The 250,534-nt window shown below is 37.3% G+C and overlaps 12 protein-coding genes and 1 long non-coding RNA gene across 25 annotated transcripts; 8 read left to right on the plus strand and 5 right to left on the minus strand.

The window, feature by feature from the left end:
• The first annotated feature begins 13,133 nt into the window (after window positions 1-13,133).
• sp7 (Sp7 transcription factor) lies at window positions 13,134-17,197 on the plus strand. 2 transcript variants are annotated; one of them, XM_028001854.1, is made up of 2 exons: window positions 13,134-13,270; window positions 14,456-17,197. In XM_028001854.1, exons 1-2 carry the CDS (start codon window positions 13,250-13,252, stop codon window positions 15,797-15,799), a joined length of 1,365 nt encoding a protein of 454 aa, XP_027857655.1. In that variant the 5' UTR covers window positions 13,134-13,249; the 3' UTR covers window positions 15,800-17,197. The 2 variants fall into 2 exon arrangements, with proteins under 2 accessions (XP_027857655.1, XP_027857654.1); XM_028001853.1 differs by having other exon boundaries at window positions 13,136-13,285.
• Window positions 17,198-30,230: 13,033 nt separating this feature from the next.
• On the minus strand, window positions 30,231-31,167 carry LOC114134959 (uncharacterized). The gene is made up of 2 exons (XR_003593496.1): window positions 31,086-31,167; window positions 30,231-30,606 (listed from the first exon to the last, which is right to left on the minus strand). It is a non-coding gene; the product is annotated as an uncharacterized LOC114134959 (long non-coding RNA).
• Window positions 31,168-31,184: 17 nt separating this feature from the next.
• tarbp2 (TAR (HIV) RNA binding protein 2) lies at window positions 31,185-39,199 on the plus strand. The gene is made up of 7 exons (XM_028001856.1): window positions 31,185-31,422; window positions 33,234-33,548; window positions 33,672-33,741; window positions 34,750-34,867; window positions 34,996-35,123; window positions 35,306-35,501; window positions 36,799-39,199. The coding sequence occupies exons 1-7, from the start codon at window positions 31,370-31,372 to the stop codon at window positions 36,954-36,956; spliced, it is 1,038 nt and encodes a 345-aa protein (XP_027857657.1). The 5' UTR covers window positions 31,185-31,369; the 3' UTR covers window positions 36,957-39,199.
• On the minus strand, window positions 39,069-50,970 carry tespa1 (thymocyte expressed, positive selection associated 1). The gene is made up of 12 exons (XM_028001852.1): window positions 49,850-50,970; window positions 47,396-47,585; window positions 47,194-47,236; window positions 46,254-46,294; window positions 45,630-45,683; window positions 44,925-44,964; window positions 44,577-44,618; window positions 44,316-44,411; window positions 43,490-43,698; window positions 42,241-43,373; window positions 40,945-41,029; window positions 39,069-39,485 (listed from the first exon to the last, which is right to left on the minus strand). Exons 2-12 carry the CDS (start codon window positions 47,538-47,540, stop codon window positions 39,394-39,396), a joined length of 1,980 nt encoding a protein of 659 aa, XP_027857653.1. The 5' UTR covers window positions 47,541-47,585; window positions 49,850-50,970; the 3' UTR covers window positions 39,069-39,393.
• A 4,276-nt stretch (window positions 50,971-55,246) lies between these two features.
• On the plus strand, window positions 55,247-62,213 carry sp1 (sp1 transcription factor). Of its 2 annotated transcripts, none has more exons than XM_028001850.1 (6): window positions 55,247-55,333; window positions 55,884-55,963; window positions 57,336-58,704; window positions 59,437-59,578; window positions 60,191-60,381; window positions 60,507-62,213. In XM_028001850.1, exons 1-6 carry the CDS (start codon window positions 55,327-55,329, stop codon window positions 60,809-60,811), a joined length of 2,094 nt encoding a protein of 697 aa, XP_027857651.1. In that variant the 5' UTR covers window positions 55,247-55,326; the 3' UTR covers window positions 60,812-62,213. The 2 variants fall into 2 exon arrangements, with proteins under 2 accessions (XP_027857651.1, XP_027857652.1); XM_028001851.1 differs by lacking the exon at window positions 55,247-55,333 and adding an exon at window positions 55,350-55,478.
• LOC114134957 (cell division cycle-associated protein 7-like) lies at window positions 62,214-68,119 on the minus strand. The gene is made up of 9 exons (XM_028001855.1): window positions 67,994-68,119; window positions 67,798-67,902; window positions 67,244-67,606; window positions 66,274-66,369; window positions 65,655-65,807; window positions 65,358-65,501; window positions 64,267-64,416; window positions 62,478-62,614; window positions 62,214-62,390 (listed from the first exon to the last, which is right to left on the minus strand). The coding sequence occupies exons 1-9, from the start codon at window positions 68,003-68,005 to the stop codon at window positions 62,348-62,350; spliced, it is 1,203 nt and encodes a 400-aa protein (XP_027857656.1). The 5' UTR covers window positions 68,006-68,119; the 3' UTR covers window positions 62,214-62,347.
• A 1,663-nt stretch (window positions 68,120-69,782) lies between these two features.
• On the plus strand, window positions 69,783-73,087 carry LOC114136101 (proline-rich protein 13-like). Its single transcript, XM_028003889.1, has 4 exons — window positions 69,783-69,924; window positions 71,392-71,458; window positions 71,563-71,951; window positions 72,564-73,087. The coding sequence occupies exons 2-4, from the start codon at window positions 71,443-71,445 to the stop codon at window positions 72,609-72,611; spliced, it is 453 nt and encodes a 150-aa protein (XP_027859690.1). The 5' UTR covers window positions 69,783-69,924; window positions 71,392-71,442; the 3' UTR covers window positions 72,612-73,087.
• A 1,895-nt stretch (window positions 73,088-74,982) lies between these two features.
• On the plus strand, window positions 74,983-77,986 carry LOC114136233 (proline-rich protein 13-like). Its single transcript, XM_028004096.1, has 4 exons — window positions 74,983-75,204; window positions 76,322-76,388; window positions 76,468-76,994; window positions 77,375-77,986. The coding sequence occupies exons 2-4, from the start codon at window positions 76,373-76,375 to the stop codon at window positions 77,402-77,404; spliced, it is 573 nt and encodes a 190-aa protein (XP_027859897.1). The 5' UTR covers window positions 74,983-75,204; window positions 76,322-76,372; the 3' UTR covers window positions 77,405-77,986.
• A 1,305-nt stretch (window positions 77,987-79,291) lies between these two features.
• LOC114135268 (poly(rC)-binding protein 2) lies at window positions 79,292-92,115 on the plus strand. 10 transcript variants are annotated; one of them, XM_028002379.1, is made up of 13 exons: window positions 79,292-79,476; window positions 80,519-80,644; window positions 82,897-82,920; window positions 82,995-83,027; window positions 83,145-83,261; window positions 83,355-83,486; window positions 83,605-83,733; window positions 84,645-84,719; window positions 85,399-85,440; window positions 86,445-86,544; window positions 87,212-87,258; window positions 88,035-88,204; window positions 88,710-90,241. In XM_028002379.1, the coding sequence occupies exons 2-13, from the start codon at window positions 80,576-80,578 to the stop codon at window positions 89,182-89,184; spliced, it is 1,413 nt and encodes a 470-aa protein (XP_027858180.1). In that variant the 5' UTR covers window positions 79,292-79,476; window positions 80,519-80,575; the 3' UTR covers window positions 89,185-90,241. The 10 variants fall into 10 exon arrangements, with proteins under 10 accessions (XP_027858180.1, XP_027858184.1, XP_027858187.1 ...); XM_028002378.1 differs by having other exon boundaries at window positions 79,293-79,476; window positions 87,206-87,258; XM_028002381.1 differs by having other exon boundaries at window positions 79,293-79,476; window positions 86,472-86,544.
• On the minus strand, window positions 91,178-111,820 carry LOC114135267 (mitogen-activated protein kinase kinase kinase 12-like). Its single transcript, XM_028002377.1, has 14 exons — window positions 111,514-111,820; window positions 108,767-109,282; window positions 105,160-105,343; window positions 104,668-104,859; window positions 104,284-104,442; window positions 101,993-102,151; window positions 101,797-101,905; window positions 99,463-99,572; window positions 99,097-99,213; window positions 98,699-98,836; window positions 97,593-98,307; window positions 97,079-97,146; window positions 95,591-95,891; window positions 91,178-94,321 (listed from the first exon to the last, which is right to left on the minus strand). The coding sequence occupies exons 2-14, from the start codon at window positions 109,257-109,259 to the stop codon at window positions 94,235-94,237; spliced, it is 2,832 nt and encodes a 943-aa protein (XP_027858178.1). The 5' UTR covers window positions 109,260-109,282; window positions 111,514-111,820; the 3' UTR covers window positions 91,178-94,234.
• An 11,459-nt stretch (window positions 111,821-123,279) lies between these two features.
• myg1 (myg1 exonuclease) lies at window positions 123,280-147,457 on the plus strand. The gene is made up of 7 exons (XM_028003995.1): window positions 123,280-123,613; window positions 124,660-124,772; window positions 132,870-133,029; window positions 133,859-134,008; window positions 137,523-137,645; window positions 139,175-139,356; window positions 147,071-147,457. The coding sequence occupies exons 1-7, from the start codon at window positions 123,332-123,334 to the stop codon at window positions 147,258-147,260; spliced, it is 1,200 nt and encodes a 399-aa protein (XP_027859796.1). The 5' UTR covers window positions 123,280-123,331; the 3' UTR covers window positions 147,261-147,457.
• A 7,200-nt stretch (window positions 147,458-154,657) lies between these two features.
• On the plus strand, window positions 154,658-160,972 carry LOC114135535 (leucine-rich repeat-containing protein 3-like). The gene is made up of 2 exons (XM_028002897.1): window positions 154,658-155,020; window positions 156,763-160,972. The coding sequence occupies exon 2, from the start codon at window positions 156,830-156,832 to the stop codon at window positions 157,691-157,693; it is 864 nt and encodes a 287-aa protein (XP_027858698.1). The 5' UTR covers window positions 154,658-155,020; window positions 156,763-156,829; the 3' UTR covers window positions 157,694-160,972.
• Window positions 160,973-163,007: 2,035 nt separating this feature from the next.
• col2a1b (collagen, type II, alpha 1b) lies at window positions 163,008-213,658 on the minus strand. 2 transcript variants are annotated; one of them, XM_028002895.1, is made up of 54 exons: window positions 213,343-213,658; window positions 209,749-209,958; window positions 208,492-208,508; window positions 208,145-208,177; window positions 206,521-206,553; window positions 205,806-205,859; window positions 204,543-204,644; window positions 203,673-203,750; window positions 200,899-200,943; window positions 199,977-200,030; window positions 198,333-198,386; window positions 197,545-197,598; window positions 196,926-196,979; window positions 196,778-196,831; window positions 195,530-195,574; window positions 195,363-195,416; window positions 195,171-195,215; window positions 194,957-195,010; window positions 190,454-190,552; window positions 190,253-190,297; window positions 189,764-189,862; window positions 189,532-189,585; window positions 189,261-189,368; window positions 188,924-188,977; window positions 187,725-187,823; window positions 186,440-186,493; window positions 185,240-185,338; window positions 184,928-184,981; window positions 184,501-184,554; window positions 184,099-184,152; window positions 183,918-183,971; window positions 182,780-182,824; window positions 181,930-182,028; window positions 180,052-180,159; window positions 179,904-179,957; window positions 179,668-179,721; window positions 179,485-179,538; window positions 179,234-179,287; window positions 175,296-175,403; window positions 174,910-174,963; window positions 174,748-174,801; window positions 173,472-173,633; window positions 172,485-172,592; window positions 170,682-170,789; window positions 169,423-169,476; window positions 168,699-168,806; window positions 168,218-168,271; window positions 167,976-168,083; window positions 167,829-167,882; window positions 167,567-167,674; window positions 166,113-166,401; window positions 165,674-165,861; window positions 164,003-164,245; window positions 163,008-163,912 (listed from the first exon to the last, which is right to left on the minus strand). In XM_028002895.1, exons 1-54 carry the CDS (start codon window positions 213,434-213,436, stop codon window positions 163,766-163,768), a joined length of 4,476 nt encoding a protein of 1,491 aa, XP_027858696.1. In that variant the 5' UTR covers window positions 213,437-213,658; the 3' UTR covers window positions 163,008-163,765. The 2 variants fall into 2 exon arrangements, with proteins under 2 accessions (XP_027858696.1, XP_027858697.1); XM_028002896.1 differs by lacking the exon at window positions 209,749-209,958.
• Window positions 213,659-250,534: the final 36,876 nt, after the last annotated feature.

A 250,534-nucleotide genomic window follows, 5' to 3' on the forward strand; every position in this document is an offset into this window, starting at 1 on the left:
TATGCTGATCAGCCAAAAAACACCACCAAAGTTGATGGCATCTTGTGAAATTGATTGATTGACTTATTCAACAGACTCATTGTCCACATAGAAATAAAAAAACAAAGACATGATGCACAAGACTGTTAATCTGACAAAGTAAGCGGTTAATATTCACTAGTGTTATGTTCCTCTGTATGAATATCTTCACTCTGAGTTGTTTAAATTGCCAAAGCAATCTGTGCATCTGTCAAGCTTGTTAACTTTCCACAACTAAGACTTATTTCATTTCCAACAAACTCAACATAATATGACATTATTCTGCGGAACTATTGCCAATAATTTTTCACAGAACAATTGCTTCTAAGCTTTAGTAAAATAATACATCTAGGAGGGGTTTTTTTGTTGTTTTTTTTTTACAATTACACAAGTGGGGAGTGAACACAACTAGGCCTTATCATGTCAACACATTCTCCCACAAGACCCATTAATCTACGTAGCTCCTCTAGAGTTACCATCGGCTTCTAGACTGGTTTTCTAAATAGTCTCCTTACTGAGTCTGTTAAATTAGGAGGATGTCATTTCTTTAGAGCTTGGGATTTTTTATAGTCTAACCCACTTTTTAACTTATCCACAGCTTTAACCCTGACCTATCTGCTGTGTTGTTTGTTGACTAATGTTGTGAAAGTTATAAAAAGTTAATATTTTAAATTATGCATGGGTGAGCTCTATTTTGTAATAAATGAGTTTTGAAGGCAATAGATTGCACTGGATTTTATTCAGTTTGAAGAGGTAAAAGGGATTTAATGCAAATTCATTTGAAAATATGAAAATACATTTTCACAATTTTAATTAAACACCACTTTTGGTTGGTCTGTTACCAACAAAAAATTGGTCGAAGCAAGTGATTGTAATGTGACAAAATATAAAATGGTTTAAGGCAGAGGTGTCAAACTTCAGTCCTCAAGGGCCGGTGTCCTGCAACTTTTAGATGGGCCTCTGCTGCATCACACCTGAATAGAATAATTAGGTCATTAGCAAGGCTCTGGAGAACTTATCTACACATTCCAGTGTTTTGTACCTGTGACACATGTAAAAATTGCAGGACACCGACCCTTGAGGACTGGAGTTTGACACCTGTGATTTAAGGGGAATGAATATGTATGTATGCTCTGTATTTCAGCTTCAGATGAAATAACTGTAGCGATAAAGAACAATGTACATGGAGATTAGTGACTTAACAACAGAAACACAAAAAAGCTTTTTAGAATTAACATTAGCTCATTTGTTTCACCTCTTTTCTAATTTCTTAGACTCGTGTGTTTTCGTCCGAAGATTTTCTTTGATGATTTGTTTCCTCTCTGACCCCAGTAGAGGGCAGGAGTGCAGGGACCTGAAGGAAGCATCCTTCCCTTGGCCCAGCCCAGCCCACTCTAGCCCGGCTCGGCCTGGGTTCAGCGTGGGCCACATCGCGGTGTCTTTGGTCAGGCAGCCTGGAGCCCTTGGGCGCTGGCAAGGGGTGCGGGCGTCCGGGAGGGGCCCCCTCAAAAGCCATCTACGAGGGGCCACACCCACACGGCCATTACGGTGTAGGCTGTTCTGGGCTTCTCCCGAGGCCGCCCGCCTGCCATTTTTAGAGCAGCAACACAGTAGACCACATATTGTGGCTTCAGGCAAGTGGGGGGAAGGAAAGGTTTCTTCTTTATTTTCAGTCAAAGCGCCAAGGGCTTTGGGAGAATTTTTACAATTGCTCTCCAGCAGAAAAAGTTTGTCAAGAGCAACTGTTTATCTCAGTTTCACTTTGAAAAAATTTCAACAGTCAACGGCTTTCAGAGTTAAAACCCGAAGTTTTGTCCAGCAGCATCCGGTGGAAATCAAGCCCTCAGTACCTATAATTGGACTATTTTACTTGTGTGGTTTGGTATTTCTCTTGGTAATAAAAGAATAGATGAGCCGAAAGCATCAAGCTCAACTCCAAGATTTGGAGAAACAAGTTACGGTTGGTTTACACAGTCCTGCACAGTCTCAGTGTTTTTCAGGAGAGTATGTGGGTGAAGCATTGGGTGGTCTGAAGTGGAGAAGACTTGAGCTTCCTCTTGCTCACATATGGTGCGGGTTGGCCTTTTTGTTTTGATTTTAGGGGTTTTAGGTTATAAGAAAGTAAGTCCCCTTTAGGTACAACCTGCTTATTTTACTTACCTATAATGTAATTCTATTTCTGTATACGGTTTCCCCACTCCTTCTGCAGATTCTCCAAGTGCTTTCAGACTTTTCCAATTTGAACTCATGCCACATTTACGTGTGAACATTTTGCATTATATCAAGCAAAATGTTGATTTAAGCATCAAGCTCTTTTCTTTTAATGTTGTTTTTGCTCATTTTCATCACATTCTCTCTTATTGTTGAGCACAGCCCTATAAATCAACATAATCAAGAATGCTTAACCTCTTTTCCACACAATTTCTCAGTTGTCTGGGACATCTGATACTCTCAGTCACCCGACTGAAATGTAGAGACAAATGTACTCTTTTGACCCACTTGAAGATCTTATCCCCCTCCTGCAGTGCAATGTGTCTGTCATAAATAAACGATTGTTCCAACCCCCCAAACCACATCGTTATGGCTCAAAACGATCTAACGTAAAGCTTTGAACAATCGTCTGCAAAGGAGCTGGAAAAGATGGAGGCTTTGTCTTGTGAGTGGCAGACCACAAAACTGGAGTGGATCTCTGAGGGAAAAAAGAAATGCAATACAGACAGAAAAGAATTGAAGAAAAAAAAAAAAATTTTTCATAAGAGGCATTCACCACGTTGTGTTTTGCAAGATGAAAAACTTATGAAAGTGTAGATTTATACGTATGAGCTGACCTGTTGGTGAAGAATAGGTCAAGACAGAGGGAAAAGTCATTCTGTTTTAAAGCTTTGAATGTCTCGATTCTGAGAAATTAGGATAAAAAAGTACAGATGCTAATTCTGGATTTATTGCAATAAGGAGGGAAGTTCATTAAATGAAGAGAGCGGAAATTATTTCCAGGGTGACAAAGAACCAGAGCTGACTGCTGGTGGCACACACACGACACATGGAACAGATCACACCATGCATGGAGCTGGATTTGCACGTACAAAATAAAGAAACCCAAAAGAGAAAACCTCAATTTACTCCCTTTAAAAAAACCCTTCCTTCTTTTCTGGCGAGGCTCCACCAAGAAGTAATGAGCTCCCACCCAAACCTCAGCAACAGCTGCTGTCAGGGTCTGGGGGCACTGACTAAATAAATCTGAATCGGCGGGGGCAGAGGGTAGGATGGTCTCCCGAAACTGGTGGAAATAAGTGAGCATAACTACAGAGATTGTGATGCATAAATAAATGAATACACCTGAAAAAGCAAAAAATAAAATAAATATATTTTTAAAAAATTCTAAAAATCGCAAAAAAACCCCCCCTGAAATTATAAAGTTATTTTGATCCCTACAACACTTAATTTTGTAAAAACTCCTTCACAACCAAGAAAAACAATGCTTAATCTTTCAGATAGCCCATTTAAGTATTTCAAAAGTACAACAAAATGTCCTGATTATTTGTTCAGAACTCACAGGTTTTGTTTTGTGTTGTTGTTGAAGCACCTTGGTTTTTGTGAGTATTGTGAGTGATAGCCTCATAACCCATCATGGTAAGTTTAAGTTCCTGTATTTTTGGACCAAGCAGCAGTGGTTCAGTGAACATCACAAGCAAGTATAGGCATTGTAAAAGTCAACAATGGTGGCTCCAAATTGGTAAGTTGATATAGCTGCAGCAACAGTTGCCAGAAATGTGCAAGTTTTTTTGTTCTCTGGAACAAAGGTAACAATATTGACTTTGCTTACCAGTGATGCATTTCAATGAGCCAAATTTTTGGGGGGGCCAAAAGAGGGAAAATCTTGAATTTGTAAAAGTTATTGAAATTAACTTCCATTGCTAGGCTTTTTGAGTTTTTGGTTGACTTCTTTTGGAATTAAATAGCAAAAAAGTTTAGTAATCATATTTTTTTTAATCATGGACAAGAGCAACAATTTGTTATTTTTTTTATTTGATTTTATCTACACAAGACTTTGCTAAAGGAATATTTTCTCAGTTTTTCAGTAGCTCTTGAAGAAAAGTATCCCCACAGCATGATGCTTCCATGTGGGTGTTGTGTTCAAGGTCATGTACAATGTCAGTCTTCCTATGGTGTTATTTACTTTTATCCCCAAAATGCCAGTTATTTAATGCATTTGCAGTTAATCTGCATCCCTTGAGTACACACACAGCATTTACTCTTGCAAGTAAGATAATCTTGTGCTTAGGTTGTTTGACTAGCCCTGCAACACATTTTCTGAATCTGAAATTTCATATTTTCTGAATCACCAACACATAATTAGACCTGGTGCTAATCATTTATGTAATCCCAGTCTAAATTTGAACCCACCAGTCATTTCCAACACACACTTCACCACTGTCCCTCTGTGACTGCTTAATAAAGCAATCATAGAAAAGAAGGAAAATAAAATAAAAAACTAAAAAAACACCAAGGCAATTAAAGAGTTCATGAGAAAAAGAAACAATTTCTTTCATATAGTTCTAAATATGTTCTAATCTAAATAATAAACCACATGGTTCATCAGATTAAGAAATAACATGTTTTATTTAGAACAAATTAAAAATAAAAAACAATACATACATACGTACTGCATACACATACATAATAATACCACCAGCACTGTCAGAAAGACTTGGATGATTTTCTGGCAAGCATTTTTGATAAACTGTAGGAATAAAATTACTTTCTGAAGTTCAAGTTGAAGTCATGCCACCAGACTTCCAAAAGTTGCCAGTACTTCAAAGCTCTATGTAATTATTCTTAAAAACAACATTTCATATTCTGTCACATACTTTTTTTTATAGAGCGTGTTAAAAGGGTATGTTGAAAAGGCGTGTTAAAAGGGTAAATGTAAGCTACTAAATCTTTTGATCTCACAGTTACAAAACAATTAAAATAACTTTTTTGGGTCTTTTTTGGATTTAAATCTGACATCAAAAGTTAATATAAGTTTAATCGTAACTACGTTAAATGCTAGTTTTGTTTATCTTCATGCTGCTTACTGGACACCCAGCAGAGTCCAGTCAGAGTAGTGTCTCGGGAGTCCCTCTCATTTTGCATAACATGTATAAAGAGACATTGAAAGACACTGTCATTGCTACTATTGCACCATGCTGAGCAATTGCATGCATGACGCCTGTTTGGGTCATTAGACGGCCACAGGTCTCGTCAACAGACAGCGAGATTACAGGCCAGATGTCAGCTTGTATACAGCATGAAGGCGGCTCACTGGGATTTGTTTAGGAGTAAATGGACTTTTGTATTCCTAGAGCTGATACTTGCTTGTAATACTGTGAATAACAAACAGCACATGCACTATGTTGCATAACATACTAGCTTATTTATTGTTTTGAAAACAGTGAGTGTTTTATATAAAAGTAAAAACACTATCTGAAAATATGATGTAAGGTTGTTTCTTGTATCAGAGATATTATTCATCCGGTTCATAATTCACAAGTATTAAGAAGGATGAAGAAAAGAACATTTTATTTTTTTAAATTTGCATTTTCTTTTTATGAAGGTATAACAGTTGACAAGAGAAGGTACAGGTTGTTGATTTACATAAACAAAATGTTATTCAATTCTGTCTGAAAGGAGGATTCGAAAAATGTCAGTTATTCTATTTATCATTAACACTTAAATCAAGAGTCTGAGAAAGACTAACTATGAATTAACTAATGTAATCAAGTATTAGAAACTGCACAAAAAGGCATACAATTGAGACAGTGGTCAGACCTCAGTTCTGACATGTCTGGGCAAGATTTCTTGTAGCTCCTGTTTCTCTCTGTCAGTGCCAGAACACAGCTGCCTGTCAGCAGCTACTGGAGAAGAAGTCAGTTTGCTTGTTTCCCCTGAAAGAACTATAGTCCCAGAACAAGTTATGTTCATGTGCTTCAGAACATCTGTGTTTTGTTGAAAGCCAACGCCCTTTTCCATCTGTGTTGGGAACAAAGCATGCATCATCAGCAGGGGGCTTTACACAACACAGAAGACGAGCACAGCAGTAAGATGATGGACGCCGGTGGAAACGTGTAACACCTGCTCAGCCATCGGAGGCAGGGGAAATGTGGCATGTGTAATGCCACTTTCAGCTGACATGCAATCATTTTATTGAACTTAAAAGACTAAAGGCTTTCAGATTTTTTTAATTAGCAACATAAAATAATTTATATGAGATATATAACTTACATATTCAGATGAGACTATTTTTCTAAGAACTTCAGAGTCATAAAAACAAAAATATTTTGAAAAATAAGATATTATTATGACTTAAATTGGGGGTATGTAGCTTTTATTTAAAAAATAAAAAGGTTTTTTACATATTTGTTAAAACTGTCACTATCCTGACAGGATAATATGAGACAGATAATCTGGGAAAAGATCGAGCTCTTCCACTCCTCCTAGAGTTACTACTGCCATCTGAAGAAATGCTCCCAGCCAAAAGCAACCAATCAGAGCCAGTAGGAAGGCATGTCATCATGTCATGATCTTTGACATGAGGATGTCAATCATCATCATGTACCAGGAAATCCGTCGTCATTTGTGTCCATGCTGACTAGCCCTGCTGACAGGGAGATGCTGTTTTCTGTTAGGTAGCATGTGGGAGAGCATGCGCAGCATTTACATAAGCATGACTGTTGGCACTAAAACCCTCCTCCTGGTTCTGATTGGTTGTCTTTGACTGAGCTGTGTATTTCTGTAGTTGGCAATGGGAGAGCTAGGAGAAGGCAGAGAAAATCAATTTTGTCACAGATAATCTGTCTCATACTCTACTGTCATGACATAGAAACAGTTTTAGCAAATATATAAAACATATATTTTTAAAAACGTCATATACCCCAGGTTAAAAGTGTGAAGAGCCTTAGTGAAAGCAGTTAAATATGTTTGAATGGTTATATCTGAAGTGTTGGTGTAGATGCTCCTTGCTTCAGCTAATTATCATGATGCACAAAACATGTATTCACTGGTTGAAACGCAGTCTGCTGGTGGTGAAATTCTTTGAAACCACCAATATGGCTTAATGGAGGGAGAGAGCAGTGAAGCAAAGAAGGTCATTATTAAAAGCATGTCGTTCCTTTTCATTTATGGCCTTAAGAGAGAACAAAAAACTAACATCTGACGCCAAAATCAGCATCATCATCAACATAAATGAACATGAAATTTGATGCTCTGTTGTATAACCTAAAACCCAGTCTCGCTGTCTATTTGTCTCCCACTCGCCCTCTCCGTTTCTCCCCCATTTCTCTTGCTTCCCCATTTTCCGTTGACAAGCTCTCTGAATCTTTGACCACACAGCCTGGAAAAATAGCACGGAGTCATGCTGCACGGCAAGTCTATCCCTGACCCTGATTCCCCCTCACCACATTTCCATCAGCAGCAAAGTAAAACACATCTAATCATTTCAATTTTCCCCCTCTGTTGCAGTATTATTAACAATGTTAATTTTCTGAGGGCTGCCTCCTGGAGGGGAATGTCAAGGGAAATGCATTATGGCAAGATATTCCATTGATCCACCATTATGCACACTTTCATCGTCCCTGTAATGGCCTAATGTTACCGAGAAAGCAATTTAGCACAAATGTAAAAAACAGCAGGCTATTCAGCCTGAAAAGAAAAATACATTAAAAACTTTTTATGCGGTGTCAAGATGTAGATGTCATCTAAGATTTGAAGATTTCCCTTCCTTTGAGTCATACATGTTTGCTCAGCTTTTCTGAATTAGAAATACTATAGAAATGAGCAATCTTGCTGATGAGACCACGGCTGATGTGTGCACAAAGAATAATTGAAGCCTAACATGACAACATATCAGTACTATAGTAGATGCTAGTGCTTACGATATGCATAGCAGTCACGGGGAAGAAGCAGAGTGCACCCTCATCAATGCATCAAACGTCAGCAGAGAGACAGGACCAGAATGGGCTGTGGGAAGAAGATGGAGGAGCTGGAGAGAATCATGGGGATAACACACAAACTCAACACAGAAAGTCCCAAGGATTTGAAGCCAAGACCTTCTTGTTCTGAGGGAACAGTGCTAACCACTAAGCCTAAATGCTGCCTGATCTGTTCTATTTATGTTATTTTGCATGACTTGAATTAGATCCTTGCTATACCTTCATACTTACTCTTTACTGCACTGGAAATACTTTTAAAGTGGTTGATGGAACTTACATTTATATTTTGCAAACCTAAGCTTTAAAAGATAAAATAAAAATTTTATTTTAAGTTAAACATTTTCTTGACAAAAACCTTAGTGATTTATAGGAACCAGAACTTCGAAAGGCAACTGTGGATTTTAGGTTGCCTTTTTCATAGAAATAAATGTTTAAAAGAAGTTACTACATTTTAAAGCCATGCAAGATTTCAGTCACACAGAGGAGCAGCTACAGAAGCTGCTAGTTGCAGCTCAAATTTAATTTTTCAGAATTAATTGATAAATCTTTATCTTTTCTGGCTTCGAAGTCAGCAATACTGGCAAAAATGTAAGAGAAAAAACATTAAAAGCTATTGCTAGCGCTGTGGATCTGTGACTGTTTCCTTGAACAGTCATATCCAAAAATACAGAATATAATTAAATGAATCCAGTAGAATACTTTGATTATGCATAGTTATAAATACAACTGTATACAGTTCAGTTTGAAAGTTGTTGCAATACAATACGGCTAAATAAAGCTTACAATGACAACTGAGAAAAGTTGTCCAAGCATCCCTAAGAGATTGCCCTGAGTCATTGACTTTTTAGCAAGACCTCAACTTGAGCAAGCATGTGGCAACAGTGGACAGTTGATTGCATAGAGTTGAGTAATCACAAGAAGGCCAAACTCTTCATCAGTTTTTGTTACTTAGCTTTCTTCACACCCCTGGTCTGAGAAAAGAGATGATGACAAAGACCAAATGATCCAGAGGAACTGCTGTGGAATATGGTTCGTCCAGAACAAACAAGAATAAGTGTGAACAAGTGCACTTGTATGTTATAGAACTGTAATTTTTTTATATTAGTGGGGTGTATGTAGCAAACATAATCATAACTGTTATTCAGTTATGCCATTTTCTAAGTCTGGAAAGCTTTTTTATTTTCTTTCTTTCTTCGTGGCCTCGACTCCAATAAAAATTAAACACTTTCAAAACTTTCAACATGCTGATATCACCTTTACCATCAATTCTCCATTAAGCAACCAGCCACAGGCACCAAGAAAGAACTAACTTTTTTTTATTACATTGTTAAAATAAAATTCAAAGCATTGTCTTTTTCATATTTAAAAATACAGGCAAAAGATGTATGGTAGTTGACATTAAATAAATGAGGTTTTCTCCATTTCATCCACCTGGTGTTTATGAGGTATCTTTGCAGCAGAAACCACCTGAGATATCCGATACTACCATATCTACATAAACATGCCCACCCAGTGCTCCAAGAACCCCCAAGCCTGGAGTGCCTTTACCCAAAAATCCCAACCACACCGGGAAGAAAACAGCAAATAGAGCAGAGAAAGCTTTTTGATGAGGCCGTTATAGGAGAGTAACACGTTCTCTAATTATAGATCTTACTTGCTCTCTTTTGAAGACAACAGTAAATGCGAACACACCGAGGTTTTAGATTACGACGAGTCTTATAAAATAGGGAAACGCGTCCCTTTGCGGGACCACTTTGCAGCAACTTCGAAGGCTTTTTGATTTACCTCCCCTGTCATTTCATCTAAATGTAAAACATTAATGAATCCTACACAGAAAAAAAGAGGAAATTTTCATTTAAAGACTGATGCCGGTGTCAGACCATAAGTCAAATGAGAGGGGAGGGAAATGCCTCAAAAAGTGCAAAAAGATTGCCACGTAACACATGTATTTATCAGGATTTGGCAAGATTAAATCAACATGGATGGAAGAATACAAACGGACGATGGAGATAGATAGATAGATAGATAGATAGATAGATAGATAGATAGATAGATAGATAGATAGATAGATAGATAGATAGATAGATAGATAGATAGATAGATAGATAGATAGATAGATAGATAGATAGATAGATAGATAGATAGATAGATAGATAGATAGATAGATAGATGAGACTGTGTTTATGATTGCATGCAGCAGCCTTTGTTCTTTCATTCACACCACTTCTGGAAGAAGAAAGCGAAGCAATGAAGGTCAGTTGCGGAGCAGGCTGCCAAATATAGCCGCTGTGTTCATGTGAGGGCCAGACTCTCCAGAACGACAAGCCCTGCTCTGACCATGCCCTGTAATTGAGGAGAAAATAAGGACAGAAATTATATGTTTATTTTTGACAACAATTTTAATCTTCTGTGCTCTCCTTCAGAAAATGAGACGCCTACAAAAAAAGGCGCTGAGAATCTGTTTTCTGCTCGGAGGCTCAGAGTTCAGTTTTGAACTTTTGGATGTTACAATAAATTAAAATCTCAAGGACAAACCTTATTTGGTGCTTCAAAAATATTATTTCATTTTGAAGCCTTAAAAATAATGGAGATCTGTTTATTTCAGGAAGATTTTACAATGTACTTTGAGGTTGTTTTCAAACATATACTGGCAGTACATTTGAAATGAAAAAAAAAATTAAAACTTTGTTATGCATCTCTTCAAATGAGCAAAAGTTCAGCTTTCTTGTTGGACATAGATCTTAATGTTATCTGTCATTTTTTGTATTTGTTAAATTGTTACTATAAACATATAATTCATTATTTAAAATAACAGTGATAAAAAATTATTTGAAAATCTTGTTTTTATTCAAAGAAATTAATAAACTGTGGGCTATTTAGGTAACTTAAGGCTAAATGTAATTTTTTGTATGTACCAGTTTACTTTTTTTAATAAAATGCATATTTAAAGTTGTGGAAAAAAATAATCTGCCTTTACAGATGTCTTCTGTTTTTGGTTTGTTTCATCAAAAATGTTTCAAATTTTTTTTTAAAAAAGTGTCTACATAAGACAAACATATCCTGAGTAAATGCAACATTTCATATATTAAGTGAAAACATCTTTCCAAATCAGCTGGTTATAAAGATGTAATAACTGGTTGTGCTTCCCTTGGCTGTACCAGCTGCAGCCAACCATTTGCGATAACTGGCAGACAGTCTTTTATATCTCTGTGGCGCAATTTCTCCCACTCTTCTTTGCAGAATAGTTTTACTTCAGCCACATTGGAGAGTATTCCAGTCTGTTTTACATCAAGCCACAGCAACTGAATCAAACGTAAGTCAAAATTTTACAAGGTCGCTTCACAACTTTTATTTTGTTTTTGGCAGTACAATCAGAGGTGGATTTACTGGTGTGCTTTGGGTCCCTGTATTGCTGGATGACTAAAAACACTAGCTAAAGGTCATAAACTGGAAGACGTTTTTGACAAGACTTGTTGCTTAAGAGGAAAGTTCAGTTCAATCAATTACAGCAAATCGCTCAGGTCCCGAAGAAAGCATAGCAAGCCCAGGCCATCATACAACCACCACCATGCTTGACTGAAGGTGAGACCTTTTTCCGAATAGTTGTGTTAATTTTTCTTTTTTTCAGATGTAGTACTAACACTATGCAAAAAGTTCCACCTTTGTCTCATCAGTCCAGACAGTATTTTCAAAAAAGTCTCTGTGATTGTCATGACAGTTTTTGTAAATGTGGAACAGGTTTTTGGGATTGGTCTTCAGATATTTTGACCTTGGAGTTCTCCATAGATTTTTCTTTGTTGTTGAGTCATAAATCCAGAACTTAATCTATAGCATTGGTGGAAGGAAGCCAACAATGCTACAGCTGTTGTCCTGGATTATTTTGTGTTCATCTAGATAAATTGTGGATGCACTAACTGAGTAATTTAGATCTTAAAATTCATGCTCTCCATTCATCAGAAGGTGTAATCTAATTCTAGATAATTTGTCTTATGGCTCACTGGAGTCCCAAAGCCGTAGTGCTTTGTAGTTATAGGCTGAAAGAGATCAAAACACTCTGTATATTATGGATTCCAGAGTTTGTTTAGATCCGTTCCTGATTTTAGAGCTCTTTTAATCTTCTTCATGCTGTCAGGTTTTACTGACACATTTTGAGGTGTTTTTCTTCATATCTGCCCATTTTCAGGCCTTCGTATCCCTTTTGAACTCTAAAATAAATGTTGTTAATTACGTGACTTAACATTTTCACGCTGGCCATGCTGGTTTAGATGGATTTTTATCCTTAAATAACAGAGCTTTTTGAAACTGTTTTCATATTTAGTTTTAAGTTAGTTTGATTATTTGAAGTGCTACAAAAAAAGATCTGTAAATGTGTCTCTCCCTTGCATAGCTAGACAGACACAGACATACATTTTTTTTCTGTTTACTCTAACATTTGTTTCATTTCTAATAAACTTCCGACATATAAAAAGCAATCTTTCCGGTCGTTTCCGCTTCTTGATGCTTGAATTTATTTTTAATTGCTGTGATAATCTCCTTTTTATTTTATTTAACGACTTAATTCTTTTCTTCTCGACTTGCCTCTGTAGTGCAGCCTCTTTAACCATCACACTAATGTCTGAAAATGCAGTTAACTACATTTGGGAATATTGGAAACAGAGAGAGGTTTTGAACCAGAATAATAAAACCTCGGATATGGAAACCGCAGTCTTGCTCAACTTAATTTCCTTTATTTGTGTGGCGCAGTCGTTCCCGACTCACAGAATACGCACAAGTTTCACATTTATTTCTCTGTGAGTTGCGAAAAAGTTTCAATTTGTCTAACAATGCGCATTGTATAAGTGAAAATAATTTTAGGAAGAATACGTTTTCTTCTTTGTTCAGACTCCAAAGCACTAATCTCAGTGGAAAAAATAAAAAAAAATAAAACCGAGAAATTGAATTAAAGTCCATATAATGATTGATGAGTAACTCATTAACTCATACGGAATAGGGAATTGAAAACTGATTTTCTCTTTTGGGGAGGTGGGATGTCCTCGTTTTTTAAGCCACCAATCTCCGTCCGTTTCCCTCCATCTTTTGGGGTTTTTTATTGCCTCTTAGCAAGTCTTCAAAGAGCCCAGAGCCTATAATTAGGGGGCGGGCCGAGAGCGCCTCAAAACGCTTCCCCACATTGGAGCCCGACTCCATCCAAAGTGTCCCGGGACCCAGAGCTGCGCCTCTCCCTTTGCCCTCAGCTTCCTAAAGGATTTAGTTTCTCAGGGATGGCCGCATCTGTTCTGGAGGTAGGGAATGTAATTGTAAGTACATTATCTTCTTCTTCTTCTTCTTGAAACAAATCAAACTTGATAATGAGAATATTGTCACATCTTTATTCTGAGATTGTATTGATGTCGCGTTATTAGGACACGCTGTTTTGGATTAATGTATTTGGGATCATGTTACATCAGGTATTAATGAAGAAAATCTCAAATATTTAAATCAATGCAACAGTTTCATTCGGGAAGAAAGTTTACAACTTACATTTAGGCTAAGCTTTATACGTCTGGGAATATTATTTTCTTCAGTGTAGTCACTCCTAATAGAAAATAGAGATTTAAACGTAAGTTTATCTCCCGTGGCTCCGACAGCATCTACGTTTAAAAGGTTTAGAAAACCATCATTAAAAATATATATAATCTCTATAAGCATGGTAAAATATAATTTTTTAGAACATAATTAGAACAAATTAAATCTATTCTGATCAACCCTATTTTTATTCAAATCTTATATCATAATAATAATGTTAGTTAGTTAGTTAGTTAGTTAGTTAGTTAGTTAGTTAGTTAGTTAGTTAGTTAGTTAGTTAGTTAGTCTAAATAAAAAAAATCCACCTTTATATATTTGTTGTTTTTATTTTTAAAATTGCTATAGTACAATATAATCGCAGAAATTATGCAAATGCATCAATGCAGTGTTGGTTTGTGTCAGTTGCAAAGAAATAAAGAAACACGTTTTTAAAAATAAAATATTTTCATCTGTAAAATGTTTTATTTTAAATGGTTAATTGGGCATCCTCAACATTATAGTAATTAAGCAAAACCTAAATTATTTGAGTATTTTGTATGTGTGGTATTTTATAGAATAATGAGTCCACAAATTTGAGTCTGCGTGTTGGAAACTTTAAACAGTTGTTAAGGAATTTTAAGCACCATTAATTGTAAATTCAAGAGCAGCTTGTTAAAAGAGGCTTAAAATCAACCATGCATGATCCAGTGATTGATCAGAACATTTACAAGTTCGAGCGTCGGCTGCCTTGACCTCTTTGTAAATGTTGAGAGCAGAAAAAAAGCCAAATGTGTCAGTCAGAATTCCGTTTTTTATTAGAGCTGACACTTACAGAGGCTGTGGCAAGCAGCCATATCCTGCAGACAGATCGTTTCACACTCCCTCCCTTGTTTTTTGTTTTTTTTTACTATTTTGGTCTCCAGGAAGACGCACGCTATGGATCCAGTCCTCTGGCTATGTTAACTGCTACCTGTAACAAGTTCGGTAGCACCAGCCCCATCAGGGATTCAGCTACACCCGGAAAAACCGGCAGCTCTCCAGTGAAGAAGCAGTACACCATGACCTCTGACCTTCAGACAGCAAAGAACGGGCGGGTGTCGGACAGCAGTGGTCTGACGGACTCCTACACCGGCTCTTTCACCACAGCTGGAGGAGGTGGTGGGTTGCTGAGTCCCACTGGAAGCCCTCCACCTTCGGCTGGGGGGTACACTTCAGAGTACAACCCTTTCTCCCACTCCTTCCAGACCTCTGTGTCCCAGGACCCGTCTCTTTTAGTGTCCAAGACCCATGCCACCCCGGCCGACTGTCTCACCAGTGTCTACACCTCTCTGGATATGACACACCCATATGGCTCCTGGTATAAGGCTGGAATCCACCCCGGCATCACTGCTGCTCCAGCCAACGCCACATCCTCCTGGTGGGACGTCCACCCCAACTCCAACTGGCTGTCAGCAACACAGCCCCAAGCTGATGGGAGTCTCCAGGCTTCACTTCAGCCTGTGGCCCCACAGGCATCCCTGAGTCCCCAGCTCCCAAGTTACAGCTCCGACTTTACACCACTTAACCCAGCCCCATACCCCTCTGTTGGACTGGGCTCATCCTCACACCTCCTCCAACCTTCCCAGCACATGTTGCCCCAGGACATGTACAAGCCCAAGCCTGTGTCAAGTGCTGGGCTAATTGAGAATTCAATGGGCCTAAAGCCTGCTAGGGGATCAGGAGGCTACAGCGGAGGGGCTACACCCAGCCGGTCTTCATGTGACTGCCCCAACTGCCAAGAGCTGGAGAGGCTGGGAGCGTCTGCCGCCTCCCTGAGGAAAAAACCTGTGCACAGCTGCCACATCCCAGGCTGTGGGAAAGTCTATGGCAAGGCTTCCCACCTGAAAGCCCACCTGCGCTGGCACACCGGCGAAAGGCCTTTTGTGTGCAACTGGCTGTTCTGTGGGAAGCGCTTCACCCGCTCTGATGAGCTGGAGAGGCACGTGCGCACCCACACTAGGGAGAAGAAGTTTACCTGCCTGCTATGCAACAAACGCTTCACCCGCAGTGACCACCTCTCAAAGCATCAGAAGACCCATGCAGACTCCGCAATGCAGGGCAAAACTGTAGCCGTGGAAGGAGATACGGACCCTCGGACCGAAGACACATCTGAGCTCAACTCCAATGCCGTACCAACCAATCCTGTTGCTGATCAAATCGCCAATGGGGATGAGAAGACCACCACACCTAATGGAGTGGAAAACAGCAGTGGTTTGTTGGAAATCTGACTGCCTTAGGTTTTTTCTCTAGCATTCTCTTCTTTTTGAAATAAAAACAAACTTTAAACTGCAAATGAAAAGTAAAAATATTCAAGACAACGTTTGGACTCAACATAATAAATGACTGAGCGCACAGTAACCACATGCAAGTCCAAGAAAAGACATGCAAGCCTGCATCCATACTGCCAAAATTGTATGCAGACACACTGCCAAATACACACAACCAAAACCTTGATGTATATGAGCACAAATATTCCATGCACACGTGCACCATTTGCATGCACAATAATAACTATGAGCAAATGCACAAGCATATATAATGCATTCATGTATGCATGGGCACCCACAAAAGTGTTCCTGCTCAGACCCACATACGAGTAAACATTCTCATGTGGACATTTAGCAGTCTGCACACATTTTCTGCCTTTTAAATGAGACAAACCACTGGGGAAATGTAATCTGCAAAAGCAGAAGGAAAAAAGCTCCAAGGCTACAAAAGGAAAGAACAAGACTTATGCTTGGGATGACGGAGTTGATGAAGCATCGTATGCCTGGAGTGAAAAAAATCTGATATACAACTGCACTCTGATACCTATTCAATATTCCTGAAATGGACAATCTCACTTAGAGCTACTTGTTGTCAGAGATGCCGTGATGAAGGTGTTGCTTTGTATTTGCTGTTCACTTCCTACTTTGTCTAATTTAATTTCATATTTACATGAACAGTCTAATTTATGTTTTAAATTATACAACAAGGGGGATTATCTTACATGTTGGGGAACGTATTATACCTAAAGGGAAATGAATGGTTGAAGCTGGCCAAGAAGAAAAAATATGGTGCATTAAATTAAGATTTTTTTTTCTTATTTATTAGTTATGAGTTGGAATTTAGGAAGTATGTTATTAAAGTTTTATTTATAGATCTTGAATCGTTTGTGTGCGTTACCTAATTCTATAGCATTTTTCATTGTGAATTCTTCCACACCATGCAAAGCAATGAATAAAAAGGGCTTACTGGATTGTTTAAACATACTATATATAATAATAACAATATATAGATTTTGTTAGGTGATATTTTTCTACTTTTTTATGCATTTTCTATTTTTCCTCATGAAAAGATGTTTATTTCACTGCAGCTGGCAAAATGATTTATCATTTGGTCCACATAGGAGTTGCCAGTGTTCGCTGTCTTGTTGTGAAATGTGTTTAGAAGAGGCTGTAAATAGTGTTAAAGCAGAAAACCTCAGAAATGTACACATGTGCGTTGTAAGATTCCTGGAGCAGAATCATGGATTTATGGTGCTTTCAAGAGTAAACAATCTGAAAACAAGTATTTTATTTGATGGTTTTATTTTCTATTCAAAAGCATTCTGACTTGATTGATAAATAAACGAATAATTAAAAATATGTCATTTCTTTTGCATTAACTCCTCTGTGCTTCATCCTAAATCCCTCCAATCGATGAACTTCCTTCCACATCCTACATCTTTAGAGCCAAGCAAATACTTTCATTATCTTTTGCAGTAAAAAAAACCCAAAGCCATTCACTGAACTGAAGTCTTGACTCGACACAATGATCCCCTTTCAGCGAGCCACCGTAGTTACACTCAGGACAATTATTCCACTCTGCAGCCTGAAAGGGGTAATTACGGCAAGCGATGCTCCAGCAGAGTCCAGAGAGAGAAGAAGAGGGGATTAGGACAGGAGAGCTGCGGTTATACTGTTTACGGAGGGAGGCGGTCAAACAAAGAACCCCAATTAGGGCAGGAGGCATAAAGAAAGATGAGATCTGGAGAAACAATGCAGAGAAGAAGTTAAGCTGACCAGCAAGTGTGCTTTGCAAATTGAGATGCCTCTTGTGTGTGGTTCTTCACTGGGTTTCTGCAAGAGTTAACCGTCACAACAAGTGGAAGTTCATATTTTCCTGTCCATGGTACTTTCTGGCTTTTCCAGACTAATTAAAATACCTCAGGAGGGAACCAAACCAAACTAGACCTTTAAACATAAACTCTGTGCAGGCGCAATTTAGCAACAATATAATTAAGTCAAATTTTATCTCACTTGTTAAGAGCTATATTGGTGCAGGTGATTTTACATTATAATCATGAAGATTAGCAAAATTCACAAGAGTGTTCCTGCTCTGTGAACTTTTTAAAATTTTGAGCTTATATGTGGTGCAAAAGGTGGTGCATAATTTGAAGAGGGAGAAAAAAGCTTTTTTTATACACATGTTCCACTTAACTGACAAATTGGGCAACAAGATGAAGGAGCTGCAAAGATCCTTAGCTCAGGTGGAAGAATCTATTTACAGAAAAAATAATTGCAGAGTGTTACGGTCACTGACCTCTAGGGGCTCTCTTTATGAGAGAGCTTCTTCTTTGTGTTTCAGTTCCACCACAGGTGTAATGTGTTGGAGCTCGTCAGCCACCCCATAAAGAGCTCCAAACCTGAGATGTCAGGGCCCTTTTTCCCTGGGCCTTGATCTGGTGTGATCATGTCGGTGAACTGACTTTGTTTGAGACTTTGGATAATTTTGCTGTGAGCTTTTGTGTGAAGCTTCAAGTGGTTATAATTTTGTTTTTCTTCACCGTGGAAGCTGGTAGGGGTTCTCTGCCATTTTGTTTAACTGTTTTTCTCCTGTTTCTTGGTTAGCCAGGGAGTTCAGGTTTTGTACTTTATTTTCAGTTTCTCTTCTAGAAAGTGTTTTTATTTTATAATTAAAAGGGGGATGTTTTGTTTGTTGTTTTGGCCTTGGAGACCCTGAAGCTTAAAGCTTCCCTGTGCATGTTTATTGTGACTTAGTTTTTATGTTGAACTATCAATTAACTATCTTTTTTTCGACTGAATCCAACTGCTCCAGATATTTTATTTTGTGTTACATCCAGTGCCAGTATTTACCCTTGGTGGTCTTGGGGGGGGGGGTTGTAACACAGAGCAACCAATGCACTTCACAAGGTTGAAGAAGAAAGTCATTGTTAAATGAATCTATATGTACGCTTATAGATGGCTAAAAAAAACTGATGCTGCAAAATATTCTGAACTCATGCTGTGGGGATGCTTTTCTTTACCTGGTACTGGGAAGCTCATCAGAGCTGACACTAAGATAACTGGAGTTAAATACAAAAAAAATTGATATACAACATCATTTTTTCCATTTCAAAATAATGCACAATTTTCTATCTATCAAATAAAATCCTGACAAAATGAGAGGATGTTTGTGGTTGCAACTTGATAAGATGAAAAAACTAAGTGGATTAAATACTTTTTGAAGGATCTGCATTTTTCTACCAGATTTATAAACCTTTCAATTGAACTAAAACAGAAGCAATGATAAGAAAGAAAGTCAAGAAAGCACTGATTGTATTGCATAAGAAGAGACCGGTACAGCTGACGCTCTCTGAAAGCTTCTGACTCTTCTGCTGCAACATTTACACTTCCCAGGCTGCATGGTTCCAATTTAGGGCTTCTAATAGGCTGTAGTTGAGGTCAATTTATATAAAACGTCCCCGGGCCGACTTTGTCATCAGGGACCAATATGTTTATGGTGGTCTGAAGTGGGCGCATGGTCCAGTCCACAGGATAAAAGGCAAACATGGGGAACGGGGAATGGGTTGGGTGTGTCAGACCAGCAAATGAGGGTGGGGTTAGGGGGAGGGGGTTAAGAAGATGGTCAGTGGCTTTTGAAAACCATCCTCTGCTACTGGTAGTTTCTGTCTGTCTAAAATACACTCCTGGTGGTGGCATAATGTAGCCTTGGCTTTATTTTTACTTCTTTTATTTAGAAAGCCAGGAAACATTACGTGTTGCTTCAAACAAGGTCATAAAAAGAAAAATATACACGCAGTGACACACAGAGGCCAAAGCAGAAACTGGACAATCTGTTCCATATGTTCTTTACCCACAGATCCCCATTTACTCCATTTAGAAAATCAAATCACTGCAGACTTAATAAGACTGAAAATAGTTATTCCATAGGCTCCCACAAGAAACACCTGTTAAAGCCATCACACATCTCATTTCCAGTCTAACAAGAAGAGGAAACTTTAAAACATTTTCTCATGCTGTGTTTGGTTTAACTCTCAGACTTGATGAGTTATGCAAACTTACTCTAAATGAGTCACTCCTACTTGGAGGGGGATTGCAGACTTTAATCATTTTTTTACAATGCCTTTGAAACAAATATATATATATATATATATATATATATAATAAAAAAAATTTCACATCCTTGCTACAAATGTATTCTATAGACATTATTTGATTATTTGAGGCAGGCAAACAAACAGTGGTGCACAACTGAAAGAAAAGGTTAAATGTTTTACTTAAAAATCTCAGAAAAGTGTGGAGAGCACATATTTTTAGCTCCCTTAAGTCAATGGTTTTATAGAACCACATTTATTGGTGATTACAGCTGAAAAGGTTTTTAGCGTTAGTCTAAGATCATTCTCAATCAGTTTGCATGGAGGTTGTCTGGGCATTGTTATTCAACCTTTACCACAAATTTTCATTTGGATTTAGGTGTAGAGTTTGACTGGGATATGCTAGCCCATAAATATCCCCATGCATCTTCCTATCAACTCAGACCTGCTTCCCAATTATGAGTTCATAAAGGGCGTTAATTATGAGGTTGAGCAAAAAGCTGTCATCTCGTACAATTCTATGTTTTTAGCTTGTTGTTTCATTTTATAACAGCCCTCTAACAGGTTTGTCATTAAATATTTACCTCCATCCATTCTTCCATCAACTTTGACTAGGTTATCTCTGTCCCTACTGAATCATGCCTTCAGAGTGATGCTTGGACCAAAGATTTTTCTAATTAAATTGTGTTTTGAGAATGATGCACAAGTTTCTGATCATAAAACATTCATCCTCAGGTTTGGTGTATTTCCTGTATGAGATGTGGCCACCTGCCAGCAGAGCTTCTTATTGCTTTCTTTCAACAACGACTTTCTTCGTACAGAAAAGGCCAGACTTATTAAGTGCATGAACACTTTTTTTCCAAATGAGCTGTGGATTTCTGCAGCTCCTGAAGATTAACCCTAGTTTTGTTAATGCTTGTTGGGTTAATGCTTTCATTAGTTGCCAGGATTTATATTTTTGGTGGATGGTCATGTCTTGGAAGGTCTGAAGTTGTACCATATCATTCTGTTTTTTAATTAAGATTCAGAGTTTGGAACGACTTATTTTACAGCTTAAATCTGCTATAAAACTAATACATAGCTTTATTTCTAACCTGTTTGTTTCTTGATTTTCATGATGCTGATTCACTGACTAATGTTCTCTAAACAAAACTCTGAGGCCTTTAGAGAACAGCCTGGTTAGGGGTACTAGAATAAAGGGGTTAAATACAAATGCATGCCATACTTTTATTATTCTTTACTTATTTTTATTAGTAAGAACTGTTGAAAACTATGCATCATTTTACTGCTACTGGTCTATCTGAAATACAACAAGCTGAAAAAGTAAACTAATGGTGATTAAAGCATCTTTTCCTCCTATTATCAGATCCACACTGCCTTGTCAAGTAAAACAACTGACTGTGATTTGACATAGCCACAGGCACAGGCACTTGTGCATTCATGGTAGGAGGGGGAACACGAGGAGCACGGGACAGGACAAAAGCACAGGTGTCTGCAGGTGTGACTGAGCCTCTGTGACAGGGAATTTGAAGGGAAACAGATAAAGACTGTCATCATGCCCCAGGGCTCAACAGCATGGCTATAAAAAAACAAGGTAATGCTTTGTTTTGTGCCAGAGAGGTAAAGGTAAAGTGACCAGAGTGAACCATAACATGACCCAGAGACCAGATGGGTTCAGGTCAAAGGAGACAAAGGTTGAAGAGGAAAACAAAAGAGATTAAAAAGGCCAAAAGGTGAGGAGGCAATGTTATCTTCCAGGTGTACATTAATGTTTTTCTTATCATTTTAGCCATTGTTTACATTTCTGGATAGGAAGTAGAAGCACATTAAATAGTCTGTTTTTCCGTATCCTGCTATATACTTGCTAAAGTTTTTCAGTCTCATGTTTCCACATTGGTCAGATCTCTTCAGTTCTTATCATGAGCACAAACTTTAATGCAGTATATTATGTTATATACCTGCATAGCTGTGACGTGGAATGAAATGGTTTCCAGATTTTTTATGAATAACAAATTCAGGCACTTCTAGTCAGAGAAACCATAAAACAATTGCCTTTCAAAGTCTCCTATTTGGTTAACAGAATCCACTTGTGCAATGAGACCATTACCAGAGAAAGCAGCCCAGAGCCCAATTGCAAGTCTAGGCCAAACACACAGATGCATTTGTGTGTATACGTTCGACATGCACACAAATGCATGCATGCCAATCTTTTCAAATTTTATTACAAGGTAAAACATTTAATAATCTCCTTTCTTCCACAATAATGTACTACGCTGTGTTGGTCTACCACATGAAATCCTACAATACTGGTTTACACTACTGCCAGGTACCATACTCCTTCTCCCCCAACAAATTAAATTACAAATAAATACAGTATTTGTCAAATTTCATTCATCTTCACTTTTTAATCAAAGACACAAGTTCATGTCTTGCATCATCATGCTTGGAGTGCTTTTCATACTTGCTGCTCTAATTGTATCCTTTTATGACATTTAATAGCCCCTAAGAACTGCCCTTGAAGTTTAAAGGGGATCCTCCTTTGCTGCCCAAAGCACCAAACCCTACACCAAAATGAGACCATTTTGTTTATAGGTACTGTGTGAGGGTTGTGGGTGACTCTATGCCCCTTTATAAGATAATGTGCTTCCCATTTAATGGCATCCGGATGACAAATTGTTTCCAGGGCAAAATTAGGTTAAGAAAATAGCCTGTGTGACACGTAAAGGCATATTTCGTCTCCTGAAGAGGTCTGACATCCATAATTTCCTTTATGCGCAGCAGTAGGTTCTTTTAAGATTCTTTGAAAAACTACATTTCCTCCAAAGACTTCTACATTGATAATTGTGTGCTTTGTTTTTTTTGGGGGGGGGGGGTTCTCTATTGATGCAGATAACTTTTAGCCGCAATGGAAATTTCTGTCCTTTAAGAGACTGGTGGTCTAATATCTCTTGAAATTGGATTTGGAAGCCAACTCAGAAAACTATTAAAGTACTGACATACTTAAATAGCGTTCCTTCCCTTTTTCAAAAAACTACATCACAGTCCTTTTCTTGCTTGTCCTTTTTTATTACTTGAGTTGAAACTACTAACGGGACAAGATTTAAGAGCCAATGTACAGGGGGAGAGTGATGGAGGTGCAAAAACACAATGTCCTCAGGAAAAAAGGTACTAATAAAAAAACACTAGGGAGTCCAGCAACCCAATGATTCAGTGGCGAGTAAGAAAAAAAAGAGCTCAGTCAGGCAGCAAATGATTTTGAATACAGATCAAGTGATGAGGAAACAGAAGAAGTTAACCGGGCAGGAAGGAGTGAGACAAAATGGAGAAAAAGAAGTGAGTGATTTGGGTTGGAAGCCGGAGCAGGGAGCCGGGGTTGGCAGGGTTTTGGTGGAGGAGTGTGGTGGTTCAGAAGTCCTCCAGCACGAGGCGCCAGTGTGTCCGGTGGGGGCCCTGACCATGAGCTGCCTCACCCCCCAGAGCCACGGCCACAACGCCCCCCTCCCACTCTTCACCCGTCCAACCCAAATCCCACTGGCAGTCAGAGCTTCACTGAAGCTGCTGCATGTTTATTTAATATTTTCAAGAAATTGAAATATCTTTGTGGGTTTTCTCACACACACACACAGACGCACTTACACACAATTACACATCCCTCACACACATTACCACCACAATATATAAATAAATAAAAGGAGAGCAATAATGTTCTCTTGATCTGTGGCCAAGGAAAGAGTTGGAGAAAATCTTTTTCGAATGGTGTTTTCAGAAACGTGGAGGGAGGAGCGTGAATGTTTTACACTTTGTGTTGCCGGAGCAGGCATCGTGTCTCAGTCTGACTCTCCCACAAAGGAAACAGGGCTTTAACAAAATGCCTGACAAACAAAAAATAGTTTCCATGTGACAAAAGCACAGAAATACATTCAAATCTAAGAGCCAGGATGATGTAGATTTTATATTAAAAAAGGAAGAAGTATGTGTGGTCTGCTGAATGAGAACATGAGGTGTTAAATGAATACATTTGCATGCCAGTTCTTCACTGTGTGTGTGAGTGAGCGCATGACGGCATGCACACACACAAACATCAGAGGCCAATTCCTTCAGACAGAAATCCCTTAACAGCCACGATTTTGGTCTCCATTCTGTACCCCTTTCTGTCTCCTCTCCCCTCAACAGCCACCAACCAGCGCTGCTGCCAAAAATAACACAGGAGCGCCACTCGAACCCGCGCCTCACCACAGAGCAGCCTGGCCGCAAGAGGGGGATCAAAAAACACACAAAAAAGGAAACACATCATATTGTGGAAGGAGGATGGAGGGGGTGAGGGGTATTCACCCAGCCCTGTGCTTGAAGATCTACTGATGATCTGGGCAACCAAAGAACCACACGTGCTGTGCCTTGCAGTATGCATATCTCCTGCATTGTTTTTTTTTTTTTTTTTTCACATTTTGTCCCATTACAACCAGAAATATCAGTATGGTGTAGTGGGATTTTATGTGACAGACCAAGACAAAGTAAAGCATAAAGTCATGAAGAGGAAGAAAGATAAGTAGTTTTTAAAACTTTTTTTATGAAAATCTGATGAGTGTGATGTGCATTTGAATTCAGCCCCCTCTATTTTGATACTCCCAAATCAAATGAAACCACTTTCCTTCAGAAGTCACTTAATTTGTAAACTGAGTCCAGATGTGTGTAATTTAAATGTAGTATAAATATAGTTATTTTCTGAAGTCCTCCCTCATAGGTTTGTCAGAGAAGATAAGGGAGCAAACAGCATCAAGAAGACCAAGTACAGCAGACAACTCTCAAAAAGCACTGATCAATCCATCAACCAAAGCATACAAAAATACAGTACACCCGCAAAGCAAAAGGCCTGTGGAAACACTGCAGAGATCCACAGCCCAGGTTATACATACCAACAGGATACCCATCTATCCCACTCTCCACAAATCTGACTTTTATGAAAGAATTAAGACAGACATTTTTTTTAACAAATGCCACAAAGCATTTAGGGGACAGAGCCAACACATCGAAGAAAGACTACATGACAACAAAATGAATTTCTTTGGATGAATGTCATCAGATGTACATGATTACTACTGTTCAGCATCGTGGGGGCAGCTGGAGGAGCTTAAACCAGAAGAAACACTGTTTGAAGCTACAATTAAATTGTTTAGATCAAAGAATGTTCATGAGTTACAAAGGTGTCATTGAAGTCCAGACATAAATTCAAATAAGAATCTGTTGCAAAACCTCAAGTTTTATGTCCATAGATGTGCCTTCCAATCTGACTGTGCTTCAGCTGTTTTATGATAAATAAAAATGGGCATCACTGTTTTTGTCTTTAGTATTTCCCAAACTTACAGAAAATACATGAACAAAAGGGGAGGTGGTGCACACATATCACATGTAAATAATTCAAATTAAAAAACAAATGGAATTGCACAAATTCAGGACATTTTACCACAATAATTTTTTTTTTCACTTTAGCTAAGGCTAGAGCATTTACGTTTAACTATTTCCTTGTAATACCTTTTCGGACCACCAAACATAAAATATTAAAAATGGGCAAAGGTGGGAGGGACGTACTCCAAAACCTGAGATAATAGTTAACTTGATACATATTCCACTTCACAATTATCTTTGTGTTGCTCTATCACATAAAATTCTAATAGCATGCATTGACATTTGTCGCTGTAACTTGAGAAAACGTGAAAAAGTTCAAGGAATATTAACACTTTTGAAAAACTCTAATGCCAAGATGAGCCTAAGAAACGTGTGTCCGGATGTGAGTGCAATTTCTATGAAAATCATCATAACTGCTAAGGTGGCATTTAAACGTCTGATCTCATTCAGACAACGATTTAATCACCAGATCCATAAAGCACTTACACTATCATGTTATAGGTCAATAAATTAGAGCATTCAGCTGACAAGTGAAGTCACATCAGTACTGAAGCTCAGAGTAATGAGTAGGAGGGATAAACTCTGGTCACAGCTGCTCGTTGTTGGTTTGGGGGTTCAAATGGGAGACAGCTTCATAACTGCCATGGCCAGTTCTCCTCATGTTGGCAAAATGTGCTTATCCACACTGACATATTGATGCCAGTGGATAAAGCCATCAAAATCCCTGCTCTGCTTCAGAGGTGGCCAGCAGGGTTTTACAAGCGAGTCATCATGGGATTAATCGTCAAGCCGCAGGAATAAAAGTAACTCGTAGGAAGATGGAAAATGGAACTGCAATATTTTATGGAAGTGCTGCTACATTCATCGGAAAGGTTGTGGGCCCAAAAGGATTTAACTGGTTGGTATGATTCCTTTTACTGACGCAAAAAGATCCAAACTAAACAGAAACTTGGCATAAATTGGTAGCACTGTCAGCCTTTAAAGCTATCTAAATTCATTAGGAATAAATATTGCCATCATGAGAGCAAAGAATCTTCCCATTCACGTCACATTGCAAACGTATGTGCTCAGTTCAGCTGTCTTTTTAAATGAATATCATGTGAAACAGCTTTATTATTTCATTTATTTTCTTCTGCTATTTTATTGCTACACTGAACAACTTTATTGTTTAGATTTAACATTTGGTTTTCTTCTGGATTAAACAGGTAAACAACTTTATCAGAGAAAGCTGGTGACAAGTGAAGACTTCACAATTCATACAATAAAATCTATTAGGAAAGTATTTGTGAGCATAGTACCAGTAGGATTACAGTTGGATTTTGTTTACGGTATTTAGTTTCATACACTGGCAGCACATTGGTAATAAATTACCAGAAATAAAGTAATGTTGTTAATAAGTAATAGAGAATTCCATATGTATTTTTCACTTTTCACAGGTAGTCATAAAGTCCTAACTAAGAAAGAAAAAAAACAAATCTAAAGTACAAGATGTCACAGGAAGCAGTTGCCAAAACCCCAAACATCCAAAATGAATTATGTTCAAATTAAAGCATAAATAAAAAGCCACGTTTTCAATCATCTATTCCTTTATTTTTTCATTGAATGAATGGAATCTTAGCTGAAAAGCAAGAAAGATGATGACTAACAGAGTTTTGGTACTGCTGCCTGATAGCATTGAGAAGTATTTGCCTTGTTACGGATATATTTTATTTCCTTTTTTCTCAAACCTAAAAATATGAGATCACCAAACTAACGGGATAAAGTCAAATCAATCTGTCCCTATGTATAAATGTAATTACCCCCTGAACCTCAAAACAGCTGATGCTATCAGCTATTTGTGATAACGAGCAATGAGTCTTTTCTGTCAGTGTGAATACATTTTGGTCCCTTTTTGTTTCAGAATAGTAATTCAGTTACACTGGATGGTTTTTGAGAATAAAAAGCCTGTTTAAGGTCACGCCACAGGTTACCAACCGAGTCTGATGCTGAACATTGGGGTACCGAACATGATAGTTACATGGAATCAGACATGATCTGATCTGCAACAAAGCTAAATATTCCAGACAATCAACCAACTTATTAAGTGTATTAATTACTGTGGTGGACTGTAAAAGAGACAAATAAAAGGTCAAACAAATCTACGATTGTGTACTCTTCAGAGTTCATTGATATTGTGAAATCAAATGTTACTTTGAATTAAACTTCTTCCTAATTCTTCTATTGTTATTGGTTTTTTGTTTCAAACAAATACCAAGATGAGACCTTTTTCAGGAGACAAGTGAAGCAATTGCACAACAACAAAAAACAAAAAGAGATCATAATTTTTGAAGCAACAATTCGCTAGAGTTTAAAACTAATTATCTAACTTCCTGCAATAACTAGCTGTACTGCAGAGCTGCCAATTATGTGCATGTAATCAAGAACACTAAAAAGCTATTTAGTGTAAGCTGTGCTGACATGTATGTATTCTATAACTAACAATTTTATTTTCATTTTAAAAAATTCATCCACATTTTTAACACTATTGTGCCCTTTTCATTTATATATACCTATCATATTTCCTGACAATATATATTCTGATGAGAAAAAATACCATACTTCCAGTACAAGAAATCTGACCACTGAAGTTTTTCTAATGTTTCTGCACAGATAGTTTAGAATTCTATTTTATCATGTATTTCATTGTATTTTGCTTTTTCAAGCAAAAAAAAAAAAAAAAAACAAACAAAAGGAGCCAAATAACCTTAAAAATTTGGTTTTCAGCAGAGATTGGACATATTGCCTTGGAGACGGCAGGTGTTAGACAAATTAAAGATATTTACGTTCACAAAGACTAATGAAAAAAGTTGAAAGATAGGCGGCTGAATGTCTCCCTCTGCTGGTTAAAATCTAGCACATCAATTACAGTAAGAACATTTTTAAGCAAATAAATTTTAAACTTGGAGGCATTTTTACAAACTGAACAATATAGGAAAAACTTTTTAAATAAAATAAAGTAAAACAGTAACATATTCCTTTGCTTCTCAAGTCAAGGTTTCACCCTAATAAACAACCATCAAGCTCTTTTATGGCTTTTGAAAAACAGATATCTTGCCAAATTCTGCATAGTGGAGTTTAAATATTTAAACAGACTATTTAATAAATTAGCTTCGCTGTAGGTCTATTCATAATGCTCTCCACAATTACTGGAAGAGATGAGTGTGGTAAACACATCAAAATGACTTTGGAATAATGAGTCAGGCTAACAGGCTACAGTTTCTGGAAAAATCGTGATTTTTGCCACAGCAAGTCTTAATTACAAAATTAAGTGACAGTGTTTGTTGTAGAGTCAGTCCATTTAGAGAATGTATGATTCAAATAAATTACAAAAATAAAAATAAATAGTACCATCACGGTTGCATGCAAACATCTAACCTCAAATCCACATGGGCATTTCTCTGCTTTTTCTCTCTGGTTTCTTTTAATCGTTCTACCTGATTATGAGAGCATGTTGAGGAAATTGTGTTAAGAAATGACAAAAAAAAGAGTGAGGGTTTAAGATACATAGGAAACAGTGATTTTAGGAATAACAAAAACAAGAAATGTCCTGAATCAGGGCTTGAGAGAAGCATAATCCATATCCATTCATCTGTTTATCCATCTATTGTCTGTATCTGACCGAATTAGAACAGAAAATAGTAGAATAGAATACACAGAAATAAAAAATAACAAACAAAATAGAAAAATAAATTCCAATTACTGTAATTAAGTCAAAAGATATGCATAAATTGTGCCTATGTTTTGTTTTAAGTTAGCTTAATTTGTACAAAGCAAGTCTTTTTAGACAAGAAATAGGCCAAATATGTTACATTTTAAAAGAATGAAGATATAGAGAAGCTTTACTGTATAAATATCTGGTAAATGTGGTGACAAATATTCCTCACAAATGTATGTAATACTGCTTTAATTTTTTGATGGGAACACTGGTTATAAAATACTTACTAGATATGGGAATAGACAAAAAATTTACTCAAGTAGCATTACTTCAACATATATTACTCAATTAAAATGTTCTGAAGTACTAAGTATCTTTTTGATCAAAACATAAATTTAAAGCCTTACAATGCAAATAAATAATGTGTTTATAAAAATATCAAATTCAGGCAGAAGAAATACTTTTCTACATTATTTTTAACTATACATTGAGGAACCAACATGTTAGAGCAGCATATAAACTCTCAGTGACAATATCTGCTGAGCAGACAGACAATAACATTAAAACAATAAGGCTTGTTTAAAAACAGCAAGCCTAACTTTAACATAAACTGCAGGAGTGTGTTTGTGTCTGGTGCATTTTTGGTTAAAACAAATGTATTATTCATTCAGTTAAGTTAGTCGTGGTTGGTAGGGTAAACCATAGACTTGAATACGCAGACGCCTCATGGAACGGGTCGGCCCATTGCTGCGATACAGCTCCCACCATATTGAATGTGGGTTATTTGCCAGTAAGCTAATACAAGTAAATGGGCCGAACTTCATAAAGTGCCGTTCTACAAAGTATTTTAAGTTAATACCTGTCATTGACACATTCTCTCACACACACTAATACATTTGGTAATCAAAGAAAGCACTAAAGACAGCTTTTCTAACTTTTGATGTGATTATTTAATTGTTTTGGGGGATTTCTGATTAAAGAGCACAATGTTTTTATTTGAAAGAAATTATTCTGATAAATATTTTTTATATTAACATCGATGAACAGACACACACTTTTACAAGGACATATTTACATAATTCCGTAATATAATGTACATTTAACGTTTCAAAATATGAAGAAAAAAAAATTTCCTTTTATTTTTTGACATTTTATTGTAAAGACAATAAACTTTGATTGTGTCATTGTAAAACATTAGCTACACATTTTATTTTTTTACTTTTTTGCAGAAAAACATTTTACACAACAAGTAAACTCTGCTATGGACAGCATAGACAAAGGGTGAAAATATTCTAACAGAGTAAATTATTTTTATTTCATTACATAAGCTCTCTTAATAAACTAACACTTCAGATTGAGATATTTCTCTTTAGAGTACACAAAAAGTGAAAGAATAAAAGTGTGCAATAAAACACATTTATTTATTTTTATTATACTACAATTTCCCTGAGGGTAAATCCCAAGGGAATGAATATAGTTTCTATCTATCTATACTGGGAACACTGGCCACAGGCAGGGCTTCAGTCTGCTGGTCAAACTGGGAGAAGTCAAGTGAGTTCTGAGACGTCCTGGTACTCAGGCTAAAGCCAAGGATAAAAGAGAAATTATCCAAAAGTGTAATAGAAAATACATATCTGAATCCTTCACATTCAAAAAGAGCATATTTTCAGCATGTTGGGGCTCGTAGCATCTTTATAGTTAAATACCAACATTGTGAAGCTGAGCTGTGAAACACAAGAACAGCAGCTCCAGCTCTGATCCTGACTTACAAAATCCCCTGATCTTTAATGCACTTTCCCTCTAACAGAGGTTTCTCATCAGCTCTCTCATTAGAAAACAGTATGAAAACGTTAGCTACGCTTTTCTTTAAAAAGAAAGAAAACTTTCTTTTTACTCAGTTACATCAAAATGTAACTGAGTAAATGTAACTAGTTACTACTCACCTCAGATGGTTTCTGTTATATAGGCTGCACTTTAAATTCATACATAATATGTTTCACATTTGTTAAACTGTTTTTGTTTTTGTTGTTTGTTCAAAGTATGTAGATATGTTACCTACCATCTGGTGGGAAGGTTGGAATAAAAGCTCAACTTCGAACGCTTTTGGGTCAATCGGGAGTCGATTTTCACAAGGCGTCACGAACTACGTCATCTTTGCTGGCCGAAGCTTGTCGCAGCAGCAGATGGGGTTCTCTCTTTCTCCTTTCCCTCCTTCCATCATGTTGTAGCCTCATCATCTGCTTGGGGGCAATAAAAAATACAGTCTAATGAAAGCTCGTGTATGTTCTGGTGGGGGGGATTTGCCATCCGAAACCGATCGGTTCCGTCTGCACGGTATAGGTAATGAACGACGAGACAGAACCGGAGAGCTGGAAGAGAAACTCCGGGAGCTCCAGGTGAGGCTGATCAGAACCGCAGGGAGAGTTGAGTATCCAGGCTCACAGATAAACGACATCACGGTATTATAGGATCTTCAGAATATTTTGATTTCATGTCTTTTTTTTTTTTCTAAACTGTTCAGTTTATTTCATCACGAGTTAACTTACTTAACAGGCGGTATCTTGGATAAGTAAACATCCATGTTTTATGTGATAGACACAAAGTAGCACTTTATTATGAAGTAGAAAGAAAAAAAATCATAAAGATGTGTCATGCATTTCTATTTCGCCCCCTTTAATTTCATTCTTTTGAAAAGGAGTGTACAGCCTGCATCTCTGGAAACTTCTACTAGCTCTTTGAACTTTCCGCTACGCCTCCTCAATAAATTGGCTAAAAATTATAAAAGAGCCAACTGTTATTTTTAAATATATATGACAATATAGGCTAGTTTTAGCTTTTTCATAGAATAAATGCATTGACATTAAAAGTAGCAGTAATATTTATCTAAACCTATTTTTCTTGTCATCAAGTTGGAAACATGATTTCTTTTTTATAATTTTCCACAAGTCAACATCTTGTAGAATAAATATAAAACTCTGCAGAAGTTCTTTTTTCTCCATTTTAAAATCATAAATAAATAAAATGGTTAATAATTGAAAATGGCCACATTTCCTTTACTAGATATTATATTACTCAGCCATTTAATTTGTAAAGCTGCTAAGGTGTATAAAATGGTGACCCCAAGATTTTTGCTGGACTTCTCAAACTGTAACCTGTCTTACTGATTCTTCTCACTGTTGACAAGATGAATATAAGTCCTCATTTAGTGGCAAGTATCTTATTGATAGTAGGGTGATTGATAGCAATTAGAAGTTCCTGGAAATCCTGGTCAACTTAGATCACTAAGATATTAATTGAAAAAAAAAAATCTCCCCTCCTTGTACAAAAAAAAAAATATGCTTCTGCTCAAATACACACCTATGTGTGCATTCATACTTACTCACATAAGCAGGTGAGCACAAAAAGGAAACATTAGCAAAGTGATTAGTATTTCTTTAACAGTAATATGAAACTTGTATGTTTAAAGACACACGTGTGCCTTGTTCTTTTGTAGTACTGTGCAGTGATCAATTTCAGCTATTTTTACAGATTTGTTCTTATTGTGATGAGCTTATTTCTCTTACTTTTCAAACATGTCCTTCTATTGTTATTACCATTCTGGGAATGTTTTTCTTTCTCTAAATCACCATAAACCTTTTAAACTGCCCACAGCTCAATGTCTTCAGCACCATAGTTTCTTTGATAAGCATCCATTTTGAAAGCTCAGTAAAACAATACTTCATTTCCTTCCTAATTATGTTCCAAAACTGTGTCAAGAAGCAACAGCATGACCTTTTTTTGTTATTCTACAGTATTATGTCTTAAATGATTGTTTCATGATACTGCATCTGCCTGTTGATCTCAGTGTGAAGAGTGAATATTTGTGCAGGGAATGCTGGTTTAATTTACAATTAACTTAGATTTACTTTTAATTCCATGTAAACAGACAAATGCTTGTAAAAGGCAGCATATAATGAAATTAAACTTTGGTTTCTTGATCATTTTACTGTGCTATTATTTTTAATGTGTGCACAACATGTTGACTTCTTTTAGAAACATTCAAAAACCAGCTTTTTTTCATCTTGACTGTTGCTGGAATCAATTTGCAACTTTACGAGATGGTAATTTAGACTTTTATGTACAAAAAAATCAAACCAAAAATGCTTCCATTACTCTCCACATCATGCTGGGTAAATGTGTTTTTTTTCTTTGTTTTTGTTGTATGTAGTATTGAGCAAATGCTGGCTGTGAATCCCGGAAAGACGCCCATCAGTCTGCTGCAGGAGTATGGAACGCGGATAGGCAAAACCCCAGTGTACGACCTGCTGAAGGCCGAGGGACAGGCCCATCAGCCCAACTTCACATTCCGCGTTTCTGTTGGTGAGATCAGCTGCACCGGCCAAGGGCCCAGCAAGAAAGCAGCTAAGCACAAAGCAGCCGAGGCTGCTCTGAAGATGCTCAAGGGAGGCCTCGGAGGCCCAGTTGGAGTCGCTCTTGGAGAAGACGGTTTTATTGAAGTTGATGTGTCTGTGGATGGAGATAGGTCAGACTTCTGAGTAATTTATGCGGACAAATGTTAATTTAGCGTAAATATTTTCCCAAGTGACAGCTTAGCGTTTAGCAAATTCAAGATAGTGGTTTGAGTGTTTCCTTCTGTTTTGTGTAGTTCTCAGTCAGAGATGAAGACTTCAAACAGTTCCCAGCAGTCTGAATGTAACCCTGTAGGAGCCCTGCAGGTAAAAAATCTTTGTCTACTGCATTTTATTTACTTATCTAGATTTGTTAATATACAGTTGTATCGCAATAAATAACAATATGACTATAAAGTTGATCTACATCAGTAACTTATATAGATTTTATACACATAATGATTAAATTTGATTATTATGGTTTGCACCTAATAAAACCCAAAATTAACATATTACATCATATCTATGCATTAAAAAAGTGTCATGTTTTGATCCACACAATACTTGAAACACATATGAATTGACAGTTGGCAGGCAAAATGTCACAATAGGTCAAAGAAGTTGCTCAACCAGAGTGTGATATCTAAACAAAATTATGGAAAGTTGAGCGAATGGAGATAAAAACAATTTAAATTGCACTGCATAACTGGGCTTCACAATATATATAAATGTATTGTTACTGACTTATCACTGCACACAAAATGCATTTGGAAAAGAACTGCTTGAACTACAGTAAATGTTAGTTAAGTATTTAAATGCCAGGCATTCAGGATCTTTATACGAGTAATATTTTGGTGAAACTTGTTTAATACAGTATTAAAATGTTTTAGAATGTGAAGAAATGGTAAAGAGCAGACAATGGACAGAAACAACATTTGCAATAAAACCTTGTTGTAAAATCCAGGTTTTTCTATCACACTAATTTTCCTCTGCTTAACTTTCTAGTCATATACTTTCATATAGTACTCTTTGAACAGCAAGGATCTTGTGAAGGGACTCTATTATTGTTTGCTGGGCAACAGTCAGCAGTGCTCCCTGTGATTGGTTAAGTTACAACATGACCACAAGATTTTAGTATTAAGTATCCTGGTTGTTTTGGTTTGATGTAATGATCTGTCTATTTAAAAAAAAGACAGTGTGTGTAATGAATCTATATAATACACCAGTTTAACTTTTGAAATTTATAACTAAACTAGATTTACTTTTTACTTTATTGCAATGCATTTTTTTGTTTATATTTTGTGTACTTTTTTCTTTGGTGTTAATTTCTGTCAGGAGTTGGTGGTGCAGAAAGGATGGCGTTTGCCAGAGTACACAGTCACTCAGGAGTCCGGTCCAGCTCATCGCAAGGAGTTCACTATGACTTGCAGAGTCGAGAGATTTGTAGAAATCGGTACATTTAAAAATGTTTGACTTATAGAATACATACTTCATGTGTTTGCTTCTGTCTCAGAAATGTGTTTTCTTTTTGATTTTATGTCCCACTGGATGACAACGGCTAATATGTTTTTTCCTGCTCAGGAAGCGGCACATCTAAGAAACTCGCCAAGAGAAATGCTGCCGCCAAGATGCTTTCTCGGATACACAACGTGCCGGTGGATCTGAGGAGTAGCAATGAAGCAGAAACAGAGGAGGACACATTTAATATTGTAAGAATCAAACAGGAGTTACGAAAATGAATAAAGATCAGAAAAAGTGATAAAACATCAGTGTAGGAAAAGATGGCTGTTGAGGTAGAAAATGCTAAACTATAATAAGCATAATTAGTATTTTGGTCAGGAAATTTAATGTCTGCTAACTGATGTTGAATCTATTTCTCCTGTAATTAAAGCACATGGGGAGCAGGGCAGAGTCGGGTAAAAGTAAAGGCTACAGCTGCACGTGGGACTCCCTGCGCAACTCTGCTGGAGAGAAGATTCTGCAGCTCCGCAGCCACCCTCTGGGCATGCCTTCTGACTCCAACTTCTGCTCCCTGCTGAGCGACCTTTCTACAGAGCAGCGCTTCGACGTCAGCTACCTTGATCTAGGTGAGCTCATGAACTCTCAGTCAGAGCTCCAGTACCACTTCAGTTTGCTGCAGTCTGGACGCAATCATATATATGCTTCAGCTGAGCTTCTAATGAACCTGAGTTATGACTAATTTGTTGCAAAAATTTGTCACATCTCAAATTTTGGGGGAGCATTTTGTCACATTACAACCACCTGAATGTGTTTTATTTAACGTTTAAGTGGGAAACATACAACAAGTAGCTGTGATATGGAAGGAAAGTTGTATCTTTAATTTCATCTAAGGATAAATAGAGCTGTTCTGTGAAGTCCTTAGGAGCTTATTTGAGAACAAACAGCAACATGAAGATGGCTAAAACAGATTAGGGATTAAGTTCTAGATAGGTTTAATGCAGACTCGGGATATAAAACAACATCCTGTTCAATTCATCATCTAAAAATGGAAAGAGTCTTGCACAACTGCAAACTTACAAAGACTTTCTGTCCACCTATAATGATAGGTAGGGGAAAATGTGTGTTAGGAAAGCTAAAACACAGCTTCCATTGTGAAATTCCATATTAGTTGCAACATCATAGTGTGGAGGAAGCTGCTCGGAGTTGTTAGGAAGTTTAATATTAACAGATGTCCTGGAAGAAAACCATTCAAAGGGTGCAAAATACTTAAGACTGGCAGGGTGGTTTACCTCCCATTGTGATAACGACCCGAAATGTAGATTTAGATTGGCCTGGTCAAAGGTCAAACCAAAATCCAGTTTAGAATTTGTTGCAAAACAAGGAACAACAATTCTGACGTCTTGCCACAAAAAAAGGGCAAAAGTATCAGTCTCCAGATGTGCAAAGAATATTACAAGAAAATAATAATAATTTAGGGTGAAAATTGAACAGGTGGATAATGAGTTGTATTATATTATGACTCCAAAGGCTTTTAGATTTGTTTCCTGCAGAACCCATAAAACACATTAGGTTTCTATTTACCTTTTAAAAGTTTGTTCTCTTTACTGTAGCTATCCTGATTGCTTTGACTGAAAACTATGAAAATCAATGCAAAATACTTTCTATTTCAAGTGATATTATGCAAACACCCATATCTGATGCAACAGTGGGACGAAGGTTTTGACCTAGTTCTGTGTGCACTCAGACTGTCTAATGGAAAATAACAGTTAGGCATAACAGAAAAGAAGCCGTAATAATGAGAACGTCTGTCATCAGAACTGTGACTATAATAATAATAATAATAATGGAGGAAGTGGGTTGCGGTCTAAGAGAGAAATTCAAATGATTGACTTTTGATCGACTGTCCTGTGTTTCTGTTTCCAGAGGAGCGCAGCCTCAGCGGCCTCTGTCAGTGTTTGGTAGAACTGTCCACGCAGCCAATCACAGTGTGCCATGGCTTCGCTCAGAACATAGACGCTGCTCGAGCCAACGCGGCTCACAACGCACTGCAGTACCTGAAAATCATGGCAGGAGGGAAATGACACACCTTCTCCGTTTCCTAGCCACAGACTCGAACTCACCAGTACACAATATGCCATCAAACATCTCCTCTTTGGACAAAGGAGATATTTTTGTGACATATTTAGAAAACAAAAACAAGGAAACCTCAAATTGGACAATGAGAGACTTTTTCTGCCCTGAAATTTACACATGGAGTCATTGTTTTTATTTTCTATTGATTGATGGGTGCCACTATTGATATTGCGGTCTAAAATTTATAAACACATTATGTACAATTTTGTCATAAGAAAAACTTTTCCCCCTTTTTTAAACTTTTGACTTCATGTAATCCAATATATTTTCCTAAATATGACCAATAAATACATATATCTCAGAAACTTTAAATGTTGCTGTATCAGAGTAGGCAATGATTTGCAGCAAAATATTTAAAAAATGTAGGTAATTTGACTAGCAAGATATAGAGTTAACTATTTATTAGTCCCAGAATGAAATTCATGTGAATGGATGTGTGAAAGAAATTTCCACTCTGTCGAGAAATTGAATTATGTTAGCTGCTATCCCTTAAAAATGAGCTTCCACGAGTCTTAAAAATATAAGACTGAAGTGACTGTTTGTCGCTGTCATTTTCTACATGTTTAAGATTGAAAATTGTGCAACACCCTACACATTTATTGGCACTATTGGTGAAGCTGTGTTAAAAGCCTTAAAACGTAGTCAACACTGCATTGGCATATCTAGGAACTTTTTTTAAAATCCAACCTTCATGTTATTTTAATCAGTGAGTGGAAAAGAATATTTGGCTAAGAAATCATTTGCAGCAACATTACTATAAATATGAAATAATCTTTATATTGTTATTTTGTACAAAGATTAATACTAATGGATTACTAAACAGTTTATATAAATGTTTAGTAATCCATGATATCTTTTTTTTTCTGGGGTGTAAAATGTGACATTTCTGTAAGCCACTCTTCAAAATGAAAAAGCAATAGCACATGCGTTAAAGATGGACAAATCCTTTTTGATCTCTATAAATACGAGAATGACAAGAAAACCTAGACCTGGCTATATTTACAGCCAGTTATAATTAGCAGGTTTATGCTGGTAGAGGAGGATGGTAATGGAGGCGAAACAAATCTCCAGTTTAAAGGTGAATTTACTTTAAGGCTTTTTACACCTTCTTACCAGCTGCAAATAAATCTGATTTTCTTGACAAGTTTCAGAAGTATCTCTGTTAATAGTCTGTAAATTCGAAGCTTTGTGTGTCCACAGCTGTTCTGAAGTGCATTTACTCCTGAATTAAAGACTTATTATACAATGGCTCTCAACTGTGAATACATCCCTGTTAAAAGACCAGGTTTTTATGTAAAAAAGAAAATAAAAAAATTATAAATTATTTTAGCTACAATTCAAGCAAAACATTAGAGGAAAATGTAAATACCTAACCTAATACCCATTTAAAGCACCTTTTGATTCAGTGTTTCATCAATTATAATAATCCTTTAATAAAGTTCTATGCCCCAAAAATAAATTTTTTAATTTACTTATTACTAACTTTCAGCCAATGCTACAGGTTCCAAAGGAATCAAACAATCATTGTTTGAAGGTATTGGTCAGGAGTAGGTCTAAAAGAAAGTCAAAGTTGTACAGAAAGCTTTTTACGACAATTTATTAGGGTGTCATTTTTACAGGGGTGTGTCAGGTGAGAGCTGCTGTAATTATAACAAAATATATCCACTCTTTCTCAAAGACCCAGCACATAAAGCTACCACAAATTATAACGTTACCTCTAAAACATTGTGCATTTAATGACCATCATTGACTTGTGTTCTGTTTTGGTTTCTTGAACTTTGACTTGAATTGTGATTATCAGAAACTGTTGTGTCTCTGTGTGAAAGCTTTCTCCACTACTAAGAAATCCCTCCCTTTTCTGCAGTATGTATTGACAAATGGTTTTAGCTATCTGCTGTTTCATGTACTTGCCTACTAAATGCATGTGACACATTTTTGTGGGTTGTAACCCTTCTCAGAAAAGAGAGATATGCAAACTGTTTTTTGATCATTAAAGGAGGAAGTTAGGAGCTGGTTTTATTCAACTTCAGTTGAAACTCACCATCTCTCTTTGCTGGCACTTTTATACATTACAAATATGAAATGAAATATGATCTCTATTGGACGTCGATGTTTCTTTTTTTTTCGATAAAACATTTTTTTGTAAGAATTGAAGTTGATTTTACCCTAATTAAAGTACCATTCCATTACACTTCACTGTCCAAGTCTTTGCTTGTTTACACAGTTCAGTTTCATATAATCATGCTTTGCACATTTTCTTTGTCTGTACCCTCTGAAACATTCACATTTTAAGAGTTCAAGCAAAGTCAATGTGGAGATCGGCTTTCCAAATGGAAAAGGTTTCCAGATCTTGTGGTACATTTTAGTCCTTCCTTTTTCTCTCCGTCACCTGCTGTGTCTGTCTAATGAGGGGCTGACTTCTTCATCTGCGTAGCCACTGCTGTCGGACTGCACGCTGTCGCCCCGCACCACTTCACCTACACAAGCAGGAAAAAAACAAAAAACATTCAGCTCTTCTCCAACTTCTGCGAACTGCAGACTGTTTAGCAGCTGCAGTCTAACCTGAATTTGGCACAGAAAAGACATTGTTTTCTCCTTGAAGACACCTGCTCATTGACCTGAATATGCATGTGTCACTCATCATGCTCAGTACCTTGAAAAAGTATTTACTCCCCTTGAACGTGTATTGGTAGTGGGAAGTAAAAAGAAAATGACAACTGTTTGTCATTTATTAGTGTTGCATGTATTCATATTCAGCACCCTGAGGCAACACTTTTTTCAGCAAGTACAGCTGCAAGTCTTTCCACAAACTGTAGAGATGGAAGTTTTTTATATTTCCCTGCAAATTAGCTGAAGCTTAGCTGGAATAGATGGAGACAGTTTATGAGCATCAGTTATTAAAACCTGCCACTGATTTGATCTTTAGACTTTGACTGTGCCGTTCTGACCCGTTATTTGACCACTTTTCATGATAGTACTGGCTGTTTATTGAGTGTTGCTGTCCTACCAAAGATGAATCTGCAACCCAGTCTCTAATATTTTGCAGTATTGCTCTCTATTTAGCTCCATTCATCTTCCTATCAACTCTGACCAAGTTATCTTTTCCCCTCAGCATGATATTGCCAACACTGTTTCGTTGTTAGTGGCATGTTCGGGGTGATGTACAGTAGTTTTCCACCTCAAATAGCATTTTAGTTGCATCTGACCAAAGAACTGACCTTTATGTTAATTGTGATCCCTAGCTTCTGGTAAATTGCAGGATTTGTTTTGGCCTTTCTTTCTTGACTCAGTTCTGTAAAGGCTGGATTAGTGCTGTCCTTAATTAATAGTTGACTCTACTTAGAACAACTGGATTTATTCTGAGATTAAAATCAGAATAAATCTGATTGCAGACTTTTAGTCAAGTGAACCCTGAAGTAAATTGGTTATGCAGAATGTTATTGAGGGGTATCATCCTACAGCCCTGGATTAGTTTCTTTCCACTTTACAATTATGCAGTTTTTATTTCCCTAAAACATAAAATTACCCTAACCTAAGTTGAAGTTTGTAGTTGCAATATGACAAAAAAGTTTAAGGGATGAGAATACTTTTCCAATCACACATCTGCTTTTACACAAGTTGTCAGAATCCATTAGCTGACCGCTGCTAATGACTGTATGACACCCTAAAGTGAGTCATAAATGAAGTGATACTTTCTATCACTGAGAAAGAACAAGCATAGAAATAAAACATGCAAACTCATTTAGCACATGTGTGAGCTGATAACATCCTTCTCCTCATACAGCAGGGTGTATATACGTATATACACCCTGCTGTATGAGGAGAAGGATTGTTTGTGGACCAAAAAATAATCCCCCTCAGTGTGAACAAAGAAACTTTGGTTCATATAAAGTTTTTATGCAAAAAGTCACACAAATAAATATGAGCATTTGTCACCTTTGCATGAATGTTTTCTGGAGAGTGACGAAGTGACGGTACTCGCTTCTGGTTGTCCAAAATCTTCCTCTCCTGCACTATGCACCTAAGAGGAGAGCAAATTAAAAATATTTAACCAAGGTACACTTTGTTTTACCAAGGGAAAAAATGAGAGCAACTACAGAAACCAATAGTTCCAAAATAGAAAATACAAATAAATGCAAAAACATAAATTATTTTGTTTTGTCCAACTACAAATTACAATGAATGTTTTCTCTGAAACAAAACATTACTAAATTGCTTAAAATGTAGATTTTAAATCACTAACATTTTCAGTAAAACTGTGGTTTCCATGAGGGGTGACTATGCTAATAAATAGATGCAGGGTCACTTGTTATGGGTTGATGGTATTTCACCCTTTGCTATTCTGTACCTTTCTATCTTTGGAGCCATGTCCCTCTGGACATCATGTGCTCACTGCAGCAGCTAGGGATTTGAAGTATTTTTTTTTAGATTTAAATGCTATGTGACTCTTTTAAATGCTTTCTGCCAGCAGGTGGTTGCTCAAAGTAACTGGTTTGATCAAGTGTCACAATCTGTCATACTGTATTTTAGAAAAGTTTGGCATCATTTTTTTTCTCAAATAATTAATGAAAATACTTATTGCAAAGAAATTAGTTGATATGTCATCGTTTACTGAGCTGAAGACGTTTATCAGAGTAAAATAGAATAAGAGTAATGGAGAAAATTATTATGAGCACAAAAATGGAAGTAGGAAGGGACAAAGTGTTGAATTGATCCACAGGTTTTTTTTCACAACTATTTTGATTAAGTTCACATTAGTTCTTAATTATTAAGTATCTTCTTCAGTTAGTTCCCATACAGTTTTTTGATAGTTTTCCTACAAGCACATTACATTTTAAATTTTTTTGTTATGTTTTGCTCCTATGGCCCTTCATGTCCCATGCCTGAATTGCAAATAAACCAAAATTACTTCAAAAGAAAATGATGCAAAAGAATGTTGTACAACAACAACGAAGTAGTTTAAAATAGCTCCTCACAAAACAGCAATGAAACACAAACCAGTGACCAAAACTAAATATAAGCATCAAGTTCAGGAGGAAATTTCCATTTGTCATGACAACAATCTTTTAGCCCTAATAGTAATTATAGTTTACTTAGTCATTGATTGACTGATGATTGTGTAATTAATTTGTCTCACCCAATGAGTTAAGACTGATTTAAACTTCCTAAGTGCAGTTTAGATTCATTGTCAAATTATATGCTAGCTTTTCAAACCAATAAAAGTTTCAGTACCTCCTCCAGCTCGAATGAGTTGACCTGCTGACGATTGCTGGAGAATTTGCCCAGTCCAGGATGGGTTAACGGGTTCAGGTACTGTCCCTCTCCCTCATTAAACAGTTCTGCAGGAGTCCGCTTGGATAAGGCAGGTGAAACATGGCAGGAGTTCATGGCGGTTGAGGACACGTCCTCGTCTTCCAAGCCAGTCACTGTGATGCAGCAGTGAGCGTAGCTGTCTCTAGGCTCAAGAACCAGAGGTGATCCAGGTCCATCCACCTGTAGGGTCTTTCTAGAAGATCCAGGGTGTAAGTCTTCATTAGGCTCAAAGGTAGGGGTTTGCACTGTAGGTGTGTGAGAGTTTAGTCTGTTTCTACTTTCTGTCCCAGAGATATGAAGGAAGCGGTTTTGGTTTTGACAACAGAAAGAAGCCTGATGTACACGCTCCACTATTGGAGGGCAGATTAGATCATATGAAACTCTGGCAGCAGGAGTCAGTTCAGTTGTCCTTGTGTCCCTTTGTGTCAAACATGAGTCCAGCTCTGACTGATTTGTGGCTAGCAGAGTTTCTGTTTCTATCACAGTTTCTCTTGACAACGATGACGTCAGAGATGTTCTTTCACAATATTCTTGTCTGACATTATCAGCATTATCTGACTCTTCGTTGTCAGGCACCTCCTCCTTGCAGATTTTATTCCCCGTCTGATAAATGTTTGTGTCCTGTAAAGTCTGCTTCACTTGCTCTATATCTCCACCATTTGATAGCAACCTAAAATCCTCACAAGATCCACACCTGTCATGTTCCCCCAAATCCAGCTTCTTGGCACTCCCAGTCTTGAATTTCAGCATTATATCCACCACGTCTGGAAGGCTGGATCTCTTTCTGGGTGAGGGCTGTGGAGAGGTGGAGTCCGACCCACGAGGAGAGCCGGTGTAGAGGCACATTTTGTTCACAGTGTCCTTCAGCCTCTCCACAGGAGAGCGAGGCTCGCTGCGAATACTGGTCCTAAACCGTTCAATCCTCTCCACAGGAGAGGAGAAGCTGAACTCTGGTGTGGCCAGCTTCTGGAGAGGAGTGCGGGACACGTGAGAGTAGAGGGAATAGAAAGCATTGGCCATGGCTGTAAGCACTTGCACTTGTCTGAAACGACCTATAAGAAGAATAAAATGCAAATAAACAGATGCAAACCACTTCACTTCTTCACACTTCTAGCAATGCAATATCATTCCACTGACATATAGATAGAGAGATGTAACAAATCCATACTGGCAAGTGAAAGGCTGGGGTCCTCCTCTCTTATTCGCCGGATCTGGGCATCCAGGAAGAGGCGGAAGTTGATGCCTTGAGCCTGAGAGGGGAAGGTGAAAAATCGAGGAGGGATGCGAACGGTAACCTGCGGTTCTTCACAGCCAAAACCCAGTTCGTACAGAGTCTCCTCTGCATCCTCTGAACACATCTGCAGAACCTCTGACACACTGAAAGAAGACATACAATTAGGTGCAGCTCAATAATTTCACATCAAACTATTTATTTCAGAAATAAATGTATTTTAAAAGAGAAGCTCATTTATGCTTGACACACAGATGTGTGCATTTATGGCTCTCAGAAAATTATAAAACTATATAGAACCACAAAAAGTGATGTTCTGACCCTCACAATCAGAGGGAGAAGTGCTGACTTGATCATTTTCCAATTCACTATGCAAAGCTGTTTAAAAAAAATTCTGTTCTCAGACTTTAAGCTATAGTTGAGCGCTACTATATTGACTATATTATTTTTGTCATTTATGTTATCTGAACATCTCTCATTGTTTTGTTGTGCTGTATAACTTTCTGTTTAAGTTACTGGTGACTTTCTACTTAAACTGTTTTGTTTAAAGAAATAAAATTAACTTTGACTGTAAAAGTTTAGTGGCAGGAAAAAGTGTGACAGAATAAGCTCCACAAATAAGAGGTGTGAGATACAAATAAAAGGTGTGATACAGATAAGATACAGCTGCCATTGAACAGTCTGCTTCTTTAGCAAAAACCTTAGCTGTATTAAAATGGTTACTACATAAAATGTCTGGATTAAACCAATTTCCAAACCTCACCTTGACACTGTTTTCCAAGTGGAAGAGGAAAGGCAGCTGGAGGCCATGCTGTGGCCCAGGTTCAGTGACGACGGGCATAGTTTCTGAAGAGGAGTACTAAAAAAAAGAAAAGAAAAAAAACATGTGAAATGTTACGATACCTAAAACTGTTTAAAGTGATCAGATACAAACACAAACAATTGAACTCATTCACTCCTTTCCAGGGGGAGCAATGCCAAAAAAAGGTAGATTTTGAGTTTGAGAAGCAAGTAAACAACAAACCTGTTGCTGACCCTGCTGAGCTGTTTCGTGATGGAACGATTTCTGGACAGGCAATAAGGAGAACAAAGAACAATAAAGAAAAATTAATAAACCAAAAAATAGTTCAGCAAAGTTTCTCGAGAACTTTTTTGCAAATTCAGAAATTCAAATAGTTTTGGTACAACATTTCCAGAAAATTTACACAAACTTCCAGTTAAGCTACAGCAAAGAAATATCTTCGGGGTGTGAATGTGTGAAACATGTATTTTAACCAGGACTTTAATTATTTTGCAAAAATAAAAAAAATAACTACATTAGTTATGCGAGATATGTAGAAAACAGTTGAACCAGTGGACAGTTTCTACTTACCGATAGTTAGTTGTAGTTCCTCCAAAGTTTATAACTGAAGCTGAGGAAAAGAATATTAAGCATTAATTATTGCTGTTGACAATAAGAACTACTTTAGTGTGAGAATAAAGGAATTTGCAATTTAGCATCTGTAATATGAATTTAACAGAATGAATCTGAAGAGAAAACATCTAATTTACTATTTTATTTTAAGATTTAAATGTTGCTCGTATAACTTCAACCATTAGTTTTCTGGGTTGTTTTCCATCCAGTTGAGAACTGCAACTGTTTTTTATTTTTCTGATCTACAAAAATGTAGCAACTTCACTGCTTATCTTTGCGGTTTAGTTCTAGTTTGGCGTAAATGTTAAATTACCTCTCTGAAATTACCATTGCATAATACCTAGATTGCAACGACATGCAATATTCCAACAAGATAAGGAGGTAAAAAATACTTGAGATAAGCTTTTCTTTTTTACATGTGAAAAGTTCTGACTACTGATCGATGAGCGGAGTTTAAAAATAACCATAACCAAACAATACCCGATTTGCTTATTTAAAACTTTTGCCAACTCATTACTTCCCTGTCTGTGTGTGCAAATTTAGTGAAGCCATATTTCAGATAATCAAATTAAATGGAGATGGTCATGAATATTGCCTTTTGAGGACATAGAAACCATTTTGTGGCGTGAGTGTTAGCGTGTTTGAGTTCATGTCTGATCATACCATCAGCTCCAAGGCTCAGGTCATCACAAAAGGTGTTGGCTTGCAGTGCAGACTCTTAAAAAGCAATCAGATATGGAAATGTTACACATTTATGTTGTAAATTAGACACTGTCCAAATTATGCAGACGATAAATTAAGATTTTTAAACTTACATATTTAAAGTTTTTGCATTTATTTATTTATTTCAACTTCATTAGTTGAAACAGATTTTAGCTTATCGCAATAAGCATGACACAGAAAACCCTAAATAACCTGGTTTGAGATGCAATCCCCTCAATATGCTGAATAAGGAAAATCAGAAGACGTCAAACCAAACTTTTTCTGGATATTACTTTTTCTGGCAACAACGACGAATGCGTGGGTGAATGGGTGTGATATCATGTGTTTCTGGACGCAGTAAAAGGCTCTTTTTCTTTTCTTTTTGGTGGTAAAATGCTTTGATTTCATTAAACAGCATTTTTAATTGTGGAGGCGAAAGGTGTTTTTGGATAAAATCCCCACATGCAAATAAGAAATATGAGGTGTTGTACTGAATGTCATGCATTTCAATTGATTCTGCTCTTTTTTCAACATTTTCTCAAGCAGCCTAATGGTAAGGTGTTCATGGTAAGGTGTGTGTCTCACCGAAACTTAGCTGGCTGCTGTTCTCCAAGCGGACATCAGATCTGCAAGATACGTTAGTTTTAAACACAGGCGCACAAACACAATCGAGTCATTTGCATGCGTCTATCAAACATGGTGCTGTGTTTGCATCTCTGGTTACATATGAAAAAGGACAGTAGGCAACTTTACAGTGAAAGTTTGTTCCACTCTTCCTAATCAGCAGTCTGCTGAAGTCTTGCAACTTCCTCTTGTAGAGAAATATTAACATTCAGGTTAACACCTAGCAAATCTACTCATTTTCATTTTCACTTCTGAGAATACATTCAGGAACCAGCCATTCCTCTAAATGCTCTCAGCAGGAGAGTAAAATTCCATTTAGATGGTGATTTACTGTCTTCCTGGGTGTTTCTGCATTTCATAAGTGCTTTTCTCTCAGTGACTGACATTAAACCATAAAGTATTGTTTCTTCTTTCTACAGTCTGTTTTATAAAAAAAAGAAGAAGAAATTGTTATTTCCAATACCTCAAGGTAATTTCAGATACGTCAGAGAGTTAAAGTTTTACTCATGAGTTATTTTTGTACTGTGAACTTTTACATCTTTTAAATCATGACACCCCTGGTGAAACAGCTATAAAGGGGAAAAAAATCAAACTCAAGAGAAGGTCACCTCAGCGATTTCAGTTTGTGGCTGATTGAAAGCTTATTTTTCTTTTTCTCTTTTTCCAGTGGAACTATAAGAATGCAGCACCTCAGGCTACTGCAGCAGAAAAAGACTTCTGTGGCAACCTCACAGCATCACCTTGCTGCACCACCTGACATCAGAGAGAGTTTCCACTCTCTCTGCACTCTGTTGTTTGCTATACTTTCCATTGATATACATCTTACTAGCTGGAAAATGTGAAAGTCAGCAGTTATGAACTCATAAAAAAAAAGAAAGAAAGAAAAAACAGGTTAACTCACCCACAACCAAGGAGCCAGTTCTCAATCTTTCCATTGAAGCTGGCTATAAAAATGACACATATGAGTACTCTTATTAAGTAAACATGTTACTCTTTGACAGCTCTGATCACAGTGAACTAATTTGTTTTTCTGTCTAGAAAAGTTAAAAACCGATAACATAAAATACAATGAAGAAAGTACTTAGAGTTGTGTTTGCTCTCACCATCAGAAAAGACATCATCGTCATCTGCTATGGAGGCCGAGGCTGCAAGGTTACACAGCGGACCCTCCATCTCCTCCACTGTCGGCCATTGTCGGCTGCTGTTGATCCAGGCTCGCCGCCTAACGGTGGACGATGACCTATCCATCACTTCAATTCATATATGGCTACAGAGCATGATGGGTTCAAAGCTCTGAAACAAAAGAAATTAAAAGTAATTCAAGATTTTTATTGTTGTTTGATTTATGAAGTTGATGATATTTTAAGACTATTTTCAACAGCTATTTAAAAATCTATTGCTTTAATTTTTTTAAATGAGCAAACACATTCCCAGAAAAGCTAAGAAGATTGTCAAAACATGCTTTAACGTGTGACATGTTCATTTGTTTGAATCTTTATAGTCAAGGGGAAAAAAAGGATATTGGTTTTATACACCAGTGCAGATCAAATACATGCAAAACTGTTGGGGGGTTTTTCAGATACAGTTCCTCTTAACTGCTAAGATCTGCTCAGAATGATAAAATTGTGCATAAAACAAGAATCCACCATATGTTTAGTATTTCCAAGTATGGACTGATTGTGGCTCATCTCATTGCACTAACTCAGAAAAAAATTATAGATTCAAAAAGAATTTTACACATCAAATTTACCAAAAATTTGACTTTCACCATCTAAAGAGCATAATGAAGTCGGGATGACTTCAAGGCATGAAGTCACAGCTGCATGAAAATTTTTGACAACAAAGATTCAGTAGCAACTAAGACAAACTTTATTATTAGAAACTGTCCAACTCTGCACCTAGAAGCTAAATTTTACATTATATTTGGCAGTGGAAAGGGTAAATAATGTCAATCAAGTTTCAAGCAAAAGAGAATCTCAGAAATAAAGAGACATGTTCTGTGCTCAGAAAAGTCCATGCAACAGCTGTGTTTGGGGGAAGAAAAGAACATGAGAACATAAGAGCTGAAAAAAATGCTAGTAATGGTGTAATGGTTGAATCAGTTGCCGGGTGATCCTGGAATGAGTGAGTAGTTATGACTTTTCCAGAGCTGACAGGCATGGGCCAGTTACCAGTATCAAAGTAATCCAAAGTTTCAAGTTATGGTTACAAAACTGCTAAATTTTTGCGTAATACTGTCCCAGTTTGAAGACATTTCATCAATACACCAGAGAAAGAACTGGAGTTTTCTTGGCACTAAGTCACTGTTGACCATCCACTAACTGTTGCTTCACAAGAGATGGACAAGATAGACACATTTGGCAGCTGGGAAATATAATCTGTAGTGAGAAACACAACAATTGAACAAAAGGATCACAGTGTATAAATCTTATTAAGATAATTCTGCTTTAAAACTACAGTTGACTGCAGGCCAGCTGCCTGAGCTGATAGCCTAATTAATTGCCAGCAAATATCAGCTCATTATTCTTTCTCTAATATGATGAGGATGACAAAAAAGCATTTTCACTCTGTGCAGAAAGTACCTAATATTGTTTATTCTATGTTTGCTTGTGTCTTACTATTAAGACACAAACAAAATTACTTTTTGTAACTGTAACAGTCAATAAGTTTTATTGTGTTTCCAAAAGTATCAGCAAATGTCTTGCTTTTCAGTTTTAAATGAGAGCAATTAGATTCTGTAATTGTGGTACTTTTTGAGCTCACTTTTACAAGTCTGGGAGAACATTAGTAAGTGATATTTAGAGCAGATTATGTTACTGTGGCTTCTCTGACACACAATGTACATTTGTTCTTTTGCCAATTTCCTGCTGTTCCGGTCAGTGGAGTCATCTAAAAACTGTTGTGAGTTGGAAAATCTGGCCAGAAGAACTGGAAAATGGTGAGAAGTTAAAACCTGGAGTCTAGTAAGAATGGAGACAGATAGCTCTGGCAAAATAACACTTTATGTCTTAAGTTCCCAAATGCAAATGAGTAAAATAACAACAATATTGCAGATCAGGACAAACCTTATACAAAATATGCACACGTTGAAATAAAAATATTCCCATGAAGAGACTATAATATCATGTTATCATAAGTATACTTCTTCCCAAAATTGTACTGATTAGTCTCTTCCAAACTTAAGACAATTCAAATTAAACCATAATAAACAGAGGAATGTGCCTGAAAACAAAATTATACCAGTCCAGGCAACATTGTACAGAAAATGATTTGACTTACTGTGTGGTTATACTGCAGTGCAGACTAGTGCAAGCATGGGAACCATTAATGATAAAATCAGCACGACCATAGAGAATTTCACCGAGGTATATGACAAACTTTAATAAAAGAACTTAAAAGATTTACCTTGATATAAATAGATATAAACGACTTTCGGAAGGTGCTTTCTAGAATGTCAAGTGTGCAGATCAAACGTAAAAGTAGAGACATCTTCAAAATGCATTTACTTTTCTACACTAAGCAACGAATAAACTTTCAAAAGAGACGAGAGTTTTTACCTTCATGCACGCTGCAAGTTTCAGTTCTGTAAGCGGCGCACTTTCTTTGGTTTCCTGTTGGACCGGCGGACTCACTGAGGCAGACAGTATGAGCGCCTTCGTCCGCAGGCTTTAAGCGGTCTGTTAGAATAGCCTCCGCTCAGCGCGCCTGCCTCTATCAGAGATGGGCCCAGAGATAAATAGCCGGGGTTTGAGCTGATTTCCAGCGAAGCCTGTCCCCTGCTCAGCCCGGACAGGTTGGATCATTGCTTGGCCGTGGCGCGTCTGAGGAAGTGAGTTTGCATCTCATCTGACAGACTGAAGTTATCAGCGTGGCGTGGGACGCAGCTGCGGCACATCCTGCATGAAACAAGCGCTCACCCTGACAGGCTGCTGGAAATGTCAGGGGTAACGCTGTTAGTACAACACGATGTTTTGTGTGGTTTTTGTTTTTTTATTGCCCGCTTTACGAAAATGTAAAGCTTAGTTTCCGCAAAGTAACTGTGTGGCATTATTTTATTTTTATTTGGGGTTTTCCACATTACAGTAATGTATTAAGCATTCTCTCCGTAAGTACGAAGAGCATTATGCCAGATTTAAACAAATGACTGCGGTTAAAGTTATATAGTTCTACTTTTGATATGAGTAAGACCACAATGAATAACTTTGGTATCACCTTCCCGAAAGTGCAACGTTTTTTTGTTTTGTTTTTTCTCGCATACAAAAATAATGATTTTGAAAGGACGTTTCTTGGCCTCTACAGTCTGGTTTGAGCTAAACCTTAACTGGAGTTTCTGTTTCTGAAACATATTGACCTATACAGGAGTTTTTAACTACACCATACTTTTAACTTCTAACTATTTTGGTATTATTTTTGAAGTATCGCTGCTCTAGAACTTCAGTGAGTGAAGTACAAGCATATTTTAACCAAAAATGCATCAGACACACTTTTACAGTTTAAGTCAAAGTTAGACTTCTTGTTTGTACACAAGTATTTCGATTCTAATATTTGTATCTGTTAAGCCTAAAGTGCCATTTAGAGGTCAAGTGAATATACAGCAGGCATTTGTGTAACATTGCAATACAATATATTACCGACTGTGAGTATTGGTTTTAAAAGCCTTTGCTGTGAAAGAAAATAATCTGTAAATGTATTTCTTGTGTTTGAATTTATCTGGTAATGACACTTACTTGAGTACTTTTTTTAACTATTAATAAAAAGTCATTCAACTTAACTGAAGATGTTTTTATTCTAACAAAGCTTACACCATGCGTTAATCATATGTCAAACATTTTTTATGTGTATTTTTATTAGTCTTTGCACCATCCATCCATCCATCCATTTTCTGTTCACCCTTGTCCCTAATGGGGTCGGGAGGGTTGCTGGTGCCTATCTCCAGCTACGTTCCGGGCGAGAGGCGGGGTACACCCTGGACAGGTCGCCAGTCTGTCGCAGGGCAACACAGAGACATACAGGACAAACAACCATTCACACACACACTCACACCTAGGGAGAATTTAGAGAAACCAATTGACCTGACAGTCATGTTTTTGGACTGTGGGAGGAAGCCGGAGTACCCGGAGAGAACCCACGCATGCACAGGGAGAACACGCAAACTCCATGCAGAAAGACCCCGGCCGGGAATCGAACCCAGGACCTTCTTGCTGCAAGGCAACAGTGCTACCAACTGCGCCACTGTGCAGCCCTTCTTTGCACCATAACACTTTAAATTCATAATTATTATCTACAAGACCTTTCTTCCTTCCAAATAATTGATGGCTCATGTCATAAATCCACTTGATGAATGCTTGTGGTTTGGTTCCTCTGTGCCTAATTGGGTCATGTCGGGTTCTCAGAGAGCTTGCTGGCACTCCTCTGACATTCCCATGTTGCACTCTGTTCTTATAGTCTCTGCTATGTGGGTTGCTCCAGTGTTGTTTGCATTTCAGCCACAGCCTGCTAGTGGCTTCCTCTGCCTACTTTCTGAGTGATTTTGGTCACAAGCTTTGATCTGCTTGAACTTCTGACTCCACGTCTAGACAGAATACCCCAAAGAAGCCGTAATATTTTGACTGAAAATCCCCCTGTAAGCATTCATGGATGAGACTGCACATCTCGAGTTTCTTCCTGACCCCCACCATGCTCTAGTTCAGTTGCGCATGTGCAACGAGAGCCACATTTTGTTGACCTGGATAACAAAACATTTGTATACAATTTTCAGGGTAACACCAAAATAACTCGTTGTTAAAGCTGTTAGCTGCAGTTGGTCTATGTATATTTACATTTTTCTTGAACTAGAAGGTGTTACCAACATGTATTTTAAACATATGCTTGTCTAGGCCTTTACTTAAACATACTTCAAGAAAACATTTTTATTTTTTATTATTTTTTCCCCAAACATAAAAGGACAGCTTGAACATAGGGTGTTGGAGAGTCTAAGACTTTTTACTCTGCAGCAGTGATTGAGATTCATAACTAATATCCAGACAAAGATTGTACAAAACTTGTGGCACACCTAGAAACTGAGACTTACTGTGTTATGGATTACAGCAAAACTACAGTATATGGGCAAATCGTTTGTGCCTACTACTGAAATAGTAGTGGGGTAAAAAGAATGTAAACAGTTTTGGTGTACAGTATTAGAAAATGTCTTGCTCATCACACACAACTTTAAATTCCTGTGTCACATGAACATATAAATCAGTGAATAAATTTTCAGTGAGTAGAAGGGCCAGAATGGTTTTTTTTATCTTGATGTGGAAAAAAATCTGAAAAACACAAGGTCAGAGGTCAACAATAAATTAAACTCAAAATTGTTAAATCTTTAGATATTATTTTACGACTTATCTTTCCATTAAATATCCACTACTTTATCCTTGACCTCCCAAGTGTATTCATTGATATTTGTTCACTAAACCCATGAGGCCTTCAAAGAAAAGTGGTATTTACACTAAGATTAAGTCCCACCCAAACTGACTCTGTTTAAAGTGACTTCTACAGGCTTTTGGTTGCATTTTATTTGGTGGTATCAGAGAAATAAGAACCTAACCCTAACCCTTTCTATTTGTAAGCAAAATTTTCAAAAATCATTATGACTTTTTTCCACTTCAGTTATGCTCAAGAAGTGTGATGTGAAAGTATAAAATACTGTGTATTTCATATTATTTCATGTAAATAATTAGATGTTACAATATGTCCTCTTTTGTGCATCACTTTAAACTGGGGTAGCCTATGTACAAATTATGGTATTGCATAAACTTCCCTTGCACTGATTAATGTATACTTTATTAGACTACATTCTGAATTGTTACAGTGTTAGAAATTCTTCTGCAGTTTCAAAATAGTCAGGGTATTTGTATTTATAACCATTCTATTATATGCCTGTAATGCCTCTGGGTGACTTCAGACATACCGGGGTGGGTCCATCTTGGACTGGGGATTCACTCCACCCTCTGTTATGTTTACATGGGCACATGTGCTGCTTCATTGACAACCCTCTCATAGTGATAAAAGCCCTCCCACCACAGGACAATGTTCCACTCCCAGTGCGGCTTCAGCCAGTGTGTGCGAGCATGATATGGGGGTTCATCTCCTCCTCAACGGGTGACTCCTCCCGCCACTTCACTGTTTAGCGACCCACCGGCCTCCGCTAGGGAGTGGCCAGCAGCCACGGAGGCAAGACTCAAACAACCAGTCCGCCCTCCTTTTTCCCCACCTCCGTGTTCAAGGCTCCAGATGTGCCTCGGTAAAAAATATATTCTTTTGTATGATAAGATTGGCTTTCATCGAGAAAGGAACTTATCAGTATTTAGTTAGATTATCTGCTGGTGACGCTGTTTATGGGAAAAACACATAACCAAACGTCAATCATGTTCAGGAGCGCAACCTACCATGCTTGATCCCGCCCAGTCAACTGCACGTTCCTTCATCCCATTGGTTGATTCGCTGGCGTAGGCTGTTCCACGCTCTGCAATTTGATAGGAAATGTGTCATTTAAAAGGAAGTTAGAACAAGGTGCGCTTCTTTTATAATTAGTGATAGCTCAAGTAACGTTCAATTAAAGGTAAAAAATAAATAAATAAATAAATAAATAAATAAAACAACTAAAAAAAGATTTACGGGGTGTTTAGCACATATTTTATCGCTCTGATATTCAGTTCCATAAAGAAAAAACTGCCCACTGCAAAAATGTCTTTTTTTTTTCTTTCATTTAAATGTTTCAGGCTATAAAATACATTTTAATATTAGACAAAAATATGGTTGGGGTTAATGATTTAATTGATTAATTGAAAAATACATCCAAACTAACTTTGTTTAATGTGTAAAACAGTAATCAATAGTTGTGGGGGTTTTTTTACATTGCTGTGGGGAAAATATGTTTCACTCTTTTGGCACTGATTTAAATAAAACTACATTGGAGGGTTTTTCAGCATGAATGTCCAAAGTCAGAGTTGGAGTTGGTGGTTCTTTGGATCATCGACCTGCTGAAAAATAATGCTTTTTGGGTTAAGTTCAGAAAGTAATAACTGGACTCCGTCAGGATACAGCCACTAAACATTGACATGCCATTTTTCTACCAAATCCAAATTCAACTGTAGGTATAATGTTGTTTTCCTGAAATATTGTGGTAGGTTTTTTTATGCCAGATATATCAAGATAAAAATCTTTTAAAAACATGATGCTTCGGTCTCCTTAGTCATCAGAATGTTTTTCAATGAATTTTGAACATCATAAAGATCTTTTCTTGGTAAATGAGTTTAAGCCTGTGTGTTCCTTTTGGTCAGTAATCTTTTTGGCCTTTGGTGCCATTTTTTTGTCCTGCCTTTGTTGTTAATGAATTGTGAATATTAACTGAGTGGGTCCTTCAGTGCTTTAAATTTTAATGTAAATTCAATAGTGCTAAAAATGATACACAGATTTAAATTTATGTCACACTGAATAATCAAATAAGTTGGGAAAGTTTTTATTTTTGGACGGGATATTTTGCATTAGTGAGTTTATCAAGCCATTTTTAATTTACTGTATGTCTCTATTTATTGCCAATTTTGACACTATCAGTCCTTCATACATTGATACATAATAAATTATATTCTGAGGTCTTTTATACTACTTCATGTAATTACACAGATGTTATTTAAGCTATTACTTCATTTTGCAGCAGTGTCACGAAAATTTTATTTGTTAAAATTCATCTCAGTTTCTCAAAAAGATGTCATTTACAAACTTTATATATGTGTAATTCTTTGAAACAACCAGCGGTTTCATTCGCCATTTCATCTCTTTACGGTTAAATAACCAAAATGGAAACCAGACTCAACTTACATCAACAAATACAGGGGAAAGGGTCAGTGAGTTTGTTCCAGTAACCTAGTGGTGAATAAATTGAACGCACCACTGTTCCTTCTTCAAAGAGAGGGGGGAGGCGTTAAGTTTGTGTGAAGTTGTGAAAAGTTGTCAAGCCGAAAAAGAGCAAAGAAACTCCTCCCGTCTTCAAATTATGAGCAGTAAGTGAACTTTTAAAAACTCGGTGACCTAATTAGGAGAGTACTTATATGTTAACACTATGAAGTAATGGCAGAGCGCAGTATTTTACTCAGATTTAATACGACATCGTTTTGTTATCGATCGGACATTGGAAGCATTTTAAAAGTGAGAGAAACTGACGCTTATTTATAGCTACTTGTTGGATACACCACTAACATTTATTTAAAGAAACGTATTCGTTTTCATACTGTATAGTTATGGGTTCGTTTTACACTTTTTATTTTAATATAGACAACTTGTTGTATTTCACCGAGCAGTTGGAGCTGTGTCGGTCACTTTAGCTAATGCCTAGCGAGTTTTCTACACATTACTTAGCTAATCGGCTAGCTGGCAGTGTAAGTAACCCGACGTAGGTTTCCTTGCTATAACCCCCACAAAACAATTCCAAACCTCACAAAAGTCGCTTTATTTGAGTGTATTTGATTGCGTTTGTACTTTGTTGCGAAATGTTACTCGGTTTGTGCATTTGCCGCTTAAGAAGTCGGTGATCTTCCAACTCTTCTTCCGCAGATCAGCAGCAGCAGCAGGGTGAAATGGCCGCTGTGGAGAGCGGTGGAGGATTCAGTCAGAAGCGAAACACAAACTCACAAGTAGGTTAACCTGTCACACAAACCGCACTGTTGCAAAACTGCATGACTGTCTCTGTGATGGTGTTGTTGGAGTGATTCTGTGATCCGTCTGTGTTTGAAACTGTGCGGGATGTTGATTTTTCTCCCCGGAGCACATGTCACCGGGGTGGGGAATGGGCAGGTAAATTTCGCCCACACGGGGTGTTCCCGTCTTAGCCGGGCACATCGTGTGCGTTTCGCTCGGCCCATTTGGCTGGCCTCGGAGGGGGTGGCTAGAGGAGTGTGCTAGTTTATAGGGCAGAATAAAGTGTGGGAGGGCGATGGGTGGGCTTGGGGGGAGGGGAAGCCGAGCCCGCCGCCGCTCCTGAAAAATGTGGTCCCTCCCAAACTCAGCCCCCCATGTTTTTTCTCTAAAGACCAACTACACCAGAAGTGCTACACTGTAATATAGACAGCTCGAAAGGGATTTTAATGCAGTGTTTGTGTGTGGCTTTGCACACACAAAGCAAGCCACACATATCATCGTTGTGGTCAATTTAAAAATCAAATACCTTCTTCCTAAAATGTTTAGATTTGGGTCTTAACTTTGAAAGCTGGTCACCCTCCTTATACTATCAAATCTATTTTAAACATTTAGTCTCACATAAATACCTGATATATTTATTTAAATAATTCTGCTTAAGATATTAGTTTTGTTTGATATTTAAGTCTCAGTTTTTTTCTTGTCTTACTTTGTCTCTGATCTCCTGTGAATTTATTTATTTAAACAAACATTCTACATTTTTGCAAAGACGGTAAGGTATCTTTTGGATTAGTTTAATATGTGAACTATGTGTATTTTGTATGTGTACAGGCTCAAAATGTCCAGAAACTGTCTCACCAGTCTTTATTTTGTGCTCAGAAAGGAAAGACTATTGATCAGAGAAATTGCCTGAAAACATAATCTCTTAGCACGCTGTTTACTACTAGCCACGTTTGGTGGAGGAAGCTTGAGGATGGTCTGTCTGGAGGTGGTAAAATGGGAGATTTCTATGAGTAGTCAGATTTTATGGAAGATGCATCAGGATGTGTAGGATGAAATCTCATCTGATTAATGTAAAAAGTTAACTATTAAAATTTCTTCGCTCTAATTGCTGTAAAATGTGCTGTTTTGTTTTTCCTTAAAACCAAAATTAAAAGTTAACATCTGCGATTTCAGTTCATATCTTAATGTCCAACTCTGATAGTGACTGCATGTCCTATTCCGTCGCTATTTTTTTCTTTCCTCTCATTAGGTGTTTTTTATTGGAAATAAGAAAATCTTGGAAGTAATTCTGGTAATTTCAGTGGTACTGTATGTAACACACTACGCTACAGATTCCCAAGCCATTTAAATGTTTGTGCTTTATCACAGGAATCACAGCAGCCGTCTCCTCTGGCCCTGTTGGCCGCTACGTGCAGTCGAATCGACACCCCTGGAGAGAACGACTCTTCAGCCGAGCAGCAACAAAATAATCAGCAGCAGCTGGAAATAAATCAGGGCGTCTTTACCTCCACTGCCAACGGTTGGCAGATTCTCCCCCTCAATATTCAAGCAACCTCAGGCTCCAACACCATCACCACTGACTCGTCAGGGGTGATGGCCGGAGGAGACAACTGCAAGAGCAGACAGGTGCTGTCAACATCAGCAGCGGCTGTGAGCACTCAGGGTCAGCAGCAACAGCAGTACGTAGTAGCCCAGGCTCCATCAGTGCCAGGTCAGCAGTTGCTTACCACTATATCAGGCATGATGCCCAACATACAGTACCAAGTTATACCGCAGATCCAGACAGTAGACGGTCAGCCTCTACATTTTGCACATGCTCAGCAGGACCCGACTGTATCCGCCGCAGCAGCACAAGGGCAGCAGTTTCAGATTGTGTCCTCTCCCAGCGGCCAGCAGATCATAGCTGCGACCAACAGAGCTGGTGCCGCTGGGAACATCATAACCATGCCCAGCGTCCTTCAGGGGGCAATCCCCATACAAAATATAAGCTTAGGCAACGGTGTGTTGCAAAACCAGGCCCAGTTCCTGGCAAATATGCCACTGTCTCTGAATGGAAACATCACGTTGTTGCCTGTTGCCACGGGTGCAGCGGGGGGAGATGTTAATGGTAGCGGAGAGGCTGGAGGCAATCAGCTGGTTCAGCAGCAGCCAGCCTCCTCTAGCAGTGGGATGGGGTACATGACCACGGCATCCACTGCTACAACGCAGACCTCATCCTCTTATGGCGCCACCCAAACACAGAAGAGTAACGGCTCGGCGACGGGCATGTTCCAGCAGAACATCCCCATTCAGCCGGACAACAGAGACGGCCAGCAGCCGCAACAAATCCTCATCCAGCCTCAGCAGGTCATCCAGGGTGGAGCGCCTCTTCAGGCCATCCAGGCCACGGCAGGCGGTCCGGTGTTTGCAACTCCAACACTCAGTCAAGAGGGGCTTCAAAATCTTCAAATTATGCCAAACACGGGGCCCATCCTCTTGCGCACAGTGGGCCCTAATGGCCAGGTTAGCTGGCAGACCATTCAGATCCAGAGTCCCACAGGGACACAGATAACTCTGGCCCCGGTGCAGTCCCTGCCCCAGCTGGGACAGAATCAGGGGGCGGCTGGTGCTGCAGGGATCCCGGTCAACGCGGTCCAGATCCCGAGCCTTCAGACCATCAACCTTAACACACTGGGCAGCACTGGGCTGCAGATGCATCAGCTGCCAGGAGTTCCCATCCCCATCACCAGCACAACAGGTCTGTAATTTACCAGCATATTAAACAACTGGGATGGTTTATAAAAGTCTTTAGTACTAATTCTGTAACTAATGTTTGTTCCATTTTTGTTATTTATTAAAAAAAATTCTGGAGATTTTTGATCATTTTGTTCCCAACTATCTTGCCATCACCTTGCTGAAATAATGACTTCTGCATTTCCTGATCCAGTGCTCAAATCTGGTTGAACCTGTTTAGCCATTAGTTTTCATGTGAAACTTTAACCACACTGTGAATGATGCCGTCAGGTTTTTTTTTTGTTTGTTTTTTTTACAACTTCCACTCCCATTTTAATATTTTACTGCAGTTGTGGTTTGGCCACAACAGCAGGTTTTTTGCAAGACTGCAGCTTCACTACTAATGGTTTCGTTGAAACCACTGGCAGCCAGAGCTGAAAATAATCAAATGTTTGCATGATGGTGAAACTGAACAGGGTGTGCAGCATTAACAATTCTTTTACAAAGAATTAAGTTGCTGTAATGTCATTGTTTATATCTTTTTGTATAAAACAAAAAGACATAACATTTCCTTTTAATTTAAAGGAAATGTTAAAAAATGAAATATAATTTCCAAAAAAAATTTTTTATCATAATGATCGCTGCACAAAAACACATATAAAAGGAAAACCTTTTTTAGAAGTTGATAAATTGTTTGTATTTAGGCTGGAAGATTTCATAACTTTGCCTTTGGATTATTTCTTCTCAATTATTACAGGGGACCAGGTGTTACAGACAGGCGGAGATGGTTTGGATGACGGCGCACCTCTGGAGGACGAGGATTTAAGCCCTCAACCTCAGGGACGACGAAATCGAAGAGAAGCTTGCACCTGTCCGATGTGCAAAGACGGAGAGCCACGGTACGTCACCGATCTGTATGGCTGGTGTCTTGGGTAAATGTGTTACCACAATAATGAAATGTATTAAAGTGCTTAACTCCTTTGAGTAAGTTTTATTTTATTACAATGTAGTGTTTTGTCTAGCTTTCAAAATTTAGTACGATTAATCGTGTTCTAGCTTCAGAAATGGTTAAACTTTACATTCCTGAAGTATCAGTCTGAAAGGATTTGGCGACATCTAGTGGTCATGTTACACATGGTATTGATGTGATTAAAGAGAGGGGAAAATCCTGTTAATAATCCTGGGAGACGACGAGGTAAATTTCCAGAAGGTGTTTGGACTTTTGTGAAATTTGAGATTATTTCTAAACCTCAGATAAATTGATGAGTTTTTATGCAAAATTAATTCTGCTGCATATTTAATTAAAATGTAATAGTCATGCAACAAATGAAAAAATGAATAATCCTGTCGGTTTATTTTAGCGCACCCTAGATAGCTGTATACGTTGATGCAGTCTTTACCCTGAAACTCAGATATTTTATTGTAGAGTTTTCACTTTAGTGGATTATGTAAACCTCCAAATATCAGATCAGGTTAAAAATTAACTCCTAAACATTTTTGACTTTGTACAGTGACCCAAATAAGAAGAAGCAGCACATCTGTCACATTAGCGGCTGTGGGAAGATCTACGGCAAGACGTCCCACCTTAGAGCCCATCTTCGTTGGCACACAGGAGAACGGCCCTTCGTTTGCAGTTGGTCGTTTTGTGGCAAACGATTCACGCGTTCAGATGAGCTTCAGCGCCATAAGAGGACACACACAGGTGAGGAGTTCAGTGTCCAGGCCAAGGACTACATTCAAATGACTGAGCACAAATTTTTAAGATTTTCTAATTGCACAGCCGTCAGTGCACAGTCCTTTGACATATTTTCATACTCTTACTTTCAGGAGAGAAAAAATTTGCATGCCACGAGTGTCCCAAACGCTTCATGCGCAGTGACCACCTTTCCAAGCACATCAAGACCCACCTGAACAAGAAAGTACCAGTCACAGGCAACAGCATCGCCATGTCAGCCGATGCGGCTTCTCCGTCGGCAGGAACAGAAATCAGCACAGGAGCCGGTTCAAACAATGACCAGCACACCATTGTCACCATGGAAACCTTATCTGCAGAAAGCCTTGCTCGGTTAGCCAGCAGTGGCATCAACATGATGCAGGTGGACCTTCAACAGCTCAATGGCAACAGTTACTAGGGACAGTGTGAGAGAGATGCTCAACTATAAATTTGGACGTATGGGAGGGATTGGGGGGTCAAAGGGCATGTTCCAGCAGAAACAGAACCTCTTGGAGGTGTCAGTCTGAAGGGGGTTCTCCGATGCTTATAATTTGTAGAACTGAGACAGAAATTTGATTTGCATTCTTGTATGTAGAGGCTTGTGGTATTTAGGTTTCTGAGGTGGACAGCTGGGATTAAAATCTCAATCTGCAAAAATCACTGTGAAATCCTATTTCCTGTGAAGGGAAATGATTTTACACTAAAACACAGGTCAGCACACGCCATGATGTGGCTGGAATTCTGTTGAGGTTCTTCAATGAAGAGATGACACTAAGTCAAACTCTTGATCTTTTTCTCTCGCTGTTTTAAGCTTTGCCCCACTTTTCTTCTACACCTCAGAGGTTTCCTGAACAGCCCAGGCTGACGTTTCATGTCCCTCAGGCTAACCGACACATCATCTCAAAATGAAACGTCTGCAAATAATGAAAACGTCTTGCAAATTTTCAATTGTCATTTTGTTGAAGCCAGAAGCACAAATGTGTTGGAGCATATTTGTCATGAAATTCTGAGAATAACTTTCACTTCTTTTGTGAAAAAATTCAAGCCATCATGCTTTAATGTCGGGATAGAAGCAAAGCATATTTTCCATGTATATATACTTTTTTTTAGTCAACAGTACAGAAATTCTTAGCACAAACAGGAATATATAACATGGTTGCAGGTGATTGCCTTTCTGTTGTCTGTACGTCTTATGCACAATCAATCGTAATCTTATTTTTATATATATGTAGGTTAAATTTGTAAACTTCAAAGCTTTTCATATAATGTTATAAGATCCAGATCTTCCAGTCTCTTTTCCATCTTATATCTTCCTCACAGCCATGTCAGTGGTTTGTTTTCCCCTCTTTGATTAATAGTTTTCAGATATGGTCAGAATTCTTCGCAATAATGTTAAATACTAAATATACAAGCTCCAGACCAAAGGTTTATGCTCCTTTTTATAAAAACTACTTGGGGAATCTTTCTTTGGTCCACAAGCTTTCTAAAAGTACTCACCTGGTGATGCAAATGCCAAAATTATAACTGGAAAACATCCAGCAAGGCCGACTGTGTGTACTCTTCATTTACTTGTCCAAACAAGTAGCAAAAGGCATTGTCAGAATGTATTTGCCTAATACATTATTTTCCTAATTGTTATTTTCTTCATAATTATGCTCTGTATGAATTGTAACCTGTGCAATGCATGTTTAAAACTTCAACTCATTGGACAGCAAGTGCTCTTACCTCCTTCCTCCCCGTTTTTAAATAAGGGATTTTTTTAACTTGTTTATATAACAACTGCAAATGCCAACAGCTGGATTAAAAGGACATCTTTCTCATTTCTTTGCAAACATGTCTTTAGCTTTATTCACAATACACAAAGGACAGCAAAAACTTGGTTACATTTTTAAAAACTGTAAAAACAAAAACATAAGATGCAACAAACTGAACAAATGTCCACCCAGAGTTAAAATCACATCTCCACTTTCTCCTCGTCCTTCAGTTTTTCACGGAGGCTGCAAGGACAAAAAACGAATACATTAAATATTTAGCCATTCTTACTGGTAAACAGCATAATCAAGTTACAGGAGTCTGAATCTCACCTGCTGAGGTAGGAGTGGACGTCAGAGAAGCCACGGTACTGAGCCAGAGGGAACAGGATGCCAGTAGGGCATCGGCCCTCGCGCTGGCGGCAGAAACTACAGTTGCAAATACCGCGGCATGGGGGGCACTTCCAGTCCTGAGGAGATGCCACAAAGTTTAGAAGGATAAGTGATACAAACTAAAAATAAACATTGTGATTACATGATCCTGTTAACTTCACCCTTGCCTGCATTTTGTAATATAGTATATTTTCAGTAATTTTTAAAATGATAAGACACAATCTAATCTGAATTTTGGCTACCTGTTTCTCCAGAAAATGCACTTCGGGATTTTCCTATTTTGCTTCATTCATTGTACCTTCGCAAGCCTTCTGGGGCCTGCTGCTGAGAAGCTTTCCCACAGCATGATGCTGCCCCCCATGTTTTTGTGTTTTGGTATTCGCCAAACAGAAGTGTCTAAACCAATAGCCAAAAACACAGGTAATTTGAATTTTGGCTACATTAACTTTCAAAAATATTTCAAACTTTTCCAGATTCAACTTTCAAGTATTTTACAGACATTTGATTGGCTTAGTTGGTTTCTATGAATTCTAAAATAATGCTGAGGTTGGCTGTAAGTCCAGTAGTAAAAGGCACAAGTTTTGTTTTTATTTATCTGGCTCCACCTAAAAATCTTCACAGTTTTGTCAAATCTGGATTTATTTAATTAATCTATACTTTGATACATTTATTCTAAATTAGGACTGATAGTTCATTTGTTTGGCTCTTAAAGCAGAACCAGTTTTACAACCATTCAGCAGTTCAGTCTGATCGAAGATTTAAATAACAGAAAAGAAACAGTGATATAGTCCTTTTTCATTCTTTTTTTTATTTTAAATGTGGGTTGACTCAGTCAAAAAAACATATTAAGGCCCTAAAAAAATCCATTAGATTCTTTTTCTATCTAAATTATTTTTCTACATTTAAAAAAAAAAAAAAAATAGCCTAAAGCACTTAGTGAGCTGAAATGTATTTGCAGAAAATAGATTCAAAACAAATATAAAAATCAAAATTTAAGAATAGTTTTTTTAACCTTTTTGATACCATAACAAGGATTATAGTTGGACTACACTACCCGTTTTACTTTTTCCATAATATCTAAACCTAGAATTAAAGACATAAGCTAATGAGAACATGAAGCCTTCTAGTACAGGACGTCCTAAAACAAATAGCATCAACAACAAGCAGAAAAATCTTACATTTCAATGTGAAGCTGCACAAATGCAAAGACTAGGAGAAGCACACAATACAAACATCACTGAAACCTCCTCCAAAGCTTGCAACCAAACATTTAAGGGTAATTTGTGGTTTCAGGGTGTGGAAGCTAAGCGGTGTTTATGGGAACAACCCTTTTCTGGGCAGCAGTTCATGACCTGAATCTTAAGATACTGTAGGTGTTATGCCAAAAATAATGAACCAAAGGTATGCAAGGCAGTCAACAACAGAAAAAACCCTATCAATTAACATTTTAAAAATAGTAAAAAGAAAAACACTGTTTATCGTTCTACTGCCTTGTCTTAACAAAAGCAATTTTTGCTAAGAATTTGATTAATATTTTCATTAATTCCAAGTTCTTCACTGTTTCTCTATTATAAATGTAAACACTACTTCTTAAATAAAACCATAACAAAGTCAACATAAGAGTTTATTGCAGTTGCCAATTTTATTTATGGAATATAATCTATCATCAGAATGGAAACACTGTGGCTGTATGTTAATTATTTACACTAAAGCAGTAGAGAGCACTGACCGGATTAAGCAGAGCCTTCCTGACATCCTCTCCATATCGGTTCCTCAGGCACGGCCCGCAGAACTGACCCTGAATCCCTCGACAGTTCTCATTGCGGCAGCAAGTCTTTGTGTCGACAGTTTTCTGCCGGCACTGATGGCACGTGGAGCCCTGACAAAAAAATAAAGACATTATTAACTTTATACAGTGCCAATGAAAAATATTAACCTATGTATTTAATCTGTTAATTGCTTTTACAAATCAATCATGATCAACAAAACATGTTTTAGGATTAGGCCAAGAGACATATTGGAGACTACATGGTCAAGTGGAAAAAAGTTCCGTGGTGTTTTTGGCTATTGGACAAGACACTTCTGTTTGGTGGACCAAATGCTGAACATCGCCACAAAATCATCATCACAAGCATGGTGGGGACAGTACCATGTTGTGGGAATGCTTCTCAGTAGCAGGGCCTGAAAGGCTTGGAAAGGTACAATGAATGAAGCAAAATGGAGGAAAACCCTGGCGGGCATTTTCTTTCCATTTTCAAGAGAACTATGATCCAGAGAACATTTATTTTCCAGCAAGATAACGACCCAAACCATTAAGCTAAAGCTACACAGAAATGGGTTGAAGAAAACCTGACTGAGTTTGAAGAGTTTTGCCAGGAAAATTTGGAGCAAAACTGCAGCATCCAGATGTGCACTTCTGATTAAAATGTGCATCCAGTGAAAGCAGCCTTGCAGGGGGGCAAATATTTATGCAATCACTGATTTTATGTTACATATTTTTATTTAATTGTCATTGTTTTGTAGAAATCAGTCTTTACTTTTTCCCCCTCAAAAATCTATACATTTCTTTTGCAACCACAGAGAAGGTTTTATGAGACCTGGTGTTTGATAAAACAAGGAATGTCAATAAGATTACAAAGAGGTAACTGCCAAAAATAAATAACCAGACGCATTTCTGAGCCATGTTAGACTTAGATTTTAAAGAGCTAAATAATTTGTTGCATTTTAACAAATGAAAAGATGAGCATGTCCGTTACAGATTTGGCTGGAGAAATAAACTTTGACTGAGTTTGTAAGTGTTAAGTTCACCACTGAACTTACTGTGACACTGTTGTAAACCTTGTCAGTCATATTGTCAGCAACCAACTCCAACTCGTCTTCTGTGATGTCAACTACTGGACGGATAATGTGAGGGTTTTTCTGATTGGGTCGTGGAGTGCCGTTGCGACGTGGAGCTCGGCGAACCTAAAACAGGCAATGAAGGCGTGCATTATTTCAGTAAACACCTAAATAACCATATTTAGCTCTCATTGATTACCAATGTTAATTATACAATATCAGAATTATTTTGTAGAGCAAAACAAACTAGTTTATTGTTCAGTTTGTTGTTTAACTGACCTCCAACTGCTCTTCCTCCAAGCTGAGCTCCACATCTGCTTCCAGAGGAGTTGAAGGGTCCTCAATTCCCCCCATAGAGCGGGTCTGTCTGCGAGAAGCCCGTTCTGGGTTCCTCCTGATCTCCCTGTCATTTTGACCAGAGCGAGGCGAGCGCTGGAAAATTGGAAATGAATCCACATAATCAGTTAGTCCCAAAGGAATATCAGGTTAAGAATCTTGAATTTATTAAATCTGTACTTGAATTTCAAATTCAGTACCAAATAACCAAACAAAAACAGCAGTCATTATTAACTATTTGAATAGGTACCAATTTGAAAGTCTACTTTTAGTTTTTTCTTTATGTTTAATAAAAACACACTTTTATACCTTGGCTTTCAACACACTGTGATATTGTCTTGTATGGCACCTTAAAATACCCCTGCCATGTTGTATGTGTATATTTTGTATTTTTCTATGTTTTTTTTACATATTTGTTTTAATGTACAGTACTTTGGCTACCCAGCAGTTTTTAAAATGTGCTATTGAAATAAAGGCACCTCTTACTCAGACATTCAGCCTACTGCAAAACTGTGAAGACTAGCAGAAAGATATCCATTTCCGATCTTTCCATCATACTCACAGAGCTTTTCCCTTTTGTCGTTGGTCTGCCTGCTTGTTTTTTAAGAAAGCCAGCTGCTCCAGGCATTTTCTGTAGCTCTGCCATTAGCTGGGCCAACTGTTGGGGAATTGATATGAATGTAATAAATAGTAAATTAATACCAGTGCTTAATTCACCAACTCTAAAACTGATATAAGTAGTAATATATTATGACAAATGTAGGGTAACAGGCTCATTGTTCATAATCAGAGGACTTAGTCTTATATGAAGCATGAGGATTCATGAAATACACATATTGGTATCCCTATTTGGCTTGTGTTTGGTAATTTTCCACATGTTAAGCTTATAATCAAGGAGACATGTCCTTTAGCACACCAACAGTGCAGACTGTAAAAATTATGGTTGCACAACCTCCTGTCAATCTATCAGTTGCAGTCTAATCTGCAGGTGACAATAATGTTCAAACAGCTTAGGTCTAGTGACCAATGGCTTCAGACCAGAAAAATGTCTTAGTCATTCTTATCTAAGGCAGAGACTTTTCAGATGATTCACATACAAAAAGTGCATGTGAATCACCTGAAAAATCTTCATAAATCTTCTTAACGAGGAGGAAAAAATCCTCCTCGTTAATCTTTAGAGATTAATGAGGAGGGGGAAAAAATCTGCTGTTTCAGCTTGTTCTTCTCTGGTGGCTTCATGATCAAAAAATTTGATTCCAGATTGTATTGAAATTACCTATATAAATAAAAATACACATACTGGAAATAAAAGAAACAATCAGTGTTAAATGCTCAAACATCTAGTATCAACACTTATTTTTTGGGTTAGAAGTTCAACTTTAGTGCATTTAGAAAAATATTTGACAAATTTTTAGTGAATACTTTCCTTAGATGTCTTATAGCACTAATTACAACCTCTACATCCAAGAAAACTCTTTAATTTAACATACAAATTTACAAACGTCACCACAAGGCATGCGTTTCTGGTTTACCATTGCTTTGTTGGCCTTGATGTTCTGCTCTCTCTTGGCCAGGAAATTATCCATCTCATCTTTTGCAGGACCTGATCCATTATCCTCAGCTTGATGCGGTTGACTCACAGTCTTCTCCTCATCCTCAAATTTCACATGCTTGCCCTTCTTTGGCCTTTTGCGCTCTCTTGGTCTCTTCACCCCTCTCTTTGCTGCAATATTTTCCTCTTCATCCTCAAACTCTGAGAGCTGAAAAGAAGAGGACGAGCCAGAGCGAAGTGCAATCCTCAGCCTGAAGGGCTGACAGGCAGCAGTTGGTTTAGATGTGGTCTTTAGCTCCATGGGAGAAGAGTCAGATTGTGATTCATGATGCAAATCCAAATTCTGTAGGCAAACAGCAAGGATTTGTCATAAGAGGCAGATTTCTAAGACATTCTCCAGTTGAATTTATTAGTAAAAAAGGTGGAAAAATGGATTTGGTAGTGAAATAATTAAAAGTTGTCGACATATTACAAGTAATAGTTTCTATGCCATATCTAATGTTACGTTTGTTGGCAATAAGTGCAAAAACATACCGTTTCTGTGAGCTCAGATTCAGAAAAACCATCAAATGTCTTATCACTTTCTGAATCCTCTGCAAATACATCCACTAGTTTCTCCATATCTGCTTCACACTCCGCCTGTAAATAAAGAGTAAAAACAGCTTGAAAAACTTGTATTAATGTTCAGCTTAAATTCAGTAGGCATTCAGTGAGTAAAACAAAAATCTACATTTTGATCCATGACTCAGCGCAAACCTCTCAAGTTTAGCTAGGTTCTCCAACAGACAAACCTGTCGTTCAAAGCTGATTGGAAATTAGTGGCACTTGTTATGAAGTATCGGACAGCACGAAATATCCGAGAGGGGCGGTGCTTTGTTTGCTGACGACTTATTTTAACTCCGCCCTCATAGAAAGATGGGGACACTAAAACAGACTCCAAAACATATTTAAAATGTAATTTTCAAAACTACAGTTTTGAAAATTACATTTTAAGTATCTTTAACCTCAGTTTTGAGGTTAAACAGAAGATCTGTAAAAATAAAGGTTTCTGCTTCTAAAACGCAGACTTTGGTCTGTCCTCTTAATGACGACTGTCAGTGTTAAAGTAATTTTGAGCAAGAAACTAAACCTTTTTGAGTTAATAAGACTCAAGAACTAAACTGGTTGGTTGAACTACAGCTACTTTGAAATCCAAGTATGGTGAACATTTTTGCTCTTTAGATGTTTATGGATACATACCACACTTTTTAGATTTTTATTTGTAAACAAAATGAGCTCTACATTATTGGCAGTGTGACAAATTACCTTCTCTTCTTTGTCTTGTAATATAGATAAAACTGTTTGGGCTCTATGCTGGGGAATGTCAAAGTTTTTTGATAAGATTAAGATATTTTCTTTTTGTTTACATAAAATACTTCTTGAAAGGTATAACAGCACTTCCATATTATTGGATAACTGGAGTTATTGATTCATGGGAAGAGGGCTGAGGACAAAAGCTATACTCACAATCTGTAGATTTTGAGACTTTTTTTGCAAATTAAACTGAACTAAAGATTATTAAGTCAAAATTTGGCATGCTGATTGCTTTCTACCAAGAAAGCCTCCATACTGTGTTTTATTAAAACCCCTGGATTTGATTACTCTGGCAAGCAGGTTGTTTTTTATTTTTATTTTGCAGACTCTTCCCTTTTCTTTTCTTCTTTGATTTCAAAGTAGGTCAAGTTCAATTGACCACTTCAGTTCTATATATAACATAATGTTGTGTATTTGTATCCTGCTATGTCATTCTGTCCTCTATTTTCAACCAGAGGGAGGTGCAGTTTCAAAGGATGCCATGGGAACTTGGCTTGTGGCCACACCTGCAGGCTCAGATTCACACATTGCATTGATTGGAGGGTAGGATGATGACTACTACAGAAGACTTATAACACAGGGCATTCCTTCTAAGTCTAATGGTTTCTCTTTCCTCCACATCTGTGACCCTCTCCTCTATTACTACTGCTAATTTCTGTCTTCACTTCTGAGTACACTTACAAGCAGATCAATCCCTATACATGGTGCAATCACATATGCACAGGCAGCAGCGTAAAAAATATATACATTATCTACTTGAATACCTATAGTTGCAGCAAACACATTTAGTTCATTGTTTCTTTTTCTTTATTTCTTTTACATGTATTTTTTTTGTTTTATTTTTCTTTCTTTATCAGTGTATTTCTTTTGTTTTGTTCCTCACTGATTTGACTGTTGTTTTATCTGACTTCAACAACTGTCTCCTTGTAATTGCTATGACCTGTCACAGGTTTAAATAATGCTTTAGTTTCTTTTGTTTTGTTTTGTTTTTGTTTTTTTTAACTATAGGAAAGTGTTTTTGTTGTTGTTTTTAATCATTTTACCTTATGATTCCATATGTCCGGGATGTAACGGGTTTCTGGTAAAAATAATAAGAAGTTATGCTTGTGAAATTCATATCCGCTGAATCATCTCACTATATTTCAGTGTTATTTTACAAGAACGCTGCTTTTATGCCATTGCGTACACGACGTACGTATCCTTTAAGGGAGGGCGTGGCTTCCTGCTGCAGATAGGCAGCCTTAATGCGGAAGATAAACAAAAGCCTTCCTATTTCTAACTTTTCAGGAACAGCGACAAGGTCCTCAGGTAAACCTTAAAAATATCTTTTACAGACATTATATTTTGCCATCAAATCAAGTACATATGAACTACAATAATTAGAAGGCTAAAATTTCTTTAGGGTGTCTTGCTTGCAAAATAGACAAATGTCTTCCTGTATTCGAAAAATTATTTAGAACTTGGGCTACACTGTTGTTTAACGTTGATTTTAACAAGCCAATTAAGATACCCCATTAAACTAGTTTAACTTTACCTTAAAACAGCAGTTTCGAGTGTTTTAACCCCTGCATTCAATTTGAAGGGAAATATGTTTTATAAACTGTTTCTTATTGTAATCCCTTTAACCAAATTAAAGCAACTGTAGTAGTGAAATCAGCCAGTGTGTTTTACTCGTTGCTATCCCTTAAGAACCATGCTTTACAGGACACACCCACTGTGGTCTGTAATGCTTGGAAATCTGATTGAGGTTAAATCAAAATAATGACATATAAAAATATTCAGATTTTCTTTAGTTTTTGTCAAAATCATTCCTTTTATTTATTTTTAACTGGTCACTTCATAAAAGAAGTATAATACACTTACTGGCCCATTTATTAAGTAGGCCTATGCCTTCCTAACACAATGGACAGCCTTTTACTTTCTGAACCACCTTAATTCTTCATAGCTTGATTCAAGAACATGTCAGAAACATTCGACTGAGATTTTGGTTCATGTTTACAAGAAAGAAATCCAGGTGTGTCACTTAAACAATGTTGGTACCAAAGGATTCAAAGTGTGCCAAGAAAGTATCCCCCAGACCAAACACAAAGCCACCACAAAAGGCAGGATGGATTCATGCTTTCATGTCGTCAAATTCAACTTCTGACTCCACCATTTTAATGTTGCAGCTACAATCATCATTCGTTGGACCAGGCAGCATTTTTTTCAATCTGTTTCTGTCCAATTTCGATGTGCCCCAGTTTCCTGTTCTTAGGAGTGACACCAGATTTTGTCTTTTGGTGGTGTAGCTTGTGTGTTTCACAGTTTGATGTGTTGTGCATTTAGAGATGGTGTACCTGAGCGGTAACGAGGCATTATTAGGACTGCTGCTAGCTTGTTTTCCCAAACCTGTTACCTGTGGCCTGCTCATTGTCCTCTGACCTCTGACTTTACTATGAGATTTTTAACAGCACAACTTCCCCTTAGTGGATATGCTACAATCTGATTGACTGATTCACTATTTCTAGAGACAAACAATGAAGTAGGGATAATTATTAAAAGTGGCCAGCAAATGTATGTTTAGGAAAATCATTCTAGAAAACTGTCATTTTGAATACATTTTCATGTTTACCACCAGTTTCATCTCAACAACCATCTGTTTTTGATTAGGATAGTTTTATAGAGAATGTTGAGTTGTGATTAAAATAAGTTATTATGCAAGATGGTAATGTGGACAATTTCTAACCTTTTGTGTCATTGCATTGTCAAAGACTCAACAATATAAATATTTTGCAGGAGGTTTTTTGAGACCTAAACTCTTCATCTAAGCAACTTAATACACCGACTATGTGGCCAAATCAAGGTGGGATTTCACACCAACCCATAACAACATTTTTGACAAGTTTGATGCCAGTTATATCTGATCACTTTTCTATGGTGCATAATTGTGCTGCTTTTCCATATCAGGTCCTCCTCCTCCTCAAATGGGTCCCCAAAACCCTGCCTTCCCTCCAGGCTACAACCCTGCTTTTCCCACTGCTCCTGGATCAGGAATGTTCCCCCAGGGTCCGAACCCTGCATACCCTGCAGGCCAATTCCCAGCTCCCATGAACCCAGCCATGGTTCCCATTGCACCTCCCGGGGCTCCTGGACCCCAGGCATATCCCATGGCTCCTGGAGGTGTTTATCCAGGTCCATATCCCCACTCTCCTAAAGGGGGCCACCACAAGGATCCTCATCATGGTGGATTATACCCTGGGCCTGGAATGGTTGTTGGAGCCCATGGACACAAAAAGCATAAGAAGATGAAAAAGATGAAGAAAGAACACAAGCATGGACACCACAAACATGGCAAGGTGAGGTTTGGCTTGGTTCAAACTGGAAGTGATTGTGCATAAAACATTGTAAAAATTTGTTAAAGATCCTTTTTGTAATGACCATCTTGACATTGTTGTAGTCACCCTAGTCAGAGAATGTAACATTGTGCAAATGTTATTATAATCTGATTAAAACAAACATTACAAATTGCTTAATGGAACATTGAACAAAAATATGTTAATCTAAAACAAGAAGCAGAAATTAGTCAGCAAATAACATACTAAAATTATTTTTTTAAATAAATAATAATCTGATATACAATGTAAAGACGAAAATTGTGAGTAGTAGCACTTTGCTTCTATTGGAACAATGAATTATTGACATTAAGGGATACGCTGCCCTCAGCCAGTATGGTTGATTTTTATTGATTAATTTGTTATGCTGTAATTTAAACTGCAATTGTGTTTTTTTTGTGTGTATTTTTTTTATTATTCAGACTCCCATGACTCCAGTTGTTTATAATGTCAGTCTTGTACTGCATGTAATAGTTTATTGCATAAACTTTGATTGAAACATCTGTAATTTCTGTTTAAACCTGGCAATATGAATTGTTTTATTGTTTCATTATGTAAGTTTTTTTGTCTTTACAGCATTCAAGCAGCAGCAGCAGTAGCAGCAGCAGCAGTGACTCAGACTAAATCTTCAAGCTCAACACTCAGCCTTCATGCTTATTCCAAAAGCGCAACTCATCTTATTACCTTAAATCAAATCTTATCACATGCACAAATATAGTATTTCATAAACTCCCCTTAAAGTTAATTTATGACACTAAAGCAGCATGCACACTAGTAGTTGTAGTAGTTGTAACTTTCGGTTTCTGAGATTCAGTTTATTTCATTCCTCTTACAGGACATGGAACTTTACTTTGTAGTAAGGTCATTAGTTTCTTCAGTACAGAAATTCTCCGTTTGTGTAAATGCTCAAAAATAAGTGTACAACTATGACGTGTTTTGTTTTTTAAAATGTCATAGGATATTAGTACAATTATTATGATAAACCGTTTTATGTTCAAAGTAGAATATTAGCTAAGTCTAGAGTTAGACCCATTATGTTGTTGTCAACATCTGATTTTTGCTCATTACTACATGGCTTCAAAATAAATCAATCAACTACATAGTCGTGTGTTTTTTCCCATTTGATTTCAATACTTCACATTACAAAATAATTTCTATTACATTTTATTGAGATAAAATTGCTTTGTGAATTGCAGATGATTCTTCTTATATCTGATCAAATACTCTTGTCTCATTTAACTGAATGTTTTTCATGTGTGGTGTGACTATTGGCATGGAAATTGAACATTTTAGGGTTTTTATTTCATATAGAAGAATCACTTGAGAGACCAACACATCAAGAGGCCAAAATAATATAACTATTCTTTATTCTGACTAAATTTAATCTCTTTGGTAAACTGTGGGTATTGTAAATATGCTTCAGTAAGATTATTTGCTCTTTTCCAGCTAAATGTTACAATTATTTTTTTATGGAGGAAAATGCTGCAATCATTTTATTATTTAATGCTTAGCAGCTATTTGTTTTGATTTCTATATCTACCCTGCTTGACAACATATTTTGCTCTGCCACTTGCACAATGACTTCTAGAGATCAGTTCCTGTAACCCTTGAAGCACAAACATTTGTAAATGATAGATAAAGGCCTACAATAAATTTTTAACACCTTTGTACCTTCAGGATCACAAACCTCAATTGTGGAAACCATAAACTCTGACTTTGAACTTGTCAGACCACAAAAAAGGGTCTACAATTTTAATTGTAACCACTAAACAATGATATACCTTTTACTCTATGACCTAAGCTGGAAAGTATTGACTTGCATGTTTTGGGCTTGTTCAGTATCATCAAAGAGGGAACTCCAAGCACATTGTTAGTACTGAATTCCTTTCTCACATGATCACTGTGGTGAACCGATTAGTCACTCATTAACTCTGTCCTGAGATTTTCCTCTTTGTCCTGTAACGTTTGGAGGCCTTAGACCCGCGGACGTCGCGGGTTCGACTCCCGGTCCCGACGACCTCTGCCACATGTCCTCCTTCAAAAAATGGCGCTGGCTCAGCTGGCTGCCTGCAGACACAGCTCCTGTCGTGTACTGTAACTGCGAAATAATTTCCCTGCTGGGATGAATAAAGTAAAAATTAATATTAAATATAAAATTGTTCTGCATTACAACATGCTTGCATGGCTGTGTAAACTTTCTTCTTCTTCTCTAGATATGCTATAGAATGTTCTTCTGTTCTTTGATGCTGTATTTAAGAATTACACCATAGTGAAAGTAATTGTAATTATATATGTAGACAGTAAAAGTTTATCTAACAGGTCTGCATTTGTTTTAGATTTTTTATGTTTAATTAAAAAAAACCCTGATATCTATTTTGATTAACACTGATTTAGAATGCTTACTTTATGGTTTTTCCAATTATAATCTCCGTTCTTATCACATAGAAAAACACAAACGCATCACTGATAAAAATAATAAAATATATACTCCTATATTTAGACTTGCTGACTCATCGCCATTCTGGTATGATTCAATCTCATATTATAAGTTAAAGCATAAAAAAAAACACAATTAAATCTTACATCATTTACTTTGGTCCTATTTAAAATAAGTGCATATTTCTGTGATATAGGACTTTTCTGAAACTATAGGTTTATTTCTAAAATAATTGTTTGATTATGTTGTATAAGTGTTGGAAGTCATCAAAATGTACAGCCACAACAATAATAAATAATTTATACTGTCATGATTGTCTGAATAGACTGAATATTTCATCTTCCTAAATGTTTTCCTGATATTGATTTTTACAAAGCATGTGATTCTGTCTAAAGCATTTCTGTGACACAGTTGGTCCATGATGCAATGGTGTTCTGGTGCAGGTACCATTTACAGCTGTGAATACCCTACAAAGAGGTCATGTGAGTGTTTCTATGGTAACTCGTGACTCCTCCCTGTGGAAACATCCTCCACTGTGTTCTTTGCACTGTGTTCTTTGACGAATGTTATCGCAGCTTCGGTGTATGACAAAACAAAATAGAACAAGTCTTTCAACTTTTCAGTCCCCGTCAGCTGCTGCATTTTGCCATTACGTACGTGTCCTTTAAGGGAAGGCGTGGCATCTTTTTGCATTTTAATATAGCTTTAATGCGGAAGACTGACAAGACGTTACAAGTTTCTGACAAAAGCCTTTCAAAAAACAAGAGACAACTTCCTCAGGTAAGCCTGCGCACTTACAGTATGTTTACGGACATTAGGGCTTTGCTATTATATGAAACGGTGCTAAACTTCCATAAATACATGATTTATGTACTTTGTGGTGTTTGTTGTTAGAGTTTAGATACGGACTAATGATTGAGACATTAAACAGTTTTGTTGCTAATTTCTTTATATGTGTGAATAGACGCGTTTGAGTTAATATTACGCTTCATTAAAATTTGTTTTCAAAATTATTGGTTGTTGTAAAACGGCTATCTGGGTTCGTACATTGCTTTTAAAGGATAATGTGGTGCTGTCATTCATCATTCAACCTTACAGAAAAGCACTTTTATCATTTAGTCCATATGTGTGGAACAGAACACGGAGATAAAAATGAGCATTAAAACGTGGAAAAGTTCAATTTTTTCTGATCTGAACATCTCAGTATAACAGAATCTCATTGACAAGTTGGTTTCTACCCATTTAGTCCATCACAGGGCACAAGTTATTTTACTTAATTCAGTTCAAAAAGTCCTTTATTATATCATTAACTTTTCTATACTCAGGATTATGGATTTAAAATCTTTATTATCATTTTGATCAAAATTCAGTTTCTTAGAAAGTTTGAATAATTTACATGAGGCCAGTGGAGTACAGTATGTGATTAAAGTATATGTTATGGTCTCCTTTTGCTTGAATTACTACATAAATGTAGCATAACTTTTCTAGAATAAGTATTTGTACCTCTGACCGATAGTTTGGTCCTATTCTCCATAGCTCATGATGTTTACTCTGGGTCAGGATTAGTTTAAGCACAAGAACTTAGTTGTTGCCCATGTTCTCACTTTTTCTGTGTCTGGTAACTCCTGAAGCAGCAGTCCATGCTTTGCAAAGTTCCCTCAAAGTTTTGTACAGGCCCTGGCTTCATAATCTTCTCAAAGCTGGATTTATTCCTGTATGTTTGGTTAAATTTTTATAGAGGCTTTATTTTTGATTTGAGTACACTTTGTTAAGGTAGTTGAACCACTGAATATGTAGAACATAAAATTAGACAGAACTTGAAATAGACTTTTTACAATCTGTTTTTACTGCATGTTTGTAAATGATTTAACATTTAATAAATGTTCCTTATTTTTAGGACTATTTCTGAGACTTGTACTTATCTGCTGATCAAGCTAAAACACAACCCATGTGGCCAAATCAAGGTAAGCATACCAATACTTCTATCACATTCTAACTTTTATGAAGTAGAAGGTGTGTGATTGTGCTTCTTTTGTGCATCAGGTCCTCCTCCCCTTCCAATGGGTCAACAAAATCCTGCATTCCCTCCTGGATACAATGCTCCATATTTACCTGCCCCTGGACCTGCGATCTACCCCCAGGCTCCATATCCTGCTTACTCTGGATACCCTACAGCCCAGTATCCTCCAGGCCACTACTCCACTCCTGTGAGCCCGGCCATGACCCATCATGGACCTCCAGGACTGATGCCCCATGGACATACGGGGGTTATGCCCTATGGACCTCCTGGACCTCATGCATATCCCATGCATCCTGCAGGACATCCTTGCCATCCCAAAGGTGTTCATTTGGGTCACCTCCTGCACAACCCAAAAGGTTTCGGTCATGGCCCACACAAAGGTCATCATCATCATCATCATCATGATGGGTTTAACCCTTCGGCTGGAATATTAGCTGGAGGAATGGCATTGGGAATGGGCTTACTTTCTCACAAATCTGATAAGAAAATGAGGAAAAAGATGAAGAAGGCTCACAAATACCACATGCATGGTCACTACAAGCATGGCAAGGTGAGGCTTGGTTATAAAGCACGGATGTTAATTAAAATGATTATTCTGGCACCTGAAATAATAATACAAACAACTATCTTTGTCTAAAAGCAATAGAAACTCAATCAGCAACTTTTTATTTGTTTGTTGTGCTTTAGACATTAAAAGGAATTCTGATTCTGATTCATGAAACAAGCTTAGGTTGCTAAACAAAACGGTATCCTGACAGAATAAAACATGAAGCTAGTCCCTTTGGCCTTTTAGCTCTATTTATACCCCTATTTAAATAGTAGAACTTCAATGTCAACAGTTTCATTTTCAGTGGAAGTTTTTCTCTATCAAATAAAACACAAGTTGTTTTGTGTGTAAAATATTTATTTACATATATGTTTTCTTCACAGTGGTCCAGCAGCAGCAGCGACTCAGATTGAGGCCTTCAGAGAGTGAATCATCCAATAATCCAACTAATTCAACTAAAATTACTGCACAAGTACATTATGTTATATCCGTTACAGTGCATTTCTGACATTTGAAGACACACAAAGCTATTTCTTCCAGGCCTACATTTAAATTTAAGTCAGAGTGTACAGTTGAAGTAAAGGATTTTGGCGTATGGATTTCTTTGCTACTGCTTTTTTGTTGTTTTGTTTTTTGTTTCATTAGTGTAAATGCAAAAATACAAGTCATCAAATATAAAATTGTCTTTTACTTGAATTTGTAAATGTATTTAATAATTTTGTATTACAATTACTGTACTAGATAACTGGTAGGGTGCAGAGTATAATATAATGACATGTTGAGCATTAACAAGGTATAATGTTTTTTTTCTTGGATTTCTATTCGAATTTCTTTCAAAACTTATTAAAAATATTTAAAAATGCTACTCCATAATTGGATGTACAGTCATACCCATAACAGATTCACATTTTGTCTTGTTACAGTCACAAACTGCTGAGTGTTTTGTTGTAATTTTGTGTAAATAAATCAATACAATAAAAACTAAAATCTACAAATTGGGGCATTCTTGTACTGTGTTATACAGATGCTGGAGTCAATGCCTTTTTAAACCACCTCCTGCTGCAATTGCAACTGGGGGTACATCTCTACCTACTTTATGTATCTACAAATGTTTCTGCGCTATTTTCTTTGCAAAATAGCTAAACCTCAGACTGACTGAACGGAAGTGCATCTTTGAGCATATATTTTCAAGTCTTGCCACAGGTTGTCGGGTATTTGACTGAGATGTTTTAGCACATGAATATGCTTTGATCTACGCCAGTCCATTAGAGCTGTGCCAGTATGTTTAGGGTTGTTATTCTGCTAGAAGCTTGACATCTGTTCAAATGTCAAGTCTTTGGCCACCTATAACATTTTACAGAACCGATCTATATTTAACTGCATCCATCTTCATATTCACTCTGGCCAACTTCTCTTTGTTTGCAGAAGAAAAGCTTCCTCACCCCATGGTGCCACTACCACCATATTGTTATGTATGGTGTCATGCAGTGTTTGTTTTCCTCCACACACACCACACCGTTTTGCATGTACATCAAAAAGTGAATCACACAAATAATATTCTACCACCAAGGCTGAGAATCTCTACAACTCCTCCAAAGTCGTCATGGTAACTTTGGCTGCTTCTCTGATTGATTCATCCTTGCCAAGTCTACCGGCTTACATGAACAATCATATTATGGTAGATTTGCGGTTGGGTCAGCCATGTTCTTTAAAATGTAGATAATTGATTGCAAGCTTTAACTCATCCAGGAGTTTATCTGTGCCCTCTCTGGTGTGTTTCTTAGTCTTTAAAAAGCTGTTAATTCACTAATGTGCTCATATAAACCTCTGTATTGTACTGGTCTATCACATAAAATTTATAAAATAAAGTTTAAAAAATCCTTCTACTTTGTGGTTGGACCTTGACAAAATTTGAAAATGTTCTATGGATATTTTTTGTTATGCATTTTTTAAATGTATTTTATTTTTTTAAGCAGAGCAATGCTGTTTTAAGCATTATTGGTCTTTACATTTTAAATATCTTATTTTGAACACTATTTATCGAACTAAGATATTCTAATTTTTGTCATTTGTAATTTCTGACGATCAATGTGAATTTTATTCAGCTGGTTGTGACCTACTTTTAATCACAAAACGTTTATGTATCGTTTTAAAAAATAACAAAAAATAGAATTTGTTTTGAATGTAACTATTATTCACCGTATGGTAGCATTACATGTGGATGAAGTTATATTTGTCTGGAGCATCTTCAGTTCAAACTCCTGGCTGGCGCTGGTAAGGGTTTGTGATGGGTGAAGGGTGGTAGTTCAAAGGTTACAGTTTTGTTGTCTTTGTGTAAAGGAGTGGAGCTCGATCTCGCATCACTCTTCCCTCTTCCCCGAGTCCTTTCTAAACTCTCCCCCGGGTTTTTACCCTCCCGAACCTCTCCCCTTCTACCCTTACAACCCCAACCCTCCCCCCGATCAGTCGGCAGCACTCTAAGCAGGTGAGTTTTCTGTGATGTTTCTTCTTTTATAACATATTTGTTATGGTCAAAAGTAGCGGAAACAAATCGCTCCTGTGCAGCGTGCTAATAGGCCGCGTGAGGACGATGAGCACGCAATCTGCGCTCGGAGTGATGTGGCTAGCTTAGCCTAGCCTAGCCTATTTTAAAGAACTACAACAGAGAGTCCCCTTGTGGCACTTTTAGTTACTAATTTTCATAGTTTACCAAGCACCTTTGTTTAAGAGATAACAACAATGTAATTCAATTCACCTTGATTCGAGTTAGAATCTGTTCGTAATGCTGACGAAGTAAGCTAACTAGCTAAATATGCTAACAAGCACATGCATACTCCATTCATTTTCCTAGCACGGCTACAGAGGGCTAAGAGACTTTCATCCTTCTTAATAATTTAACATCTCTCCTTAAATCTTCAAAATAAGCGGTTAGCGCTTATTTTAAATCGAATTAATTTATGTTTGTTGCAAATAAAACACAGTCGTCCAGATGAGGCTTTAGAAGAAACACGGCAACCAGTTTGTTACTAAACTTGTTTCAAGGCTAGCGAACATAGTTAGCATGTTACCATATGTTATTTTTCCCCCTGGAGGCAATAGATTTACTATTGAAGACCTTCGACCTAGCTGGTGATGTGGATGGATCAGCATTCATCCACATTTTGAAAGCCTGCAACAAAACTGCAGAAAAACCTTAAAGCTTAGGATTTTCTCTCGTGGTATCCATCAGTGTGCTTGATAATAAACGTATATATATATATATTTGGAAATTAAAGAGAAATCACTTAAGTTTGTCATTTAGTCTGAAATATGAATTTAAAGGGAGTGTGAATATTTTCTGATTTATTTTTCTTAAAATATTTACTGAGTTTATTAAATACCATGCCTTGAAATACTTATCCACCAATAGAATTATGAACTTTTAATAAAATTTGAAGCAAAATTGCTGTAACACTGCTGTGTTATAGCATACATTTCCTTTTTCATTCTTATGCATAATGATGTTTTTCTGTATTTATGCTATTTAGATCCATCTTGGTGACCAAAGATTCTCAGTTTCTGTACGGACCACTATAATTGCAGTTATGGACTCCGGAGTAATTGAAGGCGGACTCAATGTCACCCTTACTATAAGGCTGCTCATGCACGGCAAGGTGAGATCACTCAGCAGCAGCTCACGTGGACACTCTAATACAGCATGATGCTTTATTGATGAAATTGATGTTCAACAGGAATGTAGGTGAAGGGGAGTAGTGAAAGTAAATGGTAATGGAATCCTTGATCTCAAGAGAAAATGGAGAGACCGAGTTTGATCTCCTGTTTAAGGCAGTATTCATGATTTTCTTTTTTTCAAGTTTTTTTCAAGTTTCATCTTTTGCAGTCAGGCCGAGTCTCGGTTTAATCGTGTGTCGTGCATCGTGTAGTATACAGGGGGGAACGAGAAGCGATTAACACCCCACAACAAGATCCCAAAAACCAATTGTACAAATTGCGTATGCCCCTCGTGTTGCAGGGGTGTACGCAGTGTTGAAGCAGCGTCATGTACCTGAAGCTCACACTCTCGGGTCACTCACTGGAATGCTACTCAAAGTATATAGACAACTGGCTAACTGTCATTTAGTAAGACAAGTAATATAATGTATATTACCATTGTAATTAAATGTTGCTTATTTGAACAAGGACATGACAGTATAAAAGAAGCTGAAATTAAAATATTGGAGTTTATAAACTTCACACTTCTTAAAGAAACATAAGATATATACCTAAGCATTTCTCCTCCCATATTTAATTTATGGTCCATACATCTCTCTCACCTTAACATTCATCAATTTATTATTTAACAATAGAAAGCTTAAGTTTCTCCGCACAGAATGGCGAGGATTGCTAAAGAAGCATGTTTGTTTTTGTTGAGCATTTTCTTATTCTTGGGGGAATGTTTAATCCCTTTTTGCTCCTCGTTTTCTTTGTAGTTTCAGGTTTAAGGCCGTGATGTGTATTACAGTGTGAGCTGTCAGGTTGCATCCGAACATCGAGTCCTACAGTGTGATGTATTCACACGGGTTGAGTTGGAGTTGAATATAACGACTGAAAATACCGGGCGTGCAGTGTTTGACTAGCTGTAGGCTGTCAAATGCTCAATGGGTTTCACTGGAATATCCTGTGAAATCCATTCATCTTGAGTTCTTGCTGGCCTTTTTTAAAAATACTGTACTTATTAAAGCCTATTTTGAGATGCACCAATCAGTTGCTGAAATCTTCCTTTTATCAACTTTACCTGCTGGTGAACACAGAATTCTTTTTAAATTTTTCATTAAATGTATAAACTTACAACTCCAGCCATTTTAGTCTATAAATATATCAACAAATGCAATACACTTTGATGTATTTTTTTTATAGATTACTAAAAATCTAATAGAGTTTAGGGGCATTTAAAACTACTTCTCCCATCAAAAAGCATTTTTTTTCTTTTCATGTGCTAAATTGGCAAATCCATTGAAAGCCTTAATGGTGCATTTTTAATCAACATCTACCTTGTATTTTAATTAATGGATGCTGATTGGATGTACAGAAGTTGGACTTAGTAATACACATTTTATCCATGGATATTTTTTGTATTTTCGCTTTTCTGTTTTCTTTTTTTTTTCTTCATTTTAGCACCATCCCGTGCTTAAAAATTTGCAGCCTGAGGCATTGCCTGGCATTTGTCCCCAGGCCATCTGGCCCTTTTGACAGCATAGCCGCACACGCTCCATGGTGTGAGTTCTGTTGTAGCCTAGTATGGTGGTTTTAAAGGCAGCTGCACATTCTTGGTATTTTTAACTGCAGATTCACTAAACTGGTGAGATATTAAAACACATTACCACAATAAAACTGTGCTAAATTGTGTTGTATTAATAGAAATATGTTTTTCATCTATATTTTTGTCAAACCCTACCCCTTGTAGACATAATTTCCTGAGGTCTAGAAAAAATATATGCAACTAAGAGAAATTCTCACCAATATGTTTATATTGAGGTAAAACTGGCAATCGCTGACATGTTAGAAATGTACTTGAAATGAAGTTTTATTCCCAAATTTCTAAACATTATTTCTCTGTAGCTTTTCCATTAATGGTAAATAATTCTGCTAGTTTGTGTTGATCTGGTTTTAGATATTAAACCACTCTGCAAGAGCTACTAATAGGTTAGCTAATGCTGGTTTATTCAGTATTAACACATGTATTGCAACATCCCCTGTTGAGTACTGACTCAGTGAACCCTGGATTGCTACATTCATTTTAGTTTGAAGTTTTAGAATTTAACATCAAGCTCCAATTCTTCAATAGGCTAATTTATATAAACATAATTTTTTATCTCGATGAATTAAGAAAAATATGTCTTACAATATTTTTTTTTTCCAATTTCAGGAGGTTGGAAGTATAATTGGAAAGGTAAGATTTTCTGTTCTTTTAATGTTTTTTTTCTTTTATAAATATTAAACATGTCGTTGATTCTCTGCAAACAGAAGGGTGAATCTGTGAAGAAGATGAGAGAAGAGGTTAGTCCTTTCAAGCTCACTGTGTTTCTTTAATTACTACAATGAGTCATATTATTGGCAGATCTTTTCACAGTTACTAAATACTTTTGTAATTTTTTTTGCTTCTCTTCTGTTTAGAGTGGAGCTCGCATTAACATCTCTGAAGGCAATTGTCCTGAACGGATCATCACTTTGGCAGGTCCGACGACGGCCATCTTTAAAGCGTTCTCTATGATTATAGAGAAGTTGGAAGAGGTTTGCTTTGAGTTTTTTTTTACTTCTATAGATCAACAGAGACCACCCCATTTTCTAGCTGTATTAATTTAACTTTTCTATATTTCATACCAGGATATCAGCAGCTCAATGACAAACAGCACAGCTACCAGCAAGCCTCCAGTGACTCTACGCATCGTAGTGCCTGCCAGCCAGTGTGGCTCGCTCATTGGGAAAGGTGGCTGCAAGATCAAAGAAATTCGAGAGGTATGCCCTAAAATCAAAACGGTGAAACCTGCATTCTGTTCACCTTTACATGTTACACTTTTAATAAATCAACATTAATGAGGTTTTGTTTAATTTATTCCCCTCTTGTGCGGTCAAGTCAACTGGTGCTCAGGTACAAGTGGCGGGAGACATGCTTCCCAACTCCACAGAGCGTGCCATCACCATTGCTGGAACTCCGCAGTCAATAATTGAGTGTGTTAAGCAGATCTGCGTGGTCATGCTTGAGGTGAGCGGACAGGTGCAGATGTTGCTATGTTGACTGAAGCCAGTATGAGATTCTCAATGTGAGTTAAAGTTCAGAAAAATACCCCAGTTTCACAGTATTTGAGCAAAAATTTAAAACAATAATGCAAAAGATCATTTGTTTGCTTTCTTTAAAGAGAAAGGCAACAATTATTTGCACTCCTGTCAAAATAATGTATTGATTCTGCTCTTTATAGAGTAACACTGAGAGAAAAACAGGCTGGTTGTCTTAGTCTGGATATCCAGCCTGTTGTCAGCTGCTCTACAGATTTGCCCTTACACTTGTCACCATAACAAATTTCGCTGGATGATAAATTGTTGCAGAAATTGTTGTGATAAACTATAACATAGTGTTAAAACCTTTTTAAAGTGATATATTGATAATGGCATAACAATGCAAGTTCACCCAATAAACTTTCATTTTGGAAAGAACACTTAATACTAGAACTGGTAAATATTTTAAATCACCAAAATAAAACACAACAACCTAAAACAATAAATCTCTGTCTCCGTCAGTCTCCGTAAACAAAATAAACCTAAAAACATGAATCATCATAATGGAAATTATTGAGCTCATTTTAATTAAACATGCAGTTAATCACATATTGCAAAATGTACCTTGTATTTTCCTAAGTAAGATTTAAAAACAGCTGCTAATTTATTAAATGATCGGTGGCATTACCTTTAGTTTCCACATTGTGACTGTCTGTAGTTTTTGTTGTAGTTGCAGTGATGCATTGTTCTATAAAGCCAGAAAAACTGCAATCACTTTCTTTGCCTTCTATCTCAAAGGACTGAATATTAAGAAAAAGTTTTACATTTCAAAGTTAATGGTTTTAACATGAAGTAGGTAGTAGATATTGTAATAAAACCCACCTTCTTTCCCCTGTGCAGTCTCCCCCTAAGGGGGTCACCATCCCCTACCGACCCAAGCCTTCAGGATCACCTGTCATCTTTGCAGGCGGACAGGTATAAACAGCTTCTCTGACGGACACGAGGTTTATTTATGGAGGGTTTGATTTCCTCTTATATCAACCACTGAAAAGACTTGAGGAGGTTTAGAGTTTTTTGCTAGCCATTTAAAAAATATATATTTGTATGTTTGATGATTTAACAAACTTAACCTTGATTTGTGAATTTACAGGAGCTAACATAATGTTCATCTTGAATAGATGCTTGACTTTGTATTTACCTTGAGAAAACAGATGCATCGAGAATCACTAAAAACTTGGAGAACAAGTAAAACTCTAAAATCTTGGTTTCCTTTAATGTTTTCCTTTGGTCAAAGACTTTTAGTTTTTCATTTCCCTTTCATCTTGACTTGAACTTAAACACTTTCTGGTGCTTGTTCTCTTAACGCTACGAAGTCTTTAAACTTACCAAGTACTGTGTTGTATTCTTTATAATAATTTTCCATTTGGATTTTTCCTCTAATTCTAATGAAATGTCACAAAATACTTCATTACTCTAAGAAATGTGGAGACTTTGGACAAGAGGTGCATGTTAATATTTGTTGAGTATCATCAGGTTGACTTTTGATATGCAGGAGTCATCTGGTTGTCATCTAACGGTGACGTACCTGGAGAAGTAAGTGACCCAATAAAACCAGATGAGAGGCCTATGAAAGCTTTGTTTCCATATGTTTCAGGCCTATGCTGTACAAGGACAGCACGCGATCCCACAGCCAGATGTAAGTGCAGTAGGACTTTTTTTCCCCCCCTTGATCCTCCCCACCACCACTTCCACTCCCTTTCATAATTACAGCTTTGTCCCAACATGAATTATCGCCCACTTAGCCACATATAACTATAGGTACCTTGTTTATCCTTCATTTAATCTGCAGTCATCCGTCCTTTTTATATCAACCATTTAGAAGAGTCATAACTTTTCTCACTATCTATTCAGTTTTTGCAGTCAGAAGCGAATTTAATTGACATTTGTTGTTTGTTTGTCCAGACTCTCCACTGTTCCATGAATAATAATCTGTCCCTGCTGCTCACTCCTCCCTGTTCTTCCTCTTTGTTCAGTATTGTCTCATTTATTAGTCTGTCCTGAATAAACACACTGTTTTAGTCTTTTCCTTTGTCACTTTGTCCTCTGGTCAGTTTTTGCTTCATACAATCAATTCTTCCTTTTTTTCCTTTAAGTAAAAAAGATACGTTGGATTAGGATCTTTTACCATGTAGATAGTTGTCGTAAATGCTTCTTAGGCCAAAATGTTGTTTGCGTAAATATATTCTATCACTATTGATTATTATTATTGATTATTAGGCCTGATGTGATTTAGATGTAGCATATAAGTTTCTTCTCCGCTCTCCTAAAGCTAAGTTGAAGCAGTCTGTTGTTTTGCTTAGGAAATCCCCTCTGTACAGGGACTGTGTATTGTAGCTTTGTTTTTACCCCAAAGATAGCAGGAAAAGTTTACCAAGAGGTGGAGCCTGACTAGAGAAGAAATCAGATTTGGTTTCCCATATAGACTTATGTTAGACACATAGAGAGAGCCTTATGAGAGAATAAGACATCTACAGATCATAGAACGAAGTCTTGTGTGTTAAGTTTTCCTTTGTTTGCGCTTCTTTGTGTAGCCGTCTGTACTGATTGTGATTTTTATGTGCTCTGTTTTTTTCCCCTCTTCCTGTGTTTTTCCGTTTCCTCTGTTTCTTCCCTCCCCGCCTCCTCCTCTCACTCTCACAGTCTTCCTCTGCTGCTATTTCTCCACAGCTCACCAAGCTTCACCAGCTGGCTATGCAGCAGAGCCCTTTCCCTATTGCACCAGGCAACCAGGGATTCACTGGTATGCAGCACAGCAAGGCCCATGGGCTTTCACGCCGCCATTCCAGCTGATTCGACTTGAATGTTTTGCATTGCCACACCACGTTGACAGTCACTATCACGTTCCCTGAAGTAGGGAGGGCTTTGCTGTACACTATAAAACAATGCAGCATTTAAAAAAAACATCTGGTGTGCTCTAGTATCCATTTATTTTATTTAAAAATTATATTTTCTTGCTGCAGTTTAGAATAATAAGATTACTCAGGCCTCATAAAATTAACCAATGTCAATATTAAGAAATAAACAAGGCTTACTACTCTGGTAAAGAATGGTATGCGGTTCAAGTATTACTCAAGTTTAGGCAGATATGGAAAACTGTCTGTACTTCCAGACTTTGTTGCATCTTGTTGTCTGAACTATTAGAAAACACGAACAAAGATGCCAGAATATTGCTTTCTTTGTGCATCTAGGTTTATACCAATGAATATCCACAGTTGCACAAAGTTTGTTTGAGGTTTTATTGCCAGTTTTTGTCAAATATTAGTTCCGAAAAAAAAAACGATGACTTTTTCTGTCAGAATTTCAGCTCAAACTGTATTTGAAACTTATTCATGTCACTGTGTGGCCTTAAAAAGTTAGGATGTTGTTGCTTGTTTGAGTTACTGATGTATTTTTCTTGTCAGGGATAGATGCTTCTGCTCAGACTAGTTCACATGAGATGACCATTCCAAATGATGTAAGTCAGACATTCAATTACTTTTACACACTGTTGTCAGTTTAGTAATAAGCGAGATTTCTGCTGAAGATTTTTGGGGCATTAGTTTTATGAAGGGATTACATTAATCACCAAAGTTAAAAAAATATATGTTGGCAGTGTCTGAGAATATGATCTATTTTGTGTTAAATTTGGTTCCAATTAAATATGTAATAGACTTTGATTAGTTTGATCTGATTTTTAATAATTGTACATTTTTATGTGCATGGAGACTGATTGAAATATATGCACCATATAATCTAATCTAAATGATTACCTTTACTTCCAAAACAAATATCTTAAGATTTGTGATTTTTTTTTTCCATAAACCTTTCAATGTTTTTATTAAGTCAAATACATTTTGTATTTTAAAATATTAATTTTAACCTGGTAAGTCATAAAATAAAGCTGTCCTTGTTTGTGCATGATGAAAATAAAATAAAAATTGGAATGAGACTGAACTTGAACTGAATAAAAATAGGTCTGACTGGATGTGCATAGAAACGGTCCAACTGTGGGACTGGGACAGCTTTCAAAACATATTTGCTCACCATAGCACGATGAGTTCTTTGTTTGCTAGCAGACATTTTGTGAAACTAGAAAACCTCTAATGCTTCAATCACTGAATCACTGATGGAAAGATTTCTTTTCAACAATTTTCTGTCAAAACTAGGCCATGCTGGAGAAGTGTTATTCTAAACTGCTGTCCATTTGTGTCTCTATTCTTTTTTCCCCTCATTCGTCCCTCTCTTCACCAGCTGATCGGATGCATCATTGGCCGCCAGGGAGCCAAGATCAATGAGATCAGGCAAATGTCTGGAGCCCAGATCAAGATCGCAAATCCAGTGGATGGATCAACTGACCGGCAGGTTACCATCACAGGCTCGCCCGCCAGCATCAGTCTGGCAGAGTACCTCATCAATGCAAGGTGAGATAATCCGAACATAATTACGACGTCCCCATAGTGGTAAAACAGTCACTCATTGCAGATATTTAATTTAACATGTGAATAGAAGGCACAGGTTTAAATGTGGTCATGCTGTTGTGTTGGATCAAATTACCTCCAATTTTACAAGAGAGAAAAAGAACAATTCAAGAATCTTCTGACCTACTAAACTTCAGTAGCTTTGTTCAGTTTTCTATAACTTAGCTGATGGTGTTTTCTTTTTCTTGGTATTTGTTAATATTCCCCCTCCCCCGTCCTTGACTCCCACATTGATCCACCACTACAGTTATGATGAGTCGTTCCACTTCTAGTTTAACTCATTAATTACTAATAACACGTCTGCTGTTTTGGTCGCATCCCTGAGTGATTTTTATCCCCGCACCCGACCCCATCTCCCCTCCTTTTCCCCCTCACCCATTGCTCACCAGCCTGCCCTGTGACCCATCCCGACTGTGTTGTCCCTCTCTCCTTGTCTCTCTTTCTACAGTGTAGAGTCCTCTAAACCTCCTCCCTCCTCCTCCTCTTCCTCCTCCTTGAACCCTGAACAGACCAGCTTGTGCCCTCCTTCCACCTCTACTACTACTACTACTACCACTACTACTACTACTACCACCACCACCACCTCCTCTGCCGCTACCTCCTCCTTCTCCTCTTCCTCCTCCTCTTCTTCCTCTTCCTCCTGTGTGGCGCCCCCTACAGCCTCCATCCCTCTGTCCTTGTTGGCTCCAGGGCCACCTCCTTCCTCCTCCTCCTCCTCCTCCTCCTCTTGCTCCTCCACCGACTCCCTGCTCCCCAGCTCACCCGCCTGTGTGTCGAGTCTCCTCAGTCTCAAGCCCCTGCCTCTCCTGGCCCTCCATGTTGTCAGTGGGGCCAGTAACCCCCCACACCCAATTCCCACTGAGCCTAAAGTGGCCCCCGAGCTGGGCTCCAAGTCCAAAAGGCGAAGGCTCTCCCCTTACTAATGAAGGAAACATAAGTCATCTCCTCCTGAAGTGCTGACAGTGCTCTTTGTTGTCTGTACCTGCACTTGCTTTTGTATCTGGCTGCGCCATGCCTCGCTTACAGCACAAAGCAGCCCCCTGTTACCAAGCCAGAGAGGTGGTTAACGCCATATTTATAAAATATCTGTAGCTTGACTCTACCTGTCTCTTTAAAATGTGACATGTCGAGTGCATTATATTTTTCAAGGACTTTGAATTTAGCATGGACAGGGAGTAGTTTAACCGAATCTCTCTCTCTCTCTCGTTGTGTAAGCTCTGCTCAGGTAGCGGCTCCTTTAAGATGTCACGTTGTACCTGTGGAATTTGATTTCTCTCTCGTTATTTTTACGTGACTGTTGTTAGTTTACAAAAAGGGTTGTCTCGTGATTTGTTTGCTGATTTAAGAAAAATAAATTAAAAAAACAGAGTAATTTTAAATCAAAGTAAATCTTCCCTCAGGTATCAAAGCCACTTATTTATGCTTTGGATTTTGTTGATTATTAAAAAAATCTAAAACGACCCATCTACTTTAGCTTACCAATAAGAGATGATTAATAATAAGGCACCAGATTTATGTAGGTAATTTTGTCTCATCTCAAGAAGATGAAAATACATTTCTGAGAGCTTTAGGATTTAGCTCATAAGTTTGTCTATTAAACTTGAAAACAGGAGCAAAACAAGAGCAGAATCATGTCAAAGTCCCACTTGAGGCATTTTTGATTGATCCTCATATATTTACATCATCTGTGAAAAGTTGTCTGGAAACATTGCAGTGTGGGTGAAATGAACTCTGAATAAGCTTACCCTGGTTTCTGCATGAAAAGAGTAAAATTTAATCAGATCAAATAAATAGGATCATGTTTTCCCATATTTGTGAGGGCAAGGAGCTTTTAGCAAAAGATGATCAGTCAGTAATATATTTGGGCACATAAAAGTTGGACACTAATTATAGAAAAGGTTAGGTTACCATAATTGATTAGAGAATTAAGGCCTCTCAATTGATTATTGAGGAAGGTATTCATTATTTTTCAACATGCCATTTAAAAAAAATAACCCTTGAGCAATATTTTATGTTTGAGTAATGTTAGTGTCATTTCTAACCAGAAAATCTTTCTTGTTAAATGAAAATAGCACAAAATCTAAATCAGAATAATTATGTGCCGACTTGTAATTTTTTTTTACAAATTCTGTAAGTCAATTAAATAACAAAAAAGGCCAAAAATCAAAAAATAGTTGTCATATAGCTTTCAGAAGAACTAAGTTGTTTGCTCCTGTTTTGCAGAGTTTCCGCTAAACCTGTTGCAGTTTTATTTTTATCTGTAACCATAAGTAGTGTGAGTCCCTTTTACTAAGTTTTTGATTATTTAGTCCCTTTGCTAGTTCATTCAGATTATGCCAGATTTAGATCAGCTGCTGACTTAAGATGTATCTTTATTTGTAACACCCCCCCCCCCCAGGCTAGACATGTAATGGGTTTCTGTAAGAGCACATTTCCTGGTGTATAAAGCCAGATGACCTCCTTCCAGAGGTTTATATGGTAATGATGTAATAATGTAGAGTAAATATTGATGTTTTCTCTGTTCTGTCTGATTGCATGCCTTCCTCTCTCTCCTCCCCTGCTCTGTGGGTGTGTATCTGTTTTCTCCAGGCTTTCCTCTGAGGCCACGGGACTGGCAGCCAACTGATAAGACAGCATCTGCACTAAATCACATTTTTATATCATTGGCTACCGTAAAAATTCAGGCAATGCAACTATACAACTTCAGAGTTTATATAATGTACATCCTCTTTTCTCATTTGAAATCATGTCAACTGATTTGATCTGCTGAGTTCCTTATTTATTTTTTTTTGTTTGAGTTTGGTTTTAGTAAAAGAAAAAGAAAAAAAGCAGAAAATTAGGTTTTTAATTCTGTTTTTGAGTCGAGTTACAGATTTTAATGTTATTAGGCTTGTTTTCTCACTTCCTTTTAAGTTGTTTTTTTTTTTTTTTTTTTTTGCCATGACAGAAAGTAGAGTTGGAAAACTCTGATTTAGGGCATATAGACTTAGTTCTGTACAGTCATTTATTTTGTTCTTTGAACAGGAAAGAGGAAAAATAAAACGTATCAAAAGTAAGAATAGAGTGACTGTTTTATTCTGTCTATATACATGATTTTTATCTTCTTTTTATTCCTACCTGTTGGGTTTTTCATGTACTTGCTTTAAGAATACACAGCATCCTCACCCTGTGTCACCTTCTTCAACTGAAGTGCATCCGAAGCGCTTGTAACACTTAATGTCACCTGATGAGAAGACGTAGCTGTAGCTGCACTATCACAGAATATATTTGGTTATGAAGACAAATGTTCTAACACTCAGATTAATTTATTCAGATGTGTATTACAAAGCATGTCATGTTCCCTCTCCTCCATGTCATTCCGTTGTATTTTCGCCCTTCCCCCCTCTCCTGGTCCTCAGATCATTTGTTGATTATTTTGCTGGTTTTGGAGGATTTTGTTGGGGGGTGGTGGGGGATGTGTTTCGGGCTTGGCTCAAGGGATCAGGATCAGAGGGTTATCCTCAATTTTTTCTTTTGTATAAATTGATATATACTGAAAAAGAAAAAAAGTTGGAATATTTGTTTTAAATGGAAGAATTATTTTTTTTAACTACCAAAGTGGAAATAACTTCTGGACACTGAATTTTTGTCTAATAAATGTAAATGAGGCTGAGGAGTGAACCCGTATGAAGGAGACAAAGAAAAGGGTTGTGAGTTAACACTAAATTCCTGCTCTTTGCTTTGCTCAACTCAGAACTTATTTTATTTTTTATTTGCAGGACAGAAAAAAAAATTGTGCACGTTCTTTGAGACTGTAGACCTGGGTGCCACATTGTTTAAAAAAATGCATAAATAAAGATGTGAAATGCTCAAAACCACCAGCCTCTTCGTTTCCTCTTGTAAAGCATTTAAGAACAAAGGTGGAGAGTTTGCAAATTGGATTTTATTTTTAAATTGTTTCTTAAATATATTTATTGTACAGTTACATTGATGCAGTAGAAAATGTTTCAGTTCAGCCCAGTGTTGTATTACTTCAGAACACTAGAGGGCAGTAGTTTGGCTTGTTGACAACATTTTATCTTAAGGATTTCAAATTTTGAGGGGGATGAGTTGATTATAAAAGGTCTACCAATGTAAACAAGAAACAAAACAATTGACAACAAGCTGCATATTTTATCTTATCAAGTGTTCTGATGATCAGGTATGGAAATGTGGAACAGATCCGAGTTGAAGTGCAAGGTAAAAAGACATCAGCACCAGTTTTTATGATCACTTGATTCTTGGCTGAAAAGAACAAATAGACCAACAAAAGGCTCAATACTTGAGCATTGAGTGTCGTTTGTGCAAGCGTTGAAACAATAGTTAGTAAAGCTTTGTGTTCTTGGTTTCTCTTAACAGTCCATGCCAATCTTATGACATGGGGCAAGGGGTGAATAAAGATGTACTTAGTAATTTCTCCACAAGTATCTCCTTTGCACTAATAATTTTGTAGTAAATAACTGAGCCTCTATCGGTTCATATTTCCTTTTGTTGAACAATATTGCATTCAGTAAACATGAACTATTGTCTGTAATAGGCCTCAACTGTTGTCTAAGTTGCCAACTGACGATGAATAACAATTTATTTGCCAAAAAAGCACATCTCAATAAATTAGAATATCATCAAAAGGTTTCTTATTTTAAAAAATTTAATCCCATGTATTTATTGCACAGTGATATAAGCATTACTTTTAGTTTTGATCATTATGGCCGAAATTCAGTTCGTTAGAATACTACACAAACCAATTTTATATGCGGAATAACAAAAATTATTTCTAATTGATGTGTTATAGCCAACACAATCACGTACAAGACAGCTAACTCGTCTTTCTTCCTGCAGATAGTCACTGAACCCTCCATAATGAGGCTGAAAAAGTCAATTGCTAAAGATGACTGCAATTATTTAAACTTTCTGAGAAGTTGGGGTTTTATTCACTGTAATCTATAGTCATCAAAATGAAAAATAAATAAATTGCTGAAAAATACAGGCCTCTGTGTAATAAATCTATATAGTACATGAGTTTCACCTATTGAGTTGAACTACTGAGATAAATTACCTTTCAGATGATAGTTTTTAAATTTATTGAGGTGTACCTGTACATGTTTTATCAGCATTTGTTCATCTAAGGGTTGGTTTAATTTTCACAAAAACAATATTTTCTGGACTGAAATATCAAAACATCTTAAATATGCATACTTTTTTCTTACAAACATGCTTTTTAAATATTACAAACCCTTCAAACTCTCCAAAAACACATTTGCCCCTGCAAAATACTTAAATACTGCAATACTTTGTATGTTTGAGATCAGACATGAACAGCAGGTAAAGTTACATTCTACCAGCAAAAGCTTTATGAGGTTCTTATATAATAGCGCCACCTGCTGAGGAATGTCAGCACCTTCAGTTATACAATCTCAAGTATAAAAACATTTGTTCATTTTACAACATCTTATATTAACAGTGACAATGAATGGAAAAACTATGATAAATAATTGCAAACAACCTTAAATGTAAACTGTTTTTTTTTTATCAGCCATTTCACATTAAAATAATAAGTGCATAATATTTAAAGGAAAAAGATTATGACACAGTAGATCTTAAGAAATAAGTGCAGGTCAAACTTGTTGTAAAAACCCTGAAATGATCTCCTAATCATATTTTCACTGGACAGTATAAAATAAATAAATATAAAAATAAACATGGAAGATGACTGAAGACATGAACGGACAGCCTCTCTGAGATGTAGTGTCCTGGAGCTGAAAACGGATTGCTTTGCTGTCTGTCAGAGTGCCTCTAGTTTTATATCCACAGATTTTCTGATAAGGTTTTAATTTCCTTTCTGCACTCAATCCCTCCTGTGGTTGTCTCTGTGGGTTTCCTAATGTCTGACAGTAAAAGAAGGATGCAGAGATGTACTGTAGATGTACAGATCTTGTGGGTTCAGATTTTTGGGTTTCACCAGTTGGTTGGTGGCTGATTGGGCTCTGCGCTGCATGAATGGTCCAGTTCTGCACTGTCGCAGTCCGAGTCGTCGTACAGGCCCTAAGAGATCAAACAAGCACAAATTCTCTGAATTAGCATATTTGAGTCTTACTGGGTAATGTAGTCAAACATTAGCTGTTTTTACACAATCAAGTCTAATAGTTACATTTTCTGACATGGGATTCTGTTGAGGTAGTCAGTATCAGTGATTAGTATCAGTCAGTGTCTGAAACAGACAGAAGACAAAGTTGTCTCTGTCTAGAGCCGGTGTCAAACTCATTTTCATTTTAGGCTATATCAAGATCAATAATGTCCTCAAAGGGCCGGTTGTGGGAAATATATTGCTAAATCTAACCAATAACAAACTTAAAATATTAATAACTAACTGTATGAAACTTGATTAGTACTTCTTAAAGTTAAATAATATTGAAGACTTTTTCACATTAATGTAATCTGGCAGCAAACAGACTCATTCAATAAAGTAGAATATTATTGAAAAGCCCATTTATTTTAGAAACTTAATCATAAGTGAAACACATTATATGGATTAACTAAATAGATGAATGTTATAAATCCTTAATTTCAATTATGACTTAGCTAAAGAAAACGTGTCATTTAAAATTAGAATATTACATCAGACCAATAAAAAGTATTTTTAAAAACAGAAATGTGGCCTTAATGAAAAGTGCATTATTTTCAAAAGGTACATTCAATCTGATAAATGAGACTGATCAAGACATATTGTAATTCATTGAATATCACTTCTGATTAAAAACTGCTCTGATTGATAAACTAATACTTAAGAACACAACTATTACCTTGAAGGTTCTACTTATGTCTCCCTCTGGACTCTAGAGGACCACTTAAATACTTATGGGGGGCTGGTTTTGTGCCCGGACCTTGAGTTTGACACATGTGGTCTAGAGAAATGTAGAGAAGTTCTCACAGGGGAATTACGTTAACAACTTGTGGGACTGTGGTATATTTCCTGATTGGGTATGATCAACATATTGGGTATGGGAAACTTCTGTTATCGAAATTTAATATTACCAAACACATAACTAATGTCTTAATGTACAACTGTAATTAGAAAAATGTCCCAAATTTGAGTTTTTAGCAATACAGTATTATAAAAATTGTAAAATTCAAGTTATCTTGACATATATACGTATATGTTAACATGGGCTCCGGTCTTACTAGCTCTTTGATTAATTCCTTGGAGAGACCTGATCTCTGATTCTCCAAACACTAAAATACTCAAATTAACTCGATGTTGCTCTTGTTTAGATAAAGCGGAAATAATCCCTTTAGTTCGTATTTCTGACATACCTCACAGTTATGTTCACTCAAAGCGAGCTGCGTCTTGACTTGTCGTACTTCAGCTTCTCTCTCAGACAGTCCATCAGAGCCCAGCTGGCTCGGATCACAGGGGTCAGCTGGGATTTCTGAGCCCTGAGATAGCAAGTCGTCGCTTTTGTCATCCAGCCGCTCGTCCGTGTTGGTGCTGACTACGTCGGGTGTGCCACTGTGGGAGTGGTCGGTGGTGTTTCCCTCCTCGCCGTCTGACACTGATAGGTTTTCTAGGCTGAAGTTTGACAGCGACTGACATTTGGAGATGCTCACTGGCCGCCTGTGTAGAAATAGAACAGACATATCCAGAATTAGAAACATTAATTTATTGTTAGGAGACAGACAAGTGAAAGAGAGTTCCAGAAATAAATATACAATACAGTATGTGTAGCAAAAAAACATTATCATAATTTCAATCATTTTAAACAAAATGTTGGCTAACTGAAAAGTATGTCCATGTGTTGTACGGTATATGCACTTAATACTTAGTCAGGTGTCCTTATATGTTCTAAGACTAAAGCACTAATGTCCCAGCAAGATCTAGAGAAACATATCCATATCTTTAGCCGCATTGACTACTGCAACAGTTTCGTCACATGTCTGCCAAAAAAAAGTCAATCCTCCAGCTGCAGCTGATCCACAACGCTGCTGCTCGCATTCTCACTAAAACCAGGTAGATAGAGCACATAACTCCAGTTCTAAAATCTTTACACCGGCTCCCTATAGCTCAGAGAATGTACTTTAAAATATTTTTGGCAGTTTATAAATTACTGAATGGCTTAGGACCAAAATGCATTAATGATCTGTTGTTTGTCAAATTAACCTTCCAGACCATATAGGCCTTACTTGTTCTATTCTGCTCTGCATCCCCAATATCACAACCAAACAGGAAGAAGCAGGATTCAGTTTTATGCTCCAATAACCTAGAACAAACTTCCAGAAAGCTACAAAATTGTTGAAACACTGAGCTCCTTCAAATCAAGGCCAAAAACTCTTGCTTAGAGCTGCTTTTGATTAATAATAACTGGAACATTGATTAATTCTGTCTGGATTAAACCTTTTTATTACTTCTCTTCATTTTGCAACTATTCTGTAATGTTTTTATTTGTTTGTTTATTGTGTTGTGTTTTTTTCATATAAAGCACTCTCAAGTGTATTGCTTATTTGCTTTCATGTAGTAAAGTGTACATCTTCTTTTGCACACTTTTAGCACCGGCTGTCGTATTTTACTGGTAAGAAAAAGAAAAATGTTGCCATATATGTTTTTGACAATGTGACTACAATCCAGTTAGCTGGTTTTCAAATGTTTTTTGGTGTTATTATTTTTAAATAACATGTCTAATTAGCACAAAAGTATCTTGATTCGTCTAATGGTCAGCTCTAATGAGATGATACAGCCAACTGAGCAAAATTACAATTATGAAAATTACATTTCTAAATAATTTTTCAAGTCTTTATAACTCTCACCGTCTCCTGGGCAGCTCCACCTCACTGTCCACTTCTCCCTCCTCTTCCTCTGAAGAAAGGCCACGTCTCTGTGGAGAAAAGCATCATCAAGGACATATACAGTAGTTTAACATTATTCTGAATAATTTCATTGAAGATTTTTGAGCTTCCTCATGAGAAAATACATTTTTGAAAAGAGAAACAGAAAAAAACTGGAATATGAAAATTCAGGTTCTCTAAAAAAATCACTACCGATAATTCACAGAGATCAAACATTCAAATCTTTTAAGCCTGTTGCTTAAATTAACTTGCGGTTCTACATTCTGTGAACTAAAAACACTAAGATATTGACTTCTGCCAGTCACTGTAGTAAAACCACTTTACAGTGACAGCTGCATGCTTGCATGCACTTTTAAATAAAAAAAGAATCAGATTTGTAATCTGTTACTTTATTATTCTGAAGCATCTCCCTGCAGATTAGTTTCTGCTGTCTTTGTAAAAGTGATTGCAATGGGAGCAGCTAAAGCAGCGTTACCTGACTGCGTGTGACTGCCGCCCTGTACAGTAAGGCCGCAGGTGTGAGGCGGCGCTGACTTCTGGGTGAGCGTGTAATCACTGTCCCCTCCTCCTTGTCCTCCACTTCATGGGAGACCCGAGCATTCCCCAGAACAGACGCTCTTCCTGCAGCGGCCCCTCTCCCACACGGTGAATCTGGGCTGCTGGAGAATGGAATGGATGCTGCGTCTTCGCTGGGCGTGTCGCTCCGTGGGGGCGTCTCCACCAGGTCATCGCCCCCCACCCCCACATCTTGCCTGTCCCTTGGCCCCTCGGTTTCTCCGCTGTCTTCCAGCCCAGCAGAGGCGCTCTGACTGCCTGCTCTGTCCAATCCAGGCCTTAGCTGCCCCCTCCTGCGGACCTCTGCCTCCAGGGTGGTTGAAATGAGATCAGGGCTGGAGGAGGACATCTTCTTGAGCAGCAGGTCATGCTGGAGGCCCCTGATCGCCGCTGTGGGGTCCAGACGGTGCTTGCTGCTGGGAACGGATGAGGTGGCATTGATCATTGCTAGGGAGGAGGACAGAGTGGCTTTCAGCTGAGCCAGGTCACTGCTGCTGCCCTTGCCGGCCTTCCTGTAGCGGGGCTTTCCTCGACGAGAGCGGCCAGGGGAGGTGGAGCCTTTGTTGGGGATGGTGACCTGGGTCATAGATGAGTCCAGTTTGGGCAAGATGACTTCTGACTTCAGTAAATCTGGTCTGCAAACAGAAGAAACACACTATGTTTATAAAAAGCTTGTCTTTTTATAATAATTGCTTAAGAATTTCCTTATCAGCAAAACTTTTTTGGTTATGCATTAACTCCTACTTTGGGTATAAGACTGTGGAAATAGCAGAACTACTAATTTACTTCTTTTTAACGAATAAATAAAAAAATGTGAAAATATTATTTAATAGTTTTGAATTGATCTTGCAAACAATCATGCCTAAAAACCTTGCATTGATGTGCAAAAAAGAACCATGTCACCTCAAATTCTGCAAACCCAGTATGCTTACTGACTGATTTGGTATTACCACAGACATAATGAGCTTGAACAAACATTTGCACATCATGTCCCGGTATGGAAAACAGTGTGCTTTGCTGTTTCACCTCTTGCTGTGTGAAGGTAGTTTCTGCGGTACGTTGCGTTTCTTCATGAGCTTCTCCATGGAGTTGGAGGAGGCCGACTGTCTGGAGCTGTGGTGCTTGAAGCAGCTGGGGTATTTTTTGTCCAATGACTGCTCCCTCCTGGCATTCAGACATAAAGAACATCACTAGTTAGAATGAATACAGAAAGACACAAAAACAGTCTGGACTTTATGATAGGCAATGTCCCTTTAGTAACAAATTTGTAGCACAAAACATCTACAATTAGTAGCTCAGCCCATTCAATTCTCAGTTTTAGGGCAGGTTTATTTTTAAACAGAATGACCCCAATCACATATTTCTTTGATGTAAATGTTTTAAAAGCATATCAAGAAAAAAAATGAAGCAGCAACGTTTCATACTTGAGAAGCTCCTTCTCTTTGATCTCCAGCTGCAGCATGATAGCGTTAAGCTCCATGTAGAGATTATTGGCTCGCTCCAGTTTCCGCTCGTAGTGCTCCCGGATGTCCAGTGCATGTCTGCATGTAGAGGAAAGCTCAATAATGTCCAGACACATGCACTGTGCACAACAATTACTAAGATGATGGGAGCTATATTTAAATCTGAGGATACAGAATATGGACTTTCTAGATTACTTGAGATTGTTGTTTCTACTTTACAGTCCAAACCTTTAACTATAAAAATTATTCAAATAAAAAATAATATCCATACAGCTGAATAGAAATGCACACTAAAGTTGACAGCACAATTTTCTTTACAATTCTAACCTGAGTTCTTCTCTGCGTCGTTTGATGAGTTCCTCATCCAGTCTGTGAAGACATGTCCCCTCAGACTTAATCTTCTCAAAGTTATGTCTCACCTCGTCTCTCCACTCCGCCTGGAGAAACACAGAACAAAATACCGTCAGGAGAAAGTATTAATGACCCGGAGTGATTGCACACTTTGAAGTGTCAAACATCAAATTTGTCTATGTGCTGACGAGTCTTTGTTAGCAGGTTTTCACAATAAAGAGAGAAATAAGCCAAGAAAATGTTGAAAGACATAAGCATGTATGCAGCACAAGCATACGGTATGTGGTGAATGATGTAAAATCATACCAAATTAACAAATAAAAATAGATAATTGTAATGGTGATGTATATGTGGACACAGCAGGAAACCATTTATTCCTTTCATGCATGTTTTAAACTCCTTCACCTTTACAAACATGGTGTATTTTGTCAGTTCTCTCGTTTGCACTGCGATAATTAACTGTGACTCAAGTTCATGTTGGTAATATTAACATAAAAATGATACCAACACCACAAGACAACTTCTTTGCACCTTGATTTAGATGGAGAAATGCTTTCAATTTGCAGAGCAATTAGCTCTTTTTTTGTCACTGAAACCAAACCCATTAAGCTGTCAGATAAAAATCAATACCCAAAGAGCGAAACCAAACGTACACTGACGTGACGGGGATCTTAAAAGAAAAGAAAAGAAATGCGGCATGGGCATTTACTTGTATGCAGCAGAGCATGACAACTGTTATCTGATACCTGTCATATCAGAGAACTAATATGTAAGTCAGATTTATGAGCGCATGGAGGCACATGCATGTGTATTAGACTCGTGCACGAAATATGCTCTTCTTATTAACCTAATGGACTCTGTGCACACTCTTCTATGTCTCCAGTCCCCTCTTTTTTCCACTCTCTTTTCTCTGCTCTCTACCATTAAGGCAATCAATACACTCTGGCAGCAAATTCTTCTTTCTAATGTCACAAGAAAAATCCATTATGGGGCAGAGAGGAGGAAAAAACTGGGCAAGGATTCAACCGGGAGAAGGGGGCAGGGAGAAATAAAGGATCAAGGATAAGTGGAAAGAGTGATGGAGGTTTACGTTTTGCATGAAGAGATTCAACCAGATAAGATGAGTTATAAATAGATATCCACAAAGACATATTTTCCACACAATTATACCTCCATACCCCTCCTTACTCCATCTCTTTGGTCTAGCACATTTGTACTATGCCTCCATCCCCCACCTAGACACAGGTAGACACACAGCGTCCTTCCCCATCACACTCAATATGAAGAAAAGGTTCTTTCCTTGACCCGTGAACCGAAGCTTGAATAAAAGACCACAAATCAGCAGAAGCATGTGACACGGAAAGAAAAAGGGAGGAAAAAAAAGCAAGCAACAATAATGCAGTGTGATTGAAAGGACAGGTATTATTAGTGGGCTCCCTGGAGACCTGGGGCTCGGGTGCAGCTGTGTACTTGCCACTGCATATAGTTACTTCAGTGGACTGGAAAAAATGGTGGCAGCTTGTCAGCAAAATGAGAATTAGTGATGTTGCCAGGGGAGAGATACAGACCTCATGTGCACTTCACTAAATGGTCATTTATTTCTCAATCTGACTTAATGAATAGATTTTCTGTAAATAAATTTATGAAATGTATTTTATAAAGGCTGACTTAATCCTCCATCTCTGTCTGATTTTCCATTAACATAAATTGTCACACCAGTTTTTGGAGGAAATAAGTATTTAAGGATTTTTAAAAATATTTTTCTTTGTCTATTGCAACTAAATGTTTCAGATCAATTGAAATTTAATACTGGACAAAGATAACCTGAATAAATACAGACATACCTGATTGGGCGAGAGGCAGAGACAGCATTAATTTCTATTTACTTTGTGAAAAAAAGCTTCCAGAATGGTGTGAAAATAAAAAAGGCCAAGTTGTCAAATCATTCATCACCTGTGATTAACAACATTTTTGACTCAATTTCAGCAGCCAAACATACCTGACCTATATCTTATTAGGAGAAATCATCTCTTGAAAACTCCTTTTTGCATTTATTTAGATTGCATATTTTTGTGAAGCACTTGATTCTAGAACATTGAGTGACAAGAAAGCAAAAACTGAAAAAAAGGGAAATGAAATTACTTTTGGAGTATCCTGGGTGTCTCTTCTACACCCAGGATAGAAGAGACACCCCTCCTTACTCCATCTCTTTGGTCTAGCACATTTGTACTATGCCTCCATCCCCCACCTAGACACAGGTAGACACACAGCGTATGACTCTTCTGTTTTCTCATGCTACAATTATCTTACCTGAGACTGAAAATAAGTTTCTTGTGGAGTAGACAGTATGTCTGCAGAGGCAATGTCAAGATGTAGGAGGATTTGTCGAAATGAAGGTCTGTTTCTTGGCTTGCAGTTCCTGTAAAAAAGGTAAATTCAAATTTTACTACCCGCCTGCTTGAATGATTTTTTGATGTTTTTTTTTTTATCTCTTCATCTTCCTCACCAGCATTGTTTCAGGAGTAGCTTGAAGCTGTCTGGACAGCTATCGGGCACAGGCAGCTGCAGGCTGTTGTTTCCCACTCCCCAGATGATAGCGGAGGAGTCCACGTCCTTGTAGGGCACCTCCCCCGTCAGCATCTCCCACAGCACAACGCCAAATGACCTTCAAAAAATGGGACACAGCTTCTTTCAGACGCATTGAAGTTACTGATGTAGGCTGAACAGACGAAAGTAAACCAAAAAGGAGACTGTTTAAAATTTTTAGCAAAATCAAATTGTATGCTTTCTATTAATTTTAGAACAATAATATGTAACAGAATAATACAAACAACATTTTCAACTTTTTTAAGATTATAAAGATAGTAGACTCAAGTAGGCAAAACATATAGATATATCTTCACTTAGACTTATGTTTTAATGTAAGAACACAACAACAGGCCCATGGGGATGGTAACTAGAGAAATTGCTCTAAGTGACTCCTCCTGGTTTTCATGTGCGGTATCCAAGGTGCCAGTTGCATCACATGTAATAATGCATGTATATTTATAGCATCCCTTCAGCCCCACACTTATTATTCTTTTTGGTGTCACCCATGAAGAGAAGGCCATTAAGAACAGATGAGTGTAGTTTCTTTTTCTCAAGATTTGGATCAAAACTCAAAATTTGTTCTGACAGTTTTAATTACAGTGTATAAATGCACTTATATCATTATTGAAGCACAAAAAAATGTTATTTAAAAAGCAGCATAATTTGTTTAGACTATTTCATATCAAACAGATAAAATGTAAAATAACACTAATGTTTATTATCATTATTTTACTGTTACACTGAGTTCTGAAATTCTACAATCAGATTCCCTATAGAACTATGTTTGCTTTTTGACTGCATTTTTTGGATAGAAAAACAAAGTAAAAATACAAAAGGAATCACAAGACTGATATATAATACCATCTGTTTTATAGCCTTTGGCAACATCTTGGGGAAGCACCAGCTGTGGTTACTGCATGCACCGTTTTATCTGAAACAGGCCACGGCCATGACTTATGATTTGGAATAAATTTATCACTGTTCTAATTTAATTCTTAAAGAAAAAATACTGCGATTAAAATAGCAAGTAATTATGAATCAGTGTGAATCCCATGTACAATACATTTCTAAAGGTTAGGGCACCAACATCACTTCTATGGAGCAGGGAGACAGCAAAAGGAAATAGCTTTTCAGCCATAAAACACTGATATTTCCAGGAGCACACTTGGAGCCAAAGAGTTGGAGAATGGCTGACCAATGTTGTATTATACAAATATAGAATTTAAAAACACAGATGTTAATATTTTCCACATAAACAAATGCTTAATTCCAGAACATCCACTGCAAGATTTGGTTGTCCAAATATATCATATTTTATCTGGTACTTTTGAGGAAAATATCAAAATTAGATCCTTACATCACACATTATAATGTGTTGTTTGAGGCATGCTAAATATTTTCTTTTCTCCAATCCATTGCATTTGTGTTACTTACTTAGTGGCAATAAATACTTAAAGTTGTTCAACAGTATATTTGGGGTTTACTATTTTACTTTTAATTAAATAGTTCAATTCTAATTAATTAGTTGAATTTGATTACATTTTTTTTATTTTAATTAATTTATTGCATTTCCCTCACTGCTCCTCTGTATTAATGCAACAAAAACAAAATGTGTTCAACATCTGACAAAGCTTAACCTTTCTTAGTCATTTTGTGCTATGGATGAATTTCAAGTGATTTAAATAGGTTTAAGCAAAAATGTACACGACACACACAGGCTTTGCTTTCTTTTTGCATCAAAAGCTTTTTAATCCCATTTTCACTTCCCAGCTAATGCACTGCTGGCCGAGGGCCAACCCATCCAAAGGCTTGGAAGGTTATTCCAGCCTCTCCTGAGCACTGCAGCATCTGGCAGATCAATTATTAAATTAGCTGGCGTTCCTTTCAGGATGGAGAGGAAGACTGATGGAGGGATTGTAGTAAAGGAGAAAAAGGGAGGTAGAAAATGTAGCAAGCTGGGGGGATCAAAGCTTAGCATAGGGCAACCCATCAGATACGGCAGAGACCCTATAGAGTTTCATGTAATGAGATATTATACATCATATTGAATAGATTTTCTAGAAATAGGATCCTTTGCGCTGCACTGTGGTAGACTACAGCTAATGAGATTCTATGCTGATTTGGTGGCTGAAAAGACAAATCATCTGGGAAATTTTTTAAGGGCTCACAAAGGGGAAAAGCACAGTTCAAGAGGGTCATGACACCTACCAAATATCCACCTTCTCTGAAACGGGTTCATTGCGGATGACCTCAGGAGCCATCCAGGCCACAGTCCCAGCAAAAGACATCTTCGTGCTCTTGTCATTAAGCTCCTTGGAGGTTCCAAAATCTGAGATCTTCACTGCATCGTCATAGGTGATGAGCATGCTGGAACACAATACTTATGTTTAATTAAAACCAACTAAATCACACATTCAAACATTGAATTAACATGATCATTTCTGAGTTTGAATATTTTTTCAAATAGTTTTCTGCCTTTACTGCATTTTGACAACTAAATATTGAGCTTTTATGTATGATCATGGTACTTTTTCACATTCAAATTACACTGTTACTGTCAAACAACTTTTTATTTTTTAAAAACAAACTCACTTAGGTGACTTGAGGTCTCTGTGGATGATCTTGTGGAGATGAAGGTAGTTCATTCCCCCGGCGATGCCCATGGCCCAGTCCATGAGCAGGGATGGAGTGATCTTTCTGCCTGCTCTCAGGACTTCGTACAGCTGTCCTTGAGCACAGTACTCCATAATGATGCAGTAACAAGGAGCCTGAGTACAAATACCTCTGAAAAAGTAGAACAAAAGTGGTTGTTAAAGACAATGTCTGTGTTAAAACTGAATTAGTTATGCTCCCATCGTGTAGACACCTAGAGCAAGTAAACAATACAAGAAAGAAATACTTATGTAAGTGATATGCTTTATATATTCTAAATAAATATACTGTCTGGTATATAACACTGGATTTACAAAGCTCTCATGTTGAGTCCCCCAGGGTTCTGTTCCAGGATGTAATTAAAAATCATCTGATAATTTTAGAAGTTTGCCTTTTCTGGTTCTAAAAAAACACAAAATCATGTCAACCTACTTGAAAGTGATTATGTTGGGATGCTTGAGCTTCCTCAGGTGCTTGATATCAGTCTCTTTGATGTTTCGTACTTTTTTCACAGCCACCTCCTGTCCGTGGAGTTTCCCCAGAAAAACAGCCCCCTGGGCTCCGCTGCCCACCCACTGTAGGTCCGAAATCTCCTCAAACGGGACTTCCCACTCCTCTGAAGCAACAGAAAGATAAAGCAAAAGTGCTCAGTGAGTTTACCTGGTCAGGTAGCAGCATGTAAGCTAAAATTACGACATGATCATTGTATTGACCTCCACTGACTACATAACAGAGATACTTGAATGATGAAACACTGAAGCAACACCGTGTCTGTGAATCCTCGTTCTATTCTTAGTGACTCTTAATGTAGTTTAATAAGGTCAAGAAGATCTTACACTGTTGGTCAGAGTTTAGTAATACTCAATCTTTCTTCAAAGCAACATTGCTTTGACATTTAGAAATCTAAACGTCTATGTCAGTGCCATATCAGTGGGAAGAAAAAGTACCAAATGCAGAAGCCTTCTGTTCACTAAATATATTTATAACATGACAAGAGATTTGCTCCAGATATTGTCAGCGACATACTGTACATAATCCACATGTGCAAAGAAACAAATGCGCAAGTCCATAAATTATGTGCCATAAATGTTAATGGCACACAAAGCAAGTGCTGAACACACATTGCTAATCTAAATGACAGCCTGCCAAAAGGTTTCTCATTGTTAAAGTATCACACAAGGAAAGTCAGTTTTATTTGTTTTGTAACATTCACACACAAGGGAATTCAAAGCGCTTCAGATATAAACAAAGAAACACTGACAGGACAAAAACTAGACCAATTGCATAAGCAGGAAATACACAAGCATGAGATTCATAAAGGTCTGGTGAGAATCGGTCAAATATAAACTCCCTGAAAATGGCATTGCACATCATATCAAATAAACCAACAGCGTCTTGGAGATGGGAACATTATGGGGTGGGAGTGATTTTTAGAATGTCTCTGGCAGGCTTCATACAAATGAATAAAGGAAAAATGAATAAATTAGTGAGTTGATGCGAATCTGATGTAAAATAGGGGTGGATTTACAAAAAGACATTGAAGCTCACACACAGCCAAGGCAACTCTCAGATTGTGTCAGAGTAAAAGAAAATGCTGCAAGAAAGACTTTATTCTATATAAAAATCCATTTTTATATAGAATAAAAATGTATTCTATATAAAGATCTGGAAATCAGATCTTTATACTGTATAGATCTTCTATGCATCAGAGTGCATAGAAGAACCTTCAAGATTTGAAGAGTGGTACTAAAACCACACGTGTAATGGTTCAGCACTTATTTCCCTGTCATTCCACTTCATTATTAAACTTAATTTGTGACCCAACTTGATTTGATTTATTTGTGTGGCTTGGTGTGACTTTCATTTCAGTCCTCCCATTACAATAGTATGTAATGTCTGATCATTATTAGCATCATAATTAGCACAATCGTGCGATTCTGTATCACACAGTAAAAGAGATAAATAAATAATAATAATAATAATAATAAATACAGAGGCTGAAAATTAAGGCAAATTTTGATTTAAAAAATACCTCGATGGAGTGAAGCTTGTAAAAACTACAACTAAACAACATTTGACCTCAACTGATATCTTCATGCACTTCCTAACCTGTGACTCGGGTGTGCGAGTAGGCCGACAGACAGAGAAGCTCTAATCTCCTGTGGGTAATTCTCCCTCAGCCTCTTAAATCCTGCTTAGTGCCATTGTGGGGCTGACGCGAAACAGGGGTCCGACAACTCAGAAGGGGTTTGGAGGAAGGAGAGGATTTGAGAGGCTAATGGCTGGTTGTAGGGTGAATAGAGAGGTGGAGAAGTATTACTGGTGTTGGTAAGTAAGGAGACAGTTAGCAGGAAAGGGGGAATTCCCCACGGTACTGCAGGGGTCTGTGCTAATATACGGAAGACATACAACCCGTTCGCTCTGCTGCTGTTCTTAACCCGGGGAGAACAGCAGCAGAGTGAGCTGTCCTGAGACACATTTATCATATTAATGAGGATGATATGAATGATTAATGCCCAGCAGTGATCGATAGAGTGCTCCGCCTCTAATGAGGGTCTCAGATTTTTTTTGTAGTAAAGACATCAGTCTGGATCTGACACGGTTCCAAATCAGCTTGGCTTTGATTTGGTACTCCTCCATCTCTATGATCAGTAAAACGAATATAGGGTTGGGCTTAAAAATTTTATCACAATATTTTGTGTTACTGTTGTGATGATGACACAACTATTTATTAGTCCTTTTTAAGGTAACTGTATGGCTGTGACTGCATAGCACAGCAATCATAGCCCCACAAACACAAATACTGCTCTTGAAAAACATTCCCATTTGTAATAAACTTCTTTACGACTCCAGTCTCATAAAAAGTGTGATTCAACTGCTGCTCACAGTTATTGTATTTAATTATATATCTTAAATGTATTGATATTAATTGATACTCTCATTGAGCAGACAGTGGAGAAAATAGCAAAATTAATAGTCCCAACAATACGGACAGTTTTGGGATCATTAATTGAAATTCAATGAAACACAATGAATCAAAATTCATATCATGATAAGAAATGTATCACAATAAATGATAAATGATAAGCGATAAACGATACAATAAATGCCCACCCCTGAGAGGATTCATATTTTTTCTAATTTTCATTACAAAATGCAATAAGGACTTGTTACAAGTTGGGAAGCGGTTCAGTTGTATAAGCTACACTTTATTGTACAGAAGGGGAGAGCATCGAAGTGCAGATGGGCTGGGAGCAATAACAGAGGGATGAAAAGGAGAGACAATGAGAGACAGAAGGAGGGGAGATGAGGGGAGACACTGGAGTCAATGGGTGATAAAACATTAGAAGGCAATACAGTCAGGGAGAAGTGTGAAGGTGCCAGCTTCATCTCTGATGTGAGGTGCAATATTTTTCTATCACATTCTGCATGTTATCTAACTTAAAATGCTAATATCAGTGTTTCTGCTTGCAAATGAGTTTCTCTGTGTGCGTGCATCTGTCCTCGTGCGTGCGTGTCAGGTTTGCGTTAATAGAGATGAGAGGTGCGGGGTCAGAGCGTGGCCATGCATAATTCATGAGGCAGATTTGGCAGAGGAGTCTCTGGGGAGTCCTGTGCTTTTGTAGTGGCTGCAGACATAAACAACACAGCGTCACGGGGAGAAGGTTTCACTGAGGGGGTGAGTGGTGCTAGAGGGAGGTGGGCACGAGCAGGCAAATGGATGGGATGGGATGGTGGGGGGTTTTGGGGGTATCAGGGGAGAATAAGCACACTGCAGCTTTGATAGAGTCTCCTGATCTAGATGCATCTCACTCCTGTCAGGGAGAGTGTTTATTTACAACATGGCCTTTGTGGGAGTCATTTTTCTACCCACTGCTTAATGTAATTAAACTGGGAGATAAGATCATTTAATTAGCATATCAAAGCTTAACTGGAAAATTTAATTGGGGAAAGTGACTGCTTTCATAGTCAGAATTAAAGCCACCATTGACCCTGAAGTTTATAGAAGCAAGTTCACTTTACATAGAAACAGACTTACCGTCCAGAACGTGTTTGTGCTCTGTAGAGTAAGCTTTGCCAATCATAGTCCAGACAGGCCGCAGGCACCCAAACAGCCCCTCCAGAAACCCTCCCCCTCCCGTGGACTGGCACTGCAACCTGGCGTCGTCCGCCTGGCTCCTGACCACAGGGCGGTCCGGATCCTGTCCCTCTCCCTCTGTCCTTCCACTGCTCCCCTCATGCTCGTGGAGTTTCAGCACACTGTTGGCAAAGTGCTCCTGTTGTTCTTCGCCAGGTGTCTGATTGTGCCCGGGAGTCTTCCCCTCTCTTCCTCCTCCTCCCCCAGGCTCCATAGCAGCCCCGGTGTCTATGGAGAGGACGTTCCGGAGTACGCACTGGGTCGGGGTCAGGTCCATTTCTGGAGTGCAGGGAGTCTCGGCATCGAGCCGGCGAAAGGATGGCGGGTCAGAGATGGGTGTGTTGAAGCCAGACAGGGAGGGGGAGGAGGCACGGGGTTCATGAACGAGCGCCATCAAAAAGACCGGAGCAATGGAAGCTTTAAAGAGACCAAAAATATAGAAATAAACATTACAAAATGAGATAAAATGAATTGTACTTCCAGTGGGCCTGATATGATTACTAAACTATCATAAACTGCAAAAAAATAATTTCAAAGTTTCTCTTCCTGCCAAGATCAGGAACTTCATACATCAGAAACTGTATGAAACATACACAGATTAAATATGACAACACAAAACGTCTCACATTTCTCACACTAAACAGGTAAAAATCTGTCAAACACAGGAAGAAAGAGAGAATTATCTCTCTTCTTCAATTATGTCAATCAAACTGAGTTATAACATTCAGACATGGAGAAATTGCTTAACACATTAGATATGTTAAATGCTTCAAAATGAATTCAGTTTCTACAACTGTACATTTCACAATGAAATTTTGAGAAAAAGCCAACCTGTAATTCATTTATTCACGAGGGGAACTTCTAATTAGTTATAAAATACTTTCTGTTTGCCATTAGGTTGAAAAGGACTCATGATTTTTATGATGAGTCCTTGGGAGAAGAGGCATCGCTGCCTCTTCTCCCACCTCCGCTGCCTCTCTGAACAGGTAACTGTGCCTCTAGTTACCTGTTCTTTATTATTCTGTACACTAGGTAAGGATTATTCTATTCTATTCTACTGAGGATTTAAAGAAATCTAAAAACGTTGTTAGAAAACTCGAGGGACATCTTGAGGCACACTGCAATACTATCTGCATACCAAATTTGGGAGTGATGCCAGCAAAATCCTTTTTTGCCTTAATATTACAAACATAAATGTTGTTAAATAGTATTGGGACATGTACTGGAAGTCTGTGATCCAGTCAGATGAGACTAAGATCTGATGGGAAACACTTCAGGTGGGTTTGGAATAACATAAAGAATGAATATCTGGAAAAGTATCTTATGTAAAGTACAGCGGAGGATTTTTGATGGTAAGGGCCTGTTTATTTCTCTCTTCCAAATGCCCTGCAAGTTTAGTTAGAGTGGATGATATCAGGAGTGGCAACAAATTTATCAGCATGTGTTGGTCATAGTTTACCCAATGAAAGATGTGACAACAGGTTCAGGTAATAAAGAACAAAATGGCATCTGTCTGCCCCATAATCTGATGGCGCCTCTGTGACCAGGAGCACAATAAATAAACAAAAATACCTATTTTTTAACTGAACTGACAACTGTTTGCCCCCAACATCATAGCAAACACAACAGTTGGTTGTTTACATAAAGCAGAATCACTTGTGTATTGAAATGATAAGAATAGTTCATTGAATTCAGCCCGCTTCTTCAAAGCTCTAGGTATCTCCAAGGACAACGGCGCCTGCACGCTAAACAAGGAAAGGAAATTTATTATTTCTTGTGAGAGGCTTTTGAAGCGTTTCCAAGCTGGAAGGGCTTTCACCGATGAAGAGGGCAAAGAGGAAACAGATTTTACCAGTTTGGCTAATTAATTACACCAACTAAAATCCATGACAGTTTGCTGTGTATTAAAACAAAGAATCAATATTGTTTTAGGGAACACCAAACCTGGAGAAGATCAGTTTCTATATCAGAGGCAGTTGATTCTTTATTCTTTATGTGTGCACTTAAAGAAAGTGCACACATTTATTTTTCAACATAAAATTCAGAATTCCTTTTTTTTTTTTTTTTTTTTTTTTTACAATATAGTAAAAGATTAAGTCTATTAGTCATGTGTGATAGTATAATGCACCTTGTATCTGATGCATAAGCTATCAGCAGGCTGTCTGCATCCCATAGCTGCAATTATCATTCTTAATTCCTATATTAGTCATACAGATGGTACAGAGCCAATACGAATCTGACTGCAAGAATCATTAACCCAGAGAAACTAAAAAAATAGAATCATCCTAATTATAATTTTCTGCGCCAGCAGAAACCCCAGAAGTCAGACACATCTGTTGTAACACATCATTCACATCAGACTGATCCTGCTTCTTAACAGTCCTGCTTTACTGGGGTGATGGAGGTATCAGCTGCTGGAGCTGCAGGAGGAAAAGGAGGAGGAGGAGGCTGCGCTCTGTTACAGGCCACTGCATCCAGGATGTTTCCGAAGCGCATCGCTGCCTCTTCTCCCACCTCCGCTGCCTCTCTGAAGATGCGCTGACAGCATCAAATAAAAACACAATCTGACTCTAATATACCAACAATAAAGAAAGACGCCTGTTTCTGTCCTCTCTTTTCTTCTGTGTTTGCAAAGGAACGGTTCCTACCTCAGTGCGGAAAATAGGACTCCATCGCTGTTGATTGCATGTCTGTTCCTCGATAGTTTAGGCTCGTATTTTAAATAATAACCATCTAAAAGGAAGCAAATTCTTCCGTTCTTTGGTTTCCTCCTCCTCTGCATCCAGAGCACCTTCACAGCTGCGGTTAAATCCAGTAAACGGTAAATAGAGTAAAACCAAATGTTTCCCTGCTTCCTATTTCTCCTCCTCCTTCTTTTCCATCACCTTCTGAGGACGCAAACTGCGCACTCTCAAGAATTTATACCACGGCCTCATATAGTAAACACGACTGATATAGAAACGAGGAGAGAGAGAGGGAGAGGGTGAGAGATGGTAGGGAAGGAGGGATGCAGGGCTCCTCCAATCAGAGGAGAGCTGCGCTGTGACGTGTTGAGCCCGGTGAGACACGGGACCAGTGCAGGTACTGTATTTTCTGGCTACAGAGGGATTTGTGCATGAGTGAGACCTCACAGTGAAACAGGGAGGAGGAGGTCAGCCGGTATGTGAGGTGATCAAAATGATGTCATTCCCAAGGCATGCAGCATTTGACTGGACAGCACCATCTAAATCCCTTCAAACCCTATTAACGCCCTGTGTATGGAGGGCGCTTTAATTGCCGCATAATCTGCCAGCTCCGTCTGCCACAGCCTGGAGATGAAGAGCAGGTTTTCCATTATTATCATCTCCAATCGGATGGCACATGAGAGGGGCCTTCCCATTGTTGTGATCAGTTTCTTTGAACAATGTGAATCAGTAGAAATGATTCACCAGATAAAATATAAGAAACAATTGGTCATCCAACACAAATCTTCTTTTTTTTTTTTTTTTTTTTTTTAGCAGTTTTTAGCCAGTTCCCTTCTGTTTCTACTTTGGACAGCTTTTGATAGACATCTAGAAAACCTGGAGTTCTGGAGATACTTTGATACGCTAATCATCACAATTTAGACCCTGTAAAGTCTGCTCAGATCAACTGACCCCTGCTTTTAAAACATAACTTTCACCTAAAGTAGTCATAATGTTATGCTGTAGATGCCGTAAAAACTAAACCTATGCACGTAAATCTAGACATGTAGACATGTAAAATAAAATTATACAATAAACTGATAAAAAAAAAAAAATTAAACTTAGTCAAACATACAAACACAGGACTGTAGCAAAACATCGCTTTTGTATGAATCTTCATATTTTAGTTATTTGTAAAATTATTTTATGTGCAGCATAAAAAGAGAAAAGAACTCAAAAGTCAGGAAACTCCTGCATGTGCCTCATGACTTCTGCATGAAATCAGAGCAAAATCTGATGAAACCTATTCAACATTTCATGAACAATTGGGATATACCATATTTAACTCTGGATGACTGCAGAGACTAAACAGTTGCAGCTCCATGACCCTTTTTTGAGAGCTAAATCCAAATCCAACCCTTATCTCCCAGATTAAGCCCACGTTGGGCTTAAACCCATAATGATGACCTCATCGTGTTGGTTGTAGACAGTGGGGGAAACCTCGACTAATGCACATAGCAACTGTAACAGAAGTTCACAAAAACAAGCAGTGAAAGCCTCACTATTCTCTCCACTTGTGCTGGGGATTACAAAAACACAAGGACAGATTTAAGTAGTTCTCCTTCCCTTTATGTTAAACCGCATCTTGGTATCTTGAATCTTAAAATCTTAAAAGTATGACACAATAAATCAAAGTAAGTTTTTCTGTTGTTTTTCAAGGTAGAAAAGTAATTTTATCTAATCTATCTTATTTTTAGTCGTGTTTCACTTTTCTGACACACAAAGGGTTTTTGGATACATGCCAGATTATGACAACTTACTCCTGAAAATAGAAGCAGTTCCTTCTGTCAAAAACCTTTTAGTTTCTGTGAAGAACTTTTTGGTTGCTGTCATTCCCTGTTATATTTTAGCTAATGATTTCACAGTTTTCTAATCACATTTTTTTTACTAAGTGCTAACAAGAAAAAAAGGGAGTAAAATTAAACTGTCGACCTGAACATTGCCAGACAATTATCTGTGGTTACTATGGAAAGCTACAGGCAGACTGATCTCCATAGTGCTTTTAAAACAGTGTGTATGGTGCTGGTCTATCTGGCCTCCAAGTTATTTAGATAAATTTTCCCCTGACTTCCAACTCCCGACTGGATAAATCACCACATAAATCTTTGCCTTTGAACTCACCTTTGAGCTGGAAACTTTATTGCTGATTTAGTTTTAAATCGCCTCTGTTGCACATTAAGCATAATCCACATGAAATGTCATCACTTTTTGAGCTGCACTTTTGGCCCCCCTGTCTTTCATGGTCTTGTATCTTTTCAATAACTTCTCCAATGAACATGTCTATTGGAACTAGAACCTCAAACACAATTGTAACATTGCAAAAATGAGGATATATAGTAAGATTTTTACATGGAAAAAAAGGAGCAAAAATAAACATTTTTTTTGTAATCATTTCAAATGTATCCATCCAATGGGAGACAGAAAGCAAAACAAAATTATACAGAACTATTTTGTTTTTGTCCAGACACAGACGGCACACATGTATAGAAGCATTTTCTATTAAACAATAGTCAAACATCAAGGCAGAAGCATTTAAAACTGTCTGCACAAATTAATAGGGCAGCTTAGCTTCACACTCTGAATCTTTAGTTTAGCAGTTTTTCATCTTAAATTCTCATATTAACAGTTTAGGAGTCAAGGCTTAAAACTGGATTCATAAAAGTTGCATGATGTATTTAATGTAACATGAAAAAGAAAAAGTAAAAAAGAACAGCTTCCTATTCTGTGATTCCTGGTCCTACTCTGTCTTAAGGCAATCTAAACCGAGAAGCATCCTCTATGTATATTTTTAATCTTTTTTAATCTCCTCTTGTGAAAATGTTCCTCATAATTTATTTATTGGGGTTCAGTTAGTGAAAAAGTTTTATCTGTGTTCAGGCTTTGAGGATCATTACTGCTTCTGATGTTGAGAGCAGCTTATGTTGTTATTGTGGGGAACTTTATGAGAAACAGACACTGAATATGAAACCTGCAGGATATCAAAACAGAAGAATAAAAAAGACCCACTACACAAAGACACACACTTTTAACAATATTGGAAAGTAATATTTTGATATCACATGCTCAGCTGATAGCAAAATCAGCTGGACAACTGATGGGATTCTTTCATTTAAAGCTAAATGAACTATTGTGAGACCTTTAGTGGAACTACAGAACTCTGTGGCATCTAGCCAAATAACTGATGTAAAATGCTGCATTGCTTGGCAACATGAATCATTATCTGTAGGAGGGAATTAACAGACGTCTGCAGTGGAAAATGTAGAGAGGAATGTCACGTAGATACCTCGGATTGTTAGAGTACAGTATGTGGTGTAAGAACAAGCGCCAAGTGGACACAGATTGTCCCAGTGTGGATGTGGGAGGGAAGATGGCAGAGGAGAGGTGTGCTCACATGTTTGCATGGGGTTGGATTTAGACTAGAGAATGAGGGGGAGGGCAGATTCTGTCTCTTTGAAGTTTTGAGCCTATTTATGGGTTCTCATTAAGAGCCTCTTGTGTTACTCATCGTCACTTTCACTCATACAGAGCTGAATAGGTGGCCAATCATCAAATCCACTTACCTTAATTCCTAACAGGAATGTAAACAAAGAGGGAAATGATAAGCAGAACCCTCATGTTCACAACTAACAGTAGACTAACATCAGATTTCTAATTCAAAAAGAAATCTGATGTATTTGGATGTTTATAATGGAATCATATGGAAATGTGCATTACAGTGTGACACCAGCCAATGCTATCATCATTCAGGTTGCCCCAAATAATGTGCTTCATATCATTCAGTGTTGGGATTCATTAAGTCTGGCGCCAACGAGTATTGGTGGGAGGGTAGGAGGATGTTATGGGCGAGGGGGGTGGGAGGATTCTCCATTTCAGCAGGATGACCTCACCTCCCTGTCTGCAGCTCAGGAAGAAGACTTTTCATTCATGAAGTTCACCCATTCACACATAGGCCAAGCCTTGTCTGCAGAGGATGCTGAGGAGGCGGCCGTGCCAATGAGGCAACTTTCAGGTGAGATCACCCCCGGATGTTAAGCTTCCTCCCTGTTTTTAAAAACAATGTAAAACAGTGAGTGCTATATTCCATTACAACATTTTGATTGCAGTCCAGCACCACACCTTTACATGCAGCATGAAGATGTTAATGAAAACTGATGAGGATCTCTTTACACACTCAACAACTGTGTATTAATTTTGACCACCTGGAAGACACCAGAATCAAATTCAACCAGAAGAGTAAGTTCTGTTAATTATAGAGCAGAAACTTTTAGAATTTGACAATCATCAACTGAGAAAAAAGACCAGAAAGAGCATTTTAGTCAACTTTTGTGGATTTCATGCATACTGTTAGAGATAAGATTGTTACACACAAAAACATTTTGATTTATAGAGCATACAAAAGTCTTTACAAAGTAAAAGCTTTTCAGCAGAGAGTACAATTGGTTTATTTTTTTCATAGGTTTAATAGTAGAACAAATTGCTAAATTGTCTTCTGCATAAAATGTTGCAAGTCCTATTTGTGTAATGGTGTCATTATTCTTTGTAATGTAATGTCTTTTTACAAAAAGCCAAACCTTCTGTTTCAGAAAACGAAAATATGATTTTCTGTGCCAACAAATCCCCACAGCAAAAAAAGAAAAAGAAAAGTGTTCATTGAAACGTTAGCTGGAGATAGGCACCAGCACCCCTCCTGATCTATCTATCTCTATCTGTCTGTCTGTCTGTCTGTCTGTCTATCTATCTATCTATCTATCTATCTATCTATCTATCTATCTATCTATCTATCTATCTATCTATCTATCCAGACAGACAGACAGACAGACAGACAGACAGACAGACAGACAGACAGACAGACAGACAGACAGACAGACAGACAGACAGACAGACAGATAGATAGATAGATAGATAGATAGATAGATAGATAGATAGATAGATAGATAGATAGATAGATAGATAGATAGATAGATAGATAGATAGATAGATATTACATAGCAGGACACGTGACAAAATAGCTACATTCCTGTACTTTTGGACCACTGTAAAAAGAAGATTTTAAATTTGGAGGACTATGATTACAAAACACTGAGACAGAACCTTGGAAGACTGAGTAGCTGTCACCAAAGACTCACAATGGAATCCTGACTTTACATTGGAGAACCATTGATTTGAAGGAATCAAAATTTTGACATTCCGGTGTTTTTAGAGCAGAACAGTCCATGCAACTCTCACACCATCATTTGGTTTGGCTTACATTCATTCCTGCACTTTTGAATGAAAACTAAATGGACAATCTCATCCACCTACTTTAGCTGCTTGCTTGGAGTGATATTAGGAGATTATGCCTGCTGCTACACTTACACAGAGTATTTCTTAGCTTTAAATTAAACATATGCCTGTAAATCACATGAGAATTCATTTTCCCCATTTTGGTTCTCTTTGTTTCTCTGGTGTGCTAAATGGTCTGTTTGGTTGTGACACGTTTCTCTTGCAAGACGGAGTAGAGTTTTATTAATTAGTCCGATGAGTTTTCACACACGCCCATACGAAACAGACAATTTGAGAATTGGTTCATTTAAAGTGATCACAGCTTTATAATGATTTGAGTTTGACATTGGTCCCCAACAATAGCTTTGTAAATTATTTGACTCTTCAAATAAAAGTCTTGGATAAAGTGAGTTACAATAACATTTAATTTCCCTTTGGAGTGAATAAAGTATTTTAATTGCATTTTAACGAAAAAGAACATCTTTGGAGTTGGTGTTTTCATATAAAATATTGTAACTTCTACTCATGTTACTATGTGCAAACTGTTAAAATAAAGTAGTGAAAACGTTCTTAGAATTTTAATGAAAACAGCTTTAAGAGTTCCACCTAAAAACACCTAAACCCATGCCATCATGGCACAAAATATGACAATGCAGCACTCAGATGTTGCTGTGTTCTCACAAAGAGATTAGGGAAGTGTTTGATTTTCCTCAGAAACAGGGATGGGATCGGGCGGCCTGCAGCGGCTCGGTCAGGAGAGGGTTAAAAACAGTAAAGGCGGAGGCTGGAGAAGCCTTCCTAAAAGTCACGTGCTCTGTGCCAGGAAGAAGGGGAAGAAGCACCAAGAGAGCGAATGGATGGATGGGTGATGGAGATGAGCGGGGGAGGAGTCTGGACCATGTTGCCGTAGAAACTGAATCCTCAGTTGGCCGGTGTGAAGTCAGAGGCGTAATATTAGGTGGTGACTGCACTTCGATGCAGGGGGTGCTGTGAGGTGGGTGGGATGGTGATGGTGGGGAGCAGCAGTGGTGACTCACTCTGGAGAACATGCTCTGCATTCTAATGGAGGTAGAAGCTGTCCTCAAATACCTCCATCAGCTACATCACCTTCAATCTTCAGCCCCTTCCCCTGTGCAAAATGTCCCCTAGCTGATCCCCATCCTGATCCTTTCTTCTTTTGAGCACATAATTAAGTCATTATGACAGTGAAGGAACCGTTAGTTTGAGTTTTGATAGCTTTTTTGCTCACGCTGCTGAAGGGGATCTAATAGAGGGAACCAAATGCTTAGACAGGCAAGTAAACAGCAACCATGTAATTGGTGGTGGTATAATTGCACAGTATGGGTAGCAATTAAAGGAATAATATGTGTAAACCATGCTCAAGATTATCATTGGATTAACTACACTTCCCAAATACCCTTTGAGTGTGAAACCTCACCAGCTGGTAGGGAGGAGGTGTTGGTAATTATCCTGACCATATTTATGCAGTTTTTTGTGCATGTCTGTGTTTAGAAATGGGGGTCTTTTAATTTTAGCTTCAGGGAAACTGGTTTGTATCTCATTAATGTTTTGTGGAAAAACAGTCGACAAATGTACTTTTTTCCCTGAAGGTTTAAGATGAGAAACAATTATCTTCAATGATAAACAGCTTGTTAACTATGAAAGAAAAGCCTCAAGGATGATAATTGATTTGAACAGGCAAGATACTTATAAGCCTGGAATATGTTGTATACATGGAATAACCAATTTAAGTTAATAAACTAAAAAATAAAATAAAATTTCATTTCACTTTTGAATTTATGGTAACTGAGTGATATTTACATGTGTCTTAAAATAATTACATTAAGACATTTTCAGAAATGTTAGTCAACATTCTAAAAAATACCAAATCTATGCTCTTTGCTGTTTTATTTAGTAGTCACAACAACTAAACCTGTACTGTTGACATCGGGGGCGGTGACGTTCCCTCGCCTGACTGCAAATAATTGACTTTACATCGAGCAATGCTCTGCTCTTCCTTTTAAGGAAACATGCTGTACTGTGGGTTCATTTCCCATCATTGCTGTGTAAAACTGGAAGCAGCAGGGAGGGAGGCTGAAAAAAAAAAAAATCCCAAGCACGATGACGTTCCTTTGGTCTCCACCCACAAATCAATCTCACGGTCTGACCAAAGCCAATGAAAAACAGGCTGGCTTATTGGAGATGTAGGAAGTGCTGCAGCTGTGGGGAGACGTTCCCTCCAAGTTTGTGTATGTCTTCTTGCTAGTGACAATGACTCGCGTGACTTTTGGGAAGAGGTAGTGGCTGCTGTGCCTCCTGCAGTGAAGCAGAAAAACCCTGGACATCCCCTGAATATTTCATTTTAGATTCTCATGGATTCTTTGTAACTTTATAACTGATGTTTGGAGTTTCTGATCCCAAGAAGTAACTTTAATCTCCTGTTATCATTTTGTGAGGACTAACTGGATCTAGCATGGATCTTTTTGGTTTGTACCTAACAGTCGATAACAAACAGTAAAACCAAATAACTGTCATACACTAAGGGTTGTCATTGTATTGGAAAAATTTGTAAAGGTTCTCATCCATTGCATAATTTTGACAATTCTTCAACAACAAAAATATCTAAATAAATTACTGTCACAATCTTTCAGGTATTGCCAATATGCTCCTCTTGATCTGAAGAAATATTAGCATAATGGATCAGCGTCTTAGGAGTCCCAAATGAATCTGATAGAGAATTTGTGAAGACAGATAAAGATTAGGGTGATGGAAAGAACAACTTCCAACCTCAAAGCCCTGTGGCTCAGAATAAAGGATGAGTTGTCAGAAATAGTAGTAGAAACATATAAAAAGCCAATCAGCAACCATTGCATGCAATTAAGGAGACCTCCTGAAGTTTTTCCAAGTCTACCTCCCATGAATTGGAAAATAGGAATATATGTCTGCAGTGACTGATCACAACATTTTATTCATTTATCTAACTCTCCTACTATTGAAACAAGTCAAAGTAATTACTAAAGAACATCTTCGGGACTTCAAAGTGTTTTCTTTGATCGGTATTTGAGGGATCTACTGCCTTTCTGCTTGGTAGAGAAATGTTTTAATATGGAGGTCTATTGTGATGAAAAGGAGGAGGGTCTTTATAGTAAAATGCATATATATGGGTCTCCTGCCCCATGAAGGTCAAGTGTCAAAATCACAATTTATGTGAATGCTAATAAGCAAAACATATTTTTTCACCATATCATGGGAGGAATCAGACAAATTGTTTATGTTTTTATGTGTAGTATGTCAAAATTATTTGTCTTATCACAGTTGATCTAATCTGTCCAAAAATACGAGACAATCTTATTTTTGTCTGATATATGCTGCACAGAATTGCTTACTAAATGTGTAATCTAGAAGAATACTGGTGTCTAATTATACAGATTTATGCAAATGATCTGCTTCACTGGATCACATGTTAGCAGTATTACGAGTCATTAATTCAGCTAAGGGACAATTATAATTTTATATGATAGTGTGATGAATACGATGTTCCCATGAGGTCAGGACTATGTGAGTGACAGAAGTGACTAAAGCTTGTTTAAGCAGCATTTCCAAATGAAAAAAATCAAAGCAAATGTTTTATTCTGGAAAAAAAGAAACATGGTTAAGTTATTATTTTATAATATACAAACAATGCCGAATAGGAAAAGCTCCTGGAAAAATCATCTATTCTTAACAGTTTACTAATCTTCAATGAGACATGTTACTCACAAATGGAAAGCATTAAATACATTTGCTAATCTTCAGTAAACCATTTGTTCCACTAACTCAAAGTGAAGGCTAAACAGCATGTCACAACTAGAAAATGTACAAAACACATGAAAAGAAACCCTAGAAGCAACATAAAGGCCTCGGTTGGGAAGAGAAGGATGTTAAATCAATTTTCATCATTGGACAATAAAAAAAGAAAAAAAATCAATTCATTCACCATGCATACGCACTTAATCTTTGCAGCATAGACAGGTCAGGGGTCCATAAAAAGACATTCAATCTTTCACATACAGACACACACCCATATGCACTCCTACCTCAGACCAGTTTTAAAAAGTGCACGATCATGCATTTTAGGAAAAAGCTTGAGTACCCATGGAGTACCAGTTAATGCATGTGGTCAACATATACACTCCACACAGACAAATCTCCGTAGGGAATTGAACCCCTTCTTACTGCTATGCAACAGTGCTGATAACTAATCAGCAGTGGAGCCAAATAGAAAAAGGAGGAAAATGAAAAAGCTTCTCTCTACAAAGGAAGTGGCTGCATTACTTAGCCTGGTTTAGATAAATTACATAGGGCTAAAATAAATCAGACCAGAACAGGGAGGCCCGGATGCAATTTACAGACATATGCTGAGTTATTCCAACTCTCAGGCACCAAGTTTTAGCAGTGTGTTATACACATAATCTGGGCAAGTTAAAGTCACTGAATTTATCATAAAATTTTCTGTATACCAGAGTAAATGTAGTCCATTATACATCAAGGACCATACAGATGAATTACTTCATATTATTGATTTTGAGAACAAACTACCAGATTAGGTCATTGTAGAAAGTAATAGAGTTATTTTTGTGATGTCACATTTTCCTTATTTCAATAGCTAGTAAGAATAAGAAAACATTTTTTAATTCCCTGAACAGAAAACCTTAGAGGTAAAAGGGAGGGTATGTTAACAAAACAACACATAACGTCTATCACAATTCAGTTAGATGTGGAGGTACTGTCCATGGTGCTGATTTATGAAGGTCTAGGGCAGGGGTGTCCAAAGTCGGTCCTGGAGGGCCGCCATCCTGTGTGTTTTAGTTCTCTCCCTGGTTTAACGCACCTGGATCCAATGATGGCTCATTAGAGGCGTTAGGAGAACATTGACAAGCTGAGAAGGTTGTTACTACAACCAGGGAGAGAACAAAAACATGCAGGATGCCGGCCCTTGAGGACCGACTTTGGACACGCCTGGTCTAGGGACTCAGTGAATGCTAAAATAAACTGCAGTAGCCTGTTTTGGAGTCATGGAGTTAGTATATTAATTTAAACAATTTTAAGTAAACAATCATATTATAACTAATATTTGGCTAGTTTACAGGAGTTTGCTGTTGGAAAATGAGCAGCATTTTTCATTTGAAATAAAGCCTTGAACACTCAGAACTCTAAAGATGATGGAATATGCTACTCCAAATCAATGACTAAATTTCATTAAGCTAAAATTAAGTTTTGTAAACTTGCTTATTGGTTCTCTGAAATAAAGACACCCAATGGCCCGCTGCTCCACCTACTGTTGTGAAGTAAACCAACTGCTCCAGATTATAACAGATTACTCAGAAAATACATTTTTAAGATGCACCTCTCATGCACACATGCTGTTTTCATAAGTCTGTGTGGACGTATTGCAGATCAACAATTCAGGGGTCTGGAATATAAGCAGGAGGAAAAACACAATCGAACTGAATAAATATCAGGATGAGATAAAAGATAAGATGTTTACTCCACATGGAAAAGACACAACATCTGTTACTGTCTGATAGTAGTAACTAACCCATCTGGTTAATTAGCTTGCCAATAAACTTTGAAGGCCATACTGAGAGAAAGTGATTTAGAGTGAGAGTTTATTTGCATTTCTATGAAAAAAAAGAAAAATAAGATTTTATAGGTTGAACAATTAGAGAACACTACAAAACATGCATTTATTTGTGCATCATTATTAATAATATTAGTATGTTTTACACACATTTTGCACAATTTTTTACATGTAATTTTTCCTCCAATTTTTGAAACACCATTGGAAAAATTTCAAGACTCTCTTCAGCCATTATAGCAGACATTTTCCTACAGGTTTTAAAAACCTGTGTAAAAACAGTTTTTGCTGAACATTGCTACAAGAAAGCCCCAAAATTATTACTTACTTAGAAAAATATGGCGTTGGTTGCCATGAACACAAATACTAATTTGATTAGCTAAAAAACATCTTATTTCCAGAAATTAAAAATAAAATACAACATATCAAACACTGTATAAATTAAAAAAAAAAAAAAATAATAATAATAATAATAAAAACTAAGATCTGAAATAAATAATACCCTTCTAGTTCTATTAACTTAGAACTGTTCTTTTACTAGCATAAAAAGTCATATGCATTTAATTCGATTGGCTCTTCCTAGTTTAGTTGTCTTCCAAATAGACTTGATTATTTTAGGGTCTGCAGCGCCATCTACTGTCAGTAAATTGCCGCACACATTCTTTCACCGTTTTCAAAAGTGGAAAAATATTTTAATGTAGTTTAATTCAGGTTACTTTGTTGTTATTTATTTATTTATTTATTTTGTGTGTGTGTGCAAGTAAGCAAAAATTACCTTTCTACTCGTGACACACCAAGTGCGCTACATCCGGTCCGGCATCTAAATGTGCCCGCCAAGACCGCTTGTCGTGCGGATTTACATGAATGTGGAGTCCACGAGTTATTGCACTTAAATTGACAAAAATCTCCCATTCAGTAGGACATAAAATCCCTTTGTGTCATTTAAAGGGGTTACATTTTCTGTGTGGGCGATTTCGTTTTAGCTCTGCGAACAATTGTGACGCAGAACAACGATTTATGTCAAGCGAACCGAAGAGAATCCGCATTGACGAAATGGGCATTAAAAAGATCGGAACTCACAACGGAACCTTCCACTGCGACGAGGTCCTGGCCTGCTTCTTCCTCCGCCAGTTACCGGAGTACGCGGTAGGTACAGCAAACAACAGAGAAGAAACTGTACTTTTTAAAGTCTCTTATCTATTGTTTTCTGTGTATGCACCTATATGCCACCAGGAGGCACTGTGGTACCGAAAAAAGGTGTTCTTAGTTCATCACATTTGAAATATGTACATTCAGAATATATTTTTTTCTCATAAAGCATGTTTATGTTTGTGTGTTTTTATTTTTTATACTGCTGAAAATATCTTATAATGTGCAACAGTCATTAACCAAATGTTGAAAAGTCAAGTTTAACTACTTGAAAAAGGGTTCAAAGCTTTCAGACTTGGGGCACTTCCTTGTAGTTTTAAAGCCATAAAAAATTTGTCCAAATCGTAATTTTTAGCCTTAGAAAAAGGGTTAAAACTTAGTATTGTCTACACTGTTTCATGTGCCATTTTATAAATATAAAGTGGCCTATTTTTTAAAATCTAAATTAGTGTCAATTAGAGAAACCAGCATTAAAGAAATAAATTTTTATCCATTTATATTTAGATAAAATAGTATAATCAAATTTGAGCTATAACACAAAACTTAAATTTAGGAAAAGAAGCCAGAAAAATAATACACATTCTAAGGGATTTGTGACAACAGAGTTAGCCAAATTATAAGATCTTGAATAAAGTGTTTGAACGTTTGTTTATTTCCCAGTAGGTTACACTACTATACAACATTGTCCAAAAGGACTTTTTGTCTTCTTGAAAACTTCAGTGTCCTCACCCGTTTCCCTTTTATATAAGGTGTGAGAATACAAGACTTTGCAAATCATTTAAACTAATTAAATCTGGGAAGCCAGCAAAATATTAATGCATAAAACTTAATTATATATTAAATAAAAATAAATATGGCATCCAAGAACTGTTTTAAGATTCATGCAATTTGATAAACTGTGAATTTCTGGTTATGAACACAAAATAGAAACCCCTTCTTGATTTATATTATGTATGTGTAATGTATTTATGCTATTTACATGATTTGTAGGTGTTTTTGTCTCCCCTGTGATGTATTTATGAGTGACTGTGTTCTTTCCTCAGGAGGCTGAAATTGTTCGAACAAGAGACACAGCTGTACTGGCAGAATGTGATGTTGTTGTTGACGTGGGAGGAGAATTTGACCCCAAGAGGCATCGCTATGACCATCATCAGAGGTACCGTTATATCCAGGCCAACTTTGCTTTGGAGACTCGAAACAAATAAGTTTCTATGGATACTTACTCTTTGTAAGCAGGTCCTTCTTGAAAATGAGATCTAGATCTCAACGGGGTTTACCTGGGTAAATAAATAAAATAAAATAAAAAGTAGGATATTATAAAAACGTTCTACATTTTTTGCAACTGTTATTAAACTGTGAAACCTGTATATTATATAGATTCATTACTCAAAGTGAAATATTTCAAGTCTTTCAAAATGAGTATGGCTTACAAAGAAAACACAAAATTTATTGTCTCAGAAATATAGAATAGTGTGAAAATGTTAAGCACTGTAAAATGATGGTGTCACTCCCTAATCAGCTAATTAACTCAACACACCTGCAAAGATTTACTGAGTCTTTAAATGGTCTCCCAGTCTGGGAAGACTGCTGACTGGACAGATGTCCAGAAGATGGTCATTAACAATTCCACAAGGAGCATGAATCGTAAAAGGTCATTTCTAAAGAAGCTGCTTGTTTTGAGTTTTGTTTCCAGCCATAGACACTGAAAGTTGAGAGGATGAAGAAAATGTGGTGGGAAAAGGTAGCAATTAGCAAACGCCTGGTGGAAATGGACATCTGCTGAGCTCATCATAGGAACTACTTTTCAGTTCAACACTTCAAAGAGCGGTTGCAAATGGACAAACATTTATGTAATGGTGGAGGTGGAGTGTTGGAAAGAGTAGGAGTTTCTTAAAGAGACAGAATCCAATTTCTAGGCCTATTTCTTTTAGGTCATGTTTGATATATGCAAAATTTTTATAACAATTGTAGCTAACATAGTTACTTGATTGTGCTTTAAAATTGCTCTATGTGCCTGGAAAATACATAGTACCACCCCTTTAACAACTTGAAAGCGCTCTATCTCATCTGTTAAATATTGCAATATTACACTTTTTGACTTTAAATATTTTTGTTATTATCAGATGAGGACATAAACTCTGTGAGATTCAGTGCAACAACTTACATACATTGTATATTGTCTTACAAAGTGTCAATTTCTGACTCTTAGTGTTCTATGACATGTGTCATGTTAGCATCCAACAAACTAATAATTGCAGTAATGAAGTATTTGCAATGTCATGAACAGTCCTGCCAAAGAGCTTGGTAAACTTTAAACGCTAAATAAAATGAGTCTAGGATCTGCTGATTATTTATTTCTGTTCAGTACAAAATGAATTTGTTTCATCATAGTGTTTCAAACTAAATACTTGAAGTTGGAAGAAATTGGGTTGATTAATTTCAGTAGTTTTATTATTTTGTCCTACATTATCTAATATTTGGGTTGCTGAGCATTTCACTCTTTTTATTGTGTAAATGTTTATTGCATTAAGACAAACAAAACATTCTCTGTCAAACACACAATTGAATGGGACCATGTGTTACTCTGAAATCTGTATATCAAGCTCTGAATAAATTTGTCATTACCGGCTGCTATGTTGTCTGTGGTCCAGGTTGTTCACAGTGAATTTTCCCCAATGTATGCTGGGGTTTGAATTGTGTACTGATGGTAGAAGTGATAAGCTTTTTCATCTTTAGCCTACAGTTTGCTTGATTGAAGATTTAAAAATATAAATATTTTTAAATATTTTAAATACCTTCAGAGTAACTCTCCCCTTGGTTGCTGTTCTGACATTGTTTCTCTGCACGAACAATGAAAAGACAGGCTCTGTTTTTTGTTTTTTTAGCAAACTTTCTATTGACTGATTCTTGAGAACATTTCCACTGGATTTTATCTTAATACTAGTAACTCTTTGAAAATTTTACTGGTAACTGATAGTAATGAGTCAGCAAGATATTCCACCAGGCCTTTTTCTGGCAAATGTTTGAAATATTGTGAAATGAAAAGGTACCTGTTTTAGGTCTGGTCTTTACCTATATATCTACTGGAAGGTGTAACTTTATAATACTAACAGAACGCATTACATTTTGATGTACCAGTTTGGCCTATCTTTGAGCCAGACACTGTAATTAATCTCGCTTATTACACCTAGAGTTTTCTGTCTCTAACATAATTTATTGTGCCACTGTTTCTCTGTGTCTTTTTATGATCATAATGTTTAGATAATAAGATTAGGAATGTTTTCATTATCTAGACCTTCAGAGTAACTCTCCCCTTGGTTGCTGTTCTGACATATTGAAACAGTCTTTCTCTGCATGAACAATGAAAAGACAGGCTCTGTTTTTTTTTAGCAAACTTTCTATTGACTGATTTCACTGAACGTCTGGCCATGTTGTCCAATATCACATTCCAAGTGTTTTGCTAACTTACTGCCCTTATTATGATTGTAAATGACTTTCATGGCTATAGTGATGAACGTATGTCGGAGATCTCTCCCTCCTATACGGTTAGTGGTAATTAGTGCTCCTTCAATCAAAGCCCCTCTTGCTGTTGGCTCACGAGGTTCAGAGGCTGCCACAGCTCAGTAGGAGGCCACAGGAGAATGTGTCTGTCACTCACATATGCTGATGATGATTGTATTGGAAAGAAAGCATGTAAGCGGGCTGGATACTGGAGAAAGATCTGGAAAATGGTGGCTAGACACGTGAACTTGACAGTTGCATTGATACAATGAAGACATGAATTCTTCTTCTATAAGCTGTTTGCCACACATTAAATATACATTACATTTTGTGAGAGGTACAGCTTCAGTTTAGTGGTTGCTACTCAAACCAGAAAGAAAGAAGGCATAGTGAATAGATAGAAAAAATAATGTTTGATACGGAGCTAGCAGTGAGTAAGGTAAAGATAAGGTTTATGGATGAAGTAAAGGAGGATATTAAGAGAGGTGGGATAACAGAAGTTGATGCTAATGATAGGATGAGATGGAGGTAATAATTCGCTCTGGAGTCCCTTAAAAGGGGCAAATGAAAGAAGAAGGTAGTTTGATGACTGGGCTGTAATCACTTTTAGTCAATTTAGACCCAGGTAATTGTTGCTTCCCTGTTTCGAGTCATTATGTTGTGCAGTCAAGATAAACTGATTTGTTGGGCTTCTGACAACAAATCAGTTTGTTAAAATGGTAGCAACGGGTTTTTTTACTTTGAAGGTGCGAACCAGGACTCCTACCCCCCTCCAAAGATGTTAAATTGTTTGAGCTTCATAATCAAATCTATTTGTTTTTTGTATAATAAAAAACTTACACTAAAAGAAGATAGCATTTTAAAACTATTTGTAACCGTGAGAAACCATTACAGCAGATGACCCATGCTGAGAGGAAACTCTGGACCACTCTGCTTTGGCAGCTGCCCCAACAATCTGACACCAGATTAAGTAGAAGATAATGGATGGATAGGTGAGCTTTATGAAACAGAAATAAAAAAAGAAAATCCATAGATATCAATATATAACTGATTTTAGGTCAGGTACATAAGTTGCGTATTAAAAATATATCTGAAAGACCCGTGTAGCAGTCCATTCTTTTTACGTTGTACAATTTGCTTAAGGAAGCTTTTCAAAATCTTTACATGGGTGAATTTATTTAAGATGCTAACATTTCAATAAGCTAACATGTCTATTATTTCCTATATAAAGTTAAGTGGCTAGCTAGCATTGGCTAATACTACTAACGACATGTTAGCTGTTAGAAATGTTAGTATTTCTTTGTTTTCTACTGGCAGCTATCATCATGTAAAGTTAAGTTGTATTCCAGCACTTACTAAAATGCTATGCTAATCTAATATGCGACTGAATTTATGTTAATTAATGGGATGTTTAAATTATATTTGCCATTAGTGTTCGCATTAGTTAGTATGATACTTGCATATTATTTAATAGCAACTGAAGGCAAAAATAAAAAAAAGTTTGATTAGATAACATGAGAAAAAAGGATATTACCCATCAATTGCTTATAGAATGCAATGTAAAGGTAAGTGGTCTATTGTACCTGTACTAATCTTAGCTAACTTTCTACTAAATGTATGTTTTATAATATAATAGCATTTTTAAGTTTAGCTTAAGTTCTTACAAAATATCTGGGATTAGATGTGACTCATCACTGTACTGAAGAACTGAAATACTTGTATTAATTTAGTATTGAAATATAAGTTCCAGGTTGCAGATCTGCATGAAAAATGGATCTTGACAGAGCAGGCTGCCCAAACTACTTCTAGTCACTGAGAATATTTAATGTAATCTCACCAGAATGTAATTTATTCAGCATTTTAGATTCTTGTTATTATACACTTAAAAGTGACAACATTAATGTCAAGTCCATAATTGTGTTCCAACACAATATTACACTGAAGTAGGAAAGGTTCTGACATTTATATGGGTGTTACTTCAATAAAAGCATTCAACTCTGACAATGCACCCTGCAGCTCCGCAAAACCTGCTCTGACATGCCTTTCATATAATAACAATGCACTGACCCAGCTTCTGACATCCTTAGACTGGAGTTTGAATTAGAATCTCTGTGATATCTGCACAATCTGATGGAACAACACTGATCCACAGACCGGGGAGCTGCACAAGATTATCCTACAGTTTAAAGGTTGTGATTGATGCTCTTTCTGAAAATATAAAATACAAATTGGTAATAATGATGTTTGGATTTTTGTCACATTTAAAATGTTACCTTTTAGAAGGAGTGAAAATGCAGCCTTATTTGCTGCCTCTTTGCTCAAGCTTAATTTCCCATCGTTGCCAGTTTCAAGAAGCAGGATGTTTCTTGCAATGCTTTGATAAATCTATGAAACACACACACATGCACCCCCCCACACACACGCCGACAGGCTAGATACACAGCTTAAAGCAATCCTTCTAATGATTAGAGGGATCAGAAACATTAAGTAGTTTAGCTTGTAAACACGTGTCTAAAGTTTATTCAAAACTTTTTCTGCAAAAACATTTGCAACTTTTTCTTTTTATCTGTCCCCGTTATGAGTCAATGTGGCTCATGCTGTAACGTTGATTTCACACAAGCAGATCAGATGACTATTTTTTTTGGCTCGTTCAGCATGAATATGCTTCTACATTTTCGCCAGTGATTTTTTTTTTACTCTCTTCCTACCAGTATGATATCCTCCATAGTGCTGAAGAAATGCCTCAGCTTGGCCAATTAGGCCTTTAATAGCTGTGATTACCCCCTGCTCCACTAGCATGTCACTCATTCGTTTGACATCCTGCTTTCTGCTGTGCTGTAGCCAAAGCATCCTAATTAAACTTGAATTAAATGACCAGCAGTAGCTTATTGCTGGAGCCCACCCAACTCAGCACGTGTCTGAGGGGAGACCAGCAGTGGCTTCGTGAGCTCAACCTAAAAGACATGCTGGAAAAGAACACTGAGGAGCATATCAGTGTGGAGAATTATTTTGAAGATTAAAAGTATTGCGTATACATCTCAGATGATAAATATAAGGTAAAACATTAGCATTGGGGTAAAGTGCATAAGCTTAACACATCTGCATGTCAACATTTTGTGACAAACAGCTGTGTGGTACTCTGTTCTTAAGTTAGCTAACATTAGCTAAAATGTAAGTTATTGTTACTCTAAATAAATCTTCTCAATACAATATCAAGTACAAACAGCAACAACTTGAAGTAATCATCTTCAGGGCTGAAATGATTTACTTGATTAATCGTGATCAATCAATTATTGAAATAATTGTCATCTAGTTATCAAATAATCATTAACTGGAGTATACAGACTCAAAAAAGTTTTTTCTTTTGAGTCAACAAGAACAACATACTCGAGTAGTAACTAAGCCAAATATGTACAAAAAATATATGCATTTTATATGTAAGGTTTTAAAAAAAAACAACCTCGTCTGCAAATGTGTTTTAGTGGCATAGTTTTAGCTTCACCTGGTTCAAATTCTGTAGGAAAAGTAATCTCCTATTAAACATATTTTGTTATCCAGTTAGTAATAGGTTAATCAAAAAATGTCAACAGATCAACAGATCAGCCCTACACTGTATAGTTTTTAAGTCTTGCAGAAGGACTAAGCTGCAGATGCATGCTTTGCTACAAACGAGCAACAGTTTCCTAAATGAATGGTACATTGTTTGGCATTCTAGGCAATATGATGTATTATTAATTTATTTTTAATATTGTAGAAAATAAGCTTAAGTGAAAAATCTGCAGAAGGTGCCAATTAATCAACTAATCATCGGAATTATTGATAGAATACTTGATTACTAAAATAATTGAAAGTTACAGCCCTACTCATCTTTTGTATAACTTAATCAATGTTGATTAAATTTGCTCCCGTCCTTTGTTCATTGTTCCATCAATCTACTCACCATTTCAGTTATGCTTACACAGCTTTCTCAGGAGTTCAAATTGGTCTTTCTGTTTTGAATTTGATGCTGATAGGACAGATGTTTAAGGATTTGTCCTACAATATTTTGATTAGCGGCTTCCAATGAAGCTCAAAGCGTTGCCCCTCCCCTGCTGCACTTCATAGCTGGTATGATGTATTTGTGCCGATATGCGGTGTTTGGTTTTCTCCAAACATTGCTCTGAGAATTGTGGCCAAACAGCTCTAATTTATTTTGTCGGCCCAAAGGACATTGCTAGAGAAATCTCATGGTTTCTCTGGATGTACTTTAGAAACATGCAGATTGCTGTCATGCTTTTCCTATGAACAGTGTTTTTCTCCTTTCAGCCATACATGCCATACATGTTAAATTATTTCCCAGTTGCACTGTCCTGAACTTTTCTTTTTTTTTGGCATCTCAGCTCCGCTGAGAATTACATGCTCTGACCTTGTGGCAAATGTGATAGTTCAACCTCTGCTAGGAAGATTGGCAACTCTTGAATCTTTTCCACTTGGGAATCTCTTTGTCTGTGAAATGATGGATTCAAAACTGTTTGGAAATGGCCTTATAACCCTTACAGAATGATGGTTGTCAACAGTTTCCTCTTCATTCTCTCCTTTGTGTAAACACTTCAGACCTAAAATCTTATTGAACATGTATATGTCTTGGAGGCTTTCACACTACATATTGATCAATTAATGAAATGTAGTTCTACAGTATAACAGCACAAGGGTGCTAATTTCTTCATTACTGTAAAAGTGTGAGTGTACTTAAGTTTTGTGAACATATCATCTTCATTATTTTCTACATGTTGTTTGTACTCAGGGAACATATTAAACACCAAATTATTTCTGTAATACATATTACATTTAAAACATATTACATTTAGCTTAATTTTTAGTCCTCTACTCTTGGAAGATCATTTACATTTCCTCGTTCTGAGGTATGAATAATTTAAGACCTAACTGTATACCTCCTATTATAATTTCTTTCTTAAAAGTTATAAAGTCAAATGTCAGTATTTTTTTGGCTGATTTCCAGCTTTTGTTTGAAAGGAAGAAAAAAACCTTGTAATTATGATTTATCTTTGAAATCTGTGATATAAGAAGTTATAAGTAAAGCACATAAATATTTTTGTGACTTTCAGACAGTGAGCACTGATCAGACATTACTTTCTTATTAGCAGCAGATATAGCTGTGTGAGAGGACTTTAGCCATAAAGCAGTTCTTTGCTAATAACCTAAAACAAAAATTTAAATAACATCTTAACAGTTAGCATGACTAGCATTACAAAAAAAAACAGTCTCTGTGTGCATATTGTGTAAATCCCAATATTAACTCCTAAAGATTGCAGTATTTTCAAATCCAAAGATTGACATCTGTAAAGGAAAAAGACAGAACATCTTTTCAATCTCACTCTGCTCAACTGTACGGTTCTCTGTTGAAAGTCTTTTTCTTACAATTCTTGACATGTCAGAAAAGAAAAATGTACCATAGTCTTAAATAGCTGCTCACATTTCTGTGCCTCCAATCTGCTCATACTGAGAACAGTTAGCTTTCAGTCTTCTTCCGTCAGTAACAACATCCACACCAAAGAGTGTTGTTGTGAGCGTGACTTGGTAGCACTCAGTTTGTGTGTTTACTGATTTCCAACCAGCTTGTCACTAGTCCCACCTCATCTCTACTAATAATGGTTAAAAAAGTGAAATAGTTTAACTTTGTTAAACATGGTCATAAATGGAAACCTTTGTTTGTGCTGCGGTGATCTGAGAGGTTATCTTGTTCTCCTTTCAGGACTTTTGCGGAGAACTTCCACAGTCTGTGTCCTGAGAAGCCGTGGGTGACCAAGCTCAGCTCTGCCGGTTTGGTCTATCTGCACTTTGGCCGGCGACTGCTGGCCCAGCTGACGCAGATGAAGGACGATGACAGGCAGCTGAACATGCTTTTTGACAAGGTGAGAAAAGAAAGATGACAGATTTATGGTCGCCCATGGATTACCACTGATTGTGCTATATTTACTATACTAACAGTCAGCTGTTGGAATCAGATCTGTTTTCACTGAACAGTGTGTTTTTATCATAAAATTGAAAGCTGTGACGACAAAAAGCTTCTTAAATGGGAGAGACATTTGCTCATATTACAGTAAAAAGCATTCAATCTTAACTGCAAACTACAAAACTAAAAAAAAATCAATGCCACTGTAGCAATTGCAAAATGTTCCTTTTAGTTACTGTGTAATTTGCAGCCATGTGTTTGCTCTTGATTATTGTCAGTAAGGAGTGATAATTCAAATGATTTATTGTTTCTGAACTCTTGCCGAACAGAAACACTGTCAGAGTTTAGAGTCTCAGGATGCCAAACCTTAGGTCAACTTTAATTTTAGTGCTATTACCTCATATCGTCTTGGTTTGTTTGATGTATTGCTGTGTTGAAAGCCATAGGTAATCCTTTTAGACGTAGCTCAGGCTTTATTTATTTTAGTGTTTCATGTCTTGTTCTCAGCTGTTTTAGACAAACAAGTGCTTTGTTTTCCTTTCAAGTCTCTTGCAAAATGTCAGCTCTTTGGTGATTGACCTTCTGATGCACTGAGGGTTTTCTGCCCCAAATCAGCTTCTGTACATGCATTTTACTTTCTTCTTTTTAATCTCTTATGTATTCAGTAAGTTATTTTCCCATGCAAGTCCTTTTATTTCTTCAGAGACTTTATAAGACTAAACAGACTTTATGTTAAAAAATAAATGGTAGATTCTCAATGTGTCACGTGTCTCTTCTCTCGCTCACAGCTGTACGAGAACTTTGTGGAGGAGGTGGATGCTGTAGACAACGGTATCTCACAGTGTGACGGGGAAGTTCGTTATGCCGTCTCCTCCACGCTGAGTGCACGTGTCGCACATCTGAATCCTCGCTGGAACAGCAAGAGTCAGGACACTGAGGTGAGCACATGTGACCGTGCATGTGTGATTTAGTCACACGTGGAGAGGCATGGAAACATCACAGGGTTACTCTACCTTTTATCGATCTGCGATCTTTTATTTAGAATTGTTGATGGTTTTCGTTAATATTTTAATTTTGTCAATAATTAAATAAGGGATGTCCAGAATAGTTTTATTCCGTATAGTTATCGGTAAACTATGACTGTATTTTAACATTTGTTAGAACTGCCTAAAAAAGAAGAGTGAAGAGTTTTGAAAAAAGTATTGAATTTTGGCCTGGAACAATGTCTAGGTACCCTGTACTCAGTCCTTTCATAGATCATGCCAGTTTTCTCAAGCCAAAGTTGCTTTCTTCAAATTGCTCTGTACAGTAATAGTGCTTTGTCATTGTAAGGCAGAGAAGCAGAAAAGAGCAGCAAAGCTTGATATAGGAGAAGATGAAACTGGAAGGATGAAAATATTTTCCAGCAAATAAAAAGTGTTTTTGTGCAGGAAAAAATAAATTTAGTATACACAGACACCAAAAACAACCCCCTTTAGGTTTTAGGCTGGTTTAAATGTAAATCAATATCTTTTTAAGTTCTGTACCTTAAGTTAAAGGTACAGAAAAACAATTGTTCAATAAACAATACATATTCTTATTGTAAATGTCATCTATGCTATGTTTATTATTTTATTACAGAGTTTAAAAAGCACTTTAAATCTTGAGTGTTACCCATGGGAAAATATCAGCCACTTTGAAACCCTAATTATTACAATCCTCTGCAGAGTAGTGAACTGCAAAGCTGGAAACCAGTAGTCGGCATATGCGTATCTGAAAAAATAAATATATAATGACATTATCATCAATGTATCAGCCTCTGTATCTCTGACTGACAGAGTGCTATTTTAATGAACTATGTAAAAAACTGTTTGGAATGTAGTGGTTTCCTAAATTCATGCTTTCCATACCAGTAATTATTCAGCTTGTTACGAGATCTCACTGGAGGAGATACCCACACTTGATAGAGGACTGAGAGATGAGTTAAAGTAAAAATTGGATTCATTTGATCTGATATGATCATTGAAATCAGATTTAATATCTTATTATATTGGTAATACGTATTTTGAACATGTAAATCACATTGAATTAATTCAATTGCTTCAACATTAATGCAGTATAAGACATCTAAATTTAATCAATGAATATGTCTTTCAGTTTATAGACTTAAAATGAGATGGAAAGAAGTCCAAATTATTTTGATTCCTCACCTTCTCCAAAGAAGAATTCCAAATAATTATTATGTTTATGCTTATTTTATCTATCTACATGTGGAGAAAGTTACCACATACAAAGTGAAATAAAACACGTTTCCTCTATACCTTTTGAAAATCAGTTCTTAAATATTTGTTCTGAAAGTGTTTCATGTTTTAACATTCTTCATCTGTTCTGTTGTGTTGAACCGAGTCCCTTTGTTTCTGTTTTAAACACACAGTTTGAACTGCACAGTTATCTCTCTCTGCCATTGTGCTTCGCTGAGTAGTTGTACATGTTCTAAGTGAAAGTGAATGTTTACAGATTTGCTGCAATTGCCAGCAGAAGATGGAAATAGAGGATGTGAGCAATTTACATATTTATAGATCCATGCATGGTAAATGAAAGTTATATGTTTTACATGTAGGGCATTTAAAGCATGAAGGGTTTTTTCAATGTAACATGTAATATTGATGAGGTTTGATTTATTTTTAGATATTTTAGAGGAATAATAATTGATATTAAGTGATATTCATCTTGTTATGCTTTAGCGTAAACACAAAATGGCCTGAACTTCCATTATGAATGATGAATAACCTCTTACCTTCATACATTTTCAATTGCCTACAGCCACCTTTTGTTTGGCTTTGATATTAGACATAAAGCTTTGCACTCCTGTATAAAAAAAACCCTCTTAATTATAATGACATGCATAATGAACAAGCTGTCTTGACACAAAAAACTTAAATGGGTTAAAAGTGTTGTGACTAACAAAATGGGTGCAAAGCAATTAGTGTCCAGAGGTTCAATTTAAAGCCGAACAGAAACAGACTCAGCAACGACCCAGTGTCACTTTTCTGTCTCATTAGTGCAGGATGGGAATGTCTTCAGGGAATCAGCACCTGTTTTCAGAAAGCCCTCATGAGATATGTGTTGCCCAGCCTTGCAAATATGTTGACTATACCAATGGCTTTTTCCATTGTAAGGGCTCTTAGGGGACCAGTTGGCCTATTTGTTTTTTCACAATTCAGCTCACACAATTATAATTTTTTTGTCTGGGTACTTTCCTCCAATTTCCACACTAACTGATCCGTCTGGCAAGCCGTCTCGTGGCGTCACTGGAAAACTGAAACAGATTTATGGTAGACTAACCTGTGAGCTCTTAGCAGTGACTGTGTGTTATAATTGAAAAAAGCATATTGGATTTTCATCTCCTCGATGCATGACCGCAAAAACCCTCTGCTGCTGCAGGCTTCTCATTCAGATGCATACAGATTAGACCTCTCTATGGCATACAGTGTGAAGCTGTGTGTGGAAATGTTTGTGCTGTGTTTTTGAGATCTTACTTTACTTTCTTTTTTTACATACATCAACTGAGTTGATTTGTACATATTATGTTGGAAAAATAATACATACTTGTGCAAAAGCATGAGTTTAATTTCCAACCTTTCTTTGGACACACGTTAGATTCCTTTCATCTGGAAATTTTCCATTAGGCTCTCATTATTTAAAGCAGGTGGTTCTGCAGACTTAACAGCTACAAATCTATATAAAAATTGCCCATTCTTGTTCAAATCTGTGAACTGAGGAACTCAGACTTTTTAGTAATCATGTCATACCTTCTGTCTTCAGCTGAGGACACAACCACACTACCTTGAAATACAGATTTTATTGAGGTCTCTGGATGACAAACACTGTGCAGCTCTTTTCTTTGACATCTTAAAAACATTTACCCCTGTGGATTTTGTCTTATTAAAGCAAACTATTATCAGTATCAGACTGTCAGAACTCTCTAGTTCTTTCTGAAGCTGCTCATTATAGCAAACTGTAATACTTATTGAAATATCCACGTGCACAACAAAAGGACTGCTTTGAACAATATTTGTTAAGGTATTTCATTTCAGGTGTTTTACATTAACATTATTTCTGACCTGTTAGGTTGATTTAGCTCTGCTTGAGGCTAAAATTGAATGTAGATTTTGGTGACCAAGATGCTAAAGCTTGTGGAGCATGGTGAAGACATTGTGATGAGGGAAAATAAAGATTAATTTTAAAAGGATTATGCACAACTGATAGCGTCATATATAACAATTATAATGCAATTATTATTCTCTTTCCTTTGACTTTCATATTAAGCAATTTCAGAAACAAACTGGAGAAACAGTTGTGATGATGCGTGGAGATGTAATTTGTTTGAATGCATTTCCTTAGTGCTCTTAATGCTGTTCTCCAAGAAACTTCAAAATTAATCACAAGCTAATCTCTTCAATTTTTCACAAGGATGGCTTCAGGAAGGCCCTGAAGATGGTTGGGGAAGAGTTTCTGGACCGTCTGGATTTCTACAAATCTTCCTGGCTGCCAGCCCGAGCAGTGGTTGAACAAGCATTCAAAGAGAGACATCAGGTAACAACACTCTGAACACTAATTTATTTTTCTCTTCTTTTTGTAAAAAAGAATAAATATCTATTTATTAATGCACTGACAAAACAGAAAAGTTGTGAACAGAGCATGTCTGAAAGGTGAGGGTAATTCATAAAACACATTTGTTGTGAGCAATAATCAATAAATATGTATGTTTCAAAGTATAAATGATTTGCTTTTGTTTTTGTTTATGCTTTCATTTTGTTATATATGTCCTGTGCCTTTAAGAGATGCTTACATCCTTCAAGAATTATTCAAACTATTAAATATTGTTTAAAGTGTGAATATATGCATAGATTGCCATCTGTAAGAAAACTAAGTGAAATGTACACATTCACTGATAAATAGCTTGAGCTTTGACAATGTCTATTTTGTTGAGACTACGCAGAAAATGAATAAAAACAGCACAGTCATGCATGTAACTCAAACGGAAAAATAATCTGCTTCTGTTGCACCTTTTACTTGGACTGATATGATAAAAGCTGAAACATTTCCAGGAAACCTACAAACAACTTATATTGTTAAATTGAACAGAAATATGCTTTTATTCACCCGCAGTGGAAAAAAATCCTTAAGTCTTCATATTTGTTAGCCTGACTTGTTTAAATGCGTTTAATTTTAATATTATCTGAATAATTAAAAGTAATTAATTCAGTAATCAATAAAAATGTGTTCAGTTGGATGCACAGTCTGCACATTGACATGCAGGCACAGCAATAATCAACCACGTGGATCTAAATGTTTTTTAAGACATTTATTTATTAGGTGATTAAATGTAGCAAACAAGTTATCTAACTTTGTTGAGTGCATTTAGCAACTTAAACGTCTAGCACTGACTTTGTTTTCACTGTCAGTTTTTCAGTAGTTGCTGGATGGCGTCTCTTCAGCCGCTCTTCATTCAAGTGTTCCTGTGATTCATAATAAAACCTCGCAGAACATCAAAACTTTCTTTTTACCTTTACTTGCATGAAGTACTACAATAATCTGACCATTTGGGCTTTTGAAAGTCTTGAAAAACATTTTATCAAATAAAATGTTGATGTTTCAATCAGGACAACTAAACAAATTATGACCAGATCAATCACTGGTCAGAATTTGAAGATGCCTGTTTGAGTGGAGTACCAAAAATCTGTGGCATGAAGCCAGATGGCAGAGCTCCAATTATACCTGGCTGGGAAGCGACTTTTAATAAGAGAAGAGCAAATATGTAACTATAATTTTTAATGCTGATGGAGAAGATGTTTTTACTCCCCCCCTGTCTGATTAAGTTAAGAGTTTGATTTTTTTTAATTGGTTCCGCTCTGTTGATCTGACTGGTTGAAGCTCGCCAAAGACAGATTGTAAAAACAGATGGTTCATTTTAGTCATCTGCCAAGAGTTTTTATTTTTTTCCACAAACATTTTTCCGCATCGACTTCTTAAACGTCTCTTAGCAGCAAACCGTCTGACACGGTGGCTTGGGAAGAAAAGACAATTCACTGATTGAAGTTTCCCCTCTTTGTTGTTTCCAGGTTGATCCCAGTGGGGAGGTGCTGCTGTTCTCTCAGGGTGGCTGTCCCTGGAAGGAGCATTTGTTTGCTCTCGAGAAAGAGCTAGACGTAGAAACTCCCATCAAGTTTGTCCTTTACTCGGACCAGAACGGCCAGTGGCGTGTCCAGTGTGTCCCTGCAGGGCTTAACACCTTCCAGAACAGGTAGCAACAATACAGACTTGAACCAAGTTATGATGTTCTTTTTGTTGTTAAATGTCATTTAAAGGCCAAATCTGCTGTGTAGCGCACTGCTTTGGACTGTTTAAATGTAGGGAACATCTCAGAGAAGTATCTTTGTGACTATGGCTCCCACAAAGCTTCCTACAGAACAGTTTTATAAAATGTGGTTACAGTCAAACCTTAGTTTTCTTCATGTGTAGAAGTGAGCTTAGGTCTGGTGACAGAGACGAACGATGGGATACGATTTACCTTTAATGCCTAGTGGACCATTTGACAACAGCTCACGAAGCGTGAGCATGTTATCCAGGGAGAGGATGCCTCCTACAAAGACTGAATAACTTGTTTTTACTCTTTTGCAAGGAGGTAATATCTTAGTCAAGACAGCAGTTTTGTTCTCACAGCTCTCTCCGAGGAGCAGGAAGACGTAGACACAATCAACACTTTGATGAAGCCCCCAGAGTTTTTTTTTTCTCCATGCACACACCTCTCACTCAGATATCTGTTTTTTTTGACTCCCTGCTGTTAATTAGACCCAGTGCTTTGAATGAAGTTAGGCGACATATTTCCTGTTTGACAGCTGCATTTACTTAGAGCTACTACCTATACGCTTTAGAGTTTTCATTAATATTAATGAGTGTGAGATTCATGCTCTGTTGAGCAATAGAAATTAGCATATTGTGTCATTATCTCATCATCCTGTTCAGACTGTGAATGCCATTCAATCCTCAAAAAGTCTCTTTTAGTTTAACAGAATGTTGTGTGCAACTAAGTAGAGCTACTCAATATGTTCAGTTGCAATGGTCATTACAAAATATGTTGTCAAAATAATCAATATTTTGATATAATCTACAGTAGAAAAATGAATAATTCAAACATACTTATTTGCATTAACATCGATTTGCCCAAACGGTTGCATTTTTCCAGCAGCAGTGCTCCAATAGCAGAGATACTCAGACTCTCCCCGTTTATTGTAAGTTTTAAACTCTTCTAAAATGGTGAGTATATCCAGAAAATTACATTTGTGTCCTGTAGTTGATAAGCGAACTCAATAAGACAAAAAAAAGAAATGCAGAAAAATGTAGAATGTTAGCTGTGCTAAAGCTACAGCATATGTTTGACAGTACTTTTAAAAAAAAGTAAAACTTCTGTATCTGCAGTAGTGAGGTAGTAAATCTCCCTCACTATATCTGTTTAAATATTAGCTTCATGAATAGCCCAATGATGGGGTTCTGGTGGTTTGAGCTCCCTGTCAAGATACGCTTCCCAGGTTTGAAATTAAGATTGACGCAAACCTGTTTTCTACTGTGGTACCAATTAACAAAAAAATCAATCAGCTGATGGATCAGCCGGTTACTAGTGAAGCAACAAAACTAACCAGTGTGACTTACTCTGTTAGCTGTTTGGCTTTCATCTCTGTATTTGAGAACAGAAAAACAACACAACACATTTTTTATTATCTAGTGAGATATCAAAACAGCAAAGCTCTTAATTGTAATTACTTTCTTTTAAAATAAATTAACACACCATTTAAAAATTTAGGTTTAGTAGCATTCACATTTAAACTTTAATATGGTTTAGTTAGTTCATTGATATATTACTGTCCCTTCCAGCAAGAGCTAAGTTTTCACTGATAAATTATTAGATTATTCCTGATGTGTATTATCCTATGTCAGTGCTGCTGTCTCTGGAAATTTTAAGTATGCAAACGATGCTCTTGGCACATGAAATGCATGTTTCACTTTTCTTAAAATACATTTACACTAAAGTCCAGATGTACCACTTCTTTGCCAGAATGTTTTTAGTACTGCGTCACCATCTGCATATGTTCTATGGAGAATTGCTTGGCTTCAGTTTCAGCTGTTTATCAGCAGAATAAGCCTACAGAAGTTTCTACATAGTTTTTACATACAGAGTTCTTTTATGTCTTGTGCACACTTCTGACCAAGTCAAAATAACCGAAACATGTTTGAAAAAGCTCTCTCAACAGGTATCTTATGCAGAAAACTCATTGGTTACTAAACATTAATGTAAATTATGTCCAAATGAAAAATTAAGACTGAGAGTAACTACGTAGCTGCTCATTTTTACCTGGTTGCAAAAGCTTTAGTTAAGAAACTTCCACCGAAAGTTAATTTATGTAAGTTTAATTAAAGCTAATTCTATAAAATGTTTATCTGTCTCCTCCCTGCAGCTGATTTCTAGTTTCACACCAAGATTATTTGTAAGTGAAAACTCAAAACAATTTCAAGCACTGCCATACATCTGAGTGTGTGCTCTGAAGCTGATTGGGGACATTTAATTAAGATTTTATGCATAATCCTGCTTATTATACATTTAGTTTGGAGGCTTGTGTTGGCGAAGATTAATTGGTTCAGCTAAAAATCCTATGATGCCTGTGAGACATTCTCAAGTTTTTTTTTGTTTTTTTTTGCCTTTATTGCTTGGAAATGTTTAAAGGTAAATGTAATAAAAGTTGATAAGATTGGTCCAAATTCATTAAGTTAATGAGTAAAAATGACAGCAGATAATATTGTGAAAAATGAGGAAGAAAAAGAGCCAATTAATGCAGCTGGTGAGACTGTGTGCCCTGTCTTTTTTTAGCAATTCATGTCCAGATCTTGGTAATGACTTGTAGACAATAAAATACTCAAAGTTTTTATTTTTTATTTCTGATGTTACTCGTTGAAATAACTCTGAAGAAATCTAATACATTATTTTATATGAAATGCTGTGAATCTCTGAAGCTGCTTGTTAAAATGTCTCTTCTTTGTGATAAAACAGAACTCATGATAAATGATTAAAATTAAAACTTTCACCTTTTAATGAGACAAAAAGACTCGAACCTTCAACTGAAAACCTAACCAATCTGGAAACTGTCAAGTTGTTTGCACAGTGGTGCACAGCCTTCAACAGATATGTTATTTCTCCAGCAGTAGCAGCAGTTGTTGCGTCAACTATTGCTGCTACTGCTGGAGAAATGTCAGTAATCGGACTGTTACACATTTTCACATTTTTGTTTAAACTTGTTTTAATAATAGTTTGAACGAATCTGATTTTTATTCAACTTTATAATAAGAATATCACAGATGAGTCTAAGCTTTATATTTTTTCTGTTAATAGTTAAGAGTGAGTATTTTGCACTGTAAAATAATATCCATAAATGACACTAATATTGAGTTGGTAGGTTAAATTATATGAATTACAGAGTAAGATGTCATTGTGAATGCAGTAGATGTGACATTTGTTGCACTATTATTCAGCGAGGCTTCTATTTTTTTGTTGTCGTTGCAGTGACCTCTTGCTGGAATTGAGTCCATGTTGTCACTCTAGATAGCATCTCTAACCTCTTCACTGCTCTGTTCTTTAAATATATTTCTCCTCCACCTTTGATGGAGTCGGACCTGGTCTCAGATTCAAAGGGCTCATTACCGATTGTGAGTTTCTTGGAAGCAGCAGGGGACCATCTGACCAAATTGTGCTCACACACACAGGAAGTTAAAAAGAAATTTGATTTTGTTCTCCTGGTCTGACCAGTTGGTGTCATGTTGGACGCTTTTATTTTTCACCTCTTTCCACAAGCTCCCGTTTCTCCAGCTTTCCAATTAGGGTTTTTTTCTTCAACTTCTCTGCTCCTCCTTTCTCTTGGGAGTTTTCTGTCTGTCTGTCCCATAATTATCCTCTTACATTTTGTCACTTTTTTTCCATCTGTCTTGCTCCTTCCTATTAATCCTATTTTCTCTCCTTCTCCAATTCGTCGTCTTCATCTACTATCTCACTTTCTCAGCTTTCACACTTTCTGCCGTCCCCCTCTTCATCCTCCTGCTAGACATTTTTCCACACCTCTGCAGAATCCTATCCGGTAGCAGTGTGTTTGAACTTAAAAGACAGGCACCTGTTTGTGGTCCCGGAGCACCTCAAAGATTTAATTTAATGAAAACATGCTGGTTGGTGGGGAGCAACATGAGAACAATGGCTTATACGATGGATTAAAATAAAAAACATAGCTCCAGATGGCTCTTCTCTGGGTGGCCTGTTTCCTCCCAGTACGCTTGTGCCGACTCTGCAAAAGGGGTGTTGTTATCGCCTGTGTCCCTGCCACTGCACCTGGGGCGAAAGAGGTCTATTTTTATCTGCATCACATTGCTAAGGAAATGTGAGCCAGTGGAAGGAAGATGGAAGTGAAGGCATTCTTTCTGTAGAAATGTGCTGTATATTACTGTATGTGCTGAATGATATTATAGCCTAAAAGCATCATGGGGAAAAGCAAATAAACACCATTATTTGTGCAAGAAAAATAGCTGCTCTGATCTGTAACCTTATGTTACCGCAGAATTTTAGTACCGTACTTTGTATTCTCTTTTCCTACCATATTTTCAATCATTTTTAGCAATAAATAATAAAAAAAACAAAAACGCTGACTGGTATAATTTACTACTGTCTTTTTCCAAGATGTCGCAATTAGGTTTACATTTTATCATGATATTTTGCTGTATTTATTGTGGTAATCATGCAAGTTTTGTGGTTTTCAAAGATTTAATTAATATTAATTGTCACAATAAATCAAAATTTTTGAGATAATTTTTTTCCGGTAACTATAAATAAATGCACCTTCTGTCTCAAAATTTCTCAATCCCAAGATTATTGAAATAGCAGTAGCAGCAAGCCTTTGAACTTTCTTTCAGATATAAAACAAAGGAAATTAAGGTAGTATTCTTTCGGGCAAAAGTGAAGTTATTATGCCATAAGTTGGTGCTTTTTATTCATGGTAAAGTTATGAATATTCATAAAAAAATACACAGCAACATAAAGTTACAGAAGAGTGAAACTATTTATGTAATGCTAAACTCCATCCATGAATCAAATGTTTGCAGTGTTAACCATTTGCCTTCTTAATTAATACATTAGCGGCATAAAGCTCATATATGTGCATAAAACAACATTTGAGTCAGTAGTGCAATAATTTAAATGTACATCAAAATTATTAAACAATTTATTTATCTTGTTTAACTATATATAGGATATACTGTATCTTTTAATACTAAAAGCTTATATTTCTATAGATGAAAGGCAACTAGCAGGTCAAGTACTACATGATGTCAATAATTGCAGTTTTAAACTAATAACGTTCAGTTTTCTCCAGTGTTATCTAAATTGAAATAACATTTTTTTTTTTAAAGAATAACTTTGTATCAGCTGAGATTTACCTGCAGGGGTCTTCTCCTATGAGATTGTAATTTGCTAATTGAGGTCATAGTTTTAGTCTGGTCATCTTGGGAAAAGGAGCTTCCTGCTCTGCCATAACAGCAGCAGCTACACCAGTCATTATCCCCCCTCCACCTCCACTCCTTCGCTCATTACCACCCCTGTTGACCTTTCCTCTGAGCTTGTTTTCCAGCCATACTGTGGAGCAATCGATTTGTTGATCCCTTAACGGAGATTATTCAGCAGCTTTGCAACGCTCTACACCTTAGGTGGTCATGTGACAATCCTAATAGGTGTGAAACTGGGTTCTCTTGAGAGTAATCCCAGTTTTTATGTGGTGCTTATTTATTATTTTCTTGGTTGCTTATCTCTGGGTATACAGATTTTATGAGATGTTACTTATATTTAGAAAATGGCAGAATGTTTCAGATAGACATTTTAAAAAGCTCCTCACAACAACTTTAAACTGTTTGACAGGTGTGTCAGCTTATTTTTGACAAGTTTAAATGCATACATCCATAATTCATTCCATATTCAAGCAAGAAGATGGAGAATATTTTTAGGATCTGGGGCCATTTTTTCTCCGGGTTTTGAAGCATTTGAAGTAATTTAAAGCCTATTTCAGAGACCGTTAAAATGCAAGAGGTGAGCAATGAAGTGCAGAGTCAGAATTAAATCAGAGTGAAAATATGCTAAATATAACAGTCCTTGAAGGAGGGCTGGAAACTAACATAATGGAGATTATAACCCCATCAAAGTAGAAACGACATGCAGATGTGCGCATACTCTAGATAACTAGTAATGCGTTTTAAACGATTGGCTATGCTGCTGACAGACGTGTGTATTACATGCAGTAGGTGGTAAATGAGCTGCTCCACATTTTATGAATTGTCAGCTTCTATACGCCTCATCCAGAGACGCTTCGTGGAGGTCAGCTCATAAAACCCCGCAGAGTCAATCTTTTCCCGCACTTTGTAAGATTGCTTGTTGACTCCGACACAGTATGGCTCGCCCGCCACTTTGTCGACTCGTGATTTTCCGCATTGCTGGAGAAGAATAAAGCTGACTTTTATTATTGCTGCATTTGCAGGCGCTGATGCTAGATTTGCTGTGTGCAAAGGTTCCTTTCACGTCATGGCAGCTGCTCATCTCTTGTTTTTCTGGTCATTGAATTTGAAAAGAGGAGGACAATTCGAGTTGTTGTGGAAAGTGATGGGGAAATTTTGTATTGAATTAATTTTTAAAGTCATGTATGTTTTTTTATGATTTTTGTTTCTTTTATATGTCCAGATAAATTTACTTTAAATGTGGATTTTGCTGATATTTGTGACCCTGTTTTTTGTCCCATTGCCAATATGTGCAAATACAATATACAGAGACCACTGCAAAATGATCAGCTTCTCAGATTAGACTTTTTATAGGTATATGTTTGAGTAAAATGAACATTGTTTTTTTTATTCTATGAACTATTGACAACATGTCTCTGAAATTCAAAGCAAGAATGTAGTTTTTATTTGCAGAAAATGAGAAATGGTCAAAACAACAGAAAAGATGCGGTGGTTTCAGACCTCAAATAATGCAAAGAAAACAAGTTCACATTAATTTAGAAACAATACTAATGTTTAACTCGGGAAGAGAAATCAATATTTGGTGGAATAACCAGGAGGTTTTTGATGGGGTTCAGTGCAGTTTCTTAATTTCTTCTAGAGCTGTAGATACCTGTATAATATCTATACTGAAAAATTCCTACAATGTGAGTGGAAAAATATGAAGTTTTAAAAATGGCACTCTCATTGTGATATAAAGTGCTTGTAATGAGAGCTAAAATGCACTGGGCATTAAAAGTGAACCCATCTACTCATTTTTTATTTATTTAAGTAACATTATTTCACTATAATTTAGAGAATCTAATCTGTGAGCAAAGTTTTTATTATTATTGTTTTAAAAAAGAAATATTTTTGGCAACTTCTGTAGACAAGCCATTTTTGTTCATTCTTACCATAAACTTTAACCTCTAAAGTGTTAACTGACACCCATAGAGGCTGAGATGTTTCTGTATTATGTCTGGGCTTTGGACAGCAACTCTGAAGTGAACTTTACTTGAACGTCCACTTCTGGGAAGATTGGCTCCCATTTTGAGTGTTTTTCACACAAAGATATAAATAATTTTTCTCATTGTAGCTGGATGGTCTGTAAATTGTTAGAAATGGTCTTTTATTACTTCACAGGTTGATGGACGGCAAAAGCTGCAGCACTTATTTAGACGCCTGCATTCAGCTCATGTCTAATGTTATTTAAAGATTTTACTGTAAAGTCATTTGTCAGCAAGGCTGATATCTTTTCACTGGTTTGGTTTTTAATTTTTTTCTCATTTTATTCCAGATTATATATTTGTTCTTCTATTTTGATATCTTGTTTAATAAAAATGAATTATAAACAGGAAGTGAACCATGTGGCGTCCATCTGTTTGACCAACTCCCCCTTCTGTTCCCAGGCTGTCCCTTCCAGAAGAGTGGCGCGGTGTGCGAGATGAGGCGCTGTCGGAGCTCAGTGGCATTAAGGGATGTATCTTTGTCCACGCTGGAGGATTTATTGGCGGCAACAAGACCCAGGAAGGAGCCCTGGAGATGGCCAGGAGGACCCTGCAGGCTGCCGCCCAGTCTCCTGCGAATGGAAGCAGCTAAATGTCCAGAACGAGCAGCTAATGCATCATAAAGAAACAAAGAATAACGTGTTGGTGTAGATTATAATGGTTTTGTTACATCATGAGTCACTAGATGTCTTGTAGTTTTTCTATGTGATAAAGACCACTGTGGCTTCCACGTTGGTATTCGTATTTCCTGCTGGATTAAAAACATCAATAAACAAACAGTATTTCTAACTTTGCTCTAATCCTTTGGTTTCACCTCAGTCGAGTAAATATATGTTGCCATCTGATAGATCAGCTCCTGCATCTTCAAAGACTGTGAATACCACGACCTTACCTTCAAGGGTTGATTTATATACACACCTGGACGGTGGTTCTGCCTTTCATTTCCAGTATTGCTGACATTAACCAAAGCACAACAAAGAGATTCAGACGCCACTTCGTCCAGCGCCGAGATCAAAGCGTCAATAATGACGCCTGATTAATTCAGAGAAATTAAATTTCCAAACGCCATGGAGGAGGTGTTCCCTGATTCACCCAGTGCCTCTACAAGGTTATTGGCACAGTCAATTTCCCACTAATAAACTCAGAGGATGTGCCCTAAAGTTTCTCATTAATACTCTTCCACTCCAAAGCTTTTTTTATAACTCCCCTCTTATTGCCTGCTTTCATGAAGCTGACCTTATGCCTCTGGTTCTACATGACATTTTATTTTACTATCATTGCAGGTGTTACTGTGTAAATGCCAAAGCAAGGGGAAAAAATATAAGTGACATGTTACTTACAGCTGCTTTGTGTTGTTCAGTGGTGCAGAATAGTTTGAGTTTTCAAGTAAAAAAAATTCTTTTGGGGTCATCTTAGATACTAAGACCAAAGAACAAAATGACTTGGAGAATAAACAACTAATGAGCTTGCAAAAATGAATGAGAAATTGACATGCACTCACTTCTGGTATAGATTATGAGTGTGTATGAATAGGGGCTCAAACATTTTACTTCTGTTGAGTAGTCGGATTTTCATAACATAAACACCTTTACAACATTTGAAAGGCTCATAAGTTTTTGAGTTCATTTCTGTTTTCTTCCAGTTCTGGTAGAATCAAAATGATCCTTTCTCCAGCAGCCATTGAACGAGAGGCGAAGTACATCCAGGTCGTTGGTGCATCAACCAGCTGGTCAACACGCAGTCTGCATTCGAGTTTTAATGAGAAAGCTGCTGATTTGAGGTAAAATTGGAGAATTCTGAGCGTAATCCTTCATTAAACCATGTACTTAGGAATATGAACTTGGAATTATTGCAACAAAATACTCCCTCAGTGTAATGCTGCCACCTTATTGCTTGCCGGTTGATAGTTTGAAATACGTGGTTGAATTTTAGACACATGGGAGTTCCAACAAAATGAAGATCCCAAACTCATCAGAACTGCTTTTGAGAATGGATAAAGCTGGCTAACATTAGACTTCTGGATTAGTTTTCCCAAATTCCTAATTTAAACTCTTTAGAGAAAATGTGGACTTTGCTGAAAACCCAACGAAATCCAATTAATTAAAGTAAAGTCTGCCATTTCTGATAGGAAGACACTTTTACAACTCATCTTTTTAATTTTCCTCTCTCTCAGAAGCACATACTTACACACATGCACGCAATTTTTGGGGCCATCGCTGCGCTGGACCGAATCCAAAGTATCCAACCTCTAACCTCCTGTGTGACAACCTTTTAAAGTCACATGGTAAATGTTTCACTTTGTGCCAAGTATTGCTGTTTTCTCTGAGAGGATACAGAAGGAAACTTTTTTCCCTCAATAGCTTCCCTGTCTGAGCAGAACAGGACACAGCGGAGGTGTAGTCATCAGAACAGTGTAATTGGGGATACAGTGAAACAAACATCAATCTGACAAGAAGGGAAAAAACTGAGTTGCAGCCAGTAGTGTATTGATTTTAGCTTCTGTTTGCCACTCTACTCTTACACACACGGCCCTTAAGCTTATTCATGTTCAAGAGCTCTATTGCTTCATTGCTGTGCACGGTAAGCTAAATGGCTTGATGTGCTCTCTTTCTGCTTTTTGCATTTATGTTTATTTTTTCTGATCATTTTTGCCTACAGAACCAGTCAGCACTACATCCTTGGCCTGCTACCCACATTACCTACAAAGCAAAAATTGTTAATACTTTGTTTTGTCAGCAGGGAAGAGTTTTCCATCTACAGTTTCTAATGACACAGCAAGTGAACCTGCGCTACTCCTTAGTCGTAAGCATTTTTTAGGCGACTCCTGCACAAGAAAGTATCAGTTGGCCAAACAGTGGAAAAAAAAGAATGAAGAACCTCAGCAGAATACCTGGACTTATAAGCCTGACGTACTGTTCTTGGACTCATACCTTGAATCAAATTACACACAATATATAGCATAAATACGCTGATAATAAGGAGTTTACACACATCATTGAGAAGAGCGTTACATTAATTTCTGACTTTTCATTATGAATTTGAACTTTTTTTCTAATGTTAAAGGGTCAAAGAATAATAAAAAAAAAACAGTCCCAATAAATGTTTTCACCTTTACCTTTTTTTATTGTTTTTACAAATCAGTCATAATAAAAAAAATTAACAAAAGAAAATGACAGAAAAGAAACTTTTTTTTGCCAAAGTAAGAACTGATTTCTACTAAATTATGACAAATAAAAATATTTAACATAAAATAAGTATAAATTATCACTCAGTATTTAGCAGATAAACCTTTGACTAAAGTCACATCACAGAGTCCGTGTGGATCGGTCTCAGTCAGGCTTGAACATCTGAACGCTGCAATTTTTCTCCATTCGTCTTTGCAGTAGTTTTGATGTGTTTTTGGGATCATTGCTCTCCAGGAGCACCCAACTGTTTTCAGATTTCAACCACTTAACCCAGACTGCTCCCCTCAATTGAAATTAAATTGGTTTGGATGTTCAAGAAAAAAGAAGGAACCTCCTAAACACAAGACACACCAGTTTTATTGTTCATAGCAAACTGTGGTGACCAAGAAAGAAGCGTTTCATAAATTATATTTTAGAGGTGAGGTTTTCAGACCCCTGAACACTACATCAACTGTAAAGCATGGTGATGGTAATATCATGCTGATGGCCTGTCTTGATGCTGGTGCATTGCGCAAAGTGAGTCGAGTTGAAGCTGAAACAAAGTCGGGAGGAATCTATTCAGTTGTCACAAGAAAAATGAATAAAACATGCTTAAGGAGATTTCAAAGTTGCACAATTAAACAGAAACACCTCCTTAAGTCAGAATTAATTTACCTAATTTTACTGAACTCTTCCCAGTAGTGAATACATGCACATCTATTTGTGAACAAATTTCTTATCTCTTAAATGCATAAAATGCAGAAACATGCAGAGTGCATTTAGGTGGCATTAACGATAGTGATTGACCTGATCATTGAGTACAAAATTAGATAATTCAATTGGTTTTCTGGCTTGCAGCTAGATATGGCTATGTTGGATTTGATGTTAGTGCCAGATTCATGTTCTTACTTCATGACTGGAGCATAATGAATTAGTAGCTCTTTCTGGTTTACTGTCATCTGCTTAAAATCTTGCTCAATTTTACCTCATAAATACCAATCGCTCATTTGACTAAAGCCAAAAACTCCCGTCACCAGATGTACTTGTACCCAGTTTGCTAATGATAGTGTGCTTCTTTAAAAGAGTTTTACTCAAATATTACTGAGAACATATAAATTCGAGTCTTTTCGGAGTTGAGAAAATCCACTTCAAACTTGTGCAGCCGGTTGTGGTCTTTACATTTATTTATGTATCTTTTGTGAAAAAATAATGGTCAAATACAACATCATTGAATCAATTAAAGTTCGACATTATTGACAATCACTCTGTTGATGAGGCTTTGTAAACATTGCGTGTTATTTCAAGAGTCCTTCTCACTTGAACAAGGATTTTATTTCTATAGATATACATTTTAACGAAGACATGCGTTTGTCCCTCTGGCTGTCAGGTTTGTATTGGTTTTTTTTCCATCTCTGACGCCTTTTTACACATTTGTTTTAAGGTTCATTCAGTGTTTTCCTCTCTGAGGACAGCGGCCAACCCAAACAGATGATGCTGAACGGCTTCACTTCACTGCAGTCGGGTTTTCCAGAAGACTTCACACTGTCAACAATGTCAGCAGCAGACTGCTCATAGGCATGTACATCTTTTAGAGGCTCTCCTTGACAGATCATCCTAGATAGACACTTCGTGTTCCCGCTTCAGCCATTTTTTCCCCAGGTTTTTCTTTTTTTCATTTCTGTTTTTCCTCCTGCAAAATTATACTTCTCACCCATCATCATGGATTTCATTCTCAGTCAGGAACCCAGAAAAATATACTTTTTTTTTTATCTCTGCCATTATTTCCTTCCTCATTATGTACCCTTTTGTTTTCTGTCTGAAAACATACAAACTCAGCTTGTCCACAGCCTTCACTGTGTCAAACAGAGGCAATATCCTATTAAGGTCACAGTTTTCACCAGTATTAATATGTAAAGCAGAAGGAAGGAGGAACTGGTGTCACAGCACTCTGTACTATTCTAGTCAGGGGTGGAATTGCTATAGATTTTAGGAGGCTGATGGAAGTGGGACATGCTGAGGAGAGGATGAGGGGTATGAGGAGCCATCCTGACTGTCAGATCAGTCCCTTTTCCCCCTGAGGGCTCTCCTGTTGAAGGGCCAATATACTTACTGCTGTAAAAGATAAGAAACCCCAGACCTCTTGGACTAAAGTAGACCCCCTAAATGATATTTCTCTGCAGTACATATATTGTTCTGTTTGGTACACCTGCACGTGTTTCAAGCTTTCGCTATTCGGGTGGTAATTTCATGATGATGTCTGTGAAACTCAAGGTTGCCAGGTGTCCTGGCTTCCTTGTGTTTGTAAATTAGTGCACTTGCCTCCCTGCCTGTCCATGTCGATCTTAATTTTCAACTTGATATACAGTGGCTCTCAGTACACTGCCACGAATTAGGCTCCTCTCTGTTTGACCTCCAGTAGTAAACAAGGACAAAACAAGAAATGATTACAAGAGCCACATCTTCCTTATAACGCTTATTTCTTTTGGCTCTATCAGGCTGCACAGCTGTGCACCCAACTGTGATGGCCTTCAATATTTTCCTTAACAGTGTGACGTGTGCTGTGAATGTTGTGTTGGTAGCAGTGAAAGAACTTGTTTTATTTATTAAGAGGGGGAAAATAACCAGTAGATTTTAGTGTATTCAGATTTATCTTTCTGGAGTTGATTTATATTATTTTGCACCATGAATCATGAGGATGCATGGTGGTGGCTGCATCATGATGGAAAAGGTCAAGCAGTAAGTCTTTGGAATAAATCACTGATGACTATATTTCATTAGAGAATTAAAATAGTACTCACTTTTAACAATTATGTGCAACAGGAAAAAGCAATGGACTAATGTTTTCTGCTGACTTTGTAATAATTTGAGATTTGTGTACTGTGCATTCAAAATTAGAATAAAATCCTAATTCTGCACATGCCGACATCCAAACTTATTTATCTGAGTTTTACTATGCCTTGAAAAGTTACAAACATCGGGAGCATTTGTTTAATTGATAGAGGAACATTTGTCATAGTGGATATTACTACCAATATTTCAGCAACACCATTTCTGGAGAAATGACCGCCACATTAGAAAAAAATATGTAAAAAAACAATAGTTAACAGTATTATTATTATTCAAAGTAATACCATATTGGCAATTTTAAGCACTTTAAATTGCCTTGTTGCTAAAAATGTTTATTTCTTCTGTTAGTGTTTTGATGATAGTTTTAGATAGAACTTGGGTCAAAAACTCATAAGATTGTATGTCAGTATGTAGGACTAACAAAACTCCCTCTTTTAAATTAACTGACTCAGTTACCTGGAAGAGGCTAATCCCACCAGGACCAAAATTTGTCATCATGGAATGAAAGTAATCACTCAAGACAGTCTTATATTGATTTGTTGCTCATCCTTTTGGAGGCAATCCATCACTTACAGGTTATAAAAGTTTTCCTTTCACTTGCCATCCACCTTCAGTGTTATATTTCAGTTCTGCTTTAAGTTAGAAAGTTTTAGACAGCTCAGGTCAAATAGGAATAAACCGAATAAATTAATACAGCATATTTCTGGCTTAATTTACTGGCAGATGTCTTAAAAGTATAACCAGAGTAAATAATAAAGATGGCAAAAAATGGAAACTCTAAAAATCAAACTCTTAATTTGAGCACATGAAATGAGTCTGGAAAAAAACTACTGTTAAGAAATAATTGACTCAAGCAAAATCTCTAATGATGCAGCTTGTGTTACCCCAGCGATCCCTTCAAAATAAATGTACTAGAAGCATTTTTAAAAATATGCCCTACTTCTTAAGCTACACAGTGGGCAGGATGTTAAGTTAAGAGTAAACCTGTTAGAGAACAGCATCTTGGGGTCATCAAAAGTCCACAACAACTGTTTGGCACCGTCTACATGCTAATTGGTTGTTAAGAAATTACGCAAAAAAGGAAAAATATGTTTTTTTTGCTAAACTCAAATGGGATTCCAACTAAAACTGTGTTCTTTGGTCAGATGAGACTAAAATTGATGTCCCAAGTGGATCTGGTATATAGGAGAAGAGTGGAAAAGCCACTCAATCCCATGTTAACTATGATGGAGGATGTGTTATGCAGTAAGGATGTTTCTCTGTCAAAGGTTCTTGTTAAAGTCCATGGCATGATAGCAACTCTTCAATACAAGGACATTTTAAACAAAACTCTTTCAGGAAAGTGAAAATAGGTCATCACAAGGTCTTCAACACAGAATGGTTCCCTGTTGACTTAGTATAATCAACCTTTTTTTCATCACAGTCCACGGGCATAAATCCTGAGGAAAACCTATTTGCTGAGCTGAAGAGAGCAGAGCAAAGGAGAAGACCCAGGACTCTGAATGATCTATAGAGATTGCACAAAGAGAAATAGTCAAGATCTCCCCCTCTCTGTGAATGCTTCCACCTGGTGAAATGTTTAAAAAGAAGAGTGAGTTATGTTCTAATGACAAAGGGGGGAAGGGAGGCTGCACAAAGCACAACTGCAGGGGTGGCAATTATTGCTAGTGCTTTTATTAAAAATAATTATTACATTACATTCCACAGATTAATTGTTCTCCAATGAGGTTTGGTTAAACGTTTTAGTGCAAGTATGTGTTCCTGCAATAACAAGTCATTTATTCTAAGGCTTTTATGGAGTGGCCGCCGCTTTACTTTGTGTAGCTTAAATTAAATGTGATTCTGTTATTTATTTGGATTCTTTTTCTAACTTATCTCTATGTGTACCTGTCCCCATTCACTCAGCTTTTGTGGAAGACTTATTCTAAGAATCTAATTATAGCGAAAGGTAATTACGTTAATAGCTCATAGAGGTAGCGTGTTCTCAGAAAAGCGAGATGGATGCCGCTGGTAAGGAGGGATGATGATGGCACACCCTCCGTGTTTGGATTTACCTTTTACAAACACCTATTCTCAGGGAGAGAAAGAGAGAACGAGGAGAAGGAAGAGGTGGAGGAGGGAGAGTTTGCCCCACATCTTCACAGCTAAAACTGCCTCCGTCGTTGAGACAGTCCGAGATGGAGCCGTCTGGGGGCAACAGAGCGCAGCGTTTCCACTCATGGATCCACGCAGAAAAGGAGGAATTTGGTGAAAAGCGAATATAAACTACAAACGGAGTTCGAAATCAACCCCGCTTTCATCCACCATATGGAGTCAAACTTCGTATTAAACTATTTTAAAGGTAAGATAGTTTTGCCGAACAATGTGTATTGTGTGCGTAAAATGTGTTCCACATGTACAGTGGCCGCTGTAGTTTGCTTTCGTTTAACAAAAAGTCTATAGTCTAGAGAAACGGGTTCTGAAAACATTAGTTATATTATAAATTGTGTATTTTATGTGTAATTTATGCATGAAAAGTTGCAAAGCATGCAACAAAAAGAAAACACTGGAATCTTTTGATCAGAACCATTTATGGCAGTTTCCATATTAACGAGGTTTAAACCTAAAGAAACTTTCATTGCAAATATAACAAAAAAAGGCCTGTAACTCATCTAACTTCCTATTAATACTAAAAAATGTACACATAACATTAAAAACAATTATTTTATAATTTAAATGTATTTTATTTTGCTCGTTCCTTTTTCCTACCCTCTTCATCCCCATTATTTTTCATGCATCATGTGATTGTTTTGCTACTTGGAAATTTGCATACATTAATTCAATATGCCAATGAAAATCATGAGGAGTGCCTGAAATTTCTACCTAATATTACTGGACATACTGGGCTTTTTACCAGTTTAATTTGAGCATATCAGACAGATCTAGGGCAATCTAAAAAGTCTGAGGTTCCAGCCTTTAAGCATATTCTTCCTATTTCCAGTGGAGACTGGAGACACATGACAGTTTTGATTTTATTATGAAAACACAGGGTGCTTGACATTTAAGAGGGTATTCTTGTAATCAAATTGAAGCAGTCTCTTGTGAGCTCTGTCCTATAGAAACATCATTTTCAGAAAGGATGCACTTGCCTCAGAAAAACAAAGCAGCTCTGGAAACATCGGGTTGAAGCGTCAAAAAAAGCTGCAATGGAAAATGTCTACAGAGATATAGACAGGCTAAAAAAACAAATGAAACAAAACAACATGCAAATATGAGGCTTGTTCGATTGGAAATAGTTTAACTCATATTAAATATTTACCATAATCCACAGTGTTTTTTGCACATTATCTTTGTTTTTTAAAATTTTGCCTTCCAGTTGCATGAGCGGTGAGCAGATGGTAACACCAAGACTACAGCAGGAGGATTTTTTCACACTATTGTCACTTATTGACACTGTGAGATTCATCCAGGATTGATGTTCTTGTCCTTAATAGTCTAACAGGCAATGCTTGGGCTATTGATTGTTCTCTCTCTAGCCTCCATCTCTAAAGCGCGTAGCACGCTTAACCCTTGCAGCGTGATTAAGCAGCCCTGGTATCATAGAGACATAAATAGAAGGGTAAATGAGACAAAAATGTATCGATCAGGATAATATGATACCTTTTATTCTGGCCTTGAAGGACAGAACAGAAAGGAGGTAGGGTGGAGTAGAGATAATTGCATTATATGATTGTGTCCTTCTAATGCAGAAATGCAAAAGGGGTTTGCAACCTTATTAGGCCACTTAGGCTATCATTACAGCTGCTTAGACTGTGATTAAAAGAGGAAGCCACTGTAGTTAAATATATTGGTGCATTTTCCAGAAATCTGGTGTTATTACTGGATTAGCCACCATGCAAGATGTTTGTCATGTAAAGAATTAGCTTTATGCATGATTCAGTGCTGTGTTGCTCTATAAAGGCACTTTTGTGTTGGGTGGATAAAGCTCATTTCATTTCTGTAATGCAAGTTTTCCTCCTCTGTATAATCCTCTGCATGCATTTTTATTGAATGTGTTTCCAGATTTTCTTCTTTACTCTGTTCCCCTTTTTCCCAACCTGTCAGGTTCTTCTGTAGCAACAGCCTGAGTCTGATTGGGAACTGATGTGTGTCATGGGGATATGGTGAGGCGATGTGCACAAGCTTGTGTGAGAAGAGATGTGGTGCCGTCAGTGGAGGAAGAGGAAGGGGGACAGGTGAAAAGCTGGATCTCTACTCATGGCTGTGCATGTCACTCTTGTTCTCGACCCTGTGGGGTCAAGCAACCCCGCAGTGCCCGGACAGCTGCCACTGTGCCTGGGAAACGGCCACTGTCTTGTGCTCGGACGCAGGGCTGCGGGAAATCCCAGAGGGGATCCCACCAGAGACGATTTCCTTACACCTGGAGCGCAACTACATCCGGAACATCCCAGAGAGTACCTTCAGCCACCTGGTCCACTTGCGGGACCTCTATCTGTCCCACAACCGCATCGACTCTCTCTCCTCCGGGGCCCTACGGCATCTGGGACCTGACCTGCGCCTGCTGGACCTCTCACATAACCAGCTGAGGCAGGCCAGCAGGGAGGAATTTGGGTCCACTCGCGCCAAGACGCGGCTCTACCACAATCCCTGGCACTGTGATTGCACCCTGCAGGAGCTGATGGAGACTCTGAACCTGGAGCCCGAGACCGTGAATGGGATCATCTGCGAGAGCTCCGTGCGAGGCGTAGGTGAGGGGAGCCGGTGGGAGGACCCGGGATCACCAGGTGAGCACGCAGGTCAGCCGCTGGTCAAGCTGCTGGACTCTGGGGTGAACTTCTGCAGCCTGCAGAGGAAGACCACGGATGTAGCCATGCTAGTGACCATGTTTGTGTGGTTCTTCATGGTCATTGTGTACGTTGTGTACTACGTCCGGCAGAACCAGGCTGAGGCCCGGAGGCATTTGGAGTACCTGAAGAGTCTACCCAGCCCACGTAAGACCCCTACAGAGACAGACACTCTGAGCACGGGTTTCTGAGCTGAATGCTGTTGAAACTTAACATTCAGGTGCCATATTTATGGAACGTGACTCTGAAACGCTGAGAGAAGTTACTGAAGTTACCAACTATGGAGGAAATTAACCTTTTTCAGCTGTTTGATTATTCCGTTAAATTCTTATTCTATACATTTATTTTCTTATGACGTTTTTGTTTGTCAGTTTTAGTACAAAATTTTACATATTTTTCAACTTGTACTATCTGCACTGATAGAGGAAAGGAAAAATTATAAAGCGCAGCAGGTAATGATAAGACAGGACTACATATAGAGAAAGACTTTGAACTTAATAACATTCTGTCTCCCTTTGTAGCACCTCTTTTCTTCTCCCTCCATGCCTCGTACTCTGCTCTTTTATCTTTCATTAGGTTCTAATTAGGAGACGTTGACCAGCTGACCCCTAATGAACACTTGAAAGGCACTAATCAGTTGGAGTGTGTTTGTCAGGTGTGCAAATTCAGATGTGTGTCCTTTACATGCTGTTTGAGTCATCTGTATGTGTGTGTGCATGTATACACGTGTGTGTATATGTGGTGTTTCTAGGCACTGTCACGGCCATTCTTACTTTGAAAACCCTGATTTTGCACAAATCCTTACCAGGACTTCAGTTTTAGACAAACACCACACTGCTCATCTAAATTTACTCTGGACAAGCTGGATGGGATGTGCTTTGTCCTTATGCTGGAGCAAACAGTTTTTGAAAAATCTCAACAGACGTAATAATTGGTACAAAGAAATTTGGAACTGAGTTAGTGAAATGAGTTGCTATCTAGAGGTTTTGCTTTAGTTCCGATTTGTCTTTGGGCTACGGGAGTCTAATTGTGCCACAATTCAACAAAGATCTCAAACATGAAATGAACACTTAAAGTCAAAACAAATACATAAATGATTTAAGTAAATACAACTGTCTTGATGAACGTGACTAGATGGATTTTAGGTATGACATGGACATTTCTGAGTTTTTAAAATTATCTTAAGGCTGTGGACTGTAGAACATCAGCTCTACCAGCCAAAGCCAGCGGTCCCAGAGTTTACATGCTACTTAAGAAGCCACAGTGACAGTATAAAGTATTTTATGGTGTACTAAAGTGAAAAAAGCTTAAATTGATTTAATAATTGCTGAAACAGTCAGATCACATTTCAACATGTGACTTCACATTCAAATTATGTTTTTCATTTACTTACATAATTTTGCATTTAATAAATTATTGAAATATTTGAGTAAATATTGGTAAATTGGATTTATTCGTTTCCAGGTTTGTTCTAATATGAATATGTATAAATATAATTTCATGCTTTATTCTCTTTCTTCATTTTGGACCTTTTTCTTCTCCATGGTTTACCACATGGACTCTATCAGAACTGACTCCATTTTTACTGACACTGAGAAAACAATCACCTCATTTATTATTAAAAGAGTCATTCATTTTATTGTAACATATTAGGTGACCCGTGTAAATTAATGCATTTCTTCTCCTGCTTCCTCCACATATTGAGCTAAACCACACTGGATTAACAGCCACATTTGATTGATTTTTGTGAGGGTGTTGCAACCATGCTTATTGTACAAATAACTCCAGTGTCCTCAACGGGATATGTTAGTGTTGTATTAAAATATTAATGCAATTCTTCTCTGCTACAATAAGAGATCTAAAATAAAACTCCTTTCAATTGGCAATCATAAATGCCGAGAAATGGTTCAAAATATGGTTTGACATAATGAATAAAATAATCAAAATTATGTTCATTTTATGTTAATTTACCCTTAATTTATACTTCTGCATTAATGTCACAACATCAGACGTTCTTTGCACACTTATTTTGACCAAATATTTATGAATTGAAGAAAAGAATGATCCAAACAAGTGTCTTGACATTCAAATTCCACCTGAGTAAATGTGTTGAATGAAAATAGAGTTCATGTAAGAGTATTGTAGGTTTTGGGTGGTTTGAAAAATAGCAAAAAATTTTGAATGAGATGTCAGAAATTGTGCTTGACTCAAAAGAGTTTTCTTCAGCGTGAAGAAACAGTTCTCCCCCCAACCCCACCTGTTGCTGCCAGATGCCACAAAGCTGGCTGAAAGAAACCCAGTACATTTTTTACTTGTTCCCAAAATTGGAAAAATAAATTGGGATGATGGACAAACAGAAGGAACCTTACCCACAACTTTTGGTAACAATATGTCGGTCAAACAGCTGGCTGCAGCCTGTGATACCATACTGTGAAACCATGGGATGGGACAACATGGTTTCACTGTATGCTACTTGCATAAAAAATCTAAACAAAAAAAATATATAATGGTCCAGTTACCTCCTCAAACACTCAGGTGTGTCGACAAGAGACACATCAAACAGTTGCAGGAAACCGGCCCTCTGAATTTGACATCTGAGAATCTCATTCCAACTCATGTCTTATGTATAATGTCATAACTAGATGTAGCTTACATAATAATAAAAATTCTTTGTGTTGCAGAGATAATAGGATGCAACTGAAGCCATACATTTGTTTTATTAAATTCGTGTCAAACAAAATAAATCACTTGTTCATCTTGAAAATTATGTCTGCTTTACTTTGGTCAATGTTTCCATAAATTTTTAAAAATCTCTTCTTACTTTGTGAAAATAAAGAATTAATAGGGAATTGAATGGACTGATTTATGCTTGATATGTAAACAATTGTGTATAAATTCATTATCAGACTGTTAAAACTGTACCTGGATTTTATCAGACAAATGGTACTTTTTAGATGCAGAAGCAGAACTTAGAATAGGTAACCTATCTGTGAACTGTGATGTGCTAATTGTGGTGTGCATGTGTTGTAACCCACAGAGAAAGGCTGGCTGCATTGTGTCTACACTTTAAATTAGAGTCAGTCGTTATCATGTTGGTAAACCAAAGGCTAACAGGGAGATGAGGTTGGACAACTCTCTGACCTTTAAATAACAAGAGAGCAAAGGGTGAGTAGCAATGTGGGTGTTTACTGTTAGTCACAAATCATTCATCTAAATTTCATGCAACATATTTCTGTATCCTTCAATGCACATTTTGTATTGAGTAAACCTTGGACCAATTTTTGCTTGCTGTTAATTCTGACAAGCCAAATCTCAAAATCTAAATATGTCTACTTGTTATAGTCTTTAGCTGTGGGATTTCATTTATTGATGTTGATGTTTTGTTTTAATCATTGCTCTATTTTATTGTTTCCTGACAACAACTGATTCAAATCTAAATAAACTTTTGCAGTGTCTTGCAATAGACGTCACACGCTTTTATTTTACTTTGTAGAGCTTTTTGTGATAGTCAAATACAAAGGCGTGCTTAATTGGGAAATGGAAGAAAATGATACATTTTTGACAAAAATTTAAAAGGGTGCCGTGTGTTTTTCTAGTAAATCAATTTTTAATTAGATGTAGGTTCAAGTTTTAACTGCTACATTAATATGCTTAAATCTAAACCACCTCAGTTTGGTCCTGGTCTGGCGGTTATCCTGCTGAAAATGTAACGTAATGTGTCTCAAGTTTTTCGCAGCCTTCAACAACCTTTCTTTCAGGGTGGCCTTTTCATCTACCTCTCACCTCTAAGCAGCTTCCCTCCCCTGCTCAAGAAAAACATCCACATAGCATGATGGTTCCATCACCATGTGTTGCTGTGGGGGAGGTGTGGTGATGTTCAATTTTACACACCATCCATCCATCCATCCATTTTCTGTTCACCCTTGTCCCTAATGGGGTCGGGAGGGTTGCTGGTGCCTATCTCCAGCTACGTTCCGGGCGAGAGGTGGGGTACACCCTGGACAGGTTGCCAGTCTGTCGCAGCAATTTTACACACATAGCATTCAATTTTCCTCTCATCTCATCTGGACCAACTTCTTCCACGTTTTTTGTGTACACAGCTTGAGGCAAATTGAAATGAGACTTTTTTGACTACTCTTTCATGAAGGGTAGATATGACATAATCCACCTGAGTGTTATCTATTTGCTGTTTCTTCAGGCTCTTGGCTGTTTAACTTAGTGTGCTTTTGGCCATCATGATGCTATTAATCAGTGGCATCTGAAGGTATTTGACGTTAGTGTATTTATTTAGGTATATCAGATTTAAAATGTGCCAAAAAAACACTGTATATAACCATCCTGCAGTGAAACATGGTCGATGCAGCATCATGCTGTGATGGAATGAGATAAATGAGTATTATCTCGAGTTATAATGAGTTTTAAAAGGATAAAAAAATAAATAATAAAAAATCGGGATACCTAAAAGGATATAAAGAATACATAAAAGTGACAGAAGAAAACATCCGAAAAGCTGCAAAAAACTTGAGATTGACTTTTTATTAATGAATTGAAAAATTAGTTTTATAACTCTTATAACTGAAAAGAAAAGCCTTTCCTGAGTTTAAGCAATAAAACGGTTCTTGTAACTACCGACAGCTCTTTTCATGTTTACTTTGGTATTTTTTACCATTATTTTTTTTTACTTTCCAGAGGATTGAGGTTAGAAGATCTCAGTGCCATCACCCTAAAGTTTAGCTTTTGGCACAAATTTTCTATTAGATTTAAAACATTATTACTTCAACTTAGAAGAACATGTTTATCAATTTAAATGATTACCATTTAACTAAATATTCCTGGGGTGTGAATATTTTTGACTGTTAGGTTAACAGGAAATTCAATAAAACTCAACTTCAGTCTGTTACTTGGTTTTTGTCGTTTATTTCCAATTTACATTAATTAAAACTTAACAAGAACAAGTCATGATCATATTAATAAAATAATAATAATAATAATGCTATTATTATTAATAATACTTCTATTATTAATAATAAAAAAATATACACAACCTCACACATTTGAACCCTCTGTGCTGGAGTTGAAATTGGAACATTAGTGAAGTACACTCAGTGTGTGTGGGGGTGTACATGGAAGCAGAGGGTGTGTGGTGTGTGAGGGGCAGGAGGGGACGCGGGTCACACTGGATGAAGGGCAGCATACTGAGATTATATAATCAAATATACCTATCTTGATTTGACAAGATATTTTTAAATTGTAAAAGTTTAGATAAGTTTTTTTTTTTTCCTGTGAGGTAGTTTTAAAAAGCCAAATCAAATGTTTGAAAAATAAAAATAAATTTGTCCCTAACTAAATTGATTACAAAACATCATCAGTTATGTTTGTTCATGTAAGAAGGATCATAAATTGCAGTGAAATCCAAAATCCCAGAACAAAATGGGCTCTAAGGAACTCTCTACATATATATATATATATATATATGAACTGAACTAATATGTACAAGTCACTATATTGGAGTATCAGGTTGTTTAAAAACACAAAACTGTTTTACAACAATAGCACCATTGACTTTATTATAGTACACAGTAATTTTGATACACACTATGGTTGGAGAAACAGGAACAACTGGACATTCTATGGTATGCGGAAAAATTTTTGGTTTCAAAGAACAATAAATTCTTTATTGATTTGTTACAAGAAATGGGATGATCATAAAACAGGAGGAAGTTGATGGATGAGGCTTCTTTTTCTTTAAAATATATATATATATATTTTTTTGTCACTTTGCAACAAACTCAGTCCTACCACACCTGGGAGTCTAACCTAAACAATAAATAAATAACACCAACACATTGTTCTCTCTTGTTCCCTGGTAAGCTCCTATTCTCTCCTCATACTTCCTCCTTTTTGTTCATAGATATTGGGTATATGGGGGGGTTGCCGTTCACAGAGTGAAAAAGGGAAGGTTTAGGGAGTGGAGGGTGTCCATGTGGGGGTGGGGCAGAGATGACTGAAGGCAATGCTGAGGATGGATCACAAATGACAGTTTGTTGGTGCCATTCAGTGCAGATATCCTACCGAGTTCAACTTGGAAAAGCACTTTTTTATTTAGAAAAGAAGTCCCATGTTTTAAAAAAGTGTCTTGATTTTTCTTTTTCTCTCTTCCTCGCCTTTTCACCAAAGCGTGCTCCTCTTTCGTTTCCTATTTTATTTTTTTTCAAACAGCCACTTTTTCTTCCTCTTCTTCATTCTTTACAGCTGCTCATTCTTTACAAGAAGCAAACTGGCCCAATATCAATTCCAAACTCCTGGTCTGCTCCACCGATATCCATGGGGGCAATGTCCACAATGGGCAGACGGGAGGTCTTCTGCGACCTGTATTCGAACATTGTCTTACCCCACTGTCCTGTGTGTCTCTGCAGGAAGGAAAAAAATCATACAGAAAAATGTTAGCATTTGGTTTGCCCCCTAGAGAAAACAAATATTGTACTAGCAGGATTGCATACCGTGCAGCCGTCTTCCATGACGCTGTAGGTGAAGCGGCTGTTGCCCTCGGCTCTGATCTCCACATCGTTGGAGCCTTGCAGCAGGACGGCCTTCTTCAGGTTGCTTGTTGAAGCATCCAAGTAGGCCACGCTGTTCTTACAGTGGTAAGTGAGATTTTGGGAAGCCTCTGTTGACAGCAACCTCAGGAAAGTCATCTGAATGGAGGCGGTGTTGGGTGCCAGGCTGTCGTCACCATAACTGAACTGCATTGAACAGACAATAACACATCAGGTTATGTTCCTGGTGAGTCATCTAGTGTTTTTAAATAAGCTAATGCTTTGAATGTTTGATTCCATGTATTCCAAATCTAAAAATTTATCGTATTAGTGACAGGTTAAATATCTATATTTAACAGCAAGATTCCCACATTCTTGCTGAACTAGACAACATATTTCTGGTAACTGAACAAAAGTTGCTGTTTCATATCTTGGCATCTGTGTTAGATATTGAAAAAAACATGCTATTTAGCTATCAGTGTCCTGTAGTGACTTTAAATTATGTGTGTCATGTTTGATTTCAAGCTGTTTTGTATAAAGTGAGTGTCCTGGGATGAGGGATGAAGAACTTTTGTTAGGAACCTTTGGAACATTACCTTTTTAAAAATTCACTATGAACACGCTTAAAGAAGTTGCCTTTGATCTTTAAGCCTTACACAAACTAGAAATAGCTAAATAATGTAATCCATTTTGTAGGAGAAAAGCGTAAAGTCATATTGAAACCAATGTATTTTTTATGAAATGTTTGTCATGTTGTGTGGTATATATTTTATTGTAAAGCACTTTGGTATTTTTATCTGGTAAAAAGTAAACAACACAAATGCATAACTCTTTCATAGTCTGGACACAGGAGGTTGAACATCTCCTGCTTTGATTGCAGCTGGGAGGCATTCATGTGTGAAGACTTTGATGTCTGTAAGTGCTTTGGGGCCCACTAGATCACCCACTGCTGGAAAGAATGATACATGCTTTTACACCAGGCTCTCCAAAAGTTGCGGCTAACACCAGAAAAATTTGCCACATTTGCTGGTTGGCACTTTTCAAAAGGGGTCAGACGAGTTATTAAATAAAGCAACAAAGTTTCCAAGTTAGCTCTTTGAGTAAGAAAGTAAAGTTTACTTACTTTTCAATGTTTTCAATGTTTGAGAACTATTTTCTTTTTCATTTTATTTTTATATTGAGAAAATGTGTGCGAGTGAATAGTCAGGATAGTTAATAGTTAATAGCAATAGTTAATGTCATTTCATTAATATTGTCTATGTCTTGTTTTGAGCTGTTTTAGTGCAATACAAATAGTTTTATTAATTGTGCTTTACAAATAAAATGGAGTTGGATTTGGATCTTGTCAGGACATTGAAAACACATTTGAGTCACACTTATGTGTGTTTTGTAGCAGTGGAGCATGTACAGTATATGTGTAAAGCAACAAAAATATTTTTACTTGTCGCTTGGATCGTTTTTTTAACCTAAGGCAGCATATCTTTCTGTTTGAAAGATATTTTCACTTTAGGTTTGACTTTCTAAGTATCAATTCTGAACTTTTTGTCATGCAAAACATTCATTTGTGCCATAATGTAAACAGTACATATTAATATTTTACAAGTTAATAAAACTAAAACAGGTTGCAGATCTTACATGGAATCCTCCGTTCATTGTCTCTCCGAACCAGACATGTTTGCGTTCTTTGCTCTTGCTGGACCACCAGTTCTTGCGAGGGATCTTGGCAGGTTTGGGGTTCACACAAGACTCCCCGGTTTCCATGTTGCAGAAAACTTTGATTGCATCTACAGTGCAGCCTTGATTGGGATCAATCCAGTACTCACCTAAACAAAAACAGAGAAAAAAGCAATAGCCTTCAGGGTGACATCAATTTTTCTGCACAGCTGGAATGCCTTGCATGTTTTTGCATAGTCTTGTAAAAACTGACTCTAAATGAGCACAAGACAAATATTTTCCAGAACAAACAAGAATTTAGTCAAATTCCTATTTTTCAAAACATTTATTTCCCCAGACTAGACCCAGTCTGCTTCATTGTATCACCCCAATTCAGCGAATTTCTTGTGTTGTCACTCACCGCTCTTCCAGTCGGGATGGCAGAGCTTCAGGTCTCTGCAGGTGCGGGCAGGGTTCTTCTTGGATCCCTCTGGGCTGCGGATGTTCTCAATCTGGTTGTTGAGGGACTTAAGAGTGGCATCGACCTCTGCGTCATGTTGACGAAGATTCCCAGCGGCCTGGTCTGCCCTCATATACCTCAGGGGATCGGGAGACTTTTCTGTTTGACCCAGACCAGCGAAGGCAGACATGTCAATACCAGGACCGGGGGGACCAGGAGGACCAGGGGGTCCAGGGTTTCCAGGAGGACCCTGAAAGAAAATTTAAAAAGTAAGAACACATTTTATTTAACATCGGCAATTGTAGATTTCCTGTATCCTTGTGTTTTTCATTCTCTGCTAGATTATTCTTCTTCTGTCTCTTGAACAAGACATGTACATGCAATTTTACACAATTTTCTGAAGAGGGTTTTTGCAAGCCTACAATTCAGAATAATAACTTCTACTGAATGCCAGGGTAAACAAACAGTACATAAAAAACAAGCACATCAAAAAGGCTTTTCTCAATTCTCGCTGTGGGTTGAGCAATTATCGGTCTAGGATTTTCCTCTGGGAATGAGCAATGCAAGTAACATATTTAGTTGCTTCAATCTCCAATATTCTTCCTTTTATGGGATGTTTTAATAGTTAAAAGGTCTTTTAATAACACTTTAATAATTAGCTTCATGTAGAAAGAAAATGGAGAGAAAATAAGAAATTGGGAAAGCACAGGTCTTTGGTGACCTGTGTTTGGTAGAAGATGTTGGAGAAAGGAAATTCTTCTAGAAAAGCCTAAGTCAGCACATGGGGCAAACCGAAGGAAGTGATGCCATTTCTGTGTGCGAGTGTGTAAAGAAAGTTCAATTGCACATACTGGACCCTGCTGCAGAACAGAGGCAAAACTGGGTAAATCGTACTCTGTTCTCCATGTATGCAGTCTCAACCGTCTTTATGTAAAGTTTTTCATATCACACACTACACATTTATTTGCAGAAAAATTCAAAGTAAAAAATCCTATTTCCATACTGTAGCACCAATATGTGCTACTTTGTGTTTAACTATCACATACAATCCTAATAAAATACTTTGAAGTTTGTGGCTGCAGCATAGAAGTTCAAGAGGTGGTGATACCTTTGAAAAGAGTTGTATGCAATAATTTCAACTGAGCTAAATTACAGATCTGATGCAGCTAGCAGCGTTTACAGCATCATTAAGGCTCATGAAGCTGCACAGAAAAAGCTTCACTCTTTAGGCTGTTATTTATTTATGTTTACATTGCCCATATCGCTGTCTTGGATATGAGGTTGATATATACATCTATTTACCAAGATAATTAAGCATGTGATGCTATATATTTTATTCTGTAAAAGTTAGTTAGGAAAGTAAAACATACTAAAAACAAACAAAAAAGGGGGGTGATGTTCTTATTAGTACTCACAGCGGGACCAGAGTCTCCAGTACGACCACGAGGTCCAGGGGGTCCGATGGGTCCTGGTAAGCCATTTGACCCGTCTTTTCCAGCAGGACCAACAGGTCCAGGTGGTCCCTATAGAAGGACGCTTTGATAACATTATTCATTCTAAAGCATGAACATAACTAGACTAATCACTCAGCTGGATAAAAAGAAATAGAAGTTTCCCTTCAATTTAAAACCATTTTACTGCTTTAATTGCAACATGTTTGGTTGGGTTTGTACTCACTCTTTGTCCAGAAGGCCCAGCAGGTCCAGTGGCACCCTGGTCTCCAGGTTGACCCTAATGCAGAGACATCACAGGAAATAAGGCCTTAAGTATGAAACAAACAATGGAGTAGTGTAACAATGCTTTAGATTAGATATGGTATCTTACTGGTGGTCCAGGGAGACCCTGCAGACCAGTGAAACCTCTGTGCCCCTTCTGTCCTCTCTCACCAGACTCTCCAGCTTCACCCTTATCACCACGGGGTCCTTGGGGTCCCTAAGAACAAATTTAAAGCATGCTAATAAACTCTTATGTGTTGGTGACAGCTGTTAACAGAAAGAAGATAAACAATGAATATTCATTTCTGTTTGACTGGAAGTTGTTCCAAGCTATCCGTGCAGGATACATACAGGCATTCCTCTGGCACCGGCCGGTCCTGGAGGTCCAGCTGGTCCTTGGGCACCCTAATAAAATGAAATGATAAACATGTTAACACACCAGACTTGCCTAGAAGTTTAGCAATAACTAAGTTTTTGTAGAGTATTTTACAACACACTAGCAATAAAATTCGGTTAAAAAAAGCAAACGCTTTATAAAATGCATTAAATTAATATTATGCAAATTAGAAAAGCAATAAAAGTTAATTTATGTCTCGGATATAAGGTTTATCAGGGATGAAACACAAGAAGGAGAGTCCTCCTTGGTCTCTTTCAAGTACCAAGAAGCAGAAAACCTTCTTTGTACTTGTAACACAATATGTTAATGTTCAGCTAGCAGAAATGAGCTTCACAAAAATATTAAAACATAAAACAACTTTTATGCTTTGGTAGATTTTTTAAAAATAGCTTTTGGAAAACATGTGACTTTGCTTGTGCATGAGTCATTACTCACAGACTCCCCTCTGTCTCCCTGTTTTCCGGTGGGACCGACTGGGCCGGGAGCCCCAAGAGCACCTGGAGCACCAGGAGCACCAGCAGGACCGGTGTTGCCACGGTCACCCTGCAGCAGAAAGAGTTGGAAATCACAACAGCCAGGTCAATGTTTCTGACTTATTACAGCCACCACTCTGAGGAAATTATGTTAAACAAAAGTGACATAAAGACTGTGGAGACACCAAGCATGAATTCATTTGCTAAAATATATGATTTTTAAATGTCTTAAATAAAAAGGGAGTAAACAGTTGCCACACTGACACTGCTCTTTTAACAACAAACTCTCCAAACAAAACTTGCATCTTACATTTCATTGAACATTGTTTGGACACTTCCATCTCAATTACATTTTATTTGAATACAATGAATGTCCCTACATAGTAATAACTCTTCCCTATAGCATGAATACTATTATTGGGAGGATAATGAGTAGATCCTGCTCAAATTTGCCTAGGAAGGACCCTAAGATAATGACAGAGCTGAAGTGTTTCTCTGACTCATCTGGTAGAAATATAATGACATCTGTGGGATTCCACAAAAAATGAATGATCCAGTTATTTCATCCTGCAGAATTGTCAGTATTTCTCTGACTTGTTTTGATGGCCAGTGACAGGTGTGTATCATTGTCATCAAAATATACAACAAAATCATACAACAGGTGATTTGACCTCTTGTAATTGTACCTTAATTCCAGGAGAACCATCTCTACCAGGAGGTCCATCAGATCCAGGGTTGCCCTGTCAGACAAAATGAAGTGTTAATGAATTCTAACCGGGTGTCCTACTGAATGAATATTAGCTGCATAATGAGCCTCACTGCAGCCAAACCCAATAATAGGACAAAATGCAAATGGATGAGTGATGCAAAGTGTGGAGAATTTCAATGGCGCACATGAAACAGGAAGTGGATTGACAGCTGCGTATCCAGTCCAGAGATGTTTACAAGAATATTTTCCCAAGTCAAAGTCAAGTCTCAAGTGTTTGAGGGTCAACTCTAAAGTCTTTGGTGAGCTTTTTCAAATGCATGCCATCTACTCTCTCTTTAAGAACGTATTGTTGTAGGTTGGAAATTCAAATCCTGTATTGTTTTCTCTTTTGCTTATTTCAGCACAAACATTTTGCAAATACATTCTAATCTCTAAAAATATAATATGAAAAAAAAGCTGTTATGAGCTGCTTTAAACTACTCTGAAAACCAATGAGACATCAATCCATTAGAAATATAAATATGCAATTATGTCTAAAGAGGTTTGCGATACTGCATATTTTGGTATTGATCGGATACAAAGTAAATACGTGACTAGTATCATCTATATTGGCATCAATATTAATATTGTTACCAATAACGATACTTCTTAATTTTTAGGTTTGATATATCACCAAACTTCTGACCTTCAGGTGTTTTATAGTATTTCCTTTGAATTACTTTATTTTAAGAACATATTAACATGATAAATAGAAAAAATATATAAAAACAAAACTAATTTATGCATATTTTCCCTAAATAAATAAAATGCAAAAAAAATTATCATTTGTGAGCAAATCAAAACAAAATCTTTTTAAAGGTAGTGTTGAGAAACTATTACATAAAATCAAAATAAAATTTCAAGACAGAATCTGAAACTAAAGTATCGATCTTACCACACTAGTATTGATCTGCTACTGATATCGACTTGGTATCGATATTATCGATGTTTTGGATCAATCCACCCACTTTTATGGTCTGGATATTATTATAAAGCCAGAGCTGATGTAAACACTCAACTATTCAACTTCATCCCTTTTGCAAGGAAATATACTCATATGGAGCCTGCTTACCAACCTGCCTTTACTTCTGAGTCTGAGTCTAATCAGAAGTCTTCGACTCAATTATGTGTCTGAAATTTGAATTTCCATTTCTGATTCAATCAAGTACATGCTTTGTGTCGGTGATTTTCCTTTACCTCTCTACCAGGTTCTCCAGCAGGACCAGTGAGCCCAGGCGGTCCGACTGGTCCAGGTGGTCCACGGTCTCCAGGACCACCAGCAGCTCCCTGCTTTCCAGGCTCACCCTGACAGGAATAAGGACTCATTGTTACATGTTGAAAAATGAAGAAAGATATACAACTCTTTAAATTTCCACAAGGTTCGGGTTCTGTGGTTTATTTTCGGTTATACATTTGAGTATTTTTAACAATAGAAAGAAAAATAAATCTTCAGATTAATCTAAAGATTTAATGAAAGAATTTGAAATACATAGCTAAGAAACAAAAAAGAAGAGTGATTGCCAAACTCAAGATCATTTTTATCTTCAACACTTTCTTGTGATTGCACATTCACCATGGATTCTAATTTCACTGCTTTCGGTGCAAGATTGAAGTATATACATATTCAAAATTTATTTACTAACTCCAGGATTTTTTGTAGCTACTTGTCATGTCATTATCTTTTATTGTATGAAAAAAAAAAACAATATTTCTTAGTAGAATTGGGCTTTTTTCTATTTTTTGTCTGTTCAGAAAAAGAGAAACAACATCTAATTTCATTTAGACCAGATAATTTATATAAATGCACTCAGCTGTTGGGTTTAAACAGTTTATAACAGTAACAATTAGTGTTTGACCACAAAAAAATCACACTTTGCATTTTATTTGATCAAAAAAGCTACGTATTCGGAGAACATGAAGTCTAATCTGCTGTCCCATCTGTCATTGAAAGCTCGTTCCTTGGTGGGTCTATTTTGATTTACTGGAATCCCTTTCATGCACACTGGTGAATAATTGATAGTGGGGACATGCCCGCTGAGATGTTGTAAGTAGGGAACATGGTTCATGTCATATATCAAAAAAATGTTGGATGTAAGCAGGGAAAGCTCTTCAGTCACATGTCGTGGTGTAATCTCCATCAGACAGAAACATGAGGGGAAAAGCCCTGGTTGACGTGAGATGCGTTCTGACTGATCAAATTAGGACACAGCAGATTGTCAGTCCAGAGCACATCTGCTGATTCCCTACATTTACTTTACAGAGTGCCAAAACAGTCAGTATTGCGCTCATATGGCAGATTCATTAATATTTATTAACAGCCGTGACAGCAGGGTTGATGATGCTTTCACCTTCTGACTGTCTGCCTGTGTGTGTCTGTGGCCTCGAGAGACAATGTGTTTGTGGAGACATGCACAGCCTTGCAGGAGCTGCTGCAAAAGCAGTTTTGAGATATTTTGAAGGTGTTTATGTGTCTGTTGAAAAATAGCAAAAGAAACTGGCATAAAATTTTATTGGTGCATGTCTAAAATCACAATGCGGGCAGAGTTGTGGTTTCATCCATACAAGGGTAGTAAACATGTTAAATTTAGCATCCAAAGAGCTAATATATGAGTTTGTGCACCTTTTTATATTTTAAAGTTGTATTTGTTTTGTTCATTTTTCTAAGAAAAAAAAAGTTATGTATTTAAGATATGCTACATCACATTTTACATCTTCCTCATGACCAGTTTCATAACAGCCCAGTAAAGCTGATTCTCTCACGGGTCTGACTCAAATGTTTGAAATATTTTAATATGAATTAGAAGAAAGGACAAGCAAAGTATGTTTGATGACATATAATGTGCTCTTGTTTTGTTTTTTTGCCTGTTTTGTGCTTTTTCTTGCTCACGTTTAAATTTTTGTCTTTTCTTTTTTTTTTGCTTTATTCATCGCCACCTGTATTTGACTTGTAGAAAATAAGTTTGAATTATGTGCTTGATCATGTGATTTCATGTTACTTACAGAAGGTCCAGGCAAACCAGGGAAACCTCTTTCTCCTCTCTGCCCGGGTAGACCAACAATACCGCGCTGACCAGCCAATCCCTGAGGACCTGAGGGACCTAGTGGACCCTGAGTGGAAAATAAAAACAACAGAAAACTCATCGCTACTGTGGAATACGTCTCTCACATAACACATCTCGAGCCATTATTTTTAACTTCCAAGGCATGATAGGTGTATATCTTCCATCACTCTCGACGCAATATTTTATTCCCAGTCGGAGTTGCAAATGAATCTCTCCATCACCTCTCTGGTCTACGTCATCCTCAGCTCCAGAGGCTGCCCTGTCAAAATGCCTTGCAGCTCCTGAAATCATGTTCACAGTGAACACCTGACTGTAAGTGACAGCTGAGACGCACCATGAGGCAGACAAAGCTTTGATGTGCTGATGCTAGGCTCAGGATTTCATACACAGGATGACATCTATAGGAAGAGATGGACTCAACACAGCACTGTCTCAGAGTTGGAGCAGGATGCCACCACCTTCCCTCCACCCTCAGGACACAACCTGTCATTATCTTGACAGAACTTGTCATCTATTTGTAACTGGTGTGTATGGGTGTTTGTGTGTGTTTGTGTGCAACTCTGAAGTAAAAGGCTGGGGTTCCATTCTTACACTGTCACCAGATTGTGCTGCTTTGTGCAGTCACATCTTAGTCTGCTATTAGAGTCAGTGATAGACACTGACAGCTCTGTGTATTAGTGGTGAGCATGTCCATTACTGCTGAAATTGGCTGTCCGGCTTGAAAGGAAAACATAAAAGTGGCTCAAAATGCAGAAAACAAATACATTTAAATATTTTCTTCTCTTTAGACTTGCACCTCCATGCAACAGTAGGTGGGTGCAACAGAAACCATAGTGTTATTTTCAGCCTAACAAGGTCACAGATTTCCACATTATGTAAAAGCCTGTCTCCTGGGTGCTTATAGGAGGAGGTGGAGCACACTCACAGGAGGACCGTCCTCTCCAGGGTCGCCCTTCTCTCCTGGAGCTCCTGCAGGACCGCGTAGTCCAGCGTCGCCTTGTCTGCCAGGAGGTCCACCGTCTCCTCTCACTCCTTTTGGTCCGTCTTTACCAGGAGGGCCAGCAGGACCTGCAGGTCCAGGATTACCCTACCAAGCATTTGAATAAAACATATAAAGTAGGTCTCATTTTGAGCGTAAGTTGACAAACAAATATTTCTGTTTACAGAGTCCATACACAGCAACAATAAAAAGTTGCTGTGTATGTATATTTAGCCTTGTCTTCAACATTTTGACAAGGCTAAATACCTCAAAGACACATTTTATTGTTAGGAATTACCTTCTGCTTTAGAAAAACAGTTCTGGCAATGTGTGTGGGTGGGTGTCGGGTCAGGAAAGGTAAATGCTCTACAGCTGCTTATAGATCAGGCTGGGAAAATTAATCTAATATTCTAAAGATCAGCATTTGATACTTATCTCAAATTGACCATGTCAAAAACTACCACTATCCAACCCCACCATACACTATCTACAATTGCATCGTTAACAAAAAGGGTACATTTTATCTAATCACTGGATCACTAGATCTTATTAAATCATTTCAAATAATAGTGAAGGTTAGTTTCAGGAGAGACACCTTAGTGTGGTTGTTATTAAATGTCAGTTATCCCTAATGAAGATGACCTTTGGATTACTTCAGAGGTTTATTTTTAGGCCTCCCATCTTTACTTTGTACTTGCCATGTCTGTGACAGAGTATGCAGGCAAAGTATGATTTTTTATTTCCATGCTGATAGCACACAGTTTACATCTCTTTTAACCTAAGAGGCAGGAAACAGATGTATCCAAGACATCAAAGATGGCACAGAACATCCTGCAGCAGTACTTCAACCCAAAATTATTTATACCTCCAACAGAGTCAAGTTTATATTAGTGGTTTATTGTGACCAGCACAATTTGACTGGAAGTCAAATCAAAGATAAGAAGAGTTATGAAAAAGCTGATTAGCAAATACATTTAGGCTGATTTAATACCAATAAAGGTTTCCATTCCTTTTTTGGGCATGTTTTATTTATAAAACTTGGTATTTTATTAGCAGTTTCTATTTATGAAATGTTTTTTTTTTCTAAATATTTCTTCCTGCACTTTTTTCTTGTCTGTTTGATTGGATTAATGTTGTATTATATGTAATTAATATCAGTACTGTTTTCATTACAGAGTAAAGTGGATGAGCAGAGGTAGAGTGAACAAAGCAGTGAACTTACGTTGGGGCCAGGAGGTCCAACTCGCCCAGCAGCTCCAGGGAAACCAGTGGCACCCTAACAGAGTAGACCACAGTGTCGTCACTAAGCAATGTCATATAAGTGAGAGCAACAGGCTACCAAGAAGCAGCCAACAAAATAATATATTTTCAAAAAGACACTTACAGGAGGACCCTGGGCACCACGAGCACCTTTAGGTCCAGAAACACCTGTAGGACCCTAGGATCAAAGCAGAACTGTAAATCAGAATATGATCTTGTTTTTGTTTGTTTGCTTCATGAACATTTTTATGTTTTATGGCAGGTGTAGAACAATTCATTACTGTTTTCTTAATACAGCACTGTCTTGAATATGAATGTTCAACAAAGAGATAAAAAAGAACATTTCTGCTTGATTGGGTGCACACATTGTCACTTATAAGAATAAATGTCAGGAAGTGCCTCTGCACTATAGCAGAAGTCAGGCAGCCTTTAGGGTTAAACCCCCATTCATTTAGATCTGAACAAAGCTAAATATTGCAGATTAGCAGCTGGGTTGATAATGAAACTTACCGCAGGGCCAGGGGCACCGGATGGTCCTTGGGGTCCAGGGGCTCCAGCATCTCCCTTCTGTCCAGCTTCTCCCTGCTCTCCTTTGGTTCCAGGCTGACCATCGGCTCCCTGGGAATAAAACAGGATGTGGATACCTCAAGCTTTTTCTCACATTCAGCATTTAATAAGCATGATGTAAACCAGTGATCAGTTGATTCTGCATGTTGGTTTCTGCTCTTCTGACTTAATACTGAACACTGACATGTGTCTCTATCAGCTCTACAAAACATAAAGACTGAATTTTATTGGCTACTCTTCCTTGCAAAAAGCACCTGCTCAACCAGACTGGATGGGGAGGGTCTGTGACCAATTTTTACAGTCCTAATTCTTGACTTTGACAGGACCATTCTAGCACATGTATATGCTTTTGTATAAACTCTATTCACATATGCTGTTTTAGGCCAGGCTGGATTTTTAGGGTCATTGTTCTGCTAGGAGGTGAACCTCTGCCTAAATTTTAAGTTATTTAAAGTCCTGCTGTCTCTGTTAGGAGTAGTTTCCACACTGCATGATTGTGCCATCCCCATGCTTCACAGTGGAGAAAGATGTTGTGAAGGTTTTTAATCTTTGTCACCTCACCAGAGAACTTCTTTACAAATATTTATTTCATCAACTACATGGTTGTAGTTGATGAACTATGTTGTGAAGGTTTTTAATCTTTGTCACCTCACCAGAGAACTTCTTTACAAATATTTATTTCATCAACTACATGGTTGTAGTTGATGAACTATGTTGTGAAGGTTTTTAATCTTTGTCACCTCACCAGAGAACTTCTTTACAAATATTTATTTCATCAACTACATGGTTGTAGTGCATTTTTAATGGCAACCCTTGTAATCTACATTGAACAATGGCTTTTTGCGTCCCACTTTTCCATAAAAGCCAGATTTGTGGAGTGAATGACTAATGGTTGTCCTCTCGACAGATTCCCCCAGCAGTGGATCTCTGCAGGTCCTTCACCGTTAACAGGAGCATCTTGACGGCACTTTGATTAATGCTCTCTTTGCCTGGACTGTCAGCTTAGGTTGTCAGCTACGTCTTGGAGGGTTTGCAGTTATGCCACAGTCTTTACGTTTTTGGATGACAGACTATACAGAGCTCAGCGAGAATAAGTCCTTTTCTTTCCACTTCACTTCACAATTAACCACCAGCTTGCACTGGTCTATCACATAAAATCTCAATGAAATGCACCAAAGTTTGTGGTTGCAACTTTACAAAATGTGAAATGCTTCAAACGACATCAATCTTTTTGCACAGCCCAGTAAGGACAGAGCAGATGTACTTCTTTGATAAAAAACTTGATTAAAAATGTGACAGGCTCCAGAGTAAAACTGACACAAGCTTTAAAAAAAAGCGGCACAAAATTTTGATTGTTTGTTTTCATTGTTTCGGGTGATGAGCTGTGATGTTACAGTATGTAAGCTGTGAATGGAGAGTATTTACAGAGCTTGCAGGAGTATTCAGGCTGACATAAAATCTATAATTAATCATAGTTGTATTCTGTAGAGGAAAAAGCCTTGAGATAAATGTTGCTCTAACAAATATATTGATGAAATCCATTTGAAAGGATGTGGCTTATGAAAACCATTCAAGGGATTTCTGTCTAGAGTGTAAGAATAAATGAAATGACAGAAGCTATGGCTTCTGACAGTCTGTAAACTCATATCTTTCCAAATAATTATACACTAAAGAAACAAGACAGAGTAATTAAATTGGAGGAAAAGACTGGCAAAGGCAGTGTCACATCTGAGTGTTTTCAGATAGTGTCAATGAAAAGGAAATTATGTGTCAGGTAGATGTCATGTTATAATGTGGAGAACGTCTCTATTTGATAGAGAAAAGAAAGTTAATGAAACCTGGATTCTCACTTCTACGTGATCAAAATGGCAACTTTTTTGTCTTCTCTCATTAACACAGAGAATGACAAATGATGCCAAACCGATTTCAGTACAGTAATCTAATTATAAAGATGATAAGGAGGTGTGCAGTTTCAAGTTTAAAGCATGTTGAAGAAATTTACTTTAACAAGAATTTGGAGGCTAATAAACTTGACCACATTTAATTTTAGTAATTATAGTTGAAAAGAAAATTCACGTTATCATCTTGCAGTTGGTCTTTATTCAGATATTTTCTTCTGGTAAGACATAGTGATTTCTCTCCACTGTCGCTGCATGCTTGCTAAGGATGAATGAATGTCAATGACTTGATGCAATTGACCAGGCCTCATTAGACAGATAACTTCTACCATTTGATAATAAATAATGAAGTGACACTGATGATATTTAATTATACTATAAACGCATTGAGTGAAGTTGGATCTGAATATGTTACTGGACTGTACTGGAGTAATTTAGATGGGTTTGAACTGAATTTAGGTCTAAAATGTATGTAGAGAGTATACATATTACATACATATATACATACTGTACATATATGAATGTTTACAAATTACCTTGAGATTCAAATAAAATGAATTGAGATGATCTGAAACTGTGTGAGATCTGAGCTAAACATTGAAAGGAACTGCTAACAGATTGAGAGTATTATTGTGTTTTAAGCTTAGCATAGCAATCTGGTTGCAGTAACAATGAATGTAGTAGGGTGTAAAATTACCTATGATCAGTCTGTGCTTAGGGGTGTGCAGAAGATCATGATAACCCGACACACATCCTGAATCATTATAAGAACACATTATTTTTCATCTTGGATCAAAATCTAAAAACGATATCAAACAAAATAGAAGTTTGTAATTGTGATGTGTTATGGGTAAAATGTATGTAAGTTTTCCTATCTGAGGACAGTGAAGTGTATCTTCTATTCTGTATTAAGGATATATTCTGTTTTAGAAAAATAGGGTTGGATTCTATAGATGAAGCTGGGTGTTTACATAAATGATATAATTAGGCAGTATATCTAAATATCAATTTTAACTGTATGTATGAGAAAATAGTCTGATATGTCCACCTATAATGGAGTCACATCATTTACAGCTCTCAACATCATCAGAGGAATTGAACAACATAAAAAATCTCAGGGGGACAAGAGGCAAGGTGGCGAATGGAAAATCTATCCTGAGTGGCTGTTATCTATAGGGCCTCAGGCAGCACTGCAGCACAAACAAAAAACATTTCTTCCCATGGAGAGCAGAGTTCAGGAACACTTCTGAAAACAACCTTCTTAGGACAGTTACTCACTGCATCCAAAAAAAGCAAATAAAATACACAAGATACCAAGGCAAAGATGCTCAGCTTTCCAGAGTAAAATAAGTTGAAATATATCAGGTACTTTGACTAAATTTGAAGTCAACAACAAAACATCAAAGGTAGGAGCATCTTTTCTAATAGGGCAACATGGTCTCTATTTACAGAAATAAGTGACATTTACATTTATGGTTTTCTCTATTTATTGACCTACCGAATCCACTAACTGTCCAAACCAGTTATGTGGATTTGGGATAATGTGCAAAACATTTTCCACGGACACTTTAACTGGCAATGGGCAGAAAGTGGTAAATTAATGCAAATTGTATGGCAAATGTTTGTGAAAGCACCATTAATGCTGGATCTGTTGCTTATGTCATTTTCATTTAAGGTTTTGCTTATTTCAGTCAGGTAATTCTGAACACCAAACAATAGCAAAACAATAGTACAAACATCTGAGTCTCTACACTGACCTGCTATCACAGTTAAACTCCGTCTTTCTCACTTTCAAACATTAGATGTCTACATTACTATCATAAATAAAATCAAATTGTATGCTAGTTTAGATGTGAGTGATTATTACAATTTATAATGGAATTGAAATCTCTAACAATTGCTTCTATTTTTTTGTTTTTAAGTCATATTTCCCAGTAGAAGACAACATAAGACAATCATATTCTTGTTTTTAATTAAACTTACAGGAGGTCCAGCAAACCCAGCAGGCCCAGGAGGTCCAGTCTCTCCTCTGTCTCCCTGAAAGATGAAGATGAGGCAAAAACATTTATTGAAAGAACATTCCTGTTCTCTCAGTTATCAAAGAAGATTTGTAACCTTACGACTAATGAAAGACCCTAAATAATTAACTCCAGTACAGTTAATGCACCTTACTGTATAGCTGAAACTGTTTATTTTTTAAATAAACTTGAACTGTCTGGAACTGCAACACTCACAGGTGCACCACGAACACCAGCAGGTCCAGATGGTCCAGCAGGTCCAGATTCACCCTACAGGAATCACATATACATCACCAGCAAAACACATTAAATTTTAATATGCAGTCAGTGGCTGCTTCATAGCTTTAACTGATGATTTCAGCAATAAAGCGCTTTAAGAAAGACAGAAATATTACTTACCTTCTCGCCATTTGGACCACCAGGACCAGGAGGACCAATTGGACCAGTAAGACCCTACATATCAGAAGGAAAAACAATTAATCCAGACAATATTTAGCTTGTTGTGATCGTTGAAAAATGAAGACTCTTACTTTTAAGGCCATTTAAGCATTGACTATTGAAATTGTTTTGTCATTTTAATTATTTTTAGGAAGTTTCATTATTTATAAAAAATGAAATAAGTGACTATCCCATACTCTGGCGCCATCTTTGCCGGGAGCACCTTCAGGTCCTTTCTCTCCAACATCACCCTGCAGGGAGAGGAGGTTGGTAAAAAATCACTCAATCATGTTTTATGTCCAACTATTCTTAATTTTTAAAAGACATGGTCCCGTCAGAGCTTACTCTGTCTCCTTTGGGTCCAGGAATGCCAGCAGCTCCTCTCTCTCCTGGCATACCCTGCAGACCTGGTGGACCCTGAGCTCCTGGACCTCCAGCAGGCCCAATGGCTCCCTGTTACAGATCATGGATTAAAGCAGACAGCTCAGTCTAGGAGCAGCTGTGAGTTGAGACAGTCACTAAAAACTTACTTCAAGCTTTCAGTTCATGAATAACTCTTTGAAAGCTTCTGCACCAGGTGCTTACATCTAATTCAAAAATAGACTTTTGTGGTTTCTGACACATTTTCGATTGCTTTTGGTAAAACGTTTCAGTTAGTTGAAAACATAATAAAATAATGATGACATCTGAGGATGAGAAAAAAAAATAATTCTGTCTGCTTCAACAAAGAACTAAATCCATTTCTGATGTGGTGCTTTGTTTCCAAAGTTATCACAGGATTGGAAAAATAGAAGAATTTGATCCAAATCACACCAAAGTAGAAGTAATACTTTATCTTTATAAGTCAGTCAGTTAATTACAACTAAAGTTAGAGTTATATGTACCCCCTCATTGCTCTTTTAGTAAAAGAAAGAAAGGTGGCTCTTGTAAGGACAAACTCTATTCTGCAGATCAAAGGCAAAAAAACAAAATATGGAAAAGGCAGTTGTTTTTTTTAAGTGGGTGCATCAGGCCCACTCCTGGTCAGAACTTGTAAGATTTATACAGAGTCTATTCTGCTCGGCTTCAGATGCACAACGTATCTCGATCCTATCATGTTATTACGGCTAACAGCAGGGCTCACGCTGCAGCACTTTTTCCTTTGGGTACTTTCAAGCTACTGTTTACTCAAGGCCAAGCGAGTGACGTACAGAGCAGTGTGGCTTGGGCAATAAATCTGATGCTTTCTTTTTTTTAATACCACCCACAGAATGTCTGTTCACCCCACCCCCATCATCATCATCACATTCATGCTGGCTCTAATCCTCATCCTTTCTATCCGCTCCTGTCTGACCTCACAGGGAAAAAAAATCTATAAACTGGGATTAAAATCTGAGCGGATAATAAACCAAATGATAGAGAGCCGCTACTGCTGTGAGCGCTTTCCACCCTCAATGGACTAGTGACAAATTACTGCTGCAGAAGGAGTTGACAGAGATGCAAAAACGTATGATTCGATTCAAAAACTGAGGTTTCCTGTTTTTATTGCAGAGACAGAATGAAAGCTGATGGGATTGGACAGTACATAAACTAGGAAAGGAAATATGAACAAAAGGGAGAGATTAATAAGGTCCAGAAGTACATCAATCCCAGTCTGGACGTTTGCTGGAACTCTAACCGTTGCACAAGTAAAACAACTTTTTCAGGTTTTAAAAACTGTGCAGCAGGGATGCTTTGTCAAACTCAATTTGGATTATTTTTTGAATTTCAGGGTATAATTAGAAACACAACAGAGTTTTTCCCTTAGAACCCCTGTTAATAACGTCAAACCCATGAGCTATAATTTGGTAAGAGCTGCCTCGGAATCACTAAGGCACCACAAAGTTAATTCCCTTTTATGAAATGAAATGTTCGTCATCAAGAATACTGAACAGGGGTGCTGTTTCATGACCCAGAGGTAATTTAGACTTCCATTAGACTGTCATCTTCTGACAAATCACCAGACAATTAAGAACTAGATTGGGGTGAGGTAACTCTCCCAATAACTTTCTTCGGAAATCACCAAACGTGATATTATATAAAACACAAAAACAGAAAATGTAATTAGTCAGTCACTCATCTCCTGAGGTCGCTCTGTGTCGGCTGTTAGGGGTGATACAGATACCTAATTTGCCAGCTGTGTAGGCGCAACAGATCGAAACCTGTGTACTGGATAATAATCCTGGTCTGAACTCTGAACTTCACCTTGGGTCCGTCAGTTCCAGGAGTTCCAGGCAGACCTCTGGGTCCCTGCAAACCTTGCGGTCCAGCAGCTCCTCTCTCTCCTGGAAAACCACGCTCTCCCTGAAAAGGGGCACAGTGGCAATTAAAAACTATCAGTAACACACAGAAAAATCAACTGTTGGCCAGAAATGGATAAGAAAACTAAAAGCTAAAATACATTATTGATTTGAAGCCACATTATGTATGAGCTGACATGTCCCCCTGGCAAGTCTCTTCAGTTTGGATGCCCTTACTGAGTGAAAAACAATCAAAGTTAGCTATTTTCAGTGGCAGAGGCTTACAAATGAACTCAAGAGCAGACATGTCAGAAGCAGTTTAATAGGAAATAAAACATGTTCATTCAGGCTGTTGGAAAGTGAGCGAGAGCAGGACTTTTAGCAAGTTTGTTCAGTGTTACATATTGAGTTTTTCACCTCATCATAAAATATCTACAGCCTTTTGGAAATCTGAGAGCTAAAGCAAAGATCTATTTCACCAAGAAATGTTAACCACTCTAGCCAGGCTAATATTAATAAGCTAAAGACAGCTTAAAATCCTGCAATTCTTACTTTGAAATATCCCTGTTTTGCAGTGATTTTTCTCTCACACACAAAAGATATGCCATTGCTTCTGCTTGTAATATCACTAATGACAACCAAAGGCTTTTCTTATATCTTTTTGCGTTGAAATTGGCCAAACTAATAATCGGCAGGTAAAAAGTTGTCAAAAATCAGATATCAGAAATTGACCATAACCTTTTAATGACACATCTCTATAACCCTTTGTGGTAACCACCTGACCGACCAGTTTAAGTGAAATCGAAGGGACTTACTCTGGGTCCAGTGGCACCAGCAGCTCCAGCTTCTCCTGGAACGCCCTAGAGAGACAAGCAGACAGCAGAAGATCAGGATGTTTGAATGTCAACAGTACAACTATTGGGTGTAGAAATATATTGCTGTTATATAAATGCTTTCGGACTCATGTTAACAGAAGGTACTTGATAACTTTTAAAAAATATAGTCTATTTCTATTTTATTTTATTTTTTTGCTTGTGGCGTCAAAACTTTTTAGGCAGAACTTGGTTAAAGTTAGAGCAGCTGCAGTGTCTGATACAGATGAACTGTGTTTAAGCTTCTGACTGAAAACTGCTGCTGTTTCTCCTGGCACTATAATTAGCATGGGAAGTAAGGGGCAGCAGCCACCTCCGTTTGAGGCAACAGGAGAGAGCAGAAAAACTCTCCTGTTGAAATACTAAGTTGCAGCAAAAGTACATTTTTTATGGATGCAAATTCTAACATATTTTGTAAAACACTTGATGAACTGATGGCTAAAACTAAATCTCCACTATTTGTTTATATACAAGCCAGCATTGCAATGTAGTACAGCTAGCTGCAGCAGGAGTTTAGAAAAAAGACAGTTTGAACTTTTTTTTTAAACATAGCTTTAGAAAAAAAAGAAATATGTTCACAGATTTATTTATTTCTGTAAGTAAATCTGGGGGCCCATGACACACATTATTATTTAGAGTAAATTCTGTGGTGTCACTTGTGTTTCTCCTGGCACTAGGAGAAACACTAGTACCAGTGTTTCTCCTAGTGCCACTACAATAAGAGTAGTGGTATTTCACCGGCGGCTGGAACCTCCCAGTTGTCCTACACCTCTCATGTCTCTTCACAATGTCAGACTAGAGTCAAACAGGGTCTTCTTTCCCCGCTGATTCTGCCAAGCCCGTTTCCTTGGCTGTGGTTTCGCTGGATGGGAATTAGGGACAGTGGGAATCTCGTTCATCCATTCATGTGCGTCACTAATTAGATGGCGTGCATGTTTACACTGTAAACCAGTGTAAACCAGTATACACTGGTATACAGGAAGATGTAAGAATGTTTCTGCAAATTCCATACAAAGCTTGTTTTCCTGTGTTACTGGGTAAGTTGTGAGCTTTTAGCTGTACCCAAAAAAATTTTACAAACCTGGTCTCCCGGTTTGCCTCCCTCACCGGGAGGGCCAGGAGGTCCTGGAAGACCCTGCACACAGAAAAGAAGAAGAAATGGTTGGTAAATGAACTCTTGAATCCAGGAAATTAACTATGGAATCTGTATAATTCAAAAAGCTGAATAAATGAATTTAAGTATAAATTAAGTATAGACTTACCTGGAAACCAGAGGGACCAGGCTGTCCTTGCTCTCCTCTCTCCCCAGCAGGGCCCTAAACACACAGTCAATTAATGCAATTCATGTAGACTTTTATGATGATGAAAAAATATCAAAACATGTCACAATGATGTCATGAATCTCCTGAGAAATATTCTTTTAGGTGAAATATACATTAATGCCTTGAAAAAAATGTTGGCTGATGGTCTGAGTAACTTTTGCCATCCCATAATGCTCAGACATAAGTGTCAAGGATTTGTTTTGTTCCAGACAGAGTTATTGTAGACCTAGTCTGGGGAAATTGGGATACTGAATGATGTTTCCAAGTGTAGACTTTGAAAAGGAAGAGATAGCATCAGTGTTGAAGCTGAACAGAGTCGGGTGGGGGGATGAAAATACATACAGCAGGGCCAGGGGGTCCAGCCGCGCCCGTCTCTCCATCTTTTCCAGGCAGACCCTGAAGAGAGTGAAAAGATAGATATCATGAGTTTAGCCAAAGCCAAAGGTGATGCTATTAGCTGACAGACATCTCAGAGGTATAACTGAGCTTTTTTAACACAATTCTCTAGCAGAGTCAGAGTTTAATAGAAAATGACAGATAAATGCAATTCACCCCTGCAATAGAAGCTATGCAAAATGCTGAGCTTTGAACTGAAAATAATGTAAAAATAGTTGCTTTCCACAATTAATCAATACTTCATACTGATCTTTGTGAAAGAAATTCTACCCTATACAGGTACTTTATAGCAGACATTATATGGATTATGATTTCTTAAAATCCTCAGAAATAAATTTTTGCATATTAATTAACACAGAAAACATCAACTTACTCTCAGACCAGGAGCTCCGGCCAGTCCTTTCTCACCAGATTTGCCAGATTCACCCTGTTAACAGTAAAAATAAGAAGCACCTGTCAGTCAATATGCCACTGCGGCCGAGCTCGGTCCTGCACCTATTTATAGAGGGGAGAAGTTGCATATGTTGGTGCAGCAGAGCAAGTCAGATGGTGCTAATCCAGTCTGCTGTATGGTTTTGTTTCAGGAATAGATTTTCAGAAAGTCATCTATCATTTGGTCATATAATGACCAGATAAATAATCTTGTCACATAGAGGACACATTTAACTTTGCTTGTAATACGTACAGTTGCTCCTTTGGGTCCAGGGAACCCCATGACACCAGGCTGTCCTCTGGCTCCCTGAGGGCCGGGAGGTCCTGGACGTCCGTCCTCACCTGGAGCTCCCTGGCAAATTCAAATCAAATCAAAATCACAAACAGCGCATGAAGATTGAAATGTTTAAGATGTGACAGAAAAGCTAAGGTTGCAGTGACATGAAGCCAAAGTTGAGGGAAAATATCAAAACGAAGATAGAAAATGTCTGAGCGGAGTCAGAATGATTTGTTAGTGCGTTTTCATGTAAAGGTTGTGGCAAAAATCACATTAAAGCAGATGAATAATGGCTGTTCACATTTCGTACAGTTAAAATTGAATTACAAATCCCTTCCTGGCTGTTTTATATAAGATATTAAACACAAACACACACACACCCCCACATGCATGGGCTGACAGATTATTATTTTTTTGCTTAGAAAAAATATAAACACATTACATTTTCTTTTATTGTTTAGCAGATGATATAGTCCTTCTATTAGAGACAAAACCTTGCAATTGTTTGCAGCTCCTATGGGGCTAAATGACATGAAAGTGTGTAAGTGGAAATGTTCACCACCTCTCATTTAATTTGGACAATGTGAGTTTATGGAAGACTGCTACAACTTTAAAGAAGCTTATTATTGGGGAAAAACTGTTATTTGTTATGATTTCTTCTTTTTTCTGGTCATTTTAGCCTTTTGTGATTTCAGTTTGCATCGTTTCATACCTTACTGTGTTTGGTTGCATATAAAAGGAATCATTTTGTAAGCAAATGTGTTTTTATGTCTTAATATAAAAATATCTGCCAACAATTTGTTCTGAGTTGGTCCAAAGAGTGTTTAGAATCGAAATAATTGAAAACATACTGTCATAGGAAAGTTTTGGAAAATTGTGTACAGATAAATTAAACTGCATTTCAAGATTTGAAGATTTCTGTGATTATTTCTTAACTAAAAGAGAAATAAAGTTATAAATAATTAAATTGAACAATAGTGTCATAAATGGAGCACATAGAGTTCATCCAAAATTAATAAGATAATTGTCTTTTCTGTTAAATCTTAGTTTTAAAGCACTTCAAGGTTTTGTTTAAGTCAATATTATAGCTAATAATTCCAACAAACTAACAATTAAAATAAATAAATAAATCTTGAAATGCATTCATACATCCGTTACACAAAAAATTGCACTTACAGAAGGCCCAACTTTGCCCTGAGGTCCAGCATCACCAGGACGACCAGTCAGACCCTGTCAGAGATCGAGAAAAACAAAAAACAAATGAACCAAGAGATGACTCTATTAAAATACACACAAAACAGGGTTGGTAGGAAAAAACAAATCCCTGTGGAAAACAGCATTTACACTTCAGACTGGTAATTTATGCAGGAAGTAGCAGTTCAATAATTAAGGAAAATGACATGTGAATGAGAGCAAAGGAAGGTAACTACAACACGGTGTGTTTATGCAAGTGTGAAGCAGTTTAATCACTGCAGGAGCTAGAAAAAGTGCTGTGCAAGTGAGAATTAAAATTACTCATTTTGATCAAGCTTTGAGGAACAAGCTTGATTTATATGTCCTGTCTACCTGTTAAATTTGAAAGCTACAATCCAAAAGAGTTAATAAAAAAAGCTGAGAGAAAGACAAACAGTCAAGACAAACAGTCAAGACAAACACATGAAATCCTTACCAAAACTTTGCATTAAGTCAGTTTGCGACTTTAATTGTACCTGCTTAATGGATTGTGTTTTAAAACATGTTACCTTTTTTTATTTATCTCCTAAATGCAAAATAACCATTTGCTTTTATTTATCTAACATGGCATCAACTTAAATGCTAAGATAGTGAAGCTAACTCTCAAGTTTGTATATATGGCTGCTCTTCTGCTGCACACACGTCCTGCTGCAGCTGTAAGTGTTAGGAATATGTTGGCTTTTTCAGAGACTTTCAGGCCAAACTTTAATCCAGCTTCACTTGTTTCCACAGTGGAGCCTGCTGCAGGAAGGGAGTGAGAACAGCAACAGATTTACATGTTCTGTTTTAACAAGCACAACCAAAACAACAGCGCAGATGTATTTAAATTATGTAAAATAATTGTTTTCCACTGTAGCAGAATCAGGATTTGAATAAAGTGCTACGTGAATGTGAATGAGAGCAGCTTTACTGATATTTTTATTTGTCAGTGAGAAGAGAAGAAAATAATTTAACCAATGTAAATAAGCTGCAGGAGCATGGTTGCAAATACTGTTAAATGAAATAATTGGTTATGTAGAGCCAATTATTTGTAGAGCCAATATGTAGAGCATGACATCATTCATCAGCCTTTAAAGGCTTTATCTCATTTAAAATGATGAATGAATGAAAAATAGGTCATGTTGTAAACTAGATGTTTAGGTGATGAACTATAAATAAGACTTAATTAGGATTTAACCAGGGGGATTTGTGAAGTGTGAACTGACAGAACACTGTAAGCGTAATTTACCCTTGCACCAGGAAGACCAGGCTCTCCAGGACGGCCAGGGTCGCCTGTGGCTCCCTTGGCACCGCTGGCCCCAGGGGGTCCGCGCTCACCTGGGGCTCCCTGTAGAAAATAAAGAAAGTCATTCAGTTAGGCCCAAATTGTTGGGTGGCACAATTTTCTTTCTACCTCTAAGGAAATACGTTTTCCTGTTAAGAGTGTTCTTCAGCAGTTCCTTATTGATCTACTGAAGATGAGAAACTTACATTGTGATAGATTCGTTTTATTTTAAATTAAACTGTCTGTGAGAAGATAATGTTAAATGAGACATAGGCCTAAGTGATATGGCATATGTAGGTCATATATAGGCATGGTGGGACTGTGGACTATGCTTCCATCTGGTGGCCACAAAGCAGAATTACATTAAATGGTGGTAAAAATCAGAGTGAAATCCAAATAAAACAGGAGAGGAACATTTTCCTTAATCTTTATTAACTCAGGAGTGAAACCTGATTTGAGATCAGTGAACTCTGAGGTGTCAAGAGACTTGTTACCCAAATCATCAACCTTGTTATTTAATTAGTTATACGCTGCTTTATTCAACTTAACTTGATCTAAGAATTATGAAGAATTGTAAAATTATATTTTAGAAATTTCATCCGGGACTTGATATATTACTATTTCTACTACTACAACTACAACAAATAGTATTTTTAATAATAGTAAAATATTAATTTGCTTATAAAGCATTTTCAATCTATGCTCTGAAGGGAACAATAAAAAAATGACAAAAATGTTGCTGATTCTTGTTTGATAGACAATAATTAACAAATCATTTCCGAGTTGTCAACTTTGCAAATTGAGATCAATTGAGACCAGTTAACAAACGGTAGATCACAGTAAAGATTAAATATTGCTTGAGATGAAATGATATCTGTCAAATAGAAATGATTCTTGTCAAATGTAATTTATGTCTTCTTTAAAGGTTTTGTTGGTTCTAGTGGCCTTTATTTGAAAGTAGTTCGACATAGGGCAGCGAGAGAGAGGGAAGACATGCGGCAAATGTCGCCAGGCCGGGAATCGAACCTGTGACTACCGCCACGAGGACTAAGGCCTCAATATGTGGGTTGTGCTTTGCCCCTGTGCCACCACAGCACCCCCACACTGTTGGTTTTCAGGTTGAGAATCATGTTCGTTACATATTCCTTGTAATTATAGCTCACCTTGTGACCAGCCAGACCATCCTGACCAGGGAAACCACGGTTACCAGGAGCTCCCTATGAAGAAAACAAAAACAATCAGAGTAATGGTTTTATCACAAATAAAATATATATTTACGAGATTCCCAGGTGGACCCAAATTAAGTCAGGAACAGTAAGCTCAGAAAAGTTTAAAATTGTTTTATCAGTTAAAAAAAACCTGAAACTATGTCATTATCATGATGTAATGATGGCATGCATTATGAACAAAAGGTTAAGTATTAATTTAACAGAAATTTAAACTTTGAACTTGTTGTATTTTCTTCAAAGTATCCCGTTTAATTAGACTTTTTATACTTACTCTTTCTCCTGGAGGTCCAAGAGGTCCAGCAGAACCAGGCTCACCTCTGGGTCCTCTCTTGCCTTCTTCTCCTTGAGGGCCAAGGGCTCCCTGAGGTCCAGCTGGTCCCTGTCAACAAATTCAATTTGTGCAGAAAAAACACCATCAAATTGGAGCGAGAAAAAATATTAAATATTAAAAGCCTTGTCTGAAGGAACAAAACATTTCTTATTTGCTTTAAAACAAACAAAAAAATTACTTTCAAAATGAGTAAAATGAAAACAAAACTCACAATTTCTCCCTTTGGTCCAGCTTCACCCTTGAATCCGGCGATACCGGGATCTCCCTAAATCCAGAGAGGAGATAAAGAGAAGTAATAAAAAGGGACGATATTTTCCAGATTAATTATTCTGAAAGAAAAATTAGCAGCGAACATAATTTCTGTACTGTCATCCAAATTAGAAGCCAGGTAGTTCCTAAACAACAGAGCTCCAATAAAGTATATAGAGTCATGAAGTATGTACAGATGTTCCTTTTGGCCCAAGGGGTCCAGTTGCTCCCTGAGGTCCAGGAGGCCCGCGAGGTCCAGGGAAGCCAGGAGCACCTGCGATACCTGGAGCACCCTACAGAGAGAAAGAGAAAAGGAAGTGAAGTCGACTGGCTGAATGATCAAAAAGATAATTTTGTTTACTGTCTGTTTTTATCACTGATCTGTACGTTAAGGCGAAATAAGTGACTGTAAAGACTTATGTTTATCTGTGTTTAAGCATTACTCATCTAAATTGTTGCAGTCAGAACATGACTGAAAGTAAGTGATGTTCAGTCTCTATTTTACACAAGGGTTGTGTAAAAGGACTTTGATTCTATTATAATGTAGATACCTGTATTATAGATTCAGATGTATCAGAATGTGTATTTCATACTCTAGTGCAACTCTAGTGTAAAACATAATTGGCCAAACAACAGTGAGAAATGGACACAAACGACAGAAAAAGAAAAAAAAAACAACTTACTGCTGAGCCTTTAGCTCCAGGGATACCGTCAGTGCCAGGGTTACCCTGTAGGAAAAAGAGACAAAACAAGCAAACATGCTAAAATAAATCCTCTTCATAATTAAATGTGTTTTGAACTGACTGGAGTCAGGGTTTATTGAATTAATAATATGGTTTATTGCATAATTTTATTTTAAAATTTTTGTTTATGGAATCACTTACAGAAGCACCAGAGGGTCCAGATGACCCAGGAGTGCCTGACTCTCCACGGGATCCTTGAGCTCCTTCAGGACCACGGGCGCCAGTAGGACCAGCTTCACCCTAAGTACAACACAGACAAAAGGACAATCATTTATTAATTTGTGTTGACCACATGCAATTGATCGTCCTAATTTTACAGAATTTTGATAACCTTTTAAAAGTACAAAAAATATTTCTGAAGTGTACCAGAAAACTTGGCATCCATTGTTCATTCAATTAAAATGAACTATTATGAGAAGGAATTTAGAGAAGGAACAAAACTTTAATCTTTATTCATCTGTATGTTAACAAATTACGCTGCCCTATGAGGACACTATCTAGAGAAAACACAGATTTCATTCAAAACCAGTTACATGTGCTCCAAATTAACTCAATTATCACTCAGGAAACCATTTAGTTATTTACTGATTTAAAAAAACAGACAGGTCTATCTGTTGAATCATCTGTTCTAAAAGTTTAATTAAAGAGAAGAAAAAAAAATACAATCTCGATTAAAGTTATTCTCCCTAATATATCAAACGTGTTTAAAAGTGTTTATGATCATTTTTAAGCTTATTTCAGGATTTATTAATTTGGACGTGAGCTCAGGATCAACCACTTAGCAGAAGAGATCTTTCAGTTTTTTAAAGAGGTGTGGAAATATATATATATTCACATACTTTTTTGTAATTAACAATGAAGTAGTACAAAACTGGTTCTGCATCTGCATAACTCTATTTGCTTGGCGTAGGGTTTTGGGCTCATGCCGCTCCCCACAAGATGCTGCCCTGGGCAGTTGCCCATGTCGCCCATATCAGAAAGCGCCACTGGGAGCAGCCATTTTTTCTCAGTCTCATCTTTTTTCAAATGGCAACAGAAAGAACAAAATGATTTTGGAGAGACCATAGTCACAGCAATGTGTGGCTACCCTAAACTGCTTATTCTTGCAAACCAAAAAGTGAAACTCAGTCCATGCATCAATGTATCAGGTGATCTCATCAGATGTTATCAGTACATCTAATTGGAAAGACTTTCACAGATTGCTTTAATTAAATCCATACATACCAAACATCCTAATCCTAATCTTCCTCCTCTTCAAGCAGTTTCAAATAATATCTGACGAAGCCAATTTGTTATTAAAGCCTCTGATCTCTCCTCTGGTCTGAGAATAAACTTGAAGCACAAAGCACAGTACAGTGGATAGCGCTGCTGCTTCTAATGATTCCTATTCTCTCCAGAGCATCTTTTCACCTCTCCAGGCTCTCATCAGTTTGATCCCTACCCTCATCATAGACGATAATGTCGTCTCCATACATTCTAGCCAATGAATAGGCGGAGCTGTGCAACCTCGTCAGTCTACCTTCCCATCACCAATGCAAGCTAAATGTTACACATAGCTGATCCCTTTTGCATCACCATTCAAACCAAATGCACCACCCCAGCATACCTAACCACCTTCTCACTGTCGTTGTGTATGTCCTGCATTTTCATCATACACTTCATAGGATCACCTCATTCCTAATGCAGTACCACTGTTTTCTCCCTTTCTACCCACTATGGATGCACCGATCTACTTTCTTCACTTCTGATACCGATACTGATATTTGACGCTTAGTACTTGCCGATAGTCAATACTGAAAAACAGCTGATTCAACTTAAAACATTTCTTTTTTTAAACACACATATAAATGTACTGAATTACAAATTAATTTGATAACTTTATCCCAGTAGAGCACATTTAAAATACACTAATAGCTTCACAAGCTTGGTCAAACATGCAAAAACAATATAACTTTACTTTGTTCAGTCAGTGCAATTAGAATTATAACAGCCAATATAAAATAAATAAATTGAAACTGACAAACTGTAGAAAATCTTCTTCAGATAGTGAAACTAGAAATTCTAAATATAATGTAAAAATAAATAATTAAAGCATGACATCGCTCAAAGCACAAGGCATACAATAAGACTGAATAGATCTGCCTTTATGGATCGTGCACTTTGTTACCGATCCCTGATCTAGATATTCTACAGATGTTAATATCGGAACAATCTCTAGTACCCATACATTTGCTCATCTAAGATTTCTTCAGAATATTTGGCTAACCAAACAATAACTATGTTTTCACATAGGGTCATGGTTTGGATTATTTTTTTCCCTCAGTCCAATCATCACTTGAGTGTCTGAAACTGTCCAGTCATCTGGCACCTCTTCTTTTTTTGTAACTTCCTTACCATTCATCCTTTCATTTTGTTGACAATTGTTGCCCATTGATGTGGAAAACATGGGAACTTTTGGGAATATATAACAAAATGAAGTCTTTAATACTACAGAGAGAAAGGTTATTCATATATGCAAAACGAACAGTTGTAAGGAACTAATTCACGCCAAGGTCAAACCAAACACAGCTCATAGAATTAGCAAAAAAACCCAACAAAAAACAAAAAACCTAAGAACATCTCAGACGCTTCAGGTCTCAAATATGAAGTCAAATATTAAGGTTTAAGATGGTAAAATTACAAAAACACAGAACATGTATGGTTTGTTTGGAGGGATTGCCAGAAGAAAGAATTTTCTATTATGCAAAAGAATATGGCAACATGATTTTCGTTTGCAAACTTGCATCTGAATGAACCATGAAATGTTAGGTTATAAGACCAAAGTATAAATGTTTGGCCAAAATACACTTGATGTGTATGGAGAAATTCTGTACAATCGCCCAATGACTACTGGCAGGTATGGTGGTGGAGTGTTTATGATTTGGGATCATCCTTCAGCCACAGAGAAGAGGAGTAGTAGTTATTTAATAAGATGATTAACTTTGCTGTTTACTAAATTATTCTGCAGTCAAATGTGAGGCAAAGCTTAAGCTTAACCCTAACTAAGTCCTAAGCCGGACAGCAATCCAAGACATAGAAGGAAATTTATAACATAATTGCTGAAAAAAAATAACATTAAATATTAAGATTTGCAATGACCTAGTCAAAGCCCAGCCCTCAACCAGATTGAAATGCAGTGACAAGACTTTTAGACAACTGTGCATAAACTAATGCCAGCTAACTTTATAAAAACTGAAGTATCATGAGATGAGATTTCTCCACAGAAATGAAAGAAACTAACAAAGTCTATAGATGCCAACTACTAAACCATGGGGTGTACTTAGTTTTCCACATGACTGTGGTTCAGAACATTAATATAAAAATTGAACAACCCAAGTAGATAATATGTAGCAGATGTTTTGATTCAGCACTGAAAAAACTTGGGCCTCTATTCAAAGGTTATACTGGGAACTCTCTTTCTGTGAAGACGGGGCCAACATTTTACTGCTGGTATGCAGCAGGTGGTGAATGGAATTCCTTTCGTACTAAAATGAAAATAATAGCAACAAATTTTGCCGACCTAATGCTGTGACATAAAAACTTGTGTGCAAAACTACTTCTATTGAACAGACAGGTTTCTCTTCACCTTGACAAAGTTATTTCTAGTGTCTACATTTTTACTGACACAAAATGAGGATGAGAGCACTACACAAAATATCATCATGCCATTTTTTCTTTAAATAAATAATAAAAATGTACACTTCAGGAGATTCAGCTATAAATAAAGAAAGTTAAATAAAACTGTCATTTTTTTTCTTTTCAGGAGTTCAGGATATTCAGCTGAGGTTCAGATAGCTTTACTGTAGCCAACTTTTTTTCTATGTTGGAGTCAGTTCAAAGTTTTCCTCATAAGGTTCAAAGGAGCAAAGAAGAAACAGTAAGATGAGATTGTAATAAATAAATGCTTAAGAGAGAAAAAGCAGCTCTCAAAAAACAACCCTCCCCAAGGAATCACAGAAGCACGTAATAAGATATTTATTTTAACAGTTTTCCATCAGGGGATATTAAACTAGTCACAAAAACTCACATAAAATTTATCACACTCCTCAGCAAGCAAAATATATCATATTTTTAAGTATTTTATGTCATCAAAATGCATAACACAATAAAACAAAAAAAGCACTTCTTTCCAGTCTTTGCTATGACAAATTCAAGTGAAGCTCTTACATTTTGAAAAGAGATCCTCTATTTACAATTCCTAGAAGACTTTCCAAACAAAAGAGAGTCAAGTCTCTCTGCCAGCGCGCAAGAATAAATCATAGAGAGAAAAGACATAAAAATACAGTGTTGGGATCAAAAGATGAAGATGAAAACTAAAAAAAAAATTCTTCTTTATTTTACAACCCAGATGGAGGCAGAGCAAAGTTCTCCTGCTTCAAAATCTCATTATATTCCCCCAGAAAATGTTCCCTAAAGTCAATACATGAATCTTTCAGAAAACTTGTTCGTTATTAAAAATATGTTAATATGTTTCTTTCAGAAAATAATTAACAGTCAATGATTTGAAAATACAGGAAAAAAGAAACAACTAAAATAAAACAACACTTTAGTGAAAATAACTGCAAGAACTGATTTGGTGCTACATTTGATAATTTTATGGCCTACCTTTGAACCAGGAGATCCGGGGAAGCCTGGAGCTCCAGCTGTACCAACAGGGCCCTACAACAAGACGAAAAACAGGTGAGACATGCAGCTGTTAGAGTCCAGACGCACACTAGCAAAGTGGGGGTAAAAACACAAGGGTTAGGTAAACTCAACTTATTCCTTATTAGATACAAACATTTTAAATAGATTAAAATATGTTTAAAATGATACTTACTGGAGGACCAGCAGGACCAGGCAAGCCATCGTTTCCACGTGCACCCTGAGCCCAGAACACACTAAGTTACAGCAAAGTTACAGTATATAATTTTCACTTCACCAATCTTAATTCATTGATCAAAAAAGACAGCAAAGCAACGTGTTAAATCCAAATCCAGAGCGGGCTTTTAGAGAAGAAAGTTGCACCTACAGCAGCTCCAGTGGATCCGGGTCGTCCTCTCTCCCCAGGCAAACCACGTGGTCCCTTTGCAAGAAAAAAATTAAATAAGACACTTTGAATATTAATTTACCATTCTTATTATCTGTGAATAAGTGATGTTTTTATGTGCTGCTTTTGTATGGCCAACAAACACACACCATGGGTCCAGGAGCGCCGCTCTCCCCGGGAGCACCAGCCTCACCCTAAAAAAAACAAACACATTTAGTTTTTAATATTGCAAGACAATTTCACAAAACTCAATAAAAAGTTGTTTTTTTTATTTCTAGTTGTCATCTGTTGACTATCTTAAGTTGGAAAAATTAGAAGTTTAATGTCTAAGCACTTTATAAAACACCTTAGTGTATGTTTACCCAATAACCACAGTTTTCAAGCTGTGGTACAAGTGCCATATACGGGTAGGACATCAGCAAGATTAATATCATCTGAATTATCTATAATGTTAACATAAAACCAAACAGCTGAAAGACGAGCCATTAAAGCACTTTCATCTTTCCATTTAAATATAAACCACTCAAAAAGGAAGAAACTGAGAATATTTTGAGAACTGGCAGAAGCTGGAGGAGAACTGAGAAATACCAGTGGTTGCTTATGCTGCACTCCATTTAGCAAGTATTTTAGGAAAGTGAGTCTGGAACAAAAAACTTTAAGCTCAACATAACAAGGTTCTGGCTATAAGTCATTTTTCATTTTTTCTATTCCATAACCAGAATAACAACAACACATCCTAATAGCCATGTAGATTTAGGTCAGGATATTAATAACCTTGGTAGATTTAGATTCTAGATTATTTTAATTCAATGAAGAACTTTCTTTCTAAGACAGAAAGACAGTGATTTTTCAAATGGTTAGAAAACACAGTAAAATTAGTATAAATTTGAAAAAGAATTTAGTAATCAAAACAAATCTATCAGCTTCAATTCAACACTTTGGCTCTGACTTGTACCTGATAGAGAACAGGGCTTATGGGCTTGAATGACTGTTTTCACTCTATGCATTAAACCAATAAAATCATGTTTCACAAATACAGGTTGTATGGGAAAAAAAATTATACAAACTAGATATATACATACTAGCAGAAGTGCAGCTTTCACAGCGATATTGGTTTTGGAATTGAAGTTGGTCAGAGACCTATACAGTATCTTTCTCTGTTGTTATTCTTAAATCAAAGAATCTTGAAATTCTTACTTTAAGAAAGGAATTTGAACATTTTTATCTGAAATATTCAGTGGAAAAGAATAAGCATTTATTTTCTTTCTTTCCTAAAAGTATTGTGATACCTGGTAAACTCAGTGTTAGACCAATTGATACTATAGCCAATGTGGCTTTCAAAGGTTGTGTAACAAGTACAACCTTGACAAATATCCAACTTGGAAACAAATTCCCACCTTCGCACCAACAGCACCAGTTTCTCCCTTTGTACCATCGAGACCTGGATAACCCTGAGAAGGTGATAATGCAGAGAAGCTACAGTCAATAATCTGAGAATTATTAGCTCCATGTTTGGGGAGAAAATCTTTAAGGTGACAAACTCACTCTGTGTCCCTTGATGCCTGGCAGTCCAGGAGTTCCTGGGAAACCACGAGCTCCCTGTGCAACAAAAGGAAGAAGAATATTGGAGGAGGTCACTGCAGTGAAGGAAATGAAGGTAAAGTCCATTTTAAATTATTTTTATGCTTTTATCAAAGCAGAAAATAGACAAAGAATGCTAACAAGTTACAGCAGGTTCATTTTGTGCTTTGATACAAAATTGTTATACTAATAACATTTACCCACCTTTTGACATAATTAATCTCATTGAAAGGCAGTTAGTTTGCTTAGAGTGAGTGCTAAATCTTAAATAAGACAGGTGTTTTACAATTTGTGCCTAGAGAAGCCACAGGAAGTACCTCAGTGTTGATATAGATCTGAATCAAGCTTTTTTTATTCTATAAAATTGCAAGTTGAATGCTGTTATTTAGTTCAAGTTACATTTATTGTGACTGAGATTTAGCAGTGACAAAGTGTCAAAACATGAAAACAAAATGTATCATTAACTCATTTTGTTTACAATAATCAATGCACATTGTAACATTTCCCAAGTTAAAAATGTCTTTTTTGAACTTCCTGCACAATCAGAGATTTTTAGAAAAAGTAGCTGACTGAAAGGACTCACCTGAGGTCCGGTGGGTCCACGGTCACCTGATTTTCCTGGTTTACCTGGTTCACCCTAAAATAGAAACATATTAAGTAAATCACATGAACATGTATTCTTAGTCTTTCTGCATGCCTTTGTTTTGTTTTTGCAAATACCGACACCTGCAACGAGCACTTCTAGTGGACAAAATGTAAAACGTCATGTCTACTGCCATCATGTGGACAAAGAGGGGTATTATATTGAGCAGGCATTTGAACAAGTGGTATTCCAGATTATAAATGAAATAAATTATTAATAAATATGATTTATTTAGATATGTTTTACTACTGAATTGGAGATCAGCTTCATAAGTTGTATAATTTATCCCAATAAGTTTTCTTAAAACACTCTAAGACACTTTGCCTCTTAATTAACAGAAAACAGCACAGATGAGTTGGAAAAATGTATTGGTCCAACTAAAGTGCCCAACTGAAAAAACATATAGTTAAACAGGGAAGAAGAATTAAAATCAACTAATTACAATAACAATTAAACAATGCAATTTAACTATTATTGCTGTCTCATTAAATTGGGAAACCAGTACAGTTCACACATTTTGACACATTGCACAATTTGTCTTGCAAGAAAAATTTATTGTTTAATATGTCATTATTATGACAATTTGCTGTAATTTACAAGTTCTTAATTAACCCATCCAAATAAATATTAAATAGTTAATTAAATAGTTAAGATATTAAAAAAACTTTATTAAAATACAAATGATTATCATTATTATTATTATTTTTAAATAAATTAATTTCACTTACATCATCTCCGGGTTTTCCAGGGGGACCGGAGGGGCCACGGGGACCCATGGGGCCCTGTTTGTGAAGGAGACACAAGAAAAAACAAAGGTGAGTCACAGTTCCCATTTATAGCCAGCAGAGGGCAACAGCACACAGTTTATATTTTTAACTGATGAGTGATAACGATAGTGGCTGCCTTTCTCTCTGTGATCAGGTCTGATACAAACAGAAGAGCAAGTAAAACATTTCATTTTAATTAAAAGTGAAATGTCAGAAATGTTAAGTTCTGACCTTTATGGGTATTTACTTTATTAAACCACAACTAGTTTATAAACATGAATTAATGCTATCTCTTAAACTGATATGTTTGTATTGTATAAGAAAATCCTTAGCAGTGACATTGTTCCAGCTTTTTCTGAATTTCACATTAAGAAATGGTTCAATTAACTAATTTAAATTAAAAAATAGCAAAAAATAAGAAATCGAAAAGATGTGGACACAATAACGTTAATATAATTATACAAATTTCAGGTTGCCTTGTATTTTGTTTACCTTTCCTGTAATTTCAGTCAATTATAGGATGACTGTAACAATTACAGTCATTCTGTGATTGTATTGCTATCATGTTCATCCACCCTTGCTGACATTTTTTACTTGCTATTTTATCTCATGCTAGAGATCAAACTATCAATGTTTGATCTTATGTAGGGCACCCTATGTTAGTATTACAGATAAGTTATCATGATCTTTTCAAGCTAATGAAGTGCAATGCATTCACAATTTTATATTCTGACAGGAAACACTAGGCCAAACATTTCTGATTCACTGAACTGCACACTGCCAAAACTGTGACTTCTCCAATTATTTTCTGGAGCTGATTTTTGATTCTAATCACACTTAATGATGTGCTGGCACATTTTAAAAAGAGAAGACATGTCTGTGTAATCTCCACATGAGCAGATTATCACAGCAGTGGGGAGACTTCGTCCTGTCGACCTGCCGAGGGGAAAAGGGAGGTTGGGAAAAGATGGATAACATGAGCTTAGGGAGTTTTGGGGTAGATTGACTCTAGAAGAAAAGAAGAGAAAAAAAAAACTAAAAACTATATTCTTACTGGAGAAAACCAAGCTTGTTCACTGTTAAAAGAAATCAAGACAGAAAGAAAAGAGACTGCCAAACTTTTCCCAGTGGGATGACATGTTTGTGTCACAGAATCTGAGACCTAATGGAGCACTGAAGATAATCTGAGGCATTAAAATGTAGCAACTAGATGGGCACAAAAAAATTAGATAGGAGTTGTCAAGAAATGTAGCACAGACAGGAAACTGCACTGCTTTCCATTAGCTTTGGGAGTCTGAACACAGATCAGACAGGTGACACAGTCAGATGAACTGCACTTCCCAAACATAAGTGCTGACTTTAGAGGCTTATTATACTTTTTTCACATTTGGAACAACGAGGAGCCTCAGAATGACTTATTTAGTTCAGATCAATTTCTTAAGAAATGTGAATACCATGAACAAAAAATAGAAAAAAACCCTAAAACAATCTGCCTATAAAGGCAGTAAAAAAGCAGAGACAAGGTTATAACAGAGGCTAATATTAAAGTATCAAATCCTGCAGAGCTTTTCCAAGAGAAGGAACATTTCACAGCAGGGTACTTACAGATTGTCCAGGCTCTCCAGCCTCTCCTGGGCTGCCTTGGAAACCTTGTGGGCCCTGAGAAGATGAGGGAGGCGAAAGGTAATCGGATACGACTAAGATCTGTTTCACTCACAAACACAACAATGCTGTTAATTGTTGATTTTTTAAAAAGCAGCAATATGACAAAAATCAACAACTATTCATACGCTGTTCTATCGGGCTTCTGAAAATCAAGGCATCGGGGTTTTTTTTCCCATTTTTCTCACATTTGTGTGACAAAAAGCATTAAATAACAATAGCTAATATAGTTTTTAACTATATTCTCTTTTTCGCTGTTTCCAGTGAAAAAAGAAGTCATGCCTTTCATAAGACTCTACCATGTATGTGCATCATATGTTAAGTTGACAAACGTCTCTGAATCTGAGCTCATCACTGTAATTAAACCAAAGGACAGAGGCGGGGCAGGTGGCGCTGTCTGCAAGCTGGCAGGAAGGGCTGAAAGCGCTAAAGTCTGGTTGTAGTGGAAAGAGGAAGGGTGTGTTTGCGTGCATGTGTGTGTCTGGAGGGCGGGGTGTTGTAAGCCCACTGGGCAGTATGAAAGGTAAATTGTCAGGTGTTCAGCAATCTGTCTGGGATGTGGCACAGGAAAAAGCCCCGCAGGCTGCAGCTGGGAGACGAAAGTCTTCTAAGGTGCCGGAAAAAAAGCCCACAGTCTCATTTAAAAGATGTCTGCCAGCTTGTGATATGCTATCCTCCCTGCAGTCTGAAAACTCTGTGGTAATATGAAGGTCAGTACAGCTGTTTGAGGTGGATCATAAAGAGCACATGCAATGCAGCATGCACTTTTACAAATATAAGACCGTAGCATGAGTATGCTGTGTTAATCAGTATACATGGTCACTCCCAGCTTGGGTGGTGTGTTCAGCGTAAAGCAGGTACTTACAGGTGATCCTGAGGGCCCAGGTGGTCCTCTGGGTCCCATGGGGCCCTGAGGGACAGAGAGGAAACCAGAGAAGCAACATCAAGCAGGAGTCAGCAAAACAGGTACGACATAAAAACATAATTTTCACTGGAAAACAATTAGATTTATTCTCTTGTTTCTGTTTGAATATGTTGGAGGGAAATATAACCAACATATCCACTTGAATCACTCGCAGCTTTAGAGGCTCATCACTTGCTTCGCCCCAAAGCAACATAATACTCAACAGCTCTACCTGTCAAAGCCATAAATCGTTAAAAATTCCTCAGTGGCATTAATACCTTCTCTTCATTCCAATCCTTCTTTTTAGCTTTTAAGCTCATACCCAGATCCTTTTTTAGCTTTGTTTCTACTTGTAGTGAGTTTCTATATGTTTAAAGCCCATTAGATGTGCTTCTGATCTTCCAAAAGAGGAGAAACAAACCATCCCACCACATTTGTCTGATTTAAAGAGAATCTGGGTTAAAATCTGAGGGTTAAGGTATCCAGCAGAAGCTCAGCTTTGTCAGACTGAAGCTTAATCTGCTCAGTGAGAATTTCTGCCTGGATTCACACGCCAAAATAATTTTTACGTTAACTTCATGCATCACTGGTCAGCAATTATACTCTGAGGGGGTAATGTGTGACGTTCCTAATTGCTTTTCTGTCTGATAAACAAAAGAGAAATCCATAATGAAAGAAATGGAAGACAGCAGCAACTTTGTGCTAAAATTATTCCCACTATAATGTTAATTATAAAAATAACAACCTCACCCCCCCAACTCTTACTTAAGACAGTCATTCTCCTTCATGACAGCATGTCCCCCTTCATTAGTGCTGTACTTATGCTTCCTCAATCAAAAATGTTGGAACCTGGCCATAGTAAATGTCACAGAACTGTACAGTGGTCCTTGGACGTGAATGAAAGTCACCTTTCAGTGGGAATGGGAAGCCCAAACCGGAGTGAGCAGAAGCTTATCAATGGGGCTTTTTATGCTCAGGATGTCTGAATATGTGTTTAAGTCTCTGCATTTCAGTAAAAATACTACTAGAGTGTTTGGCATGTATATATGCAGGATTGATGTTGAAGTAAATGATTAAGGGCTCCATAAAGCATCAGGCCAGGTCAGCTGCCATCCCTCCAGGGAGCTGAAAAACTGCCAACACAAATGTGAGCCGGCTTCACAAGGACAGAGAATAGTGGAGATCTGTCAGACAGACATGTGGTGAGAGCATCAGGATGAGCAAAGTGAAAAGTGGGGATATGATCCACTCCAGTCACTCCCACTCTCTCTCCCTCCCTCCTTCCACAGACCCCAGCTGGGCTGAAACTCTGCCGAACTGGATCCTTAAATAGCTTCCAGAGAGCTCCTCACTCCATTTCAAGAATACCAGTAGTCGCTTATTGTGAGTTTGAAATATAATGATGATCAATAGCTGTTTCAGTAATCACCCATCCTTTACTCCTTCTGAAACCCTAATTTTCCAGCAGGAATCAGGATTTGTGCTGTTTGATCAACACCAGTGGATAAATGTGTCACTTTTACTTCTTAATCTGATACCCAAATTATTCCTGCTCTTTACTGAATTTCAATCTGACATAGATAAAGATAAAGATCCATTGGATTCCAAGATGTAATTTCTCATCAAAGGAATCTTAAGGTGAAAATGTTTTAAGACTGACAGAAAACTGTTTGCTAGTTTTTCCTGTTTTTACTTGTCATGGTTGGTAGTAAAGTCTTACAACAACTAACTAAATCACAACAACATGGTTTATATTGATTTTCCCATTCCCAAAAATTACTTGTAAGCATAATTTTCATAATGTGTTGACTAAAGTGGTAGAAATGGTTGCTTTAAAAGCTGCTGAAGTTATTCTTCTTTTGTCAACCATGGTTGTTTCCAAAAAATAAAACATGTTGTCTGTGATTATTTTTTACATAAAAATGACTTCTCAGGAAAATATAATGCTGCTGAAAGGGTGTCAATAGAGTCCAAAAAGAGCCAGAAGGGCTTCCTATGGAGGATTCAACTAATCACTCAGACTGATGCTAATACTGAGCTAACTCACGAATGGCAACAACCAGATATGGATGTTTCGCTCACACAGAGAAGTGGAGATGTTTATTTCGTTGACCTGACGTTTTGCAGAAGGTCCCTGGACTGGACTATACAGGACTAGGTTACAGGTATTTTCTCTGATGAACCCATTTGAACTGGAATGTGTTGAAAAGAACTGTCTTATGGGGGAAAAAAGAAACTAACACGAGTCTTCTTGCTGATACAGCAACATTCAGGTGTGTGGGATTGCCTCTCATCACTTGTAATTTGCCTGCAAACCCAATCCATTTCTTTCACTAACTGAAGCAACTGGCTGATTAACAATGCTTCTCCACCACCTGATCACTAAGTGCCAAAGCAAAAGTGACTCACTGATCAAAAGATTGACATTTTGGGATCATAGTCAGGAAAGTACCCAAATCTTACTCCCACTGTGAACACATTACATAAACATGATGTGTTTCTCAACAAAGTCTTTAAAACGTATGACTCGTTTACTATTCAACTTCATCTTACAATAGAAAAACCAAGACAATAGTTGATGTTTTTCTACAATAGTTTGAACTGAGATAAACTTTTCACCCTAATATGGAGATTATTCTTGTCCCCAGGTTTGAATGAGACTCATAATATTTCCCTGGATTTGTCTTAGCATCACATGGCAGAGCATGGCTGTCTCTGTGTGGCCTCTTTCTCACCATTGGTCCTTGCATCACACCCATCTGTGCACCTCCGGCCTTCTCATCAAAACCACCGGCCATCTGAGCAGCAAAGTTCTGGAGCAGGCAAAAAAAAAAAAAAAACAGACCACAAACAACCAATCAGTCAATAAAATATTATTTCCACAGGACTTTTCAAGCAAAACAGCAAAGCAGAGTGTTTCAAAGATTATAAAAAGACACCTCTTTCTATCTGTCTGTTGGTCTGGAAATAGCTTAAAATGTGTTTCCAGGGTTTAGGAGTGCACATAAAAATTAAACAGTTGCAATAAGGCAGATGAAAGGATTTTTATTAAGCATTCGTAATGGTTTATGTCTGTTAATGACCCACCTAACTTAAAGGTACGCTTTAACTTTTTCTAAATCTAATTATCTTTGTTGGCACAATCTGTTTCTTTACTGAACTGAAGCTTTTTGCATCATTTTGGCCGCAGTGGGAATCAGCTTCTAAGAGATCGTGAGCCTCTGGGTATCATGTGAATCACGATACAGACAAAGGAGAGACAGAGGGCATGTGAACTTTTTCACAAAGACTCTTCTCACCGCTCTACTGAAAAAGCTTCTTAGGTCTATCTCAGTACATCACCCCCCCTTCAGCCTCCCCTCTGTCCTTTCTCCTGCAAAGAATGAGAGGCATTTGTCCATTCTCTCTCAGCATCCATGCCGTTGTATCTCTGCCCCCTCCCCTCTCCTGCAGTTTCACACATCTTTTGTCCTTTTTGGACTATTTTCTGCTGTTCTTTACCCCCTTTTTCTCCGAATTCTAGCCAGTCACTAGCCTGACTCTACCGTCAGCCTTGAATATGTGTTGAGCTCCTTTATGTTGTAGCCAAAACATGAGATACTTACTCCACCAAGTCCAGGGGGTCCATTAGGTCCTGGAGGCCCAGGGGGTCCAGGGTTTCCAGGGGTTCCAGGTTCACCATCTCTGCCACGAGGACCAGGGCTCCCCTGAAGAAGACAGAAAGAGTTAAAATAAACCTAAAAATACTTAGAAAAGAACAAAATATAGTCAAATGTGTTCATAAAACCATTTTCTAATAAAAAATAAACTAGAAGTTTATCAAAAAATATAAGCTTTAAGAATAAATGAAATGATTAACAATGCAAATAATAGGAATAAGAAGAAATGTTTACATAAAGAAAGTTTTATTTGGTTAGCTAGTAAACATCCATATTCTCATATTTATAGTATTATGGATAGAAATTATAATATTGTCTTTATCTTCTTATGTAGGGGGAAAGAGTCTAAAAGAACAGTTTTTATGACCAAAGATTAATTTATTTTTAAGTTTCTGTGCCAATCTCTGAGCTCAGGAGCAATTCATATTTTCATAACCACTGGCAGAAAGTAAAACAACAGGGACAGTATTAGTTAGCTACCATTGACAGAAGCCCACAGCTCAGCTTATCATGAAGTAATCTGACTCCAACAATGAGGAATACAGAGTGAAATATGCCATTCAGACTGAACAAAACAAAACATTTCTGGTTTAGACATCCATTTAAAGCACTTTCATTACAAGTTGTGTTGCATGCTTGTGATTTCTCAGGCCAACCCTGCATACCTCTGTGCATGTAGTGACAAATCACCTAGCAAGCTAATCCAAAACAAAAAAATGTACTGAATATCTAAAAAGGCTGCAGACCTTCTGCTCGCCAAAATTAAATCTAGCTCATGTTTAGATCTGCATAAACAAGATAACTACATGACATAAACTACACGCCTGCAGCCTACTATCACATCCGCCTTGTTACACTAATGAGGCGATCAAAGCAGATGCAGATTTCCCACACCAAGCGACTGGGAGGCCGCCGAGAGAAGCCAACGTTTACATTATGAGTCTCCCAACAGTCTTGCATCTGTTAAACAACCCAGACCACAGGGCCTAATGGAAACGACACATGACTAGTTAGAGTGTAGTGCTCAGTGAAAGGCTACTATTATCTGCAAGCTATAACATATACACGCATACACACACGCACACCCTCCAGGAGCCACAGCTATCAAATTCAATCAGACATACTGTACTCATTAACAGAGCAGGAAAGGAGTATAGTTTTTTTTAAGTTTCTGGGAGATTTTCTTATTTTAATGTATAAGAAACCAACTTTCTCTCCTTTGTCTCCTCTTGGTCCTCGGGGTCCTTGCTCTCCTGGTGGGCCCTGGATGAACATGATGGAAGTAAATGAGGTTAGGACTTATTTCCATACAGGTGAAAGAAGCAGCTGCTGAATTTAAACTTTGATGGTGTTACAGAGAGGAAACTTGAACTAAATTGTTATTTCAATCTCAGGGTTGCCAGATGTTTTTTTGAAATTCAAAACTTTTCAATATTTTGTTAAATTTTCCACCTATTTTGACAGACGATTCTAAAAACTACATTTTTTATATTCACTCCAAATATTCCTTCAGTGGTCAAGCTTTAAATACATAAACCTCAAACTTAAACATGTCAAGTAAGTAAATAAGATAGGAAAGAACACTTTTCTGTTTTTTCCTAATGAGTTTCTTGTTCTGAAACTCCCAGAGTTCACCTGGAGTGACATCTGTCCATGAAACATATGCAGGTGCGCGCATGCACTTACTGATAGAAAAGAACATACAAAAAAGTTGTTTTATTGGAAACATTGTGTTCTAAGTGAGTGTAAGATATTAAAATCAACCCATTTCAGGAATTTTAGATATTTAATTAGGAGGGAGTACAGCCCTGCTGATCTAGACTTTGATAAATTACTAAAACAAATGCTATATATTTCTAGACTCTACATGACTGAATCAAAAGCCTGTTATTTTTAAGCAATAAAATGGAGGAAAGTTAGATACCATGGGGCCGGATGGTCCTCTTGGTCCTACAACCTATATTAGAAAAAAAAAATCATTAAACAAATATATATTTCATATAAATAACAACTTTAATTTAACTGGTTCTGCAGAAGGTTTGCACTTACTGGATATATTCTCTTTCAAGAACCAAGCAAAAACATTATCTTTCCCCAATCAAAAGTAGACTAGCTAATTGCTTATTTCTTCAGGCAAAGCGTAAGGAGAAACATACAGTAAACAATGGCCTTTTATTTCCTGCTATGAACTGAGGCATAAAACACTTCCAGGTGCATCAGCAGCAGTGAGGACTTTACTCTCTCGTCTGGTAGGAACTTGAATGTACTTAAGGCAGTGTTGGACTTGAATACACAAACTGTCCTCTTCTTGTCTCGTCTGTTTGTTGGGCTTTTTTACAAGCTACTTTACAACTTACTGTTAAATTACTACCACAGTTTTGAAAGTCACACCCAGTAAGCTAATTTAAAGCTTAAAGTTAATTTAAGGGTAGTTGGGCATCTGCATTTCATTCTAATACGTTTCCAGTGGTTGGTTTTACACCCATTTCTTTTAGGATTAAACGCCTGAGGAAGATAAACATACTAATCAAAATAAAAGGACCAACTTAGGCTCTTCCTGACTACAACTGATATTATGTTCGTTGAGGCTTAATGTGCTGATTCATACTCTTTTTGAGTATATATATATATATATATATATATATATATATATGTATACAGTATATATTTACAGTATCAGAAGATGTTATATCTATATAACATCTTCAATTGTTATAAAAATTGATCAAATATGACTAAAAAATGTGACTTAATAATTTAACATCTGAAAATTGGGCCTCTGTCTCTTTAAAAACTTCTGCTCTTTCTGAAACTCCGCCTACAGGATGTCATCACAACATTGCTCCTCTATTAAAAATTCATGGTTTTTACTAGTGTTGCACTGAGAAGTAGCTTGTATAATGATTTCCGCTGATGCGCAGTTCCACCCAGGAGTTTACTAATTACTGCTGGCTAGTCTGAAGGAGCGGGGGAGGAGTGCTCTGTGAGGAAGGAGCTTGGAAGCTCGGAAACTGCAGCTCCAAGGGGGAGTTGCGTCTCAAAGGCGGTGCTCAGTCCACCCAGGCGTTTTACACATGCATGAAAGAATCAAGGCAACACTCCAGGTATTTTTGGATGAAGGAATAATATTATAGAATGATGTAAAACTCAAAAATAGATTTTACGGGGCGTGCTGTGGTGGCGCAGGGGGTTAGCACGCCCCACGTTTGGAGGCCTTAGTCCTCGACGCGGACGTCGCGGGTTCGACTCCCGGTCCCGACGACCTTTACCGCATGTCTTCCCCCCTCTCCTCACCCTCCTTCCTGTCTGCCTACTGTGCAAAAAAATACGAGCCACTAGCGCCGCAAAAAGCTCTTCGGAGGAAAAAAAAAAAAAAAATAGATTTTACTACCCCTATAAACAATTACATATTACATATAGTATATTCACATATACTATATGTATCTTTTTTCCTACACTACCAGTGTTGTATGTAAGAACTGCATCTTCTAAAGTCAGCTTTTCCAAATCAAAAGCTAAAATTGTAATATTGTGCGATATCAACTTACATCTGTAATGTCTCCGGGTTCACCCTTCTGACCCTGATGAAAGAAATGTATAGCAGAAACACAATGATTATTGTGGCTTACATACTATGTGTGACCACATTTTGAAGAGAAATCTGAATTCTTTTCATTAAGAGTGTTAAATAAGACCCATGTTTGCTGTTGAGTATATAAGTGTGGCACAGTGTGTACATGAAATACCTATTACTCATCTGGCAACACTCATTTACATCAAACACATATCTAAATCCTTAAACGACTAGTTCTTCCTGCCTATCAATCAGGGAAAAACAGAGGCTCAACTTCACAGACACAGTCATGATCCGAAACACAGTTATCTTGTGTCTCACCTTGGCTCCTGTTCCTCCTGTTAGGTGTTCACCCAAGTTTGAGATGGAAATAGATCACAGTTAGTGAACAGATCGCACCATAAACCCATAAGATCAAAACAGCATTAAACAGCAGAATAAAGGAGTACATGGATCAAACACAGAAACTATTCGAAAGACCACCACCAAATCATAGTGTTTACACAAAAAAGCCCATTAGGAGAGAACAAGTGTTGATTGTCTCACCATCTCACAAAAGCCTAAAGTTAAAGCAAAACAGGTGCATTTAATGGAAGCAGCAGAAACAAGCTTCTGCAGAGCACATGTTTCAACAAGAAGGGCTTAAATTTGTAGCATTTTACGTAAGGATTTTAGTATTTTACTGCAAATGTTTTGCAATAGTTAGTTACACCAAAGCTTAAAATGTGCTTGGTTTTAAATAAGACTGGTTATGTTTTCATATTCAGTAAAATTATTTTTGACCAAATTTCAAATCTGATCTGGGGCAGTCCCATCGTCAGTCCAGTTATGCAACCTTTGACTCCTTTTAGAAGAAATTTTCCATATGAATGCAACAAATAATCATTCAATTTTGATAACCAGCCTTATTTCTATTTATGCTGATGATGAATTATTCTTTGTTACAAAAGCAACAATTTTTGCCTTTAAATGTGTAATGTTTTTCTAGCATCTAAACCCACAAGCATGCATTGCAAACAGTGACACCTCTGGTTTCACTGATGCTCCTCAGCCGATTTTATTTACATTTCCAAAGCTGGCCATTGGTGTTGGGACACTGAGGCCTTTGTTTATCAGGAAGCCATGGCACTTTGGAGGCGAGCGGTCTGAATGGCCTCCTTCATATACTCTTTACTCTCAGTAGAGAGTTGGGCTATTTTCTTGCCATCAGATCTGCAGAAATCCACAGAGAGGATATAGAGCAGAAATGTGAGGCCGTGGCCACTTCACTGAGGTATTTCCTTAATCACTACCACATGTTTTCATGATACTCAGGGTAGGAGCGTATTTAAACAAGACGAGGCCAAGGTGCACCAGCTATGGAAAAACAACGGCCAGATTAAGCTTTTCACTGAAACCGTGTCTGGGTGTCACTGCTTTTTCTCATCATCTGTTTGCCTTGGGGAAAGAAAAGTGCATTCAAATTTACTATAACACCAAATATTACAGGTGTTCTTTTATTCTCATCCCTCCAAAACAAACAGCATGATCCCATACAGTAATTTATTTATGAGAGATGTAAGATAAATAAATTACAACCAAAAGGTGGTGGCTGGTCAGCAGGGCAGATGGGGCAACACTCTCCAAATGGGATTTCAGGTTTGGGGCAGTCTCTTAGCTCCTCGCAGACAATGTCATCACACAGAACCGTTCCCGTGTCACACACACAGATGCGACAAGGCTCTGGTTTCCATATGTCCTTGTCGTTATAAAGTTGTCCTTCGTGTCTACAGGCAGAAGCATCCTCCTCTGTGTTTGAGATCCCAGTCAAGGGGCACAAAGAGGAGGGTGCAGGTAGGAGGGAAGAAGGAGATTAACCCATAATAACAGCTGGCATTAAGTGAAAAATCACAAAATATAATGTTTCTTTCTACAATCACTCCTCTACAGTGATAATTAAAGTCCTTAAGGAGATAGTTCAATGCAAAAATACTTTGTATTATTAATTTAAACACGTAATTGACTGAAGTGGTATATGGTAAATTTATCTCATTAACTGAATCAGCAAACATACCCTGAAATATGTGCATGTTAACCATCAGAGAATTATGCCACTAATACTGATTCCTTTTCATCAAGAAAATTTGAAGCATTGATATAAAGATTTGAACTCTCAGCTGATGAGTCATCAAATCTCCAAAATTGCAATTAGTTGTTTTGTATTCAAGTTTATATAGTGCAATTTGAGATTTAAAGTCAACATGAGGTATAAATCAAATATTATAACATGCTTAATGAAGAACATATGGCTGCTGTTTTTTTAAAAAAGAAGCAAATTTTCAATGATTATTACCATATTTTTTGGATTATAAGCTGCTACTTTTTTCCCACGTTTTGAACCATGCGACTTGTATCCTGGTGCAGCTTATATATGTACGTTTCCAGTTTTTTTTTAAAAAACTTTGTGGCTGCGGCTTATAGTGAGGTGCGCTCTATAGTCCGGAAAACATGGTAGCAGCACTCCTAAACGTTTAAATGATCAAATGTGGCATATTTCTAGATTCTCTTTTCTGTTGTCTAAAAGTTCCATCCATCCATAGTTAACTTATATTTAAACCTTAAGAATGTGCCAGTATGGACTAAGAACTCTGGAAGTTGAGCCTATGAAAGTATGGAGAAAAATTTAGTTATATATATATATATATATATATATATATATATATATATATATATATATATATATATATATATATATATATATATATATATATATATATATATTACATTTACTCTGTATTAAGGCAGAAATTAATTAATCTCAGTTTCTAACTTGATCAATAAATTTGAAGAATGGCTGTTCCATCTCCAGTCTTATATAATTGAGAAATTCCTTTTTACCAATTCTTTGTTGGGTCATTAAGGGAATGCATGCAACCTTTACAGTAGCCACAAGGTGGCGGTGTAAAACCACAGACTTCAATTTAGCCTGAGCAATAGTTGGAGGAAACCTCCAATAAATAACGTGAGTAGCACTAGTAGCTGAAGGCTTAACAAGCTAAAAATAGAGCTAGTCTACATTGTGGGAAACACCCACATTAACTGCATAAGAGAACGACTCTGAATACAGGAAAAGATAAAGTTTGCTTTTAGACCACAACCTGCCATGGAGAACATAGAGGAATATGATGAATGTTTTAACAAGCAGTTACAGATACAATTATTTAATCAGATACAAATCTGATTAAATAAAGTAAATCTGAACAGGCACATTTTCCAGAATGGTAGAGACTGGCAGGAACACCTGCTGAGAGAAATTATCTGACTGGAGTCAATGAACTTGTGCAGACGGGTTAGAGGCAACAAACGCAGCAAAAGATAGGCCTAAAGGTATGAACTGGTAAGAGAGGATAAGAGGTGAAGGAACAAGAACAGTAGCTGTATTTACCTTTTAGCAATGCTTAAGTCTAGCTAACCTAACAGACCACAGCAGCAATGAATGGGGTCTTTCTGGAAAGGGGACCCAGTGGACAATTGACCAACTATTGGCTTGTATAAACATGGGGAGCATTTCAACCCCCATACGCAGGCCGTGGCTGTGTCAGATGCCAGTTCAAACACATTAGAGGGAAGAAAATGGTGGCTTTCATGTGCATTCCTTGAGGTTTTGATGTTTAATTTTACAGGGGCAGATACTATCGAAGCCTGCACCTGCCCTTCCATTGGCTCACATATGAATGATTATCCAGATATGGATAATACCAGTCCTCCTCCATATACTTGAAAGTTGAAATTTAAAGGGTTTCTTATTATGGAATATAAATAGAAAAGAATTGGATCCCGAGGGTAATTTTTATGGGACTAAAATGAACACTTGCAATAGAAATCCAGGTGTTTTCTAGTGTCATAAAAGTTTCATCTTTTTAAAAGTTTAATGTAACTTTTTGACTTTTATGCATTTGACATTCATGACTGAAACATCAAAATATGACCTCTTTACTATTTCTTCTAGAAAGATTTCTCCTCCAGCGAGAGAAGAAAGCTTGCATTATATCAAGACTCTTATTTCCCTGAGAGGGTAATTTGACACTTCAAATGACTTTGGCACAGCTACCTTCTTTCTTTTCTCCCCTTTCCTCTGAGAAAATACACCTTTTATTTGCTTTAAAGATTCAGACCTTTTTTTCTACTTGTGCAGAAAAAAATAATTTACTTCTCAGAATTCAGGCCTGATGTGCCTGTCTTATATTTTTTTCCAGTCAGCGCTATTCCCTTCTGGCCCAATCTCTCTCTTTCTCTCTGTCGCTCTCTCTCACTGTCACAACTTAATCTTTTAAATGGAAGAACTAAAATCACAAAAAATGGTATTCCTGCCCTGTTGTGACCTCTAACATCTCTTGTGAGTGCTAAAATTAAACAATGATGCAGGTAAATTCCACTTCACCTTTATCTAAATTGGGAAATATTAGGAATTATTTAATAATGAAAAATGATATTGCTCTAATTTCAGAAAGGTCAACAAGTTCACAATTCTATAAGTGTTTTTAAGAGTATTTTTAGTGACACTACCACCTTTTTGCCTCAACATGCCAGGATTCGCCTGAATGCCCTCTGACAGCGATGGAATGTGAACATATTTTACCAAAGGCCCTTGAGCCTGACCACTTTTCAGTTTTTTTTCTGCCCCTTTCCCCCTCTTTATTAAGTGAATCTGCAGTTTTAAAGGATAGTCTGTCAAGGCCCCAAAAGCACCCACAGGTGTCAGGCAGTTCAACTTCCAGAAAGAACAGCCAGGGTGATAGGAAAAAGCTTCAGGGTTACAAGGAAGTCCAATGTGTCACTCATATTTATTATTCTGTCTTAAAACTAAAGGCAACTAATGCAGCTTTTATCAGGTAGAATAACAGCATGAACTTAGAAAGAGCATCCAAAGAGGCAAGATTTGCAAAGAGTTGCAAAGATCTCCATCAGCCTTTTGAGCAAGCACCTGTGGATTTTATTGGCAAAAGTTTTTCTGTATCATCTTTGCACTTTAAACCCTACAACATTTTTGTGCAATAAAAATGTGATATTTCCCTTGCGTGAATGTGCAATGACCACATCAAATCACCATAAAAGCAAATTATTTCATAATCTTGCATCAAAGGAAAACTTCACTTGAACATTATGACAAAGTTATACATTTTAGTCACTTACGGTCATCTTCCAGTTGACATCTCACAACGGCTAATAGACAAACTTGGGATGCTACAAGAAGCAGTACAGTCCTGGAATCCATAAAGCTCAACATGTCTAAATATTAGACATGCAGCGGGGAGAGAGAAGGGTGCGAAGGCTTCTCTCAGTAATTTTTAGTGTGTTATGTCCCAGTTACAAAAAACGGACCATTCGACTTTTACCCTTCCCGGATGATAATCGATGAGGGGGGGAATCCAGCGGCAGGACCCGGACCTGCAGCACAAACTCAGCACCGACCGCTCCAGGCCAGACGCTGTAGTTTTATGTCCCCGTTGTCTTCAATGAATCTTCGTATATTCCAAAATACCAGACCGGCCCCCTTTAACCCCCTGTCAGGCTGAAATTTGACTCCCCCTTATTTTTCCCTCCCAGTCGGTCTCCCAGTTTCCATTATCCCACTTATAGACCACTCCTTTCCTCACGTGTGGACAGGAGCCCGAAAAAGACGCAAACTTTTTTTTTTTTACTCTTTTCCTGTTTGAATCCAGTCTCACCTTCACCTTACTCATCGGGAGAATGCTAGCGTGGTTTGGTTCCTGTAAATTGCGGCACTTCTTCGGCATTTAGTGATACAGGTGCCTACCCTGACTAGTAACTAAAGTTTTGCACATGAAGCTTACTGTAAACCTATCACAAAAAGTCTTTTGCTCTGAAAAGTGCCATTCTGTTGTAATGTTAGCGCTCACACTCAAAACCCCAATACACGTCTTAAAAATAAACAAAAAATATTAAAAAAATTATAATAGATAAATAAATAAATACAATCACAAACCCAAATTTCAGTATATTCAGTACTTTTGAATGATCAAGCCATAAAGACTTATTTCTAACTGACAGAGTCCTCCCATAGAGGTGTATTCTAACTTATCATTGGAAAGTTAAGTGGAAGGAAACGGTGGCTATAAATGGTGCACAAGCAAATAGATGAGAGCAGTGATGAAACGGTTATGCATCAAAGTGCATTCAAGAGTTTGTGGGGGACTCTGAAGTTACAGAAGTATCCTAGCAATGGGGTACAAATGTATTTGTGTTATGAACGTCAGAAGCCTTAACTGAGCAAAGACAAAAAAAAAAAAAGGATTGAAAGTACATAGTGTTCAATGTAATTAAACCCACAATAATCTTTTCAGATATACAGTATATTTTCAATTTCATTGGGGAATCAAGGTTCCCAATTCTGAAGGGAAATACATTCCAACTTGCTTAAGGTCCAGTACAACAATCACTTTGCAAGTAAGACATCTGCATTTGTCAATTGTGTTTTATCCAGTTCAAAGTTAGCACAGTTCAGGAAGGTTTGAATTTTCTGCCAAGCCTCATGGAGATAATCATTTCATTTACAAACAGGGCCAATACTCCACTGACAAAACTACCAATAGCTGTTTTAATGACAAGGCTAATTAAAATAGACCATAGTTTATTTTAAGAACTTAAACCTCATGGGGAAACTTTGGATTGTTATCCAGAAGAAGATCAGAGACACCAGTCCCAACATTGACGTTCAGTTGAACGTTGCTGCTTTAACAGAGTAACACACTGATACCCTCCATGCCACACTGCACTGATACAGAGATAATTCATGAAAATGAGCTGAGACAGGTTCAATTCAATTCAATTCAATTCAATTCAATTCAATTCAATTCAGTTTTATTTATACAGCACCAATTCATAACAAATGTCAGCATACAAAACACAATCCCAGTCATGCTCTGTGTGACCAATCTCAACTTGTGCAACTTCAATTTGCTATTTCACTAAAAAAAATTGAACAACCAAGACATGGGTGACATTTGGATGTAATACCCTGGCTTTAAAACATTGCATAAACGACTGGTTGACCATTAGAGAAATTCTTCTAATTTTCAGTTTTAATTATAATAGCAAAAACATCTGACTGCTTCATATGCTCAATTTCTGGATTCCTTCCTCTGAGAGTGGCAGATGGCCTTCTGGAACAGCCTAGATTTTCCCATCAGACCCACGGAGCCCTGCAGTTTGACCTGTTCAGGCTTTCACCTGTCCCATCAGACAGTAAGATTCCACCAAAAGCAATTTGTGAGTAGCAGATGACAATTTAGTTGCATCATCAAGAGACCTCAGCTCTTTACAGGTTGCAACCTTTGAGCTTTGACGTTTGACCCACCACACTTTATTGGAGCCAGGAGCAGCTGGTGTCTCCTGAGAATGCAGTGAGGCTGATGCTGAGGGTCCCAAGGAGAACGGAGGTTATCACCTGAAAAGCTTTGTAACTCAGTGAGCTTGATAATTGATTTACAAGAGATGAGTGTTGAGCAAGTGGATCACTGGAAGCTAAAAGATCTAAATTTGTATCAAATTCGTAAAAAGTTAAACTGAGCCATTTTATTTCAGTCTTGAACAATAAACCACCCAATATGTTTATTGGATGGTTTATTGGCAAAATAAATCATATCTTGCCTTTTTTATGAACTGACTTGAATTTGCAAAACTTGTAATTTTGTGTATTTCTAGTCATGTTTTGGCAGATTGTTGAGCACAAACGTTTCATCTCAGGCTGTAAGTCTTGTGGGAGGAATAATAAAGCTGTTTTACTTTTGAGATCTTGTGGGTGGATCTCAAACCCTGTGTAGCACTGGGATTGAAGGCAAAATGTCACTAAACTGACAATTACCTATTCATAGGGCAGAGGCAGAAAAAGACGAGTAGTGTTTTGGTTTAGCATTGTTGTAGACTGACTAGTTAAACTGTAGATGTTATTTTACAATTTTACGGTTTGAACAGGCGAGATGTTGTTACATGTGTAACAAAATAACATAATGATAATGATGAAACGCTTATGCCACAAATGGTACACAAGATAAAAAACAGCACCAGTATTCAGATAAAAACAAAATATTGGTCAACATAATACTTGCAAATGTTGTTTTACTGTCCCTGTTACCACTGTTTAGTTGGCTTTGGATGAAAAACTTTTAATTCAACGAGTAGTTAAGCTTACAAGCTTCTTCCACTGTAATTTTGTAGATCATAAGTTAAAAAGTTTGGCAACTCTTACTTTAATGGATTTTTTGTAGAGATGCTGGCTGTGTTCGTTCCTAGGTGCCAGTTTTTTATGTCACTTGTCTAATCTTGTTTGCTTTATACTTTTAAAATATTGCTTTGACAGTTTATAGAGACAAAAGTAGCCAAAATGCCTTTTTCTTGTGGCATTTTCCAGATTTATAAAGATTGACACACTTCTGCTTTGGCTGGGATCGCAAGGGTTCCAAAGGCAATATATTTATGTACGGTAACAGGAACATAAATGGCGAATCACTAATTACAAGTTCTTAGGTGCTCTGATCAATTTTCAGCATAATTAATAAAAAAAGTTTATTTTGCAGAAACTGCATAAGGATTTTATTAAAAACTCTTATTTTATAACTAGAGATTTATTTCGCACGTAGAATAAATGTATTTTAATTAAAATTTTAATAAAAAAAATACACTACCGCAACACAAGATAATGTTTTAAAAATAATTGTGCACATTTTTACAGGAATTGATTTTGGTAATCGGGAGCTCTGTATGTTAAACTATATTTTGACATTTTGAAGAATCTATGCTAACAGATGTGTATGCTTCAAAGTGATGCATTAAGGGCACATATTTTTCAGAGTGGATAAGAAAAGAAAACACATGGCATGAGGGATATTGTGAGTGAGCACCAGAGCCAGAGACAGGGGATCCTTTGCTTGGAAGGGAAAAAACCCCCATCAAAATAAAACATTAAAAAACAATTCTAAGCTGGTCTGAGGAGACAGAAAAACATGAGGATAGAGAAGATCTGCAGCTGTTTAGGAATGAAGTCTGTCTGGAAAGACAATCAAAAGTTTGGGTAAAAGAAAAGCAGAGAAAAGGGAGCCAGACAGAGAAGGGAGGTGCAGAATTTTTAAAAATGTGTGAGAGAGTAAGAGGTAAGGTGGGTGGGAAAGCTGGAATGCAGAAGGAAGGGAGGGAAAAGACAACTGAAAAAGGGGAGAAGGTGGGATACCAAGGATGAGATCCGCAGGCACAGAGAGTTTTAACTAAAGCCATGTGAGACTGCTGCAGAAATAACAAAAGCCATGACATCACCAGCTGGGTTGGCACTGAAAGACGACCTTTAGGCACAATAACATTACTTCCAATAGCCTGGTTCTTTCCACAAGGGCACATCCAGAACTAACTCTCTGCCTTGTTATATTATAACTTTCAAATATAAGGCTAATATGGATTTAATTATATTTTATAATAAAATATAAAATGTCTTTTAATAATTTAGAGTTAGGCATCAGGTTTTTATTTTAGGCCACAAATTAATGAAAACAATAAATATTTAAGTAAAAAGGAGTAAAAGGCTCTCCAGCAGCTTAACCTGGGACAAAGACACTCAGTAGATTTTTTATTTATTTTTTTGTTTTGGTTGCATTTTGAAGATATGTAGTGACCAAATAAATAGAACAGAGAATCACAAGATATAAACAAGCTGGTATATTTTTCTCCACCAGTTTTTAATTAAGGCCAATAAATCTGCAGTCTTGTCACATAAACTTGAGTGTTTATGAATGGGACTTGAAAAGGGGCTGGGAACTTGTAGACAAATGTGTTTCCACCCTGACCAAATAAATGGTATCAGCAAAACGCAGTGTGGTCTATTGATTTCTAACATCACTGTGAAAATAATTAACTAAAAATGTTAAGCATGTTTTCAAAGCTTACTTGTTTATTTCACGTGCAATTGGTATTTTTCTGTTTAAAAAAAGCATGATACTAAAATCTGACTCTAGTTGCACACTTTTACTTAAATGTTTTAGTAATATCCTGCTCCTCTTGTCTTAAATGTCTGCTTTTTATTGCAAAAGCAACACTATATAATACATCTACACCTTGGGAGCCGTGGGATCTCTGTACCACATTTTCTCATTCTTGTTTGTTTGCTTTAATTTGTTTGTTTTAATGGATCGCTCAGGTCATGATTCAGACTCAGAGACAGTCCTCTGTCTGTCTTAGAGCTCATTTGTCAACAACACAGAACACCCATGTTTACAGAGGCCACTGTCTGTCTCACACAAATCCATCTCCATTTGAATTAGCAGCAGCTGACATCAAAGTGTGAACAGAGCTTAAGGAGATATTTCAGCTGTTTTGAAACGGAGCTGGAATGGAGTGCTTATAAGTTCCCTGTATCTTACCTGCAGTACCACAAAATATTTGATGAAAATCAGAAAACGGGGAAGTAAATTTATATGATCCAAAAAATTTATCTCATTATGATCATCTGCCATGATAAATTATGGGTGTGTTCTCCATTTTTACACTTAGCTGTAAAACATTGTTCAGCTTAATACAATTTATGGTGTGTTGTTGATTTTTGCTTCTATTTCCTGTTATTGCAGTATTTTTTTGTTAGCAGCACTTTTCTGTTTCATTTGTTTTTTTGTTTTTCATATATGTTTTCAGCTTGTGTCGACGTCTCCTGTTTGCTGCTCATTTTGCCATTTGCTGCGCATTTACACCTGAAGGCCGCCATAGGTTTTGGTTTTAAATCTCCATACCAAAGTAACAAAGGCTCATTGAAGGTTTGTTTGAATGGCAATTTTTGAAGTTACATGTGTTTTAAGACTAAAACTGGGAAATGATTATCCTCACTTTAAAAATAGCAGAAGGCTTTAAATTAAACTATTATGCATATTGATTTTGAAAGACATTAGAATATGAGGTCTTTTCTCAAATCTTCATTGTGGTAAGATCATATAAGTTTTTCTTATATCGATGAAAACCATAGATAAAATTGTACAAATTAAACCATTATGCATATTGATTTTAAAAAACATTAGGATTTCACTGCTTTTGTCAATGTCATGAGGGGGATTGAACTGGCCAATTAAAATCTAAACTCTTCAGAAAATCAACACTTAATTTACTTTTCTTCCTGTTGATAATCTTTGTTTGCTGCACAAACTGTTTATTCAAGAGTTGATGTTTTACAGTAAGTTACTGACCTCTTAAAAACTTTTAACAGAATCTTCCATGCATCCATTAATCCCTCTATATTTTGCCTATATCTGCTTTTTCATGTAGGGGGTGGTGTACAATCCTCTTTTTGAAGCCTTGCTCAAGCACGTAATTGGTACTTCAAACATTTTTAGCTCAGATGTTATCCCTACAACCCACACTTATTGGATATTTTTTCTTTTTGGATCTGAATGATCTCTAATGATCTGGAAACCTGTTAGCTTGACTCTTTCATCAAAACCGACTGCTTCAAGAAAGATACTGAGTAGTCATAAGTACAACCTTTATCAAAAAATGTTTCTTTAGGACAAGAAAAAAACATAGAATCAGGGTTTTTTAAATAATAGATATAAAGGTGTGAAGAAATGTTTTTTTTTATAGTGAAAGCCAGAACTGTTGGGAAGAGTCAAAACTGATGAAAAAATAGGGAAAAGCTGTGGCACAATCAGTGGAAACCTCTTGAAGTGCTTAAGAATGGGAAGAGTGTGGAAGAGTCCAAATCTCTGGAAGAGTTTACTGGTGGAAGCATGTGTTTTGAGAGTGCTCAGTGAGAGCCAGAGAGAGAGAAGAGCAATGATGATGAGGAGGGAGGGAGGAAGGAGAAGTGGAAAATTCATGGGCAGTTTGTATTCAGAGACATAACTGAACTGCTTTGCATATTTCTCTGAACTCTTGCATTTTTCAGCAGAGAAAATCTTAAGTTAAAAGTATAACATACCTACTTCATTTGTTGCACATATTTGTATGTGTTCCACTCAGCTGTCAGAAACTGAAAATCCCTTAATTTTGTGAGACAGGTGCAGTTTAACTCGAATATAAAGTATAAAGTTTTTATATTTACGACTATAACTCTGCATCTATTTCGTCAACGGAACTCGTTTCTGTTTTTTTCTTCCTTTCTCTTGCACCTGTCTGCTTTGTCCATCAGAGTGATCAGTGTTCCTACACTCCTGTTGGGTTCAACTTCTTGCAGGGCTGTGAGATTTTCTATGAGATCTTAATAAACTATCAAAATACTTTCCATCTCAAAAACATTTTAGTATGTCTCCATAGTGACATAGTGGCTTTAAGAGAAGTGGGAAGACTTATGCAATAACATTTTATAAAATAAAATGTGATTTTTTTTGTTTGTGGAAGTCATCAAATAAATATATACACATATAATCTGTATTGTAAATTGCATACTGTTTTTTTACCTTTCCTACAGATTTACTGGCTTGGTGTGCTAAAGAAAAAATGTTTCATGGTCAAATTGCTACGCCAAACGCTTTCATCTGTTTTCCATGTCCTCTTGAGATTCCCAACAGTTGAAGAGTTGGCACTTAGCTGAACTGTAAACTGCCCACTAGCCAACATTTTCCTTTCAGTCAACAATCTATCCTTGAGGTAATACTTTTTGAAATAAATCTCCTGAGAAAAAACAACTTAGGAATGTCTTTTAAGATGGATTTTTTCACTTCAGTTCAGGTGTGTTTAAAATAAAGCATCTTATGTTAGAGATTTCATGATTCATGTTCTGTCCTGTCCATGCTGTGTTTAAACACTTATTCAGCTCACCTGCCATGCCTGATTGCTTACCTGTTCCACCTGGGCCCTGCCCTACTTAAACACCTCTCAGCCTCTACCTCCTTGCCAGATTATCAACAGTCATGAGCCAGTAGAGATCCAACGTTTCCTTCCAAGCCTTCAGTGTTTCGACAACCCTTTTCTGCCCAAGGATTGACCCCTCCTGCCAAGCCCTTTACGGCTCCCTTCTGTTCTGGATTTCTGGACCCTGACCCAAACTTTGCCTCACGACCACCGAGTATTGCCTGCCCCTCAAGCTAAGTTTGCTCTCTCTGTCCTCCTGTGTATGACCTCTGCCTGATTATCGTCACAGTCCCTGGCTGTTGCCTCTTGGCTCTAATTGTGGCAATCTTCATTGCTTCCACAGTAGCCTGTTCTACCTGGTTTCCTTCATCTCCCTGTCATCAGACCCTTGGTTTCTCAGCTCCACCCATCCACTGCTTTACAGGCAGTGACGTGCGGTCAGGGGAGGCAGGTGAGGCAGTGCCTCACCAGCCATCATGGAAAGAAAGAAAATATATAATCATAAAGTAATTTAAATTGTTATATTCATCCGGTGGTTTGTACTAAAAAATATTTATTTTTCATGTAGCTTCACCAATTTCGATTTTTATTTGTTCAAAATCGCTGAATTTTCTTATTTTCGCATTCAAATGCTTGGAAGCGATGCCGGTGAGGCAGCAGCGAGCTCTGCCTCACCTTGGATTGCGCAACCCCTGGCTCTGCGCTGGCTGCTAAGCGGAGAGAGCCTGTTGCTGTACGGCGTCAATAAAATGGTTTAAACAAATTTAATATGTGAACTTATTTCCATTAATTTAGCTTATGTATATAATGTACAGTGCTTTTTGTCACCAACTGTGTTTGTGTAACGTGTTTCGTGTAATGAGCGATTATAAACGGCAGAGAACAGGTTCGAGGTGAGGCAGGCAGTTCTCTTGCCTCATGGCAGGGGGCGCTCAAGATCCCAGACGTTCGTCTTGTTCACTCCTCAACTGCCGAGTAAGTGACAGCGAGCTAGGCTAAACGATTCGGGAAGCAAGTCAAGTGCAGCGATAGATTATAATAGAGATAGTGATTTTTTTCCTCTCGCTCATCCCGACTTTCGACATGGATGACTACATTACAACACTAAAAAAGTTTTCTCAAGTGGACTTTCAATCGAAGCAGGAGATAATAACCAAAGGAAGACCAACGCCGGAGCTGAAAGGTTTGTATGTGTAAGGATGCAGAAGTGAAACATAACCTGTAAACTGCTGTCAATCTATGCATCTATTTGCAAATCTGATTCTGATGACGTCAGTGCCTCACCAGCTATGAACCTCACCGCACGTCACTGTTTACAGGTCAGTTAAGATGAACATTTCTAAGATACCCCTCTATCAGTGCATCACCAGCCTTCTCCCCTCTCTCCTCTGTGCTGTGTTTGCCGACCTCATCCTGAGCAGCAACCAGAGTCTGTAAATTTTATTAAACTTGTTTTTTCCTTTGTGAACTCCTGTGTGGTTGAATTTCTGGGTCCCCACTGAGTGTCCTTACAAAAGAAACGTCTTATGGCTCACCTGCAGACACTGTGGCTTTGAACAAATTTATTTATTGCTGCTGTAGATAAAAATGGATGAGAGAATCAACAGTATAACTGATCAGTTAGTGGGACACAATGATCTAGTTCATGGGTCTCATACTCCAGTCCTCAAGGGCCGCAGTCCTGCAACTTTTAGATGTGCCTCTGCTGCACCACACCTGAATAGCATAATTGGGTCATTAGCAAGGCTTGGAGAACTGATCTACACGAGGAGGAAATTAAGCCATTTCATTCCATTGTTTTGTACCTGTGGCACATCTAAAAACTGCAGGACAGCGGCCCTCGAGAACTGGAGTTTGAGACCCCTGACCCACTTAAGTACACTGGTTTATTTGTAAATGACAAATCGGTTAAGAAACAACTCATTGCTTTTAGTATCTACACATAGTTCAGATGACTTGTGTGTGTTCAATCCGAGCATCAGAATGGAGAAAACAGCAGCATGGCTGCAGCAGTGGAAGTCCACGCCGTCACCCCAGTCAGCTAAGAAAAGAGGCTAAAATCCATACAAAGACTCTCCAGAATTTTCTTCAAGATAGGAAAAAAAAAATTTGCCTTTTCCACTGACTCTTGGTTTCAGCTCCAAGTATGGATTCATCCTGCCTTGAATCAACTGAGTGGTATAAAGATGTGTCAAATATTTTACTGGTTCACTTGGATCCCCTGGTTCCATTTCAATATGACAGACTACTTGAATATTGTTACTGACCATCTTCATCCCTTTGATTTTTGTCACCATAAATCATCTCAAATTGGTTTCCTAAACATGGCCATGAGTTCTCTGCATTCTGATTACATTAATCTAATACAGCAACTTCTGGAGATGGTGAAACAAGAGATTCAAATCATGTGCAGCTCATAACTCTGCAGCATCTGAGCGAGTATAATCTCAAGATGAACCAAAATCCCTGATGAATGTTTGCAGCATCTTGAATCTTAGCTGTGAAGAATTAAGGCAATTCTAGAAGCAATGGGTCAGGTTTAAGGTATGAATCCTGACAAAAAATAAACCTGTTAATGTCAGGTTCAGTAGCACTGTTTGATGTGTCCTCATGTGCTTATAGAGCAGTAACTCCACTTATTTATAACACTGTGCAAACATGTTCTGAGCTAAACAAAGAAAGAGCGATTAAAATAGCTTAATGCAAAGTTGTTGCATGCTCCAGGAAATGGTGGGTTTAAATCAAGTTCTTCAAGCATAAACATAGTCTAAACTGTCAACATGTACTGGAGGTTTCAGCTCCAGTTGGTGAAAGCTTAGAAAACTTGGGTGGTTTCTCTTCTAATCTGTAACACAAACAACCAGATCATTAAGAACATGCATGATCTGTAGACCCACAACTGTTTTTCTGCTATAATTGAAATTAATGTATTGAAAAAAATCAATGTAACTTATAATTTTTTTTAGAAAACTATTTGTCACTATTATTAAATGCTGTTTTATCTTTTAAGAGTTCAGAAAGGATATAGTGAAATATCCTGCATGTGGTTTTAAGTGTTTCTATTAATGTTCTCACTCTAGAAAATAAATTCTATGTATTTAGCTATAAAATCTAATGCAGAACAACATCTATCAACATAAAAGTAAAGAGAGTTTACACTCCAGCTTTGACCTCATCAGTCAGTATTTTGTTCAGATGACATGTCATCATGGCTGTGCAGCAATAAACAAAGCTCTGCATATTAGAAACATGTCCTACATTGGCTGCATGTTATAAATGATTACCACGATACAGTGAAAACATTGGAAGCCATATCTGACAGCTGTGGTGTGGCTAGTATGAAGCTGGGCACATGAATAGGCCTTTCTAAGGTTTCAGAAGTCCTTGCTGATGAAAGTAGCTTGTGAAAATGTAAAGGTGTTGAAAACAAAAATAAATTACCATGAGTAAAGTCAGGTTTGGTTCCTAAGTTGAAAGATGAGAGGGAACATAATCATACATGTAGTATAATAAATAAAATATATTCTCTATTTGGTCTGCTCCTGAAGGATACACATTAATGCTCTATTAAATGTATGGAAAAGAAATTCATTATTATTTAAACCACCCCAGGCCTAACCATCAGATGACAACTTGAGGCCTCCTGGTGTGGAGATTACATGTTTTTACCTGTAGGCACCTTTTCAATGTACTACAGTTTCCTCTCACAGTTTAAAGTGATTTATGTTAGATTAATTAGTGGTTTTAAATTACTTGAGTATATATGGTTGTCTGTCTCTATGTCTCTATATTGTAATAGAATATTGTAATTTGCCCGCCACAGCTGCGTTGTCACCCATCAATCCTGCCCAATGGCTCTGATACGCCTACAGATAAGAAAAATATCTTGAAAGAATTTGTTTTGCACATTGTTGATGCTGCACCTTTTCTCTCTGCGAAAACATTCCTGAGCAAACTTGTATTCTCTTTCCATGCTTTTTCAAATTGAAATAAAAATTTCAACAACTTTAAAATAATTAAAGTCCAGTCAGTTAGATTATGGAGGACCAAAACTGACATAATTAAAAATAAAAGCAAAAATCTACTTTTTTGTTTTTCCTTTTCGTTACATGTGCGTTTTCAACACAAAATGTATATATTTATTTTTTTCTTTGCCTTAAAATAAATATGGATAATTTAATGTCAGTGACATCAAACCAAGCAATCAAACAGGTTTTAGAGGGACACAACACAATTACCAGCATTTTAATGAAACTTTTCTTATAGCTTATTTAGATCATGAGGTTTTGGCAGCTCAGTCTAGAGTACAGTGCCCTGGGATAAACAACATTCACAAAAAAATTCCCTTCAGTTTGGTAAGAGGGGGTTGAAGCAAGCCAGCAAATCAGATGGCAGACATTAAGCAAAAACATACCGTTAATTCCAGAAATGCCAGATTTTTCCTCTTTAAATTGCATTTCAAAATGGAAGTCATTTAGAGTCTTGATAAAAACATCAGAAAATGTGTTCATAGATAAATAAGCAACTCGTACTAAGAGCAATGGCTCATAGCAGCTGGATTAGGACGGAGGCAGAGATAAAATGAAGGTAAACTGGTGTTTATTCATTATAATAACATAGCACACAAATAGCAGAAACTTGTTTATCATTTGTTTGATTTGCTATTAAGTAAACTTTATTTTCATATATAGTAACTTATAGACTGATTCATTTTAGATGCATATTATTTAGCAGACTATTAGCATTTTTATTTATTTTTAAAAAAGAAATACCATTAAAATTAAAGAGGAATGTCTTCTTTCCTTAATAGTGCAACTGTTCAAAGATCAAGAAAATATGATTAATTCTTCAGAGGAAACTAATCCTACTGAGAGATGAGATATTTGAATTTTAATGATCACTGAAACTTTTTGAGTTATGATCAGTAAAGTCATCTAAAGAGGCTGTTAGTCACAACTTTTCACTGAGCCTGAACACCACTATGAAATCAAATGGATAAAAACAATGAAAACTGCCTTTCAAAAGTGAATCCTTAACTACTTTTCCACATTACTGACTTTCACTTATGTGCTGTGTTTGCAGAAGTTTTAAATAATTTGTTTGAGACTTTTTTTTCTTCCAGATTGAGGGGGAACTCTCGTCAAGTTGCTCCCCTCAAGTAAAAATTGGGCTTTTCAAATTATTTTAAGTACTAAACAGACCACATTAATCAGAGCAAGAAGTCGTTTTATCACTGTTTAAAACCTTTCTCTGAGCTACAGAAGCCTTAGTATAAAGTTTTGATGCAGCACCTCACGAACTGATGCATCAAAAAGTGTGATGTGATAAATCATTAGGGGATCCTCAGAGTCATTAATAGGTTTTTGTTGTAAAACGTTTGGAGAGCCACAATAGAGTTGCATCATTTCATGGCGAAAATGTGTTTGTGAAAATGGAAACTACTCAGCAGCAATGCTTGGCCAAAAATAATGAATCATGAGAGTCGCATACATCCAAGAGAAAGAGAGCAAAAAAAGACAGATGTTATGGAAAACAGATAAACTCTTGCCATAATAGCCATCCAGGCCAGTTTTGATTCTCTAAGGAGCTTTACACAGAGGTTGTCAAAAGAAACAGAACAGGAAAAGGGAAAAGAGGGACAGTTCTGCTTTGGAAAACAAAGACACATTGAGTGGTGTGCTTAAGTTCTGGGGGGGGAAGACTGTTTTCCTGTGTCTCAAGTGTGAAAGAAAAAAGGTAAACTTTAATTTAAAACAGAGCATTAAATTTTTGTCCTTTTTATTTATCTCTTAAATTTTGCTGCCCTTCATTTGATGTACTCGGCCATAAGTAAAAACAACAAAAAATGCTTCTAAATCTGATCTTTCAACTTCTTAAAACTGGGCACTCAGTGCAATCATTCCTCATGAAAAGCTTTTAAGTTTCTCACCACCGCAACTCATCTTGGCATCCATCCAGCCTCATTCTCTTAAAATAAGTTCAGCTGAGGCGCTCTGCAGTCTGCTGCCGTTAGCACAGCTACAGTGCTGCTGCAGGTCTGAAAAAAAAACAACAACAAAAGAAAAAGCAATCAATACATGGAAAAAAACTCAAAAGACAAAAAGTCTGTGATGTTTGCAGGTAAGCTCTGTATCATTGTTAAGTTAAAGGTCACAGGTTAAAGTAGTTGCAAATAATTGCAGGAGTAATCATTTTGAGGAAAACTGCATTAGACTGACAGACTATTTTGCAGCATCTGTACAAACAGTGATTGTCAAAGTTAACATTAAAATCCCGAATGTGAAACATGAATATGTGTTATTTGAATGTTTTAAATGTAGACATAAAGCCCTGTCAAAGACAAATTTCCATCTGGTGAATGACAAAGTTTTCTATTCTATTCTATTCTGATAATGACCCAAACATGATATGTAACAGGTAGGATGGACAGTCCAAAATCATTTGTTTTATGATGATTTTCACAGTTTTCTAGCAATTAAATAACTTTTATTTCTGAGAAATAAGAAAAAACAATAGACATCAATATGTTCGCATGTGGATAATTATTTGTGTCAGTCCAACAATTTCAAAAGTTTATTCTATCTTAAGTTACATCTTCTCGTTATATTTTTACTCAGTCAAGCTATATGTACAAATCTGAGGTATGTAGAGTCATGTGACAACAGGACAACTAGCTACAGCTTCTTTATTTTACAGTCATATCCAATAAATAAGAATGTGCGTACCAATGAGGCTCTTGTTTTTAATTGCTCTGATGTAATCTTCTAATTTAAATATGTTTTCATTAACTGTAGGCAGAAAAATCATTAAAATTAGCTGAAAAAAAGGCATTCAAACATCCATCTGTACTTAATAAATCCATTCAATGTGTTTCACTTAGTAATAAATGTGTTTCACTTAGTGATAAAGGTCCTGAAATAAATTGACCTTTTAATAATATTCTAATTTATCACATGGGTCTGTAGTAGTCATTGCCAGATGATTCTCTGGCAATGACTACTACGAGATGGGAAACCAGGAGGAACAACCCAAACTTCTTTGGGTTGTTCCTCCTGGTCTCCCCACTGCCCATTTTGGTGGTGAACAAAACTTATGAAACCTTCACACAAATAACCATTTGGGCCTTGCAGTGTATTTGCCCAACATTGAAACTTGTAGTGAGTTATGTCCTCTGAACACAAGCTTGCTGTAGCCATCTTGCTCCAGCTGAATCAATATAAGCCTCCGCTGTCACAATGGTGCACTCCTGACCCCAGCCCACTCAACAACATGCTCTCTCTCTCTCACATACACTCACGCACAAATATATGCTTAGTCATAGAGTCAGGGAAAGACACACAGACTCAGTTATACACTCACACATACAAGACACCAGACCATTCCCAAACACAAACATTCCTCACACCCAAATGAATTTCTCAGCTCTTTGCTTGGACCTGTACCCTCTTACACATCAGTCCCATTATGCATATGACCTTATTAAATGGCTCCAGTGATTCATTCCTCTTTTAACATTATATTTGGTGGTGATACAAAGTCTGATCCTACATATAACCCTAAACATCTTCTGAGTGATCTGATCAGTATTAATCTCCTATCAAGTGCATTCTCCCAAACAAACAACCATTCCACCACTGAATGAAAGACACACAGGCAAACTACTGCAACAAATCCCAGCCACATATCAAAACTTGGATATTTAAGAAAATGCAGATGATAACCAGGTGAGCACAAGGCAGGCCTGGTTGGTTTACAGTCCAATCTGCAGCAGCAGCCACTGTAAAGCAGCAAAAAGGGTTAGGTCACAAACTGGTCTTGTTAGACAGGACATGTACAAATCTGACCTTTTGACTTATTACAGTTTGTCAAATGAAAATATTTGTAATGTAAAAAGAAGATTTGTAATTTCAAAGTAATAGAGGCTTCTTTTAGTTTCTGGTGCTGAAATACAAAAATACACCAATGATTACACAGCGCAAATTAACAATAACATAGTTTAACTCTGCTCCCCAATCTGCTTGTCTTGAGAAGTGGTGCCAGCTTATTTCTCTTTCAGCTCATTCCATTCAGTCTACAGGTCATGATCAGTGCTCTGGCTGACTCTGTAATCTGGCTGAAAGCAGGCCACATGGCTCTACATCTCGTGAGGAGTAGTCTCTGTGTGACTACTCATTCTTTTCAGCCGGGACCTAAGCTTCTAAGGAATGGTGAGCTCTAAGACTCAGACTGAGTGTACAGAGTGGGCATGTGCAGTATAAAATGTGCATTCCAGTTTTTTTTGTTTTTTTTCACGGTCAAGAGTCATTTATTCTGCAGTGCAATTATCTGCAGAAGTCCGTTAACAATGCAATGTGCAGAGAAATACACATCAGTGTTTCACTTTAAAAGTGTAAGCTGACCAATAAGTTTTGCTGTGACTGGCAACATTTCTATTCAAACTCTTGTCCCGTTTGGGCTTTCAGATTCTCACAGAATTATGGTTCTGAGGCACACGTGTCACAAATGGGTCCAGCTGAACTCATTAACCCAGAGGGCAATGAAATAGGTCACTTCTAACTTTCACTGCTGAACATGTGCGCAGACACTCAGCGTATTATGTGAAAATTGCTAGCAAATCTTCTTGAAGACAATTTCAAAGCATGTTTACTTACAACCAATGTGTTCATGTTATCTGTAAAATAGTCTGTAGAAACGAGGTACACTTTCAACGTGTCACCAGCCTATCACAGGGAAAAAGACTGGAAAAACAACCAGTGAAAAGGGTTGTTTTCTTAATTAAGTAAACTTTTTGGAAAAAAGTGTTGCCCTTTTGTGTTTTTTACTGGTGATACGTAAAAACCTTTAACATCTTCATGATCAGATTTTCAGGTCTGAAATCCAAACTTTCGGAAAGCAGTGTGGGTTCTTTCCTCCTGGCTAGAGACCAGAGAGGGCTGCACAGTGGCGCAGTTGGTAGCACTGTTGCCTTGCAGCAAGAAGGTCCTGGGTTCGATTCCCGGCCGGGGTCTTTCTGCATGGAGTTTGCATGTTCTCCCTGTGCATGCGTGGGTTCTCTCCGGGTACTCCGGCTTCCTCCCACAGTCCAAAAACATGACTGTTAGGTTAATTGGTCTATCTAAATTCTCCCTAGGGGTGTGTGTTGTGTGTGAATGGTTGTTTGTCCTGTATGTCTCTGTGTTGCCCTGCGACAGACTGGCGACCTGTCCAGGGTGTACCCCGCCTCCCGCCTGGAACGTAGCTGGAGATAGGCACCAGCAACCCTCCCGATAGAGAATGGATGGATAGAGACCAGAGTGAAGGAACAGGGTGGAGGTCTGTACTCTGGCAGCTCAGGTATTTTATGCAGGACAGCATCTCCTCATTCCTGTTTCCTTTAATCCATCCTCCTCCTGTGCTCTTTCTAGAACTCCTGCTTGGTAACCTCAGAGTCTCATCAATAGCCTTTTTATTGGGTTTGTTTAGTCATAAACACAGGTTTAAAAGAAGAAGGTAAAAACTGTTGATGGTGGCCAGTTTCCAAAAGCAATGGTGGTGAGGGCAAAAAAAAAGTGAACAGAGGTTGGAATGAATGAACGGCTAGGGAGGGAAGAAATGAAGGCAGATGTATTTGTAAAAAGGTTGCACAGTACTCTCTGGTGTCCTAAGGTGAGCTCCAGCAGCAGGACATAGTAAGAGGCTGGACCTTGTGCTCCCTCCTTGATGCTCTGACACAAAGGAGCTCTGTGTGGTGAACGTCAGGAATGCTGGGAGATGTCAGGCTGTGGAAAAGCGAAGGGAAAGGTGGACTTTGGGGAGAGAGCAAGGTATGAAGGGAAGGGTGTGTAGGTAATAGATACGGATGATGAAGAATATTTAGTAATAATACACTGTGCTGTGCAAAACTGCAGCTGGTTCAAACTGAAAGCAGCCATTATTTGGTTATATTTTTTACTTTTTGTCAACTTTAAATACCTGTTCCTTAGATGTATTTGATATTGTTTACCTTTGCAGTATTGCATTGAGGGCTTATGCATTGAGGGTTTTTGATGTATTTTTATTTTAAGTCAGCTAAAGACCAATAAGAAAAGGAAGTATTGTAAATACCTCTGTGAAAAAAAGCAACAACAAAAAAATGTCTATTGTATTCTGCCTAAGAGATCTTGCTGTACTGTATACCATTGTGTAACCCCCATAAACTATGCTGATCTGTCTGTATGTTTAATGTGTTTGTTTGTTAGTTCTTAGAATGTCCTGTAGAGGGCACTAGACCCACATTTCTCCTGTGTCGGTACGAGAAGAAGAGTAAAGAAGAGGGAAGAAGAAAAAAGATGGCAGATTAAGCACATTTCAGCAGAAGTAGAGAAGTTACTACGCATAAGTGCTGCTGTGATATGGAAGAAATCTGTTTATTTTGAACTGGATAATGTACATTCTGTTCTGAGAGTTCTCCGTTGAGTCTGTTGTTTTATTTTCAGCTGCTTACTTACGCAGAAATACGGAGCCCTCTAGGGGACATGGGGAATTTTTTTTCTTTTGCGTTCCCTCGCAAAACTTTTGCGTTACCTCGCAATACGTTTGCGTTAACTCGCAAAACTTTTGCGTTACCTCGCAATACTTTTGCGTTCCCTCGCAAAACCTTTTGCGTTACATCGCAAAACTTTTGTGTTCCCTCGCAAAACCTTTGCGTTACCTCGCAATACTGTACTGGTCAGTTATGCAGCATAATTGAATACTGCCAGCCTTTCTTACGGTGGGCGCCATACTTTATGCTTTAATATAAGGTTATATGAGGTATTTCCATGAATTTTAGTATCTTTTTGTGAAATATCTGAAGTTTTATATCTTTCTTTAGGATAGAAAGGCACCACAAACCTACGATATAAACAGAAACTTTCCGTAAGTAGGAAAGAAATAAAAATACATCCTAATTTGGACTATTTCTGAGTTATTATCGCGGGTAATAAATCATCTGACAGTTTTGATTGTGTCTCTGTTGTGTTCATAGTCTGAATGGTTTAAAGAGCTGCTTTCAGTGCCGCTCCATCTTAGCCTTAGCAGACATAAACATGCAGTAAAAAATAAATCGATTTTCAATCAGTGTTTTGCACCAAACAGTTAATAATAATAAACAAGTTTTCACTGAGGCTCTGTAAGAGCCATATGAATGAAATAAGTAATTATTGATATGACAGGAGCAGCGGCTTTGACACTTAGGTGTGTCGACGTGGGAGTGACGTCACCAGGTATGAATGGGAAGGATACTGGCTTTGTGTGTATTAGGAAGCAGGTGAGCGGGGCGGTCAGTCCTTGCAAAGTTTGGAGCCTGATCATCAAAATGGAATAAATCGATAATTGTGACAGAATAAAGAAGAGGTTTGGAGTTGATTGATACACAGACAGATGAGATTCCCCAAGTTAACCCAGTGCGGCCCTTTACCATCATTAGTTTGTTGTGTGTTTAATAATAAAAACTTGTTAACAGTAAAAACTGTTTGCGTTACCTCGCAAAACTTTTGCGTTACCTCGCAATACTTTTGCGTTCCCTCGCAAAACCTTTTGCGTTACCTCGCAAAACTTTTGCGTTACCTCGCAATACTTTTGCGTTCCCTCGCAAAACCTTTTGCGTTACCTCGCAAAACTTTTGCGTTCCCTCGCAATACGTTTGCGTTACCTCGCAAAACTTTTGCGTTACCTCGCAAAACTTTTGCGTTACCTCGCAATACTTTTGCGTTCCCTCGCAAAACCTTTTGCGTTACCTCGCAAAACTTTTGCGTTACCTCGCAAAACCTTTTGCGTTACCTCGCAAAACTTTTGCGTTCCCTCGCAATACGTTTGCGTTACCTCGCAAAACTTTTGCGTTACCTCGCAAAACTTTTGCGTTACTTCGCAATACTTTTGCATTCCCTCGCAAAACCTTTTGCGTTACCTCGCAATACTTTTGCGTTCCCTCGCAAAACCTTTTGCGTTACCTCGCAAAACTTTTGCGTTCCCTCGCAAAACCTTTGCGTTACCTCGCAATACTTTTGCGTTCCCTCGCAAAACCTTTTGCGTTACCTCGCAAAACTTTTGCGTTCCCTCGCAATACGTTTGCGTTACCTCGCAAAACTTTTGCGTTACCTCGCAAAACTTTTGCGTTACCTCGCAATACTTTTGCGTTCCCTCGCAAAACCTTTTGCGTTACCTCGCAAAACTTTTGCGTTCCCTCGCAATACGTTTGCGTTACCTCGCAAAACTTTTGCGTTCCCTCGCAATACTTTTGCGTTCCCTCGCAAAACCTTTTGCGTTACCTCGCAAAACTTTTGCGTTCCCTCGCAATACTTTTGCGTTCCCTCGCAATACTGTACTGGTCAGTTATGCAGCATAATTGAATACTGCCAGCCTTTCTTACGGTGGGCGCCATACTTTATGCTTTAATATAAGGTTATGTGAGGTTTTTCCATGAATGTTAGTATCTTTTTGTGAAATATCTGGAGTTTTATATCTTTCTTTAGGATAGAAAGGCACCACAAACCTACGATATAAACAGAAACCTTCCGTAAGTAGGAAAGAAATAAAAACACATTATAATTTGGACTATTTCTGAGTTATTATCGCGGGTAATAAATCATCTGACAGTTTTGATTGTGTCTCTGTTGTGTTCGTAGTCTGAATGGTTTAAAGAGCTGCTTTCAGTGCCGCTCCATCTCAGCCTTAACAGACATAAACATGCAGTAATAAATCGATTTTCAATCAGTGTTTTGCACCAAACAGTTTGTACTGTTAGCAAGTTTTTATTATTAAAAACACGACAGACTAATTATGGTAAAGGGCCGCACTGGGTTAACTCGGGGAATCTCATCTGTCCGTTTATCAATCAACTCCAAACCTTTTCTTTGTTCTGTCACAATTATCGATTTATTCCATTTTGATGATCAGGTTCCAAACTTTGCAAGGACTGACCGCCCCGCTCACCTGCTTCCTAAAACACACAAAGCCAGCATCCTTCCCATTCATACCTGGTGACGTCACTCCCACGTCGACACACCTAAGTGTCAAAGCCTCCTGCTCCTGTCATATCAATAATTACTTATTTCATTCATATGGCTCTTACAGAGCCTCAGTGAAAACTTGTTTATTATTATTAACTGTTTGGTGCAAAACACTGATTGAAAATCGATTTATTTTTTCCTGCATGTTTATGTCTGTTAAGGCTGAAATGGAGCGACACTGAAAGCAGCTCTTTAAACCATTCAGACTAGAACAACAGAGACACAATCAAAACTGTCAGATGATTTATTACCCGCGATAATAACTCAGAAATAGTCCAAATTATAATGTATTTTTATTTCTTTCCTACTTACGGAAAGTTTCTGTTTATATCGTAGGTTTGTGGTGCCTTTCTATCTTAAAGAAAGATATAAAACTTCAGATATTTCACAAAAAGATACTAACATTCATGGAAAAACCTCACATAACCTTATATTAAAGCAGAAAGTACGGCGCCCACCGTAAGAAAGGCTGGCAGTATTCAATTATGCTGCATAACTGACCAGTACAGTATTGCGAGGGAACGCAAAAGTTTTGCGAGGGAACGCAAAAGTTTTGCGATGTAACGCAAAAGGTTTTGCGAGGGAACGCAAAAGTATTGCGAGGTAACGCAAAAGTTTTTGCGAGGGAACGCAAAAGTATTGCGAGGGAACGCAAAAGTATTGCGAGGTAACGCAAAAGAAAAAAAATTCCCCATGTCCCCTAGAGGGCTCCGTACTTATTGAACTAAAAGGGGGCCCCAAATCTTTTTTTTATTCCACAAACTATTTGTTCATGAACATTTTCATAACGGACAACTTATGTGCACATTGACTGAACTGACTGACTGAACTGTTATATTGAAGGACTAACTGGAATATGTAATTTCTTTTGTTGAAATAAGCTTTAAAGCTACCGTTTAAAAAACTACTCTCAGTTTTCTATATATTAATTTGATATTTTTATATAAGGGTGGACAATTTAAGTTTTATACCTTAATTTTATTAAGGTAATTAGTGTCACCTGGATTATTATTTTTTTTGTGGGGAAAGAAAAATAAACTTGAGTTGTTAAAACTTTTATGCTTATCATCCTCCTGTGTGACCCTAGAACAAAAGTAACTTTCCTACTGAATTTATTGCTAATTAAATTAAGTAGTGTTATTGTATTAAAGGTTTGATTCGTAAAATGAAGAGCTAAAGGGAAGAATTAGGACACATAATTAAATTCTGACAATTTGAAGTCAGAATTGTTAACTGTAAACATGTGTTTCTCACTGAAATAACTTTTGAGTATGCCATTTTCTTTTTGCTATATTATAGCAATGCTGCCTTGAAGAATTAAAAGAGTTCGTTCAGAGCTCTGTATACTTAAATAATTGTGTCTAAATCCAGCAATGCAGAGAAACACTGTGAACTCTGATCAAAGCAGGAAGTGGGTCACTGGGCCAGCTTAGATGAGAACCTACATGGGTGGACAAAAGATCTATGTTCTGGACATGTTTAAGTTAATGTACTGTACTTATGGTTGTGATAACCATATAATGTTTTTACAGAAACTTGAAGGCTAAGTGTGGAAAAATGTGGGCTCTAATGTTATATTCTTTTACGGTGAACAATAATCAGGTTGTGTGTTCAAGTATAAGACTTCAATTCAAATCCATCTGAATAAACCCAATGTGTGTAGAAATAAACCGCGTGTGTGGAAATAAACTGCGTGTGTGTGGCCTTGTATTTGCTATATTGTAACACATAGGACATTGTGAGAACTGACCGCTCCTTATGAGGTCCAAAGCCTGGACCCCATAAGATATGCTGTTTTTGGGTTAGGTTTAGATTTAAGGAGGTTAGATTAGATTTAAGGTCAGCCATGTACTGGTAATGGTTAGGGCTTTGAGTTCTCCACATGATCACTATCAATACCTCACAAAAATCAATGCATTATCTATGCTTGCTTATTCTTGCAGGGTGGCAGGTTTTTATCTTCAGCAGTTATTGGGTGAGAAGGAGGGTACATGCTGGACAGGTTGCTAGTAAATCACAGAAAAAACCCAGAGACAAAAAATCATGCCTACACCCTCTTCCCACAAAAAAATAGTTAACTATCTGTACTTGTGTAGCGCTTTATCAAGTCCAGAGGACTCCAAAGCAATTTGCACTGACTTAAGTGAGGCTGCCATGCTCCAATGCCACTGTCCCTCTAACCACCACCAGCAGGCAAGGTAGTCGAAGTGTCTTGCCTAAAGATGGCTAAGAGAAAAAGAGTGGGAGTAAAATAGTTTAAAAAAAACGTCTTTTATCCAACTGTTTGTTTTCCTCATCAAATGAGGAAAAACTACATGCAGGACAAATGAAGCTTTGATCCAGATGGGACAGTCTGAAAGCATGAGTAAGACCCAAGAGTATGATTCAACAAAAGAGTCTCAGTCCTGCAGCCAAACCTACTATTCTTTACAATGCATGATTTCATCTCTTTTGAAACAACTTTGATGCATTCTTTACTGAGAAACACCCACCTGATTTCTGACCTCTTCAGCCACAATTGATGATTATAGTTTTTTCTGCTTGTGCTATTTTACCACAAACCAGAGGCATCGCCTGGACATTGGAACAATGTAGGCTCATCTAGCCATTACTCTAATGCAAAACTTTATTAACGTTATTTAAAAGATTTCTATTAAAATAGGTTGTTTTGTACCACTTATATCACCTAACATTTACGACTTAAAATAACAAATTGAGACATCTAATTCACACATCTAATTTAACAATTGTGCAAATTGAGGGTTTGAGCACATAGTTCTTGTTAAAATTGTTAACTCCTAAATACAATAAATACTTTGCCACCATCATGTTAGCAGATACAATTTTGATACTTCCCATGAAGGTTAAGAAAGATTAATTTTCCACTAAGTCTGCAAAATATTCTCTATGAAATGTTCTGTTTATAGTTTGGGTAATATTCAGACTTAAGTGTCTGCAAATGTTCGAAACTGCAACCAAACAAAGGAAACCAACAATTTTTTTTAACACATCATGCGTTTGAGTCACTTTCTGGAAGGCCAATATTGGCCTTCCAGAGGTCCCTGATGTTGACCTCTACTTGTGGGAGGGCCAGGAGTATCCAGGGAAACTGCAGGAAAAAACATGATGGGTGGTGAGAGAGGTTAGAGGGAAACAAGCAGAGCTGAGGTTCAGTTTGTTTGAGATTCCTGAGCAGAGATAGCAGCTAACAAAGCCTTTCTAATGCTAACCAACTGAGCACTTATAAGCCAATAGCCATGCAGGGGCAATACCACTGAGACTGGGGCCTGGCCTTTGCACTTGTTCTGTACATTTGGAGAGGGGCTTCTGAATTTACATAGGGGTTAAAGCAGAGGTAATGCAGCGATGCATTCCAGTATTGAACTAACAAACCCTAAAAACTCCCTAGGTCAATGTTTTTACAGCACATAAATATAGCATGAACTTGCCTGCTTTCTAAAACTTTATTTTCATACTTGCTAGGTAAAAAAACAGAAATGCTTTCCACTGTCAGGCATTTTGGAGTCAACTACTTATAAATCTAATTTCTTTAACGCCTTTCCAAATTTTAAGAACATTTGCCACAGGGCAGTTTGCTTACATTGCTTCAGTGAGGCAACTTACATTTACTAGTTTATTCTTTTCTCTCTTGAAATGAGTAAAGATTTGCTATTCTTTCCATTGATTTGAATTTTTGCACACAAATCTAAGAAAGGTTTGGAGAACTACAAAGTAAGTTTCACCACAGTGTTTGAGGCATGTTTTGTGGTTGCTAAATGTATGTTATTAATGCGGCTGAAGACTAACAATGAAGGCTACACATAAACCAAAAGTTCTTTCTGCTAGCAGCTTTTTGTTGTTTTACCACCATCTGCAAAATTACAAACATCACTTCAGAAACACTTGAAAGGGGCTTATGCAGCCTTTGTTGTTTCGGGACAATTCACTTAACCAAAGTTTATTTTATTTTAACTAAAGGTTAAAAGTATTGTGATTCCTGCCCTTGTTTAGATTAATTGCAGCTTTTTGCTCCAATTTTCTGAGCTATACAGGATTAGTATGGAACTGTTACTGATTTTAAAAAATGACATTTTATCCAGCTTGCAGAATCTCAAAAAATCAGTCTCATTAAAGCTGTTTCTTGAAAATGTAAAAGGACATTTTTATAGATTTCCATTTAGGTTGATTTAAAGAAAATAAAGCTTATAAGAGGAGGGATTTGACTCCCAGACTCACAAGCAACCACTCATTGGATTTCTTTCCCAGAAGACTTTCTGGGGGATAAAATAATCAAGACTGGCACCCCAACAGGGTTAATCAGCTTCTTCCTTTTTTCCCCTCATTGTTTAGAACAAAAACATGGGGCGGATATTTGTGTCACTCTGCTTCAAGTTTTCCTTTTCCTCCTTTTAATGAGATGTGAAAATTACCCAAATAAAACTGATGAGATAGAACCTACTGATGCAGTAGCTGCAAAACATTAAGCCTTTTAGAGCTGAAACAACCATATGCTCAGTGCAGCTGACAAAGACTTTCTTAATATGTGGATTCTTGTAGTGTTCATCAAAATCGTCAGCTCACTGCCATGGAATATGTAATATTAGGTCAGGGAGGTAAGAGATCTAACAAGGAAATGTGGACATATCCTAACTCTACACATACTTTCCAGGTCATTCTAGGGTACACCAAGTCAGAAGGGACATAAACTTAATGGCCACTTCACAGTATTAGGACACCTGGAAACACTTTAAGGCATTCAAGCATCTAAATGTTGTAAACACAACTTGTAAAAGTTTGAACTGAGCATCTGAATGGATAAGAAAGAGTTTCCAAGTCTTCCATGGTTAATGGTGGCAGATGGGATAGGTATTATTTTTTAAAAACTGCTGATCTGCTAGGATGTTTTAACACACAACCTTCTCTCAGGAATGGGCAGTCTGGTTTAAGATGATAGAAAGGCATCTGGATAGCCACTCCTTGCAACCCAGACAGGCCAACTACCTTCATCGTAAGCACAACAAATAAAACATTGAAACAGATGGTCTACCACTGCTAAGAATTAAAGCTACAACTTGCACAAATTCATAAAACTTGGACAGTGACAAATTGGTAAATCATTTGCTGGTTCAATAAGTCTCAATTTCATCTACATTATTTTGATGGTAGAGTCAGGATTTGATATAAATAGGTAGAAAGCATGGGGAAATCATTGGTTGTATCAACAGGTCTGGTTGGTGATGGTGGTGTAACGGTGTGAGGGTTCTTTTATAGCCCACTGTGCTATTTTCTTACATTGAGCTTTCTTTATGGAAGGAAGTCGTTATTTCAAGATCAACACCGCCATTCTAGATACTTTTTCTTGATAAGAATGTAAATGAGCGTTTAATTTTCCTTAATTTACAGTCTGTAATTTGTGCCTCTACTTCCTGCCAACCAGGATAATAAACCTTGGTTCAACAGCAAACCTTTTTGCAGCCTCACACGTTTCCATAGAGTGCATTAAATACTGGTGCCATTTATTCAAGCATGACACACACACACACACACGCACATCTCTCACAAGTACTTTGTTTTGACTTCCATCCATTTTTCAATCATTTCTAACCTAGCCTAACTCTAAACCTAACCTAATGGAGAACCTCTAACAAAACTACCATTCATTCTCCTTCTTAGAGAAGAAATGTTCTTATTAAACACTGAAAGCAGAGCCTGATCAGATCTGCTAAGACAACACATGGGGCAAGATCCCTGCAGCTGTGGATTAAGATCTGCTTGTTGTCAGTCACATTCAAATATTCACACAGGCAAAAGTAGCCAGGAATCTGCAGCCCACAGAACTGCAGGGAGGATATAAAAGGCCAGACATTTTTCCTCAATAGGATGAAGGAGCATATAGAATTTGAGGAAAGGGGAGCAGTCCTCAACCCTGAACCTTTGATACTACCAGCTGTGTGTTTGAATCATTAATTAATCTTTAGATTTACTCTATCTTATTCAGATCTTTGATAAGTACTTGAATAGATGTCAAATGATGACAATTTGTTACTTCACTGTCCCAGATTCAAAAAGGAAAATTTCTTTCTTGGTGTTGAATTATGCAAAGAATGCCATCCAAGGACCAGACGTCCTGGCCATGCTTGATCAACAGATAATCCAAAATATACATTTTTTTTTCTAATCAAAGCACAATCTCTCTGTTGTGAATGAGTTTGATGAAAGCCTGTTTACATTGGCAGCAAATCTGCTTTTACAGTAATATGAAAGACAAAGATGGGACGATGATCAAAAGGGAGAATGAGCTTTGGGTGGCCTTAGAGCTTCCGATTGCCCCATATTGTGTTTTGGAAAAAGCTTTATTATGTTTAGGGGGGTCTAAGTTTTCTGTGGGCACCAGCCTGAGCCTGGACATCCTGTTTCCTGAGGGAAAGATGTTTGTCTCTCCCCCCTTTCTGTCCTGGGGAGTTCCCTACAGTGCTGGACAAAGTTGAAGGCCATGATTGTTGATGTGTTAAATAAAAATGTGTTTGAGTTGTGTTTGGATGTGAGATGAAAGTGTCCAGCAGAAGATAACTACATTAGTATGGTCTGTGTATCAAAGAGTGGCTGTCGGTGTGCGAAATCCTGGAGAAATAAAAATGGAGAACGTTGTTTTTCTGTAGTGTTGCTTCAAGTCGTTCTTATGCATCAAAATGAATGATTCTGGAAGTAATCTCACCAGAAATACTTCAGCACTCTGTTCATACAAAATGACAAAGATATTCCAATTATTGATCTGCAAGCTGTAACTCTGGATACTCACTTCCTTTTTGTCTCTGATTATAACATATTTGTTAGAACATTATGAATGTGAGAGGTGATACTTAGATTTATTTTTCAATCTTGAATTTATTTAGGTTCATAATATGTAAAAATGCTGATTATTCAATTGCCTGTTGATTTTCAACCACTTGAGCTGTGTGCAACTAGAGCTGGAAGGACTGCAGAGCATTTATGAGCGTATCTATGGAATATCTACTAAACATCCAAGGCAGAGTTCATGCAACCTCTGTATATCTCAATAAGTTTGAACTTGTGACTTAAAAGAAAAAAAAATGTCATCGTAGTTGGTTGCCAGAACAATTTGAATAAATGACTCGTGAAGCCGAGAACACAAAGCACTCACATCTCTGTAAGCACAATGCAGAGCCTCTTTTGATTCTCTGCAAAAAAGAAAAACAACAACATATAAATACAATCTGTATCCGTCTGAACAATAGCTCCTTCTTTTTCCATTTTTAAACAAGGCATGCTTTTTAAAAAAAATTAACGAACAAAATCTTCCTGTAGAATAAAATGAGAAAATAGCTTCAATGAGACTATTGAATACAGAAACCTTTCATTGAAACCTTTTGTTTTTCCCAGATGCCAGAATAAAAAAAGTAATACTTTTCTTTTTTTTTTCTTTTTAAATATTTAGCCTGAACGTCTCTAAACCTCTGATATACACACATTTTACAACAATTTAAAAAAATGTCCAAAATGGTTTTAACATAGCCAAGTGGTAAAAGAAAGTGATAACTTAGTCAAGTCTTGTCACCAGTATATTAAAGACATAATAAATTACAAAAGTGGTTTTAATCACAGGCTAAGTATTTAAATAATAAAGTAAAATGTGTTAGAAAAGTATTATAAGGTCTACAAACAATTTTTCACAAAATATAATTGGGAATTCAAGGAATCTTGAGGAATTTCAGGGTGTAAAGGACAAGGGTGCCAGCCAGAGCTGCACTCCCCCATAAGCTCTGATCAGAAAGCAACCCATCAAAAGCAGCCATTCCTCAACAGCTGGTATAACTACATAGGTAAAGTATTATTAAGATTTTATTTCATTTAATATGCAGATACAATGTCTGCCGTAAAAGTGGAAATTTTAGCTTCTCTCTTAAAAACATGAGCATACATAAGAACATAATTCTCATGTGTCAACTGAAACAATTATCTTTATGTTTAGGTGTTTTCCATGCACAGAGTGTTCTAAAACAGGCATCCTTCCCTTCACACTTAAACTCTAAGAAGCAGATTAGGGGGTAAGGAATGCAGTAATTTGAATGTGTTAAGATGAGGATGAATGGAGGAAATGTAGCTGGGCTTGGTTTTATTATTTACCAGAGGTATGACTTGAATATACTGTATCTCCTCTTATAGAAAGTATATGATCGTTTTTCTCTCAAAACAATGAGTTTGGAATGTGCAGCATCCCAGGAAAATCTACAAATTTGAAGGAAGAAAACGTACTGTGTAGTAATGCACTCTGCTTATGTGCTTGTTCATTTTGCAGTTTCCTTGTATAAAGTAACTGACTATCTGGATACATACCTGTGTGGCGCACTTCACTAAATGTGGATACTCCACCTGATCACTAGGTCTCTCTCAGTCTGCCAGAGACAATTACTTGTCATTCATCACTTTCCACCTGCAGCAACCTCATCAGAAGCCATGAACATGTGATGACAACTTAATAGACACCTGGTTTGACCTTCAGCTGAGGGGTTAAGGTTACCATGGAAACAGATGGCTATTCATGTCGAAGGTTTATTCAGGGTTTATGGCAAAAATGTATTGTCATGATTAAACTATCTTCCATTTTCCAACACGTGAAAGCAGGTAAGACACGCCTTATTCATGTTACCAGAACAACAACATATTTTATATAGATAAACAAACACAAGCTAATGCCAGAATCACTGGTTAACAAGTTCTTTGCACGTCAACTCTCGAGTTCTGGGACATGCAGCTGAGTCACTTCCAGTCTTCTGAAAATGACGTTTTATTCAAGGTATTTGGAGGGACTTACCAAATAGACTATCAAATTTGTAAATCACCATTGAAAGCACCGACAAGTAAATTAGAGAGAAATTTGAAGATATGTTCCTCATTTTACATCAAAAGTTTAAAAGTTGTAGCTGTCTGCCTTTAGTTTATGCTACTAGGCATTATTTCTTGACATTGATAGTATAAAAATGTGCTAATTAGTTGTCTGTGAACATTCCCACTCATTTAAGGAGAAAATGTTTCACCTAATATTTTCTATTTGTTTTTAAGTACATATTGCTTTAATGCCATATTGTATTGTGTGAAAGTAGGACAGCACTGGTTATTTGCCAGAGTTCAAGTTTAAATTTATTGCATGTCCCAAAAAGTATGGGCATGTTCCATGAGGCTTCTGTGTTATTTATTTTTTTATTTTATTTTATTTATTTATTTATTTTTTTAATTTATATTTTGTATGTGTTTTATGATGCGTTCAGAGAGGGAGGGTCCTCCCTGGACAGGTTTCCAGTCCATCGCAGGGCAACACAGAGACAGACAGGACAAACTACTATGCACACACAGATTCACATCTAAGGGGAATTTAGATAGATAAATAACCTGATAGTCATGTTTTTGGACTACGGGAGGAAGCTGGAGTACCTACAGAGAACCTGAGCATGCACAGGAAGAACATGTAAACTCCATTCAGACAAACCCCAGGCCAGCATTCAAACCCAGGACCTTATTGCTGAAAGGCAACAGTGCTACCATCTGCACCACTGTTCAGCCCAAGTCTATATTTCTGTCAATTATGATGATTTTCTGCTTACAACTAGTGAAAACATGACATTAAAGATTAGAATATAACATCAGACAACAAGAAATTAGGGATGGGGGGAAAAAGATAAAGCAGAAAGAGAGGGAATAGAGTCATCAGCCATTCACTGTGATTTTATTCATGCGCTGCTGGATGGGAACATTGGGTTCTCTGTGCCTATAAAGGTGATGTCTAGTTAGAGATGCTATCTTTACCTCGTCTGTACAAAGGCCTCATACAAAACAGACAGTTGGCCAAAGCCACAGGTCTACCTACTGAACCACACTGCTCAGCTAGACTGTCTGCCAGGAAACGTCTGCCACCTACAGGCAGGGACAGGAATTAAAATAGGAAGAAACAGACTGCTTTATCTATAATACTTCTCCAACTGGCTTGGTTAGCAAGGTTAGATATTATAATTCATAATAGCACAATGTGAAGAACAGTTTTTTTTTTTTAAAAAAAAGGTTTGACAGGAAAAAAACACATCTCTCTGAAAGTAACATAGCATAACTTATTTTGCATGATTTGAACTTCACATATTCTGGAACAACAATCCTCGGACAGATAAAGTAAAAAGGTTTTGACCATAATGTACAACACAATGGTTTGTCAAAAACCAAACCTCCAAATCAGCTGAAACACCTCAGGCCTTCTATCAAGCATGGTGTAGGAGGAATGATGACATGGGCTATCCCCCTTGCAGTTATAAATATGAAACAATTCCTTTGCATGTCAGCATATTCTGCAATTAAATGTGTGGCCATATTTTTGAGAGCTGAAGTTTGTTCAAAACTGGTTCATGCAATGGGACGATGATACAAACTATATCAATAAATCTTCAAGAGATTAACTGAAACGTTTCCTGAAAAGTCAAAGTCCAGACCTCTGTCTGATTGAGATCTTGTGGTTGAAGCTGTCATAGTTCAGTAAATGTGACTATAATTCTCACTTGAACTTTTTTTCATTTATTTGTACAACTAGCCAGCATCCATTTAGATGCTCTTGCGTAAATGCATATATATTGATATGACAAAATTGCATTCATTCTCTTCAACTCAAATGTTTTGACTTGTGTGTCTGATAGGCAGAACAGTATTAATTCAACCAATCGTAGCACTATTGGTACAAAACTGCTGCCTTTTTTAAGACTTTTGTTTTTTTGGGAGAAATAGGCTTGCTCTGCCGCCGCTCTTAGAAGGTCTGGTTGTGCTCCATGCTGCAGGTATTTCCTTTTGGCAAAACTTTGCTGCTCTTGATGAAACATTTTGACTAAAAGGAGGGAAGATGAGAGGAGGGAAGGAGGTAGCTGGGAAGATTTAGTTTTCTATAATGGAAAAATCGCCAAGTGTTACATAAAGCGCAGATCGTGCACACAGTAGCATTGCACTGCAGACACTCGCTGTGTTGCAGCCACATGTGAGGAAGCAAACCTACCATTGATGCAGGAATTTCTCTCGTTTTTATCTTTTCCCTGTCTTCCGTTTTCAATTCCTCTTCACTCTCTCTCTCTTTTTACATTCCACTATGCTTTCACTTACTCTGCATCAATTTTCCCACCATTTTCTTGGCCTTTTTTTCTTCTAGTTCCTCCAACTTTCATTATCATCTCACATTCCACATGTTAGGCATCTGCTGTGCTCATACCACGTCACTCCTAAATATTTTTAAAACAAATAAAAAGCAGTAGGTTTTCATGGGGAGGTACTTTAATTGTGACAGTACTGACTGGATGGCTTTATATTTTTAGAATATAGAAAAAACAATTTCTGCTCAAGACACTGCAAGTACAATAACTTAATTCTTTCTTATAATCCTTACTCATGTAAAAATTAAGAAAATGAACAGAAAAAAAATCAAATGAAAGGAGCTGTTCTTAAGTCTGAGCTACCAGCTAAGAGGAGGGTAAGCGGCTGACCTGTTTCTGATGTGGAGCCAAACTGTCTGGGAGCAATTTGCATTCTTTTTACTGAAGGTTTGACAATTTTTCAAATACATCAACCTCAAAGACAGGTAGCAGTAGCAATGTTTTGAAGCACAGGACTGTCGCTGTTATCCAGACGTGGATCTTACATGTTGTATTTCTGGGTTCTGGCAGGCAAAACATAATCTTGGTCAGCACACCGAGACCAAGTAGGCTGAGGTGGGGATTGTTCTACGAAGTAGATTTGGTCTATAGATAAAACTCCAAATTGACTTTTGGAAAGTGCATCGTACAATGGGTTAGAGGTCCCACCCTGGCTAAATGAGCCCTGGTGAGTTAACACAAAAAGGCTTGTAAGTGGAAATAGATATAAATGTACAGAAATGTAACCAATTTGAATTGATTTGATCTTGTGATTTTGTTAGACTAGAATAGTTACGTGGTGGTCATAAAATTATGCAACTTAAATGGTTTTTCAACATGTTTGAATCCAATTTTGGTAAACTGCTGACTCATGTTCCAGTTCTTTCCTGGCATGAAGGGTATCTGGTGTTGTATCAGCCCATCTGCTTTAAGTCTAAGTGTGTTGTTGTTCAGACATGATATTCACGCCTGGTTGAGATGTATTATTTCTCTGTTGCCCTACTGTCATCCTTAACCAATCTGCTCATTTATCTTTTAACTCTGACTTAAGAAAAAATAAAACATTTTCATCCACACAGCTGCCAAAGATAGGATTTTTTTTCTCTTTCAAACTATGTTTTTGGCGAATTTGCTGTTTGTGTTTCAAAAGGAATTGAGCAGATGTGCCTAATAAAATGACTGCTGTATGTATATGCATATGTTCACCTTAACAAGTTTTAAAAACTTTTTGATAATGTTTTTTCTCAATTTTAAACAGGACATGTACAGCTTTTCAACAATATCCAGCAACAGATTTGAAATTAACTGAACTCAGTTCAATTAATTTGAACTAAACTGAATTGAATTAAAGATTAAAGGTTAAATGCTAATATTACTTTAGAAATTAAGAACTAAAAACATATAAGCCAACTTCAGTGTACTGCAATTTGCAATTTGCACCACAATAAGGAAGTAAGTAATAATCAGGATTCTAACTTTCAATTTTTATCAGTATTAAACCTCAGCTGAAAAACTTTTTGACTACAGAGGACCCATAGTACTTGTTGACTGCATTTATATCACATCTGATATTAGGTGATACTTATGTTTTTTTTACATGTACAGTCATTCATCAAATATGTTACACTTTTCATAAAAGCAATAAAACCAAAGATTACAGCTGTATGTTGTCACAGCTTGTCAGCATTTAAAGTTTTTTTTTTTTTTTTTTTTTTCTGGAGGTACTACACATATTATCCTTTTCCACCACTTTACTTTCTGTCTCTGTGCCATGTCCCAACGTGCCAAGAAAGAATGTCGACGCTTTCAACTCTTCTAAAGGTTTTAACATTTAGATGTGTAATTAGATGAAGTATTGTGTGCTGTAGCCAGAGGCACAAAATGTACCTGTGTTATATTAAAAGAAATTCTAGCTCTTAGTCAGACAAGGAGAAAGTTGCAGATAATCTGAAAGAGGTGTTTGTATGTTAATAATGACAGAGTATTTCATAGGCCCCTGTAAGATTCTAGTTTCTTTTTGCAGACCACTTTCATCATTCCCATCATTCATGTTCACCTGCTAAAATCATTGGGCACTGGAGTTTTAGAGCACAAAGCTACGGTTGTGAGACTGGGGAGAGGCTTGACATATCTGTCATCTCAGCACTATGCAGAAGATGTCTTTCTGTACTCAGCTAAACTCTCTGTCACAACCCTCTCACTGTCTTGTCCATATGATTAAAATCCTTGCAAATTGTGCAGACACACCCTCTCCCCTTTGCACATATGGATTTGCGGTCTTCAGTTACAGGTACTTGGGTGTGCACCTGAGCAACAACCTCTCCTGGGGGCAACATCACTTCCTGTCTGATTAGGAAGGCACATCAGCAGCTCTACTTCCATCCTGAACCCTGGCTCTACTTCCTCAGGTGGCTGAAATGAGCTACACTTGGCAGCTCAGTCATCACCTTCTTTTGCAGAGGAGTAGTGGAGAATGTTCTGTACTTCAGCATCAATGTGTAGCGCAGGATCTGCTCTGCTCTGCAGAGGATGGAGGACTGCACAGAGGGCTGCTGGAGTCAATCTACCCACCACCATGGACATATAAACCCCTAGAAGAAGAAAGAGAGCCATCTTCATCATTAAGCACACACAGTTCTTACTCTGGTGCCTTCAGGAAGGATGCTACAGAGCAACAATTATAGATTTAGAAACAGCTTCAACCCTGAAGCTCTAAGACTCTTAAACTCGTAAGCAGGCAAACCGCATTTTGCCTAAATATAGGCAAATGAAATTACCTAGAACATGGATTAAATTCCCTAAACATGTGTGAAATTTTTGCAAATGTAGATATATTCCCAGCCAAATTTCACAACCAGTAGCCTTAGAGTAGCTTCAATACTATGTGCCCACATTTTGTTCATTAGACAGACCATGTGTTTTATCTTCTTTCTTCCTCCACTCACATATGGGCGGCAACAGAGGCTTGCTGCACTTCCTCTATCATTACCATAACAGATTGCAGGGTTGTCTTCAGTATATGCATCCTTTATTAATCCAAATGTATGCGTGAAAAGAATTTAATTTTGAAATATTTTACACCATGATGCTTAGTTGCTAAATAAATTAGATATATGGCACCAAAGTATTCTATTTTGAGCTTAAGCTGAAGAAAAAGGAGGGTTAGCAATATTAAAATAAGATGTTTGAATTGCTGAATTCATGAATTTTACATGTGTAATTGTAATTACAAATCTCATTTGTTTTACACTAAAATTATGGTGCTTCTCTATGTGTGCACACTTTGTAATGATGTCTTATTTTTGCTAATATTCACTAATTTATGAACTAGATGTGAGATCAACAGGGTAATGCAATAAGCTGACGAGATCACACGTGTCCAACCAGGAAAGTCTGTGTTTGTTTTCATGTGATCCCAGGAAGAAAGAAAGTCCTGATCCACCATCCATCATCTGCTCCCCCTCCTATATCACCAATTTCCTGTTTTACTCTGTCAGCAGCCTTGTTAACAAGCCTGCAGCTCTCTGCTTCAGCCAATGTGGAAATGATAAACAGATTATTTATTTAGCTCCACGTAAAAGTTGCTTTCAGTAAAGGTTATTAAGAGAATGGCTTTACAATGTGCTCTGAACTCTTCAGTTTACACTTAAAAAAACTCCAAGAGAAGTTCCTGGAGTCTAGTGGGGGAAACAGGAAACAACACTTGGATGTGGAATAACTTTGGGACTCTCTAGTTTACATGACAAAGTATATTTTGTCTGAGTAATTTAGGACAGGACTGCAAGGATAGAGAGCTTCTGTAGGAATCTACAGAAAAGATAAATAGAAGTGTTTTTGTCCAGTTGAAATATTATTGATTATCAAACAACAACCACAACGTACATCAGACACAGATAATCTATAAATCTGGCTAGAGAAAAATATGATCCCTACCTCCACCCCTAGGGATGGGTTGTGACTAGGGGTGGAGATGGTTGTGAATGCTGCAACCATTAACAACTATCAATAAATGCAATAATTTCTCAATAAGTTTTTTACATGATGATGTGATGAAATTTTGACGACTCAGCAGAATTGCTGCTTAGTTTTTGGGCAGTTCTATCGAAGTTTCACAAAAGGTCATATTGGTTTTGATACCCTTTCCCACCCAATGCATTAAATTGTGATTTGACTATTTACTCGTTATATTTGTGCAACGTAAACATTTATTTAATAATCTGTAATATGTAAGTGTGATGAAAATGAGAAAACAGAAGGGAAAAACAGTACAAATATGTTTTCATAGCACTGAATGGCCTCTTAATTAACTTAGGATCTTCCCAGATGTCAATGCATATCAGTCACACAAACTGGAGATTACGCAGGACAGACAGCCATTGTTAGTAAAGCAATTCTTGGATAGGTTCCAATTACTTAAAAACCCTTACATCAAATATTGCACAGTTGTTTAGATTTGATGTATTGTTTTAATTTATTTTATTAATTTTATTTAGGGCAATTTTATAATACTCCATAAATGGGAACAGTTAGCCTTTTTTGTATGTTACCTTTGTCAGCTGAAGCAGAAAACGTCAGTTATTAAATACTGCCATCTTGTGGCTTAACAAAAAAACAGTTTGTGCTGGTAATTTCTCCTGGCTTTTACTTTGATGAATCTCAATAAAGTAACAAATCATTGAAAATGTAATTAATTTAAGTAACAAATCATTGAAAATGTAATTAATTTAATGATTCAGTGAAAACAGTGAGGTTCACATGTTATACAGATTCATTTTACAGACAGAAGTAAATTTCAGACAATGATTTTTGTTGATTTTGATGATCATGACAAATGAAAAAACAAAGTTCTCAAACGTAGAATATTTTATAAGACCAATAAATTTTTTATTACATGTATGCTCCAACTAGTTTAAATAAATATGCTTGGATAAAGCCATCTGTAAAATGGCCAGTTTCTTTAGTTAGTTTCAAAGATTGTCATGTCAGTGACACAGTGACTGTGTCTGTCATAATGTAACATTTCTATATTAAAAACATTTTACTTTGTCTTTTGCCATATTACAACATTCTGATTAATAAAATTTAGATTAACAGTAATAAATACTCTAACTATACAATTCTACAAGTAATTAATTTAGATGAGTATCACTTTAGCATTGAATTACTTCAATTAATTTTTTGAGATGCAGTTGTTCAAACTATATATTTGATTTTAGAGTAACTTTGGTAATCATTAAATCACTGTAACCCACTATAATGTTCTGTACTTTTGTGCTATGCTTGTTGAAGGCTTTATTTTATTTACAAGAATAAAGGAATAATTTGACTTTAGAAATAAACACAACAGAATAAATTTAGATTTGA

Source organism: Xiphophorus couchianus, chromosome 20 (genome assembly GCF_001444195.1).
Source record: "Xiphophorus couchianus chromosome 20, X_couchianus-1.0, whole genome shotgun sequence".
NCBI classification, from domain to species: domain Eukaryota; kingdom Metazoa; phylum Chordata; class Actinopteri; order Cyprinodontiformes; family Poeciliidae; genus Xiphophorus; species Xiphophorus couchianus.

Excerpts from the sequence above, each read along its gene's own strand:
- LOC114135268 (XM_028002378.1), top strand. The coding sequence starts at position 80,576 with ATGGACTCCGGAGTAATTGAAGGCGGACTCAATGTCACCCTTACTATA. Across the intron at positions 83,028-83,144 it reads TGAAGAAGATGAGAGAAGAG|AGTGGAGCTCGCATTAACAT; the intron begins GTTAGTCCTTTC and ends TCTTCTGTTTAG. Across the intron at positions 87,259-88,034 it reads AGATGACCATTCCAAATGAT|CTGATCGGATGCATCATTGG; the intron begins GTAAGTCAGACA and ends TCTCTTCACCAG.
- LOC114136101 (XM_028003889.1), top strand. Across the intron at positions 71,952-72,563 it reads GACACCACAAACATGGCAAG|CATTCAAGCAGCAGCAGCAG; the intron begins GTGAGGTTTGGC and ends TTGTCTTTACAG.
- tespa1 (XM_028001852.1), bottom strand. The coding sequence starts at position 47,540 with ATGGATAGGTCATCGTCCACCGTTAGGCGGCGAGCCTGGATCAACAGC. Across the intron at positions 47,237-47,395 it reads CGATGATGTCTTTTCTGATG|CCAGCTTCAATGGAAAGATT; the intron begins GTGAGAGCAAAC and ends TCATTTTTATAG. Across the intron at positions 46,295-47,193 it reads AACTGGCTCCTTGGTTGTGG|ATCTGATGTCCGCTTGGAGA; the intron begins GTGAGTTAACCT and ends CGTATCTTGCAG.
- LOC114135267 (XM_028002377.1), bottom strand. The coding sequence starts at position 109,259 with ATGGCGCTCGTTCATGAACCCCGTGCCTCCTCCCCCTCCCTGTCTGGC. Across the intron at positions 99,214-99,462 it reads CGACGCAGAGAAGAACTCAG|ACATGCACTGGACATCCGGG; the intron begins GTTAGAATTGTA and ends CTCTACATGCAG. Across the intron at positions 98,837-99,096 it reads AAAGAGAAGGAGCTTCTCAA|GAGGGAGCAGTCATTGGACA; the intron begins GTATGAAACGTT and ends TCTGAATGCCAG.
- myg1 (XM_028003995.1), top strand. The coding sequence starts at position 123,332 with ATGTGGAGTCCACGAGTTATTGCACTTAAATTGACAAAAATCTCCCAT. Across the intron at positions 133,030-133,858 it reads TGAACATGCTTTTTGACAAG|CTGTACGAGAACTTTGTGGA; the intron begins GTGAGAAAAGAA and ends TCTCGCTCACAG. Across the intron at positions 134,009-137,522 it reads GCAAGAGTCAGGACACTGAG|GATGGCTTCAGGAAGGCCCT; the intron begins GTGAGCACATGT and ends ATTTTTCACAAG.
- sp1 (XM_028001850.1), top strand. Across the intron at positions 58,705-59,436 it reads CCCCATCACCAGCACAACAG|GGGACCAGGTGTTACAGACA; the intron begins GTCTGTAATTTA and ends CAATTATTACAG. Across the intron at positions 60,382-60,506 it reads CCATAAGAGGACACACACAG|GAGAGAAAAAATTTGCATGC; the intron begins GTGAGGAGTTCA and ends TCTTACTTTCAG.
- col2a1b (XM_028002895.1), bottom strand. The coding sequence starts at position 213,436 with ATGTTGAGCTTTATGGATTCCAGGACTGTACTGCTTCTTGTAGCATCC. Across the intron at positions 189,586-189,763 it reads TTGGGCCAAAAGGAACATCT|GGAGATCCCGGTATCGCCGG; the intron begins GTACATACTTCA and ends CTCTGGATTTAG. Across the intron at positions 163,913-164,002 it reads TCATGGAAGACGGCTGCACG|AGACACACAGGACAGTGGGG; the intron begins GTATGCAATCCT and ends TCCTTCCTGCAG.
- tarbp2 (XM_028001856.1), top strand. The coding sequence starts at position 31,370 with ATGAACGACGAGACAGAACCGGAGAGCTGGAAGAGAAACTCCGGGAGC. Across the intron at positions 31,423-33,233 it reads AGAAACTCCGGGAGCTCCAG|TATTGAGCAAATGCTGGCTG; the intron begins GTGAGGCTGATC and ends TGTTGTATGTAG. Across the intron at positions 33,549-33,671 it reads GTGTCTGTGGATGGAGATAG|TTCTCAGTCAGAGATGAAGA; the intron begins GTCAGACTTCTG and ends TGTTTTGTGTAG.
- LOC114134957 (XM_028001855.1), bottom strand. Across the intron at positions 65,808-66,273 it reads CGACAAAAGGGAAAAGCTCT|CGCTCGCCTCGCTCTGGTCA; the intron begins GTGAGTATGATG and ends CCAATTTTCCAG. Across the intron at positions 62,615-64,266 it reads GGAAGGCTCTGCTTAATCCG|GACTGGAAGTGCCCCCCATG; the intron begins GTCAGTGCTCTC and ends GCATCTCCTCAG.
- LOC114136233 (XM_028004096.1), top strand. Across the intron at positions 76,995-77,374 it reads GTCACTACAAGCATGGCAAG|TGGTCCAGCAGCAGCAGCGA; the intron begins GTGAGGCTTGGT and ends TTTTCTTCACAG.
- sp7 (XM_028001853.1), top strand. The coding sequence starts at position 13,250 with ATGGCCGCATCTGTTCTGGAGGTAGGGAATGTAATT. Across the intron at positions 13,286-14,455 it reads TGGAGGTAGGGAATGTAATT|GAAGACGCACGCTATGGATC; the intron begins GTAAGTACATTA and ends TTTGGTCTCCAG.
- LOC114135535 (XM_028002897.1), top strand. The coding sequence starts at position 156,830 with ATGTGCACAAGCTTGTGTGAGAAGAGATGTGGTGCCGTCAGTGGAGGA.